Source organism: Drosophila takahashii, chromosome 3R, assembly GCF_030179915.1.
Source record: "Drosophila takahashii strain IR98-3 E-12201 chromosome 3R, DtakHiC1v2, whole genome shotgun sequence".
Classification (NCBI taxonomy): domain Eukaryota; kingdom Metazoa; phylum Arthropoda; class Insecta; order Diptera; family Drosophilidae; genus Drosophila; species Drosophila takahashii.
This window is the reverse complement of record NC_091681.1, coordinates 4,085,600-4,373,957: the sequence shown is the minus strand read 5'-3', so window position 1 is coordinate 4,373,957 and position 288,358 is coordinate 4,085,600. Positions and strand designations below refer to the sequence as shown.

At 37.9% G+C, this 288,358-nt stretch overlaps 2 protein-coding genes and 4 long non-coding RNA genes across 14 annotated transcripts; 3 read left to right on the top strand and 3 right to left on the bottom strand.

Moving 5' to 3' along the window:
* Nucleotides 1–9,895: 9,895 nt before the first annotated feature.
* Nucleotides 9,896–10,924, bottom strand: LOC138913445 (uncharacterized). The gene is made up of 2 exons (XR_011419193.1): nt 10,675–10,924; nt 9,896–10,611 (listed from the first exon to the last, which is right to left on the bottom strand). It is a non-coding gene; the product is annotated as an uncharacterized lncRNA (long non-coding RNA).
* A 19,993-nt stretch (nt 10,925–30,917) lies between these two features.
* Nucleotides 30,918–33,499, top strand: LOC108066104 (uncharacterized). The gene is made up of 3 exons (XR_011419386.1): nt 30,918–31,223; nt 31,294–31,386; nt 31,442–33,499. It is a non-coding gene; the product is annotated as an uncharacterized lncRNA (long non-coding RNA).
* A 46,533-nt stretch (nt 33,500–80,032) lies between these two features.
* On the bottom strand, nt 80,033–246,591 carry LOC138913375 (phenoloxidase-activating factor 2). Of its 6 annotated transcripts, XM_070216937.1 has the most exons (7): nt 246,402–246,575; nt 236,532–237,274; nt 170,240–170,374; nt 170,077–170,171; nt 169,168–170,018; nt 167,692–169,111; nt 167,411–167,626 (listed from the first exon to the last, which is right to left on the bottom strand). In XM_070216937.1, the coding sequence occupies exons 1-7, from the start codon at nt 246,403–246,405 to the stop codon at nt 167,488–167,490; spliced, it is 3,387 nt and encodes a 1,128-aa protein (XP_070073038.1). In that variant the 5' UTR covers nt 246,406–246,575; the 3' UTR covers nt 167,411–167,487. The 6 variants fall into 6 exon arrangements, with proteins under 6 accessions (XP_070073041.1, XP_070073040.1, XP_070073039.1 ...); XM_070216938.1 differs by lacking the exons at nt 167,411–167,626; nt 167,692–169,111; nt 169,168–170,018; nt 170,077–170,171; nt 170,240–170,374 and adding an exon at nt 80,049–81,744 and having other exon boundaries at nt 246,402–246,591; XM_070216941.1 differs by lacking the exons at nt 167,411–167,626; nt 167,692–169,111; nt 169,168–170,018; nt 170,077–170,171; nt 170,240–170,374 and adding an exon at nt 216,088–216,357 and having other exon boundaries at nt 246,402–246,584.
* On the top strand, nt 85,754–86,470 carry LOC138913597 (uncharacterized). Of its 3 annotated transcripts, XR_011419390.1 has the most exons (4): nt 85,754–85,816; nt 85,877–86,011; nt 86,080–86,270; nt 86,335–86,470. It is a non-coding gene; the product is annotated as an uncharacterized lncRNA (long non-coding RNA). The 3 variants fall into 3 exon arrangements; XR_011419391.1 differs by lacking the exon at nt 85,754–85,816 and having other exon boundaries at nt 85,846–86,011; nt 86,084–86,270; XR_011419389.1 differs by lacking the exon at nt 85,754–85,816 and having other exon boundaries at nt 85,847–86,011.
* On the top strand, nt 210,820–214,786 carry LOC138913376 (uncharacterized). Of its 2 annotated transcripts, none has more exons than XR_011419079.1 (3): nt 210,820–210,950; nt 211,275–211,430; nt 214,646–214,786. It is a non-coding gene; the product is annotated as an uncharacterized lncRNA (long non-coding RNA). The 2 variants fall into 2 exon arrangements; XR_011419080.1 differs by lacking the exon at nt 210,820–210,950 and adding an exon at nt 211,067–211,213.
* Nucleotides 246,592–278,477: 31,886 nt separating the features above from the next.
* LOC138913236 (uncharacterized) lies at nt 278,478–281,113 on the bottom strand. The gene is made up of 3 exons (XM_070216075.1): nt 280,997–281,113; nt 278,954–279,328; nt 278,478–278,801 (listed from the first exon to the last, which is right to left on the bottom strand). The coding sequence occupies exons 1-3, from the start codon at nt 281,111–281,113 to the stop codon at nt 278,478–278,480; spliced, it is 816 nt and encodes a 271-aa protein (XP_070072176.1).
* Between the last annotated feature and the right edge of the window lie 7,245 nt (nt 281,114–288,358).

The following is a 288,358-nucleotide window of genomic DNA, read 5'->3' as shown; positions in this document are numbered from 1 at the left end:
GTAAACGAGCCTACATGGAAGAGCGGGTGGGGAAAAGTACAAAGATAAGTACGCAAAGTTAGAAGATAAGTGGCAAAAGCCGAACTTACGTGTAACGGGATCATACGAAGGAGGCGACAAACAGCTTCAATGCCGTCGCTGAGCTTCCAACTCACTCACTTGAATTTAAACAAGTATCGAGAATGGAAGAACAGCAGCGACCACCAACGGGAGACGGCAGCGAACAGCACGTGGTCGACGACCACGTGTAGGATCGCGACTGCCGTTCCTATACCCCAGGAGGGACGTCCGAGTCCGCAGAAGGGCACCACCACGCAGGCATCGCAGCCCGGTGCTGCAACTGCTGGCTTCGCCGCTGGTCTCACCCCAGGCAACCAGGACTGGGCACGAGTCTGACGATAGTCGACGGTGGGCGTACCCGGATAGTCCGTCGGTGGGGTGGGATAGCGGCGACAGCAGCAGCGGGTTTTCCGACTGGGGTGCAGGCAGCCCGGGGCCGGTGGCGTGCCCCACGCGGCAGTCCACGCGGCAGTCCAACGCCAGCGGGCCAGGGCGAAGCGCCGGTGGGCGCAACTGGTGTGGGCAGCGGGGCGGCGCTACCGCGTTCAATGGGTCCAAGGGGGGTTCCGGGTCCTGAAGGACCAGTCCTAATAAAGTCCAGTGGCAGCTGGAAAGAAGGCACAAAAATGTACACTTTTCGGTTTGAGAAAAATGGGGAAAATATCAAAACTTACCAGGAGCAGGAAAAAAAGAAAACAAAACGAAAACACGAGGCCAAGAAAATGCTAAAGATGGAACTGGAGATCGGAGAAACGCCGATAGGGGACCGATACCGTAGGAGGGTCACACCAAATACTATATGGTGAAGAACTCGGATAAAAATATCGAGCGAAGACACGAACTGAGATCGAAGACCATCCGTGGTGACCTGGCCACTCGAGCGGAGAAGCGCGGGGTTTAAACAGCGGCGTTGCCGGACGGCGCGTGCACGGGAAGTTTAAATGATCATGGAGGGTAAAGGAAAAATGGAAGGATTTTCCCTGGAAAGAAAGGGGGGAGTGTGAGGTATTGGAATACCACCAAAGAATAAAGACTGGGAACAGTACCTAATTACGGGGATTGGTACCTAAATACGGGGAACAGTACCTAAGGGGACGAAGCGGTACCTCTAGACGGGGAACCGCTTGATTGCCAAGGATGAAGGGAAAGGCCGTTAAAAGACGCTGGGGAAATGAGAGACAAGCCAAGCAGCGTCGAGAGTCAGCAAGATTTGTTACCTTATAAGGGCATGAAAGGGGGTCCAAGCGCGGCGGACCCAAGTTTGTTACCTTATTTGGTCATGAAAAACCCAAAGACGATTGCGACCCGTTAATCGGGACCAGCGGCGGTACCATTGAATGATGGAAAGTTACCCGGCAGAACAGGGCGGCGGGCCGGGTCGCGGCGGGTAGAGGGTCTCTTAGTGCGCAGGCACGAGTCAGTGTATGGTCGGTGAAGTGAAGTGGAAATCCTCAGGACAAGGAGTTCTGAGACCCAGCGGAAACAAGGAGACCAAGTGCGGTACGTCCACGAGAAAACGTCCACGGAGTAGGCGAAATAGCCCAGGAGACGAGTTATTTAACGGATCCGGCAAATCCTGCCCGGAAGACACCTGTCAGCCCAGTCCGGCAATCGAAGGCCTCATCCAAGCCGAGCGGAATTTAGAACAAGGGTGGCGGATTTGCATTAATTGTCAAGGCCAGAATTTTCCGTGCAGTTCTTTCGGAAGTGAGTCCTGGAACAGGTCTGGGAAATTCGAATCCGTGTGAAATTTTCGGAAGTGAAAACTTGAACAGGGCCGTATGTTTTTTAGAATTTGTTTCTCCCTTGAACAATAAAATTTTTTTAAGTATGGGGTTTGAAAAATAAAGAGTTTATCTTTTAAAAACCTTTAATATCAAAACAAACCATGAATCCGTTTGCCTCTAAGACTTCCAGATAGTTGGCCAATTTCAGCATTTTTCGAACTTTCTTTTCGTCGGTGAACTTTTTGGAAAACGCAGGTTAACATGGGAATTCGTAACGAATTACAAAATGTAGCATCCTTCCAGGTAAATTTTAGATGTTGCATCATCATAATCAATTACGACTTCAACAGGGGGTGCCTCGAAAAGCAGAATTCCATCGTTTGGTAAGGGAACTGACTTTCAGCAGTTCGCCCCTTTTAATGTCGAGTTGTTCCGAATCTATTTAAATATTTCGAAATGGCGCAAGTATGCGTAAAACTTACTAAATCCATTTAATCATATATAGAATAATACATTATGGATTTATGGTGGATTTTTAAAATTCGTATTTTTCAACGTTTTTCGGTTGCCAGAGTCCAAATTTAAGATTTATCATAGGCGGCGACATGTAAACAAAATAAAGCTAGAAAATTATAAAATAAATTTAATTTATAAAAATTCCTTCAAAAATATAAAATTGCTTGCGTTATGACTGTGAGTATTTTTAATTAAGTACTATCCATTTGGATAATTCATTCTTATAAAAAATTAAATTCACTTTAATAATTTTCTAGCTTTTAAAAATCTGATTTAGCTATTTAGTGACCCGGCTGCCAACACCAATTATTTTTGTTTAAAACCGCCAGCAAAGACGAAAGAGTTGGGGTGGCCTCATGGTACAGGTGTCTATTCGATCTCTCCGAAGCTTATTTAACGTGACGTGTTCCACACTGAAGGGAATACAACCACGGCACTCTTATACACCCACAAGTGAGTGTATAGTGCAATTTGTCTAGGTTAAGCGCCAGACCAACGCCCCGGACTAGAAGCTATAGCTATGTACATAGCAACCAACCCGGTAGCAATTTGAATGCTTACTTGTCGGGCAAGCATTTCCCCTTACTGAGGAGCAGGAAATATCTAAATCCCTACTGATCTTTGGGTCACAGCACCCGAGTGGAGAAGGAGTGCTTAGCCATCGTATGGGCAATCAGGAAAATGAGGCCGTACATAGAAGGATACAAGTTCACGGTCATAACGGACCACATGGCACTCAAATGGCTAAACTCGATCGAGAGTCCGACAGCCAGAATTGCGAGATGGGCCCTCGAGCTGCAACAATACGACTTTGACATCGTATACAGGAATATACAGTTGAACATAGTAGCAGACGCCTGTTTACTGGTGAAGCATGTTTACTGGTGAAAGGGACCAAGCAGAATGGAGAAAAGGACTCAAGGACATGCCCTTGGATACGATCCCTTAAGGAACGGATCCACGATAACCCGACAAAATATCCGGATTTTTTAGAAGATTTTTTAGGGACGTACGAAACTATGTTTCGAAATGCAAAACCTATCAGAAATATAAGCCGAGCCAACTAAAAGCAGCGGGCAAGGTGCTTTTGAAAGTCCCAGAGGAACCCTGGGCAACTGTCTGTGCAGACTTTGACGGGCCACTACCAAGACCAATTCATGGCAACACGATGCTACTAGTTATGATGGTCAGATTCTCAAAGTGGACAGAGTTAATAGCTCTACGAGCGGCAGCAACGGCAGCTGTACAGAAGGCAGTAAGAGAAAGGATACTATCCAGGTTCGGCGTACCGAAAATAATGATAACGGATAATGGTACACAATTTACAAGCAAAGGATTCAAGACATTTTTGGAGGAATTAGGGGTGCGACACCAGCTAACTGCACCATATACGCCACAGGAAAACCCAACGGAAAGAGTGAATTGCACAGCGAAAACCATGATCGCTCAATACACGGGAAAGGACCATCGTAGATGGGACGAGTGCTTACCGGAGGTAATGCTTGCGATTAACTCTAGCACATCCGGGGGGTACGGGGTATTCGCCAGCATTCATTATCCAAGCACGAGAACCTAGGCTACCTAAAGCATTGTTCGATGAAAACGCCTGGGGCACAGGACAAGAGGTGGAAACGTCAACGGAAAATGTGACAAAACTAAAGGAGATATTTTGAAACCAGAGATGGAAGAAATGTAAGGGGTGAAAGAGGTTTTGTCCCTTCCGCTTGTATGGATAAACCTCTTGAAAATATGTTATTTTCCAGAGGAATTTTCCCGGTGGGCTGTCGCAACTGGAGTGTTTTTCTTTCTTCACATTCTTTTCATTTATTTTGTTTATATCACCCATGGGCTATGCAGTTTTTTCGGCCGCTGCGCTGTTAAGCAGAGAAACGTGGACGTCGAAACGCTGACCAGTGTGACCATTCCGTTAGATCATCGATATCTATTAAGACATCGATGTTAAAAATATAACGAGTTTAAGGCAAATAAAAAAGGGGGACATTTTTTAATAAATATTTAATTAGCAATTGTTTATTGGTGAACACTTTTTATTGAAGCGCGTTACTAGTAAATTACGATAATAGGATCCGATATTCTATAATTTTATCGAAACTTTTCTGTTTTGTTTTGATTATCGTACACACATATACAACGAAAACATTAAAGAAGGAAATAATAAACAAATAAACCATGGAAAATCGTATATTATAATTAATCGCATTTAAGTAAATTAACATTTTAAGATTTGTAATGTATTATGACTGTATCAACCTTTTAAAATCTCAAAAACTCAAATATAATTGAATCGTATTTCAAAAACCATGATTTTATGTCTAAATAAATGTTATTTGTTTGCTTTTCTTTATTATATTAAATTTGTTTTTTTAATTAATTTTCTCTTGTAGATTATTGGACAAAAAATGTATATTTTTGTAGATCATAAATACAATATATATTTTTTAATTTTAGGACAAGATTTTCTTAATCTTAGAATAAAATTGCCTTATTTTAGGAATGTTTGCACTTTTTATACCCTTGTAGAGGGTATTATAATTTCAGTCAGATGTTTGCAACGCAGTGAAGGAGACGTTTCCGACCACATAAAGTATATATATTCTTGATCAGCACCAATAGCCGAGTCTATCTAGCCATGTCCGTCTGTCCGTTTCTATGCGAACTAGTCTCTCAGTTTTAAAGCTATCGCGATGAAACTTTCCCGAAAGTTTCTTTCTATTGCAGGTAGTACATATGTCTGAGCGAGCCGGATCGGACCACTATATCTTAAGGCTCCCATAGGAATATTCAAACAAATATAAGAAAATTCATTGTAACTTTGTGGGAAGTAGGCGTTTTGATTCTTGACTACTTAAAAACAAAATTTAAATAAATAGAAACGCTAAATCTGGAATTCCTGGAACTGCACCGAGTGAGCATTCTTATATCTGCAAGGGTATATAAGCTTCGGCTGGCCGAAGGTAGCTTCCTTTCTTGTTTTAAATACGTTTGTTCTTATTGTAAAAACAAAATTTTAGAACCTAAATTTCTTAAATTAAGAATTTTGTTCTTAAATTTAGACTGCGTTTTTTCCCTCTGTGTAATATTATATAATATTATAAAAATATATATTTTCCAAATTCAGATCCCATTGGTCAGGTGAAGTCTGCAGAGCCTCCGGAGAGGATGCGGAGATGTGTGAAAAATATCCATGCGCGAAAACGGAAAGACTCCTGAAGCCATCACAAACGTACCGAAGACCCTACAAGTCACCGTAGTTGGTAAAAATCTATTAATTTAATGTAAAAGTATGAAAATAAATTACCAAAAATGATGTAGTAAAATGAAGTGAAAAGAAATAAACCTTTTGATAAAGGCGATGAAATTCAACGTATTTTTTATTTTTCTCTCTCTTTGCTGAAGATTTTGGGTGATATTTCAGCGCTAAAATAGCGCTAAAAAGGCGCCAAATTTGGTATGAATTAAGCGCTGAAAAATGGTGATGAACAGGTCCTAAGAAAGCGCTAGTTTCTGGCAGTGATGAGCACCTAGGACATGCCCATGTTAAAATCAGCGCTATTTTTCATACAAATTCACTACTGATTGAGCTCAGTACTAAGGTTTTTTATAAATAACAAGACATTTACATTTAGACGGATTTAAACTGAGACCATTTTTACATGTCCAGTGGAAATGATGACTTCCAACGTGTGCTTACGTGTGTGTGTGTGTGTGTGAGTGGTGCCGGCGAACCCACCGGGAAAATTCCTCTGGAAAATAACATATTTTCAAGAGGTTTCTCCATACAAGCGGAAGGGACAAAACCTCTTTCACCCCTTACATTTCTTCCATCTCTGGTTTCAAAATACACGGGGGTGACACAAAAAGTAAGGGGGAAATGAGGTTTCTATCTGGATCTCTGGCAGAAGAATGCAGGACAAAATCCACTGGTTTTTCGACTTCCCTCATTATAGATTTTCCACACGTACTCAGTTATGGTTTTCCTCCACTTGCAATATCTGCTTTTCTACACCCTCCCAGTTTTAGTTTTTGCAGACCCTCGCAGTTTTGGTTTTGCACTGCTTTGCAGTATCTGATTTTCCACAATAAAAATCATGTTTTTTGTAATATTTGTTTGTGTATTTGTTAATAATATTTACAATCGAAGCATTGGAACTACAATTTTTAATGCCTGAAGCATTCCCGGGTTTTGCTTGGCCGAATGCAGTTCTTAGATATCAATTTCTTGTCTGTCTTCTGAAAATATCAAAAATAATTTAGATATGAATGTAAGACCAGGAATAATAATAAGAGTAATTACCATTATTAGGTCTCCGCACAAAATTAAAGAATCTCTCCAGAAATTATGCCTGTTGTTTTATGTCGGGTATCTATATCAAAAACTATGAGAAGAAAAAATAAAATATGACAAACGCAGGCGCAACACTTCTGGTCCCAAGAAGTCTCAGTCGGCCTGGCTGAAGTAAATGTAATATTTTGATTAAGTTAAACAACTAAGTTAGTCCTAAAGTACTATTTATACAACCATTTAATGAACACCTCACACCATTTACCACTGGTAAAGATTAAAAACATTTCAAGTGTCACTGAAATGCAGAATTGGTGTTGAAGATAGCATCCGGAGGCGTATATTTATTAATGGCGAAAATATCTGTGATACTAACCTTTGTAACTCTGAAATAAAGATTATAAAAAGACAAAATTCATTTTATCACTCACCTTTTTATTGTTTTTTAGATTAAAATTAACTATTTTCACTTTTTCCAACAAATTTAAAAATGATGTGTCCCTGCATTATATTCTTGATAATACCATACAAAATGCAGATAAATTTGGTGTAAATTTCGTTGTAAAGTAGGGTCACACTTTGGCGCCGATAAATATTTCGTTTAAACAATACTTTTCAGGGACCGTAATCATTAAAGGTTACGTATATTATAGGTATATTAGGCATTTTTCGTGTTATCAATACCACCAACACGAATTTTTATATTTTAACAACACTTAGGCCACGATCTGACGATCAAATTATTTTATTTCACAGAAAATGTTTTAAAATGTTTAAAAATGTAAAAAACAATAATTTTTTTCTTTGTAATTTAATGTAATTCCTTGATAAATGTGATTAAATATTTTAATCGTCTTACCGTGGCTTTTCTCTATAATTTTGTTGAATCCCACATTCACTCTTATTATTATTTGAAAAATGTTGAGTAAAATAAATTAATATTTTCATTATAGACATTATAATTATAGTTATATAGTTTAATTTTTTTGATTAACAATTATTAATATTTTTTCTACGAATTTTAAAATTACTAAAAATTAAAACTAAATGTGAGAACAAGTCTTTTGGTTTTGGTGTAAATCATAGGATTTTTGAATATTATAAGTTGGTGATTTTTTTGTTAAAAAATATTATAATCGTAGTGCCACAGAAATCACACAGCGCATAAGTGGCCTGATATTGATGCTACTCAGAAACCCACCCCCATTTAACGCTCAGAAATTATCTATCCCCACACCGCCGCCTACAAAAAAGAACAGGATTTCAAGAACACAAAAACCAACTTCTCACTTTCCCGCTGGGAATCCAACGAGAGTTTGTGCCCAAACGGCAGCTATGTATAATGCGGCGTCCACTTAAGTAAAGTTGCGGCTTTACAGCCGGCTGAGATCCAACGATGACTTGGAGTCGGCAGGAGCGATGATTCCAACATACACGCTTAAATTCTTGTCAATGTCCACCCGGGGGCGCTATAATGTTTGCCTAAAGCAAATGAGTTTGTAATGCAACTTGTAGGCACTGACAGAACTTAGCGTTTTTAAAGATTATACACACGATGTTCTCCTTTGCGCAGTTTTATTCCAAGTGCCGTATGAGCCAATTCGCCGTGGGGCGAAAAAGCTAACAGCGATCAGGGTTGCTTCGAGTGCAACTTAACATAATAAGTTTACAGGGTTGGTTAACATGATAATAAATTCAAAAGAAAGCCGTTACATGTCGAGCCGTTGGGGGTGTTTTAATTAGCGATTTCAGCAGGCTGTGCCCCGCCTCACAGCTATCTGTGGCGCAACATGTATCAGCTGTACAAAAATTCAGAACACTATGAAAAATACGATAAGCATATGAAATGACTATACAATATGTTTGATTTTTCATGTGTTAGTCAGTGTGATGTCTTAGAGGCTATGTTAAAAATTAAATCAAATGCTGTTGGCTTGGACGATATGAGCCCTAAGTTTATAAAAATATTTCTGCCCCACATCTTGGGGCATATTACACATATAATTAATTTTGCATTTACTACTTGTATGTACCCTGAGCAGTGGAAAATAGGAAAGATAATTCCAATACCCAAATCAAACCGTGATTTTAGGCCGATATCTATTCTTTCGTTTTTGTCAAAGACGTTTGAGCAACTGATTACAAAACAAATAAACACATTTTTTACCACTAATAATCTACTAAATAGCAAGCAATCTGGTTTTCGACAAAATAGAAGCTGCACAACCACTTTAATTAAAGTTGTAGAAGACATCAGATGAAAATTAGATAAAAACGACGTAACATTGCTGAAAATTCTAGACTTAAGCAAAGCATTTGACACCGTGAATCACAAAATCCTTTTGACGAAGTTAAAAGTTCTTTACAATTTTTCTAACACTGCACTAAGCCTTATGAACTCTTATTTAAGTAGCCGTAAGCAAGCAGTCGTTACAAACGAAACTAGGTCGAACTATATGCACGTTAAACGGGGCTTCCCTCAGGGCTCTGTCCTAGGGCCCCTGTTGTTCACGATCTACATAAATGATCTACCGAATGCACTGTCCAACTGTGAAGTCCATATGTATGCAGATGATGTTCAAATGGAAGTTATTCGTCCTTTGTGTCAAATTAGTGATTGTGTTAATGTCTGTAATGATGAGTTATTAAATGTTAGTGAGTGGGCATGAAAAATTGGTCTCAGTTTAAATCCGTCAAAATGTAAATGTCTTTTTTTTAAAAAAACCTTAATACTGAGCATTTAAACAACCTTACCATAGGGAGCAAAAAGATTGAGTATGTTGCTGAGGCGGAGAATCTGGGCATCACATTAAACAATACCCTATCATGGACTGACCAAGTTAATAAAGCAGTAGGTAAAACTTTCGGTGTGCTTAGGAATCTTTCCCTTTCGCAGCACTTCCTCCCATTGAATATAAGGCTTATAGTCGCCAAGGCGTGCTCAACATCCGTACTATTTGTTGCAGTTGGAGTCGATTGTGGGATACTTTCTATCGATATGTCAGGACGATAGGGCGATGGTTTCGGTGGCGCCCCCCTGTGGGGAATCTGGCGGACGATCTGGCCATTTGGCTTAATCCCGGTTCGCTCAGGGATTGTCTTCCATGGCCTTGAATATGGCCAATGACCCAATTTTGGGAGAGGCAAGGGAATATGGCGGGATGAGAATGATGATAGGCAGATATTAATGTAGTCGCAGCCATATTGTCTGAAAGCTGGACGCAGCGATTAGTTCCGTCATTAAGTGTGTGCCAAAACCAGAAAAAGTGAGAGTTTAGAATGGTAAGTGTCATAGTTAGTTTAATTTCAATTAATTATCCGTAGGGCAACAGGGGTCCCAACACAAAGGGCCCCGGAAGATTTAATTTGGAGGTTATTTTTGGAAACTCTTCTATACGGATACGCCCTTCGCCTTGCATAAGAGCCTGACGTGGTGAGGTCCCGGATTTCCACTTAACCTACCTGGATGAGCTCGGACCAGTGAATTCGGACCCGGTTACTTTGGCTTTACCCGACGCCGCCAACGCCGAACTATAATCTCCGGTGAGTCCGTTCCTGGGTATCAGTCCCACTCGCTATCGGGGACATCCGGCGTCAATTGGTGCGGCGGTGAACCGCCACGCCATAAACCGTTCCCGTTCCTCGAGGCTTTCCCGGCTTTAACGGCCGCTGGCCTCCGGCTTTGTCCGGATTCAGACCCTAAAACCATAGTTTTCCTCAGTGTTGCCTATTAAAAGGGTCGCGAGCCTTGGTTTTCGGTGGGGGAGATTGCAGCGCGCAATTACATGTTTGGCCTGTCCCTTCTTTTCCCAGGGAGCTCCTTTGGATCAGGTGACCCGACACCCAGATAGTGTGTCTCATTTGCGCCCCGTTTTAGTGTGAGCTCCACCAACAAATGACTGGTGGAGAATAGTTCCGCGGCGCCTGTAGCTTTTCCCAGGGAAGCAAGTTCCTCTGCTTTGACCGCCTAAGTTTTGAGACAACGGCCAACTGTGATATTGAAGGCTGAAAAAAGAGAAATTAGTTGATGGGAGTACAGTTATCACAATGTTTATATATAAGACTTACTGCGAATATTAAATTGTAAATGAAGACCGAAATGTGTGAGTGAGTTGTCACTGTGGGGGAGATGGAACTGAGGTAGGCGCTAGGAGTGACTCCGACGGTCCGAAAATGGGTGATGCGGAATCCTCCGGGGCATCCTTGGTTGGGTGGGCGTGCTTGGCTAAGTCATCAATAGCCACCAAAACATACCATATTTCCCGTCACTTGTAATAATTTGCCTTTGTTTACGTTTTATATGTAGTGATGACCGATAGTTTAGTGATGTGAGACTGCGTAGTCATCGATATTTATGTTGCGAGCTGTGGCATTAGGGGGACTCCGCCTTGAGAGAAACTGAGCTAGCGGCACTGCCAAAGAATAAAATAGCAGTTCGTAACATATTTTATGGGGTTGAGATTTTCGGAAGATGTGATGCAGCCAGCCAACACAAATTAAATGTAGCGTTTAATAGTATTGCCCGTTATGTATTCAATGTTAAGAGATATGGCCATGTTACGTGTTACTCAAATAGGATTTTTGATATAAGTTTGACGAATTGGATAAAACTTAAAGCTTTGTCACTCCTCCACAAAAAAGTTTATACGAAACCACCTGAATATATATGACATGATAAATCTATCTACTTCCCAACTAGACATCGGATTTTAGGTGAAATCGTTTCTTTTAAATACGATTTAAAGCCACATTTGATTAGTTACAAATTTTATTTATTAAGTTATAATTAGATTTAGGCCAAACTTCATTGAGGTTTTTGTAAAAAAATTTTAACCAATCAAATGTGGCTTTAAATCATATTTAAAAAAATCGATTTCACCTAAAATCCGATGTCTATTCCCAACGCACCAAAAAATAAATAATGTTAATATTAAGAAATGACATACATTTTAGTTAATAAGTAAATCAAACTGTTTGAAACCAATTATGACTAGAGCGCTAAGTTAATAGTAGAAATACTGTAGCGATAGGAATTGATCAAAAATAAAAACAAAAAAAAAGACCTATAATGGAAAAATTTGCATTAGCCTTTAAAATGCAGGCCGTATATATCTTAGCACTACATACCAACCCGATGTTTACTACGAATGAGTAGTTAGCCATTAACTAATTTTTCATCCAGTCTATATGTAAACAGACTGCAGTAAACTCTCGAGAAAATATAAATACAAATATCCATATAAAAATATAAATAAACACAAATAAAAGGATTAAGAAGAAGAATACTAATACATGTACAATGTACATTAGGGTGGACTTATTTTGTATGAAATTTCTAAGGCCATGCTCTTAGCCCTTCATATATGGCCTTTTTGTATCCTTAATCCATAAAAGAAAAAAAAAGTAAAAATAGTTAGTTTTAGTCGGTGCGCAACGGCTTTAAAGTTTATTACGCATTTTTCAGATTCATCTAGATGCCGTAGACTTGATTTTATACTTTGACAGTATTTTAAAAAGTATCTTAATCACTTTCCCTATTCTTTCTTGCACATTCTTCTTCTAGACACTTCGCTTTGCTTCTTTGGGTTGAAAGCAAATGTGCTTGGACTGGCTTGCGGAAAAGGGACAGCAATAGAAAGACACAGCAGCAGCATACACTGGCTTACAGAAAGGGACAGCAATAGATAGAGACAGCAAATTATACTTTTTTTTAACAGTTTTCGTTTTGTTATTGTACGCACTTTCGCAGGCCACAAACGAAAAAGTCAAATTTGAGTGAGGAAGTGAAAAAGTAGAGTGCTCTATAAGAATTTCCAGAATCCTGGCTATTCATTATAACCGTTACTCGTAGAGTAAAAGGGTATATTAGATTCGTGCAAAAGTATGTAACAGCTAGAAGGAAGCGTTTCCGACCCCATAAAGTAAATATATTCTTGATCAGGGGCACTAGCCAAGTCGATCTAGCCATGTCCGTCTGTCCGTCTGTATGAACGCTGAGATCTCAGAAACTACAAAAGCTAGAAGGTTGAGATTTCCCACACATATTCTTTGGCTTCCTACGCAGCGCAAGTTCATTTTAGCCGAGCGCCACGCCCCCTCTAACGACCACAATCGCCCACTAACGATTTTAAAATGGGTCCTGCGCCCACATCTTTAAAGATTTCCGAGAAGTATAAATGCAATTTTGTTGTGTATATTTATACCTATCGAAATGTAGAAGACATTTTTAAAATCGGACCGTTCATTAAGAAGTTATACGCAATCAAAATTTATATATCTATCTCCCTCGCACTCCCTTTAGCTAAGTTACGATTATTAGTAGGGACACCAACCCGAGTACAGCGTTCGCACTCCATTTAGCTGAGTGACGGGTATTAGATAGTCGGGACACCAACCCGACAATAGCGTTCTCTCTTGTTATACCCGTTACTCGTAGAGTAAAAGGGTATACTAGATTCGTGCAAAAGTATGTAACAGCTAGAAGGAAGCGTTTCCGACCCCATAAAGTATATATATTCTTGATCAGGGTCACTAGCCGAGTCGATCTAGCCATGTCCGTCTGTCCGTCTGTCTGTCTGTCTGTCTGTCTGTCTGTCTGTCTGTCTGTCCGTCTGTCCGTCTGTATGAACGCTGAGATCTCAGAAACTACAAAAGCTAGAAGGTTGAGATTTCCCACACATATTCTTTGGCTTCCTACGCAGCGCAAGTTTATTTTAGCCGAGCTCCACGCCCCCTCTAACGCCCACAATCGCCCACTAACGATTTTAAAATGGGTCCTGCGCCCACATCTTTAAAGATTTCCGAGAAGTATAAATGCAATTTTGTTGTGTATATTTATACCTATCGAAATGTAGAAGACATTTTTCAAATCGGACCATTCATTAAAAAGTTATACGATTTATAAATTGTCAACATATATCTATCTCCCTCGCACTCCCTTTAGCTGAGTTACGATTATTAGTCGGGACACCAACCCGACACAGCGTTCGCACTCCCTTTAGCGGAGTGACGGGTATTAGATAGTCGGGACACCAACCCGACTATAGCGTTATCTCTTGTTTTTAAAATACATTTTCGAGTAAGCTATATTTCTTACATATGTATGTTTATAATTAGTTTGAGTGTAAAATAATTAAATAATTTATGATTTTTCTGCAGCTAACTACAGCCTGTATCAAGCAGGCTAAACTAAAGTTTTCATTTGTAGTAAACTGCGGAATATATGTATGTACATTGTACATGTATTAGTAATCTTCTTCTTAATCTTTTTATTTGTATTTATTTATATTTTTATATGAATATTTGTATTTATATTTTCTCGAGAGTTTACTGCAGTCTGTTTACATATAGACTGGATGAAAAATTAGTTAATGGCTAAATACTCATTCGTAGGAAACATCGGGTTAGTATGTAGTGCTAAGATATATACGGCCTGCATTTTAAAGGCTAATGCAAATTTTTCCATTATAGGCTTGCATTTGTATTAAACTAATCCTTAAATCATTTAAGAGTTTACTGCAGTCTGTTCTAGCAGGCAGGATAAAAATTTTTGACAAATTCGTATTTGTAGTAAACCTTTTAAGAAAACAATTACTTTGTAAAATTGCTGACTATAAGTTTTCTACAGTCTTCATTTTGCAGGTTGAATGCAAACTAAGGTTTTTTTGCATTTGTTCTCAACTTAATTGCCTTTTTGTATTGCGATATTCGGTAGATTGAAAAAAATCAGTTTGTTTTATAAATTGCTTATTATAAGTGTTCACGCCAAAAGGGCGTCTAATTTCGAGAGGCAGTGTCGAGCGGCAGTTTTCTCCAGATGTCCACATCTCGCTCGCTCGCACTGCCCTTCGCTCTTCCTCTCCAACTCTCCCGCAACTCTACGCTCCGCTGTGGAGCCGCTAAGTTAAGCTTCATGTAATTAGTTCTTTCAAGTGTCAAATAAACAGCCGCACGTCGCGCAAAACGCCGAAAGTTTTCCCGTATTTTCCATAAATATTTCTACGCGGATTTCCACCGCCGTTTTCCCTGGGACTTCAGCATTTCTACGATCAAGCCGCCGCCCCAACATTTGATCCTTCTACCGGACTTCCATTCTTCCGAAGATTATCTCCAGCGCCTACGGTGGCTTGAACCGCTTCAGCTAAGTTCCATTTCCAATTGTTATTATTTGCCGGTCATACAGCCAGTTGTTCGAACCCCATTTCGTTCAATTTGTTGTATGATTTCTTGTCTAAATCGAAAAGCGATTTTAATCCGACGCAACGGCATTTAATATATTATTCCATTCCTTTTGTTTGTGCGGCATTTTTGCCATTCCCTTATGCCGTACACTTCAAAAAATTCCGTGCAAAGTTGCAAGTCCATAGTGCCAAATTATTTCAATTATAAATAAAAATATTCCTAAAAAATCAAAGTGTGTGTAAAAATATAACCCAGCCGCAGTAAAAGTTTCCTATTTTTTAAATTGTTCCGCAAAAATTGCACTCTGCATTTTTTACTGTGTTCCTGCTGCGCGTACATATTCACATAAATATTCTAATACAGTTTACTTATACTACTCAGCATTTATAAATCAAATCCAAGACCCTAATGACACAAACATATTTTTCTAAACATATTTTCGTGGTCAATAAACTACATTTTTCCGTGTGTAAAAAATATATAGTCCAGCCACAGTGAATATTTCAAAATCAAAGTGATCCGCCGAAATTGGCAGCTTTTGTGATTTTACTGTGTTTCCTGCTGCGGGCATATATTTTTACATTAAAATTCCAAAATACAGTCCACTCCATCCACATACATTTTTGAGCTAATTGTTTCAATAAAATCCCGCAAACATATTTTGCATTTCAAAGCTATTCCGCTATTCGCAATAAGTCTCCAGAACTCCCGCAATTGGCGACTTACAATATCCAGCTGTTAGCTAGCCACATACATACATACACACAGCTACGTACTCTCCAAGTATTCGGCAGCGCACAGTGGGTCAAGGGCTTACAATAATTATTACAAAAAAAAAACGACCATAAATCCGAATTTAAATATTGTTAAACAATTAATATTTTTTTTTCCTATCCGTGCACCAGTGTGACCATATTTTCCCTTTGCATAATTTAATAATTATTTATTTTGTGCATACACTTAAATACTTATTTTCGAAATTATTTCAAATCGCCATACAGTTTCCTCCACACAATACAGTGTGACCGTATATCCCTACGGACTTTCTATTGGTTCCTAAATTCCAATTCGCAATAATTTCCGTGTAAACGATTTCGCAATACATTTTAAACTCCTGTCCGTAATGGCTTCTCAAGCAAAAACCGCCCTTAATAAATTTATTGTCACAGCTGACACTCTGAGCCATTTTGAAGCCACTTTAAACTTTCCGGGTGCACCCACACCAACGTTATCCGCATCTAAAATCCGTCGCGAGCATGTCAGTTCCTTATGGCAAAAGGTGAATGATGCATATGACACATGCTCCGAGTGCATTGTGGCTGCGGGTGACAGCGCCGCAGACACCAAATCCATCCTGAAGGCGAAATATAACGAAACGTATTCCATATACGAAAGATTTGCTGCTCAGATCCTCGAGCAAATACAACAGGGCTCCCCCAAATCATCTCAACCTCCAGCATCGTCTCCCCAAGACTACATTTCGTTTGGCTGTCAGCTTCCTCCGATCGATACGGAGATTTTCTCAGGCAATTATCTTCGCTGGCCGACTTTCCGGGACCTTTTCACGGCGATCTATATAGACAATCCGAGTCTGACGCCTGTTGAAAAGCTGTACCATTTAAATGCCAAAACTAGTGGCGAAGCTCATTCTATAGTTTCCAAGTCCCCACTCACCAATGATGGCTTCCGCTCAGCTTGGACAAGTCTAACTGAGCGTTTCGAAAACAAGCGATTTCAGGTGAACAGCCACCTAAAAACATTGTTCAATGTGCAATCCATGGCACAAGAGTCTGGGGCAGCCTTAAAGGAACTTCAACACACGATTCAAGGATGTTTAACTGCCTTAGAACTATTCGGCAATCAAAATTGAGAATTGGGACCCTATTCTAGTCTACATTTGCTCCACAAAGCTACCAAAGCTCATGCTCTCATTATGGGAGCAATCCATTCAAAATAAAGCCGAAATTCCCACTTGGCTAGAGCTAGATTCTTTTTTGACTGAGCGCCACCGAACACTAGAGGCCGTCGATAGCATCCAGTCTGCTAGTTCACTCCAAGTTCCGTCCAAAGTCCCAGCTCGATTAGCAGAACTTCCAAATATAAGGTCCTTCACCACGAGAGTACTTCCAATACCCAAAGGCTGCGATCTGTGTTTAAAAGAAAAACACCCCGTGCGTATATGTCCACGCTTTCTCCAAATGCGGGTAAATGATCGTTCAGCCTACATCCAAGATAAGCAGTTATGTTCCAATTGTTTTGCAAGCAGCCATAAATTGCAGGATTGCATTAGCGCTCACAGTTGTTTTACTTGCCAAAGTCGGCATCATACGCTGTTGCATCCAAGCAACAATTCTACAATTGCTTCGATTCCATCCAAACCTCCAGGGCCAGTGTCAGCCTCAATCCCACACAGAATTTCGTCTTTCTCAGCGCGTGTTTCCAACGTTCATGGGATTAACCGAATGTCCGATCCCGACCCGATTACAAGGGTCTATCCTACAGATAATTCTTCCGATTATTGGGTTCCATATCCCGCCTTGGATGACAGACGTTCCCGAGGTATTAAATCCTACCAATGCCGAGTCTGCCAAAAGATCCATCCGCTACGGAAATGCCACCGTTTTCTACGGCTTAGCGCCCAGAAAAGGATCCAGGAAGTACATATGCATAAATACTGTTCGAATTGCTTGGCCCACGATCATTCCCAGGACTCGTGCCGCAGTGGAAATTGCTGCCAGAAGTGTGGAAAGAACCACCACACTCTTCTACACTTGGACGATCGCTCCCGCTATCCTGCAGATACTTCTCCTGATGTTTTGCTACGGTGGTCCTCGCAAGGGGGGGGGAGAATGTTCACGCCAAAAGGGCGTCTAATTTCGAGAGGCAGTGTCGAGCGGCAGTTTTCTCCAGATGTCCACATCTCGCTCGCTCGCACTGCCCTTCGCTCTCCCTCTCCAACTCTCCCGCAACTCTACGCTCCGCTGTGGAGCCGCTAAGTTAAGCTTCATGTAATTAGTTCTTTCAAGTGTCAAATAAACAGCCGCACGTCGCGCAAAACCCCGAAGTTTTTCCATCGTGTTTTTCGTTACAATTTCTGCGCGGAAATTCATCCGCTTTTCCTGGGACTCATCAGCGCTTCTACGATCAAGCCGCCGCCCCAACACTTGGTCCTTCGAGCCGGATTTCCATTCTTCCGAAGATTATCTCCAGCGCCTACGGTGGCTTGAACCGCTTCAGCTAAGTTCCATTTCCAATTGTTATTATTCGCCGGTCATACAGCCAGTTGTTCGAACCCCATTTCGTTCAATTTGTTGTATGATTTCTTGTCTAAATCGAAAAGCGATTTTAATCCGACGCAACGGCATTTAATATATTATTCCATTCCTTTTGTTTGTGCGGCATTTTTTCCATTCCCTTATGCCGTACACTTCAAAAAATTCCATGCAAAGTTGCAAGTCCATAGTGCCAAATTATTTCAATTATAAATAAAAATATTCCTAAAAACTCCAAGTGTGTGTAAAAATATAACCCAGCCGCAGTAAAAGTTTCCTATTTTTTAAATTGTTCCGCAAAGATTGCACTCTGCATTTTTTTACTGTGTTCCTGCTGCGCGTACATATTCACATAAATATTCTAATACAGTTTACTTATACTACTCTGCATTTATAAATCAAATCCAAGACCCTAATGACACAAACATATTTTTCTAAACATATTTTCGTGGTCAATAAACTAAATTTTTTCCGTGTGTAAAAAATATATAGTCCAGCCACAGTGAATATTTCAAAATCAAAGTGATCCGCCGAAATTGGCAGCTTTTGTGATTTTACTGTGTTTCCTGCTGCGGGCATATATTTTTACATTAAAATTCCAAAATACAGTCCACTCCATCCACATACATTTTTGAGCTAATTGTTTCAATAAAATCCCGCAAACATATTTTGCATTTCAAAGCTATTCCGCTATTCGCAATAAGTCTCCAGAACTCCCGCAATCGGTGACTTACAGTATCCAGCTGTTAGCTAGCCACATACATACATACACACAGCTACGTACTCTCCAAGTATTCGGCAGCGCACAGTGGGTCAAGTGCCTACAATAATTATAAAAAAAAAACGACCATAAATCCGAATTTAAATATTGTTAAACAATTAATATTTTTTTTTCCTATCCGTGCACCAGTGTGACCATATTTTCCCTTTGCATAATTTAATAATTATTTATTTTGTGCATACACTTAAATACTTATTTTCGAAATTATTTCAAATCGCCATACAGTTTCCTCCACACAATACAGTGTGACCGTATATCCCTACGGACTTTCAATTGGTTCCTAAATTCCAATTCGCAATAATTTCTGTGTAAACGATTTCGCAATAAATTTTAAACTCCTGTCCGTAATGGCTTCTCAAGCAAAAACCGCCCTTAATAAATTTATTGTCACAGCTGACACTCTGAGCCATTTTGAAGCCACTTTAAACTTTCCGGGTGCACCCACACCAACGTTATCCGCATCTAAAATCCGTCGCGAGCATGTCAGTTCCTTATGGCAAAAGGTGAATGATGCATATGACACATGCTCCGATTGCATTGTGGCTGCGGGTGACAGCGCCGCAGACACCAAATCCATCCTGAAGGCGAAATATAACGAAACGTATTCCATATACGAAAGATTTGCTGCTCAGATCCTCGAGCAAATACAACAGGGCTCCCCCAAATCAACTCAACCTCCAGCATCGTCTCCCCAAGACTACATTTCGTTTGGCTGTCAGCTTCCTCCGATCGATACGGAGATTTTCTCAGGCAATTATCTTCGCTGGCCGACTTTCCGGGACCTTTTCACGGCGATCTATATAGACAATCCGAGTCTGACGCCTGTTGAAAAGCTGTACCATTTAAATGCCAAAACTAGTGGCGAAGCTCATTCTATAGTTTCCAAGTCCCCACTCACCAATGATGGCTTCCGTTCAGCTTGGACAAGTCTAACTGAGCGTTTCGAAAACAAGCGATTTCAGGTGAACAGCCACCTAAAAACATTGTTCAATGTGCAATCCATGGCACAAGAGTCTGGGGCAGCCTTAAAGGAACTTCAACATACGATTCAAGGATGTTTAACTGCCTTAGAACTATCCGGCATTCAAATTGAGAATTGGGACCCTATTCTAGTCTACATTTGCTCCACAAAGCTACCAAAGCTCACGCTCTCATTATGGGAGCAATCCATTCAAAATAAAGCCGAAATTCCCACTTGGCTAGAGCTAGATTCTTTTTTGACTGAGCGCCACCGAACACTAGAGGCAGTCGATAGCATCCAGTCTGCTAGTTCACTCCAAGTTCCGTCCAAAGTCCCAGCTCGATTAGCAGAACTTCCAAATATAAAGTCCTTCACCACGAGAGTACTTCCAATACCCAAAGGCTGCGATCTGTGTTTAAAAGAAAAACACCCCGTGCGTATATGTCCACGCTTTCTCCAAATGCGGGTAAATGATCGTTCAGCCTACATCCAAGATAAGCAGTTATGTTCCAATTGTTTTGCAAGCAGCCATAAATTGCAGGATTGCATTAGCGCTCACAGTTGCTTTACTTGCCAAAGTCGGCATCATACGCTGTTGCATGATGTAGGTAGGTGTAGGTGTAGGTGTAGGTGTAGATGTAGGGTCCGGTTTCAACTTACAGTCAGATATTGATTGTTTTCAGGGATGGTGTGAGTACAACCTTTTAAATCTGAACTGCCTTAAATGCAACGTTATGACTTTTTACAGGGGCACTCCTACGTTTGTTAGTTATTCTCTTCAAAATACACCACTCGACCGTATATATTCAATTAACGATTTAGGTGTTCTTCTTGACCCAAAACTTAAATTTGATTGCCACATAATGGCCACTGTCAATAAAGCTATGAGTGTTTTTGGGTTTATAAAGCGTTGGTCAAAGGAATTTGATGACCCTTATACAACCAGATTATTATTTACCTCCCTTGTCCGTCCTATTTTGGAATATTGTTCTTCAGTTTGGAGTCCACAATATCAAGTGCACATCGACCGTATTGAGTCGGTGCAAAAAAAATTTCTTCTTTTTGCCCTTCGTAGTTTGAACTGGGATCAAAACGTAAGGCTACCTTCCTACCAGAGTAGATTACTATTGCTTAATTTACCTACACTTGAAAACCGTAGAATAATGCTTGGTACTATTTTTATGCAAAATCTTATAAGAGGTGATATTGATTCCGTAGAACTGGTAAACCGTTTAACTTTTAATGTTCCCGTTAGACTAACACGAAATTATTACCCTCTTAATTTGCCTCGATGTACATCAAATTTTACTCTGCATGAACCTTTTCGTGTTCTATGTAAAAATTATAACAATCTTTATCATTTAATTTGCACTTCAACATCTATCCCCGTATTAAAAACTAAAATTTTATCTCATTTGCTTCAATCTTAGTTGTAGTATTTGGTTTCATGTCTTTTCCTCGCGAACTCGCATTTTTGCCCTAATTGATAAAGGGTCCCGCGCGTAACAAGCACGTGCTTGGTATCGTTGGGCCACTTGTTTGTACTGCTCGTAGTGCATCAACGTCCATCATATTGCATCCATGCAACAATTCTACAATTACTTCGATTCCATCCAAACCTCCAGGGCCAGTGTCAGCCTCAATCCCACACAGAATTTCGTCTTTCTCAGCGCGTGTTTCCAACGTTCATGGGATTAACCGAATGTCCGATCCCGACCCGATTACAAGGGTCTATCCTACAGATAATTCTTCCGATTATTGGGTTCCATATCCCGCCTTGGATGACAGACGTTCCCGAGGTATTAAATCCTACCAATGCCGAGTCTGCCAAAAGATTCATCCGCTACGGAAATGCCACCGTTTTCTACGGCTTAGCGCCCAGAAAAGGATCCAGGAAGTACATATGCATAAATACTGTTCGAATTGCTTGGCCCACGATCATTCCCAGGACTCGTGCCGCAGTGGAAATTGCTGCCAGAAGTGTGGAAAGAACCACCACACTCTTCTACACTTGGACGATCGCTCCCGCTATCCTGCAGATACTTCTCCTGATGTTTTGCTACGGTGGTCCTCGCAAGGGGGGGGGAGAATGTTCACGCCAAAAGGGCGTCTAATTTCGAGAGGCAGTGTCGAGCGGCAGTTTTTTCCAGATGTCCACATCTCGCTCGCTCGCACTGCCCTTCTCTCTCCCTCTCCAACTCTCCCGCAACTCTACGCTCCGCTCTGGAGCCGCTAAGTTACGCTTCATGTAATTAGTTCCAATTTACAAGTGTCCAAATAAACAGCCGCACGTCGCGCAAAACCCCGAAGTTTTCTACCCGTGTTTTTCGTTACAATTTCTGCGCGGAAATTCATCCGCTTTTCCTGGGACTCATCATCGCTTCGACAATCAAGCCACCCCCGACCCAACAATAAGTTTACTACGGTCTGTATTTTACAGGCTGAATGCAAACTTAATTTTACTTTTGCATACGTAGTGAACTTCTATGTATTGTAATTTTCGTTAGCAAAACATTTTATAATCGAACATTTTTGGAGTTTAGCTTTTAATTAAGTTATTAATATGGCTATTGAAAGCCTAAAGATAAATGGTGTATTAGTCCCTCACACAATAATTTTAATAACAGGCGATGGAGCCTTCCCTATTTAATGCACTTTCTTACTTTTTAAATGGAAATGAAGGATTGTCTACTAAAATACGCCAGGCCATAGTTAGGAGTGTTGTGGGACGGTGGAATCATTTTGCAAATTTGTTACGAGCGCCAGTTATGGCGGGAAGCGAGGCAAAAAGGGGGACAGCAGAAGCCACAATCTCTAAAGTTGCGAAAGAAGTAAGAAAGACCAGCTTAGCACAATGCAATATAATGCACCAATTGGGCAATTCAATGGAATAATATATCGGGCAGTAAAAGCAACGAGAGACTGAAATGAACCCGAAAGCTGACGCTAGCTAAATCCAAAGCGGGCCAGTTAGCTAGAGCAAGGGGAAATGAGTACCTAGATGGGAACACTTAGGTACGAAAATAAGAACCCGGAAGCAAAAAGAAAAGCTCTAACTACGGTATAAAAGAACTATGACTCTACGGAGAAGGCAGTCAGATTCGCGGGTACGGCCGGCAATAATACCAATCGAGCGCAAAGAACAAAAATAATCCGTTCGACGGAAAGTTCAACACAGTGAACATGAATCCTTGTTTCGCGTTTCACGGAGATTCCGTTTAAAGACCAAAGATAAAAAAAAATGGGGTCCAAAGTTAAAAAAGCGGAAGGCAACACTGCCAACGTTATAAACAATGTGGAAGTGATCGACCACAAGGACGAAATCGTGAAAGTCTTTAATGTCTTGTGTCTAATTGCCGGGTTACTAGTGTTTAATAACACTATATTTAATATTTCTGTAATTTTTGTTGAATTTAGGGAGCGACTCAGTGGTACGCTCCCCAAGCTTTATTATTAATATCTGCATTCTTAATTCTATTACATGTTTGCATAAAGCTAAGATCGGCCGGCTATGTCGGCAGAGACGCCGGCAGAGCTGCGGTCGACGCTTATGTATAATTGTGCTTATATATGAGAGAGAGAGAGATACTATGTTCACTTGGCCGTCGGAGCGGTCGCACATATCAAATATGCTGACACTGCAGTTCCCACGCACTCGAGGGCGGTCATATAACCGGGCACTCGGGAACTGCTAGGATTATAAATGTATTTGTGTTTTGTTATTGTGGCCAAATGCAAAATGCCAAATAAGGTGTCTGTACTTAAATCGATGCGTAACACTGAGTACAGTGTGCATTCGATATGTGAACATACTACATCTCCCTCCTTTTGAAAAATAACGTAATTATATGGAGTTATTTTCTAGGTGTATATTTATTGAATATATTTTTATTAAATTGTTTCTCTTTTGTTTTTTTGTTTTTTTGTAGTTTAACTTATTATAAATTGTTTTGATTCAGATAGTATTGTTTTGAAACAAAAGTAATATTTATATATTATTTATTTATTTTATTTTTTTTTTTTTCAATATAATTATGGTTTTATTTTTTTTTATATGGTTCTTATTGCGTATGATCATACGTTATATATATATAAGAGAATTAAAGTGATTATGAAATAAAAAATTTTTAACCTATCCTTGTGAACTGTTTGCTTCTTATTTTTGTTATTTGAAATTACTATATTTTCTCTTTCTTGTATACTTTCTACCTTATATGGTCCAGTGTATTTAAAGTCTAGCTTGTGCCCTGTTTCATTTTTTAGCAAAACTTGGTCTCAGATTTTTAAATCAAAGTTCAAAATATTTCTGTCATAGTTAAGTTTTTGTTTGTGTTTATGGCATTCTAGCATTAATCTAGCTCTCTTAAATGCTTGTTCTAGTCTAAACTTAGATTCTTTAGCGTAATCATCTGTGTTATATAATGGTTTTATATTATCTATACTATTGAAGTGTTTGGCTAAATTAGATGTTTTACCAAAAACTAACTCGTATGGACAGTAGTCATGTGCCATAGAGGGTGTTGTGTTAAAACAGTATACGAAGTATTGCAACCATACATCCCAATCTGTTTTATCAACTGAGATGTATGAGCGGATGAACTCATTAAATGTTCTGTGGCTTCGCTCCACGGTTCCTACAGTCTGGTGATGATGTGCTGTTGAAGTTATGTTTTTGATATTTAAGTTTTTACCAGGGACCGAAAATAATCATTATTAGAGGTTTTTATTTTAAAAGGCCTACTGAGGTTTTTACATATTTTAATCAACCATTTAACTGGTTTTTATGCACTTTATAGACATGAACAAATAACAGTTAATTTGCTTTCCAGATTTGTTGAAATGCATATACTTTGTGGACAAGAGTAAAAAGAACGTTATTTTTGACGTTTAAAACAAAATATCACAGTAGTCTTTTTAAAATAAAAATCTCAAATAATGATTATTTACGGTCCCTGGTTTTTACATAGATCTTCAATTATCGAATTTTTGTATTCTGTTCCCATGTCCGTGATGAACGTCTTCATTGGACCGTACTTCAGAATAAAATCTTCGAATATAGCTTTTGCTACTGTTTTTGCACTTTTGTTCTGGATTGGTATTGCTACAAGGTACTTAGTTAAATCGCAAATTAGCGATACTATGTATTCATTTCCTTGTTCAGATTTAGGTAGTGGACCGATCGTATCCACAATTACCCTGTCGAAAGCCGTTTGTGGCGTTTCGGTGATAGGTAATGGGGTCTTCGTATGTTTTGTTGTCTTTGCTTTTTGGCATTTAGGACATTTTCTTATATATTTTGTTATATCTTTGGTCATGTTTTTCCAATAATAATGCCTTTTTATTTTTGCTAATGTTCTAGCTATGCCTGTATGACCTCCTTGTATTGGATCATCATGGAATGTAAACAGTAATGCCTCTTTCTCTTTATCATTATTTGATAATTGGGTCACCGGCTTGAGTAGCGCTACTCTTAATGTTTGTAATTTTTTATTGCCCATAATTTTAAAAGATTCAATTGAAATGGTTTCAAAGATCTTTTTGCTCGGTGCCACTTTGAGTTGGCTGATATTAAGTATACCGGCTTCTTTTTCAAGCCTTTGAAAGAACTGACCTAAGTCGAGAATTTCATTGGTGTACAAATCGCTAACATCAATTCTTGCTATAACCTTTTTCCCATTCTTTAGAAAGCAAAGTGAATCAGTTATTCGCAAGGTCACTACTTTTCGTACCTCGTCATTATTTAGAATATGCCTAGGCAAATCTATTTTTTCTTTTTCTGTTCCTGCGCAGGAATTTTTCTGTTTACTTTGATTTCTGGTAGTGACTTTCAGAATTTTATTATTTGTCTGGATATTTTTCAAATCCGTTATTGTTATTCTTGATAGCGCGTCGGCTATATAGTTGTCTTTTCCCTTAAGATATTCCACAGTAAAATCATATTCTTCCAAGTCTAATCTCATTCGTGTTAATTTTGAAATTGGATTTGTCATTGAAAATAGATAGGTTAAAGGCCTATGGTCTGTTTTGACTGTGAAATGTTTTCCATAAATATATGGCCGAAAATGGTTTATTGCCCAGTGGATAGCTGTTGTATTTTTATTACTTTCTCCTTTCGTAAAAGATCTTGATGCATAGGCTACTGGTAGCCGAGTGTTATCGTAATCTTGAGTAAGAACAGCTCCACATGCTTGTTTGCTTGCATCTGTTGTTATGCAAAATTCTTTATTAAAATCGGGATATTGCAATAATGTGGGTTTCATCAATTGGGTTTTTAGGTATTCAAATGCGTATTGACATTTCTATGTCCAGTCAAATTTAACATTCTTTTTACATAATCTAGTTATGTGACGTGAATAATCGGAAAAGTTTTTAATAAAACGTCTGTAGTAATTGCAAAATGCAACGAATCTTCTAGCGCTGTCTGCGTCCGTTGGGACTGGGTATTTTTCTATTACTTCGTATTTTTTACTATCTGGTAAAATACCTTTGTCAGTATACTTGTGTCCAAGAAAGGTCACTTCGTGTCTGAAAAATGTGCACTTCTCTGGGTGCAGTTTAAGGTTGTTTTTTCTACATAGATCAAAGACGTATGTAAGATTTTTAATCATGTGTTTTTCTGAACAACCGATGACAATTAGGTCATCCATATACAAGAATGCCTGAGATGGTTCGATACCTGAAATTGCAATTGTCATCATTCTTTGGAAAGAATTTGGCGCTATTTTTAAACCATAAGGTAATCGTGTAAATCGATAGGAGCCATTGCTCGTGGAAAAGGACGTTATATTTCTAGACGTATCTTCGAGTTCTATTTGATGAAATCCTGACATTAGATCTAGACCTGAAAAGTATTTAGCTCTACCTAATTGGTCAAGAATATCGTCTATTCTTGGTAGTGGAAATTTATCTGATAAAATTTTTTTGTTAATTTGGCGGTAATCAATTACGAAACGCCATCTTTTTGTATTGCAATTTGGTAATGATTTTTTCGGGACTATTAATAATGGACTGTTGTATTCTGAAACTGATGGTTCTACTATTTTATCTTTAATTAGTTTTTCCACTTGTTTTTCTACTTCTTCTTTTTGACTGTGGGGGATTCTGTAATTCTTTATATATACTGGTTCATCATCTTTCATTCTTATTTTTTGTTTATAGAAATTGTTGGTTGATATTGGTTCGGTTTCTATCCCGAATATATCTGTGTATTTGGTGCATAATTCTTTAAGTATTTCTTTAAATTGAGGCGGGAAATTTTTGTTAAGTTTTTCTAAAATTTCTTCGTTATTTGTATTTTTATTATCTTTAATTATATCGTAGTTATCCAATGGTTCGACTTTAAGTGTATTTAATTGAAGAATTGCTGTTTTATTTGTTGTATTTAGAATTCGGACAAAGGTGTTTTTAGAATCTGCAATGGAATTTCCAATGAATATTCCATTTTGGATCTCTTGGTTTGGTATAAGTATATACCTGGTTCCTGAATTTATAGTTATTTTTCGGATGACTTGAGATCTTGCTGGTAAAATGGTCGAATTATTTTCTAGTGTATGATTTATTGGAATATTAATCGGATTACGGAGATTATCTGGTCTCAGTATAAGCCAATCATTTTCTGGTTTTAAATCTATTTGACAATTGTATTTTTTCATAAAATCTATTCCTATAATTCCATCACATGGAATAGGAAAGTTGGACGTTACTATATGGAAATTATGTGGTATAGCATAGTTGCCTGATAGAAGTTCTATTGCTGCTAAACCTTTTGAATTTGTTGTTCCCTCGCCAACGCCTGATATTTGCGTAATATTTTTATAGTCAACATTGTTAAATGAGTCTGATGATTCTTTGATTAAAGAGATGTCTGCACCTGTATCAACTAGTAATGTATATAAGTTATTGGTGTTTTCATTTTTAAGTGAAATAAAAAGATTGAAGTTAAGATTGATAGTGTGAACCGTATTTTTTACTGGGTTTTTTATCTTAAGGGTCTTTATTGGTTTTCCGAAGTTGTTTGTACTTGTCGAACGTTGTTGTTGGTATTTTGTCTGTTTGCGTTTGTATTGGTATCAAATAAAAACACCTCTTAACGAGGTAAAAAACTAGTGACGACCGCACCTTCAACATACAAAAGTTCTGATATCAACATTTGTGACGAAAAATTATTACACTCGTCATTAAATAGACTTTCTAATATTTTCTCATTCGGCCCGCCCTAGCAAACTATTCCAGCCTTTTTCCCTTTACAGGCATTTTCTATTGCAGCGTGACGAATGAGAAAAGATTAGAAAGTCTATTTAATGACGAGGGTAATAATTTTTCGTCACAAATGTTGATATCAGAACTTTTGTATGTTGAAGGTGCGGTCGTCACTAGTTTTTTACCTCGTTAAGAGGTGTTTTTATTTGATATCAGAAGTTTTTGTTTGTTTACATTTGCTCTCATAGGAGCTAATATATACATTTAAATTTAAATTGGTCAATCATAATTTTTAAACTATTGTATTTTAACAAATTAAGTTAAAAAGGCGTTGAAGTATTTCAAAATACCTTTTAAACAAGGTATAGCACATGTCTGTACCTTTAGTAGTATAGAACTTACAAACTAACGAAATTTAGCTATTTTTAGCTTTTTCCCGCTAAAGTAGCGGCTTTTTCCAAAAGTCGTAGAACAAAAGATTCCTATATGGAACTCTTAAGTGCAAATTTACAGATTCCATGACCCTAAAATACAGTTCGGATACCCTCCCACAAAATTCAATACTCAGGGAGCGTTAATTGTTCGAGCTGGCAAAAGTGGCTATTTTCGTATAAAAATAACTTTTAAACGTGACTTTTTACAGTAATGTGTTATATACCAAAATTTAAGGAATCTCAAGGGCTATACAGTTTAAAGTTTTCAAGAAAATCGTTAGAGCCGTTTTTGAGATTATTAAAAAAAAGCTAAAAAAAAAGTTTTAAAAAATTGTCTTTTGTTCATATCTTTTTAATTATTACATTTACACAAATTGCATATAGAAGGCGTTTATAGCATTTAAAAATACCTTTCAAACAAGATGCATCACAAGTCTGTAGCTTTAGTAGTATAGAAGTTACGGTTTTCCGAATTTTAGCTATTTATAGCTGTTTTCCCGCTAAACTAGCGAGTTTTTCCAAAAGTGGTAGAACAAAAGTTTTTTATATCGATGGGATGAACGTCATATTAAATTTTCAAAACTTAAGAAACATGTTTTGGACAAACTGACAAACTGACAAACTGACAAACAGAATTAAATTTTCATTTTGGGAAGAAGAAGGAAATCTTATTTTGGCTATAACTTTTGAACGGAGCGTCGGATTTTGACAAATGACCCCTCATTCGACGGGTATTTTCAAAAGGAATACAACTAAAACATTGCGAGGGGGCATTTATCCCCACCGGCCCCAACAGCTCCAAATTTCGAAATTTTCATTTTTTCACTTTCACCGCTCTCTCTCCCAAGCCAATTGATTTTCTTAAAGTCTTGGTATGCAATCCTTTAAGGTGTATCATTCATTATGATCGGACCATCACACTAGATTTTCATTTCTTCGTGTATATATAGTAGTCGCCTTCGCACACTCTCCTGGTGCGCTTCGTCACTACATGGACTGCCGTCCATAGTGATTGTTATTACCGTTGAAGTTTTTATTGGAGTTATATCCATTATTGTTTCCACCACGGTTGTTTCCTCTATAGTTTCCTCTGTAGTTATTGTTGGTCTGGTTATTATAGTTTCGGTTATAACCGTTATTTTGGTTATAACCATTGTTTTGGTAAAATCCATTATTTTGATAATTACCTCTGTTGTTACCCCAACCGCGATAATTATTTCTGAAGTTATTACCACGATAGTTGTTTCCTTTTTGTGTGTATAGGATCGAGTTGGCGTTGCCTGTCATCTCAGTACTACACTGTATGTACTTCGTGACGGCTTCGTTCATTGTTGAAAAGTTGCCAGCTTCTAGGATAGTCTTAAGTCGGCCATGCTCACAATTTTTGATCATTGTGGTTATAGCTTCCTTTGTGCTGAACTTGTCGGCATGTTCAGCCGGTAGTCCTTCGTCAATGTATGAAGCTTCAAGGAGCTTTCGTAGGTTATCTATTTCATTTGTAAATTTTTCAGCAGTTTTGCCTTTTTGGCTTGTTTTAGCCATTTTTGCTTTGACAACGTCAGATGTTTCTCCGTCAATAGTGTCTTGCAGTTTTTGGATTATTGCGTTTATCGTTAGTTCATTTTGAACCTTATATAGTGTAGATCCTACAATTTTTGATTTGACGACTTCTACAGCCAAATCTTCAAACGTTCCCTTTGTCAGGTCAACCAGCTTCAAAGCTGTTACAAATCTATGCAAGTGTAGTTTTTGTCCGTTAAATTCCGGAATGGCACTTGCTATTTCTTTAATATATGCCCGTTGGGCTGATGAATCTGCCATTATGTTTTCTTTTGTTTCTACGATATTTGTATCTGAATCTATATTTTCCTCTTCTTCTGTTTCTGACTCTACTGCTTTAATAAATGCAGGGATTGAGAGATCGTGTAGATCTTTTTCATCTATTTCGATATCTTTGCTTATATCTGAATCTTCTTCTTCTGCTAGGGCTTTTTGTTGGTCTAATGTTAAAGGCGTATTTAAAATTGTCGGGATATATATTTTTAAATCATACTTATCCTTGACAGCTATTAGGTTTGCCCGCAACCTTATCAATATTTTAGATAATTTTGATAAGTTTGTTTTGTTAATTATTTCCCTATTTTCATGCACTAGGGTTCTTGCCTGATTGTAAGAGTCTACAAGAATTTTTGCATGTTTATCTACTGTTTCTTTTTGTGTTTGCCTTTTTTGGCTTACACATTTGTAGGACTTTTCAAAGGTTTCTTTTAATTCTCGGATATGGAGTATTAACTGCTCCCATTCCATTATAAATTTTTAGTCATTTCTGTTTTTTAATTTTTACTTGTGCATAATTTTTAGCACGTTAATATGTCCTAAGACTGGGTATGTCGATTTCGGAGAATACTTTACAGTTTCTCACGGTAGACAGTACTACGGCCACGGTTGCCAGATTTGGCTCTTTTGAGCCAAATCTGGCTCTTTTTTTTGGCGTTGGCTCTTTGGCCCATTTTTATTGAATTTGGCTCTATTTTGCTAATAGCGATAAAAAAATATTTTAAACTTGAAAAAAAACAGAATTCATTTTTTTATTAATGCATTTTTTTTTTGCTATTTTAAGAGTGATTTATGTCTGAAACCCAAAAGTGCCAGATCGAAACTAAATTGTTCCGCTGGTATGGTAGCTCTAAACAAGTGTATCGATATGGTAACTTTCACATGTGCTTCTAAATTTGGCGGTGATTGTGGTGTCTCAAAGTGTGCGAAAATAATTTGTGCAAAATGGACAAGTAAGTAAAGAAATCGTGTACATTTGTGTATCTCAAATGCAATATAGCTAATTTGTTTACCTAAATGCAGGTTTGTTTTAACTTCAAGCAGTTTAAATAAAGCTGCGCCCACGCCGCAAACGCATACTGAGACTTCAAGCGATTCACATCCCGCAAACAAAAAGTAAGAGTAAAAGTGTTATTTTTCTAATGATCTAGCTAACATTTCTTCGTCGTAGAATTTCTGTTTCGGAAAATCGCAAAGTGCGTACTGAATGGCTGGACAAATTTTCCTGGCTGAAGAACGACGACGGGCGTGCATCTTGTATTGCCTGTGGTATAATTTTACGGAATCACCTGACGCACATCCAAAGACATTCGACCCAGGCTTCACATATACGTTGCTTAAAAATAAAGGAAAGCCAACTGAAAATCGACACATTTACAAAGGAACGTAGTGACAATAATTATAAGCAGGTGCGCGATGCCGAGTACGCACTTGTTATGTTTTTGGTAATGCATAACCTCCCGTTTTTGCTGATGGACTACTTGCCGGACTTGCTGCGGGTCTGTTGTCCAGATTCAAAAATTGCGAAGGGCGTAAAGTGTGGTCGGACCAAGGCAACTGACATTTCGAAGGAACTTGCAAAAAAAGCAATGCAGCGGATAGTGAGTGCATTACAAGAAACAAAATTTTCTTTAATTGTTGATGAAACCACAGACGTTGCCAACAAAAAAGCCCTAGTGTTGGTGGTACGTTACTTTCACAACATTTCTGGCAGTATTAGGGACCAATTTTTAGCTCTTATTGAGGTGGAAAAATGTGATGCTCAATCGATTTATAACGCCATCAAAGCGTTCTTTTCTGACAACCAAATACCTCTTAAAAATCTAATCGGCCTGGCAACAGATGGTGCTAATGTTATGGCTGGAGGCCTTAATAGCCTTAAAACCAAATTAAGTGGAGATACCCATCTCTTTTCTTTGAAATGTACCTGCCATTCTTTACACCTTTGCTCAGGATACGCCTGTAAAAAATTACCGTCCGAAATTGAAATGCTGTGCCGTAAAATATATTCATATTTTTCGTTTAGTCCAAAAAGAACATCGGAATTAAAAGAATTTCAAGAATATTGTAGTATAAAGCCCCATAAAATTTTAGGAATAGCCATGACACGTTGGTTATCTTTAGAGAAGGTTATTTCGCGAATTCTGGAGCAATGGGATGCTCTTGAACTCTTTTTCTCGTCCCAGGCTTTGGAAGTTAACAACATTAAGCCAAAAGAGATAGCTAATTCCATGGCCAAGCCAGAGCTTAAAATTTACTTATTATTTTTAAGCTTCATTTTGAAAATCATTAATGATTTAAACGTTGAATTTCAGTCTGAATCGGCTCGTTTGCCATATTTGTATGCAAGATTACAAAGCAGCATTAAGCTTATTTTAAGCAACATTGTAACGCAGGACTACGTCAAAAATATGAATTTAGAAGAATTAAATATTTGTGATCTTGAAATATATTTTTTGCCTGTTGAAGAAATATTCATAGGGTTTAGTGCACAACAGTGCATCTCTGACTCTGGTTTACTAGAAGAGCAATCTAACAGCATTAAAGTAACAATAAGACAATTTTATTTGGAACTTGTTGACCAAATAACACGACGATTTGATTTCTCAAGAAAGGACATACAAAATTTGGTTTTAATAACTCCTGCCAAAGTTCTATCCGCTGAGGAGTGGAACATTGTTCCACTGCTAAAAAATTTTGAATACCTCTGCGAATCAGAGTTTGACAAAATAATAAATCAGTGGAAAATGCTGAAATTATCAAACGATACATTAAAAAAAGAGACTGATATAATTTTATTTTGGGATAACATTTCAATGATTACAAATGGATTAAATGAAAGTGTGTTTAAAGATCTCATTAAGTTTGTACACAACTTATTATCACTCCCACACAGCTCTGCTGCAGCAGAGCGAAAATTTTTTGCAATTAGCCTAATAAAAACCAAATTAAGAAATAAATTAGAATTTAATACCGTTAGCAGCATAATGCTATGCAAGGAATTAATTTTAAATAAAGAAACGCACTATGTTTGGTCGCACAAAGATTTAAATTAAGATATGATAAGAAAAAAAAAACTGAATATGCTTGGTCTCAGAATGACTTTAATTACCAGTAAGATTTAGCTGTTAAGCTGTTTCATTTCAGAAAAATGTTTTGTTATGTTTTTGTTTATGTTTTTATATACTATCTTATGATTTAAGTTAAATAAATTCGAAATAAATAATAAATAAAAATTTGGCTCTTTTTTATTCAAATTGGCTCATTTTTAATCATTTTTTGGCCCAAAAAAAATTTTTGAAGTGGCAACCGTGACTACGGCCTTTTGCGTTCTGCTGCAATGAATAATTGGATAGAATTCAAGATCGTACCTATTCATGTATTCATACTCAAAATCTGCAATTAATAGAGGCTCTGCTCTGTTCCTAATTAAGGCTAATACCCTATTCTCAAAATTTGGCTCGTTAGCCAATATAACTCTAAGGCACTCTGTTGTATTCATTTTAATAATTTGTCTTTTTTTTCTTTTTTTTTTGTTTTAATGATTTTTATTTCTTTTTAAACGGTTATTTTAATTCTCGTACATATACAATACAATTATTGTTTCGAATTTAATTTTTTGTTTTAATTTAATTTCTTTTTTTTTTTTTGTATTTTATTATTAATATTGTTTGGTGCTTGTTAAATTAGATTTTATCCAGATCATTAGCCTGGCTTCTGTTAATGGCTCTCTTTGATACATATTTGTTGTGGAACTTATAGGCCTTATATAAAATATATGCGCTCATAAAGAAAACAATTATTGATAGTAAAATATTCGTTAATTTGAAATAAATATTTTGTGATTCAATTTTATTTATTACATTAGCAGTGGAATCCACTGACTTAACTTCTACTAATCCCATATTGGGTATTTTTTCTGTCTCGTCTGTAAGATCTGTTTTGGATATTGAATTGCTTTTAAATGAGACTTTCATATATATTAAATTTTTGAACATGTATATTCACAATTAGGGTTTTCGAAAGGACCTTTACAATCAGGAGGGCACTTAGGCTTGCTCGCTTCATTCATGTCCTGCTTATTTTTATAAGCTTGTAATTCCCTATATGTGTTTTCTAATTCTTTTTTAATTTGTATGTTCTCTTCCCATGGTACTGGGGTTGAGTTTGAATCATACAGTTGCCTATTTAATTCTTTAATCTTGAGGTTTAGGAAATTTTTCTGTCCTCCTCTTTTTTTTTATTTGTTTTTCTTGATTTAGGCATTTATGTATATATATATTTTTTTTGTATTATGGATGTATATATATGTGTTACAGGCAGTGTTGGGAAAGGTACTGTGTTTTTTTACCTAGGTAAGGTAAAAGGTCTTGGGCAAAAAAAATACCTAGGTAAGGTAAAGGTGCTTCAATTTCCCAGTACCTAGGTAAAGGTAAAAGGTAAATATATTGTTTTTTTATTTTTTATAATTTTTTTGTTTTATTCAATGTAATCATTTAAACTTAAAATAAGACTAGTTTTCCGTTTTTAGTCGTCTTAATCAAACAATATCTTTTCATTTCATTTAAATTTAAATGTTATAATTTTGTGTATATATTTTGAAAACTCGCGACATGAATAATTGTATGCACGTATCACTTCATTAATGTATTTATAAAACCCTCATGTACATATTTGGCGCGCAAAAATTGCGTATGTACAAACATTGACTATATATTGTGCATATGTATATGCCGTTTGTTTACGTACATACGGCATTTTTGCGCGCCAAATACACATTGGTTTCATAAATAAATTGATGTAGTGATGGGAACATACATACGTGCACAAAATTATATAAAATAAAACTGCGATTAGTTTTCATTCTCAAATATGTTCCGACTATTACAGTTTCGAAACGAAACGTTACAATGACGTGTAGATGTGGTGGATTTAGCTTATTTCAGTGTCGCATTCAGATTTGGCTATTTTAAATCAGAGCAATGTTTAATACCTATGTAAGTACCTTAATAATTCCAAAGGTATATAAAAATATGTAGCTAGGTAAGGTAAAAGGTACTCAATTATTTTTATACCTAGTGTGTTATTTTATTTTATTTTATTTTATTTTATTTTATTTTATTTTATTTTATTTTATTTTATTTTATTTTATTTTATTTATTTTTCTTTTATTTTTTATAGTTGGATATATTCACTTACGATCACATTGTCACGGTCGCCATGTTTAATAACAAAACACAATATTTAATATTTCTTTAATTTTTGTTGAATTTAGGGAGCGACTCAGTGGTACGCTCCCCAAGCTTTATTATTAATATCTGCATTCTTAATTCTATTACATGTTTGCATAAAGCTAAGATCGGCCGGCTATGTCGGCAGAGACGCCGGCAGAGCTGCGGTCGACGCTTATGTATTATTGTGCTTATATATATGAGAGAGAGAGAGATACTATGTTCACTTGGCCGTCGGAGCGGTCGCACATATCAAATATGCTGACACTGCAGTTCCCACGCATTCGAGGGCGGTCATATAACCGGGCACTCGGGAACTGCTAGGATTATAAATGTATTTGTGTTTTGTTATGGTGGCCAAATGCAAAATGCCAAATAAGGTGTCTGTACTTAAATCGATGCGTAACACTGAGTACAGTGTGCATTCGATATCTGAACATACTACACTAGTGCTCCTTATAGTCCTCCGAGGACTCCGAATGTACAAAAAAACAGTACAACGCCGTCGGGATCATGGACACGAACTAGAGAGGATCATAGCCGCCGCCTCTAACTGGCCCGAAAGTGCAGAACAAAAAAAAAAAAAGAAGAAAAAAAAATGAATTAAATCAAATCATTGTCAGCCACTGCAATGAAAAAACTACAACAAAGGCCGCAACGCTAACAATAAAATAAATTAAAACAAATAATTATCAGTAACAGAACAGAAAACCCAAAACAAAATCAGCCACCACACAAACGTGCATGTGTAATAAGAAGCTCATTGAGAAGTTCCCGCAGTAAAGTTCACCTGGATGACCGAGTGCCGCTTCTTTCATTTCCTCCATATGCTTATAGTTTTTATTTGTCTGTTAAGAGTTTTATAATAGTTACACGAAAGGCGCGATGTTCCAAAATATATATTACCCATAAATATTATTTTTAAGTGCACTAATTCCATATATATATATATATATATATATATATATATAACACAGGCGATGTTAACTACTCTTTCAAGAGAATCTCATTTCGCTATTAAAGTAAAATATTTGCTATCCAAAGTCAATCTACCAATATCCGTAGCAGAACTGGTGAATTTATACCTTAAGACCTTCTGTCTAGATTTCTCTCCATTAATTCATTGCAACAAACAAGAAAAAGCTATTATAGTAGCCGCGGTACCCAATGTACGAGTATATTCAGAACTCATTTCCAACAGTTTGCTAGGTGATGTCACTATCAATAAAGATAACTAATCTGTTCTAAGTACACACAATAAAACAATAAAAAAAAAAAAACAAAACAAAAAGAAAACACTACATAATCACCATAATTTGAAAGGAACACAACATTTATATTTTATACATATCTTTTATATAATCTTTATATTGATACTTTTAGTATTAGTCTTCATAAACATTTTTATATTTAATTTACTCTCTTTCATATTTTTTGTATCATCAACACACTTACACCTATTATATATTTTTGTCAATCATCATGCACACATACACAAAACCTTTTTACAATAAATTTATAATGTGAATTGAATCTCATAATGTGTTGGTAGAAACCGATTAAAAGGGGGGGTAAACATGGAAGAAGGGGTCAAGAACAGTGACACAACTTTTGACTGACGACCGCGACATTAGGGGATCGTATTGCGCGGCCCGCGACGATCCATTTGGCACACGAAGTGTGCAGGGGAGGGAATGTGGCCGAAACACAGCCCGATCGTGTTACGATCAAGCTACAGCTGAGCTTGTGGGGCAGTGCAGACAGAAGACCAACGGACGTTACGAATTCTATCCATTTTTTCAGGCACGATAAATTTATTCTCATTATGTTGGAGAGGTAGTGGCTTCCAAAGAACCCACCCCAAATACAGCGAGCTTAGCCGGCAGTCAGCGTGCCTGCTCAGGACGCAACTTCCTTGGCCCAAGTCCTTCTCAGGACTGGGGCACTAATAATTTGTAGGATCCACCATTTAGATACTTATGGTGTCTGAGTTGGTGTACCTTCTACCTTCGGTATAACCCACATCTCTGAATACCAAAATTTAATTTCGCTATTGTTAACGCAAGGGAGATAAGTAATTTAAATCAATGCTAGCTTCATTTTTTTGTTGTTGTTTTGTTTTATGGTAGATTGCAAAATATTTAGAATTTAAAGTCCGCAACTTCTGCGACAGTCAGAATTGAGAAGGCCTCTCAATCGGAATTTCGTCTCAGAATTGAGTTATGACTTTATACTTTGGTTCCTTTTTAAAGTCATAGATATCCTTTGTTTGAACATGTCAAAATTTACTAAGAATTTCGGAGAGAAATATGAGTGTTTCTTTTTATAATATTATTAAAACACTACGTGCAAGACCGACTTTTTATTTTTTTTAGGGATTTAAATTCAAGGGCTTCCTTTGGCCGACGCTATCCGCTTGATAGCGGAGAGAGGTTCCTCTTTCGAGAGGTTCGAGTCCAGATCAAGCTGAATTGCTGCAAAGGCTGCGGGGTAACAACTGGCGGTGTCAGGATGTTGCGATTACGTGGGGGGAGGGGGCGTACTGACCGGATCCATACAGCCGACGCTATCCGTTTGTATTAGGCTATGCCAGGTCGCTCGAGAGGTTCGAGTCTGTATGGATACCACAACTACAGGGGCGGGTGACGAATTGTGTCTCTCTGGCCGACGCTATCCGTTTGTACTAGGCGATGCCAGGTCGCTCGAGAGGTTCGCGACCAGAGAGAGAGGAAGCAGCGAGGCAGTTCCTAGTGTCTTGGAATAAAGCTCTTTTCGTCTGTCTATGAGTGAGCTTAGCTGTTTTCCGATGACTGGGGGGAGGGGGTTCGGACAGTACCTTCTACGGGGAATCAGCACTCCGGTGGAGGCTGTAGTCCTGGGAAGAGGTCAGTAGGGCATGGGCGGAACTGGTAACTCCGGTGGAGGCCAGTTGAATTCATCCATGGATTTCTATTGGTTAGGGATTTTTTTTGTAGATTCGGGGGCTTAATTTCGGGCGGTTTCTTGACCCGTATATACCCAATCATACCAGCAAACCCGACTTAAAAATTTGATTTATATTTGTTTCAAGTCGTTGTCCATTGAAAGACAGCTTATGCATGAAAAGTATAGTCAGCATAAATACACCCATACGTCCACATACACTTATATAGTCGTCATCGTCTTTGACCGTCACTTTGGTAATTTGAAGATTTACCTAAATGATTTTTATTCTTGAATATTTATTTGTTTTTTTGATCGTCTGAAGGGCGCGTGTCAGTCAGTTTCTTATTACCACGGCACAAGCTAAACGTAGGAGAATATAAAGTAAGGTAGGTCAGATACGAGCTAAGCTAGCGAATGGAGTATATTAGTGAAAATTAATGGCAGGGAAACGAAAGCAAGTGGCGTTAAGATTACCTCTGACTAGGTCGGCACGGGCATCCACATTAGCGGCAAGACAGGCTGGTCAAGCTAGAATAAGCGGTTGTAGAAGAGATCAGGAGCAAGCGAGCACCAGCCGCTCAACGGATTCAGCACCCAATCAATCGATGAGCTTCAGCAGTAAGCTCGATAATTTGGGAAGCCTGGCGGAATACAACAACTCAGGGATGGACGACTCATTAGGAGCCGTAGGGGGAGTTACAAACCGGCTAGGCCAACCGCAAGGAAGGTCCAGCATGCTCCCAAACACAGGAGCAAGGCCACGTCATTCCACCTCCGAAAGTAGGCTGGAGAGGATGATGTCAGCCATTATTATACAAGGCAACGAACTAAAGGCAACACTCGCAACGCAGATCACAGAGTTATACACACAAATGATAAATCTCTAGTTGCGAGTCGCTGAAGTAAGCGAAGCACAGGGATCCGGAAACTTATCAGGAGGCAATAGCTCCACTCCACAACTAGCAAGGGGACGAGAACCAACAGCAAATGGTCGAGATACCAGACATAGGAATCACGAAGGGATGGGTTCAGGATCAGAACCAGCAAGATATCCTGGACAGGCTTCAGGGGATCCGCCTACTCCACCTACTAGAGGGGAGAGACTACTAGTATGCAGGAAGTTTCACAGCTAATTAGTCGATCAGCTGGAAACCAAAACGCCAGACTCGACAAGTGGAATCTCAAGTTTGATGGCACTGCCAGGGGTATGTCCGTGGAGAGTTTTCTGTTTCGGGTGGAAAGGATGAAGGATTTATACGGGTGCACGGAGGAACAGGTGTTCAGAGAGTTTCATGTGTTACTCACAGGCCCCGCCTTAAAATGGTATTGGCAACTGTTAGAAGACAAAGCGGATGAGTACGAATTCGGCTACTTTTCGCTGACACGAGAAATGACCAGGGCGTTCTCATCCTCGGAAAACGATTATGTTACCATCAAAGATCTGGTGGAGCGGCACCAGGGTATAATGAGAGTTTGGACGATTACATCTCGGCAATGCACAATCTGCATTTTAAGATGCGAAGGAAAATTCCGGAATCAGACCTGGTGGAGATTTTGAAAAAGAATTTGAACTCTCAACTCGGAGCATTTATGTTGGCTTCTCCAATAGATTCGTTAGCAGAGTTCAAAAAGAAGGGAAGACGGTTGGAGAAGTGGATAAGAGATAAGAGAGCACGGCCGCGATACGTCAACGAGATTTTTAACGAGTCGGAAGAAGACAGCGAATCAGAAGAGTACCAACTTGAGGCGTTCCAAAAACACCGGCGATCACAGGGAGCGAAGGCGGAAAAACCAAGCAGGATGAACCCATTCCGGCAAAACGCAAACAAAAAAGTTTTCGCAGGAGGGAACGGACCAGAAGCAGAAGGAGAGTGCTCATCCCCGTTTCACACATAATTGTGTTACACGTGCAACAAGCCGGCCGATTTCTATCGCCACCGTAACCAAGCGGACGGGACAGGATGCCAAGCCCGGTTCCATTACACACAGTGTCATTACTGTGGCAAAAGTGACTCGTATCACTCAACGCAGGCCCTTTTTTATCGAAAGGTCTGACCAGGGACGCAGTGGAGCCCGGTCAGAAAAACGAGACCCAGAAGCAATAAAGAACACGATAGCGAGCCCGGCGCAGATTTCTCCGCATAAATCATTTCAGCAGCGGAAGACGGCGTATGAGGTGGCTCGCGCACGAATCTTTAACCCGGACGATAAAAAAAAGGACGAGAGACAGCACCGGAAGGACAAGAAGCTTCAACACCTACATCATTCTATGGATACCACACGGGAATTGAGGAAAAAATTAGTGGCTTCCATTGTCAGCCTTAGAAACGACAACCGCTTGTTTGCCAAGACTAGAGTAGACGGCGAGGAGATAGTCGCGTTACTAGACACCGGAGCAAGCGCCAACTGTATTGGAAAAGGAGCGGAGGTGTTTTTGCGAGGGCGAGAACAGAAAGTGAAAAAGCTAACAAAGCAGAACGTCCAAACCGCTAGCGGGGGAAAAACCCAGGTTACGGGCATGATCACCTTACCAGTAGAATGGGAAGAAGAAACGAAAGAACTAGAGTTCTTGATAGTGCCAGCCTTACAGCAATCGTTTTATTTTGGGATTGAGTTCTGGGAGGAGTTTGGGCTTCCGCTACCAGGCCAACGCTACTTGCGGGCAGCCGAGGTAGATCCAGTGCCACCCATAGAAGAAGACTAGCCGGCACGGCAGGAGACCGCATACACTCCGCATAAAGTCTCGATAGAACAAGAAACCATCTTAAACCAACTGGTGGCAACCTTTCCATCATGTTCAGACATGGGCTTAGGGAAGACTGGTTTAGAAGAACATGTCATAGAAGTTACCCAGGAAAATCTGCCGATTAAGCAAAGGCACTATCCCATCTCACCAGCAAAACAACAGCTGGTGTTTGCCGAACTTGATCGAATGCTAAGTTTGGGAGTGATTGAGGAAAGTAACAGTAGCTGGAGCTCCCCAGTCACCTTGGTGCAGAAAGGCACGAAAAACCGTCTTTGCTTAGATGCCCGCAAAGTAAATTCCCGGACTATAAAAGATGCGTCTCCCTTACCACACATTGAGGGCTTATTGAGTCGGCTGCAAGAAACATATTATATTTCGGCAATCGATTTGAAAGACGCCTTCTGGCAAATACCCTTAGAAGCCAAGAGCGGGGAGAAGACAGCTTTTACCGTGCCAGGTCGGCCGTTGTATCAGTTTACGGTTATGCCGTTTGGCTTATGCAATGCAGCACAGAGAATGTGCCGACTAATGGACAAAGTTATTCCAGCTGCACTACGAGAGCATGTATTTGTATATCTCGACGATCTGCTGGTATGTTCGCCTACTTTTGAGGCACATTTAAATATGTTGCGGCAGGTCAGTGACTGCTTAAGAAGGGCAAAGCTGACGATTAACGTGGATAAAAGTAAATTCTGCTACAGCCAAGCTAAATATCTAGGGTATATTGTAGGCGGAGGTTGCATAAAAACAGACCAGACAAAGATACAGGCGATTCAAGAGTTTCCGCAGCCCACTTCCGCCAAGCAAATGCGGAGATTTTTGGGTATGACAGGATGGTATCGGCGTTTTATTCAGAATTACTCACAAACGGCGGCGCCGCTCCATGAGAGTCTAAAAAAAGATCGGATTAAGAAATATGTACTTAACCAAGAAGGAGTGAAAGCGTTTGAGGCACTGAAAACCAGCATGGTTTCCGCGCCAGTACTAATAACCCCGAATTTCTCCAAACCCTTCACAATTCAATGCGACGCATCCACAACGGGAGTAGGAGGCGTGTTATTTCAAACCGACGAGGACGGCGGAGAACATCCAATCGCATACATGTCTGCAAAGTTGAATAAAGCTCAGCGGAACTATTCCATTACGGAACTGGAGTGTTATGCCGCGATTTTAAGTATTAGTAAATTCCGACCATATGTGGAAGGCATGCCTTTTAAAGTAATCACGGATCATGCTAGTTTAAAGTGGCTCATGGGACAAAAAGATTTGTCAGGAAGACTGGCAAGGTGGAGTTTAAAATTGCAAGCTTTTGATTTCCAGATTGAGCATAGGAAAGGGGCACTGAACGTAGTCCCCGACGCGCTCTCGAGAACACATATGGACGAGATAGCTACAGAAGACCCAGCAGAAATCCAAGTGGATCTAACGGCGGACGCATTCGATTTAGCGTCGCTTGTGAACGGTTGTGTTTACCATCGTGCTCTGAGTTTTTGTTTTATATTGTGTTATTTCCGCAAGTATTTTGTGTTTATTTACTAACAAAGTTTAGCCTAACAATCGTGTTAGTGACTTTCATAGATCTCCCAGATTACGGGTACGTGGTTATAGTTATTTTAACATTTCCATTTGATTTATTTAATATCTTGGCTTTGTTAGTGTAATTTGCACTCTCCAAATTGGCTCTTATATTCTCTCTCTTACTCTTACTCTCTCTCTCTGCCGCTCTATTATAACTGTAATTTCACTCTCTCTGAACCTGCCGAATTTCTTGTAGACCTATTCTCATAGTCTCTCTCTCTCTTGCTTGCTTTACATCTAACTGTTCGTGCGTTGAGTTGTTTTGGTGCCCCACAAGCCACGCTCAGTCGATAGAAGACTTTTCTCTCGCGCTCTCTTTCGATTTAATTCGCGATCTCGCGCTCTTATACTTTTTGTGTTTTTGTGATTTTGTGGTTTTGGAATTTGATCCCAGTGCCAAATTTACTTGAGGTATTTTTTTATACTTTTATATACTTTTTATTTTATTCTCTTTATTCTCTAACATATTTTTCTTATAATGACTCTTATCTGTACTAAGAAAAATTGTAGGACTGCATCTAATGACCCTTTTGTTTACTGTTGGCTCTGCGAAGCAATGATGCATTCTAAATGTGCAGGATTTACTGGCAGAGTTAAAGACTTTATTGAAATGCGGATTGGTCTCATGTGGGTATGTGAGCACTGCAGGGATTTGGCAGTTGAGATGAGCAGCTTTATGAGGCAGACTCGAGACGGCCTATGTAATCTTTCACGAGTTTTTAAACAGCTCAATGATGGATTTAATTCCGTATGTGAACAATTTAATAATAAAAAATTATTAACCGAGTCGCCCAAACGCAAAAAAGCTAGCTCAACGACAGTAAAGGCGAGTGTTGAATCCACGTTAAATCCAAACTTGGTAGCTGCTGCAGTTTCTGGTGACACAGGGGTAAGTGAACCATCTGTGCCAATGGATACTGCTAGTTCAGGTGTAGTCCCTGTCCCTGTAGCCCCTGTATCTGAATGTCAGGCTCCAGATCCGGCGGAATCAACCAATCCGGTGCCGACCATACCCATAGGTACTGTGGGCGCCGTTTCTGTCGCTCAGCCGAATGAGGTTCAGGCTGCTGCTGGGGGGCGTAAAAATCTCTCAGTTGTACCCAGACATACAGTAGGTGCCGCTTCTGGCTCTCAGCTGAGTGAGGTTCAGACTGCTGCTGGGGGGCGTAAGAAACTCTCAGTTGTTCCACATAGGAAGCAACTATTTGTTTCAAGATTTACGCTTGACACCACATCTGAGGATGTTTTGGAATTCAATCGTGAAAAATTCCCATCCGAGGATATTGCGGTTGAACAATTTCGATTTTCATACGCCCGTAGGATATCGTCTTTCAAAATTTTTGCTCCGCCTGATGTGTTTAAAGAACTGCTTTCTGAAAGCTTCTGGCTTAATGATGATCTGGTTATAAAAGAATTTGTTCCTAATAAACCGAGAACAAATAATAGGCCTTCCACGGTGCCAAAAAACTGAAAAGTTTATTATTGGCTTACCAAAATGTTAGAGGACTTAACATGAAGCTACCAAAGCTTTATGCTGACTCCTCGGCATTTACGGACGATATCTTAGCTTTTACTGAAACTTGGCTGAAACCAGAGATAACAGACTCTGAAGTTCTGTCTACCAATTTTAATTCCTACAGAACCGATCGCCTTTCCCGTAGGGGGGGCGGCGTTTTAATTGCCGTCACCTCCACCATAAGTTCTGAGAGAATTCACTCTTATGCCTCTAATGACATTGAATTTGTTTGTGTGAAAGTTTCCCTGCAAACCTTGTCTATTTTTATTACATGTTCGTATATTCCGCCTGGCTCTGACCTAATCATTTATGAGCAACATCTATCTGCTATTAAATCAATTTTATCCTTTTTTTCCAATAGAGACCTTTTCATTGTTTTGGGTGACTTTAATCTCCCTGATATATCTTGGTCCCCCCCTTCTGACTCACTTGTCGCTTTACCTTTATCCACCCATGATTTTGTGGATGGCCTTTTAGAATTATCGTTACAGCAGGTTAGCTTTATACGAAATTCATTAAATAGACAATTAGATCTTGTGTTTGTTTCAGAGCCGTCTGAAGTCACAGTATCTAGAATTGACGCTCTTGTGGTACCAGAAGACCGATACCATCCAACTATGGAATTAACAATTTGCCTCCCCTACCTTGATACCCTCTCTCCTTTAGTTTCTCCAACTAAAATGAGATGTTTTCGGAAATGTGACTCTAACAAACTTAATTTAATGATTTCGCAATACGATTGGACAGATCTTTATAATTGTGTGGACATCGAAAGTGCAACGGAACTTTTCTATAGCGTTCTAAACACTTTTTTTAATGAATGCGTTCCTGATAGACTTCCTCCCAAGCCGAATAGCCCCCCTGGTTTACAAATGCGCTTCAAAGACTAAAAAATCTTAAAACAAACACTTATAAAAAGTATAAAAAATCGGGTAAGCCATCTGATTTTTCGAAATATGTGGTGGCTCGATCTGATTTTAATGTTCTTAACAGTCATTGCTATTCCATGTATTTAAATCGTTGTAAATTTGAATTTACAAATGATCCGAAGTAATTTTATAACTTTGTCAACGCAAAGCGTAAGTCATCAGCTTTGCCTTCATCGGTTCGATTTAACTCAATGGAGGCATCGACTGACTCTGAAATTGCTGATTTATTCTCTGACTTTTTCCAAACTACTTATAGCTCTTCTTCATGGTCAGAATCAAATTACCGTAATCCCTTAAATAGGGCAAATTGTATTTTTTCCCCTATAATTACCGAAAGTTCTCTCTTAAGAGATTTAACATCAACAATGGACTTCCTGGGTGTGTGCTTAAGTTTTGTGCATCAACCATCTGCAAACCTATTCTTAAACTTTTTCAATTGTCTATTTCATCATCAGTTTTTCCAACTATCTGGAAGGATTCTTTTATTATTCCACTTCACAAAAAGGGTGCGAAGGCGGATGCCCAGAATTATAGAGGTATTTCTAAATTGTCGGCTATTCCAAAAGCCTTTGAACGTATTATCACTTCTCATTTGCAACATTTATGTTCCTCGCTAATACCACCGTGTCAGCACGGTTTTGTTAAGCGAAGATCGACTACCACCAACCTACTTGAATTGTCATCAATTGTAATAAATGGATTTAACAATAAAATGCAGACTGACGTTGTATATACAGATTTCAGTAAAGCCTTTGACTGTGTTAACCACTCTCTTCTTTTATTCAAATTAGATTTGCTTGGGTTTCCATGTAATCTATTAACTTGGATTTCAAGCTATTTGAATGGGAGGACTCAGAGGGTTATATTTAAGAACGCTGTTTCAAAAACGATCCATGTGACATCTGGAGTACCTCAGGGTAGTCATTTGGGCCCTTTGCTGTTTACTTTGTTTATTAACGATCTTCCCTCTATTGTAACACATTCTCGTGTACTAATGTATGCGGATGATGTTAAGCTTTGTTTGACATATAATAATATAGAGTCTGGTTTTGGCTTACAATCAGACATTGATCAATTTCAAGTATGGTGTGAGTATAACCTCTTAAATTTGAACTGCCTAAAATGCAACGTAATGACCTTTTATAGGGTCACCCCTACCTTTATAACTTATTCGCTTCAGAATTTGCCACTTGACCGTATATATTCAGTAAATGATTTAGGCGTTCTTCTGGACCCGAAGCTTAAATTTGACTGCCACTTAATGTCGACAGTCAATAAAGCTATGAGTGTTCTTGGGTTTATAAAGCGTTGGTCAAAAGAATTTGATGACCCTTATACAGGTCAAAGTGTCTGATTGCATTCAACTTGGTGAATGCCAGCATGATTCCTGTCACTGCTTTCTTCAAGCCGACGCACTACCTCCACGTGGTTCTCCCTGGATTGTCACTCAACAGCCGTTGAGTGGCAAACTAAAGCGCGCGACGAGAGTCCTAACTCTACAAACTAGGTTTTGGCGTAGGACTTGAAATCCACCCATGTAAAACACAATTTCAGTGAAGGAAGCAAGAGAAGCCTCGGAAAGGAACCGATCTAACGTTGACGACCATAGCAAGCGTAAAAAGGACAATGATTTGAGAGTATGCACCTGGAACGTACGAACATTGTACAGACCTGGTGCTGCTCAACAACTAGCAGATACCCTCAACAAATGTAGGGCTGACATCACTGCTATCCAGGAAATGCGATGGATAGGACAAGGCTGCATAAAGAGGAAGAACTGTGACATTTACTACAGCTGCCATCCAGAACGGCATGAATTTGGTTGTGGTTTCGTTGTAGGTGCCAGGCTGCGGCGCCGAGTCTCTCACTTTATGCCAACAAACGAGAGAATTGCAACGATCCGAATTACTGCCAAATTCTTTAACATCAGCCTGATATGCGCACATGCCCCAACGGAGGAAAAGGATGATGCCACCAAGGACGCTTTCTATGCGGAGCTCGACCGAGCTTATGGCCGCTGTCCTTCCCATGACATTAGAATTCTCATCGGCGATTTTAATGCCAAGGTAGGACGAGAAGACATCTTTGGTGCCACCATCGGACGATTTAGTCTACATGAGGCCACCTCGAGCAATGGTCTCAGATTAATAGGCTTTGCAGCTGCGCATAATATGGTAGTTCGTAGTACTGGATTCCGTCATTTGGACATCCATAAGGCATCTTGGCTCTCTCCCGATCGACTGACCAGAAATCAGATTGATCATGTTGTGATCGATGCAAGGCACACATCTAGTATACTCGACGTGCGATCCTGTCGGGGCCCCAACATCGACTCCGACCATTATCTTGTTGCAGCTAAGATTCGCACACGGCTATGTGTGGCGAAGATTACACATCGAAGTGCGTTAAGAAGGCTGGACATCGGAAAGCTGCAATCACAACAGGCGAAAGATGCATTCTCCACTTACGTCTCGGGGCTATTTAGCCGAGCACCTTTAATACCTGAAGACATAAGCGATATGTGGGCGCTCATATCCCACTCCCTGCGAGCTTCGGCAGAAGAAGTGCTTGGATTCCAGCGTCTTCTAACAAGGAATCCATGGTACGATCAGGAGTGTCATGACGCAACAGCTGCAAAGGACGCCGCCTACAGAAGAACACTGCAGGCTGGGGCGACACGAGCTATTGTGGATGTCTACAGGTCGAGAAGAAGAGACGAAAAACGCCTTTTCAGACGCAAGAAGAAAGAGCAGGAAAGGCGAGAGTGTGAGTGCATAGAGAGCAGCAGATGCAGGAATGAAGCACGTAACTTCTACCAGAGGGTCAAGCGTCTGACCCAAGGATTTAGGACTGGTGGAGTGGCGTGCAGGGACGATGATGGAAATCTTGTCACAGAAGCAGAGGTCGTGTTGAGGTTATGGAGGGATCACTTCTCGAGTCTGTTATCCGGCTCAAGCACAGACTCTGAAGACTATGATCCACGAACCCCTATCTATGGCACTGATATTGAGGTGCCAATCCCAAGTCATATCGAAGTCAAGGATGCAATCCAACGGCTTAAAAACAACAAGTCTGCAGGTGCTGACGGCCTGCCGGCAGAATTGTTTAAGGCAGCTGGTGATATGTTGGTAGGGAGCATGCACCAACTAATCAGCAAGATATGGCTCACAGAGGGCATGCCCGAAGATTGGAACCTCAGCATGATCTGTCCCATCCTGAAGAAGGGTGATGCCACGGTGCGCACCAACTACCGCGGAATTAGTCTTCTTCCAGTTGCATACAAGGTCCTAACGAGCGTATTGTGTAAAAGACTGAAACCCCATGCTGAAGCACTGATTGGACCTTATCAGTGCGGGTTCAGGCCTGGCAAGTCCACTGTTGACCAGATTTTCACCTTGCGCCAAATCCTGGAGAAGTCCTACGAAAACCAGATCGACACGTACCATCTTTTTGTCGACTATAAGGCCGCATTTGATAGCCCCCGGCGAGATCGCCTATATGCCGCCATGTCTGAGCTTGGAATACCAGCAAAGCTGACTAGACTTTGCAGAATGACATTGAGCAACACCATCAGCTCTGTCAAGGTAGGAAGTGGCCAATCCGAAACCTTTACTACCAAGTGTGGCCTCAGACAAGGTGACTCGCTGTCTTGTATGCTCTTCAATATTCTAGTGGAGAGTATTATAAGAAAGGCTGGTGTGCATCGGACGAGCACGATATTATCCAACAGATGTGTCCAGCTCCTTGGTTACGCTGATGATATTGATATTATTGGCCGCACCAAGCGTGATGTCACAGGAGCCTTCGGGGCTATTGAAAAGGAATCAGCCAAAATAGGACTAGCAGTGAATAGGGAGAAAACAAAGTTTATGGTGTGCTCTAGCAGAGAATCGCGGCGTCTTGATTCTCAGCTGACTGCAGAGAACTATAGCTTTGAGTCCGTCAAGGAGTTCGTCTACCTAGGCACTGCTATAACAAGCACAAATGATGTCAGTCTGGAGATTAAGCGGAGAATAACACTTGCCAACAGGTGTTACTTTGGGCTCAGTAGGCAGTTCAATAGTAGAGCTCTCTCTCGACGCACAAAAACCACACTCTACAAGACGCTTATTCTTCCAGTACTTCTATATGGTGCGGAGTGCTGGACAGTGACGCAGTCAGATGCAGCTGCTCTTGGAGTGTTCGAGAGAAAAATTCTTCGCAAAATCTTTGGTCCAATCTGCGTGGATGATGTTTATCGCCTCAGATACAACCACGAGCTGTATGAGCTGTACGGTGATGTTGATGTAGCCAGCCGAGTGAAATCTCAAAGACTTCGCTGGCTGGGCCACATTGCCCGTATGGATGAAGACGCTCCGGCTCGAAAGGTGTTTGATGCGGTGATTGTTGGGACACGAAGGAGAGGACGACCCCGAACGCGTTGGCAAGATCAGGTGATGGAAACCCTGTCCACACTTGGTGTTACCAACTGGCGAAGGCGCGCCCAGGACAGAGACGCGTGGAGGCACATTGCGCTTCAGGCCGAGACCCGATAAAAGGGTTGTTATGGCCATATAATAATAATAATAATATAACCAAATTATTATTTACCTCCCTTGTCCGTCCTATATTGGAATATTGTTCTTCGGTTTGGAGCCCACAATACCAAGTCCACATTGACCGTATAGAGTCGGTACAAAAAAAATTTCTCCTTTTTGCCCTTCGCAGTTTGAACTGGGATCAAAACGTAAGGCTACCTTCCTACCAGAGTAGATTATTATTGCTTAATTTACCGACACTTGCAAATCGTAGAAAAATGCTTGGTACCATTTTTATGCATAATCTTATAAGAGGTGATATTGATTCTGTAGAGCTTGTTAGCCGCCTAACTTTTAATGTTCCCGTTAGACTAACACGTAATTATCATCCTCTTAATTTACCTCGATGTACATCAAATTTTGGTCTGCACGAGCCCTTTCGCGTTCTATGTAATAACTATAACGTTCTTTATCATTTAATTTGCACATCAACTTCTATCCCGGTATTAAAAACTAACATTTTAACTCATTTGCTTCACTCCTAACTGCATGTTTTTTTTCATTATTGGTCCCGTCTTTATGGGTTTTATGTATTCTTCCTCGCGAACTCGCATTTTTGCCCAAATTTACAAAAGGGCCCCGCGCGTAACAAGCACGTGCTTGGTGTCGTTGGGCCACTTGTTTGTACTTCTCGTAGTGCATCAACGTCCATCATATAAAAGAGTACCGAGAGCTGGTTCTGGAGAGGCACGCAGAAAAGACACCAGACATTCAGGTATCTGAAGGCTATGTGTACAAACGATTAGGCTTCCGGTCTGGAGAAGTAATTAACGAAGACCGAGCTTGGAAACTGTGGATTCCGCTAGAGCTTAGGCAGGACATCGCCTTTCAAGCTCATCACGGCAAGACGGCAGGTCATGGAGGGATCCACAAAACACTGGAAGGAATTCGACAGTTTTATTACTGGCCCGGCATGACAGTCAGCGTACAAGAAATAATAAGAAATTGTGAAGTATGCAAAGTCAGCAAAACCGCCAACAAAACGAACCGACCCCCAAACAAACAAGGCAAACAAATCATAACATAACGCCCTGGGCAAAGATTATATATTGATTTCATGGGGCCATACCCCAGAACAAAATCTGGAAACACCGTAATCTTTGTATGTCTAGATGTTTTTACTAAGTTCGTTTGGTTAAAACCAATGCGGAAAGCCACCGCTGGAGGAGTCGTCAGCTTTCTGGAGAAGTCAATTTTTCATCAGTTTGGAGTGCCCGAGTTTATACACTCCGATAACGGCAAGCAGTTCGTCTCTCAGGTATTCGCAGAACTGTTCGAGTAACATGGAATTCGACACATACGAACTGGCTTCTTTGCTCCACAAGCTAATGCAGCTGAAAGGGTAAACCGATCCATATTGCAAATGCTCCGCGCAACGACTGAGAAAGACCAGCGGAATTGGGACTCCCACTTAAGTCGAATAGCGTGTACTCTAAGAAGTGGCTATCATGAAGCGTTGGGATTGGAACCGATCAAGTAGTGTGCTTAGCGGACAAGATGGAGTTAACCCGAGATCGAGTGAATAAAGGTTTAGCCCGTGCACACGAGAAAGCGGAAAGGAGCTATAATACCCGCAGCAGAGTAGTTGAGTTTGCAGTGGGACAAGTGGTATACCGGGAAAACTACCGGCAAAGTAACCGAGCGGAAGGGTATAATGCAAAGTTAGGGCCAAACCGAGTTCGGTGTGTCATACTTAAACGACAAGGGAATTCGTTGTATGAATTAGGCAACGGAGTTGGCAAAAGTATTGGTATATATCACGCCAAAGACTTATTCATCGCCTGACAACCGGGCAGAACCAGCAAAAACGGCAAAGAGAGCAGACATGGATTCGAGGCAAAAGGAAATTCTGGATGAAGCGTCAGGAGCAGGACCTGCTGCACTGGCAGGAGTGGGACGAGACCCGCCGACAGATAAAGGAACAGGCCGAACGGGGCGCGGCTGTATTCGAGGGCTTGTTCCGTGAGCCTGTGTTCCCGAACTTCGCCGTCACCAGGCGGAGAAGCATCGACCGGGGAATGGTCTTGTACCGGACGGAGGAGCGGCAGCGGGAGCAAGATGAACGGGAAGCTGAGGAACCCCTCTGGCCGGAATTCGGGTTAAGACGGCGATATTCCGCTTTGTATTAAATTTTAATACGTAGCAATACGCACATTTGTAACACAGAAACAAAAAATAGATAAATAAAATAAAATGGAATATCCAAGGAAAAAAAAACAATAGTCCAATTTTTTCACAATTTTATTTACAAAAAAAAAAAAAAAAACCAGGGTATGGGTCGACGCCACACGTTGGGCTAAACTCAGGCACAAAAAAAAAAAAAAAATAAAAGAAAGAAAAAAAAACACCCTGTAACCGCCTGTCGTAGGATCCTTTTTGCGAGGTCGTTCCATACGGAATCCGCATCGACGACATCGAGCCTGTTACGAGCGCCGGTTATGGCGGGAAGCGAGGCAAAAAGGGGGACAGCAGAAGCCACAATCTCTAAAGTTGCGAAAGAAGAAAGAAAGACCAGCTTTGCACAATGCAATATAATGCACCAATTGGGCAATTCAATGAAATAATGCACCAATTGGGCAATTCAATGAAATAATATATCGTCACTAGTTTTCTACCTCGTTAAGAGGTGTTTTTATTTGATATCAGAAGTTTTTGTTTGTTTACTTTTGCTCTCATAGGTGCTAATATAAACATTTAAATTTAAGTTGGTCATAAATCATAATTTTTAAACTATTGTATTTTAACGAATTAATTTAAAAAGGCGTTGAAGTATTTCAAAATACCTTTTAAACGAGGTATAGCACATGTCTGTACCTTTAGTAGTGTAGAACCTACAAACAATCGAAATGTAGCTATTTTTAGATTTTTCCCGCTAAAGTAGCGGCTTTTTCCAAAAGTCGTAGAACAAAAGATTCCTATATGGAACTCTTAAGGGCAAATTTACTGATTCCATGACCCTAAAATACAGTTCGGATACCCTCACACAAAATTCAATACTCAGGGAGCGTTATAGTCTGTTTACACTGGGGTGGAGTAATGGAGTTATGGGGTTATTGACATAACCCTGTTTTTTTTACATAGGATGTGTATAGGCAACTAGATGTGGGCAAAAGTGGGATACTTTTAGGGTCTTTGGTATTTCGGAGTATTTTTATGTATATTTCGGTATATTTTGTATTTATTTCCTATCGTTGAAGGTCCATCCCTAGTCAAATGAACAACACAAACACAAAACACTAGATGTCATTACTCGATATTTGGAGTTAACCAAGTGGAAACACTTTTTTGGAGTAATCGGGTTATTGGCTCACTCGATAGGTTACCCCACACAGTGTGACTAGACTATTAGTAGTTCGAGCTTGCAAAAGTTGCTATTTGCGTATAAAAATATCTTTTAAACGTGACTTTTTACAGTAATGTGTTATATACCAAAGTTTAACGAATCTCAAGGGCTATACAGTTTAAAGTTTTAAAGAAAATCGTTAGAGCCGTTTTTGAGCAAAATAAGAAAAAGCTAAAAAAAATGTTTTAAAAAATTGTCCTTTGTTTATATCTTTTTAAACTATTACATTTACACAAATTGCATATAGAAGGCGTTTATAGGATTTAAAAATACCTTTCAAACGAGATGCAGCCTTAGTAGTATAGAAGTTACGGCTTTCCGAATTTTAGCTATTTATAGCTGTTTTCCCGCTAAACTAGCGAGTTTTTCCAAAGTTTTTTATATCGATGTGATGAACGTCATATCAAATTTTCAAAACTTAAAAAACATGTTTTGGACAAACAAACAAAATTAAATTTTCATTTTGGGAAGACAAAGAAAATCTTATTTTGGCTATAACTTTTGATTTCGGATTTTATCATATGACCCCTCATTCGACGGGTATTTTTAATAGGAACACAACTAAAACATTGCGAGGGGGCATTTATCCCCACCGGCCCCAACAGCTCCAAATTTCGAAATTTTCACTTTTCACTTTCACCGCTCTCTCTCCCAAGCCAATTGATTTTCTTAAAGTTTTGGTATGCAATCCTTTAATCCTTTCACAATACCTTTCGATTGCTGTACTACTCATTACGATCGGACTATCACAGCAGATTTTCAATTTTGCGGCTATATAATACTAGTCGCCTTCGCACACTCTCCTGGTGCACTTCGTCACTACATGGACTGCCGTCCATAATGATTTTTGTCAATCATCATGCACACATACACAAAACCTTTTTACAATAAATTTATAATGTGAATTGAATCTCATAATGTGTTGGTAGAAACCGATTAAAAGGGGGGGTAAACATGGAAGAAGGGGTCAAGAACAGTGACACAACTTTTGACTGACGACCGCGACATTAGGGGATCGTATTGCGCGGCCCGCGACGATCCATTTGGCACACGAAGTGTGCAGGGGAGGGAATGTGGCCGAAACACAGCCCGATCGTGTTACGATCAAGCTACAGCTGAGCTTGTGGGGCAGTGCAGACAGAAGACCAACGGACGTTACGAATTCTATCCATTTTTTCAGGCACGATAAATTTATTCTCATTATGTTGGAGAGGAAGTGGCTTCCAAAGAACCCACCCCAAATACGGCGAGCTTAGCCGGCAGCCAGCGTGCCTGCTCAGGACGCAACTTCCTCGGCCCAAGTCCTTCTCAGGACTGGGGCACTAATATGCCGACGTAACAAATTATACGGTTACATTTATAACAATCCTTTAGATTATGAACGGGAAATGATGCGCCCTCACACTTATGGTGCTACTTCTTAGTTAATGGCTGCAGGGGAATTGTACCCAATTTTTATTGAAATCTACTACAATAAAAATTTTCTTACCCACTTTGGAACAGAAGGGAGTCCTATAAAAATACTGCGTTTTAGTAGCGATCTCTCCAATGCACATTTTGATGTGTTAGTTCCACTAGAAGACAGGCAAAACACGAGTTCTCCTTCTCCAAGTGAATTTTATCTTCCACCCACCCAAAAAAAACAAAAAAGAGGCGAGTCCGATATTCTGACCGAACAGCTAAAAAAATATCAAAGACTGCATCACAAAAGTATCGTGAAAAGGCTAAAAAGAAAGGACTCGCAAATGAATCAGAAAACGTAGAAGCTGCAGCGTCTTGGGAAATAAAAGAAAATTCTGCATTTCATTATAATGCTGCGATAGACTATGATACTGATAAATATGTTCAATTAGGAGCGATGGACAAGAAGTGAGGATTTTGTGGAGCTTTAAAATGGAAAAACAAGAGAGAACGTTATAGTCGGGTGCGCCGACTATCAGATACCCGTTACTCAGGTAAAGGGAGTGCTAGGGAGATGGAGATAGAAAACTTTGATCACCCATAACTTTTAAACGAATGGTCCGATTTGAAAAATGTCACATTTCGATAGGTATTGAAAAACACAATTAAACTGCATTTTTACTTTTCCGAAATATTGAAATTTTTAAAATCGTATATAAGCGATTGTGGGCGTTAAAGGGGACGTGGCACCCTTTTGAAAATGTCAATCTTCTAGCTTTTATAGTTTCCGAGATCTCAGCGTTCATACGGACAGACAGACAGACGGACATGGCTATATCGACTTGGCTAGTGACCCTGATCAAGAATATATATACTTTATAGGGTCGGAAATGCTTCCTTCTAGCTGTTACATACTTTTGCACGAATACAATATACCCTTTTACTCTACGAGTAACGGGTATAATGAGCCTAAAGGTATATTTGGTAAGGAAGGAAAAGTTAAACTTCCTTCTTACAAAAATTTACCAGAGCCCCTAAATAGCTTGATAATGGGTAGTCATCCTGACCATAATCACTTCATGGCGTTTATAAGAAAGTACAACAATTACTTTCAAATGGCGGCATTTGGTAGTACGCAAATTGTCAAATAGGTTCATGCCTACTTTTAAAGTTCCAGGTCAAGTGTATCACTTGGTTGGTAGCCTCTTGCCGCCTCCTCAAAAGGAAGCTGAGTTTTTGCAAATTTATTTTGTTGGCGAGGATAAAACAGAAGTTAATTTAAGGAGAAAACATTATTCTGACGTTAAACATGACTTAGTAAAGGCACTCCAAATAATGCTGCACAATTGTAATCCATATATTAATGGGTTCAAAACTGCACTACCAAAAGTTTCAAAAAATTGCCAGGATTTTAAAATGGTTTTTCACGCTGAAAAAAAACCAGCTGATGCTCATAGAGGCCACTATAATGCTCCTGCAGCCAAAGAAGTTGCTTTGGTATTAATTGGCGAACAATTTCAAAAGAGAAACATTGTTACTGAAAGTTATGAAAACAAACTTCAGCGCATAAGTAAAATCCATCGCTCATATGATAGTTTACAATATCCTTTACTATTTTGTCATGGAGAGGATGGATATTTTATTAACATATCTCAAATTGATCCAGTGTCAAAAAAAAAACTTTAAAAAAAACGGTGTCAGCATTAGACTTCTATAGTTATAGATTAATGGTTCGATCATCTGAAGACAATCATTTATTGCGTTTGCGATCTTTGCTTAGTCAATTTGTGACAGATATGTTCGCAAAAATCGGTAGTGAAAGACTAAATTATATTCGAAACAATCAAAGAAAATTAAGAGCAGAAACTTATATCTATCTTAAAGATGCAATAGGCGGCCAAGATGCAGATGCACGCCATCTTGGTCAAATGGTAATTTTACCTTCAACATTTACTGGTTCCGCACGATATTTGCATGAAAAGGCGCAGGATGCTATGACGTATGTTCGACACTATGGTCGCCCTAATCTCTTTATAACACTTACATGCAATCCTAAATGGGATGATATAACCAAAGCGTTATATCCGGGTCAAAAACCCCATAATCGCCATGGCATTATTGTTCGAACTTTCCATTTAAAGGTAAAAATATTAATGTTTTTATTGGATAAAGGCAATTTATTTGGTGAACTCCAGTGCTTCATGTCTTCAATAGAGTGGCAAAAGCGTGACCTGTCACAAGTACACATAGTTCTTTGGCTAAAATCTCTTATTATGCCTGAGCAAATTGATTCTATCATAAGTGCTCAAATATCCCATCCTGATAAGGATCTTTTACTTCATGATATCGTCAAGGCTAATATGATTCATGGACCCTGCGGGGCATTAAATTCGAAATCGCCTTGCATGAATGAAGGTAAATGCACAAAAAGATTTCCAAGGCTGTTTTTGAAAGATACTTTGACTGGGAAAGACGGTTACCCACAATAAAGGCGAAGGGCTCCAATAGATAGTGGTTTTACTATAACATTATAGATAACCGTTGGGTTGTGCCGTATAATCCAACTCTTTCGCGTGCTCTTAGAGCCCATTTAAATGTAGAATACTGCAGCTCAGTAAAGTCTATTAAGTATGTCTGTAAATACATTAATAAAGGGAGTGATCAAGCGACAATTGCAATAGAAAACGTAAGAGGCGAAATAAAATTATATGAAAGTGGTCGATATATAAGCAGCTCAGAAGCGGTATGGAGAGTTTTAGCGTTTCCCATACATGGGAGATATCCAGCAATCACTCAATTAGCTGTGCATTTCGAAAACGGTCAAAGGATATACTTCAATCCAGATAATCCAAATCAATTGGCTAATCAGATAATGATTGCCTTTTTTAAGCATTGCAAAATTGGCTCATTTGCGAGAACCCTTCATTATGCCGAAATGCCTTCTTTTTACACGTGGAAGAACAAATCATTTCAAAGAAGAAAACGAGGGGTTGATGTTCCAAATTTCCCTGGGGTTAAAAAAGATCAATGTTTGGGTCGTGAGTACACTGTTCATCCCAAAAATAGTGAATGTTATTATCTTAGACTTTTACTCCATGAGGTTAGAGGTCCAACCTCATTCTTGGATTTAAAAACAGTGAATGGTGTTGAATACAATGCTTTCCCAATGGCTTGCAAAGCTTTGGGCTTACTGGAAGATGATAATCATTGGGACTTGACTTTGACCGAAGCTGCACAATGTCAAATTCCAACTAAATTGCGAGAACTATTTGCAATAATGTTAGTATCTTGCCAAATAAGCGATCCACTCCGTCTTTGGAATAAGCACAAATCAAGCCTCTCAGAAGATATTGTGTACCAAATACCCTACTGGAGCGTGCGCACACCAAGTGTTTAATTACAAATGAAAATATCGTACTATCTATAGGAGGAAATATTTTATCAGAGTACGGATTACCTGAGCCATACATTAGCAAATAGAGACTATTTAAGAGAGATCAACTATGAAAATAACGAATTTGTTATTATTAGGGACGTAAATTCACTTAATGCCAAGCAAAACGTAGCATATAAGCACATATTAGAAAGTGTTGTGGCCGAACGAGGTGGAATATATTTTTTGGATGCTCCTGGTGGCACTGGAAAAACGTTCCTTTTGAATTTGATTTTGGCAAAAGTTCGTTTAAATAAAAATATTGCCTTGGCTGTCCAATATGGCCATGGTTTTGAAAGACTGTAAGCTTATTGTTTGGGATGAATGCACTATGGCGCATAAGGGCGGCTACGAAGCTCTCGATAGGACTTTGAAGAATATACGAGACAATAACTTTGTAATGGGTGGCGTTACAGTTCTTTTAGCAGAAGAATTTCGTCAAACCCTTACCAGAGCCGATGAAATAAAATCGTGCTTAAAATCTTCTTTTCTGTGGCCTGATATCACGATACTAGCCTTAACCAAAAATATGAGTGTGCACTTGAACGGCGATCAATCTGCTGGATTTTTTGCAAAAACATTACTCCAAATTGGAGACGGCATATATCCAACAATTGAGGGATATATAAAGATACCAACATGCTTGCGAACTTCAAAAATATTTCATTCAAGGAATGAAGTTATGCAATTTACCGTGAATGTCTGTTTTGCAATAACTATCAATAAATCCCAGGGACAGATTTTAAAGTTAGCCGGGTTTGATGTAAGAGAGGATTGCTTTTCTCATGGTCAGTTTAATGTTGCCTGTTCCCGAGTTAGTTCGGCAAGTAATTTAATAATTTTGGCACCTGATGGAAAATCAAAAAATGTTGTTTATCAAGAGTTTTTAAATTAAAAGTTATAATTCAAAATCTTCTTCACGTGGAATATGCCTGGGGTACCCCTGGGGACACCACTTTAAAAAAAAATGCGCCAAATCCTCTACCTCCAGGGTGGTGTGGAAATGAGGTTCACTTAAATTTAATCAATGTAACCAACATTCCTTTTATTGCACTAATATGCATTAAAAAAACTAGCAATGCTCTGCTAATTGTCGCGGACAACGTCGCGGCGGGTATAGCTAGTATTTATATATAATTAGCTACTTATATATTTATTTTATATATTTAAGCACCAATAAAATCAGCTTGCTATGAAAAGAAAGAAAACGTTTTGCTGCTGAACCACCGCTATTGTAAAAAATATTGCTATAGTTAAATTGTTCATTATTAAATATAATTAATAAAATAAAAAAATATATTTCTATCATTTATTTTTTTATTTTATCTCATTATTAAGTTTTTGTTTTTTTATTTTAACTTTTTTTTAAAAATTGTTTTTTATATAAACAAAATAAAGTTGTATGCGTTTGTAACGATCCCTGATCGCCCCGAGTTGGCTGAGCTAGCTCAGGGGATTGGTTGGATTCGGTAAACGAATTTATACACGTGGCCGTACCCCGAATGAGAACACAATAATATCCAATTCACAACAATGCCTTTATTTCTGCTTATTCTCACCAGCCACACAACTTTCCGCTCCCCGGGTTTTCCGTCACTCCGCTCTTCTTCCAGGGGGTCCACTCCGGTGTCGCCTTCCCCGTGCGTCCGCTCCGACCGGTCCGCTAGGACGTCGTCCTAAGCTAAGATTGGGCTGCCTCCGGTGGCTGGGACACTCGCCGGCCTCGTCGGCGAAAAACGGTCGACTGGGCGTCCGATCCCGTGGTTCGCCAACGACACGGCTTGGATGAGGCCTTCGATTGCCGGACTGGGCTGACAGGTGTCCTCCGGGCAGGATTTGCCGGCTCCGTTAAATTAAATTAAAATCCTGAGCTTTTTCGCCTACTCCGTGGACGCGTTCTCGGCTACGCCGTACCACATTTGGTCTCCTTGCTTCCGCTGGGTCTCAGAACTCCTTGTCCTGAGGATTTCCACTTCACTTTACCGACATACACTGACTCGCGCTTGCGCAGGAAGAGACCCTCCAGCCGCCGCGACCCGGCCCGCCGCCCTCTTCTGCCGGGTAACTTTCCATCACGTGATCCTCCACCAATGGTTCCGCCGCTGGTCCCGATTAACGGGTCGCAATCGTCTTTGGGTTTTTCATGACCAAATAAGGTAACAAACTTGGGTCCGCCGCGCTTGGGCCCCCTTTCATGCCCTTATAAGATAACAAATCTTGCTGACTCTCGACGCTGCTCGGCTCTTCGCTCCTTCACCATTTCTCGTAGTCCGCCATCCCACTTGTCTCTCATTTCCCCAGCGTCTTTTATCGGCCTATCCCTTCATCCTTGGCCTGGAACAATCAAGCGGTTCCTCGTCTAGAGGTACCGCTTCGTCCCCTTAGGTACTGTTCCCCGTATTTAGGTACCGTTCCCTGTAATTAGGTACTGTTCCCGGTCTTTATTCTTTGGTGGTATTCCAATACCTCACACTCCCTCCTTTCTTTCCAGGGAAAAGTCTTCGATCTCAGTTCGTGTCTTTGCTCGATAGTCTTATCCGAGTTTCCCACCATTTAATATTTCAGGTTCCATCTTTAGCATTTTCTAGGCCTCGTGTTTTCGTTTTGTTTTCTTTTTTTTCCTGCTCCTGGTAAGTTTTGATATTTTCCCCATTTTTCTCAAACCGAAAAGTGTACATTTTTGTGCCTTCTTTCCAGCTGCCGCTGGTCTTTATTAGGACTGGTCCTTCAGGGTCCGGATCCCCCCTTGGACCCATTGAACGCGGTAGCGCCGCCCCGCTGCCCACACCAGTTGCGCCCACCGGCGCTTCGCCCTGGCCCGCTGGCGTTGGACTGCCGCGTGGACTGCCGCGTGGACTACCGCGTGGACTGCCGCGTGGGGCACGCCACCGGCCCCGGGCTGCCTAGAGGATCGTAGGCACCCCAGTCGGAAAACTCGCTGCTGCTGTCGCCGCTATCCCACCCCACCGACGGACTATCCGGGTACGCCCACCGTCGACTATCGTCAGACTCGGGCCCAGTCCTGGTTGCCTGGGGTGAGACCAGCGGCGAAGCCAGCAGTTGCAGGCTTCTAACTTTGCTTCGTTCACCTGCATCTGGCCTGTGATGCTCGCTGCCTATCTGTTCCTAATTCGATACTATCCACTTCCTCCCAGTATTTTGACTGTGTACTAATTTTGACTTTGTTTTTTTTCAGGATTGGCTTGATGTTTCGTTCGTTTTGGATCTGGCCCGAGTCCCTTTCCCTTTTAGATATCATTGTTTATACTATTATACATGTATTCCCCGATAGTATTAATACATTCTGTATATTCTTCCTCTTTTCCTCCCGCAGGGCTATCCTTTTAGATCTCCTGCTACCGTTTCCCGTTCCTCCGGCTAGGCTTCTGGGTTCCTTCGACTGGTCCCGCTGGTTTGGGACATTTGACGCATCCGCCTCTTCATTTCTTGTATCATTTTGGACCTTGCTGCTCATCTGCTCCTCGGAGCCTCCCTCTTCCTTGATGTTGTTTTGGGTTGGCTGTTCCTTGGTGATGGGCACCTGCTCCTCCGAGCTTCCGATTGGCTGCTTTCCGGCGTTAACTTTTTTGTTAGTAGCTGTTGGGGAAGATCAGACTTAATTTTAAATGTTAACAGAATCTGCAGCCTTACATGAATTTAGTATGTTTACGCCCTTTGGTATTTTTGTAAGCGACAAAAGCCCTAATGCGTTCGCTAAAGTTTTTCTCTTGTGTATCTCTCTCTTCGCTTTTTATGATTTTACCCGCAACGAATCTGAAGTATTGAAGTCAGCAAATACACATTATAACGTTCTTAAAAATCACGCAATTACTACTATTTGAGCTGGGCTTGAAAAAATATAATTTTAAAGCTGCCTATGACCGCAACATTTGGCGACCGTGACGAGACCCAGACAAATAGTAAAGTTCGCGTGGCTGTTTAGAGGTTATAATTTTATTTCATAAAAGCCTGGGACCAATTCGACATTGGCCAGCCTGCAACCGCAGCATCTTCAGTGTGATCGTCGTTAAAAACACCATCAAGGCACGCACTGGATTCCCGCAAATCAGGGGGCGCAACATCGGCTGTGGATCGGAAAGGCGCAGGTCGAAATCGCTTGAAAAATTCTGCACGAGCGGGATTACTACAACCAAGACGATTCCCTCCCTCTATTCGACCAATGAGATTTGCCTTTATATAACCTGCAACATTCGCACATACGCAAACTACGCACAGTGGTCGGGCATGTATGGGGATGGCGGCAAATAATACTTATAGTGAAGATACAAATTTGAAATTTTTTCCAAAATTCTATAAAAATATAATAAATAAAACAAAAACAAAAAATCGTTTATATTCAACCCACTTCTTAAGTTACACCCTCTGCTCTATATCCATATCGAATAAAAACACCTCTAAACGAGGTAAAAAACTAGTGACGATCGCACCTTCAACGTACAAAAGTTCTGATATCAACTTTTGTGACGAAAAATGATTTTAGATGCGACTAAATAAGAACGCTACCTAAAATGTACTCGTTCGGCCCGCTTTAGCAAATATTTAATATCTACACGAAAGTTTTTTGTTGTAGCGTGCCGAATGAATAATTTTTGTTTGTTTACTTTTGCTCTCATAGGTGCTAATATAAACATTTAAATTTAAATTGGTCAATCATAATTTTTAAACAATTGTATTTTAACGAATTAAGTTAAAAAGGCGTTGAAGTATTTCAAAATACCTTTTAAACGAGGTATATCACATGTCTGTACCTTTAGTAGAGTAGAACTTACAAACTAACGAAATTTAGCTATTCTTAGCTTTTTCCCGCTAAAGTAGCGGCTTTTTCCAAAAGTCGTAGAACAAAAGATTCCTATATGGAACTTTTAAGTGCAAATTTACTGATTCCATGACCCTAAAATACAGTTTGGATACCCTCACACAAAATTCAATACTCAGGGAGCGTTAGTTGTTCGAGCTGGCAAAAGTGGCTATTTTCGTATAAAAATAACTTTTAAACGTGACTTTTTACAGTAATGTGTTAAAGAAAAAAATTTGCCGCTCAATTACTTTTAAAATTATGAGATGTTCCGCTAAGTTGATATCAACTTAGCAGAACACCCCCACTAAAGTTCAAAATTTCCAAAATCTTTTTTAATGGGAATTTGCCGTTATTTATCCGTAAATGATTCGCGAAAGAAAAAATTTTGTTGCTCTTGTTTTAACATTTTTTTTTTTAAACACATAGTTGTTCTGCTAAGTTGATATCAACACCCCTACTAAACTTCAAAATTTCCAAAATCTTTTCTAATGGGAATTTGCCGTTATTTAACCGTAAATGATTCGCGAAAGAAAAAATTTAGTTGCTCTTGCTTTAACCTTTTTTTTTAATAATAGTTGTTCTGCTAACATATGTATGTACAACGCGGACGGTAGCAGAGCTCTGCTGACGTCGACGTCAAATGTGTAAAATTCCCGCTAAGTTGATATCAACTTAGCAGAACACCCCCACTAAAGTTCAAAATTTCCAAAATCTTTTCTAATGGGAATTTGCCGTTATTTATCTGTAAATGATTCGCGAAAGAAAAAATTCGCGGGAATTTTACACATTTGACGTCGACGTCAGCAGAGCTCTGCTACCGTCCGCGTTGTACATACATATGTTAGCAGAACAACTATTATTAAAAAAAAAGGTTAAAGCAAGAGCAACTAAATTTTTTCTTTCGCGAATCATTTACGGTTAAATAACGGCAAATTCCCATTAGAAAAGATTTTGGAAATTTTGAAGTTTAGTAGGGGTGTTGATATCAACTTAGCAGAACAACTATGTGTTTAAAAAAAAAAATGTTAAAACAAGAGCAACAAAATTTTTTCTTTCGCGAATCATTTACGGATAAATAACGGCAAATTCCCATTAAAAAAGATTTTGGAAATTTTGAACTTTAGTGGGGGTGTTCTGCTAAGTTGATATCAACTTAGCGGAACATCTCATAATTTTAAAAGTAATTGAGCGGCAAATTTTTTTCTTTAACACATTACTGTAAAAAGTCACGTTTAAAAGTTATTTTTATACGAAAATAGCCACTTTTGCCAGCTCGAACAACTAACGCTCCCTGAGTATTGAATTTTGTGTGAGGGTATCCAAACTGTATTTTAGGGTCATGGAATCAGTAAATTTGCACTTAAAAGTTCCATATAGGAATCTTTTGTTCTACGACTTTTGGAAAAAGCCGCTACTTTAGCGGGAAAAAGCTAAGAATAGCTAAATTTCGTTAGTTTGTAAGTTCTACTCTACTAAAGGTACAGACATGTGATATACCTCGTTTAAAAGGTATTTTGAAATACTTCAACGCCTTTTTAACTTAATTCGTTAAAATACAATTGTTTAAAAATTATGATTGACCAATTTAAATTTAAATGTTTATATTAGCACCTATGAGAGCAAAAGTAAACAAACAAAAATTTATTCATTCGGCACGCTACAACAAAAAACTTTCGTGTAGATATTAAATATTTGCTAAAGCGGGCCGAACGAGTACATTTTAGGTAGCGTTCTTATTTAGTCGCATCTAAAATCATTTTTCGTCACAAAAGTTGATATCAGAACTTTTGTACGTTGAAGGTGCGATCGTCACTAGTTTTTTACCTCGTTTAGAGGTGTTTTTATTTGATATTTTATTCCAAAAGATCACAAACATTTTTATTGAAACTTGAATTTTTTTTGGGGTAACTTTTGTTGTCCCGTTATAAAAGGATCCGACGAAAGAAGAAAACGATTGAGTAGGTCTTCGTTTGTGGCTATTCGAGAAATTTTTCTTGACTTGTTTCTAGACTCAGCAGCTTCCTCTGACAATTCCCCAATCGACACCAGAGCGTTTTCAATTATAGAATTAAAATCCTGTGAACGGTAGGCGGAAGGTATGAATATGTCCTTGTCAGATCAACGGCTATCTGGAGAGCAAAGGACTTACATTTTTCCACATTAATTTTGTATCCTGAACCCAGTGCTTATAATATTGTTGCGCGTCTTTCAATAAGGTCTTTATGTAGGCCTGTAATTTCTGATAATAACCCAGGATTACCAAAGAATTGTCTGGCAGTGTTTCCATCATTCGATGTACCAGAACTACCAACCTTCGGCTTATCGACGATCAATCCCATTTTCAAACGAAATTCTGTTTGAATATTCCTTTTTCTTTGAAGAACTTTTTCTTTACCTTCAGCGCTCCGAACTTGCCAGACTTGTACATAAAGTCTGTACGACAAATGAATAAAATATTCAAAAAATCGTATGTATGCATGCAGAGGTGACAGTCCGAATTGGAATCGATCCTGATGAACTTCCTTTTCTAAACTTGTCTGAATATCGTTCATCTCTGTGGGCTTCGCGTTGCATACATAACATTTTGAAGATGGAGTTTTAGATAATGCATTACATATTTTTCCATCAACCATAGTGAGTTGGAAAATATGCTGAACATATATTGTTTTATTACCAACAGTTATTTTCGTCGAAACAAGATTATTAATTTTGTCTTTAAAGTATTTTTCACCCTTGATACTCAGTTCAGTTGATTCCTTCAAAAATTGAAATCGAACAGGTCGACAATATCGTGTGGATGCGGGTCGTGGGTTTTTCCATATAATTTTCGAAGTGTCTTCAGCTGCTACTAGGACAAGCGGAACATATGAAGTGACAAACAAGTGGCTGTCTTCAAAATTATTGTTCTCCACTTTCTGCTTGTACTCGCTGTATCCAGAGCTTCCGTCGAAGCCCCACTTCCCTATAAGTTTTAGGTTGCAAACAGGATCGACGACAACATCATTTATTACATTATCCTGCAATTCGATAATGCGCTTTGTTGTGTGGTCGAATAAGCTTTGAAACTCCACTTCTGCATGTGCTTCACTAATAGTTATGTTTTCAGGATAACAATTTTTTTTCTTTTAAAACATTATCATAGCTGCAAAGAAGCTCTGTAGTAAGTTTACTATTAACCAACTCCCTAATGAGGATATATTGGTGCTTTGTTAAATTTGCTTCCGTGATAAGCGAAATAACCTCATTAGCACTCAAAGGTGAGATTTGTTCTTCAACAGCCGCAGAACGTAAATATTCAGCAGCAGATTCATCTAAATCAGCAATCTTAGCAATCCGTCTTCTTTTTGTTCGGCTTGAACACTAATTTTGGGACGACCACGCTGAACATTATTTACATCTGTAGTGTGTACATCGGAATTAAATGAAAACGATTCATTTTTCGAAAACCAATCCGAATACTTTTCCAAAACAAATGCTTTATTTCGAGAGCAGTTTCGCCAATATATTTCAAATCTCTTGAAGCAATAATTAATGCATTTTTCCAATTCATCCAAGTAGGGGAGAGTGGGGCAATTTCGTCAGCATTTATTCAAAGCTATTTTTTGTCCATCTTGAGACACGTTATCATATTTCTATTTTTATTGTTGAATGCGGTTAGCACCAAGCTTTAAAATGTGACATTCCCCTTTTTTTTAATTACCTTGGTGATTTATAAAAAAATTAAAAAGTAAAACCAATATACTAAGGCAATCTCGCCACATACAGGGGTAAAATCGCCACACCACTGGGGCATTTTCGTCACCTCAAAAATGTAGGGAGTTTAACGCCTGTAAATATGCTACACTGATCAAGCGTACCATTTTTGTTGACGTTCTATATTTGTTGCTGCTGCTGGTAGTCTGTTCTTTAGCCAGCTGGTCAAATAAAAAAAGATGTATCTAAAATAGGTGCGAATTTACCCTAAGCATAGGGTGGCGAAATTCCCCCATACAGTACTTTTTTAGAAATAATTATTTTTCTTCCGAAATTAGGCGCGAAGTTAAACATCACTAACGCAGAAATGTACATTATAGCACTGTGTATTATACAAAAAAACCTGTATCTTATCCCTTTTCAATTGTGGCATACAGAAAAAATTTCGTAGAGAACTAAATGTAGCTTTTGAACTATTAAAACACATTTAATATTATAGCTTAATTATCTTGACCTTCTGTGCAAAAAAAATGCATTGGTTGTGTCATGCCGTCTTGAAGGACTAAAACAAAAAATTATATATTTTTACGACTTATGGATTTCGAGATATTGCAGGTGACGAAATTGCCCCTGTGACGAAATTACCCCACTCTCCTCTATTCAGCTTTCGTTACGTAGCCATCATTCTCTATTTTCAATTTTAAAGATTGATATATACTTTGAGTCCTGACTAAATTTTTACCCGTCTCGGAACACCACCTATTATACATATAAATGCGGCTAAGTTCGCATTCGTAAGAAGCTCCTATACAAACAAAAAGAGAATAATATGAAATTATAAATATGTATAATTTATAAAAACGAGACCACGTGTTTCTTTTTAAGGTAACTCAGCGGCTAGCAAAAACTAGCAGCTGTAATTTGGACAAAATAATCTGTAAGGATTGGTTAATATTTCAATATAAGTTTGATCGTTAACTTCAAGTAACTTCACAACTAAAAGTCTAAGTGAAATTTTAGTTTACATATTATTTCCTAATAAAATTGGACAAGTATTACAACAATTATTAAAAACTAAACAGAACATTCTAAGTACATGAATATAATTAAATATAATAGCTAAAAGTAAAAGGGTATATTGTATTCGTGCAAAAGTATGTAAAAGCAAGAAGGAAGCGTTTCCGACCCCATAAAGTATATATATTCTTGATCAGGATCACTAGCCGAGTCGATCTAGCCATGTCTGTCCGTCTGTCTGTCTGTCTGTCTGTCTGTCTGTCTGTCTGTCTGTCTGTCTGTCTGTCTGTCTGTCTGTCTGTCTGTCTGTCTGTCTGTCTGTCTGTCTGTCTGTCTGTCTGTCTGTCTGTCTGTCTGTCTGTCTGTCTGTCTGTCTGTCTGTCTGTCTGTCTGTCTGTCTGTCTGTCTGTCTGTCTGTCTGTCTGTCTGTCTGTCTGTCTGTCTGTCTGTCTGTCTGTCTGTCTGTCTGTCTGTCTGTCTGTCTGTCTGTCTGTCTGTCTGTCTGTCTGTCTGTCTGTCTGTCTGTCTGTCTGTCTGTCTGTCTGTCTGTCTGTCTGTCTGTCTGTCTGTCTGTCTGTCTGTCTGTCTGTCTGTCTGTCTGTCTGTCTGTCTGTCTGTCTGTCTGTCTGTCTGTCTGTCTGTCTGTCTGTCTGTCTGTCTGTCTGTCTGTCTGTCTGTCTGTCTGTCTGTCTGTCTGTCTGTCTGTCTGTCTGTCTGTCTGTCTGTCTGTCTGTCTGTCTGTCTGTCTGTCTGTCTGTCTGTCTGTCTGTCTGTCTGTCTGTCTGTCTGTCTGTCTGTCTGTCTGTCTGTCTGTCTGTCTGTCTGTCTGTCTGTCTGTCTGTCTGTCTGTCTGTCTGTCTGTCTGTCTGTCTGTCTGTCTGTCTGTCTGTCTGTCTGTCTGTCTGTCTGTCTGTCTGTCTGTCTGTCTGTCTGTCTGTCTGTCTGTCTGTCTGTCTGTCTGTCTGTCTGTCTGTCTGTCTGTCTGTCTGTCTGTCTGTCTGTCTGTCTGTCTGTCTGTCTGTCTGTCTGTCTGTCTGTCTGTCTGTCTGTCTGTCTGTCTGTCTGTCTGTCTGTCTGTCTGTCTGTCTGTCTGTCTGTCTGTCTGTCTGTCTGTCTGTCTGTCTGTCTGTCTGTCTGTCTGTCTGTCTGTCTGTCTGTCTGTCTGTCTGTCTGTCTGTCTGTCTGTCTGTCTGTCTGTCTGTCTGTCTGTCTGTCTGTCTGTCTGTCTGTCTGTCTGTCTGTCTGTCTGTCTGTCTGTCTGTCTGTCTGTCTGTCTGTCTGTCTGTCTGTCTGTCTGTCTGTCTGTCTGTCTGTCTGTCTGTCTGTCTGTCTGTCTGTCTGTCTGTCTGTCTGTCTGTCTGTCTGTCTGTCTGTCTGTCTGTCTGTCTGTCTGTCTGTCTGTCTGTCTGTCTGTCTGTCTGTCTGTCTGTCTGTCTGTCTGTCTGTCTGTCTGTCTGTCTGTCTGTCTGTCTGTCTGTCTGTCTGTCTGTCTGTCTGTCTGTCTGTCTGTCTGTCTGTCTGTCTGTCTGTCTGTCTGTCTGTCTGTCTGTCTGTCTGTCTGTCTGTCTGTCTGTCTGTCTGTCTGTCTGTCTGTCTGTCTGTCTGTCTGTCTGTCTGTCTGTCTGTCTGTCTGTCTGTCTGTCTGTCTGTCTGTCTGTCTGTCTGTCTGTCTGTCTGTCTGTCTGTCTGTCTGTCTGTCTGTCTGTCTGTCTGTCTGTCTGTCTGTCTGTCTGTCTGTCTGTCTGTCTGTCTGTCTGTCTGTCTGTCTGTCTGTCTGTCTGTCTGTCTGTCTGTCTGTCTGTCTGTCTGTCTGTCTGTCTGTCTGTCTGTCTGTCTGTCTGTCTGTCTGTCTGTCTGTCTGTCTGTCTGTCTGTCTGTCTGTCTGTCTGTCTGTCTGTCTGTCTGTCTGTCTGTCTGTCTGTCTGTCTGTCTGTCTGTCTGTCTGTCTGTCTGTCTGTCTGTCTGTCTGTCTGTCTGTCTGTCTGTCTGTCTGTCTGTCTGTCTGTCTGTCTGTCTGTCTGTCTGTCTGTCTGTCTGTCTGTCTGTCTGTCTGTCTGTCTGTCTGTCTGTCTGTCTGTCTGTCTGTCTGTCTGTCTGTCTGTCTGTCTGTCTGTCTGTCTGTCTGTCTGTCTGTCTGTCTGTCTGTCTGTCTGTCTGTCTGTCTGTCTGTCTGTCTGTCTGTCTGTCTGTCTGTCTGTCTGTCTGTCTGTCTGTCTGTCTGTCTGTCTGTCTGTCTGTCTGCCTGTCCGTATGAACGCTGAGATCTCGGAAACTATAAAAGCTAGAAGATTGGCATTTTGCATGCAGATTCTAGGAGCTCCTACGCAGCGCAAGTTTGTTTCAAAAAGGTTCCACGTCCCCTCTAACGCCCACAAAGCCCCTCTAACGCCCACAGTTTTGAAGCTATTATGAAAATAGTAACTGATATGTATTCGCTTCGTCAATACCTATCGATTGGTCAATTAAAAAATTGCCACGCCCACTCTAACGCCCACAAACCCAATAAACGCTTAAACCTGTCCAGCGCCTACATTTCCGCCTTTCATGACCAGTAGTATCAATATCTGGCGGTAGATGGCGCAATACAATATACATTAGCACCATCTAGGAAATGGCATTGGAAAAAATCTGCCTTTTTTCTGTGGTCACTCTAATTCACAATATGTTAATGCAAATTTTAAATTATTTGAAATGGGGCGCGCATTTTGTCTCTTTTTGCTCGTATACGTTTTTCACAAGTGCATTCACCTGCGCTAGAGAGAGACGGAAGATGTGCAAGGCAGAATTGAAAGTTCTAGAAAGCCTCTTCTAGAAAGAGATCCCTGGGTAAAAATCGAGCGGCGAAAAACATATAAGAAGGCATATTTCTATTAGGTTGTTTAGCTGAGTAACGGGTATCTAATAGTCGAGGCACTCGACTATAGCGTTCTCTCTTGTTTTTTGATTCAAGTCGTCACTTGCAACTCGCTAAAACTGCAAAACCGATACATTTTTTTCGTCTATGTTTAACTGCAATTCTTGAAGAGGACAGCTGGATTAAAACAAAAATAACAGCTGATTAAAAAAGTTTGAGCTATTATGAGACAGTGTTGCCACACTTTTAGCGAAAATTTTAGCTTTTAATTTTTTATTTATGGTCTATGGGGGCGACCACTGTGCTACGCCGTAAATATAACATCGTGTGTTACGCACACAATAACCTGTGAGTAGACTTACAAAAACATACAAACATAAAATTCTTGCTGGTAGTGTGATTACTTTGCTGAAGGTGGTACATTACGGCATAAACAACCGTTGCTTTACGCCAGTGGTGCTCAAAACTGCCTTATGGCAGTGGAGTTACAGACACCATTAAAGGAAAAACACACGCACGCGAGTAACAAGTCACACACAGTCATGATAAAGACAACAACACTTTGTATTGTGAGATGAGGAAAAAAAAACTTCAATGGAATTTGTGGTTGGCCTGGCTTGTTCTTATCTATTAAGGACAGCGACACAAAGAGGAATCGGGGTGTGCATAGGCAAGCATTGCGAGTGACTTCCGTATGCTTAGTGCTATTACAAAAACAATTGTGCTCGTGTGCCATAGGAATGAGCACCCCTGCTTTACGCATACCAATACGCGTTAATTTTGTGTCTGCTTTTGCTCAAAACTATAACGCCGGGCTGCACACGTTCCGATTAGCTTTTCGTTTCTTCTTTGAACCGTAGCTTTTCAGCTCTCTACTCTGCCGCACTTTTCTACTACCGTTTATAATGACCAAAGATTTGGCAGCAGAGGCAAATGACGCAAAATTGACTCCCCTTTGTCTACAGCGCTCAAAAATGGAAGCCAGCATCGAAAACTTAGCGGCCAGAGTGGACCGATGGTCCGATGCAACCGAGCTCACCCACGAAGTGTTAGATTGTCATTTGCAAATTTTAGAGTCTTACTTTCGCCAGTTGTGTCAATTGCAAACACGAATTGAAGAGCTGAATTATGTTGACGACAGTAGAGCTAAGGTGGAAACATTGTTCATTAACGCCAAGAGCAAAATAAAATCTCTAATGAGTAAATACAACCATTCAGCAGACGTCAGTGTGTTGAATGCCTCCGCTAGTGTACATTCTTCCCGTTTGCCAAACTTGAAGTTGCCTCACTTCAATGGCAAATATGCGGACTACAAGCGATTTGAAGTCGCTTTTACAAATCTCGTGCACCTTCGACCTCTCAGCTATTGACAAATTTATTGATTTGTTGAGCTGCGTGGACAACTGAGGACAACTATTCAAACGTGACAACGTCATGAACGCTACTATGATAAATCTGCTTCTATCTGAGGTCGATGCCGAGACCAGGTTAAGAGGTTATATACTGTTGTATCGCTCAAAAAAATGAAATTTTATCGAATTTTTGTTGACACCATTAGAAATATTTATTACAAATTTTTTGCCGACGTTGTTTAGTTCATGTTTCTGGGTACTTATTAAAATTTTTTCATAAAAAAATATTAAATAATAAAAATGTTATGGCCAAATTCCAAGATCGTCTTTTTTCGATGGTGACTTGCGGTGGACATCATATCCCAAGAACGGTTCATCTCAAATCCCCAATTCAAAAAAATTTCCTTAGTGTATTGTATTCCCTAGTCCCTGAACGAAGGATTTGTAAAAATTTTGATTTAAAAAAAAATGGCGACGCACAGTGGCGCCTTTTGACTTTTTTTTGGTAATAAATCATAACTTTTGAACCAGTGAAGATAATTGAATGATGTAAACGGCAAATGATAGATAATTGATCCACCTTTCAAATTATAGCTTGAGACAGGGAGTGGGCGTGGCAGAGGCGTACTTACAAATCGGCAAAGTCAGAATTTAAAAACAAATCCATTTTTTTTCGACAAAAAAAAACTTTTTTTAAAAAGGTTTTTTTTTTTAGTTTCTTTTTTTTTGTTGTAATTTTTAAAATTATAAAAAAAAAGAAAATTGGGGTTTTAAAAAAAAATTTTTTTTTTAATGTTGTTTTGTTTAGTGTTTTTTTTTATGTTTTAATTTTTAAAAACTAAAAAAACAAAAAAAAAAGTTGAAGTTTTTTTTTTAAAAATAAAAATTTTTATATTTCATGTTTTTTGAAATAATGGTCATAATTTGGTAAACTTGGTAAATCCAATAGACTTAACATTTCTGGACTATAATTACTAGATTCTAACTCTGTGACAAGGTTGTGATTCCATGACCCTGGAATACAGTTTGGATTCGCACATACTAAATTCAATGCTTAGGCAGCGTAAGTTGTTTTGAGCTGGCAAAAGTTCCTATTTTCGTTTCTGAATAACTTTTAAACATGTTTTTTACAGTAATATGAAATCGTTAGAGCCGTTTTTGAGAAAAATAACAGAAACTAAAAAAAAGTTAAAAAAAATGTGTTTTGTGCATATCTTTTTAAATATTACAGTTACACAAATTACATATAGGAGGCGCTTAAAGCATTTTAAAATACCTTTTAAACAAGAAAAAGCACAAGTCTGTAGCTTCACTAGTTTAGAAGTTAAGGCCTTCCGTATTTTAGCTATTTATAGCTGTTTTCCCGCTAAACTAGCGGGTTTTTCCAAAAGTGGTAAAACTAAAGTTTCTTATATCTTATATTTTCATGACTTTAAAACAATGTTTTGGACAAATCTTTCACAAGGTTGCGCCATATGCAATTTCTTGGACCATGACTTGTTTCCCTTTTTTGGCTCTTAAAACCGCGGACGCAGGCGGACGCAGCTACAACTTTCGTAATATCAAGAAGAAAGTCCAAATAACGTTTTACGGATGTATAAAAAAAATAGTATTAAATAGTTTTTTTTTATTTTCCATCAAAGTTGAAAAATATGGAAAAAATGGACGTTTCGCAAATAACGCATAACTAAGAGATGCGGATGGCAAACTGCAATATGATTTACTTTTTTTTACTCTTAACTAACACACCAATCCGTGGAAAAAAGAAGCAAAGCGATTCAATGCCTAGTTTTTAAGAAAAACCCCCCGGAAGTGCGAAAAATTACCTAAAAACGGTGTGTTTTTTTAAAGTGAAAAATTGTTCACCTTTGAAAGGGCATATCTTTTACAAAAATTTTTTGATTTGAAAAAGGGTTACATATTTGTAATAGTGGATCAATTACCTGTCGATTGGTATGGGTCGCAACTTTCTAGGACAAAGTCGAAAAAGTGATTTATTGCACGTTTTTTGGCCCAAGGCGCAACTGTGCGACGGTTTTAACAAAAAATGTACTTTTTCAAGGTATACAATTTTGGATTTTATGTTATAAAAAAAGAAAATCCTTCGTTCAAGGACTAGCTATTGTTATAATAAATAAGTGGTCAAAATTTGGTGTCGATCGGATTAATACTTTTTTATACCCTTGCAGAGGGTGTTATAATTTCAGTCAGATGTTTGCAACGCAGTGAAGGAGACGTTTCCGACCACATAAAGAATATATATTTTTGATTAGTACCAATAGCCGAGTCTATCTAGCCATGTCCGACTGTCCGTTTCTATGCGAACTAGTCTCTCAGTTTTAAAGCTATCGCGATGAAACTTTCCCGAAAGTCTTCTTTCTATTGCAGGTAGTACATATGTCGGAGCAAGCCGGATCGGACCACTATATCTTAAGGCTCCCATAGGAATATTCAAACAAATATAAGAAAATTATGGCCGAAGCTAGCTTCCTTTCTTGTTTTAGAATAAATTATACTTGGGTTTAGTATAAATCGTTCTTGTTACTAATCGTGTCCACCGCAAAGGTAGTTTCGAAAAAACAAGATTCTGAGATAATCGCGTTTAAGGTTTCAAGTTTGTAACGGCCGATGTGCAGGTAGTGCGCTATAAATAGCTACAACTAATGCTTCTAATGCTCCGATCGTTATGATTTTTTGTAAGAGTATTCTCAACAGTATATACTTCAAGAATATGCAATAAAAAAAAATCGATTTTTTCATCTATCACAAATGTATACGAGTATAACCCCTTAAGCTACGATGAGAAGCAGTCATTTGAAAAGCTTCCAGACTGGGACGAATGCAGGAAATTGCTGACACACCGCTGTCAATTCTTGGAAGGCCGATCACGCGCCATCGTTAAAGGTCGAGCCATCGACACACAGCAACGAAAGAAGACAAACCAAATGCATTTGTCCAAATCGTTCATCACACCAAATGCCAGTTGCACATACTGTGACTCGGGCAGTCACTACATCACGCAAGTCGTTCTCTGCACTCCAACTCACGCAGTGGAAAGACTTCGTAAAGAAAGCCATGCTTTGCTTTAATTGCTTGCGCAAATAATATGTTATTACGGATTGTTCATCCAAATCTCGGTGCAAGGTTTGTCAGGGCGTTCATCACATTTTTTTGCATGCGTATAGCCTAAGTCCAACAAAGGCTGATTCGATGGCAAACCAACCACAACAGAGCCTGGTTCGAGATCACGCTAATTCTAACCAGCACAGCAGACCTAGGGTGTCTCTAATAGCGCGCACGGCCAAAAGAGGCATCATACAGACAGCACTAGTGCAGATCAAGAATTGATATGGAGACTTTCAAATTGTTCGGGCACTTCTAGACTCTGGATCCGAGGTGAATCTGATAACCGAAGAAACGGCCTAGCAAAAGTCTCACGTTTCTCAGTCCATAAGTGGGATTTTTAACACAGCTCAAACTGTAAACGTTTATACAGTTCTTATGTCTCGCGTCTCGGACTTCAAGTGATCTTCTCATTTCGCGGTGATCAAAAGAATTTGCAACCACCAGCCCAGCGAACCAATTGACATCTCACTATGGGACATTCCAAATGGATTAGTTTTGGCTGATCCAAACTTTGATCAATCTCACAGGATCGACGTGCTCATAGGAATAGAAGGATTCTTCGAGGCCATTCGGAGCGGAAAGTGCGAGGTTGGATTTAGTGAAGAGGAGCAGCATTATTGCGGCAACGTAGCTCTCACCAGCGACGGCCGTATTCAAGTGCGGCTCCCCTTTAAAATCGAACAACGAAGGTTAGGGCAATCGTATGATAGTGCATTCAAACGATTCATAATGCTGGAGCGCAGACATTCGCAGTCTTTTCAAATCGCTAATTTATATGAATTAAAATTTCCACTTGCAGCTCAAGTTTTTCGTTCGGACTTATATGTCGACGACCTTTTAACTGGTGCCAATGATATCAAAGAAGCTGCTCAGAAAAAGATACAAACTACAGAGCTACTCAGCAAGGAGGGATTAACCATGACGAAGTTCAACAGCAACTCAGCTGTTCTAGTGGAATCCTCCGACAACGAAATCCCGATGCAACTATATGAATGCAAATCAACTCGCTTGGCAGCCTTCAAAGGATTTGTTCGTATTCCACAACCAGGTGGAATTTTCGGAGAATCCTTCCAGAAGAACAGTGCTGTCAAAAGTAGCACGGGTTTTTGATTCACTTGGATTAATTGCGCCCATAATCATGAACCGCAAGATATTTATTCAGGATCTTGTCCTAAGGAATCTGTCTTGGGATGAACTAATCCCAGATGATTTAGTCAATACTTGGAACCTTTTTAAAACTTGACCTTCAAAATATTTCGCAAATACATGTTCCGCGCTTCGTATTCACATCACCCCACAACAAGGGAGAAATTCACGGGTTCGCAGACGCATTCAAGAGTGGATATGGGTGTTGTTTAAACGTACGCACAGAAGTCGACGGAGTTATCAGAATCCACTTTCTAATCGGCAAATCAATGGTAGCACCCATTAAAACTCTGTCCATCCCGAAATTAGACCTCTGTGCAGCAGTTCTACTAAGTCGAACCTACCACAAGTTTCAACAGAAACTGCAGCAGTACATATCCAAAATGTACTTCTGGACTGATGCAAAGACTGTACTGCAATGGCTTCGCAAGCATTCATCAGTTTTGCCAACCTTTGAATCCCATCGAGTTTCGGAACTTCAGCAACAGGATAAGAACATCGAGTGGCGTTATGTGCCCACTGCGAAGAATCCCGCAGACATAGTATCTCGCGGCTGTAGCGTTTCGGAGATACAAGAAAACATGTGGTTCACCGGTCCATACTTCCTCAAGCTTGCAGAAAAGGACTGGCCGACTCTAAAAGAATCAGTGGCTTTACGACAAGAAATATATCCTCCATTCAACGTTCAGCTACAAACCTCATTAATCAGCAACATTCTGTCTTCAGTTGACGTGAGCATCATTGATCAGGTTATCAATAACACTGTGCAGCATTTTTAGTGCTTTTTAAATTTACCTCGATGGATGCTATATTTTTGGATTCGTTACGAATTCCCAAGTTAAACTGCGTTTTCCAAAAAGTTCCCCGACGCAAGGATTCTTAGCAAAAGGACCTCAAAGTTCGAAAAATGCTGAAATTGGCCAACTTTGCGGAGCTCTCAGAGGCAAATGGATGCATGGTTTGATTCGATGTTAAAGTTTTTTAAAAGATACACCCCTTATCTTTTAAACCCCATACTTAAAAATTTTTTTAGATTTTTTTTAAGGCAGAAACAAATTCTAGAAAACATAGTCAAAAAACATAAAAGTATACAGCAGCGGTCAAAATGGTAGTAGTGTTGCCGCCCTGTGTATTTAAAAGTTTGTTGTTGTGATTGATCTTTTCCTGGTAATATTGTATTGATCATAATTTTACTATTAGACTAATTGGATAAGAAAAAATTACAACATCAAACTTTTAAAAACACAAGGCGGCAACACTGCTACTATTTTGACCGCAGCTGTATGTTTTTCAGTTTTTTGACTATGTTTTTTGGAATTAATTTCTGCCTTAAAAAAAATCCTAAAATTATTTTATGTATGGGGTTTGAAAGATAATGGGTGTATCTTTTAAAAAACTTTAACTTCGAACCAAGCCATGCATCCATTTGCCTCTGAGAGCTCCGCAAAGTTGGTCAATTTCAGCATTTTTCGAACTTTGAGGTCCTTTTGCTAAGAATCCTTGCGTCGGGGAACTATTTGGAAAACGCAGTTTAACTTGGGAATTCGTAACGAATCCAAAAATATAGCATTCATCGAGGTTAATTTTTGATGCTGCATAGTGTAATTCATCGACTTACATAAAGTCTTTGCGAACCCTTTCCTTTATTTTCCGCGTTTTTAATAAAGTTCCACCAGCTCATAAACCAAACACTCAAGAACTAGTTCATGTGCCAGCGACCGAGCTCACTGACACGTTTTGGCGAATAGAAACACATGTTCAGCACTCAGCATACAGCAAAGAGATAGGTTTGTTACGTAAAAATAAAGTTTTACAGCCAAGCATACAGGCACTGACATGAAGTCATGAAGTCAAGGCAAGAAATGCAACACTGGTCGTGGTTCGAGTCGGCGGAAGATTAGCAAACGCCCACATCCCGTTTGACTCAAAGCACCGTCCGATTCTAAGGACCATAGAATCGTAGAATTTCTTCAGAGGTCAAACTTATATGCCGGACCAAAGGTGCTGCTATCCTTGCTTCTTGAAAAAATGTGGGTCGGCAATGCTCGAGACTTAACGAGGAAGGTGGTACCCGCCTGTACCTGTACTTAGTCACCGGAGTCGACTTTTGTGGGCCATTTATGACGTCCTACAAAATAAGAAGCAAATCACCGTACAAGACCTATGCGTCAATCTTCGTTTGCTTTACGTCTAAAGCAATCCACATTGAGCTTGTGACTGACTTGACAACTAACTCATTTCTATCTTGCATCCAAACGTTCATCGCACGTCGTGGCCTTCCCAGACGCATTGTATGTGACAATGCGACAAATTTCTTCGAGGTAGCTTCTAAACTAATGGAGTTCAAACGTGCAGTCTTGAGTCAGGAGAGCATCAGCTTGCTGGAATCCTACAGCGACTGCAAGGGCTTCGAATTCAGCTTTATACCTTCAAGTTTTATCTGCTAAGGATGAAGCATCTCAACTCAACTCTCTGACACGATGGCAACGAATAACATTCCTGATGCAGCAGTTCTGGCGCATATGGCAGCGCGACTACATTCATACCCTGCAGAAGCGAACTAAGTGGACTCAGCCTCAAGATAACATCAGAGTTGGCCAGCTGGTGATCATTCACGAGGTCACAGCGCCTCCACAGCACTGGAACTTAGCACGAGTTACGGCTGTGATTTCTGGAAAGGACGACTGGGTTCGAGGCACTCTGCGCAGGCCAATACACAAAATCGCCCCCTTGCCTGTTGAATGTTCTTGAACTTACCCAGGTTCTTTCAACGGGGGGAGAATGTTGGGGAAGATCAGACTTAATTTTAAAGTGTAACAGAATCTGCAGCCTTACATAAATTTGGTATGTTTATGCACTTTGGTATTTTTGTAAGCGACAAAAGCCCTAATGAGTTCGCTTAAGTTTTTCTCTTGTATATCTCTCTCTTCACTTTTTATAATTCTACTCGCAACGAATCTGAAGTATTGAAGTCAGCAAATAAACATTATAACGTTTAAAAAATCACGCAATTATTACTATTTGAGCTGGGCTTGAAAGAATATAAATTTAAAGCTGCGTATAACCGCAAAAGTAACATTTGAGATTGATGTTATTCTAATACATTGTGATAAACAAAACCCATTTCTAAAAACTTTTTAAAAAAGTGTTGATATTAAGAAAACTTCTTCTTAAGAATGTGAAAAATGGTCCCATTTTAACAATTTCGGATAAATATATTTACATTTTTATAAAATATTAAAACATTTTTACTTTCTATCTTTAAAAATGTGTTTGACAGAGAAACAGGTTCATATCTTTCAAACTCACTCTATTTATCAAAAAACAATACGTTCTCACGGACAGACGGACAGACTGACGGACGGACAGTCGGACATGGCTAGATCGACTCGGCTGGATAATGTTTTATTCGGAAACCTCGTTTATCCCGGCGTAAAGAATTTTTTAAATTTTAAATTCTCTTAAAAAATACTTCATATTAAATTTTAAAATTTTTACAAATATTTTTATAAAGATATTAAGATATACCACAAAGTTGGATACCAAATATTAAAATAACGAAAACGAGTCTCAAGTGCAAGTATCATATATACTACCTGCCCTTCTTACGAAATATTGGTACATTATAACCAATTTAGAAATGCTCCTTGAATTTTAAAAATCCGCTTGGTTATTAATAACATAACAAAAGTAATGTCCGGGGGTGTCACAAAAAACCATTCCAACCAAATTTCCCCCGAATAGTAAATCTCGGTGTCACAGACGTCTTTTTTGACGGTTTCTAAATCCCCCGTACTTTGCCGGACGTTTTGATAAAATAAACCAACTTACAAATGCTTGTCAAAAATATAACTTTATTTAAGACAACTCTAATGAATTTTATGAACTATCTGCATAATAAAATTTTTATATTTACTTCGGGCTTTATTTATTTATAATACGCTTTTTAAAAAACCTCTCTAAAATAAGTAGCTAGTAGTATTAATAAAAACATGCGCCTTTGCAAAAAGGTGGCAGCACTGTCGTGAAAAATGTCCTATTTTTTCGCCGGATAAGCAGCTGGCCCAGAAGAAGAAGAAAACATGAATGTTAAAGTAAACAATTTATGTTTATTATAAATTTAAACTAATAAACGTTGCTAATTTTAAAGAGTAAACGTAGGTTAGCAGCACAAGATGCCATATTCTTGTGATTCATTCGCGAAAATATAGAAATTGTCAAAGCATTTTCTCAGGGCGGCCGCGTTCTTGTGACCACTGCTTGGAAGGACCTGGCCAATAAGTTAAATCCCCATGGACTACCATATAACACCGCTTCTGAAGATTCTCCTCTGCATTTTCCGAAAAAAGGAAATCTCTCGAATTTCTGTGACACCTACGGGTTTGATGGGCTGGCTTCTAAACCAACCGTCTCCAAATCCGTCCCCGGTTTCTGTGACCGATTGTGTTTCTAAGACTTTTTTATTTTAATATTTTGTATTCATTCAAACTTTATTTTGTTTTAAATTTGTTTTTTCATTAAGTTAGGCAGTGTAAACATCAGTTCCGAAGCCATTGGCTAGCATTTGCTGGTCAATCCAATCTCGTGCCAAAGCAACATTGGCGTAAGCTGCTGGCACTTCATCATTGCAACCGATCCCCCAAGCAACTATTCCATTCTGCTGATATCGGTTTTCTGATTTTGTTCCAATTGGACACACCAATGGGGCTCCACCATCGCCTTGGCAGGTATCAATGCCGCGTTGCCCACCTGCACATATAAATGACCTATCCAAGGCAAACTTGGGTCCAAGTCGAGTATTTCGAAGCTGGGCTTGACAAAAATTAAATGCGACAATTGGCAACGGCACTCGTTTCATTATGACACTATATTTCCCAACAGAACCAAAAACATCCTTTCCCCAGCCTGTAGAAAAACATGTGGTAGAGGGTTCCGGCTCTTGTTTTGGTAAGCATATAACGTTAATGTGATCATCTAAGATAAGCGGATCACTCAGAATTATAAGAGCAAAATCATTTGCTATGTTTCTGCTCTTGTATTGTGGATGTCTTATAACCGTTTGCGAAGTTCTTTCTTGATACGGTAGACGTTCTTTTGTTGTTTGTGTGTCCCACTCTCCTGCACGCACTATAAATGTTTCTGTTCCATGAGCTTCAACACAGTGCACCGCAGTCAAAACCACCTGTTGATGTATAAGTGACCCAGCACAGAAATAACTCAAGTTTCCGGAGTGCAATAAAGCCACCGTCCACGGAAACTCGCCAAACCCAGCTTCATTTTGCGTCACACCGGAAAGAGTAAAATCTAATCCACCTGTGTTGCGAACACCGCAGCCGCGTGGTTGGTTTGGTCTTTGAGTTAAAGGTGTTGGGTTTAAGGTGACATTACGCGTCCTGTTATCAGCACAACATACGTCTACAGATGCCGGACAGATCGGATCATCGGCGTTAAAACGAATATCTATTACACCAAATCCATCAAAAGATTCGTCCTCAGTCACACTATTCGTTGACGGGTCGCACTTATAATAAGGTACACAATTGCATGATGTAGTCTTGCCGCTAATTGAGTTAAATTCTTTCTGTGGACTTATGGGATCAATAGGCTCAGGTGTAACCACGAATCCAATTCCGCTATTTTGTGACGCAGGTCGGTTAGTGTTAGTGTTAAATATTTCTTCAATATTTTTCTGTGCGTTTATGTTTTGTTGAGGAGTAGGTGTAGAAAAATCGAATGTTAAAATCGCACACATTGCGACCAAAAGATTTTTGTAGTCCATCATCCAAATCTGTAAACAAAAAATGTAATAAGGAAATTATTATTAAGTTAAAATAGTTAAATTTCAAAAATATAAATAAAATTTAAGTTAATATAAAGTAGTTTTCCTTTAAATTTTCACTCATGCAAATTTAAAAATCGGACAACGTTTGAGCATCGAGAAAAGTTTCTTGTTCATAGAAAATTTGTCTTTGAATATAGAATTATGTTCTTGCTACCAAATTTCAAGAAATGATTATTTAATTATACCCGTTACTCGTAGAGTAAAAGGGTATATTGTATTCGTGCAAAAGTATGTAACAGCTAGAAGGACGCTGCCGACCGCTGCTTTAAACCAGCATAGGGTTTTGTTCTGAGCTGCCTAGTGCAAATTACTCACACAAATATAAAACAAAATGTCAACGTATATGTGTGCCGACCGCTGGTTTAAAGCAGTGGTGGCCAGCAGAAGCAGCACACATCGCCGAAGTCACCCCCGTCGGGAAGAACTGTTCCACTACGGCGACACTTCCCGAAGTCACTTCTGGAAGTTACTCAGAAGACACTTGTAGAAGATACCTAGAAGACTCTTTCCCAATTGGAAAATATGTTTTTGTGCTCTTTCTTCATGTTTATTCTTTCAACACATTTATTGAAATACTAGCAATACCCGAAGCGACGTTGTCCGCTACTATAAGCAAAGCATTTATTGCTGATTTTTTCATATTTCCAAATTCAAATTAATATCCGAGTAAAATCCCGCCTAACCTTAGCTAAACAGTAAATCCACCTAAAGCGCACTAACATTCTATCCATATCCTTCTAGCCATAACATACCTTACCTTAACACCGCATTAACCCTAATATTACCTCACCTTAACCCCACGTATTTTATTCTCTAATGCTGTTTTCACTATTTCGTCGTCTTAACCCACCCTAACACCAGTTTTTTCTCTTCTTAGCTAACCTAACTTTAGTCTCACCTGAAAAAAATGTTTCCTTACTATACTTACTAACTTTAACTTCACTTTTTCTTATTTAAACTTGTTTGTCACCTTGGCCCAAAGGAACCTTACCTTTCTTACCTTCACCTTTGCATCACCTTTAAACCTTCTTTACATTATTTTTACCCTAATCTATCTAATACCTCCTTAATCGCAACTTAACCCCGCACTAACCTCACCTTATTCCCACCGTAACTCCACCGTTCTGGTAGCCTAAATATATCATTTTTGTTAGCTTTGCGAACGCAGAGAAAAACACGTACTATTTTTTTTTACAGTTTTTTCGAACAGATCTAAAGCCTAAAAACCTTAAAAACTTAAAAAAAGAATATATTAAAAATTACACTTATATACCTACCCCTCGCCTTTAACACAATTTAAACCCAATTTTTTAAAAAGTTTTGTAGGTACGTTTCAGCTGGTACAATTTCCAGATTATGAACGTTGTGCGAATACGACCTTTTCTTAAATTGGAATGTTATTTGTGCACGCATATATTTCATTTTATGTTTTTAAAGTACATAAATGCATATGTTCGTATGAATGTGTGTATACGCATATCTCAATAGTTTTTCTAATTTCTTTACAGTTTAAGAGTAGAGCCCAGAAACTAAAACTCCTGAATATTTTACGGGATACATACACATTTTGATTTAGAATTGCATCCATTAGGTGTTTTATCCTAATTTAATCATCATATACTTATGTAGGGGAGAGTGGGGTAATTTCGTCACAGGGGCAATTTCGTCACCTGCAATATCTCGGAATCCATAAGTCTTAAAAATATATAATTTTTTTTGGTTTAGTCCCTCAAGACGGCATGACACAACCAATGCATTTTTTTTGCACAGAAGGCCAAGATAATTAAGCTATAATATTAAATGTGTTTTTACAGTTCAAAAGCTACATTTAGTTCTCGACGAAATTTTTTCTGTATGCCACAATTGAAAAGGGGATAAGATACACGATTTTTTATATAATACACAGTGCTATAATGTGCATTTCTGCGTTTGTAATTTTTAACTTCGCGCCTAATTTCGGAAGAAAAATAATTATTTCTAAAAAAGTACTGTTTGGGGAAATTTCGCTACCCTATGCTTAGGGTAAATTCGCACCTATTTTAAATACATATTTTTTTATTTGACTAGCTGGCTAACGAACAGGCTACCGGCAGCAGCAGCAAAAATAGGACGTCAACAAAAATGGTACGCTTGATCAGTGTAGCATATTTACATGCGAAAAGTTCCCTACATTTATCAGGTGACGAAATTGCCCCAGTGGTGTGGCGATTTTACCCCCCTATGTAGCGGGATTGCCCCAGTATATTGGTTTTACTCTTTAATTTTTTATAAATCACCAAGGTAATTAAAAAAAAGAGGAATGTCACATTTTAAAGCTTGGTGCTAACCGCATTCAACAATAAAAGTAGAAATATGATAACGTGTCTCAAGATGGACAAAAAATAGCTTTGAAAAAATGCTGACGAAATTACCCCACTCTCCCCTACATGCCAATTTTTCGATGTGTGTGTGTGTGTTTGGGTTTCTTAAATTCAAATGTGAAAACCAATCAAAAACTGTTTAAAATAAAAACAAAAACTCCTTATGCATTTTTCGGGTTAGCTTCACACTTTGACTAAGAATTGCATCTATTAAATTATTCGTTCTGGTGTCCAAATAGTAAAATTTTGATCAGGTGATCCCAGCGGGAAAGTGAGAAGTTGGTTTTTGTGTTCTTGAAATCATGTTCCTTTTTGCAGGCGGCGGTGTGGGGATACATAATTTCTGAGCGTTAAATGGGGGTGGGTTTCTGAGTAGCATCAATATCAGGCCACTTATGCGCTGCGTGATTTCTGTGGCACTACGATTATAATATTTTTTAACAAAAAAATCACCAACTTATAATATTCAAAAATCTTATGATTTACACCAAAACCAAAAGACTTGTTCTCACATTTAGTTTTAATTTTTAGTAATTTTAAAATTCGTAGAAAAATATTAATAATTGTTAATCAAAACAAGAGAGAACGCTATAGTCGGGTTGGTGTCCCGACTATCTAATACCCAGCTAAAGGGATTGCGAACGCTGTACTCGTGTTGGTGTCCCGACTAATAATCGTAACTCAGCTAAAGGGAGTGCGAGGGAGATAGATATATAAATTTTGATTGCGTATAACTTTTTAATGAATGGTCCGATTTGAAAAATGTCTTCTACATTTCGATAGGTATAAATAAATCTCGAAAATCTTTAAAGATGTGGGCGCAGGACCCATTTTAAAATCGTTAGAGGGCGATTGTGGGCGTTAGAGGGGGCGTGGCGCTCGGCTAAAATAAACTTGCGCTGCGTAGGAAGCCAAAGAATGTGTGTGGGAAATCTCAACCTTCTAGTTTTTGTAGTTTCTGAGATCTCAGCGTTCATACAGACAGACAGACGGACAGACGGACATGGCTAGATCGACTCGGCTAGTGCCCCTGATCAAGAATATATATACTTTATGGGGTCGGAAACGCTTCCTTCTAGCTGTTACATACTTTTGCACTTTTAAACTATATAACTATTATCATAATGTCTATAATGATAATATTAATTTATTTTACTCAACATTTATCAAATAATAATAAGAATGAATGTGGGATTCAACAAAATTATAGAGAAATGCCACGGTAAGACGATTAAAATATTTGACCACACTTATCAAGAAATTACATTAAATTACAAAGAAAACTATTTTTTTTTTTACATTTTTAAAAATTTTCTGTGAAATATAATAATTTGATCGTCAGATCGTGTCCTAAGCCATTTTTAAGTGTTGTTTAAATATTAAAATTCGTGTTGGTGGTATTGATAACACGAAAAATGCCTAATATACCTATAATATTCGTAACCTTTAATGATTACGGTCCCTGAAAAGTATTGTTTAAACGAAATATTTATTCGGCACCCAAGGGTGACCCTACTTAACGACGAAATTTACACCAAATTTATCTGTAATTTTGGTATTTTCAAGAATATAATGCAGGGTCATATTATTTTTAAATTTGTTGGAAAAAGTGAAAAAAAGTGAAAACAGTTCATTTTAATCTAAAAAACAATAAAAAGGTGAGTGATAAAACAAATTTTGTCTTTTTATAATCCTTATTTCAGCGTTACAAATGTTAGTATGACAGATATTTTCGCCATTAATAAATATACGCCTCCGGATGCTATCTTCAACACAAAATTCTGCATTTCAGTGACACTTGAAATGTTTTTAACCTTTACCATTGGTAAATGGTGTGAGGTGTTCATTAAATGGTTGTATAAATAGTACTTTAGTACTAACTTAGTTGTTTAACTTAATCAAAATATTACATTTATTTCAGCCAGGCCGACTGAGACTTCTTGGGACCAAAAGTGTTGCGCCTGCGTTTGTCATATTTTATTTTTTCTTCTCATAGTTTTTGATATAGATACACGACATAAAACAACTGAACAAAGGGTAAATGATCAGCCATGGCAAACCTGGCATAATTTCTGGAGAGATCCTTTAATTTTGTGCGGAGACCTAATAATGGTAATTACTCTTATTATTATTCCTGGTCTTACATTCATATCTTAATTATTTTTGATATTTTCAGAAGACTGACAAGAAATGGATACCTAAGAACCGCATTCGGCCAAGCAAAACCCGGGAATGCTTCAGGCATTACAAATTTTTAGTTCCAATGTTTCGATTGTAAATATTATTAATAAATACACAAACAAATATTACAAAAAAAATGATTTTTATTGTGGAAAATCAGATACTGCAAAGCAGTGCAAAACCAAAACTGCGAGGGTCTGGAAAAACCAAAACTGGGAGGGTGTAGAAAAGCAGATATTGCAAGTGGAGGAAAACCATAACTGGGTACGTGTGGAAAAACTATAATGCGGGAAGTCGAAAAACCAGTGGATTTTGTCCTGCATTCTTCTGCCAGAGATCCAGATAGAAACCTCATTTCCCCTGTTCAGACGAACACTAATAAAAATAAAATATAATACTTTATGAGCTCTGGGCATGTCATGTGACAATTGTAAATCGACCCAGAGTCATAAACTATGATCTGTAATTTTAAACCCTACAAGGGAGCGGTGTCTGTGCAGGCCACTTGAGCCTAACCGAAAATAAGCACTTGAGATGTTTCTCGTATTGCACCACGGGTTCCTGTGCGGGGTCAAATGATAATTCTCCCGCTCAGGCAGACGCGGCCTCTGCGTAGGCCACAGATAAAACCAGAATAAGAATTTCATGTTAGTTTCCTAAGCAGGGACTTAGAAAATAAAATTCAGTTTTAATACAGAACTCAACTGAAAAGGTTGTTTTATTTAATTCATCCCTTTCATTTTTGGTCCTTCGACAACTCTGCAGTTTTCCCCCACCAGTGGTAAGAGACTCAGAACTTAGGCCAGCACCTAAAAAATAAAATCTGTAACACTTACAGTTTTGTTTAAGGTGTTAATGAATAATTGACTCTTGTTGTCCCCCACCAGTGGTAAGAAACAGAGTAAAAAATTGTAAAAAGCAAAAAGATATAAAAGAATCTTTTCTGTTATAACAAATTAATCAATTATAGTATTGCAACAAAAACGTCAAAGTTTGTTGTGAAAGTGGTCGAGAAATCGACAAATTACAAAATAAAAATAATTTTGCCATCGAGCAATTATTATTTTTGGCGTTTTCGAGGCCTTCAACATCGAAAAAGTGATTTAATAAAATCAGGCGTATTCGAGGCCGACATCGAAAAAGTGATCACGGGTGTAAAAAGTGACTCCCGAAGTTACAAATAAAAAGTGACTCCTAAATTTAATAATATCAAAGTGACCCCAAAAAGAAATTCAAATAAGAAGTGACTCCCAAATTTATTGAAAAAATAACGAAAAAAAGTCGTATCAAAAAGCTAAACTTTGGACGGGTATAATAATATCAAAGTGACCCCAAAAAATAAAATAAATACAAAAAAATAAGTGACTCCCAATATAGAAACCAAAGCAATAAAAATCCCAAAAAATCTAAAAAAAAAAAAAAAAAAAAAAAAAAAAAAAAAAAAAAAAACTCAAATCATCTTTAAACCTGCATACAAGGACTCCAGGACTTCAGCACGTCTACGACTACTACAACTACAAGAGCGAGGACAGCATCGGAACAATTAGCGGAAAAAACAAAACATCGAAGATTCAGCAGCGACAACAACAGCGGCAAAAATATATAGGATCAGATAAGTCCTATATATCAAATTCAATTTTTTTTTTAAATACAAATATTATATTATTACATTATTATTATTATATTATATTATTATATAAAAATATTATTTAAGTTTTCGAGAACTAAATTCAAGTTTAAATAATTACAAATAAAGTAAAAAGTATATATAAAATGTTGTCCGATCAAACTATCGCACTGATCAAAAGGCAGGTGGAGATCACAAACGCCAGTAAGGCGCTTGAAGATCTCCCGAGCTTATCATTTGAATATTTGAAGAAATTTGATGAGCTGAAGGCCGAGTGCATGGAAAATCACAAAGCTTTGATGCATATTGGAGTAGTCGCGCATGACTACTTCACTAAGAATCATTACGAGCAAATGCTCTCTATTTTCAATAAAATTAAAATGCGAATAGATACAGTGTTAGCTGAATCTGATAAGTCCGATGGGAAATTAATGGTGAAAGAGCAAAATATAGAAACAAATTTAAACTGCGAAAGCCAGTTAGATACTGCGATAGAGCAGTTAGAAAAATATTTAAAGGATACTTTTGAGGATATTCAAAATGATAAATTTCAGACTTTTGAAATTAGGATTGGGAAGATTAATTTTTATTGGGATAAGCTAGTTCTTTTAAAGCAGGGAAACACTACGGACGTCACGATTAAAAGGTATACTGATATATTGGAAGAATTAGCATTCGATATTTCCATGGTTACCAAAGATATGAGAAAAAAACTCGAGAAAATTGTGCCTAATAAGGTAGAAGTTGGAAATCATAAAATTGATGATTTGCCAACGCTACCTAAAATTCAGGTACCCACATTTTATGGAGATTCCAAAGATTGGGACCTATTTTATGAGTTATTTAATGAACTCATACATTTAAGGGAGGATCTCAGTCCTTCCTTAAAATTTAATTACCTTAAAATCTCGCTTAAGGGAGAAGCCAGGAATGTGGTTTCTCACTTATTGTTGGGATCAGGTGATAACTATGAGGCCGCTTGGGAATTGTTAACCAAGCGGTATGAAAATAAAAGGAAAATTTTTTCCGATCAGATTAATCGCCTTCTTGATCTCCAAAATCTAAATGTGGAATCAGTTCGGCAATTAAGAATGTTTATTGACACAATTAATGAGTCAATTCACATGATAAAATTAAAGGCACAAATTTCAGACGAGGTTGATATAGTCTTTGCACACATAATAATCAGAAAATTTAACAAAGAAGCTCTGCAACTATATGAGAGCCATGTTAAAAAAACGAAAGAAATTCAAGCATTGTCCGATGTCATTGAATTTTTAGAGCAACGACTCAGTTCGATTAGCTCAGTTCAGGATAAAAACCTGCTAAAAAAGTGTTTAGTAGCAATATGAAAGAATTGTCTACTAACAGTTGTCCGATGTGCAAAAGTACGGGACATTTGATACTACAGTGTCAAAAATTTAAGGCTTTGAATCCATCTGAACGGATGGAAAAAGTAAAAAAGGCACATTTGTGTTTTAAGTGCCTTAAACACTCTTATAGTAAGAAATGTCAAAGTGACATTTCATGCTCGATTTGTAAAAAAAATCACCATAGTATGCTACACATTTACGTCAAGTCTAAAACAGACCAAAAAGTAGAAAAAACGAATGAAAATAAAGTAAACTCGTGTATGACATCGGATCAAGCGTTGCTAGCTACAGCACGCATTCAAATTCAAACCTCTGAGGGAGGTTTCGAAAATTTCCGAGCTTTGATCGACAGTGGTTCTCAAAGCACAATAATTTCAGAAGAATCTGCGCAGATTCTGAAATTGCCCAAAATTCGGTCTCAAACTGAGATCAGTGGAGTATCGTCCACGGGAAAGTGCATCTCGAAGCACAAGATAAATCTTTCAATTAAACGAAATAATTCCCAGAAAACGATAAGAGTTGAAGCACTTATACTTCCAAAACTAATGAGGGCTCTCCCAGTCAACACTGTTAATGTTGACAAAACAAAGTGGGAGAAGTACACTTTGGCTGACCCAGACTTTAATAAGCCGGGTCGTGTAGATCTGATAATTGGGGCAGATCTATACACTCACATTCTGCAAAATGGAGTGGTCAAAATTAATGGCCTCCTCGGTCAAAAAACCGATTTCGGGTGGATTGTCTCTGGATGCAAAAAATCCAAAGGTAAGAAGACAATAGTAGCAACCACCATCGAATTAAAAGATATGGATCGGTATTGGGAAGTTGAGGAAGAAGACAAAAATGATATCGAATCTGAAATATGTGAAAATCATTTCATAAAAACTACGAAAAAAGGTTCAGATGGTCGATACATTGTGTCAATTCCATTTAAAGATGATGTCACCTTAGGAGATTCGAAGAAACAAGCAATGGCTCGTTTCATGAATCTTGAGAAAAAATTAAAAAGAAATGAGAAACTAAGGTTGGACTATGCTAAATTCATGCATGAGTATATGGATTTAGGTCATATGGTCGAAGTGCAGGAAGAAGGAAAGTACTTTTTACCTCACCAGGCAGTAATTAGAGATTCAAGCCTGACGACCAAATTAAGAGTTGTTTTTGATGCTTCAGCAAAAACAACAAATAATAAAAGTTTGAACGACATAATGTGGGTTGGTCCACGAGTTCAAAAAGATATTTTTGACATTATTATTAAATGGCGAAAATGGGAATTCGTAGTTTCTGCGGACGTTGAAAAAATGTATCGTCAGATAAATATTAATGATAATGATCTACAGTACCAATATATTTTATGGAGAGATTCTCCAGATGAAAAAATTAAAAATTATAAATTGACAACAGTCACATATGGTACTGCATCTGCACCATATTTAGCTACTAGAGTTCTAGTAGATATTGCTGATAAATGCAAAAACAAAGATGTAAGTGAGATAATTAGGAATGATTTTTATATGGATGACCTAATGACTGGGGCTGATTCTATAGAAGATGCCAATAATTTAATTAAATTAATTTCTCAAGAATTACAAAAAGTGGGAATGAATTTAAGAAAATGGATTTCGAACAGTTCAAAAATAATAGAAACTGTAGAAGATACAGGAGATAACAAGGTTCTCACTCTTGTGGAAAATGAAAGCGTAAAAACCCTGGGGCTTCAATGGGAACCGCAGAAGGATTTATTTAAATTCAAAGTAAATTGCGAGAATTCGAAAAACATAAACAAAAGGATAGTGCTATCAACATTATCCAAAATATATGACCCTTTGGGATGGCTGGCTCCTGTAACTATTTTAGGAAAACTTTTTATTCAAAAACTATGGATAAATAAGAGTGAATGGGATCAAGAATTATCCAAGGAAGATAAAGATTATTGGGTAAATTTTAAGGAAAATTTATTGCTTTTAGAACAGATTCGAATCCCAAGATGGATTAGTTCAAAAAATTGTTCAATAATACAGCTTCATGGATTTGCTGACGCTTCCGAAAAGGCATATGCAGCAGTGGTATACGCTAAAGTAGGGAATTGTGTAAACATAATAGCCAGCAAGAGTAGAATTAATCCAATTAAAAATAGAAAAACTATTCCCAAGCTAGAGTTATGTGCAGCTCACTTGCTTAGTGAATTGATCAAACGAATAATTGAATCCATTAATACCAAAGTAGAAATCTATGCTTGGAGTGATTCCACTATAGCTTTAGCATGGATTAAAAATGGTGATAGTAAGGTCAAGTTCATTAGACGAAGAACGGATGACATTCGAAAACTAACTAATACCGAATGGAACCATGTGAAGTCTGAAGAGAACCCTGCAGACTTATCATCTAGAGGAATTTGTTCTAGCCAACTGACCACCTGTGATTTATGGTGGAAAGGTCCGAAATGGCTATCTGAGCCAAAGGAGCATTGGCCTCGACAGCAATCCAAAGAAGATGTGGTTATGGTAAATTCTATTCTAAATAACAAAACCGATGACCCCATTTACAAATTATTAGAGAAGTTTTCCAGCGTTGAAAAAATTATACGAATAATAGTATATTTAAATAGATTCATTCAATCAAAAACTAAGAAAGAATCCTATCCTTCTTTTCTATCCGTAAAGGAGCTGAAACGAGCTGAAAAGATCATTATTAAGAAACAACAGGAATATCAATTCAGTCTAGAAATAAGGTGCTTGGAAACAAAAAAAGAAATTAAGACAAGTAATAGGATATTGTCGTTGAATCCATTTTTAGATAAGGATGGTATACTTTGAGTGGGAGGGAGACTACAAAACTCCAATGCAGAATTTGAAGTAAAGCATCCAATAATTTTAGACAAGTGCCATTTAACAAACTTATTGATCCAAAAGGCTCATAAAGAAACCTTGCATGGAGGAATAAACCTAATGCGAAATTATATCCAAAGGAAATATTGGATTTTCGGGCTAAAGAATTCCTTAAAGAAGTATTTGAGAGAATGTGTGAAGTGTGCTAGGTACAGACAAAATACTGCTCAACAAATAATGGGCAATCTGCCTAAATACAGAGTTACGATGTCCTACCCATTCTTAAATACTGGAGTAGATTACGCAGGTCCTTATTTTGTTAAATGTTCCAAGAATCGTGGACTAAAAACATATAAGGGATACATAGCCGTATTTGTGTGTATGGCCACCAAAGCCATACATCTAGAAATGGTAAGTGACTTAACCTCGGATGCATTTCTAGCAGCCCTAAGAAGATTTGTTGCTAGAAGAGGAAAAGTTGCCAACATCTATTCAGATAACGGAACAAATTTCGTAGGAGCTTCAAGAAAGTTAGATCAAGAGTTAGTTAAAGCAATCAAGGAAAACACAATGATTGCCGCGCAGCTTGAAAAAGATAGAATTGATTGGCATTTTATCCCCCCGGCAGGACCTCACTTCGGAGGTATTTGGGAATCTGGAGTTAAATCCATGAAGCACCATTTGAAACGGGTAATAGGGGAAAACAGTCTGACGTACGAAGAGATGTCAACACTTTTATGTCAAATAGAAGCATGCTTAAATTCGAGACCATTGTATACTTCTGAGAATGAAATGGATCAACATGAAGTATTAACTCCAGGTCATTTCTTGATTGGTAGACCACCGTTAGAGATTGTTGAACCAATTGAAGATGAGAAAATTGGTAATTTAGATAGGTGGAAATTAATCCAAAAAATTAGAAGAGATTTCTGGGTTAAATGGAAAGAGGAGTATTTGCATACTCTACAACAGAGAAACAAGTGGAAGAGGGAAAGTCCAAATATAGAGAAGGGACAAATTGTATTGTTGAAGGATGAAAACAGTCATCCAGCCAGGTGGCCAATGGGAAAGGTGGAAAAAATCCATAAGGGTAAAGACGAAAAGGTTAGAGTGGTAGAAGTTAAATTACAAGATGGATTTATCACCAGACCAATAAGCAAAATTTGTCCCCTAGACGGAGTAAAGTCTGTCGATAAAATGGAATCGGATCCCGAAGAGACAAAACCGAAAAGACAAACAAGAGGTACATCAAAGATCTCAAAACTTGGTTTTGTAATGGCTATGCTATTATTTATATTCTGCCAATTTGCTAACGCATCAGCTAAAGTTGATCAGCCAAGGTATGCAATAGAGAAGATAAATAATACCTCGGCAATATATTTAGACCCAATGGGGGACGTTGAAATTGTAGCCTCCTCTTGGAATTTAATAATATTTTATAATATGGACGTTTACTTCGAAATGCTTAAAAAAGGTAAAGAATTAATACCAAAAATGAGGGTAATTTGCGAACGGCTTCATAGTTTTGAGGATCAGTGCCTTTTAGTTCTGAGTAACACAGAAAAGCAGATCTCAGACATAGAAGAAAATAATAAACTTTTTATGGCTCAGGGAAAGTCAAGAAGTAAACGTGCTCCATTTGGTTTTATGGGATCGCTTTATCACATTCTATTTGGAATAATGGATGAAGACGACAGGATACAAATGGAGGATAATATGAAAAACTTATTAAGCAATCAGCATAGCCTTAACGAGTTAAGTAAGAAACAGACTTCTTTAGTCGATTCTACGACTAACATTTTAAAGAAAACGACTGATGAAGTTAACTCAAATTTTAAAGGAATGAACGAAAGAATCAAGAACATGACGGCGGTATTGCAAGAATCTTATTATGTGTACAAAGAGTCTATCAACTTTTTTATGATAACCAAACAGCTAAGTAACATTATAGATGAATGCGAGAAAATTCAATATGGTATTATAAGCCTATTAATAGACATAAATCATGGCCGACTTAATACAAACATATTAAGACCTAGTCAGTTAAAGGGTGAGATTTCAAAAATAAAAGACAGTTTGTCTGAAAATCTAGTCTTGCCAGGGAAAAGGACAGGCACAGAATTGAAGGAGGTTTACACCTTGTTGACGGCTAGAGGTTTATTTGTGGATAAAAAATTAATAATTAATGCCAAAATACCTTTGTTTGGTAGACATGCTTCAGTACTTTATAAAATTATCCCAGTTCCCGTTAAATTGGACGACCGCATGATTACAGTGCATGTAGATTCTCAGTACTTAATTTATAATTTCGAGATCGATGCATTTCACCTAATGGCAGAATCTACTATTAATAAATGTCAAAGGTGGCAGTCGAATAAAAGAGTTTGTGAGGGAAGTTGGCCTTGGAGTAGTGCTAACGACAATAGTTGTGAGATTAAGCCTCTCAAACCAAATAAGGCATCGAACTGCAGGTATAAATCGATTGTAGAGAGTAAGTCATATTGGGTTGAGTTGGAAAAGAAAAGTAGTTGGCTTTTTAAGGTTCAAAACAATTCTAAGGCTAGAATTCAGTGTAGCAACTCAAAAATAGAGATAGTAGATTTACCTGAACAGGGAATAATGACTTTAAGGTCAGATTGTACTGCTCGAACTGATGATAAAATATTAGTTGCTCAACACAGTATTCAGTTAGAAGATCAGGGAACATTAGCTTTGTCTTACATTGGAGAAGTTAACGAAATACCAAAGATTATTTGGAACCCGCTCGACATGCCATTAATTAACCATACGGACGAAATCAATCGTTTATCAAAGCAAATTCAATATTTAAAAACTCATAAGCTAGAATTGAGGGAATTAGACTTTCACCATTTAACTGGACATGCATCCTTAATTTTAGCAATTGTAATAATAATTATATTAACTGTATATTTTATAAGGAAAATAAAAATACGAAGGCAGTTACAAGCCATAGCATTACCCAGCGGTATGCTTAATATTTAAATTTGTATATACAAGAAATCAATGATATAAAAATGTTTTATGTTAAAAAATAAATAAATTCACTAAAATGTTAAAGCACAGTAATTGCAAGCCGTGGAAAGGTGTCAAAATTATAATGCAAAATAAAATATATCGAATTAATACAGTCCACTAATTTTGTATTGCAATGTTTTTGAGAATAAATAAAATAAATTGTAATTAACACATACACCTAATCTTGCCGGCCCTTGCCAGAATGTTCAGACGAACACTAATAAAAATAAAATATAATACTTTATGAGCTCTGGGCATGTCATGTGACAATTGTAAATCGACCCAGAGTCATAAACTATGATCTGTAATTTTAAACCCTACAAGGGAGCGGTGTCTGTGCAGGCCACTTGAGCATAACCGAAAATAAGCACTTGAGATGTTTCTCGTATTGCACCACGGGTTCCTGTGCGGGGTCAAATGATAATTCTCCCGCTCAGGCAGACGCGGCCTCTGCGTAGGCCACAGATAAAACCAGAATAAGAATTTCATGTTAGTTTCCTAAGCAGGGACTTAGAAAATAAAATTCAGTTTTAATACAGAACTCAACTGAAAAGGTTGTTTTATTTAATTCATCCCTTTCATCCCCCTTACTTTTTGTGTCACCCCCGTGTATTTTGAAACCAGAGATGGAAGAAATGTAAGGGGTGAATGAGGTTTTATCCCTTCCGCTTGTATGGAGAAACCTCTTGAAAATATGTTATTTTCAGAGGAATTTTCCCGGTGGGATTCCAAACCAGAAAAAAAGCATTTGCCGCCTCTCTTTTGCTTCAAATGACTCTCTCTCTGCTCTGTCGCTCTGCTTCTGCTCACGTTGTTTTTGTGAGATCTGTGTTCGGAATTTTTTCGTGAGTTCTGCGAACTGCCGAAGCATACAAAAAACAAAAACAACGTGCTGCCAAAAAGGCCACATAAACCCCCGCAATCATACAAAAAAAATCTTTTAAAATCAACCGTGGGTCCAAAAAAAAAAAAATTGCTTCCTGATTGTATGGCATAGCTCCGCACTTTAAACCAAAAACGGATCCGATCGCATAATCGGTGCGGAAAAAAAATTTAGTACCCCCAACCGGAAGTCGGTTGGGGCTCATCTCTGGGCTTTCAAAGATTTTCACAAATAAAGCTTAAAATAAAAATTTTAACTTGTTTGGTAGAAAACTGTGGGAATGGTTAAAGTTTTAATCCCGAAATTTCGCATTTTTAGAGAGTCCTGGGAGTCCTTAGGAGCCGAATTTTAAAAAATTCTTTCTTAGTGCACACCTCCTCCAACACACGATTCAGACCCAATTTGTCCCAGAATTTTAGGTCTTATGGTTTGGGCTGAGGGAACATGACGCAAATCGACATCTACTCTTTTATAGTAATTGAAATATATAGTTACAAAAGCATTGCGGCATGTAAGCACGGTCCATAAGCTTGCAGGAAATGGTATTGTATTATTTTATTTAATTCCAGTTCCGTGTTCCGTCTATGAAAATGTTTAAAACATCAAAAAAATAATTAATATTGTGCCATATAAAAATCGGAGGGGGTATTTACTTTTTATAATTAAATAAGTGGAGTATAGTTAAGTTTTCGGTTTGCCCAGAGTTTCACGCCAAGTAATTCCTTTTGCTTTCGCATGACAGCCTTGTACACGCTTAAATCTCGATTTCTCCAATCACTTTAATTTTTGATGTAAATAAATATTGTATTTTATTTATATTCCACCGGTATGTAATATTTAGAAAATAACGGGTTCACTCCGCATTTCATCACAAACATAAAAATTCAGAATAAATCGCACTGATCACAAAGAAATCTCGAATCGAACTGACGCTCGAATTCAAAATACAAAGTGCGTAGGTCAAAGAGAAAAAAGGGTAGTTTTCAGGTATAAAGAGAGAGCCAAAAACTTAAAAAAAATACAACCAAATTCCTTTCTATCTTCAATTTAACTTCCAGAAGTGAATTGGAAGATGTTTTTTTCCCATTGGTTTTGTTTTTGTAAAATGTGTTCTATCGCCTTTTCATCGCCCAAAAGTGTCTCAGAAGTTACTTCTTCGCGATCGCAAGCCTTTTTAGCTAGTCAAATGTGTTCTATCGCCATTCTATCGTCCAGAAGTGCCTCAGAAGTTAGTTCCTCGCGATTTGAACCCTTTTTGTTTTTATACCCTTGCAGAGGGTATTATGATTTCAGTCAGAAGTTTGCAACGCAGTGAAGGAGACATTTCCGACCCCATAAAGTATATATATTCTTGATCAGCATCACAAGACGAGTCGATCTAGCCATGTCCGTCTGTCCGTCTGTCCGTCTGTCCGTCCGTCTGTCCGTCTGTCTGTTTCTACGCAAACTAGTCTCTCAGTTTTTGAGCTATCGGGATGAAACTTTCCCAAAAGTCGCAAGCCTTTTTAGCTAGTCAAATGTGTTCTATCGCCATTCTATCGTCCAGAAGTGCCTCAGAAGTTAGTTCCTCGCGATTTGAACCCTTTTTGTTTTTATACCCTTGCAGAGGGTATTATGATTTCAGTCAGAAGTTTGCAACGCAGTGAAGGAGACATTTCCGACCCCATAAAGTATATATATTCTTGATCAGCATCACAAGACGAGTCGATCTAGCCATGTCCGTCTGTCCGTCTGTCCTTCTGTCCGTCTGTCCGTCTGTCCGTCCGTCTGTCCGTCTGTCTGTTTCTACGCAAACTAGTCTCTCAGTTTTTGAGCTATCGGGATGAAACTTTCCCAAAAGTCTTCTTTCTATTGCAGGTAGTATATATGTCGGAACCGACCGGATCGGACAATTATATCTTATAGCTCCCATAGGAACGATCGGAAAAAAAAACTTTAAAAAATTCTAGCTTCGGTGTTTTTGCGATTTCTTAATTAATAGGAATGATCTGCAAGGGTATATAAGCTTCGGCTGGCCGAAGCTAGCTTCCTTTCTTGTTTTTTTGTAAAATGTGTTCTATCGTATTTTAATCGTCCAGAAGTGACTAAGAAGTGACTTCTTAGCGATAGATGTATATTTTGTTTTTGTAAAATGTGTTCTGTCGTGCTTCTATCTTACGAAGAAGTGACTTCTGGACGATAGGCGATAGAAATATCGCCTGTTTGTTTGCAGGGAAATTGCATTTATACTTCTCGGAAATTTTGAAAGGTGTGGGCGCTAGACACATAAAAATTGTTAGTAAGCGATTGTGGGCATTAGGGGGGCGTGGCGCTCGGCTGAAATAAACTTGCGCTGCGTAGGAATATGTGTGTGGCAAATATCAACATTCTAGCTTTTGTAGTTTCCGAGATCTCAGCGTTCATACAGACGGACAGACAAACATAGCTACAGTGGCGGACAAAAGTCTACATACGACCCCCTTTTTGGGAGTTTTTCCACTCGTTTAGCTTTTACAGAAAAGGTAATGATGCCATCTTGTTTTAAATGTTATTATTACTCAAAAACCAAAATTTCATTCTTATAAGGCATAATTTGTACCCAGATGTTTCAAAATGTGTTCTAATATGGTCTTATACTGAGAAGGAACCATAATGCCCTCGACGAAGACCAAATTTCCTACTCCCGAGGCTTCAACCGACCCCCACACCATGACTTTCCCACCATAATCCCACCACAGTACTAATTTGGACCAAAAATCACTTCTGGGGGAGTGTCATTATGTGGGTATATCGACTCGACTAGTGATCCTGATCAAGAATATGTATACTTTATGGGGTCGGTAACGCTTCCTTCTAGCTGTTACATGCTTTTACGCGAATACAATATACCCTTTTACTCTACAAGTAACGGATATAAAAATTGTAAATAAAACAAAATTTGTGCTGTTTTGGTAATTTGTTCCTATAGAATTTCCATCCACATCCAATAACACCTGATCTGAAGACTAGTTGTGACTAGTTATGAAAAATTTGTAAACAAAACCAAATTTGTGCTGTTTTTGATAATTTATAGCAACTTGGGAACTTTATTAGAGCAACCTTTTTGCGAACGCCCCATGGTACAGGCCGATATGTTTATTGTTGTGCCTGTCTAAATTGTTAGAAAAACTTCTCACGCGCATAACACCTTAGCTAAGAGCTTAAGATGTAATCCCGGCACAACATTTTGGATTCCGTACACCCTTTGAGCATCGGAAACATGTAGTGCGATATTCCTCGATGTCTCTTAAGCATTTAACTGAGTATGACTTGAAGGCCTTATGCATAAAATCTTAGCATTACTGTCAGAAAAGACTCATAAGTTACTTGAGTCGTATCTCTATCACAGAGTCTTCTCGATGAGATGCAATGCAACAACATCCAAGGAGTATAACATTGAAGCTGGAGTTCCTCAGGGTGCGCACTGTGCCCTACCACAGACCAATACAATCTCTAAGCTGGGTAGCGGCTATAAGGTGGTTTTGCAATATGCAGCTTGTTTTTTGATGCGGAAAAAAACTGCGCCCTTTCTGCTCGCATAAAGTTCAGCGTACAAATTTAAAAAGAATGCATTTGCTTGTGTAAGTAAACACAACTACCCATCGGGAGAAAGCATGTAGAAAATACTTGTTTGAGAAAACGAGATTCCATGACAAAAAAAGTCAATCCGACAAAAAGTTTAGAAGTGATGCTAAAACTAGTACCTTAACCTCTAAGAGTTTAGGTACGTAAGTGCATCTTTAAGTGCGTTTTTCTTGAAACCACGTTTTGAAAGTCCGTGTTCCTCGGTATTTCCAAACGGCTTAACCAATCGTTTTCAAATTTGTCGCATATTTTTCTGCATAAAAAAACCCGCCCCCTGTGAAGCGTTTTCTTTTATTTTTTAACTTTAAACATTTTATTTTTAAGCCGAAAGTCAAATTTTTTAGGTGAAAAACGGATTTTTGACTTTGGACTATCAAAAAAAATTCTTTAAAATAAAAAACTAAAAAAGGCCTTCATAGGGGGCCGGTTTTTTTTAATTCTTAAGCGAAATGTAAAAACAAAATGGAAATCCGATCATTTTTAGGGGAGGTACAGAGAACACAGCAAAACGCCTTTTTTTAAATAGTGTTCCAGCAATCGCTTTGCCACCGATATATTAGCCTATAGGGGAGAGGTCTGTAGGTTGAGACAGTCTGTAAGTTGAGACACTCAATTTTCTCAAAACTTTTCCACTAAAAAATTTCTTTTATTTTTTTTTTTTGTAGTCCTTTTTAGTGACAAAACTTTTGGGGAAAACATTATAAGCCAGGCTCTAGCCAGATTTAAACTGTGAGAGTCGTGTACCATTTTGCACCAAAAAAGTTTTTGTCTACTTTTTTCAAAATTCCATTTAAAATAATAACGTCCTTAAATTAACTTGGTAAGAGATTTAAGACATTAGTATATTAACTGTTAACTAATTAAAAAAAGAATCAGCTTAATGTGACAGTCAGAACAAAAGTTATTAATTTTTTCCCGAAACATCCCATTTTGTGTAAGTTGAGACACTTTGAGCGTGTAAGTTGAGACACCCGTTTTTCATACAAAAAGGCCTGAGGCCAACAGAGGTCGCTTTCTGCCTAGTACAGTTCTTCATTTTTTGGCACTTTTCAAAAAAAATTATTTTTTAGTTTTCCCAAGGGAAAAAAAATTTTTTTTTTTGCTTTATTTTACAGCTAATAGACTAAGCTTTCGATCGGTACCTAACACGTAAAGTTTCAAAAGCGATTGGGAGACTAAAAACAAAAGGTGTCACAACCTACAGACCTCTCCCCTAGTATCGGCTATAAAAATTAGTTGATGTTAATTAAATGACACTTAATAATATACAAAAGGTTTTAATTAAATCCATCTAACCAATTTTTATAGAAAAAATCGCAAAGTTAGTCGATTTTTTGGCGCCAAACATAGCTGTTATATGAATTATATGCAAGGATATATACGGTCCGGCTATACTAATTTAGTTTTTTTTTTATTTAAGCTATATTATAGTTGGCAGATCGATTTATGATTTTGTACCCTGATTAAGGTATTCATATTATAAAATACGACTTGCCGAGTTTAATGTCTACAGATTTTACATTGCGTCAATCATAATACCCGAAATGTATTTTCTGGAAGTGGTTTTACCGGAATTACCCGGGGATAGCTTTGTTATTATGAATGTATGTACATATGTACCTACAGTGGCTCCATCGCTAAATCGGAGCAAAAAAACGACGAAATTAACCCATTCTATTTATTTTTTTTGTATGTTTATTTTATGAAAGTAGGTGTCCGATTTAGCGATGGAGCCACTGTATATAAAGTAGAAATATAAACTTTTAATCGCAAATTGAAAAATATAAAGGTATTGTATTTAGGCTTTCTGCCTATTCTTCACTGGTTATTTTTAATTTGTAATTATTAATTAAATAATGAACTTGAAGTATTACATAAAAAATATGGCTTTTTTTTTGGTTTTCCTTTAGTTGCTCTGAACACGAAAAAAGCTTATTGACTACTGGCAACGACAGCTTAAACCGAGGTGTAAATATTCTGAAAGTATACTTGTATACATACATATGTATGTACTTATGTATACATACATACATACAAGCATCATATATACAAGATCCCGCAATCAACGTCACAAGGTCAAATTTGTATTTCAAAAAGGAATGTTTAGTGATAAGAACTGAAAGTAAAGTTCATAGTAAATTCTGGCACGTAAAATACTTTTTTAAAAGTAGATAATTTGATTGAACTATGTAGGTATGAATACTTTAACATACTAAAGAGACCGCTTTTATTTTTTGACCAACAAACCGGTTGTACATTTATTTGCAGTACACTCATACATAAATAAATAAGGCCATTTTACCTTTTTTGTATAATTTTTACATTAATATTACGATAATTCCTATAACAGCTACATATATGATAAAGTCGTCCAATAATTGTACTCGTTATACATTGTTCGTACATCTTCTTTTACCCTAATGTACAATGTACATACAGTGAGTAACATTAATGTTCGGTTTTTTTTTTTGCAACTTCAAACGTGAATAAAAGGTATGAAACTAATAAAATCAAAAAATTTAATGATGCAGGATTAAAGCTTGTTTTATTTCTTTTTCATAAATATATATATGTTATTACTTTCTTTAAAATTTAACTGAGAAACATGCACAAACGAAAAGAAAACGAAAATTAAGGCAACATTAATATTCGGTTTTTCCATTTTGTACTAAAAATCACAAAATTTATTAAGGAAGTTAACTTAATTTGACATTTTAAATGCTAGCCATCATTGTCTATCGTGTCCTTTAAATATTTTGGCATATTTTGAAATTGTTTTTTTTTTGCATATTCTAAGCCAGCTTTACCTATTTAAAAATTGGATGGGCAGGCTAAAGTAAAAAAAGTTAGCAAGGGTACAAAAAATTGTAGAATGGACGGTTAAACCCTTAGCCTACCACTAGAAATCCGTTTCAGCACAATCCTATCATCCTGCCAAAAAAATGGATGGGTAGAAAAACAAAGTCGCTCAGAAGAAGCGTTTTGCTGCCTTATTCCATACAAAACTGAACGAAAATTGAATTTTCAAGCGACTTTGTTTTTAAAGTTTTTGAAGATTTAGCATCCTTAACCAAGTCCCCAATATTTTCAATTTTGGCTATGCCTTATGTGACGTCACGGCCTCCCCATACCCTGCAAGCAAAGAGGCGATATTTCTATCGCCTATCGTCCAGAAGTCACTCCTTAGTAACTTCTATAAGATAGAAACACGACAGAACACATTTTACAAAAACAAAATATACATCTACCGCGAAGAAGTCAAGACGATAGAACATATTTTACAAAAACAAAAAGGGTTCAAATCGCGAAGAAGTAAATTCTGAGGCACTTCTGGACGATAGAATGGCGATAGAACACATTTGACTACCTAAAAAGGGTTGCGATCGCGAAGAAGTAACTTCTGAGACACTTTTGGGCAATAAAAAGGCGATAGGACACATTTTACAAAAACAAAACAAATGGGAAAAAAAAATCTTCCAATTCACTTCTGGAAGTTAAATTGAAGATAGAAAGGAATTTGGTTTTATTTTTTTGAAGTTTTTGGGGTACAGTCCGCTATTGGCTCTCTCTTTATACCTGAAAACTACCCTTTTTTCTCTTTGACCTACGCACTTTGTATTTTGAATTCGAGCGTCAGTTCGATTCGAGATTTCTTTGTGATCAATGCTTTTTATTCTGAATTTTTGTGTTTGTTATGAAATGCGGAGTGAACCCGTTATTTTTTAAATATTACATACCGGTGGAATATAAATAAAATACAATATTTATTTACATCAAAAATTAAAGTGATTGGAGAAATCGAGATTTAAGCGTGTACAAGGCTGTCATGCGAAAGCAAAAGGAATTACTTGGCGTGAAACTCTGGGCAAACCGAAAACTTAACTATACACCACTTATTTAATTATAAAAGGTATTTTTATTTGGCACAATTTTAATTATTTTGTTGTTGTTTTAAACATTTTCATAGACGGAACACGGAACTGGAATTAAATAAAATAATACAACACCATTTCCTATAAGCTTATGGACCGTGCTTACATGCCGCAATGCTTTTGTAACTATATATTTCAATAAATGTGTTGAAAGAATAAACATAAAAAATGAGCACATAAAACATATTTTCTTTTAACCAATTGGGAAAGGGTCTTCTAGGTGTCTTTTACAAGTGTCTTCTGAGTAACATCCAAAAGTGCCTTCGGCGACACTTCTACAAGTGACTTGCACGATATCGCATTCGGATCGCCGAAGTCACCCCCGTCGGGAAGAACTGTTCCACTACGGCGCACAGTGTAAGATTTTGCCAATCTAGGGGGACTTAAATCAGTAGGAGTCGTATTTTTAAAGATATCGGCTTCAAATTTTGAGTGAATATTCTAGTAAGCCCAACGATAATGTTGGACATAACAAAATGGGCGTGGCACTTTTGGATGCGTTAAAAATTGAAAAAAAACTGTTTTTTTTTTAAATAAAAACCCAAAAAAAAATATTTAAAAAAATGTTCGACATTTTTAACTATTTTCTTATTTTTTGTTATAATTTTCGCCAACTTAAAAAATTTTGTTTTTAATTTTTGGAGACCACTTTTTTTTTCTTTTTTTTGAAAAATGTTGAATTTTGGTTATATGCTCATGTTTTTAGCTGTAACTTCGATGTTATAAGCTGAGCAGCTGCAAATAAGGTTTTATATTAAAGATAATTGATAACAAAAACAAAAAAACTTTGGTTTATATTTTTAAGATTTTTTTTTATTAAATGGTAACAATTCAAACTTCATGTGTACATCGTCTAGTGGAGACAGTGACTCAAAAATGTCTTCTTGAGCACTTATCAGCCGTTTTACGGTATGATCAATAAGGGATTGTAAACTTATTTCAGCATAGGATTCTCTTACTTTTATACCAGTAGGATAGCATAACATTTTTGGCTCCTTAACGGGATCAGAACATGGATATAATTTTGGACAGACAATTTTTGTGGTATTGTACTTCTATTTCTACAGAAGGGCAAGTGCTTGATCTGCTGAAAGGTGTTTTGCAGTGCTATTAGAAGATAATTTAGCTTTCTTAATTATAGTCCCCGTGGACGGGGGAGCATTTGGTAATTCATTAATTAATTTAGCTGAATCCCGTTTTCCTTCTGCCCGCAAAGCCTGCTCTGCAGCTGATAGCAATTGATTCTCATCTATCGTAGGCAACAATTCTTGGCTTTTCCTTTTTTGTGTTTTAGGAAAACACTCAGAAAAGACTTTTTGTGACCTCCCTCTTGTACTTGAGGTGGAAGCAATGACATCAATGCGACAGTCTTCGCCATTTAATGTGACCTGAAGGCCACTTGCATTATGAGCAAAAAACCTGGCTTTATCTCTCCTAGATTTCTCAAATCGGTTTTGAAACTCAAAAGACAGTGTAATTTCAATTTGGAGTGATCAATGTCATTGCCAAACACCATCACTGCGTGCTTTACAAGAGCGTCTCGCGGAGTGGTTTTTATGTTTTTCGACCAAACCTCGAAAAATGCAGCACGGCTTATTTCACTCGTTTCTAAATAGAAGGTCTTTGGGCAAAATATGGGCAAGATTTTATTTTAGATTCTGAATCAGAATGAATGCATGCGAATGATGTATGTTCTGGTTGGATAGAATACGATAGAATAATATAAGTTTTTTTCCACCAAAAAACAGAAATATGAAAAAATACACTTACTTTTTGGCACTTTTTTCAAAAAATGGAAAAAAAATTTTTTGGTCCCAAAAAAATTTGTTTGTTTTTAAAAGTGGATTAAGAATTGTCTAAAGTTTCTGGGAAAAATAATTTTTGGCTGCTCCCACTGATCACGCGATGCAATTGATAAGACTTAACTTTGTCAACTGTTGCTCGCTTCCCAGTGCAATTTTGCATGCATTTCTAAAGTCCAGCTTTAAAAACCGTTATCTCCCAAAAAAAAATTATTTGTTTTGTTTTGTGCCTGTTTTTGTAATAGTTGAACATTTCTAAAAGTGCTGCTAAAAGCTCATCGACCTCAAAAATAGTTCAACTTTTGCTAAAAGTCTTGGTCTGAAGAACTTGTGAGATGGTTCCGAAGACGCCTAGCTGGGGCGACCAAGCGGGTCGCAGGTTGCGGATAGCGGACGACCTCAATCGAGGCCAACTGTGAATAAGCTGGTGGTAGAAGTCAAGCACGGAATCGTGGACAGAAACCCCAGCAAATAAGCGGTCCCGGGCAACCAGCGGGTATCTTGCAACGAAGCAGTACCGACGATGCGATTTGTTCAGCCGCATCTAAACAGTTGCTTTACACAAACCTAAATATCCCTCACACACTGCCTACCCACTTCCTCTCCCTAACAACATCTCACTCCGGGCCGGACTACGGTGTAATTCGGACCGTGCCAAGAGTCAGCCTGGCTGGGGGCCCGGATCAAAAACTAGCCCAGTCTCAAACGGTGGGCTCAGGGAAATGGCGACCCCCTGTTCTACCTACCGCCTTACCCGGGTACCGCGGATCTCTGCCCGGGCGGACCTTTCCCCTTCTCCGCAGCTCGTGGGACCAAATATGGAATCATTAAATAAAAATAACAAAAAATCAGAGACGGGTACTCTCAACAAACCCAACACTGCAATGACGAACGTTGGCTCCGTTGCAAACACCAGTAAGGCTCAGAAAGGGCATCATCCAAAGGGCCTGATGGGAGACAGAAAGACTGTCGCAAACGCCTCCGCTATGCGCGCATCTGCGCCTAAACCAGCGGTAGACGCAGCAAAGTCGATCGGGTCGACCGCTGGTGTTCAGAAATTTACATACGCAGAGAGACGGACGGCCGCCCAAACCCTGCGTTCACATGCCAGAAGCAAAGTCGCCACGCCTTCGCCCGAATGGCTGAAGAAGGTTGAGTGGGCCAGGACGGTGTTCCCAAACTATGGGCAAGGAAACACCCAACAGGAAGGTGCCCAGGTGAAGAGGCAACGCTCCGTAGAGCTGCCTGGTCCGTCGGCGAAGAGATCGAAGATCCAGCCGTCGGTCTCCTTTGCCGAGATCACTAAAGATCGGGTCCTTCTGGGACTCATTGACAGGGGAAATCCGGAGAACAGGATCCCCAAAAACAAATGGAAGGCGGTTGAGTCCCAGCTGTCTCTCATATGCCTGCGTATGGTGCGCAAGAAGCCCGGTTCATCGCCTTGCTGCATGGACGCGGGCTGGTACCAGGGCAGTGTAAAGGTGGTTGCCTGCGACAATCAGCGATCAGCTGATCTATACAAGCAGGCGACAGCGCAGCTGGGTGAAGTCTACGATGGGGCGAACATAGTCGCACTAGATGGGTGTGACGTCCCCAGTAGACCCCGAGCTAGAATTTGGCTCCCAGCAGCTATCAAATCACCGGAGGATATCCTCTATATGTTGCAAGAGTGCAACCCACATCTCCCCACAAAAGACTGGAAAGTCGTAAAGGTGGAGGAGCATGCAGGTGATGTAAATCAGGCGATCGTGGTGCTAAACAAGGAGTCGGTCGCTCCCATAGAGGCTGCTCGGGGAGTGCTCAATTATGGCTTCAGCGCCATACACATTAAGATATACAAAGGGGACTCCAGTTCCAAGGGAAGCCCTGCCGGCAACCCAGCTGAGCAGGTACTTGCGGAGGAAGTGGAGGCCCCTGGGATGCCGGAGGACGGCTACTCAACCGACTCATCGCTGAGCAGAGAGTTGCGAGCGCTGGGACCGGCAATCGAAGAAGTGGACCTGAGCGATTCGGAGGCCGACGTTACTGTGGTGGAGGTTGCAGCTGGGGATGTCGCTAAGACTCCTGCAGATCAACCTACACCACAGTAAAGCAGCGTCCGCTGCCCTATTGCTTCGCCTTGCCAAAGGCGAAGCCGACGTGGTCTTAGTTCAGGAACCTTGGATAGCAGGAGGCAAGGTTGCTGGGCTAGGAACAAAAGACTACAAGCTTATGCCTGACCCCAAACAAGGTAAAATTCGAACCTGTATTTTAGCCAAACGGCATCTTAGTACATTTCTGCTTCGCAATTACAGCAACGGAGACAACACGGCAATAAGCCTGGAGCTGCAAAACGGCTCCATAAGGATGCTATCGGCCTACATGGCTTTTGAAAAGGTAGAACCCCCAGACGCGCTAGTCAGAGGACTGGTACAAGAATGTAAAGAGCTTAAGAAAGGTTTGGTGATAGGATGCGATGCAAATGCCCACCATACCCAGTGGGGCTGCCCTATCAACAACGACAGAGGTGAGTCTTTATTTGATTTCATTCTAAATTCGAACTTATTTCTTTGTAACAGGGGCAATACCCCTACTTTCATAACAAAAACGTGCCAAACGATCATAGATCTAACCCTGGCATCAGATTCACTCGTAAGCACAGTCACAAACTGGGCTGTCTCCAACGAGCACTCATTCTCAGATCACAGGTTTATAGAGACAACTTTGTCTCTAGTGTCACCTGCGCCGGTCAGCTTTGCCAACCCCAGGCGGGCAAACTGGAAAAAATACAAAGAAATTCTATCGAGCTTCCTCCCCAGGGAGCCACCAGACAGCACTCTTTGCACTCAGGAGCTAGATAATATAGTAAACAAATTCACAGAAGCATGCAACGCGGCATTCACAGCTGCATGCCCGCTGGGGAAACCAAGGGGAAAGAAAAAACCTCCTTGGTGGACCCAGCAATTATCAATCCTCAGAGCCAAATGCAGAAGCCTGTTCAACAGAGCGAAAGCTACAAATGAGGACATTAGCTGGCAAAGCTACAAAAAGGAACTAGCCACATACAAAAAGGCCATCAGAAAAGAGAAGAGAACTGCGTGGCAGAACTTCTGCTCGGATATTGAAAAGACAACGGATGCCGCAAGGCTCAGAAAGATACTTTCTAAGACAGCCGTATCGTTGGGCTATCTCCAAAAGGCTGACGGATCATGGTCGGACTCTAGTGAAGAATCCCTAAACCTACTCCTAGACGCTCACTTCCCAGGGAGCCTGCAAACAGGACATCCCCCAGGAAGACACACTGGAGAAGGAATAAACTTAAACCTCCTACTATCAGACCGTAATATAAACTGGTCCATTCATAGTTTTAAACCGTACAAATCGCCGGGACCGGACAATATAACACCAGCACAAATTCAGCAAGCAGGACAGCTAGCTACAAACTGGCTGAGAAAAATGTTCCAGATCATTCTTGCAGTAGGAGAACTACCTACAGCGTGGCGGGAAACGAAAGTCGTTTTCATCCCTAAAGCAGGGAAGGCCACCCATACTACAGCGAAGGATTTTAGACCGATAAGTCTGACATCATTCCTGCTAAAAATCTTAGAAAGACTGATTGGTCTACACATCAGAGACATCATTGACCCGACGCAGATATCAAAGGCGCAACACGCATACACCAAAGGTAAATCGACCGAATCGGCGCTACACTTGGTAGTAAGCAACATCGAGAAATCACTCAGTATACAAGAATACACCTTGATCGCCTTCCTTGACATAGAAGGAGCTTTCAATAACGTGCTTCCCACGGCAATAACAGAATCCCTCACTGAACTAGGGGTTGAGCCACCGCTGGTGGGGCTGATCCACAAATTGCTGATAAGCAGACTGGTCACGGCCACACTAGGGACCTCTACCCAGACTAGACTAGTGAACAGAGGCACTCCGCAAGGAGGTGTACTTTCACCCCTCCTATGGAATATCGCGGTAAATAAACTACTGCGGATTCTCGAAGGAGGAGGCTGTAAGATAGTGGCATACGCAGACGATGTCGCTATCATTTTTAATGGTAAGTATCCACAAACGCTATGCGATCTTATGACCGCAAAACTAAAGATACTATCGGAATGGACTACAAAAAACGGACTTGGGGTAAATCCCTCAAAAACGGAACTAGTCCTTTTCACAAATAGATACAAAATCCCAAAACTCAACCCACCCACTTTAAACAACTGTAATCTCTCTTTTAGCGATCACGCAAGATACTTGGGGTTAGTATTAGATAAGCGTCTTAAATGGGGCTTAAACAACCAAGAGAGAACCAAGAAAGCGACCATTGCACTTTACTCTTGTAAAAAAGCAATCGGGCTTAGATGGGGTATGTCCCCTAAAATCGTCAATTGGATATACACAGCGGTAGTCAAGCCAATCCTACTATATGGAGTGACTCTGTGGTGGACCGCTCTACACAAACAATGTATCCTAACTCCCCTTAACAAAGTACAGCGCATGGCGGCTTTGTGTATTAGTGGAGCCCTTCGAACTACCCCAAACGAAGCGCTGAATGCGATCTTGAACCTCCAGAGCCTGGACTTATCAGGCATGGAAAGGGCGAAATCGGCAGCCATTCGACTAAGGGATACGGGGCAATGGAAATCCCAACTGTATGGTCACGCTAAGATTCTTCAGCATGACAATTTGATCCCGCCAAAAACGGATCTATGTAAAACCCGTGAATACAGACACACGCCCTTCGAAGCTCTGATCCCAGGTAGGGAAGCATGGGATCGGGGCCGACCGGGCTCAATAGACGCAATCTGTATATATACAGACGGCTCCAAACTCGACGGACACGTAGGTGGAGGCATATACTCCGAGCAATTAGAGATCAGGCAGTCATTCAGACTTCCTGACCACTGCAGTGTCTTCCAAGCGGAAGTGTATGCTATAATGGAAGCACTCGTCTGTTTAAGGGGCTTAAACACCCAGAACAGGCACATAAACATATATAGTGATAGCCAAGCGGCTATTAAATCAATATACTCGACGAATACAAACTCCCGAGCAATAGCAGACTGTCGCAAATCTCTTCACGAGATGGCTAGTCAGTTTACTGTCAGCCTTATATGGGTTCCGGGTCACCGGGATATCGTAGGCAACTGTATAGCAGACGAGCTAGCCAGGCAAGGCACCACCATACCTCTCCTTCCAGGAAAGGAGAATGTTGGCATGCCTTTGGCTACCTGTAAGCTAATTATTAAAAACCATTTCTGCAAATTAGCCAACACCAATTGGCAAAACACACCGCAGTGCCGAATCTCTCACCAGACATGGCCTGCAATAAACAATAAGAAAACATCAGAACTACTGAATTTCAGCCGCACAGAGTGTGGCATGCTAATTCGAGTACTGACAGGCCACTGGCTCGTTGGCGCACACGCCGGCAGGCTAAAAGCCCCTAAAAATGACTTCTGTAGAAGCTGCAGGGATGAGGAAGAAGAGGAAACGGTGGAACACCTACTCTGTTCATGCCCAGCCCTATGCAGGCTTAGACTGAAACACTTAGGATATCCTTTCATAAATGACCTGACCGAAATTTCGCAGATTAATCTGAAGAGTCTAAGCTCTTTTATTAAATCCTCCGGATGGGGGACTTGCTGATCGACCAACCTACAGGCTGACCCTTAACGGATAGGGGACCCAAAAATAGAGATCATACGGTACCACAATGGACCCACAGAGGTCTAAGTGTGCCAGGCTATAGTCTAGCAGCCGTCCTAACCTAACCTAACCTAACCCTTGCTAAAAGTCCCGCTAGATTGGCAAAATCTTACACTGTGCGGCGATCGCGGACGATCGTTTTCATCTTCTAGGCGTCACTAAATAGTGACTTCCGCGATAGAAAATGCTTGAAGGGCAAGGGTAAATAAATATACCACATTCAAAATGCGCAGTCAAAAAATTGATTATATCGGAAATCTTTTCTTTGCGCCTTATTTTTCGGTAATCGTTAAATTTAAAATATCGCTAGACTTAAAGAAATCCCATTAAGCTGATTTTTACAGTCGAAATTTTCCTTAAAATTGCTTCTTTTTATTAGTTTTTAAACGATGAGATATTGACAAATAGTTGATTTGTAAAAAACAGTATTTCGCTCCGTTGCACACACACATGGACGAAATATATATAAGCCACAAAATGAGTTTTTTATAAACACAATCCCTAGATATGTGCGTGTGTGTGCATTGCAGCTGCCCACCGGGAAAATTCCTCTGGAAAATAACATATTTTCAAGAGGTTTCTCCATAGAAGCGGAAGGGACAAAACCTCATTCACCCCTTACATTTCTTCCATCTCTGGTTTCAAAATACACGGGGGTGACACAAAAAGTAAGGGGGAAATGAGGTTTCTATCTGGATCTCTGGCAGAAGAATGCAGGACAAAATCCACTGGTTTTTCGACTTCCCGCATTATAGTTTTTCCACACGTACCCAGTTATGGTTTTCCTCCACTTGCAATATCTGCTTTTCTACACCCTCCCAGTTTTGGTTTTTCCAGACCCTCGCAGTTTTGGTTTTGCACTGCTTTGCAGTATCTGATTTTCCACAATAAAAATCATGTTTTTTGTAATATTTGTTTGTGTATTTGTTAATAATATTTACAATCGAAGCATTGGAACTACAATTTTAAATGCCTGAAGCATTCCCGGGTTTTGCTTGGCCGAATGCAGTTCTTAGATATCAATTTCTTGTCTGTCTTCTGAAAATATCAAAAATAATTTAGATATGAATGTAAGACCAGGAATTTGTGTTGAAGACATTTTGTGTTGAAGATAGCATCCGGAGGCGTATATTTATTAATGGCGAAAATATCTGTGATACTAACCTTTGTAACGCTGAAATAAAGATTATAAAAAGACAAAATTTATTTTATCACTCACCTTTTTATTGTTTTTTAAACTAAAATGAACTATTTTCACTTTTTTTTCACTTTTTCCAAAAATTTAAAAATTATGTGACCCTGCATTATATTCTTGATAATACCAAAAGAAATACCAGATACATTTGGTGTAAATTTCGTTGTAAAGTTCGGTCACACTTTGGCGCCGAATTAGAATTTCGTTTAAACAATACTTTTCAGGGACCGTAATTATTAAAGGTTACGTATTAGGCATTTTTCGTGTTATTAATACTACCAACACGAATTTTTATTTTTTAACAACACTTAAAAATGGCTTAGGCCACGATCTGACGATCAAATTAATTTATTTCACAGAAAATATTTAAAAATGTATAAAACAATAATAGTTTTCTTTGTAATTTAATGGCAATCCTTGATAAATGTGATCAAATATTTTAATCGTCTTACCGTGGCTTTTCTTTATAATTTTTTTTTGAGTCCCACATTCATTCTTATTATTATTTGTAAACATTTTGAGTAAAATAAATTTAAATCATCAATAAATATTATGATTATAGACATTTTGAGTATAATTATTTAAATTAATTTATTTGATTAAAAATTAATAATATTTTTTCTTCGAACTTTGTTCACGCCAAAAGGGCGTCTAATTTCGAGAGGCAGTGTCGAGCGGCAGTTTTCTCCAGATGTCCACATCTCGCTCGCTCGCACTGCCCTTCTCTCTCCCTCTCCAACTCTCCCGCAACTCTACGCTCCGCTCTGGAGCCGCTAAGTTACGCTTCATGTAATTAGTTCCAATTTACAAGTGTCCAAATAAACAGCCGCACGTCGCGCAAAACCCCGAAGTTTTCTACCCGTGTTTTTCGTTACAATTTCTGCGCGGAAATTCATCCGCTTTTCCTGGGACTCATCATCGCTTCGACAATCAAGCCACCCCCGACCCAACATTTGAGCCTTCTACCGGATCTTTGGACTTCCACTCCTGGATTTTTCCGAAGATTATCTCCAGCGCCTACGGTGGCTTGAACCGCTTCAGCTAAGTTCCATTTCCAATTGTTATTATTTGCCGGTCATACAGCCAGTTGCTTGAACCCCATTTCGTTCAACTTGTTGTATGATTTATTGTCTAATTCGAAAAGCGATAAAATCCGACGCAACGGCATTTAATATATATTTTAATTCCTTTTGTTTGCGAGCGGCAATTTTTCCATATTTTGCCCTTCCCGAAATTTCGTACACTCGAAATTATTCCGCATACATATTTCCATTTCCGTAGTGCCAAATTATTTACAATTGTGCACATCCAAGAAGATAAATATTTCTAGCTCTACATGGATATTACAAATAGCTTCAATAATTTAACCCAAAACAAGAAAGGAAGCTAGCTTCGGCCAGCCGAAGCTTATATACCCTTGCAGATCATTCCTATTAATTAACAAATCGCAAAAATGTTCAATTTTCTAATATTTCTCATTAATTTTCCGATCGTTCCTATGGCAGCTATATGATATAGTCGTCCGATTTTGATCAAATTAAAATTGAAATTCGGAAATATTTAAAAAGAGTCATATCCTAGAGTAGAAGATAATACAATAAAAACCAAAGAAGCTAGAATTTATTTCCTATTACTTTTCCATTAATTTTCCGATCGTTCCTATGGCAGCTATATGATATAGTCGTCCGATTTTGATCAAATTAAAATTGAAATTCGGAAATATTTAAAAAGAGTCATATCCTAGAGTAGAAGATAATACAATAAAAACCAAAGAAGCTAGAATTTATTTCCTATTACTTTTCCATTAATTTACCGATCGTTCCTATGGCAGCTATATGATATAGTAGTCCGATTTTTTAAATATTTAATTCGAAATTCAGAAATATTTAAAAAATAACATCCCCAAAAGTAGAAGGTAATATTTCAAAAAACACCGAAGCTAGAATTTTTTTAACGTTTTCTTTTCCGATCCTTCCTATGGGAGCTATAAGATATAGTTGTCCGATCCGGTTGGTTCCGACATATATACTACCTGCAATAGAAAGAAGACTTTTGGGAAAGTTTCGTCCCGATAGCTCAAAAACTGAGAGACTAGTTTGCGTAGAAACAGACAGACGGACAGAGGGACAGACGGACAGACGGACATGGCTAGATCGACTCGTCTTGTGATGCTGATCAAGAATATATATACTTTATGGGGTCGGAAACGTCTCCTTCACTGCGTTGCAAACTTCTGACTGAAATCATAATACCCTCTGCAAGGGTATAAATATAACCAAGCCACAGTAAAAATTTGCGATCTAAAATTGTTCCGCAAAAATTGCACTCTGCATTTTTTACTGTGTTCCAGCTGCGCGTATATATTCACATAAATATTCTAATAAAGTTTACTTATACTACTATGCATTTATAAATCAAATCCAAGACCCTATATATTTTCGTGGTCAATAAACTACATTTTTCCGTGTGTAAAAAATATATAGTCCAGCCACAGTGAATATTTCAAAATCAAAGTGATCCGCCGAAATTGGCAGCTTTTGTGATTTTACTGTGTTTCCTGCTGCGTGCATATATTTTTACATTCATATTCCAAAATACAGTCCACTCCATCCACATACATTTTTGAGCTAATTGTTTCAATAAAATTCCGCAAACATATTTTGCATTTCAAAGCTATTCCGCTATTCGCAATAAGTCTCCAGAACTCCCGCAATTGGCGACTTACAATATCCAGCTGTTAGCTAGCCACATACATACATACACACAGCTACGTACTCTCCAAGTATTCGGCAGCGCACAGTGGGTCAAGGGCTTACAATAATTATTACAAAAAAAAAACGACCATAAATCCGAATTTAAATATTGTTAAACAATTAATATTTTTTTTTCCTATCCGTGCACCAGTGTGACCATATTTTCCCTTTGCATAATTTAATAATTATTTATTTTGTGCATACACTTAAATACTTATTTTCGAAATTATTTCAAATCGCCATACAGTTTCCTCCACACAATACAGTGTGACCGTATATCCCTACGGACTTTCAATTGGTTCCTAAATTCCAATTCGCAATAATTTCCGTGTAAACGATTTCGCAATAAATTTTAAACTCCTGTCCGTAATGGCTTCTCAAGCAAAAACCGCCCTTAATAAATTTATTGTCACAGCTGACACTCTGAGCCATTTTGAAGCCACTTTAAACTTTCCGGGTGCACCCACACCAACGTTATCCGCATCTAAAATCCGTCGCGAGCATGTCAGTTCCTTATGGCAAAAGGTGAATGATGCATATGACACATGCTCCGATTGCATTGTGGCTGCGGGTGACAGCGCCGCAGACACCAAATCCATCCTGAAGGCGAAATATATCGAAACGTATTCCATATACGAAAGATTTGCTGCTCAGATCCTCGAGCAAATACAACAGGGCTCCCCCAAATCAACTCAACCTCCAGCATCGTCTCCCCAAGACTACATTTCGTTTGGCTGTCAGCTTCCTCCGATCGATACGGAGATTTTCTCAGGCAATTATCTTCGCTGGCCGACTTTCCGGGACCTTTTCACGGCGATCTATATAGACAATCCGAGTCTGACGCCTGTTGAAAAGCTGTACCATTTAAATGCCAAAACTAGTGGCGAAGCTCATTCTATAGTTTCCAAGTCCCCACTCACCAATGATGGCTTCCGTTCAGCTTGGACAAGTCTAACTGAGCGTTTCGAAAACAAGCGATTTCAGGTGAACAGCCACCTAAAAACATTGTTCAATGTGCAATCCATGGCACAAGAGTCTGGGGCAGCCTTAAAGGAACTTCAACATACGATTCAAGGATGTTTAACTGCCTTAGAACTATCCGGCATTCAAATTGAGAATTGGGACCCTATTCTAGTCTACATTTGCTCCACAAAGCTACCAAAGCTCACGCTCTCATTATGGGAGCAATCCATTCAAAATAAAGCCGAAATTCCCACTTGGCTAGAGCTAGATTCTTTTTTGACTGAGCGCCACCGAACACTAGAGGCAGTCGATAGCATCCAGTCTGCTAGTTCACTCCAAGTTCCGTCCAAAGTCCCAGCTCGATTAGCAGAACTTCCAAATATAAAGTCCTTCACCACGAGAGTACTTCCAATACCCAAAGGCTGCGATCTGTGTTTAAAAGAAAAACACCCCGTGCGTATATGTCCACGCTTTCTCCAAATGCGGGTAAATGATCGTTCAGCCTACATCCAAGATAAGCAGTTATGTTCCAATTGTTTTGCAAGCAGCCATAAATTGCAGGATTGCATTAGCGCTCACAGTTGCTTTACTTGCCAAAGTCGGCATCATACGCTGTTGCATCCATGCAACAATTCTACAATTACTTCGATTCCATCCAAACCTCCAGGGCCAGTGTCAGCCTCAATCCCACACAGAATTTCGTCTTTCTCAGCGCGTGTTTCCAACGTTCATGGGATTAACCGAATGTCCGATCCCGACCCGATTACAAGGGTCTATCCTACAGATAATTCTTCCGATTATTGGGTTCCATATCCCGCCTTGGATGACAGACGTTCCCGAGGTATTAAATCCTACCAATGCCGAGTCTGCCAAAAGATTCATCCGCTACGGAAATGCCACCGTTTTCTACGGCTTAGCGCCCAGAAAAGGATCCAGGAAGTACATATGCATAAATACTGTTCGAATTGCTTGGCCCACGATCATTCCCAGGACTCGTGCCGCAGTGGAAATTGCTGCCAGAAGTGTGGAAAGAACCACCACACTCTTCTACACTTGGACGATCGCTCCCGCTATCCTGCAGATACTTCTCCTGATGTTTTGCTACGGTGGTCCTCGCAAGGGGGGGGGAGAATGTTCACGCCAAAAGGGCGTCTAATTTCGAGAGGCAGTGTCGAGCGGCAGTTTTTTCCAGATGTCCACATCTCGCTCGCTCGCACTGCCCTTCTCTCTCCCTCTCCAACTCTCCCGCAACTCTACGCTCCGCTCTGGAGCCGCTAAGTTACGCTTCATGTAATTAGTTCCAATTTACAAGTGTCCAAATAAACAGCCGCACGTCGCGCAAAACCCCGAAGTTTTCTACCCGTGTTTTTCGTTACAATTTCTGCGCGGAAATTCATCCGCTTTTCCTGGGACTCATCATCGCTTCGACAATCAAGCCACCCCCGACCCAACATTTGAGCCTTCTACCGGATCTTTGGACTTCCACTCCTGGATTTTTCCGAAGATTATCTCCAGCGCCTACGGTGGCTTGAACCGCTTCAGCTAAGTTCCATTTCCAATTGTTATTATTTGCCGGTCATACAGCCAGTTGCTTGAACCCCATTTCGTTCAACTTGTTGTATGATTTATTGTCTAATTCGAAAAGCGATAAAATCCGACGCAACGGCATTTAATATATATTTTAATTCCTTTTGTTTGCGAGCGGCAATTTTTCCATATTTTGCCCTTCCCGAAATTTCGTACACTCGAAATTATTCCGCATACATATTTCCATTTCCGTAGTGCCAAATTATTTACAATTGTGCACATCCAAGAAGATAAATATTTCTAGCTCTACATGGATATTACAAATAGCTTCAATAATTTAACCCAAAACAAGAAAGGAAGCTAGCTTCGGCCAGCCGAAGCTTATATACCCTTGCAGATCATTCCTATTAATTAACAAATCGCAAAAATGTTCAATTTTCTAATATTTCTCATTAATTTTCCGATCGTTCCTATGGCAGCTATATGATATAGACGTCCGATTTTGATCAAATTAAAATTGAAATTCGGAAATATTTAAAAAGAGTCATATCCTAGAGTAGAAGATAATACAATAAAAACCAAAGAAGCTAGAATTTATTTCCTATTACTTTTCCATTAATTTTCCGATCGTTCCTATGGCAGCTATATGATATAGTCGTCCGATTTTGATCAAATTAAAATTGAAATTCGGAAATATTTAAAAAGAGTCATATCCTAGAGTAGAAGATAATACAATAAAAACCAAAGAAGCTAGAATTTATTTCCTATTACTTTTCCATTAATTTACCGATCGTTCCTATGGCAGCTATATGATATAGTAGTCCGATTTTTTAAATATTTAATTCGAAATTCAGAAATATTTAAAAAATAACATCCCCAAAAGTAGAAGGTAATATTTCAAAAAACACCGAAGCTAGAATTTTTTTAACGTTTTCTTTTCCGATCCTTCCTATGGGAGCTATAAGATATAGTTGTCCGATCCGGTTGGTTCCGACATATATACTACCTGCAATAGAAAGAAGACTTTTGGGAAAGTTTCGTCCCGATAGCTCAAAAACTGAGAGACTAGTTTGCGTAGAAACAGACAGACGGACAGAGGGACAGACGGACAGACGGACATGGCTAGATCGACTCGTCTTGTGATGCTGATCAAGAATATATATACTTTATGGGGTCGGAAACGTCTCCTTCACTGCGTTGCAAACTTCTGACTGAAATCATAATACCCTCTGCAAGGGTATAAATATAACCAAGCCACAGTAAAAATTTGCGATCTAAAATTGTTCCGCAAAAATTGCACTCTGCATTTTTTACTGTGTTCCAGCTGCGCGTATATATTCACATAAATATTCTAATAAAGTTTACTTATACTACTATGCATTTATAAATCAAATCCAAGACCCTATATATTTTCGTGGTCAATAAACTACATTTTTCCGTGTGTAAAAAATATATAGTCCAGCCACAGTGAATATTTCAAAATCAAAGTGATCCGCCGAAATTGGCAGCTTTTGTGATTTTACTGTGTTTCCTGCTGCGTGCATATATTTTTACATTCATATTCCAAAATACAGTCCACTCCATCCACATACATTTTTGAGCTAATTGTTTCAATAAAATTCCGCAAACATATTTTGCATTTCAAAGCTATTCCGCTATTCGCAATAAGTCTCCAGAACTCCCGCAATTGGCGACTTACAATATCCAGCTGTTAGCTAGCCACATACATACATACACACAGCTACGTACTCTCCAAGTATTCGGCAGCGCACAGTGGGTCAAGGGCTTACAATAATTATTACAAAAAAAAAACGACCATAAATCCGAATTTAAATATTGTTAAACAATTAATATTTTTTTTTCCTATCCGTGCACCAGTGTGACCATATTTTCCCTTTGCATAATTTAATAATTATTTATTTTGTGCATACACTTAAATACTTATTTTCGAAATTATTTCAAATCGCCATACAGTTTCCTCCACACAATACAGTGTGACCGTATATCCCTACGGACTTTCAATTGGTTCCTAAATTCCAATTCGCAATAATTTCCGTGTAAACGATTTTGCAATAAATTTTAAACTCCTGTCCGTAATGGCTTCTCAAGCAAAAACCGCCCTTAATAAATTTATTGTCACAGCTGACACTCTGAGCCATTTTGAAGCCACTTTAAACTTTCCGGGTGCACCCACACCAACGTTATCCGCATCTAAAATCCGTCGCGAGCATGTCAGTTCCTTATGGCAAAAGGTGAATGATGCATATGACACATGCTCCGATTGCATTGTGGCTGCGGGTGACAGCGCCGCAGACACCAAATCCATCCTGAAGGCGAAATATAACGAAACGTATTCCATATACGAAAGATTTGCTGCTCAGATCCTCGAGCAAATACAACAGGGCTCCCCCAAATCAACTCAACCTCCAGCATCGTCTCCCCAAGACTACATTTCGTTTGGCTGTCAGCTTCCTCCGATCGATACGGAGATTTTCTCAGGCAATTATCTTCGCTGGCCGACTTTCCGGGACCTTTTCACGGCGATCTATATAGACAATCCGAGTCTGACGCCTGTTGAAAAGCTGTACCATTTAAATGCCAAAACTAGTGGCGAAGCTCATTCTATAGTTTCCAAGTCCCCACTCACCAATGATGGCTTCCGTTCAGCTTGGACAAGTCTAACTGAGCGTTTCGAAAACAAGCGATTTCAGGTGAACAGCCACCTAAAAACATTGTTCAATGTGCAATCCATGGCACAAGAGTCTGGGGCAGCCTTAAAGGAACTTCAACATACGATTCAAGGATGTTTAACTGCCTTAGAACTATCCGGCATTCAAATTGAGAATTGGGACCCTATTCTAGTCTACATTTGCTCCACAAAGCTACCAAAGCTCACGCTCTCATTATGGGAGCAATCCATTCAAAATAAAGCCGAAATTCCCACTTGGCTAGAGCTAGATTCTTTTTTGACTGAGCGCCACCGAACACTAGAGGCAGTCGATAGCATCCAGTCTGCTAGTTCACTCCAAGTTCCGTCCAAAGTCCCAGCTCGATTAGCAGAACTTCCAAATATAAAGTCCTTCACCACGAGAGTACTTCCAATACCCAAAGGCTGCGATCTGTGTTTAAAAGAAAAACACCCCGTGCGTATATGTCCACGCTTTCTCCAAATGCGGGTAAATGATCGTTCAGCCTACATCCAAGATAAGCAGTTATGTTCCAATTGTTTTGCAAGCAGCCATAAATTGCAGGATTGCATTAGCGCTCACAGTTGCTTTACTTGCCAAAGTCGGCATCATACGCTGTTGCATCCATGCAACAATTCTACAATTACTTCGATTCCATCCAAACCTCCAGGGCCAGTGTCAGCCTCAATCCCACACAGAATTTCGTCTTTCTCAGCGCGTGTTTCCAACGTTCATGGGATTAACCGAATGTCCGATCCCGACCCGATTACAAGGGTCTATCCTACAGATAATTCTTCCGATTATTGGGTTCCATATCCCGCCTTGGATGACAGACGTTCCCGAGGTATTAAATCCTACCAATGCCGAGTCTGCCAAAAGATTCATCCGCTACGGAAATGCCACCGTTTTCTACGGCTTAGCGCCCAGAAAAGGATCCAGGAAGTACATATGCATAAATACTGTTCGAATTGCTTGGCCCACGATCATTCCCAGGACTCGTGCCGCAGTGGAAATTGCTGCCAGAAGTGTGGAAAGAACCACCACACTCTTCTACACTTGGACGATCGCTCCCGCTATCCTGCAGATACTTCTCCTGATGTTTTGCTACGGTGGTCCTCGCAAGGGGGGGGGAGAATGTTCACGCCAAAAGGGCGTCTAATTTCGAGAGGCAGTGTCGAGCGGCAGTTTTTTCCAGATGTCCACATCTCGCTCGCTCGCACTGCCCTTCTCTCTCCCTCTCCAACTCTCCCGCAACTCTACGCTCCGCTCTGGAGCCGCTAAGTTACGCTTCATGTAATTAGTTCCAATTTACAAGTGTCCAAATAAACAGCCGCACGTCGCGCAAAACCCCGAAGTTTTCTACCCGTGTTTTTCGTTACAATTTCTGCGCGGAAATTCATCCGCTTTTCCTGGGACTCATCATCGCTTCGACAATCAAGCCACCCCCGACCCAACAAACTTTAAAATTACTAAAAATTTAAGTTAAACGTGAGAACAAGATTTTTGGTTTTGGTGTAAATCATAGGATTTTTTAATATTATAAGTTGGTGATTTTTTTTGTTCAAAAAAATTATAATCGTAGTGCCACAGAAATCACACAGCGCATAAGTGGCCTGATAGCGATGCTACTCAGAAACCCACCCCCATTTAACGCTCAGAAATTATCTATCCCCACACCGCCGCCTGCAAAAAGGAACAGGATTTCAGGAACACAAAAACCAACTTCTCACTTTCCCGCTGGGTGACTAAGGAAGTTAGATTCGCTTAAGGGGTTATATACCTTTTTTGAGCGAAAAAATTGAGGGAACTTTGGATTTTTTTCAGGTGTGTAGTAATTATTTTATGACACTGAAATTGTTATTTATTGATAGTACATGTTTTTATCGATACAACAAGCGTTTGTTCTTGGAAAAATATGAATAATTTACGAAGTTATGTCAATTCTTTCGGAAACCTTATTTGTAACAATTTTTCCAAAAAGTTGATTTTTTGAGATCTAAAAATTTTATTAAAAAATTCTGATCTGCGAAATCAAAATTGGCGCATAAAAACTGAATCGTTCACGAACTCGGCACAACCATTACGAATAATTAAAAAAAAAATTTAAGAAGTTCGATCAAATAGTTCTTGTGCAATCGTGGTCACAGCGAGGGCACTTTTGGAAAAACACGACTTTGAGAGTTGAGTATATGCAACTATTGAAGTCGAGCGCGTCAAAACGCTGTTTTCCTATCGAACTATTATTCGGATCTCTATGAAAATTTGGGAAGATGTTCTCTAGGGGATATACTTTAGGATTCAGCAACAAAAAAATTTACGTTTTTTTTTTTAAAAAAGGTATATAACCCCTTAAATTCAAATTAATTATGATATCCTTTTCCATAAAGAATATTGCATTTACATTTCCACAACAGGTGAATAATTAATGAAAACAAAAATACTGAAACAAAATAACAATGGTTAAATGCAGAAACATCGAATTGCCTTTCTTGATGTCTTTTCTTAAATTAGACAAATACATAAAGCAAAACATTGCTTCGCATAAATAATGGTTTCCATTAAAAGATTTGTCTACTGCGGATGCCTTTTAAAAAACCCCATTTTAGCGAAATCGCCCAGAGTATTTGATTTTTATTTACCTTTTCGTTACCTAAAAAAAATATTTCCTCTAACTTTATTAATCTTAACCTAAATTATCATATTGGTTGTTGGAGAGCTATCTTTTAGAGAAAGAGGTATGTTTTACCAATGTTTTGGTGTACTTTTTCCCAGTAAGACATTCTATATTTAAACAATATGTTTTGGACAAATTAATTATGTTGTGAAGAAAATTACTGTAAGGATTTGTGTCAAAAAAACAAGAATTTTAGGAATTTTGTTCGCAAGTTTTTTAAATATTTTTTAAGTAGTTTGTATACTGTTGTTTTTGCGAAATTAAAATAAAAAGTTATAATTTAAATTTAAAATAAGTGGCAAATATAAAGGTATGCTTAATTTTCAGTTTTAATTTCCGCAGGCGAAGCTGCGGTCTACCGACCCTCCTAGTATAGCATAAATCATTTTCTTGCTTCACACGCCACGACGACGCACAGTGTAAGATTTTGCCAATCTAGCGGGACTTTTAGCAAAAGTTGAACTATTTTTGAGGTCGATGAGCTTTTAGCAGCACTTTTAGAAATGTTCAACTATTACAAAAACAGGCACAAAACAAAACAAATATTTTTTTTTTTGGGAGATAACGGTTTTTAAAGCTGGACTTTAGAAATGCATGCAAAATTGCACTGGGAAGCGAGCAACAGTTGACAAAGTTTAGTCTTATCAATTGCATCGCGTGATCAGTGGGAGCAGCCAAAAATTATTTTTCCCAGAAACTTTAGACAATTCTTAATCCACTTTTAAAAACAAACAAATTTTTTTGGGACCAAAAAATTTTTTTTCCATTTTTTGAAAAAAGTGCCAAAAAGTAAGTGTATTTTTTCATATTTCTGTTTTTTGGTGGAAAAAAACTTATATTATTCTATCGTATTCTATCCAACCAGAACATACATCATTCGCATGCATTCATTCTGATTCAGAATCTAAAATAAAATCTTGCCCATATTTTGCCCAAAGACCTTCTATTTAGAAACGAGTGAAATAAGCCGTGCTGCATTTTTCGAGGTTTGGTCGAAAAACATAAAATCCACTCCGCGAGACGCTCTTGTAAAACACGCAGTGATGGTGTTTGGCAATGACATTGACCACTCCAAATTGAAATTACACTGTTTTTTGAGTTTCAAAACCGATTTGAGAAATCTAGGAGAGATAAAGCCAGGTTTTTTGCTCATAATGCAAGTCGCATTGATGTCATTGCTTCCACCTCAAGTACAAGAGGGAGGTCACAAAAAGTCTTTTCTGAGTGTTTTCCTAAAACACAAAAAAGGAAAAGCCAAGAATTGTTGCCTACGATAGATGAGAATCAATTGCTATCAGCTGCAGAGCAGGCTTTGCGGGCAGAAGGAAAACGGGATCAGCTAACTTAATTAATGAATTACCAAATGCTCCCCCGTCCACGGGGACTATAATTAAGAAAGCTAAATTATCTTCTAATAGCACTGCAAAACACCTTTCAGCAGATCAAGCACTTGCCCTTCTGTAGAAATAGAAGTACAATACCACAAAAATTGTCTGTCCAAAATTATATCCATGTTCTGATCCCGTTAAGGAGCCAAAAATGTTATGCTATCCTACTGGTATAAAAGTAAGAGAATCCTATGCTGAAATAAGTTTACAATCCCTTATTGATCATACCGTAAAACGGCTGATAAGTGCTCAAGAAGACATTTTTGAGTCACTGTCTCCACTAGACGATGTACACATGAAGTTTGAATTGTTACCATTTAATAAAAAAAAATCTTAAAAATATAAACCAAAGTTTTTTTGTTTTTGTTATCAATTATCTTTAATATAAAACCTTATTTGCAGCTGCTCAGCTTATAACATCGAAGTTACAGCTAAAAACATGAGCATATAACCAAAATTCAACATTTTTCAAAAAAAAGAAAAAAAAAGTGGTCTCCAAAAATTAAAAACAAAATTTTTTAAGTTGGCGAAAATTATAACAAAAAATAAGAAAATAGTTAAAAATGTCGAACATTTTTTTAAATATTTTTTTTGGGGTTTTTATCTTAAAAAAAACAGTTTTTTTTTCAATTTTTAACGCCCCTCCCATTTTTTTATGTCCAACATAATCGTTGGGCTTACTAGAATATTCACTCAAAATTTGAAGCCGATATCTTTAAAAATACGACTCCTACTGATTTAAGTCCCCCTAGATTGGCAAAATCTTACACTGTGCGACGGCAGACATAAACAAGAAAGGAAGCTAGCTTCGGCAAACCGAAGCTTATATACCCTTGCAGATCATTCTATTAATTTACAAATCGCAAAAATGTTAAATTTCTTATTATTTCACATTAATTTTTCGATCGTTTCTATCACAGCTATATGATATAGTAGTTCGATCTTTTAAAAATTAAAATCGAAATTTGGAAATATTTCAAAATAGTCATATCCCAGAGTAGAAGGGAATGTAATAAAAACCAACAAAGATATAATTTTTTTCCCATAAATATTCATTTAATTTTTCGACCGTTCCTATGGCAGCTATATGATATAGTGATCCGATTTAAAAAACAAAAAAACCGAAATTCAGAAATATATAAAAAAAAATATTCCCAAGAGTAGAACGTAAAATTTCAAAAAACACCGGAGCTAGAATTTTTTTACGTTTTTTTTTTTTGATCCCTCCTATGGGAGCTATAAGATATAGTTGTCCGATCCGGTTGGTTCCGACATATATACTACCTGCAATAGAAATACGACTTTTACGAAAGTTTCATCCCGATAGCTTTAAAACTGAGAGACTAGTTTGCGTAGAAACGGACGGACAGACGGACGGACAGACGGACGGACAGACGGACAGACGGACGGACAGACGGACGGACAGACGGACATGGCTAGATCGACTCGTCTTGTGATGCTGATCAAGAATATATATACTTTATGGGGTCGGAAATGTCTCCTTCACTGCGTTGCAAACTTCTGACTGAAATCATAATACCCTCTGCAAGGGTATAACAATATCACCAGTTTACAAAAAAAAAATCGATTAAATATACCATGAAGGAAACCTTTGTTTTCCGGTAAGGTACGTCTTCCTGATTAAGAAAATGGCACTTAAAATTTTTTTATGGAGCAACTTTTTTTTTAAGTGTAAAAAGCGTTTTTGAGACTTTTTTAATTTCTAACTTGAGTTGTGGTAAACCGATTTCAACCATAAAGGACTCATTTTACAGGTAATACAATGCCCTCCAACTTTCTTTTACACTGCATTGCGTTCCATTCATTAGTTTAGAAGCTACACTTCGTCAAAGTTGAAAAGGTTAGAAAAAATGCAACTTTCTCGACAGGAGTCGAGAAACCGGCCCTAAATATTTTTCATTTGTATTAAAGTCAGGGACCATAAATAATGATTATAATCGATGACGTGCCCGATACAACTCTACAAGGGGAACTCCTTTAAGCGGGAAAATTGTATCGAATAGGCTAGTTAAAGATAATTTGATCTTCGCACTCAGGCTAGGCCAGTTAGGTAACGTAGTCCTAGGCTAACTATTTAAGTACCTTTCAGAGACAACCCCATGTTAGAACGGACATAGAGCCCGAGGAACCCTATCGAGTGGAGGGGTGTACCAACCAGTCGGTCACAGAGAAGACTCCGTCACCAGCAGCAGCGGTGAGTCCCAAGGCAACGACTCGGTCTTGTCCTCCCGCAGCCCGACTCCACTCCCGCACAGCCCGTGGTGAGGCCTGGGAACGCCGGAAGGACCCGCTGGCCGCACTCCCCCGGGCAACACCGACTCCGTGTCGACCTTGGCTAGGTCTCCGGACGCGAGCATTGCCGTCAGCGGTGAAGCTCCGGAGGTGTTCAAGCCCCTGACAGAAGACGAGGAGGAGGAGGCAAAAACCCCCCCGGTTGCTCGCCTTGCCCGGCTACAGGTGGACGACGGAGACAAGCCCGGAACGTCGACCATACATACCCTAGTCGGCGCATGGCTTCTCCACTCCTTCGCCCCTGGCCACCTGCAGCAATGCCTCTGGGAGGCCCAACAAAGCCCCCCCCCCGCGAGCTCAACGTCCACAGACGACTCGGACGTCGGAGCCGACGACCGCTTTTGGAGAGACCGACCGCGAGCTCCACTCGAGCGCGCCATAGCCGAGGCGAACCGTACCTGAAGGGCTACGCTGGCGACATCGCCCCAGCTCCGGAGGAATCCGAGTCCGAGAGTGGCCTCATCTCTCGCCATGGGGACAGCGACGATTTAAAGGTTCCAGAGGGGCAGGATCCCGCTGTTGCCGAGGAATACTGGGCGCCCGCCCCTGGAGCCCGCCCCTGGGCCTCGGACCCTCTAAGCGATAAGTGCCACTCACACCCGGCAATTTAATACCCTCTGCGGTTTTGGACCAATTCTTGGGACCCCCAGCACAGGCGACGTCCCAAAGCTGGGACGAGGAGGTGGACCTCCAGCTATTTCTGACCGGCGAGGAGCAACACGAGGTACTCCAGGCTCTCCAGGAGGACCCAGCGGAAGAACCAGCCCTGAGTGATTTACACTGGATCGAGGCCCCAGCGGACTGGAGGGTGGACACCCCAGATCGCCGTCTGCCCCCCACTCTCGTCATATACATCCAGGCGCAGGATCGCCGGCGCGTGCGGTACCTTCGCCTCATCGACGGCGTCAAATTTCGCGTCAACGTGACCGCATGGGGAGAAGTCATCGTGGCCCTCCGCCCACTTCTATAATCACCCCGAAGTAAAGGGGGGTGTGAGGACCCTTAAGGTGCCTCTCATTTTTGCCACGTAATCCCAGCATCTCAGCCATTGAAGGCCTCACCGAATGCAACTCAGCCTTTGAAAGGCATTGTTATGTTCCTGCCATTGAAGGCCTCATTATCGGGAGTGTCACAGAAAACCATTCCAACCGAATTTCTCCCGAATAGCAAATCTCGGTGTCACAGACGTCATTTTTGACGGTTTCTAAATCCCCCGTATTTTGCCGGACGTTTTGATAAAATTACCCAACTCACAAATGTTTCCCATAAATATAACTTTATTTAAGACAACTATAATGAATTTTATGAACTACCTGCATACTACGATTTCTTAACTACTTCGGGTTATATTTAAAAATATGCTTTTTATAAAACCTCTCGAAAAAATTAGCTAAAAAAATCCGTCGGCAAACCGTCTACCTGGCAGTGTTACCAATTAGCTAGCACTTTAAAATACCAAATTTGTCCAAATTTCGGAGTTAGTTATCGAAATGTTTTGTTAACGAATTATTTATTCAAAAGTACTTAGTATTGTAGTTAAAAATGAAACTTATTTCTGGTAAAAATTTTATGGTTAAAGAAGTTGTAGTTATTGAGAAATTAATAAAAACAGGCCGCCTTTGCAAAAAGTTGGCATCACTGTCGCGAAAAAATGTCCCATTTTTGCCATGTAAAACGCTGGCTGTGAAGAAGAAGAAGGCATACATGAAAAAAGTACAAGTTTTTTGTTTATTATACCCTTGCAGAGGGTATTATGATTTCAGTCAGAAGTTTGCAACGCAGTGAAGGAGACGTTTCCGACCCCATAAAGTATATATATTCTTGATCAGCATCACAAGACGAGTCGATCTAGCCATGTCCGTCTGTCCGTCTGTCCATCTGTCCGTCTGTCTGTTTCTACGCAAACTAGTCTCTCAGTTTTTGAGCTATCGGGACGAAACTTTCGCAAAAGTCTTCTTTCTATTGCAGGTAGTATATATGTCGGAGCCGACCGGATCGGACAACTATATCTTATAGCTCCCATAGGAACAATCGGAAAAAAAAACTTTAAAAAATTCTAGCTTCGGTGTTTTTTGAAATATTACCTTCTACTTTTGGGGATGTTATTTTTTAAATATTTCTGAATTTCGAATTAATTATTTAAAAAATCGGACTACTATATCATATAGCTGCCATAGGAACGTTCGGAAAATTAATGGAAAAGTAATAGGAAATAAATTCTAGCTTCTTTGGTTTTTATTGTATTATCTTCTACTCTAGGATATGACTCTTTTTAAATATTTGCGAATTTTAATTTTATCAAAATCGGACGACTATATCAAATAGCTGCCATAGGAACGATCGGAAAATTAATGGAAAAGTAATAGGAAATAAATTCTAGCTTCTTTGGTTTTTATTGTATTATCTTCTACTCTAGGATATGACTCTTTTTAAATATTTCCGAATTTCAATTTTAATTTTATCAAAATCGGACGACTTATCATATAGCTGCCATAGGAACGATCGGAAAATTAATGGAAAAGTAATAGGAAATACATTCTAGCTTCTTTGGTTTTTATTGTATTATCTTCTACTCTAGGATATGACTCTTTTTAAATATTTCAATTTTAATTTGATCAAAATCGGACGACTATATCATATAGCTGTCATAGGAACGATCGGAAAATTAATGAGAAATATTAGAAAATTGAACATTTTTGCGATTTCTTAATTAATAGGAATGATCTGCAAGGGTATATAAGCTTCGGCTGGCCGAAGCTAGCTTCCTTTCTTGTTATTAATTTAAACTAATAAGCTTTGCTAATTTTCAGGGGTAAACATAGGTTACCAACGCAAGACACCATATTCTTCCGATTCATTCGCGATAATATCCACATTGCCAAAGGATTTACTCAGGGCGGCCGCATTCTTGTGAAAGGACCTGGCCAATGCACACTGGGCCAGCCGATCCGATTTTTGGCCAAAAATACGTTTTTCTTTTTTAAGAAAATGACCAAATTGAGTTTGGATTCCTTTTTATAATACATTAAACTAATTTATGCCAAAGTTTCAAAGAATTCGGGCAAGTAGGTTTCTTTTACCATATTTTCAAAGTGGAAAATTCATCAAATATTGATGGAAATGAAAAAAAATCTTGAAGTTAAAGACGCTGATGTAGCTGTTCGACTCTTCACAAAACTTGTAGATGTGATTACTTTCAACCAATAAAAAATATAATATAGGTCGTATGTCTTACTTGTTTCCTAAAACAAATGTATTTGTTGATTCTTACGGCTTTTTTTTAGCAAATGAGTACTTTGCTTTTCAAGTGCCTTTGAGTGCCATCCACAAATTAGTTTATTTCTTCAAAAAAAATTCGTTGATCAATTTACTAAAAGCGTAGCCCACCGACTCGATGCGGTTTTGCCTTAGTTTTCGGTAATTTAAGTTTTAATTGAAGGCTTAACTCAAAGTCAAGCTATTTTGAAGAGCTTAGCTAAGAGAGCCCAAAAGTATGCCGTACTTTTTTTCTTGAGGTTTTAGTGAACATTTTGCGCAAAAAAATTTGATTTTAGTGTGACTAACATCTAAAATCTACTTTTTACGTACACTAATCGATTATGGTATTTTCGAAATCTATATCTATCTATTTAATCAGGACTATGCAAATAAAAATTTAGCATACTTTTGTGATGACTTCAGAATAAGTCAAATTAACATTAAACAAATCAAAAAACAATATTTTTAAACAATTTTTTTTACATAATTTGATTATATAAAACTTAAGAGATAACAAGAAAAAAAAAATAAAAAAATTTTTTAAATCGATTGTTTGATAAACGTTGATGTGGGAGTCTCCGAAAGTTGCAATTTTTAACGGTTCATAAATCTTAAACGACATAATATTTTTTAGTGATGTTAATTTTTTTTAGTTTGTTTTATCTCATACTTTATTGTTTTCGAAAATGGAAAAAGTGCGTCTTCTAGTTATTTTTTTAAAAATAAAAAACCGAAAAGTACGTAAAATTTTCCGACTTTGGTCTGGATTATCTATATCATATAAAATTGCAAGAAATTTTACTTTTAGTTCGTTGGAAAGTTCAATCTTTTAAGAAAAAAACGCAAAAAACTGCATCCTTCTAACTGTCCTAGGAAAGAAATTAAAGATTTTTGGCCAAAAAATTAACTTTCTGGCCCAGTGTGCAATGAGTTAAATCTCCATGTTAGTCCATGTAAAACCGTTTGTAAGGATCTCCTCTGCGTCTAAAGAAGACGGCATTTTGGTTCGCTTTTAAAAATCTTGCCAACTTAGAAATGAAAATTACCAATTACCATTACCAATTCATTGTCGGTCGCGTGTAGACGTGTTTTCTTAACGCTCCGGAAAAACAAAAGAAAAACAATCTTTCACCCAGTTTAAAACGTTCGAAAATTTAGAACAGCGTGGTGTTGCGTTTCGCGATGCTAATCGCATATTGTAAACTATAGTTTTAATTAATTAATTACATATTCTCTACGCACTAACAATAAGCAAATGATTAAGAACGTGGATCGGCGCACTCAACGCCAAAAACAATAAGACGAAGCCCGTGAAAAAGTACTCTAGAACCGAAAGTGCAAGAAAATGCAAGTGTACAGACCGCCGAAAACCAGAGAGCTAGTTCTTGCTCTCCCGCCCTGCTTCTCAACGCTCAAACGCCATGGAGTGAGCAATGCAAAACTCCAACCGAGCTTCAGCCACCTGGTGCAACAACAACAGCAACTACAACGGCCTCTGTCGCCAACATTGCAATAACGACTCCACTCTATCACACTATTAAGTGCAAAAATCGGGTCAAACGGCAAAAACAAAGCTACGGTTGAAAAAATGACAAATCCGCAAGCGGGTTCGGCCATGCAGACAGGCATGGATCGCTACATAAATATTTCCAAGCGCAAGCTAACGCCCTCAAAAAATGATGACGGCAATAAGCCCAAAGTAAACCGTACCAGCAAAGGCCCTGAAAACCTCGGGCCACTAAATGAAAATAGATTTTCCATTCTGGCGGAGCACGAAACAGAGTCTGAACAATTAGAACCAAGGAAACTGAAGCCGCCACCTATCTTTATTCGGGAGAAGACCTCGAATGCCCTAGTCAACAAAATAGTTGAGCTAGTCGGAAAAGATAGCTTTCATGTTATTTCTTATGAAAGGGAATATAAGTGAAACTAAACCGCAAACCAGAACTGAAGACGATTTCCGAGCAGTGTCAAAGTACTTAAACGATGCCAAAAAGAATTACTACACGTACCAGCTAAAAAGCTGCAAAGGCTTGCAAGTTGTGCTTAAGGGAATAGAACCCGATGTGACCCCCTACGAAATTACAGAGGCTTTAAAAGAAAACGGTTTCTGTGCAAAAAATGTTATAAACATTATGAACAAAAACAAGAAGCCGCAACCACTATTCAAGGTCGAGCTGGAGCCAGACAGCCGAACTTTGAAAAAAAACACAGTGCACCCGATCTACAAGTTGCAGTACCTGCTGCATCGTAGGATCACAGTAGAAGAGCCGCACAAACGGAACGGGCCAGTGCAATGCACGAACTGCCAGGAATACGGACACACCAGGGGTTACTGCACCCTCAGGTCAGTATGTGTAGATTGTGGAAACATCCACGACTCCGAGCCCTGACCTGCCAACAAGGAAGACTCTCTCACTAAAAAGTGTGTAAACTGCCAAGGAAACCACACAGCAAACTACAGAGGCTGTCCAGTCTACATGGAGATGAAAAGTCGGATGCAACGAACGACACACAGAACAATTACATGAGATCACAACCAGTGTTGGGACATACCTAGATACTTTTACCTAGGTATGTACCTAGGTACAATTTAGTGGTATTTTTTACCTTACCTAGGTATACAAATAATTGAGTACCTTTTACCTTACCTAGCTACAGATTTTTATATAAGTTAAGCACAGCAATATTTTATATAATTTTTCCAAGAAATATTGCAACATTGTTAATCCAACAACATTGCAACATTGTGACAATTTCATCCAGAGTCAGACCTTAGAGTTCAATAACATAAACACGAGCATCCGGTCAGTTGCCACAACGCAAATCCATAAATACCAATTCTGCCGATCTTGCAGTTTCTGCAGCTCAGCCAGAATTCTGCCGCCACCGCAATTCGGCTCTGCCGATATGAACGTTGCCTCTGCCGACATCAACGCCGCTGCCGATATTATCGCCGCTATCGATATTAACATCGCTGCCGATATCAACGCCGCCGCCAGCGACGGCGCTGCCCCAACCCACAGCTTAGATCAGGGTATTCTTAAGTAAAGTAGAATCAGTCCCGTTTTGAACATCAAATAAAAAACAAGTGAAACTAAAACTTGGGTTTTAATATCCTGGAAGTTAACTGGCGCCCGAACAGGGACCAGCGCGAGAAAATCCATTAAGTTCGATAAAGTGCAAAATTAATTCGCGCAACTCTAATATTGAGGAAATCCGATTAAGTTCGATCCGCGCGAATTATACTGTGCAACTCCCGCTGGCCCAACTTTAGTTCCGATTCAGAGGGACTCCTTCAAAAATAATAATTGCTGAAGCTGAAGACGACAACCGGTCGGTGGACTACAAGTACTGTCAGGCACGCCCGCAGGACAACCTCTATATTGTGTGAGTCGCAGGATCACTAGTAGGCGACAAAAAGGAAGACATCCGGACCACCGGGAGGAGTAGCCACATCAAGTTAAGTTAAGTGAGATAGTGAATAAGTGAACAACGAATGGAAATGCAAATCAATCCAATTAATTAAAAAGTTTAAAGTAAGAAAATTTTAACTGAGCTTATCAGAATTAATATTAAAATTTCAAAGTTAAAATTAATATTTTAAAATTAAAAATCTAAATTAAAAAAATAAATTTAAAGAAAATTTAAAATTAAATCAAATAAAACTTAAAGTTTAATTCTACAACATTTAAAATATCAAAATATTAAAATTTGCCAATAATTAAAAATAAGTTTAAAATTAAAAATCAATTTAATAATTAAAAGTAATTTTAAATTTTTTACCAATTAAATTTTAAACGATTTTAAAATTTTTATATTTGTAATTTCCATAATTTTATTAACATTTAAAATAAATTTAAGATGGACTTAACTGTAAGACAGACCCATGAATTTATCCCCCTTTTCTAAAAATTTTAACAAATGGCCAATCAGAGAAATCTATTGAGACCCCCCATCCTTAATATCGAACAACAACAAATCATAGCCCAGGCAGAACAAAATCAAGCAATCTTAGAACAACAACAAATCATAGCCCAGGCAGAACAAAATCAAGCAATCTTAGTACAGGAAAATCAATTAGAGCAGGAAGAAATTCAAATAAATCAAAATCAAGCGCTTTTAGATCAGCAACAACAAAGACAGGCCCAAAGACAAGAATTATTCCAAAGAAATAGAAACATGGCATTAAATGAATTGCAAGATGCCATTAGGCAGATTCTTGCAGAACAATTTCCGATTTTGTTACAACAGGCACAGAACCCAGGTTTTGACTTTGCACGTGCCTCGAATCAGGAAATTGCCCCCGAAAATCGAGCTAATCTCGAAGGGCTTGACAGGGTACCAGATATAGTAAAAGGCTTAAGGGAATTTTCTGGTAATCCAGCGGAATTTAGTTCTTGGAAAAAAGGAGTTGACAGGGTTTTAAAAACATATGAACACACAGTGGGCACTGCAAAATATTTCGGTATTTTACACACTATACGTAACAAAATTACAGGCAATGCCGACACTGCATTAGAATCCTACAATATCCCACTAAATTGGGGTGCCATTTCTAAATGCCTTACCTTACACTACGCAGACAAACGCGACTTGGGAACCCTCGAATATCAAATGACGACAATATGCCAAGGGGCTCACCAATCTGTAGAGGAATTCCATCAAGCAGTCTACAAACATCTTTCTCTAATACTTAATAAGATAGGATGTATTGAATTAGGAAGGGAAGCTGAGCAACTTATGACAAAAATGTATAGGGACAAAGCCTTAGATACGTTTGTTCGCGGACTTCGGGGAGACTTATCCCGCCTTCTTGGCATGAAGGAACCGACAGATTTGCCATCAGCATTACACCTTTGCTTGAAGTTAGAAAACCAGGAATTCCGTGCTAGCCACGCCACCAATAAAAACCAGCAATCGACTTTCCGAAATACACCTCTTCGAACTGTGCCTCAATTGCAGCCAACAATTCCAACTTTCCCACAGTGGTCGTTCCCAACTGCAAATGCCCAGTTCCAAAATTCGTTTTTGCTGCCTAAACAGACTGGTAACGCTTTTGTCCAACCACGTCAACAATTTAATAATAACAACCAGGCCTTAGCTGTCCCACCATACGTAGTGGCTCGTCCCACGGTAACTCATCAACCATTTAGACCTTCGGCTGCAAAGCCACAACCACGGCCTGAACCAATGGACGTCGATAAGACCCTCCAATCTAAACATATCAATTACATGAATAAACCAGTTCGATTCGAAGCCGGTAAACGACCACCAATGCCCTTAAACGAGGCTGCGAAGAAATCTCGGAACTTTAATATTCAAACAAGTAATGACACTTCTTCGGAAGTAAAAGAAGAACCACCAACCCTACCAGAATATGACCAAACATTAAAAGACCAAGACGGACTACAACTGGAGTACGCTGACACTCTAGCAGAATATTCCGAGGCTGTAGATCAAGCCGACCAAGAATATCAATACGACTATGCCTATCTTAATTTTTTAGAGTAACCGACTCCTCATTACCTTATTTTGAGTGTAAGCTGAGGAGTGGAGAAATTTTGAAGGTACTAATAGACACCGGCTCAAATCGCAACTACATTTTACCAAAATTTGTGAAAAATCCAGTAAAGAATAATTTCCCCTTTAACGCCATCTCCGTTGGTGGAAATATTAGAATTACTCACCATAAAATAGCCAACCTATTTGATGACCCAAACACAACAATTAAATTCTTTTTATTACCCACACTTAATCCATTTGATGCCCTATTGGGAAACGATAGCCTAAAAGAATTAGGGGCAATAATTAACACAACCACCAAAACTATGTCATTGAAAAATGGCAAAATCATAACCATAAAGGACCAAAAATTTGACGCCGTAAACGTAATAATTCCTCGGACAGACCATCTAACAAAAACACAAAAATTTGAACTAAACCAACTCCTTCGTAAGTTTCCAAATCTCTTTGCTGAACCCAATGAAAAACTGACTTATACGACAAATGTGAAAGCTGAAATCCGCACCAGTACAGACACACCAATCTACTCAAAGTTTTATCAGTATCCAATGGCATTGAAAGATGAAATAGACAGACAAGTATTAGAACTCTTAGAAAACAATATAATACGACCATCTCGATCACCCTATAATTCACCAGTTTGGATAGTACCAAAAAAATTAGACGGATCCAATATACAAAAATACAGAATGGTAATAGACTATAGAAAACTAAACAGCGCAACTATTGCAGACAGATACCCCATACCCGACATTAATGGCGTGCTTGCACAACTAGGAAATAATAGAATGTTTTCCGTGTTAGATCTCAAGAGCGGCTTTCATCAAATTCCTTTGAAGGAAAGCGATATAGAAAAAACGGCCTTTTCTGTGAATAACGGGAAATTTGAGTTTACACGACTTCCATTCGGACTGAAAAATGCTCCATCTATTTTTCAGCGAGCCCTAGACGACATTCTTAGGGAACATATAGGGAAAATTTGCTATATTTATATAGACGACATAATCGTCTTTAGCCCAGATGAAGAATCACATTCCAAAAATTTAGAAAAAATATTCGAAACATTAAATAATGCCAATATTAAATGCCAACTGGATAAGTGCGAATTTTTCAAAAATAAAGTTGAGTTCTTGGGGTTTGTTATATCGGACAAGGGAATTGAGACTAACCCCGCAAAGGTAGAAGCGATTGCTAACTACCCATGTCCCAAAACGGTTAAGGAATTAAGATCATTCCTTGGATTATCTGGGTATTATAGGAGATTTATCATGGGTTATGCCGCTTTAGCTAAACCTCTCACAACTCTACTTAGAGGAGAGGATGGACGAATTTCAAAGGCAACTTCATCAAGGAAAACTATACACCTAAATGATGAAGCCATGCAGGCTTTCATCAGCCTGAAAAATACCCTCATATCAAAAGACGTAATATTGCAATATCCCAATTTTAACGAAGAATTTGTATTGACAACGGACGCGTCCGACCACGCAATAGGAGCCGTACTTTCACAAAAAGACAGACCCATAGCTTTTATTTCTAGAACCTTATCGCAAACGGAAGAAAACTACGAAACCGCGAAAAAAGAAATGCTGGCCATATCTTGGGCTGTAAAATCGCTTAGGGGATACCTTTACGGTGGTACTAAAGTAAAAATTTACACCGATCATGAACCTCTTACACATGATTGTAATTGGAAGGGAGGAATAGCGATTAAGAGATGGAAATCATACCTTGACGAATATAATAAAGAATTACTTTACAAACCTGGAAAGGAAAATGTAGTAGCAGACGCCTTATCCAGAATCCCAAAAGGTAATGTCATTAACACACTGACAGCAACACAACACAGCGCTGAGAGCTCTGGACACAGCCTCATTCCTAGCGTTGAAGCCCCAATAAATGCCTTTAAGAACCAAATTTTTATTTATAAAGAAAATCCACCGGACTACAAATTTACTATTCCATTCCCCACTTTCCATAGACACACTATTACTCGACCAGACTTTAATAAAGACATCCTTATTGAAATATTAAAGAAATACTTAAACCCTTCTGTTATAAACGGCATTTTTACGACAGAAGAGATAATGGGAGAGATACAAAAAAATTTATCCAGATCATTTTAGTTCCATTAAAATCAGGTTTACCCAAAACAAAGTAGAAGATTTAACAAAAGATTCAGATCAGGAGGAAATAATATTACAAATTCATAATAGAGCACATAGAAACTCCGAAGAAAATAAAAACCAATTAACCGAAAAATACTACTTCCCTAAAATGAAACAAAAAATAGAAACAATAGTAAAACAATGCAGGGTATGTAAGGAAGGAAAATATGATAGACACCCGCCTAACCCGGAAATTTCCGAAACACCAATCCCAGAGTACCCCGGACATATAATCCATATTGACATTTTTTCAACAGAAAAGAAATTGGTATTAACTGCAATAGACAAATTTTCAAAATTAGCACAGGCCAAAATTATTAAATCTAAATCAACAGAAGATATAAAGAAACAATTACACGACATCTTATTCTACTACGGAGTTCCAAAATTCGTAGTTATGGATAATGAAAAATCCTTCAATTCAGCAACCATTACATTTATGATGAAAGATCAATTAAATATTCAAATATTCAAAGCTCCTCCATACAAAAGTTCTGTTAACGGCCAAATTGAAAGATTCCATTCCACCCTTTCCGAAATAATGAGGTGCCTTAAAACAAAACAAATATACAACACTTTTGAGGAACTATTAAACAGGGCGATTTACGAATATAATTATACAATACATTCCGTGACAAAGAAACGACCTTTAGAAATTTTTTTTGGTAGAAATATAACCACTGACCCAGAACAATATGAAAAAAGCAGGCAAAATAATATAGAAAATCTTAAGAAAAAACAAATGCTTGATTTAGAAAACCATAACAAACAAAGAAAAACTATAAAAACATATTTTCCAGGACAAGAAATATTTGTCAAGCAAAATACAAGATTAGGCTCCAAATTATCCCCACGTTTCAAAAAGGAAGTTGTCAAAGAAAACAAAAATACAACTATTATTACAGAAGCAGGAAGGGTAGTTCACAAAAGTAACATTAAAGGAGATTAAGTCCGATAATTCTCAGGGAAAAATTTTGTCCATAGTGGTCCGAAATAATAAAAAAAAAAAAAATATAATAATAATTAAAAACAAAATACCCATAACATTCACAGATGTTGTCCGCTTGGGGTTTTCAGTCCGTTCGTGAGGGATCGGCCCATAACCCTAAAAAACCGTTGTTTAATGTCGCACCTTTATCATTACAGGATGTTGTTCTTAATTATCTTATTACCAATGGCATTCGCGACCACCGAAATAACGAACTATACCGACGCTCACACCATAACAATTTATAAGGGTATAGGAAAACTACAGATATCATCAATAAAATTAATACATTTAATTAATTTAGAACATATTGAAAGCGAACTACTGAAAATAAGGGAACACACTATAACCAAATTAAGACATAGTTACCATTACCATACTCTAACGCATGAAATAACACAATCACTGTCCGCTCTTAGTACACTCATATTAACACCAAAAACTCGACAAACTAGATCTATAAACATGATTGGTTCAGCATGGAAATATATCGCAGGCAGCCCAGATCACGATGATCTAGTTATGATAGGCAAGAATCTTAACAATTTAATTACGAATAACAACGACCAAATAATCATAAACAATCAACTTCAGGACAGAATTAATAATTTAACAACGATATCAAATATGCTAGCAAACACAATTCAGAAAGACAATCATTTCAGTAACGACATTGCTTTAAGCTTACAAAATCAGGTTAGACTCATTAAAGAAGAAATAGGTAATATAAAATTTGCAATCCAATGGGCCAAAATTAACGTAATCAATACTCTCTTGTTAAACGAATTTGAATTAATTGAAATAAATAAAATTCTCCAAAAAAATAATATTACCTCATTTTCAATAGAGGAAATGTTAGAATTCGTTGATGTGTCTGTCTTACACAATAAAACCACCATAATCTATATGGTTAAAATACCTGAACTTGAGCCAGACAATTATGAACATCTTTGTATAAAACCTGTTATTAAAAACAACTCAATAGTTCACCTAGAAATTAACGAAATTTTTGTATCAAACAATGTAATTTTAGCCTTACCCAAAGATTGTAAAAATTCAAACCACATCAAAATTTGTAAAAAAGACAGAATTGTTGACCTGTCAGAATCACAATGTATTCCTAAGTTAGTTCAGGGAAAGGAAGCGCTGTGTGACTATAGCAACTCGGACCACATCGACGCAATAGAAGAACTGGATGACGGCATAATACTACTAAACAACTTTAATGGAAAACTAATAACAAATAATATTTCTCATCATCTGAAGGGCACATTTATGGTACACTTCTCAAACGACACTTTAAATATAAATGGCAAAAATTTCACCAACAGAGAAAATTCAATAATGAAACCAGAAATACCAAGAATCCAAATAACCCCATTAGAAGCGGAACGTCTGCAAATTTTATCTTTGGAATCATTAAAAGCCCTGCACATAAAAAATAGAAATCACTTGCAAACGCTAGAAAACGATTCCAATATAAATCGAATAACTACACTTGCACTTATTTGCGCCATTGTCATTACTCTGATTATATTTAAAACCTTTTTCCACCGAAAAGAGAAAGTAATTCTACAAATTCAAGAAACGATCCCAAAAGTTTTAAACAACAAAACCAACATTATATCAACTCCAAAAGTAATAATACCGGAATTTAATAATATTCCCTATTTCTAATTCCTCTTGAGGACAAGTAGGATTTTGAGGAGGGAGAGTTAAGCACAGCAATATTTTATATAATTTTTCCAAGAAATATTGCAACATTGTTAATCCAACAACATTGCAACATTGTGACAATTTCATCCAGAGTCAGACCTTAGAGTTCAATAACATAAACACGAGCATCCGGTCAGTTGCCACAACGCAAATCCATAAATACCAATTCTGCCGATCTTGCAGTTTCTGCAGCTCAGCCAGAATTCTGCCGCCACCGCAATTCGGCTCTGCCGATATGAACGTTGCCTCTGCCGACATCAACGCCGCTGCCGATATTATCGCCGCTATCGATATTAACATCGCTGCCGATATCAACGCCGCCGCCAGCGACGGCGCTGCCCCAACCCACAGCTTAGATCAGGGTATTCTTAAGTAAAGTAGAATCAGTCCCGTTTTGAACATCAAATAAAAAACAAGTGAAACTAAAACTTGGGTTTTAATATCCTGGAAGTTAACTTATACCTTTGGAATTATGAAGGTACTTACATAGGTATTAAACATTGCTCTGATTTAAAATAGCCAAATCTGACTGCGACACTGTAGTATCGTTTCATTGTATCGTTTCGTTTCGAAATTGTAATAGTCGGAACGCAGCATTAAAAGTCATTGGAATTCAGCCGTTCTATTGTTTGTTTTGTTAAGTTAAAACTAATCGCAGTTTTATTTTATATCATTTTGTGCACGTATGTATGTTCCCATCACTACATCAATTTATTTATGAAACCAAAGTGTATTTGGCGCGCAAAAATGCCGTATGTATGTACGTAAACAAACGGCATATACATATACATAGTCAATGTTTCTACATACGGAATTTTTGCGCGCCAAATATGTACATGAGTGTTTCATAAATACATTAATTAAGTGATACGTGCATACAATTATTCATGCCGCGTGTTTTAAAAATATATGCACAAAATTAAAACATTTAAATTTAAATGAAATGAAAAGATATTGTTTGATTAAGTCGACTAAAAACTGAAAACTAGTCTTATTTTAAGTTTAAATGATTACATTGAACAAAACAAAAAAATTATACAAAAATAAAAAAAAACAATATATTTACCTTATACCTTTACGTAGGTACTGGGAAATTGAAGTACCTTTACCTTACCTAGGTATTTATTTTTGCCCAATACCTTTTACCTTACCTAGGTAAAAAAACACAGTACCTTTCCCAACACTAATCACAACCGACACCGGAAGTTTTCTTCGCAAAAGCAGCCAGGTCTTCATTTGGCCCTTCAATTACCACCAACGGCATTTCTTACGCCAGTGCTCTAAAATCAGGCACAGCTCACATAGAACCGAAAATGGATAACATCCCGCAGGCCATGGGACATCCCCAAAGTGACATGAAAACTATGATGATCACTTTGCAACATAATATGATGGAATTTATGTCCTTCATGAAAACCACCATGCAAACCCTTGTGCAAACCCAAAACATTTTGTTAAAAATACTCGCAGCTCAGCAGTCCAAATAAACTATGCCTAGTCTTCGAATAACTCTGTGGAACGCCAACGGTGTTTCACGGCATAAACCTGAAATAAGTCAGTTTCTGAACGAAAACCACATCGACGTTATGTTGCTGGCAGAAACGCATCTCACCAGCAAATATAATTTTCAAATACGGGGATACACGTTGTACAGCACAGATCATCCAGATGGTAAAGCACATGGCGGAACCGGCATCTTAATAAGAGACCGCATCAATCACCACTTTCACCAAAGGTTTGCAAAAAGTTATTTGCAAGCTACATCGATAAAATTACAGTTGGGCAACTGTAACCTTGCCATTGCCGCTGTTTAATGCACTCATCAAGACATGCAACAAACTGGACTACGTTTCGCCAGGCAGCCCTACATACTGGCCTACAGATCCTAGAAAAACTACCTGACTTAATTGATTTTGCTGTGACAAAAAATATTTCTCGCAATCTAATATCTGCAAAATCGCTTTTGGATCTATCATCGGACCACTCACCAGTGCTAATAACTCTTCTTGAAAGCCCGGAATTAATCGAGCACCCTTGGAGACTGACGTCGCATCGAACCAACTGGCTGAAGTTCAAAAAGTACGTAAGTTCCCACATTGAACTGACTCCACAGCTCAACATCAAGGAGGACATCGACTGCTATGCCGATGCACTGGAGTCTGTACTCGTCGCAGCAGCCAATACCAGCTTCATACAGACCGATAAGTTTACTCTCGTGTCTGTCAAAACTGCTCGAAAAATGCCTTTTGACGCGCATAATCCCATATCTGAAAGAGCACAACGTTATTCCGGCACATCAATTTGGCTTTCGAGAAAGCCATGGAACAATAGAGCAAGTCAACAGATTAACAACGGAAATACGGTCTGCATTCGAATATCGAGAATACTGCAGTGCGGTATTCCTTGATGTAGCACAGGCTTTCGATCGAGTCTGGCTTGATGGCCTTATGCACAAAATCAGAACTATTCTGCCGGAAAACACTCACATGATACTTGAATCGTACCTTTACAACAGAGAATTCGCCGTGAGATGCAACACTACAACATCCGACGATTACACTATAGAGGCTGGAGTTCCCCAGGGTAGCGCCCTTGGTCCAACTCCATTTCTCCTTTACACCGCAGATATTCCCACGAACGTCCGGCTAACTACTTTCACATTCGCAGACGATACCGCGATCATAAGTCGGTCCAAATGCCCAATTCAGGCAACAGCACTACTAGCTGATCACCTAATGGTAGTGGAGAGGTGGTTATCAGACTGGCGTATAAAAATAAATGCGCAAATGTGTAAACACATAACGTTTACTCTTAACAGACAAACGTGTCCCCCGCTAACTCTGAATAACACGCCACTTCCAAAAGCTGACGATGTAACGTACCTTGGCGTTCACCTAGACAGGAGACTTACATGGAGGAAACATATCGAAGCTAAGAAAATTCATCTAAAACTAAAATCCATTGGCCTCCATTGGCTCTTAAATGCTCGCTCCTCCCTCTGCCTGGACTTCAAGGTCCTGCTCTACAATTCAACGCTTAAGCCAGTCTGGACATACGGCTCCCAGTTGTGGGGAAACGCGAGCAGCAGCAACATCGACATTATCCAGCGAGCACATTCAAAAATCTTGAGAACTATCACTAGGGCACCTTGGTATGTTCGGAACGACAACATCCACAGAGATCTTGGCATTCTGCCCGTAAAAGACGAAATATCAAAACAAAAAGCGTCCTACCTCACCAAGCTAACTTCTCATCCAAACCAACTCGCCAGGGGGCTAGCCAGGGTCTCAGAGAAGATCCAATAAATAAAATGCATACGTAAAAAAAAAAAAAAATGAAAATAAACCAACGCAGCCGCGGCCAACCGCTGTTCAGGGCTGCAATATGTAGCCTAGCGGGTAATTCAAATTTTTCATTTTTTTCTTTTATTATGTACAATATGCGCTTTAAACATATATTCTTTTTGTAATTTTGCAAGAAAAACATAAATTAAGTTTAAAACTTATTGGAAAATAGTCCAAATAAGTCAAATAAAATTCGATAATTATTGAATATTCGATATTTAGTGTATGCATCTAGCCCTGGTCGTTTTTCGGTAAATTTTCCGAAAAAAGGAAATCTCTCGAATTCCTGTGACACCAACGGTTTTGGTCGGTTGGTTTCTAAACCAACCGTCCCCAAAACCGTCGACGTTTTCTGTGACACCCCTGTATATGTTTAAGATCTGAAATATATACAGGAGTGTCACAGAAACCGTCGACGGATTTGGGGACGGTTGGTTTAGAAACCAACCGACCAAAACCGTTGGTGCCACAGGAATTCGAGAGAGTTCCTATTTTCGGAAAATTTACCGAAAAACGACCAGGGCTGAATGCATACACTAAATATCGAATATTCAATAATTATCGAATTTTATTTGACTATTTTCCAATAAGTTTATAACTTAATTAATTATTTTCTTTCAAAATTACAAAAATAATTTATATTTACAGCGCATATTGTACACAATAAAAGAAAAAAAATAAAAAATTTTAATTACCCGCCAGGCAGCCCTGAACAGCGGTTTGCCGCGGCTGCGTTGGTTTATTTACACATGTAAATCGGAAAGAATTTAAAAAAAAAAAACCAAATTGGCATCTGCTCTAGAGTACTTGCGAAGGCATAAACTGCGAGAGGCTAAGATGCAACGGAGATCCTTACAAGCGGTTTTACATGGTAGTCCATGGGGATTTAACTCAATAGTAAATTTAAAAAATGTTTAATAAATTAAATAAAACAAAAAAATAATATATACATAAATTTTAAAATTATTGTTTTTTAAATAGACGGTTAAATAAATAATTGAAAGTTTTTAATAGATTAAAAATTACTTTTTACTTTTTGTCGTTCAGAAATTGTCAAAACACTTAAAAGTTAGCTTTTAATCATTAAAAATTGTTAAAGGACTAGTAAACGATGAGAAAACATGAATTTCATAAGGATTCGATAAGAGTGAGAGAGTAGACCTACATGCTGCGACGTTTTTTCATAGAAAAAAGCCGAGGCCTTGTTAAAACAAATTCAATATTTTAAAAACTAAAAGTAGCTCCACCTTTTTGACAAAAACCAATTGTAACTAACAAAATGGCGCATATGTTAAATTAAAAACAAATTTGTATATAGGAAACCCGTTAAAAATTTGTTTTAAAATCTTAATTTGTTTTTATTTTTAAGAAATTAAAAACTCATTTTTATTTAAAATTTTTTTTTTAAATAAGAGGTTTTAGAGGAATTAATGCAAAAGACACGAAGACAATCGGGCTACTATAAACGGAGATACAGATTTTCAATGGGAGGGTACTTTTTTAAAATTGACGTTTTTTGGCAAACTAAAAAAATTCTAAAAAAAAAACAAGAAAGGAAGCTACCTTCAGCCAGCCGAAGCTTATATACCACTGTAGATAAAGTAATGCTTACTCGGTGCAGTTCCAGGGATTCCAGATTCAGCCATTCTAGTTCAATTTTGTTTTTAAGTAGTCAAGAATCAAAACGCCTACTTCCTTTTTTTCGGCCAAATCCTGGTACACGTGTTTACTTATTTTCCGAATAGTACACGTAAAAAAAGTTTCAGGCAATCAAAAATGTGAAACCGCCCATATCTTGTTAGTTCATATAATCGTTATAAGCTTTTCCTCTCCTTTTTAAGAATTCGCGATTATTGAAGAATCGATTAAAATATCAAACGGATATTTTATCCACACAATCAGCTCCTCTTCTATAGGTTCTATAAGGTTCTATATTGAAATCATTTTTTTTTAAACCGCGAATTCTTAGGATCAAGTAAAAGTTCGACTTTTGTCTAACATTTTCTACTTACCTAAAGCCCTGGTCTTATACTTGGCTGGATATTTAAATCATTTCTTCAAAAACCGCGAATTCTTAAGAAGAAGAGGATACTTTCCCTACCTAGCTAAGGACCCTTTTCTTATAGTTCGTTTGACATTTTAATCGACTCTTCAAAAACCGCGAATTCTTAAGAAGAAGAGGAGCTAGTTGTGTAAATACTTTCTCTACCTTAGTAGACTAACTAAAGATATGAAAAAGTAGTGATATTTTCTTAAATGTGGTTCCAGGTTGTGATGAAGAACTCGCGGCCTTAATTAGTTCTGTAGAATTAGAGGGAAGGAAATGAGCATTTCGACTGAAATCCATGTTTTAATACATAAACATAAACTGACAAAAATTAAAATACCATTTAACGGGATGCAGAAGCAAAGTACGTCTGCTTTCGTTTCATGGGACTATGCAAAAAAATATGAAAAATCGGCACAGAAAAGCCGTGGCGTCCAAGTGAGTTTTATTTCTGAGCAAAAAAAATTTAAATCAACAATAAATATTATTTTTGAGTTTTGATTTTTGATTTGTTTAATTCAATTCTATGTGAAATAAATTGAATGTTTTTATACCCTTGTAGAGGGTATTATAATTTCAGTCAGATGTTTGCAACGCAGTGAAGGAGACGTTTCCGACCACATAAAGTATATATATTCTTGATCAGCACCAATAGCCTAGTCTATCTAGCCATGTCCGTCTGTCCGTTTCTATGCAAACTAGTCTCTCAGTTTTAAAGCTATCGCGACGAAAGTCTTCTTTCTATTGCAGGTAGTACATATGTCGGAGCGATATCTTAAGGCTCCCATAGGAATATTCAAACAAATATAAGAAAATGCATTGTAACTTTGTAGGAAGTAGGCGTTTTGATTCTTGACTACTTATGTATAAACAAAATTAAAATTAAAACGCTGAATCTGGAATCCCTGGAACTGCACCGAGTGAGCATTACTTTATCTACAAGGGTATATAAGCTTCGGCTGGCCGAAGGTAGCTTCCTTTCTTGTTTTAATTCATTTCGAATTGAATGAATAAATGAATAATTTTTCTTAAATTTTTAATTTTTCAAATTTTTTTGAGCCCTCTTTTGAGAACAAAAAGTGTTAAATTTTTAACAAATCAATGTTAACAGCTTAGTTAATAAAATGCAAGCAGATTTAAGCACAAAATTATGGCCCTTTCTTCTTCAAAAGAAATTGTCGTTTGAATTATATCGGAATTCATGCCATTCATTCATTCAATTCTATAAGATTTAAAATTCAAATTCATTTAATTCTATTAAACTCAAAATTCCAATTAATTCAATCATAAAAAACAAAACATTCAAAATAATTCATTGAATCCATTCATGAACGGCTCTAATACACAAGCAAGAAGAAGACAACGAAAAAAACGCTACACAAACTCTTTCGACAACGTTTGACAAACGACTGGCACAAATAACGTCCTCAAAAGAGGACAGCTCTCGCGACGAAAGCACCTTATCAGTTTCACCATGGTTCCGCCGACGCGGAAGATTGGCAAACATACACATGCCGTTTGACGCAAACCCATGTTTGCTATCCTTGCTACCTAACGAGGATGCTGGTACGCGCCTGTACAAATTGTTTTCACTAGCGGCCGCGTCTATTACACCAGTTTGCAAAATAAAATCGACCTCATCCTCATCGAAGACAACCTTAATTTTCCGGTTAAGTACATCGCCCTGATTAAGAAATGGGAACTTAAAATTTTGTGTATGGTGTCAATTTTTTTTTACGTGTAAAAAACGTTTTTGGCCTTTTTTTTATTTTCTATCTTGAGTTTAACTTTATAACTTGATAAATTGATTTCGGCCATCTTTGACTTATTTTACAGGTAATAGAATGTTCTTAAAGTTTCTTATACACAGCATTGAGTTCCAGTCATTAGTTTAGAATATAACCGTCAAAGTTAAAAAAGTAGAAAAAAATGCAAAAGCTCTGGCACAAATGACTCCGTTAAAACTACACTCCTAAAAACCGAAAACAAATCAGAACTCAAGATAGAAAATTAAAAAGGACCAAAAACGTTTTTACAATTCAAATAAAATTGACACCATACAAAAAACTCTTTGCCTCTAAAGCAATCCGAAATGATATCGGTGTCCAAGACAGCCTTCTCGGCGGAGGCATTGGTTCCGGCCAATTCGTTATCATTGGACTTGCTAGTGATAAGCTTCTCTGGGATTTTCAAAGAATTTAATATTCATTATTTATTTATAATATCTAACTAAACGTGCTGCGATTTACGCACAGCATGTGTTAAAATACAGCTCACCTTATAATTTTAAACACAATTTTTCTTAAAATTTTACCGCAATTAGTTTAATAAATCAAAATTAACAATACAATTATAATTTTTTTGGGTCCACCATAAATATTAAACAGATATATTTAGATTAAAAGGGTTTTAAACTTTCAAATTTAATTAGAACCTAAAAAGTAGGGCAAATGTAGCAAAAATTTACATTTTTAGGCATTAAATGCCCTAAAAAAGAAGATTATGAAAGACCTAAAATGTTGTTCATAATTTTTCTGGGTGTAGTAGCTCAAGATTTACCCAATGTGATATTCAGGACAGTGTTTCATTATTTTTAAGCTTCGAACAGGAAGACGCTAATCACTGCCTTTCTGAATTCGATGTCGTTGCAATTACCGTTAGCTGGGATAATTTGCAGAAATTTATTTATGCCAAGCAACTTCAGATTGGAGCAGCAAAGCTTTACATCAAAAGTACAAAAGAAGTTGGGGTTGGATTGAGCTGAAAAACGCGTTGAAGGAAGAATTAGTTAAAAAAAAATATGTTCAGCAGAGATACACAAGATTTTGTGCCAAAGGCAAGAACAATCAAAAGAGCCATGCATCGAGTATCTCGATCAGCAAGCCAATAAATCTTGATAACGAAAGTCTAGTATCTTACTTCGTAGATGGCATTCCAGATAGCAAGGTCAGCAAGGCAGGGTTGTATCGAGCGAAATCCAAGCAGAAGTATGCATTTACGAAAAGAGCAGTACAAACAAGTGGCCCAACGATACCAAGCACGTGCTTGTTACGCGCGGGACCCTTTTATAAATTTGGGCAAGATAGTTGAAAAAACTGATGATGAAATAGACAAATGAAAGATTTTAAGAATAGGTTTGCAAATGGTTGATGCACAAAACTTAAGCACACACCCAGGAAGTCCATCCGGACCGGAAGAATAAGTTGGCGTTGTTGTTGTTAAACCTCTTAAGAGAGGTTTTTCGGTTATTATAGGGGAAAAAATACAATTTGCCCTATTTAAGAAATTAGGGTAGTTTGATTTAGACCATGAAGAGGAGCTATTAGTAGTTTGGAAAAAGTCGGCAAATAAATCAGCAATTTCAGATTCAGTCGATGCCTCCATTGATTTAAAACGAACCGATGAAGGCAAAGCTGATGACTTACGCTTGGCGTTGACAAAGTTATAAAACTGCTTCGGATCATTTGTTAATTCAAATTTACGACGATCTAAATACATGAAATAGCAATGACTGTTAAGAACATTAAAATCAGATAAGAAGAACATTAAAATTTTATAAGGGTTTGCTTAAAGATTTTTAAGTCTTTGAAGCGCATTTGTAAACCAGGGGGGTCTGTTCGGCTTTGGAGGAAGCCTATCAGGAACGCATTCATTAAAAAAAGTATTAACAACGCTATAGAAAAGTTCAGTTGCACTTTCGATGTCCACACAGTTATAAAGATCTGTCCAATTATATTGCGAAATCATTAAGTTAAGTTTATTACAGTCACATTTCCGAAAGCATCTCATTTTAGTTGGAGAAACTAAAGGAGAGAGGGTATCAAGGTAGGGGAGGTAAAGTGTCAATTCCATAGTTGGGTGGAATCGGTCTTCTGGTATCACAAGAGCGTGAATTCTAGATACTGCGACTTTAGACGGCTCTGAAACAAACACAAGATCTAGTTGTCTATTTAATGAATTTCGTATAAAGCTAACTTGCTGTAATAGCGACAAGTGAGTCAGTAGGAGGAGACGAAAAAATATCAGGGAGATTGAAGTCACCCAAAACAATTAAAAGGTCTCGGTTGGAAAGAGAGGATAGAATAGCAGATAGATGTTGCTCATAAAAATTAAAGTCAGAGCCAGGTGGAATATAAGAACATGTAACAAAAATAGACAAGGATTGGAAGGAAACTTTTACGCTAACAAATTCTATGTCATTAGGGACATGAGAGTGAATTCTCTCAGAATTTAGGTTAGGTTAGGACGGCTGCCAGACTATAACCTGGCACACTTAGACCTCTGTGGGTCCATTGTGATTCCGTATGATCTCTCCCCTATCCGTTAAAAGTCAGCCTGTAGGTTGGTCGATCAGCAAGTCCCCCATCCGGAGGATTTAATAAAAGAGCTTAGACTCTTGAGGTTAGTCTGCGATATTTCGGTTAGGTCATTAATGAAAGGATATCCTAAGTGTTTCACTCTAAGCCTGCATAGGGCTGGGAATGAACAGAGTAGGCGTTCCACCGTTTCCTCTTCTTCCTCATCCCTGCAGCTTCTACAAAAATCATTTTTAGGGGCGTTTAGCCTGCCGGCGTGTGCGCCAATGAGCCTGTGGCCTGTGAGTACTCGAATTAGCATGCCGCACTCAGTGCGGCTGAAATTAAGTAGCTCTGATGTTTTCTTATTGTTTATTGCAGACCATGTCTGGTAAGAGATTCGGCACTGCGGTGTGTTTTGCCACTGAGTGTTGGCTAATTTGCTGAAATGGTTTTTAATAATTAGCTTGCAGGTAGCCATAGGCTTGCCAACATTGTCCTTTCCTGGAAGGAGAGGTATGGTGGTGCCTTGCCTGGCTAGCTCGTCTGCTATACAGTTGCCTACGATATCCCGGTGACCGGGAACCCATATAAGGCTGACAGTAAACTGACTAGCCATCTTGTGGAGAGATTTGCGACAGTCTGCTATTGTTCCGGAGTTTGTAATCGTCGAGTAGATTGATTTAATAGCCGCTTGGCTATCACTATTCATGTTTATGTGTCTGTTCTGGGTGTTTAAGCCCCTTAAACAGACGAGTGCTTCCATTATAGCATACACTTCCGATTGAAAGACACTGTAGGATTGGCTTGACTACCGCTGTGTATATTCAATTGACGATTTTAGGGGACATACCCCATCTTAGCCCTATTGCTTTTTTACAAGAGTAAAGTGCAATGGTTGCTTTCTTGGTTCTCTCTTGGTTGTTTAAGCCCCATTTAAGACGCTTATCTAATACTAACCCCAAGTATCTTGCGTGCTCGCTGAAAGAGAGATTACAGTTGTTTAAAGTGGGTGGGTTGAGTTTTGGTATTTTGTATCTATTTGTGAAAAGGAGAATCCGCAGTGTGTCTTCCTGGGGGATGTCCTGTTTGCAGGCTCCCTGGGAAGTGAGCGTCTAGGAGTAGGTTTAGGGATTCTTCACTAGAGTCCGACCATGATCCGTCAGCCTTTTGGAGAAAGCCCAACGATACGGCTGTCTTAGAAAGTATTTTTCTGAGCCTTGCGGCATCAGTTGTCTTTTCAATATCCGAGCAGAAGTTCTGCCACGCAGTTCTCTTCTCTTTTCTGATGGCCTTTTTGTAGTTCCTTTTTGTAGCTTTGCCAGTTTATGTCCTCATTTGTAGCTTTCGCTCTGTTGAACAGGCTTCTGCATTTCGCTCTGAGGATTGATAATTGCTGGGTCCACCAAGGAGAATTTGTCTTTCCTCTAGGTTTTCCTAACGGGCATGATGCTGTGAATGCCGCGTTGCATGCTTCTGTGAAATTGTTTACTATATTATCTAGCTCCTGAGTGCAAAGAGTGCTTTCTGGTGGCTCCCTGGGGAGGAAGCTCGATAGAATTTCTTTGTATTTATTCCAGTTTGCCCGCCTGGGGTTGGAAAAGCTGACCGGCGTAGGTAACACGAGGGACAAAGTTTTCTCTTAAAACCTGTGATCGGAAAATGAGTGCTCGTCGGAGACAGCCCAGTTTGTGACTGTGCTTATGAGTGAATCTGATGCCAGGGTTAGATCTATGATCGTTTGGCACGTTTTTGTTATAAAAGTTGGGGTATTGCCCCTGTTACAAAGAAATGAGTTCGAATTTAGAATGAAATCAAATAAAGACTCACTTCTGTCGTTGTTGATAGGGCAGCCCCACTGAGTATGGTGGGCATTTGCATCGCATCCTATCACCAAACCTTTCTTAAGCTCTTTACATTCCTGTACCAGTCCTCTGATTAGCGCGTCTGGGGGTCTACCTTTTCAAAAGCCATGTAGGCTGATATCATCCTAATAGAGCCGCTTTGCAGCTCTAGGCTTATTGCTGTGTTGTCTCTGTTGCTGTAATTGCGAAGCAGAAATGTACTAAGATGCCGTTTGGCTAAAATGCAGGTTCGAATTTTACCTTGTTTCGGGTCATGCATAAGCTTGTAATCTTTTGTTGCTAGTCCAGCAACCCTGCCTCCTGCTATCCAGGGTTCCTGAACTAAGACCACGTCGGCTTCGCCTATGGCCAGGCAAAGCAAAAGGGCAGCGGGCGCTGCTTTACTGTGATTTAGGTTGATCTGCAGGAGTTTTAGCGACATTTCCAGCTGCAACCTCCACCACAGTAACGTCGGCCTCCGAGTCGCTCAGGTCCACTTCATCGTTTGCCGGTCCCAGCGATCGCATCTCTCTGCTCAGCGACGAGTCGGTTGAGTCAGCCGACCTCCGGCATGCCAGGGGCCTCCACTTCCTCCGCAAGCACCTGCTCAGCTGGGTTGCCAGCAGGACTACCCGAGGAATTAGAGTCCCCTTTATAGATCTTTATATGTATGGCACTGAAACCATAGTTGAGCGTTCCCCGAGCAGCCTCTATGGGAGCGACCGACTCCTTATTTAGTACCACGATCGCTTGGTTCACGTCACCTGCGTGCTCCTCCACCTTAACGACTTTCCAGTCTTTTGTGGGGAGATGCGGGTTACATTCCTGCAACATATAAAGGATGTCCCCCGGTGATATGATTGCTGCTGGGAGCCAAATATCGGCTCGTGGTCTACTGGGGACGTCACACCAATCTAGTGCGACTATGTTCGCCCCTTCGTAAACTGCTCCGAGCTGTGCTACCGCCTGTTTGTATAGCTCAGCTGATCGCTGATTATCGCAGGCCACCACTTTTACACTGCCTTGGGCTTCTCGCGTACCATACGCAGGCAAATATGAGACAGCTTGGACTCAACCGCCTTCCATTTGTGTCTGGGGATCCTGTTCTCCGGATTTCCCCTGTCTATAAGTCCAAATAGCAACCGATCTTTGGTAATCTCGGCAAAGGAGACCGATGGCTGGATCTTCGATCTCTTCGCCGACGGACCGGGCAGCTCGGGCAGCTCACCTTCTTGCTGGGGATTCTCTAGCCCATAGTTAGGAAACACCGTCCTTGCCCACTCTACCTTCTTTAGCCATTCGGGCGAAGGCGTGGCGACATTGCTTCTGGCATGCGAACGCAGGGTTTGGGCTGCAGTCCGTCTCTCTGCGTACGTGAACTTCTTCTTGACACCAGCGGGTGACTCGATCGACTTTGCTGCGCCTACCGCGGAGGCGGAGGCGTTAGCGACAGTCTTTCTGTCCCCCGACATCCCTAGTTTGGGATGGGGCCCCTTCTGAGCCCTACTGGTGCTTGCACTGGAACCATCGTTCGACTTTGCAGCGCCGGGTTTTTGTGGAGTTCCCGTCCGTTTTCTTGTTTGCGTTTTTATTTATTGTTTCCATAATTGGTCCCACGAGCTGCGGAGAAGGGGAAAGGTCCGCCCGGGCAGAGATCCGCGGTACTAGGGTAAGCCGGTAGATAGAACAGGGGGTCGCCATCTCCCTGAGCCCACCGTTTGAGACTGAGCTAGTTGTTGGTCCGGGGCCCCAGCCAGGCTGACTCTTGGCACGGTCCGAATTACACCGTAGTCCGGCCCGGAGTGAGATGTTGTTTGGGAGAGGAAGGGGGTGGGTAGTGTGTAGGGTATAGGGTTTGTGTAAAGCAATTATTTAAATGTGGCTAAACAACTCGCATCGTCGGTACTGCTCCGATGCAGAATACCCGCTGGTTGTCCGCCACTGATTATTTGCTGGGGCTTCCGTCCACGATTCCGTGGTTGACTTCCACCACCAGCTTATTCACAGTTAACCTCCAGAACTAGAGGTCGTTCGCTATCCGCAACCTGCGACCCGCTCGGTGGCCCCAGCTAGGCAGCTTCAGAACCATCTCACCAGTTCTTCAGATCGATCGAGTCTGCAAGATATTTTGTTACTTCTTTAGTGGCGGCTTCCTTGTTGTTTGGTATTTTTTTTTTCTTTAAAAAAGTTGTTATACTCCTCCAGAGGTCATTTGAACCTGGTTCCTTCTCTATAAGGTTCTTAGTTTTTCTGATTCGACATTCGCATCGAACGTGGAGTCAGAAACACTGTCTTGATTGAAAAAAAAATCTATCATCCGTTGAACGGATGGTCCGTAAGGTTTTGCCGTTCCGAAAATTTCCCATTTAGACCGCCATCCAATTTTGACGGACTTTGACGGGCTCTTTTATCCGATAGTTAGGCGATGTTTTTTCGGTGCAACTCTGAACTCTTTCTCTTGACTGTGAAAAATGGAACGATGACTGCGAGACCAAATCAAATCGACGGCGGGAAAAAATTTAATAATGCATAAGCTCCTTGTTTTTTGGCTAGGTTAGGTTAGGAAAGAAACGGCTGCCAGACTACCGTCTGACACACTTAGACCTCTGTGGGTCCGTTGTGGTACCGTATGATCTCGTTTTCCCTTATTCGGGGTCCCCTATCTTATATGTCACAACCTAGAAATTTGGATGATTGGCATGACTTCCACCCGGAAGATTTCACAAAAGAATTTATACTTTTAAGGTTGATCTCCGATATTTCGGTGAGATCGCTAATGAAGGGATTTCCTAAATGTTTCATTCTTAGTCTGCATAGGGCTGGGCAGAAGCATAGAAGGTGCTCCACCGTTTCCTCCTCTTCCTCGTCCCTGCAGCTTCTGCAGAAGTCATTGTACGGGGCTTTTAGCCTGCCGGCATGTGTGCCGACTAGCCAGTGGCCTGTAAGGACTCGAACTAGCATACCGCACTCTGTGCGACTAAATTTGAGTAATTCCGACGTTTTTTTACTGTTTATCCCAGGCCAAGTCTGGTGGGTGATACGACACTGTGGTGCATTTTGCCACCTAGTGTTGGCTAGTTTGATGAAGTGGTTTTTGATATTTAGCTTGCAAGTCGCCATGGGCATACCGACACTCTCCTTTTCTGGAAGGAGAGGCATGATGGTGCCTTGCCTGGCTAACTCGTCCGCTATGCAGTTGCCTACAATGTCCCGGTGACCCGGAACCCATATTAGGCTTATAGTAGACTGACTAGCTATCTCGTGGAAAGATATGCGACAGTCTGCTATTGTTCGGGAGTTGGTGCTTGTCGAATAGATTGATTTAAAAGCCGCCTGGCTATCACTATATCACTTTCACTGTCACTATCACTGTCTTGGGTGTTTATGTCCCTTATACAGACGAGTGCTTCTCTTATGGCATGCACTTCCGCTTGGAAAACACTGCAGTGGTCAGGAAGTCTGAAAGACTGCCTGATCTCTAGTTCTTCGGAGTATATGCCTCCACCAACGTGTCCGTCTAGTTTGGAGCCGTCTGTATATAAACAAATTGCGTCTATTGAGCCCGATCGGCCACGATCCCATTCTTCCCTACTTGGGATCAGAGCCTCGAAGGGTGTGTGACTGTATTCACGGGTTTTACATAGATCCGTTTTTGCCGGTATCAATTTGACATGCTGAAGAATCTTAGCGTGACCATAGAGTTGGGCTTTCCATTGCCCTGTATCCCTCAGTCGAATAGCTGCCGAGTTGGCCCTTTCCATGCCTGCTAAGTCCAGGCTCTGGAGGTTCAAGATCGCGTTCAGCGCTTCGTTTGGGGTAGTTCGAGGGGCACAAAGCCGCCATTCGCTGAACTTTGTTTAAAGGAGTTAGGATGCATTGTTTTTGTAGAGCGGTCCACCATAGAGCCACCCCGTATAGAAGGATTGGCTTGACCACCGCTGAGTAGATCCAGTTGACAATTTTAGGGGACATGCCCCACATTAGCCCAATTGCCTTTTTACAAGAGTAAAGTAAAATTGTTCCTTTTTTGATTCTCTCTTGATTGTTTAGGCTGAGACGCTTTTCTAATACCAAACCTAGGTATCTGGCGTGTTCGCTAAAAGAGAGATTACAATTGTTAAGTATGGGTGGGTTGAGTGGTGGGATATTGTACTTATTCGTAAATAGAACAAGTTCCGTTTTTGAGGGATTTACCCCTAGGCCGTTTTTTATCGTCCAGTTCGATAATATTTTTAGCTTTGCGGTCATGAGATCGCAGAGTGTTTGTGGATACTTACCATTAAAGATGATAGCGACATCATCCGCGTATGCTATTACTTTGCAGCCTCCCCCTTTTAGAATTCGCAGTCTTTTATTTACTGCGATGTTCCACAGGAGAAGTGATAGTACACCTCCTTGCAATGTGCCTCTGTTCACTAGTCTAGTCTGGGTTGAGGCTCCTAGTGCGGCCGTAACCATTCTGCTTATCAGCAATTTATGGATCAGCTCCACCCCTTGAGCCCCCACCCCTAGCTCTGTGAGAAAATCTGTTATTGCTGTGGGAAGCACGTTGTTGAAGTCTTCCTCTATATCTAGGAAGGCGATCAGTGTGTATTCCTTATTGTTGAGTGATTTCTTGGAGAGTATTTTACTGAGTCTTGCAGCATCAGTCGTTTTTTCTATGTCAGAGCAGAACGTTTGCCAGGCAATTCGTTTTGCTCTTCTAATGGCCTTTTTGTACGAGGCTAATGTTAGCTTGAAGTACTGCCAGTTTGCGTCCTCATTTCCTGCCTGCATCTGCAGTTTGATCTGAGGATTGATAGTTGTTGGGTCCATCAGGTGGGTTTTTTCTTCCCTCTTGGTTTCCCTATGGGGCATGCAACTTTGAAGGCCGAGTTGCACGCTTCTTTGAAAATAGGAGGATATTCGTCTGGGATTAGCAAAGCCGACCGGCATGGGTGAATCAAGGGACAATATTGTTTCTATGTATCTATGGTCAGACAGGGAGTGTTCATCGGAGACGAACCAGTTTATTACTGCACTTACCAGAGAGTCCGATACCAACGTTAGATCTACGATCGTTTGGCACGCTTTGGTTATGAAGGTGGGGACATTTCCCCTATTACATAAGAATAAGTTCGAATCGAGTATTACTATAAAAGAGTAGATGTCGATTTGCGTCAAGTTCCCCCCGCCCAAACCATAAGACCTAAAATTCTGGGAAAAATTGGGTCTGAATCGTGTGTTAGAGGAGGTGTGCACTAAGAAAGGATTTTTTAAAATTCGGCTCCTAAGGACTCTCGATTAAAACATGAACCATTCCCACAGTTTTCTACCAAACAAGTTGATATTTTTATTTTAAGCTTTATTTGTGGAAATCTTTAAAAGCCCAGAAGATAACCGTAAGTCGGTTGGGGGTAATAAATTTTTTTTTTCCGGACCGATTATGCGATCAAATCCGTCAATCAGTAAGGTTTTTTTTTTTTTTTTGACCCACGGTTGATTTTATATGATTTTTTTGTAAGATTGCGGGGGTTGCTGGGGCCTCTTAATTTTAATTCAATTTATTTATTTGTTTTATCCCGATGTTACAAGACTAGGTCTTATCGGTCACTTTGAAACATTAATATTAGTGTATTAAAGAACAAATAGTTACATTTAACATTAAATAATTAAAATTAAACAGATAGAGTGTAATAGCAATAGTATAATGATGATGTTGTGCTTTTCAAATAATTGGTAAGATCTTTTTTAAAATGCGTTGCGTTCCTTAGGTTTTTAATATTATTAGGAAGGTCATTCCAGTAGCGTATAGCCTGAACGAAAAAATGTTTTTCGGCTATTGATAGCTTTATCCTTTTGGAGATTAAATTATTAGTCCGAGAAGACGTTGCCAATTGCAAGTGCTCCATCAAGTAAGGGGGTTCGTTGGATATAACGACTTTGTAGCGTATAGCCTGAACGAAAAAATGTTTTTCGGCTATTGATAGCTTTATCCTTTTGGAGATTAAATTATAAGTCCGAGAAGACGTTGCCAATAGCAAGTGCTCCATCAAGTAAGAGGTTCGTTGGATATAACGACTTTGTGGAGAAATAGAAGGGTTTTAAGTTTAATCCATGACTCAAAGCATAGTCCAAAGATGTTCGTAGCGTGTCTTGTAACGTGGTCCCTACGGTTCAGGTTAAAAATATATCGACCAATCGAATTAAACGCTACTCTGAGTCTTCGCATGCTTAAAGCATCACAGTATGAAAAGATTTCCATGCCGTTAAAGAGAACCGGGATTAAACAAGTCTTCGCCACCAGCATCCTGATGTTCTGAGGGATAAGTTTCTGGGATAAGGAAAACTGTCTAAGCATGCCAAACGTTTTTCCAGTAGCTTTAATGATTTGATTGGTCCAAGTTAAGGTTGTATTGAATTCGATTCCTAAATTTTTTGGCACCACGTTGTTTTTGTTTTTTGTATGCTTCGGCTGTTCGCAGCACTCACGAACGAATTCGGAACACAGCTCTCAAAAAAACAACGTGAACAGAAGCAGAGCGAGAGAGCAGAGAGAGAGTCATTTTAAGCAAAAGAGAGGCGGCCAATGTTTTTTTTTCTGGTTTGGAAACACCTGATTAAAATTTTACTATTTGGATACCAGAACGTATAATTTAATAGATGCAATTCTTAGTCAAAGTGTGAAGCTAGCCCGTGAAATGCATAAGAAGATTTTGGTTTGATTGGTTTTCACATTTGAATGTAAGAAACGCAATGACACACAAACACATAGACAAATTGGCATGTACATAAGTATGTGATCATTAAATTAGGATAAAACGCCTAATGTATGCAATTCTAAATCAAAATGTGTATGTATCCCATAAAATATTCAGAAGTTGTAGTTTCTGGGCTCTACTCTAAAACTGTAAAGAAATTAGAAAAACTATTGAGATATGCGTATACACACATTCATATGAACATATGCATTTATGTACTTTAAAAATATAAAATGAAATATATGCGTCCATAAATAACATTCCAATTAAAGAAAAGGTCGTATTCGTTGACAATCTGGAAATTGTACCACCCAAAACGTACCTACAAAACTTTTTTCGTTCTTTTTTTTGTTTACCTACCGAATCTGCGATCGGATCCGCTTTTCGCTTAAAACATTGGCCTTTCATAGGTATTTGTGTGTTATTTTTAATATGTATTTTTTTTAAGTTTTTAAGGTTTTTGGGCTTTAGATCTGTTCGAAAAAACGGTAAAAAAAAATAGTACGAGTTTTTCTCTGCATTCGCTAAGCTAACAAAAATGATATATGTAGGCTACCAGAACGGTGGAGTTACGGTGCGAATAAGGTGAGGTTAGTGCGGGGTTAAGCGATTAAGGAGGTATTAGGTAGATTAGGGTAAAAGTAATTTAAAGAAATGGTGAAGGTAAGAAAGGTAAGGTTTGTTTGGGTCAAGGTGACAAACAAGTTTAAATAAGAAAAAGTGAAGTTAAAGTAAGTAAGTAAGGAAAAGTAAAATAAGTATAGTAGGGAAAATTTTTTTTTCAGGTGAGACTAAAGTTAGGTTAGCTAAGAAGAGGAAAGACTGGTACTAAGGTGGGTTAGGACGAGGAAATAGTGAAAAGAGCATTAAGGTGCTAAAAAAAGTGTGCCAAGAGTTAGAATAAAATAGTTGGGGTTAAGGTGAGGTAATATTTGGGTTAATGCGGTGTTAAGGTAAGGTATGTTATGGTTAGAAGGATTAGAATATTAGTGCGTTGTAGGTGGGTTTACTGTTTAGCTAAGGTTACGCGGGATTTTACTCTGATATTAATTTGAATTTGAATATATGAAAAAATCAGTAATACATGCGGACAACGTCGCTTCGGGTATTGCTAATCACTATGGACGGCAGTCCATGTAGTGACGAAGCGCACCAGGAGAGTGTGCGAAGGCGACTACTATTATATAGCCCCAAAATTGAAAATATGCTATAATAGTCCGATCGGAATGAGTAACACACCAATCGAAAGGTATTGCAAAAACTTAAAGGATTGCATCACAAAAGTTGATATCAGAACTTTTGTACGTTGAAGGTGCGATCGTCACTAGTTTTTTACCTCGTTTAGAGGTGTTTTTATTTGATTAGAAATCTAAAATAAATTTAGATATCCCCCATAATTTGGGTGCTACATTTAAAATTAACTTTTCGATTTAAAAAATCTAAAAAGCTGCTCCGATCGAGATGATTTTTTGGTAAATGGTTATTCTATGGCCCAAATGCTTAAGTTTAATTTTTTAAGTTTTTAACATTTTTTAAAGTATTTTTTACGAATTTATTTAGATTTTCTAAGTTTTTGCGTTGCATTTTGTGGGAGCCTGCCGAGAGAGCGAAACCCAGAGAGCGGATGGCAAGAGAGCGACGGCCGAGAGAGCAGCAGCCAAGAAAACTGACGAGGGGGAGGGGTAGTGCTGTGTGGAAGGGGGAGGGGAAAAGGGCAATTTAAGTTAAAATTTGTTTTGAATTTTAAAAACTTAAACTGCTGTTCCGATCAATATGATTTTCGATCAATAGTCAGTCCTGTAGATCAAATGCCTAGGTTTTATTTTTCAAAAAATATTTTTCATTTTGTAGCAGAAGTAAGAGTCTTATTTGTTTTCCACCATGGAAGAAGATAAAAAATTACTACAAATTCTGTAAACAAAGCCAAAATGTTTCCAAGTTAATTATTAATCTTAAGATTCGAACTCTTCATAAAATACGTATGTACATATGCTGTGTTCTGGGCTTATTCTGCCCATAGTTGAGAAGTACCATCCTTGCCCACTCAACCTTATTTTGCCATTCTGGCGAAGGCGTGGCGATGTTACTTCTGGCCTGAGAGCGCAGACTCTGGGCGGCAGTCCGTCTTTCCGCATATATATACATCTGCTACCACCAGTGGGTGGCCCGATCGCCTTGGCTGTGCCTACCGTTGCCTTTGGTGCTGTTGCTCCTGAGGCGGACGTATCGGCAGCCGGCTTTCTGCCACCCAGCACCCCCAATTTGGGATGTGGTCCTTTCCTGACCGTGCTGGTGTTTGAGTTGGAGCCAGTGCTCAGCATTTCTGTGGGTTTTTTTCAGAGTTCCCGTCTCTGTGTTATTATTAGTTTTGTTAGTTGATCCCACGAGTTGCATAGAAGCAATTATTTAGATGTGGTACTGCTTCGATGCAGAATACTCGCTGATTGTCCGGCACTGATTTTTTGCTGGGGCTTCCGTCCACGATTCCGTGGTTGACTTCCCGTCTCTGTGTTATTATTAGTTTTGTTAGTAGATCCCACGAGTTGCATAGAAGCAATTATTTAGATGTGGTACTGCTTCGATGCAGAATACTCGCTGATTGTCCGGCACTGATTTTTTGCTGGGGCTTCCGTCCACGATTCCGTGGTTGACTTCAACCACCAGCTTATTCACAGTTAACCTCCAGACCTAAAGGTCGTTCGCTATCCGCAACCCGCGACCCGCTCGGTGGCCCCAGCCAGGCGGCTTCAGAACCATCTCACCAGTTCTTCAGGCCGAGTGTTTTTTGGCTAATGTTGAAGCATTTATAGTTAGTTATGAGCGGAAAATCATTTGCAAACAGGTTGCTATGAGTTGGTCAAAATGTAAGCTGTTCTGCGTACGAAAACATCAATGTTTGCAGCAAAGACTCAGAATACGTTCTGCACTTCGTAAATAATAACTACTATTATTTAAAAGTGTACTATGTACTGCTATAAAATTCCAACGTTGCTACAAATTACCAAAACAGCAGACATTTGGATTTGTTTAAAAATTTGCCACATGTAACTTGGCTAGACAGAGGCGTAGTATGAGCGGAGTGTGCGGTACGGGGGTTACGCTCTCCCGCAGTCAGCAATATTTATGCATACTCGTTATAGGATATGTTATAAATGTTCAGATATGTTTTTTAACTATTATCTTAATCTATTTATTGTATTATTCTATAAGAGAATTAGGAGTACGCAATTTTACGACAGTTTTCCCGAGTTGAAATCCCCTTCGTTAATGTTGAGCTGAGCACCGAGAAAACATCGCCTAACTATCGCATAAAAGAGCCCGTCAAAGTCCGTCAAAATTGGATGGCGGACGAACTGGGAAATTTTCGGAACGGCAAAACCTTACGGACCATCCGTTTAACGGATGGTAGATGGTGTATGGAGCTCTGTGGGAAGACCCTATAAAGCGAGGATCCAGAATGGTACTTTCCGCATAAAGTTCATTTTTTCCAAAGTCCTTAAATTTATTGGCCAATTTGCTTTGCAATTCCTCGACAACCGATGCAACCAAGGAATTTTCGGAAGATATGTTTTTTAATACGTATTTATATTTATTAGACATAGTACAGATGGACCGGAAGTAGAATTGGCTTACGACCAATGCAAACGCACACTCCAGCGAAAAAGGAAACCCGTTATGCCGAAATCGCCAACTACTTTTGACGAGTTAAAGCATGCGTACAATATTGACGACAATATGAAACAGTTTGGCATGACAAAGGCAAACCCTGCAAAGGTCTTTTTGAAATACATTCATCAGTCGGAATCATTTTCGTATGTTATTTTTGCATCGGAAAAAATCATTTCAATAATGGAAGATCACATCGCCGTCAAAGATCGACATTTCCTTATGGATGCCACTTTCAAGGTGTGCCCCTTCGGCGCTTTTAAACAGCTCCTCATCATATACGTGAAATATATGGAAAAGGTAATGTATAAAGTTTTTGTTGCGTTTATTTTTATATAATTTTGTTTGTTGTTTTTTTTTATAGATAACACCTTTTATTTTCGTTTTGATGTCCAGAAAGACCGAAGTGTGCTATCAGCATTTATTTACATATATCGATTGTAATATTTGTAGCCTGGCAGGAGGATCTTACATTTCGGATTATGAAAAGGCCATGCGCAATGCAATCAGAAATTTGCAGCCCTCCACAAAATTTTTCGCATGCTGGTTCCACTTCTGCCAGGCATGCAAAAAAAATGCGAAGAAAATACCTGGATTTAAAGTGGAACTGAAGCGAAACAAGATTTTTTCTGCAATGTTCATGAAATTTCTTCATCTGCCATTGCTGCCTCCCAGTTTGATCAGGGTGCGTGTCATAACGCCCGGTGTCATAGGGCCCGCGGGCGCTATGACACACTAAAAACGCCCTTTCAAAAAATGTCATAGTGCCCCAATATTTTTCTTCTACCACATTTCTCATTGCTACCCTGCAGGAAAAGGAATCAGTTTTGGACTATTAAAATACTAGTTGGGTCAAGAAGGTTAACTAGTTCAAGTTATGTCCATTTCCTTGTAACGAAGTGGTCCATTTTTCATATGCTTGTCGTCGGAAACAACTAGTCCATTTGCTACTAGTTTTGCACTAGTGACTGTTAACCAATTTATGGTTACAGCTGTTAAACTACACTAAAAAAAATATTTTCACGAAAAAAAATAAAAATTAATCTTTAAACCATCAAGTGATTGGATTTCACTAGTACTGGACGATGCCTAACTTGACGCTCTCCTAGTTTAGTATCCAATTAATAGGCGCGGTCCTTAGAGAATTTCTGATAATTATTATGTAATCAAATACAGTAAATGATAATTAAATGGAATTAAAACAAACTTACTTTTTTTGAGGCAAGTCGCCCTCTCTAGGACTTGAACCCGGGACCTTTGGATTTGTAGACACACTAACTGATTGAGCCATACACGCATCACATTTTGTATTGCCCTAACAAGGTTTATAAATTTTAGTGTGACATAAATCAAAAACAGTGATTTTTCACATATATATTGCCTCGGACAGATTAAACTAAGTTTAAAATAAAACTAAAGCATCACCTAGCAAACAAAAAACAAAAAAAAATGTACAGAGACTAGGGATTGAACCGAGGACCTCGAGTGTTTGATTTGTTTAGTGTTAAATTTCCCAAGACATTTACACTCTAGGCTATATTTTTGGATCATATGTGTTTCATTTGCAACTAGTTAAATTCCAGTTGCCTTTTAACTAGACCCTAACATGTATTTGTTCTACCAGTTAAATATTTTTAAGGTTTTTTTTGTTAGAAAGGTACTAGTCCGAGACAAGTTTCTTTTTTACTAGTTTTGTATTAATCATTTTTTCGACTAGCACAAATTTTCTAGACCCTGTGTAGTCCAAATGCATTCAGACAAATTCCGGTTGCTTTATTTTAGTTGTATTACTAGTTGTTTTTCAGACTAGTTCGCATTTTTCCTGCAGGGTAAATTATTCTACACAACTGATTACTGTATTGCCTCTATGTTACTCGTATTTACAAGTATTTCAATAAAATGTTATATAAGGCGCAGACAAAAATTTGTTTGAATAAAAGTGCAAGCCGCAATGTTGTTTACTGCGCGCGATCAACCTGAATACGACTTCTTTACTTATATAAAGAATCTAAACTAATCGGCCCTGTTCTAGTTTTCACTTCCGAAAGATTCACACGGAATCGAATTTCCCAGACCTGTTCCAGGACTCCGAAAGAACTGCAAGGATTCAAACTGCAAGGATTCAAATATAACGCCCGAGGGCGTTATGACATGCACCCGTTTGATCATTCAAATTTTCTCTGATCTTAAATCTGAAGCAAATTTTGTAAACAAGAAGCTATTTTCACAATTTTTGGTGTACTTTGATATGCAGTGGCTTAAATCGGTAAGAAAATATTTTTGATATACGTATTTTATTTGTCCTTTTTTACTATTTACAACTTTATTTTTTTTAACAATTTAAACAATAGAAATTATATTAATAAATTAAAAATAAATAATTCTCGTTATTTTTAAAAAAGGAAGGACCTGACCGTATTTCGGTATTTAAAAGATCGACAATGACAACCAGCTCTGTGGAGGCATATAATTTAAATTTGGGAAAAAAGATGAACTCCAAAGGACATTTTTTCAAATTTGTTAAGTTCCTAAAAGATGCGGAATATGAAAAAAGTAGAGAGTAAGCCCTATTATTTCAAAACGGAGGAGTGGGAAATGCACCTTAAAAGCGCCATTTAAGGGTAAGTTCCCATATACTGATTTAAATTAAAACAAGAACGGAAAAAGCTTCGGCAAGCCAAACTTTAAATACCCTGGCAGCTATTGCTAAATTTAAATATTCTTAAAATATCAATATTTGGATTTATATGTTTATGTTTATGTGTATGTTTAAAAGCATTGAAGCTATGGCAATTTTTAGCTACATTTTGTGATTGTTCCTATGGCAGCTATATGAAATCGTAGTGAGATTTTATTTTCATTTAAAGCGTTATTTTGAAATTCAAAACCATTACTTTGTTAAAAAGACTTTTTTTAAAAACAAAAGTTAAATTTTTCTCTACTTTTTATACCCGTTACTCGTAGAGTAAAAGGGTATATTAGATTCGTGCAAAAGTATGTAACAGCTAGAAGGAAGCGGTTCCGACCCCATAAAGTATATATATTCGTGATCAGGGGCACTAGCCGAGTCGATCTAGCCATGTCCGTCTGTCCGTCTCTCCGTCTGTATGAACGCTGAGATCTCAGAAACTACAAAAGCTAGAAGGTTGAGATTTCCCACACATATTCTTTGGCTTCCTACGCAGCGCAAGTTTATTTTAGCCGAGCGCCACGCCCCCTCTAACGTTCACAATCGCCCACTAACGATTTCAAAATGGGTCCTGCGCCCACATCTTTAAAGATTTCCGAGAAGTATAAATGTAATTTTGTTGTGTATATTTATACCTATCGAAATGTAAAAGACATTTTTTAAATCGGACCATTCATTAAAAAGTTATACGCAATCAAAATTTATATATCTATCTCCCTCGCACTCCCTTTAGCTGAGGTTCAAATATTAGATAGTCGGGACATTAACCCGAGTACAGCGTTCACACTCCCTCTAGCTGAGTGACGGGTATTAGATAGTCGGGACACCAACCCGACTATAGCGTTCTCTCTTGTTTTTTTTTATTTCGATAATAATAAATTTATAAACATATATATGTATATACAGTGTATATTATACACATATGTATAAATAGAGTGTACAAAATGTAAATATATATTCTTAATATACGTATATATTCCTTTAAGATATACATGTATCAGATGTCTAATGTATATATACCTATATATGTATATATATATACCTATATATGTGCATATATACCTATATATTTATATATGTATATATGTATATATATTAGGGCGGGTCGATTTGTATGGGGCCGAAAAACGTGATGAATCGTATAGGGGGAACGTAATCTTTGAAGGATTCTAAGCCATACTGGCGAACATACTTATGGTCTAAAATGACGTTTGACCCCCCCAAACGCGAATGAAAAAAAACTGCTTTTTTTGAGGAAAATATCATAGTAGTAGAAATAAAAAATTTGAAATTGATATTCAGTAAGATATCTGTGCTGACTACTATGATATTTTTCTCAAAAGAGCAGTATTTCTCATTCGCGTTTGGGGGGTCAAATGTCATTTTAGACCATAAGTATGTTCGCCAGTATGGCTTAGAATCCTTTAAAGATTACGATCCCTCTAACGATTTTTGGGGTCCCAAATCGACCCACCCTAATATATATACCTATATATGTATGGTATACACATTTTTAAACGACATAATTTCGCGCGATCTTATGTCGTTTGGCAGCGATATAATTTCTCGGCAGGAGAAATTATGTCGTTTTTTCCTCGGAGGACTTATGTCACTTTTAAACGTCATAAGTTCTCCACAAGTAATTTTTAAACGACACAATTTCGCGCGATCTTATGACGTTAAGCAGCGACATAATTTCTCGGCCGAAGCTAGCTTCCTTTCTTGTTTATTATTATTTAAGAATTTCGAATTAAATTAAACATGAATCGGACGACTATTTTATATAGCTTCCATTCCTATGGGATGTAATTTTAATGTCAAAATAGTACAAGATTTAGCATTTTCAATTTAATAGGAATGATCTGCAAGGGTATATAAGAGTATATTATACCCGTTTTTTGTAGAATAGAAGGCTATATTATATTCTTGTAAAAATATGTAACAGGTAGAAGGAAGCGTCTCCGACCCTTTAAAGTATATATAGATCAGGATCTTTAGCCGAGTCAATCTAGCCATGTCCGTTTGTCCGTCCATCTGACAGTCTGTCTATCTGGATGAACGCTGAGATCTCGAAACCAATAAAAGCTAGAAGTTTGGCATTTTGCATGCAGATTCTAGGAGTTCCTACGCAGCGCAAGTTTTTTTTCAAAAAGGTGCCATGTTCCCTCTAATGCCCACAAACTGCGGCGCCCAGTTTTGATGCTATTATGAAAACTGTAACTGATATGTAATTTTATCGCCAATACCTATCGATTGGCCTAATAAAAGTTTGCCATCTAGCGGATGGAACCGCTGACAATGCAAGCAAAACTGCTGGTGCGAATTCAAATGGATTATTATGTCTTTTATGACACCCTCTGGTCACTCTAATTCCAAATACGTTAATTGAAAATCTTAATTATTTTAAATTGGGCGCGCGAAAAACATACAAGAAAGTTGTTTAGCTGAATAACGGGTATTTAATAGTCGAGGCACTCGACTATTTAATTGTCCCTTTATTTTAAATATTTTTTTATGATATAAAAACTTTTATTTAAACGGCATAATGGTATATAATAATAATATAAGTAATTTTAATTTAAACTAAGAACATAATCCGTTTCCACATTGCAGCACATTAAAGCAAACGGTGCAAACTCTGACTGGTTTGTTAATTCCGAATTTTAGAATGGGTACATCGTTACTGGAACATTTGGAGCAAAGCACCCGTCCACAATGCCGACTTAAAATATAACATAGAAAAACATAATAATACAATTGTTATAATGTGACTGATTCCGTTCTTACCAATGATGTTTTCTCATCGTAATTGTAAACCTAGTTCTACACTCCTGGCATAGGTCACACTCTGACCACGGGGATTCTTGTGGCAATTGGTCCAATAATTTGTGAAGTAACTGATCCGTGGCCAACTTGAAATTAAAAATATTTACTCCATCTCTGTTTTCACTACCAAGGCACGCCCCTGCTTTCACAAGTATTTTACAAAGGGGCGATTGTCCTCTCATAAAGGAAAGTAGAAGTGGTGTATTACCGTCCATATCAGGAATGTTAATTGGATACTTTGGCATACACTCAAGAAATAACTCGCAAATAAGGGCGGCTGTATTATCCTCGACAACCCGGCACAATTCATGCATAGGATTTCGACCTTTTAAATTAGTTGCTTCTGCGTTTACTCTTGATTCAGTTAATAATTCACGTGCAATGAAAAACTGACCGCAGCGCACAGCAATGTGTAAAGCATTATTGCCATCAGCATCTGCTGCATCAAAGTCGGCATAGTTTTGAATCAAGGCAGAGACAGCAGGTAGATTTCCGCGTTCAATGGCGATATGCAGAGGCAATTTTTGGACAGCATCTCGCTCATTCATACGGGCTCCGGCTAAAATCAGATTTCTAGTAATCATTTCATTATGTGATGCTGCCGCCAGGTGTAAAGGCGTAGATTGATTGACGTCATGTACGCGCGAATTTACATCTACCTGAATAGATAGCAAAAATAACACACTTTCTAAATCATCTTTCATAATTGCTAAATGCAAAAAGTTTCGGCCGCGCAAGTCCATTTGCTCAGCTGCAGTTGGAAATCTATCTAAAATTCGTTGGGCAGCCTTATGATTACGGATGCCCAGAGCGGCTGCAAAGGGTGTGTTTCCGGTTCTATCACGTAGCTTTAGGTCTATAACAGGGTGACAAAGAAGAATGGATATTATCTCTTCATGTTGGTTTTCAATGGCTACATGAAGTGGAGATTTGTTTTCAGCGTCTACTATGTTAACATTAGCACCATGATCAATTAGACTCTTAAGAACTTTGGTGAGGCCCCACTGACAACATAAATGCAACGGAGATGACTTTTCTTGTGATACATCTGTACCCTCCCCGTTCGGGCCTGGCTGACGTGCAGAATCTAAATCGCATTGACTTTGAATTAGAAATATAGCTATAGATTCTTTGTTCTCATCAATGGCACGATGTAAAAGGGTTTGTTGACATCCTTCAGGTCCTTTATCCCAACAGTCAGTGTCTACACCGTGACGAACAAGTATTCGTGCCACATCTTCGTTTCCTAGTTCCAAAGCAGCCCATAATGGTGAAACTCCATTTTTATCGGATATTAATGCTATTCCTTTTGTGCAAAGAGCATCCAAAACTCTAGGTAAATCGTATTGGATCGATAAGTCCAATGCGGAATACTGATCATCTATTTATGGTATAAAATTATTAGAGGATTAGAGATTTTTATAAATTTATTTTTACCTGTGACAGCTGTAAAGTCTGCTCCTTGCTCTAGTAAGAATAATGATGTGTCACTATCTCTATTCTTGATTGATTGATGCAATAGTGTCAAATTATCTTTATTCTTCGCGTTGACATCTGAGCCTCCTCGTATAAGAATTGGAACCAGTTGAGTTCTATTAAGAGCTAAGCATCGGCTTAACGGAGAGTCACCATTAATGTCTTTACAATTGAAATCAACAACATCGTTTATATTGTTTTTCTGGTAAACAAAAACCTCCAAGGCTTCAACGGCATTAGCTTCCACTGCAATATGCAAAGCGGATTTTAAACCGCTATCAATGTGTTGTAAATTGCACGAAGCACCCTTAACAATCAACTTTTTTACTAAGTTTGGCATGTTTTTTAAAGCTGCAATATGTAATGCTGTTAAGCCACGTAAATTTATATGATCAAGATTGGAATAATCAGCCAAGAAAATTGATGCACGCTCCCCAGGGTGTCCGTTCAATGCAAAAACCTGTAGGAGGCTATCTCCCGTTTTTGTCTTAATAGATATTGGTTGTGCACCCATATTAATAAGCATTGAGGCTATTTTAAAATCGTGATCTAATGATAAACTAAGTTCCAAAGGACACTTTTCTTCGAAAGTGCGCAAGTTAATATCAATATTTGGCACTTTAAGCAAAAGCTTTACCATTTTTTCATTTTGCCTGATAATCGCTATGTGCAAAGGCGTTTCTCCTTTTATGTTTTGGATGTTTACGTTTGGATTTTTTTCTAAAATCCTTTTCCCAACATTTAATATTTCTGCGGCACTGTTGTTTTCCGTGTAATTACATATAATGTGTAAAGCAGTATCCAATGATGTTCTAAAAATTAAATTTAAAAATAAATTATTTTCGTAGATTTTATTTAGAGAACATTTACTTGGATGAAAGGTCTAAAAGACAGTTAAGATCCAAGAGGAAGTGTGCTGAGAAAGCGTCACCATTTCTTAAAGCAGCAATGAGGAGCGGGGACCCCTGTTGAAAAAAAATGTAGCAAATTAGAAAAATGTAGCAATTAATAATAAATGATGTTATTTTTATACCTCCATATCAACAGCATTTATGTTAGCCATTCCACTGTTCACCAGAGTCTGAGCGATTTTGTGATTTTTTGCCGATAAAGCCATTTGAAGAGGCAATAGACCATTTTCAGAAAAACTATTTACCACTTGTGCAAGCTAAAATGCATACAAAATAACAAACATATATTGCGAATTTTATCTGACTTGGTGTTGATTTATTTTATTTGACTTGAAAGGGATTCCTGTAATAAGGAAAACAACCTTTACGTTTGAGTTCTGAATAAAAACAGATTTTATTTCAATAAGTCTTTGCTTACGTAACTAACATAAAATTCTTATGCCTGAGCGGGAGCCTTATCAACGGTCTCCTGCAAGGCCACCCTTTGTGCAGTGTGAGAACTATATTTATGGTCAGGCTCAAGTGGCCTGTACTTAAGATTACAAGTGTTAGCAAACCACCCTTGTAGGGCTAGAATTACAGATCGTTATTTACGGCTCTAGATCAATTAACATATTGACATGTACTGAACTCGTACAAGAACAATTCCATATTACTGAGATGTGATACCTTACTCAACCAAAATACCAATAAGGAAATAACAAAACCGAATAAAGTGTTCTTTTTTTTTAAACATTTAACCAATTCATGCCAAAGTTTCAAAGAATTTAGGCCTGTAGATTTCTTTTAACATATTTTTAAAGAACATCGACCATCAGATACCCGTTATTCTGCGCCAGGCCTATTTAAAGGTCGTCCGCCGATCGACTGAAATAAACTTTCGCTGCGTAGGAACCCCTAGAACCTGCATGGTGAATCCCAACTTTTTATACCGATCTAACCATATCCGTCTGTCTGTATGAACGCTGAGATCTCGGAACCTACAAAAGCTAGAAGGTTAAGATTTTCCACACATATTCTTGGGCCTCTTACGCAGCGCAAGTTTATTTTAGCCGAGCGCCACGCCCCCTCTAACGCCGACAATCGCCCACTAACGATTTTTAAATGTGTCCTGCGCTCACATCTTTAAAGATTTCCGAGAAGTATAAATGCAATTTTGTTGTGTATATTTAGGTCAGACAGCAGAGTGTTCGATGAGCATGCAATTAAATAGAAAATAGAATTTGTATACCAATTTTCGATTTCAAATCTCAAGCTATCGTAGCAGACGAAAGGTACACTCAAAATAAATTTAACCCTAAATTTTAGAAAATCGCCATTAAAATTTCTTTTTTCTAAATACAAGAAAGTTATTTCTAAATCTAAGGAAATTTTTCTTAAGTCAAGAAAGTTTTCCTTAAATCCAGGAAGTTTTTCTTAAATGTAGAAAATGGTTACCATGAACTAAAATCACCCTAAAATCTAGAAAAAATGCCCTTAAAATTAGAAATTATTTTCTGAAAAATAGAAAGGCAAACGAAAATAATAAAATATTTTGGCAACACCTTTTCTAAAAATTAGTGCCCTAACCCTAAAATGAAACCAACCCTAAATAATAGAAACATTTTCTAAAAAGTAGAAATTTTTTCTAAAAAATAGAAATATTTGTTTTCACATGCTCTGGCACACCAAAATGTTCAATGCCAGAACTTGTCAGCTGCCGGCCGGCTGTACTCGTGGCGCAGACCGTTAAAGCACTTGGTTAGCAATCGAATCGACGCGGGTTCGAGTCCCAGAGCAAAATTTTTTAACCTTTTTTTTTATGTTATTTTATTTTTTTTTATTTATTTTCTTTTCTTTTTATTTATTTTTTTACTTTTTTTTATCTCTTTTTTTATTGATGGCAAGCGGTAAACTAAAAATAATTAGGTTTATATTCAGCTATTTACTATATACTACACATAATATAAATTGCATTAGCATAAATATATACATATGTATATACGTATACGCGAATGGTCAAAATTATGCAATTAGTATTCAAATGTGTTGTCCGCTTCACCCTTTACATACAATGCTCGGTTTGCCACAGCAAGTTTAAGTGCTACAATGGCCCAGTATGTAGGCCATTCGCTCCTCGCGCGGGAGACCCGGGTTCGATTCTCACGACGGACAAGTAAAAATTGTAAGTTTTTTTCATGAATATAAAATATTAACTAATCATAATTTCTACATTCCCAATCTTCCGCAGTCCCGTAGTCTACATTTACAACCACATTTGGCTTTGGTTAGATACGAAATCCAAGCGCAAATACATAATAATAAATACATAACCTTTAACATTCACAATATACATGACGCACAACGCCTGCATATGTATATAGGGAGGAGTACATAATATAAACGTATATACAAAAAAAATCATGATTGAACATGTTTTTTGCTTTGTTTTTAATTTCTATTTTTTAGGAAAATTTCCTAATTTTTAGAAATTTTTGCCCTTAAATTTAGTAAAATTACCTTAAAATTTAGAAATATGACGTCAAAAAAAATCAAAAATATAGAAAAATGTGACCCTAAAATTTAGGGCGAGCTTGTCTTGAAGACAAAAGTAGGGCGATTTCCTTGACTTTAGGGTTAATTTTATTTTGAGTGTAAATGGAGCTCAAGATAATGTAAGCATTAACATCCGAATCAAAATCACGCCACTCCAATCCCACGCTTATCGTGTCGCCAAATATTTTCCACTAAGCGCAGCATAATTGTATTTCATAATTATTGAAATTAGTAAAAAGCTTTCTTAAAGTTGAGCTTGAGGAAACTGCAAAAGAAAAGTTCTAAAAGCTCATATTCCGAGGCTTCTTCATAAATCTTATTTTGAACTCCAAGTCAGCGCAGATCGGGAACTCTATAATCGAAGTTAAATAATACAGATGTGAAACCTTATTAATAAGGGAAATCAAAAAGACAATAATGAACAGTTTTTAAAAATAAAAACTGTTTACCGTTTCCAAATTATCGTTACGGAACTCGCGTAGTTACTCACAAAATCGCGTAAAAGCAATCAAATCATAGACCCAAAAACAAAATAAAATTTAAAGGGGTTTCTATGTAAAATTTTTTAATCAATCATCAATAAGAAATATTAAAAAAAGTTAAGGGGGCAGATACATATAGAAAGCAAAAAAAATTCAATTTTTGTTTGTTATTTAAATTGGTAGTATAACTCTTTAAGAAAGTTTCACGAAGAAATTCGAACTATTTTGGAACTTATTCCAGTATGACGGCACCCATCTTCCTTGCGTTTTTCTCGAAACCATGTGTTCCTCAGCTGCGGATCGTGTATCTCAAAAAGTAATGCTTCGATCATCATGCTGCTTTTACGGAAATGTTTGTAATGAAATTGCCCACTGTCTGAACCGACTTTATGTAGAAATTTGCACGTTGAAGTATTTTTTAAAAAGCAATAACAACAAGAAAAATAAGAAAAAAAATTATTTTTGACTTTAAAAGAGTGCTCCAACCAGAGTTTTTGAGATATTCTACGTATGTTAGGTTCAGACAGTTTCTACATTATCTCTCAACAAAATAAATTTGGTTTCACAAAAATCGGATCCACACAGCGACCTGTAGACGATCCGCAGCTGACCTACTTTTTTTAAGAAAGGGGCTTACATAAAAATTCCCACGGCCACCATTTTAAAAGTTACAAAAAAATAAAATTGGTTTAAATTATATAAGAACTATGTAATCAACATGCCAAGTTGCAAACTTCCAGCACAAACCCTTATTGTTAAAAAAAAAAATCGTGAAAAACTTGAAAAATTTTTAGGTGTATATGTATCTCCACCCTTAAGTCAAGAAATTTAACAAAACGCTGTCAAGTGAAGCAAAAAAATATATTAAAAAAGTTTAATCAAGAAATTAAACAAAACGCTGTCAAGTAAAGCAAACAAATATTTTAAAAAGTTAAATCAAAAAATTAAACAAAACGCTGTCAAGTGAAGCAAACAAATATATTAAAAAAGTTAAATCAAAATATTAAACAAAAAGTTCCAATTACTTAAGTGAAGCAAATGGATAAAACAAAAACAACAATTAAAAACAAAAAATCATAAAGAATTGCCGAGATTCAACGAAAAAAACGTTCTAATAAATAATTCTACAAAAAGAAAAAAAAAACCAAAAAAATTAAAAAAAAAAACAAGCCAAGAAGGAAGACAAACCCAGAGAAACCCAAAGACGAAAAACTAAAAGCCAAGAAAGAAGATATATAAGAAAGAAAGACCCCCCTACAAGAAGAGATAAAAAATTTAAAATCATTACTAGAAACTAAATCTAATTTGGTGACAGAATACAAAGATGAACAAATAGATGAAAATATTTCATCCGTCCCCCAATTTTCAGGGAGCTTAGAAAACTACGTAGGATGGAGAGAAGTAGCCGAAACTGCAATGGGATTGTATGTCCGAAAGAGCCGAAGATATTTCGCAGCTCTAACGATTCTAAGAAATAAAATCATAGGAAAGGCTAACGACACACTGACAAATCACGGAACCGTACTAAATCTCGACGCTATTCTAGCCAGACTGGACTTTGTCTTTAGCGACAAAAGACCACATAATCGAAAAAGAATTAGGTGTCCTTTCTCAAGGTTAACATTCAGTAATAGACTTTTATAATTTCGTTAATAAAAAACTTACTAAACATTTAATAAATAAAACCATAATGACTCATGGAAAAGATAATCCTATAACAAGAGAATCAAACCTAAAACATCGTCAGATTAAGAGTTTTCATAACCGGCCTCAACGGCCCAATATCGGGAATTTTATTTTCACTAAATCCACCAGACTTGCCAAACGCATTAGCTAGAGTGCAAGAAATGGAAAGCAACCAAATGAGAGCCCAATTCGCTAGTCGATATAGCGCAGCTCCGCGTCAGGCAACTGATTATTTTATACCTTATAATTCATACTATAAAAACAAGAGAACGCTATAGTCGGGTGCCCCGACTATCAGATACCCGTTACTCAGCTAAAGGGAATGCGAAGGAGATGGAGATAAAAACTTTGATCCGCCGTAACTTTTTAACGAATGGTCCGATTTAAAAAATGTCTTCTACATTTCGATAGTTATTGATAAACACAACAAAACGGCATTTGTACTTTTCCAAAATATTGAAATTTTTAAAATCGTATATAAGCGATTGTGGGCGTTAGAGGGGGCGTGGTACCCCTTTGAAACAAACTTGCGCTGCGTAGTAACTCCTAGAATCTGCATGCAAAATGTCAATCTTCTAGCTTTTATAGTTTCCGAGATCTCAGCGTTCATACGGACAGACAGACAGACAGACAGACAGACGGACAGACAGACGGACAGACGGACATGGCTAGATCGACTCGGCTAGTGATCCTGATCAAGAATATATATAGTTTATAGGGTCGGAAACGCTTCCTTCTACCTGTTACATACTTTTGCACGAATCGAATATACACTTTTACTCTACGAGTAACGGGTATAATAATTACCAAAATCAAGGGAATCATCTAAGATTAAATCGAAATAAGGAAAATTATCAAGAAAACAATAACCACTTCCAAAATATCAACAATTATCAACAAAGAAACAATTATCAAAATAATAACAATCAAAAGGCTAATTTTAATAATAATAATAACCAAAATAATAATAACCAAAATAATAATAACCAAAATAATAATAACCAAAATTCCAACTTTCATAATAATAATTACCAAAATAATAATTATCAAAATCATAATTTTCAAAATAATAATTATCAAAATAATAAATAACATAATAAATACTAATAACATAATAACTATAACAACAACTTCCGTTATAATAACAACAAGCCAAACTACAATGTATGGGCCCAATCTCGAAAGATTATAAAATGAAAGACCGATTTTTAGGGGGATGCGACCACAGCCTAAACTCAGGGGTGCTCAAAACTACCTTATGGCAGTGCAGTTACAAACACCATTAAAAGTAAAACACACGCACGCAAGTAACAAGTCACACACAGTCATAAAAAAGACAACCACACTTTGCATTGTGAGTTGAGGAGAAAAAAAAAGTTCAATGGAATTTGTTGTTGGCTTGGCTCGCTCTTATCTATTACGGATAGCGACAAAGAGGACTCGAGGTGTGCATAGGCAAGCATTGCGAGTGCACTGCCGTATGCTTAGTGCTATTACAAAAACAATTGTGCTCGTGTGCCATAGGACTGAGCACCCCTGGCCTAAACCATAAGAGCTAGAGCAGCCAATTTTTTTCACAGTATTCCATTGGGGGCGTAGGCGCCCACTAAGGTCCGACATGTCCCCCCAGTGGCCCCAAACAGCTCCAATATCCATATTTAGAGTAAAAAATCGTTAGATTTACTTAAGCTTAACTTCTAAAGTGGTTGGAATTTCGAAATTTTGATTTTGCAGAATTTTAGGTCTTGAAAGGGCCTAATCACTATGGACGGAAGTCCATGTAGTGACGAAGCGCACTAGGAGAGTGTGCGAAGACGACTACTATTATATAGCCGCAAAATTGAAAATCTGCTATAATAGTCCGATCGGAATGAGTAACACACCAATCGAAAGGTATTTCAAAAACTTAAAGGATTGCATACCAAGACTTTAAGAAAATCAATTGGCTTGGGAGAGAGAGCGGTGAAAGTGAAAATGTGAAAATTTCGAAATTTGGAGCTGTTGGGGCCGGTGGGGATAAATGCCCCTCGCAATGTTTTAGTTGTGTTCCTATTGAAAATACCCGTCGAATGAGGGGTCATATGATAAAATCCGACGCTCCGTTCAAAAGTTATAGCCAAAATAAGATTTTCTTCGTCTTCCCAAAATGAAAATTTTATTCTGTTTGTCAGTTTGTTAGTTTGTCCAAAACATATTTTTTAAGTTTTGAAAATTTGATATGACGTTCATCACATCGATATAAAAAACTTTTGTTCTACCACTTTTCGAAAAACTCGCTAGTTTAGCGGGAAAACAGCTATAAATAGCTGAAATTCGGAAAGCAGTAACTTCTATACTACTAAAGCTACATCTCGTTTGAAAGGTTTTTTTAAATGCTATAAACGCCTTCTATGAGCAATTTGTGTAAATGTAATAGTTAAAAAAATATTAACAAAATAAAATTTTTTAAAACTTTTTTTTTAGCTTTTTTTTATTTTTCTCAAAAACGGGTAAATTTTAGGTAGCGTTCTTATTTAGTCGCATCTAAAATCATTTTTCGTCACAAAAGTTGATATCAGAACTTTTGTACGTTGAAGGTGCGATCGTCACTAGTTTTTCACCTCGTTTAGAGGTGTTTTTATTTGATTAGAAATCTAAATTAAATTTAGATATCCCCCATAATTTGGGTGCTACATCACTATGGACGGCAGTCCATGTAGTGACGAAGCGCACCAGGAGAGTGTGCGAAGGCGACTACTATATATACACGAAGAAATGAAAATCTACTGTGATGGTCCGATCATAATGAATGATACACCTATCGAATTTAAAATTAACTTTTCGATTTAAAAAATCTAAAAAGCTGCTCCGATCGAGATGATTTTTTGGTAAATGGTTATTCTATGGCCCAAATGCTTAGGTTTAATTTTTTAAGTTTTTAACATTTTTTTAAGTATTTTTTACGAATTTATTTAGATTTTCTAAGTTTTTGCGTTGCATTTTGTGGGAGCCTGCCGAGAGAACGAAACCCAGAGAGCGGATGGCAAGAGAGCGACGGCCGAGAGAGCAGCAGCCAAGAAAACTGACGAGGGGGAGGGGTAGTGCTGTGTGGAAGGGGGAGGGGAAAAGGGCAATTTAAGTTAAAATTTGTTTTGAATTTTAAAAACTTAAACTGCTGTTCCGATCAATATGATTTTCGATCAATAGTCAGTCCTGTAGATCAAATGCCTAGGTTTCATTTTTCAAAAAATATTTTTCATTTTGTAGCAGAAGTAAGAGTCTTATTTAATTTCCACCATGGAAGAAGATAAAAAATTACTACAAATTCTGTAAACAAAGCCAAAATGTTTCCAAGTTAATTATTAATCTTAAGATTCGAACTCTTCATAAAATACGTATGTACAATGTACATTAGCATATTAGGAAATGTTTTGATTTGTACAATGCAATACATACACACAATGTGTGCTTATGTTTCTACTTGAAAGTACATAATGTGCTTAAATACAATTAAAATTATTCATTTCCTTTCAGCCAATGCAAAATTGGAAGAGTTTAAAATTAATAATTATACTGTGCAGCATTTTTAGTGCTTTTTAAATTTACCTCGATGGATGCTATATTTTTGGATTCGTTACGAATTCCCAAGTTAAATTGCGTTTTCCAAAAAGTTCCCCGACGCAAGGATTCTTAGCAAAAGGACCTCAAAGTTCGAAAAATGCTGAAATTGGCCAACTTTTCGGAGCACTCAGAGGCAAACAGTTTCATGGTTTGATTCGATGTTAGTTTTTTAAAAGATACACTTTATCTTTCAAACCCCTAGAGTAATTTTAGGATTTTTATACCCTTGTAGAGGGTATTATAATTTCAGTCAGATGTTTGCAACGCAGTGAAGGAGACGTTTCCGACCACATAAAGTATATATATTCTTGATCAGCACCAATAGCCGAGTCTATCTAGCCATGTCCGTCTGTCCGTCTGTCCGTTTCTATGCGAACTAGTCTCTCAGTTTTAAAGCTATCGCGATGAAACTTTCCCGAAGGTCTTCTTTCTATTGCAGGTAGTACATATGTCGGAGCGAGCCGGATCGGACCACTATATCTTAAGGCTCCCAAACAAATATAAGAAAATTCATTGTAACTTTGTAGGAAGTAGGCGTTTTGATTCTTGACTACTTAAAAACAAAATTGAAATAAATCGAAACGCTGAATCTGGAATCCCTGGAACTGCACCGAGTGAGTATTCTTTTATCTACAAGGGTATATAAGCTTCGGCTGGCCGAAGGTAGCTTCCTTTCTTGTTATTATTTATTTATTCATCAAACTTTTAAGAACACAAGGCGGCAACACTACTACTATTTTGACAGCAGATGTATGTTTTTAAGTTTTTTGACTATGTTTTCTGGAATTTGTTTCTGCCATAAAAAAAATCCCCAAAATATTTTAGGTATGGGGTTTGAAAGATAAAGGGTGTATCTTTTAAAAAACTTTAACATCGAATCAAACCATGCATCCATTTGCCTCTGAGAGCTCCGCAAAGTTGGCCAATTTCAGCATTTTTCGAACTTTGAGGTCCTTTTGCTAAGAATCCTTGCGTCGGGGAACTTTTTGGAAAACGCAGTTTAACTTGGGAATTCGTAACGAATCCAAAAATATAGCATCCTTCGAGGTAAATTTTTGATACTGCATAGTGCTGTCAATCAAATGTGGAATCGGAAAATAATAAGTTACTTCGCTACTTTTGTATGGGATGTCAATCTTTTCGTGTGTGTACAAATGTTTTCGTTTTATTCAAAACAATAAATTTAAAAATAAAAAAGTCCAATTTACAAACAAGTGTACATTTGTGCGCAAACTAAAATTGCATTGATAACATTGTAACTGATAGAAGGTATAAAAATTCACTACTTTTACTTAGATCGCATTAATTTATTATATAGCTCTACCAGTAGCCTTCGGATTCTCTCTCTGGAAGAATCTTCTAGAAAGGTTGTTTACGCAAAGGTTTTCAACAAACGCGCAAATAAGATATAAGAAAGTCCTGACAACCTAATTTCCTAACTGCAAACTAATTTTGAGCGAACGAAGTCGCTCCGGGTATAGCTAGTCTAATTATAATCCTCAACAAAAAATTTAACCAATGGAAATAAATCCTAGTATCCAAGTTTCTAACAGAAATCAGAACTCTTATAACGATCAACCGAATCCAGCAGGAAATTATAATCAAAACCAATACAGAGATAATAATAGAAACACTAACTATAATCAATCTTCTAATAACAATCAAACGGACCCGGCAAACAAAAGCGTTGCTACCGGAACTTCCGCTCAACCAAAAAATAAACAAATAAGAGTTAATAATATTCAAGAGGACCATTTTTTAGGGGAGAACAACGAATAGGCCTACCACACATATTTAGAGCTCAAAGAAGCTGGGTTGACAAAAATGAAATTTATGAAATTTGAATAGCGGAATCGTTTGCCCATCTTTTGCCCATGTTTGCCCACCAATTAGTTTTTTTTGCCCACGTCCAGTTTTCGAGATATAAAATTTCGAAAATTTTCGAAAATTTCGAAAGTTACAAATTTTTGGAATTCGATTTTTTTTTTAATCGTAAGAGAATCGTTTGCCCACGTTTGCCCACCTTTTAGAATTTTGAAAAAATTTCTACTTCAAAAGTTATCTTAATTATAAGTTTTTCCTTAAGAAAAAATCGTTTGCCCACCCTTTAAAACTGAATATTTTTGGAAAAAAAAACGTTTGCCCACCTCTTAAAACTAAAAAATATTGACTGCCCACCCTTTAAAAATACATTTTTATAAAAACAAACGTTTGCCCCCCACTTAAAAATAAAAAATATTGACTGCCCACCCTTTAAAAATACATTTTTATAAAAACAAACGTTTGCCCACCTCTTAAAACTAAAAAATATTCACTGCCCACCCTTTAAAAATACATTTTTAAAAAAACAAACGTTTGCCCACCTCTTAAAACTAAAAAATATTCACTGCCCACCCCTTAAAACTAAATATTAATGAAAATAATCGTTTGCCCACCCCTTAAAACTAAAAAATATTCACTGCCCACCCCTTAAAACTAATTTTATATAAAAACCATCGTTTGCCCACCTCTTAAAACTAAAAAATATTGACTGCCCACCTCTTAAATTTAAATTTTTTTCAAATTTTGTTGTATGGAATTGTTTGTCTATCGTTTGTCCACCCTTTAGAATTTTGAAAAAGTCAAAACTTTAGAAAATACAATGTGCATAAAGTTAGCAATGCAACTTTTGAAAATGCAAATTTTTTTCTATCGACAATTTGCCGTTATTTTTCCGTAAATTATTCGTGAAAGAACAAAATTTGCCGCTCAATTGTTTTTAAAATTATGAGATGTTCTGCTGAGTTGATATCAACTTAGCAAAATTTCCAAAATCTTTTTTAATAGGAATTTGCAGTTATTTATCCGTAAATGATTTGCGAAAGAAAAAATTTAGTTGCTCTTGCTTTAACATTTTTTTTTTTTAAACATAATTGCTCTGAATTATTTGAAAAATTCAACCTTTTGATTTTCGAAAATTTTCGAAATCCCATATTTTTGAAACTGGACGTTGACAAAAAAAACTAAAAGGTGGTCAAACGTGGACAAACGATTCCCATATTAAAAATTCGAAATTTTAATTTTACCCGACCCAGCTTCTCTGAGCTGGTAATCGGTTTAAAAACATTTTTAAATTAAATTTTAAGAGGCTGGCAGTCAATATTTTTTAGTTTTAAGAGGTGGGCAAACGTTTCTTTTTATAAAAATGTATTTTTAAAGGGTGGGCAGTCAATATTTTTTAGTTTTAAGGGGTGAGCAAACGTTTGTTTTTATAAAAATTTATTTTTAAAGGGTGGGCAGTCAATATTTTTTAATTTTAAGAGGTGGGCAAACGATGGTTTTTATATAAAATTAGTTTTAAAGGGTGGGCAGTGAATATTTTTTAGTTTTAAGAGGTGGGCAAACGATGGTTTTTATATAAAATTAGTTTTAAGGGGTGGGCAAACGATTATTTTCATTAATATTTAGTTTTAAGGGGTGGGCAGTGATTATTTTTTAGTTTTAAGAGGTGGGCAAACGTTTGTTTTTATAAAAATGTATTTTGAAAGGGTGGGCAGTCAATATTTTTTAGTTTTAAGAGGTGGGCAAACGATGGTTTTTATATAAAATTAGTTTTAAGGGGTGGGCAGTGAATATTTTTTAGTTTTAAGGGGTGGGCAAACGTTTCTTTTTATAAAAATGTATTTTTAAAGGGTGGGCAGTCATTATTTTTTATTTTTAAGAGGTGGGCAAACGATGGTTATACCCGTTACTCGTAGAGTAAAAGGGTATATTAGATTCGTGCAAAAGTATGTAACAGGTAGAAGGAAGCGTTTCCGACCCCATAAAGTATATATATTCTTGATCAGGGTCACTAGCCGAGTCGATCTAGCCATGTCCGTCTGTCCGTCTGTCCGTCTGTCCGTCTGTCCGTCTGTCCGTCTGTCCGTCTGTCTGTCCGTCTGTCTGTCTGTATGAACGCTGAGATCTCAGAAACTACAAAAGCTAGAAGGTTGAGATTTCCCACACATATTCTTTGGCTTCCTACGCAGCGCAAGTTTATTTTAGCCGAGCGCCACGCCCCCTCTAACGCCCACAATCCTTCACTAACGATTTTAAAATGGGTCCTGCGCCCACATCTTTAAAGATTTCCGAGAAGTATAAATGCAATTTTGTTGTGTATATTTATACCTATCGAAATGTAGAAGACATTTTTCAAATCGGACCATTCATTAAAAAGTTATACGCAATCAAAAATTATATATCTATCTCCCTCGCACTCCCTTTAGCTGAGTTACGATTATTAGTCGGGACACCAACCCGACACAGCGTTCGCACTCCCTTTAGCTGAGTGACGGGTATTAGATAGTCGGGACAACAACCCGACTATAGCGTTCTCTCTTGTTTTTATATAAAATTAGTTTTAAGGGGTGGGCAGTGAATATTTTTTAGTTTTAAAGGGTGGGCAAACGATTATTTTCATTAATATTTAGTTTTAAGGGGTGGGCAGTGAATATTTTTTAGTTTTAAGATGTGGGCAAACGTTTGTTTTTATAAAAATGTATTTTTAAAGGGTGGGCAGTCAATATTTTTTAGTTTTAAGAGGTGGGCAAACGTTTGTTTTTATAAAAATGTATTTTTAAAGGGTGGGCAGTCAATATTTTTTATTTTTAAGTGGGGGGCAAACGTTTGTTTTTATAAAAATGTATTTTTAAAGGGTGGGCAGTCAATATTTTTTAGTTTTAAGATGTGGGCAAACGTTTGTTTTTATAAAAATGTATTTTTAAAGGGTGGGCAGTCAATATTTTTTAGTTTTAAGAGGTGGGCAAACGTTTTTTTCCAAAAATATTCAGTTTTAAAGGGTGGGCAAACCATTTTTTTCTTAAGGAAAAACTTATAATTAAGATAACTTTTGAAGTATAAATTTTTTCAAAATTCTAAAAGGTGGGCAAACGTGGGCAAACGATTCTCTTACGATTAAAAAAAAAATCGAATTCCAAAAATTTGTAACTTTCGAAATTTTCGAAAATTTTCGAAATTTTATATCTCGAAAACTGGACGTGGGCAAAAAAAACTAATTGGTGGGCAAACATGGGCAAAAGATGGGCAAACGATTCCGCTATTCAAATTTCAAAAATTTCATTTTTGTCAACCCAGATTCTTTGAGCTCATATTTAGATATGATTCAAAAATTAATAAAACATGTAATTGACACTGGTGCGATGGCCTACTACATTAGAAAAGGAATCTATAAAAATGGAATAGAATTACCTATTTATAAATGGGTATCTACAGTTAATTAAATTTTATCATAATATAACAATTTTTAATAAGAAACACATTTTTTACGAAATGGAAGGACTGAAATCAGACCTTTTGGTAGGATATAATCTATTAAGAGAAATAAGTGCGATTATCGATACTGCGAAAGACACTCTAAAATACAACCCTAGTCAAAAGTATTTTCACGAATTTGAATGTTAACTGTACTCATATTTTGAACTTATAATATAAACATTTTGGAACCTTTGGAAAGAGCACTTCAATTCCGTTTAAATGACTCAAAAATTTTTTTAACCCATTAAGCACCCTTTGAAAAGTGGGCAAATTATACTATTTTTTTTGAAAGTCAAATTTTCAACTTTTTTTCTGGGGCTTAAAACAAAAATGTTTTGATGCAAAGTTGTTCCCCAATCAAAATTAATAATAACTGCAAAAAAAAAAATTTCAAAATATTTTTCCTTGTATTTTTTATGATTTTTTGAAAATAGCTATTTTTGCCGCTTTTTCTTCCTTTTCATACAAAATTTTACTGAGAGGTCTCCATTCAAAAAATCATAAAAAATACAAGGAAAAATATTTTGAAAATTTTTTTTTGCAGTTATTATTAATTTTGATTGGGGAACAACTTTGCATCAAAACATTTTTGTTTTAAGCCCCAGGAAAAAAGTTGAAAATTTGACTTTCGCAAAATTTGCTCACTTTTCAAAGGGGTCTTAATGGGTTAAGAAAATTTTTGTGTCATTTAAACGGAATTGAAGTGCTCTTTCTATAGGTGCCAAAAGTTTATATTATAAGTTCAAAATATAAGTACAGTTAACATTAACATTTGTGAAAATACTTTTGACCACCCCTGTATAATAATTAAGTGGAAGAATTACATTACGAGGAACACTTAAACATCTTGACAACAAACAATATAAAAAATATTCTTCCTTTAAAAAAATATGTATTCGATAAATATTTCAATTTCGAAAATTTATCAGATAATACTAAAACTAGTACAACAAGTTTGGAATGTATAATGTAGGTGTTCGTTATCAATGTTGCTCAACATAACCAACGTTCGTACTCTATGTTGCTCAACATAATCAACGACCAACAACTCTAGCAGTAGTATTATTGGTAACAGTATCAGGCGTCCAGTTACATCCACGGCAGATACTATTTGCTGATCAGCATATTCTACATAGTCAATGTCAACGGTTGACTCGATGTCTCACTGACCCGCCAAGCAGTCAGCACTTTCTGCAGAGTCAACCGACCCAACTATGCAAACTGCTACCATAATCAAAACATTCTGACCTACTCCAGAATACAACCAATTCCACTATTCTTTACACTAAACATCCGTGTTATCTAAGTAGTATATAAGCTAGTACCAAATTCACAATAAATCAGTTATCAACACATCTTATAACTCCGCGGTCTTCCTTTCTGACCTCCGGGAAGAGGCCTCGTATATAAACTTATATTGATCTACAAGCCACGCTTGGGATCAAACAGTAGGGGAGAGGTCTGTAGGTTGAGACGGTCTGTAAGTTGAGACACTCAATTTTCTCAAAACTTATCCACTAAAAAAATTGTTTTTTTTTTTTTTTGTAGTCCTTTTTAGTGACAAAACTTTTGGGGAAAACATTATAAGCCAGGCTCTAGACAGATTAAAGCTGTGAGAGTCGTGTACCATTCTTCACCAAAAAAGTTTTTGTCTACTTTTTTCAAAATTCCATTCAAAATTAATAACGTCCTTAAATTAACTTGGTAAGAGATTTACAACATTAGTATATTAACTGTTAACTAATTTAAAAAAGAATCAGCTTAATGTGACAGTCAGAACAAAAGTTATTAATTTTTTCCCGAAACATCCCATTTTGTGTAAGTTGAGACACTTTGAGCGTGTAAGTTGAGACACCCGTTTTTCATACAAAAAGGCCTTAGGCCAACAGAGGTCGCTTTCTGCCTAGTACATTTCTTTGATATTAGGGGAAAAGTGAATGTTCAAAGAGCCTTTTGATTTTAATTGTTATTTGGTCTAAGTTCTTAAAAAATGGATGGGAAATAATTTAGGACGAACTAAAATTGATTAAATTAACATAAATAAATAGTTCCTTATAGTTTGGAGTACTTTTTGTGTGAGTATTATTGACTTTTAAAAGTGTCTCAACTTACAGACCTCTTTTTCAAAATGTCGTTTTTTGGCACTTTCCAAAAAAAATAATTTTTCAGTTTTCCCTAAGGAAAAAAAATATTTTTTTTTGTTTTTTATTAAGCTAGTAGACTAACCTTTCGATCAGTACCAAATGCGTAAAGTTTCATAAGTGAATGTCGAAATGGCAGATTAAAAACAAAAGGTGTACCAACCTACAGATCTCTCCCCTATATATACGTCGACGAAAATTCCGACAAATATTCAATACAAAGTTTGGAATGTACAAATTCCGAACACGCCGTCGATGATAATTCCGACAATCGAGTATTACTATAAAAGAGAAGATGTCGATTTGCGTCATGTTCCCCCAGCCCAAACCATAAGACCTTAAATTCTGGAAAAAATTGGGTCTGAATCGTGTGTTAGAGGAGGTGTGCACTAAGAAAGTATTTTTTAAAATTCGGCACCTAAGGACTCCCAGGCCTCTCGAAAAATGCAAAATTGCTTAATTAAAACATCAACCATTCCCACAGTTTTCAACTAAACAAGTTGATATTTTTTTTAAGCTTTGTTTGTGGAAATCATCGAAAGCCCAGAAGATGACCACTTAATTAATTTTTTTCGCAACGATTATGCGATCGGATCCGTTTTTGGTTTAAAGTATGGAGCTATGCCATTCAATCAGTAATGTATTTTAATTTTTTTTTTTTGGACCCACGGTTGATTTTATAAGATTTTTTTTGTTTGCGTGGGTTGCGGGGGTTACGTTGTTTTTGTTTTTTCGCAGCACTCACGAACGTCAGCAAAAGCAGAGCGAGAGAGTAGTAAGCAGAGAGAGAGTCATTTGAAACGAAAGAGAGACGGCCAATGTTTTTTTTCTGGCTTAGAAACACCTGATAAAATTTGTACTATTTGGATACCAGAACGGATTATCTAATGGATGCAATTCTAAGCCAAAGTGTGTAATTAAATTAATTAATTAAATGCATAAAGAACTTTTGTTTTGATCTTAAAAAAATGTTGGATTGGGTTTCAAGGGGAGAGCAGGGAAAAACTTTCAGTCATCACATTTGCATGTGAGAAACGCAATGACACACACACACATCGATAAATGGGCATGTACATAAGTATGTAATGATTAAATTAGGATAAAATAACGGATCACTCAATGCATGCCATTCTAAATCAAATATTTTGCAAAAATTTAAATTATAGGGGGATTCCCTAAACTGTTGAATTGCTGAATTGTTGAATTTTGGTCAGCTGTTAATCAGCTTTGTTTAATCTGTCCGAGGCAATATATATGTAAAAAATCGCTGTTTTTGAATTATGTCACACTAAAATTCATAAACCTTGTTAGGGCAATGCAAAATGTGATGCGTGTATGGCTCAATCAGTTAGTGTGTCTACAAATCCAAAGGTCCCGGGTTCAAGTCCTAGAGAGGCCGACTTGCCTCAAAAAAAGTAAGTTTGTTTTAATTCCATTTAATTATCATTTACTGTATTTGATTACATAATAATTATCAGAAATTCTCTAAGGACCGCGCCTATTAATTGGATACTAAACTAGGAGAGCGTCAAGTTAGGCATCGTCAAGTACTAGTGAAATCCAATCACTTAATGGTTTAGAGATTAATTTTTAGTTTTTTCGTGAAAATATTTTTTTCAGTGTAGCTTAACAGCTGTAACCGTAAATTGGTTAACAGTAACTAGTGCAAAACTAGTAGCAAATGGACTAGTTGTTTCCGACGACAAGCATATGAAAAATGGACCACTTCGTTACAAGGAAATGGACATAACTTGAACTAGTTAACCTTCTTGACCCAACTAGTATTTTAATAGTCCAAAACTGATTCCGTTTCCTGCAGGGATGTTAAAAGATAAAATAATAAAGCCCAGCAAAAGCCCTTATAACTCGCCAGTTATAGTAGTATCAAAAAAAGGTACTAATGAAGATGGCACCCCAAAGCATTGACTTTGTATTGATTTTTAGAAAACTAAATATTAATACAATCCCCGATAGGTATCTGTTAAAATATACCAAATTTAAGTATCGAAATATACTAAGAACACATTGTACTCATCCCCAATCGATTGTTCCTTCCCTAAGTCTGTTGCCGCAAGCGCGTGTGTCGCGCGTATTACTAAATAAAGAACACATATATTATTACTCTCAAATCCCTCGTTTAACTACAGGTTATGATCCCAGAACGCTTAAAACTGCGAGTAAAGTGAGAGTAGTAAGAATTAAGTGGATAATTTGTGAAAAACCAAATTAAGTGCATCAGAAGAACGGAACTTGCAATCTATTTCACAATGATTCGCAACGACGAAGAATAGGAAGAGGCAAAGACAAAAAAGACGCCACAAAAACTTTCGGTAAACGTGTAACAAAAAAATTATAGGACACAAATAAAAAATAGATCCGCTCGGAAGAGATAATTATTATACGTGGAAAATACAAATTCAAGGTCTTTTAATTAAGAATGATGTGTGGAAATACGTGAGTGGTCAGTGTAGTAGGCCAACAAATTCCCAAGAAAAAGCCTTGGAGTGGGACATAAATGACTCTAAAGCGAAATCGGATTTAATTCTATCCATTTCCACATCTGAGTTGAGGCAGGTAAAGAACTGCGAAAGATCAAAACAGTTATGGGAGAAACTAGAAAGCGTATACCAGTCAAAAGGTCCACAAGTGTTTGCAGACAAAGGACAGTGGTGCCTCGATTCAGGTGCAACATCGCACATGTGCTTTCAAAAGGAGAAATTCAAAAACATTACAAGTGAATCGCTAAACTTAAAATTAGCAAACGATGAATCCGCTCCAGTTGTCGGCAGTGGAAAAGTTCTTCTAGAAACTTCGATCGTGACGGCAAGCCTAGAAGAAACTCTGTACGTACCCCAACTTCGGTCAAATTTAGTGTCAGTGTCAAAAATCACGGATCACGGTTTTGAAGTCACATTTCGCCGTGAGGGTGCCGTCATATCTGACCCAAAGACCGGTAACATGATCGCCACTGCACATCGTAAATCCAATCTGTACTTCATAAATCAATGCCGTGAAAAGTGTAACGCAGTGAGTACCGTAAGCAAGAACAGTGATTTATAGAAATGGCATGAAGTATTGGGACACATAAATGAAGTTGATTTAAAAAGTATGATTCGAAACGAAAAAGTGATTGGCATAAAGCTGAATCTTAACGAGAACTTGAAAAACCGTGAAATTTGCATTCAGGGGAAGCAATCGAAAAAACCATTCACAAAGTCCGATTCAAAATCCAGTGATCTACTAGAGTTGGTACACTCAGACGTCTGTGGGCCAATGCGGGTCAAGTCCCACGGAAGTTCCAGATACTTCGTAACATTCATCGACGCACAGTGACGCCTTGGGCCAAAAAACGTGCAATAAATCACTTTTTCGACTTTGTCCTAGAAAGTTGTGACCCATACCAATCGACAGGTAATTGATCCACTATTACAAATATGTAACCCTTTTTCAAATCAAAAAATTTTTGTAAAAGATATGAATTTTCAAAGTTGAACAATTTTTCACTTAAAAAAAACACACCGTTTTTAGGTAATTTTTCGCACTTCCGGGGGGTTTTTCTTAAAAACTAGGTATCGAATCGCTTTGCTTCTTTTTTCCACGGATTGGTGTGTTAGTTAAGAGTAAAAAAAGTAAAACATATTGCAGTTTGCCATGCGCATCTCTTAGTTATGAGTTATTTGCGAAACGTCCATTTTTTCCATATTTTTCAACTTTGATGGAAAATAAAAAAAAACTATTTAATACTATTTTTTTTATACTTCCGTAAAACGTTATTTGGACTTTCTTCTTGATATTACGAAAGTTGTAGCTGCGTCCGCCTGCGTCCGCGGTTTTAAGAGCCAAAAAAGGGAAAAAAGTCATGGTCCAAGAAATTGCATATGGCGCATCCTTGTGAAAGATTTGTCCAAAACATGGTTTTAAAGTCATGAAAATTTGATATGATGTTCAACAGCTCGATATAAGAAACTTTAGTTCTACCACTTTTGGAAAAACCCGCTAGTTTAGCGGGAAAACAGCTATAAATAGCTAAAATACGGAAGGCCTTAACTTCTAAACTAGTGAAGCTACAGACTTGTGCTTTTTCTTGTTTAAAAGGTATTTTAAAATGCTTTAAGCGCCTCCTATATGTAATTTGTGTAACTGTAATATTTAAAAAGATATGCACAAAACACATTTTTTTAAAACTTTTTTTTAGTTTCTGTTATTTTTCTCACAAACGGCTCTAACGATTTCCTTTAAAACTTCAAACTGTATAGCCCTTGAGATTCCTTAAATTTTGGTATGTATCATGTTACTGTAAAAAAAACACGTTTAAAAGTTATTCAGAAACGAAAATAGCAACTTTTGCCAGCTCAAAACAACTTACGCTGCCTAAGCATTGAATTTAGTATGTGCGAATCCAAACTGTATTCCAGGGTCATGGAATCACAACCTTGTCACAGAGTTAGAATCTAGTAATTATAGTCCAGAAATGTTAAGTCTATTGGATTTACCAAGTTTACCAAATTGTGACCATTATTTCAAAAAACATGAAATATAAAAATTTTTATTTTAAAAAAAAAACTTTAATTTTTTTTTTTTGTTTTTTTAGTTTTTAAAAATTAAAACATAAAAAAATTAACTAAACAAACCGTAATTTTAAAAAAAAAAAAAATTTTTTTTTTAAATTCCAATTTTTTATTTATTTATTTTTAATAAGTTTTAAAAATTACAACATGAAAAAAGAAACTAAAAAAAACAAAAACTTTTTAAAAAAAGTTTTTTTTTGTCGGAAAAAAATGGATTTGTTTTTAAATTCTGACTTTGCCGATTTGTAAGTACGCCTCTGCCACGCCCACTCCCTGTCTCAAGCAATAATTTGAAAGGTGGATCAATTATCTATCATTTGCCGTTTACAAAATTCAATTATCTTCACTGGTTCAAAAGTTATGATTTATTACCAAAAAAAAGTCAAAAGGCGCCACTGTGCGACGATAAAACTAGGTGGTGCGAAATATATTTTCTAAAACAAAAAAGCGAAGTCATTGAAAAGTTCAAGATGCACCTCGTCGAAAATCAAACTGGCAGAAATATCAAAACGCTGCGTACAGACAATGGTAAGGAATACGTTAATAACGAGTTTTCCATATTTCTCAAAGAAAAGGGCATTAAGCATGAACTTACAAACGACTACACTCCGGAACAAAATGGAGTTGCCGAACGCAAAAACCGAACTCTAATTGAGATGGGTCGGTGCATTATGCTTCAGAGCGGATTACCTCCAAGTTTCTGGGCAGAATCTATTCTAACTGCCAACCACGTCAGAAACTAGTTCCCATCCCGGAGCCTAAATAGCGAAATACCGTGCAACCTGTGGACTGGAAAGAAACCAATACTCACATACCTAAAAGTATTTGGCACCGTAGCATACATGTTGGACAAGCAACCAGGAAGAGGTAAATTTCACCCAAAAAGCAAGAAATGTATATTTATAGGGTACGAACCGCAAACAAAAGGATATCGACTTTGGTGTCCAGCTGAAAGGAAGACTTACAAAAGCCGAGATGTCAGGTTCCTTGACCGATTTGAAGAAGAGAACCAATATGAGGATTTCGTTGACCAAGAATATGTTGAAAAACAAAAAATCGAAATTAATCTTTCGCAAGTTCCACCTACAGCAGAACCAGAATCTTTACCCAAATTGGAAAACCAACTAGAAGTCCCAGAAACTCCCACAGCTCGCACGCAGCTACCAGCACTAGGCACAACCCCAAAGAGAGGACGAGGTCGCCCCAGGAAGCGGCAGATAAGTATGGAAGAGAATGCTCCAGGAAGAAAACAGCGCATTTCTCAGTGAGCAGAGTGACCCAAAAGATGCAACAGAGGCACTATCTTGCCCGGATAGGGAGGAAAGGAAGGCAGCCATGCTTCAAGAATACCGTGCTCTGGACAAGAACGAGACGTGGACTCTGGTAGATCGACCTACAAACGCGAAAATCATCAAGACCAAATGGGTTCTGCGTACAAAACGACACGCTAACGGTCAAATCGAAAGGCGAAAGGCAAGACTTGTCGCCAAAGGATTTGCGCAGACACCCGGTGTAAGCTACGGCGAAACTTTCGCGCCCGTGGCACGCATGAGCTCCATTCCAATGCTCATGGCCCTATTAGTTGAGCTCGGAATGCAAATCCAACAGTTGGATTTTATCAGCGCATACCTCAACGGCGAAATAACCGAAGATGTCTACATTGAAATACCAAAGGAACTTGAAGCGATTCTAAGTATCGACGACCTCAAAAAGTATGCTTCAAATAAAGTCTGCAAAATACGCAAGGCGGTGTATGGCCTCAAACAGTCCGGAAGGCAATGGTATCGAAATCTTGACGAAAAGCTACAGAGTTTGGGACTGCAGCCGCTAAGCTCTGATCTTTGTGTGTACGTCATAAATAAGAACGACATCCTTGTTATCGTATTAATTTACGTAAATGACTTAATGGTGGCATCGACTGACGAAAGGGCACTTACGGCATTAAAATCAGAACTTGCAGGTATGTTTGATATGAAGGACATGGGATTACTGAAGTATTGCCTTGGAATTGAGTTCAAACAGAGCCTTGAGAAGCACGAAATCAAAATGCATCAGCAGTGTTATGCAAATGAGGTCATCAAACGGTTTGGCATTGAAAACTCCAATACAGTGTCAACACCATTGGCCTCAAATGAGAAATTAACGTCGAGTGATCAAGAAGGATCTCCTGAAACCAAGGACCTACCGTATCAAAGTCTTCTAGGCTCATTGATGTATCTGGCAGTATGCACTAGGCCAGATATTACTCATGCAGTAAGTTTACTAAGCCAATTTAACAGTAACTTTACTCAACAGCATTGGACAGCAGCAAAGAGGGTCCTCCGGTATCTCAAGGCAAGTGAGAAAAGTGGACTCACATTCAAGAAGACAGGCAAGAATCTTGTTGGCTTTGCGGATGACGATTGGGGATAAAACATCGACGACAGACGATCATACACAGGCTTTACATTTATATTTGCAAACGCAGCAGTAAGCTGGGAGTCCATGAAACAACGCACAGTGGCACTCTCAACGACCGAAACCGAATACATGGCCATATCCAATGCTGCGAAGGAAGCCGTTAATCTAAAGTTGTTCCTGAAGGAAACTTTGGGTACGCAGGACGTTGTCGTGATCTTCAACGACGCGCAGGTCACCTGACACGTAATCCAGTATTCCACAACCGTACAAAGCATGTGGATATTCGTCATCACTTCATAAGAGAGCTGGTTGAAAAAAATGAAGTCATCATAGAATACATCCCGACTGAGAAGATGCGTGCCGAAACACAACGAATGTATAATTGATTTGGGTATGACTACTAAGGGGCTGTCCATATATTACGTAATCACCTAGGGGGGGGGAGGGGGTCATTGAAATGATTATGTTTGATTACATGGGGAGGGGGGGGTCTTGTACAATGATTACGTAATCATTTTATATTAATTTTTTTATTTAAAGAATTTATTTAAAAACTTTTTTCCTTTAATTATATCTACAAACCAGGGACCAAAAATAAGTGTTATTGTAAATTTTTCATACAAAAAAATCACGCATTGTAGTTTACAAATCCGTAATGATTTTTATTTTTTGATTTTTATAATAAAACTCAAAAAATAACTGTTATTTTTTGATTTTTATGAATAACAGTTATTCCCTTGACATTTTTGAAAAAATGAAATAATTAAAAAAAACATAATTCCCGTGTTTTATATAACTTACTAAAAATTTGTTAAAAAAGGCAACCGTGCATATTTTATACCTATATATTTTTTTTTAATTTATTTTACCCACAAAATCGCCATAAATCAAGTTTGAGTTTTATTTTTGATCACGACGAATAACTGTTATTTGCCAACTTTTATTATAAAACTCAAAAAATAACAGTTATTCCTTGAGTTTTACTTTACAAATCAGAAAATAACTGTTAAAGTGTGATTTTTAAAATAAAACTTATAACAGTTACGGTCCCTGCTACAAACTTAAATAGGAAAGCAGAGAAAAAATTTTTGTAGTGGCTGGGCGGCGAAGGACGCGAAGACCTGGAATGGCTTGACGAAGAGTATGTTGGGGATAATATCAGCGTAGACGAACCGAATGTGTCATACCAAACTTCATTTATAAACAATATTAAAGATTGGGTTGCATCTCCGTTTGAATCCACAGATTAAAACAAAAAAAATTTTATTCTGGGGATTACGTAATCATTGGGGGGGGGGGGGGTTGTTTATTTAATGATTACGTTTGTACACCAGGGGGGGGAGGGGGTCAAAAATCACCAAAAACGTGATTACGTAATATATGGACAGCCCCTAAGTAAAATATGAAATTGTTCAACATAAATTTGAGGGGAAGTGTTAAAAAATACCAAATTCAAGTATCGATATATACTACCAATCGATTGTTCCTTCCCTAATAGTCTAGTCACACTGTGTGGGGTAACCTATCGAGTGAGCCAACCCGATTACTCCAAAAAAGTGTTTCCACTTGGTTAACTCCAAATATCGAGTAATGACATCTAGTGTTTGTTGTTTGTGTTGTTCATTTGACTATATACCGAAATATACAAAAAAATACTCCAAAATACCAAAGACCCTAAAAGTACCCCACTTTTGCCCACATCTAGTTGCCTATACACATCCTATGTAAAAAAAACAGGGTTACGTCAATAACCCCATAACTCCATAACTCCACCCCAGTGTAAATAGATTATAAGTCTGTTGCCGCAAGCGCGTGTGTCGCGCGTATTACTTAATAAAGAACACATATATTACACAGGCCGACAAAATGTGACATGGGTCGGTGTCCAGGCCTGCCACCATTTTATTTCGATAAATGAGGCTTTTCTAAGCATAAGTTGCCACTACACCTATAGTCCATCAGCTCTGGTATTTGCGGTTTCTTTAAAATAAGGAAATCACAAATTTTCTTCGTCTTTTGGGATATATCTTCAAGAGTGGTCAACCAATTTTGGTAATATTTTCGGAATTAAATAGTTACATGTCTCTTTTATACGGTCGTTTTGGAAAATTCAATCTAACCCAACCACAAGAGGAGGTGGGCGCATTCAAAATTTTAAAGTCACAGCAAAGTTTAAAAATCTTCATTTGTGAACAGCGTTTAAAAATTAAATAAAAATATTTTCTTCTGCAATGCATTTTTGATCCAAAGACACCTTATGTTCTTAATTTTTAGGACACTCATCAGGTTTTTGTGAATTGTTTTGAAATTTTTAAAATTGGTTTTCTTACACAAAGCTAATATGAAAATTTGTCTTGAAAAATCTCAATTTTTTAAACTAGAAACATCATTTTTGGGTTACGTCGTTCCCCATAACGTGATTAAAACAGATCCACTTAAAATAGAAACTATCTCAAAATATCCGATTCCCAATAATATAAGAGAATTAAGAATTACTATAGGAAGTTTGTCCGAAATTATGCAGCTATTGCCAAGCCGTTTACCAAATACTTAGAGGGTTCCAACGGAAAAGTTTTCAAACGAATGTCAAACAAGAAAGGAAGCTACCTTCGGCCAGCCGAAGCTTATATACCCTTGTAGATAAAGTAATGCTCACTCGGTGCAGTTCCAGGGATTCCAGATTCAGCGTTTCTATTTTAATTTTGTTTATACATAAGTAGTCAAGAATCGAAGCGCCTACTTCCTACAAAGTTACAATGAATTTTCTTATATTTGTTTGAATATTCCTATGGGAGCCTTAAGATATAGTGGTCCGATCCGGCTCGCTCCGACATATGTACTACCTGCAATAGAAAGAAGACTTTCGGGAAAGTTTAATCGCGATGGCTTTAAAACTGAGAGACTAGTTCGCATAGAAACGGACAGACGGACAGACGGACATGGTTAGATAGACTCGACTATTGGTGCTGATCCAGAATATATATACTTTATGTGGTCGGAAACGTCTCCTTCACTGCGTTGCAAACATCTGACTGAAATTACAAGGGTATAAAAATGTCACCATTAATTTAGATGAACCAGCAATCCAAGCCGTAAACGAATTAGAAGAAAATTTAATTGCTCATATAGAAATAGTCCAACCCGATTATTCAAAAAAATTCGTTTTAACAACCTAGCCATTGGAGCGGTCCTATCCCAAAATGGAAGACCAATTACTTTTATATCAAAAACCCTTAACAAAACCGAAAGAAATTACGCTACAAATAAAAAAGCACTTTTAGCAATAGTATGGGCACTGAAAAATTTAAGAAATTAATTATTATATGGAGTATCTGGAATGGAAATTCATACTGACCATCAACCCCTTTCCTTCACCATATCAGATAAGAATCCGAATGTTGAATTAAAAAGATGGTTTACTTTTGAGTCAAAATCTGCAAAGTGGGCCACCCCTGTTCCGAAGGTCCGATTTTCATCGAACTTTTTTACTTTTCCGGTTCACAACGAAAATATAAGAACTTCATTTGAACGGTTTTGCGAAATTTTGAGTTTTACCGGAGTTATAGGGGTCAAAACCTGGCATTTTTGACACTTTTTCGAAAAAGTTGCACTCAGTCATTAATTCATAACTTCGGAACGGAACCGATTAAAATTTCACTATCAAGTCTTCAGTGATTATGTAGCTATAAACCCAAGGAACTAAATTGACAAATGACTCTTGCGCACTTAGCACCTAGTGCACCTAGCGCGTTAAAAAACAAATTTGCCTAATTTTTCGATTTTTAACGCGCTAGGTGTACGTCTTCGCAAGAGTCATTTGTCAATTTAGTTCCTTGGGTTCATAGCTACATAATCACTGAAGACTTGATAGTGAAGCCCGTACTGTTAAATTTACTATACATTTTTAATAATTTTAAGTCTGTTCCAGTTCAGATACTATTATACAGGATGCATTTTGGGCCTATTGGTACCACTTAATTCCTTCGTAAGAAGCGTTTGACCATGGATAGTTGAGAACTAAGTCCTTGCTCAATAAATTCTGCAAATTTGGGATAAATTTTTCGACACTTTAATACGAAAATATACATTTAAACATTTTAATTGATTATTTTATTTTTTTAGCATGTAACTTTTTTTTTTTTAGTGTATTTGACATAATTAAAATTGAAAAATTTAGCTTAAGGCCCCGTAGCTATAGCTAAACTTAAGTTCGCCTGTAAATTTTACATTATAGTCGAACACTTAATAATAATAATAATAAAAATTGAAAAATAAATTGTTAATAATAGGCGCTTCAATGTAGAAATTAAAATACCACACTTTTAGCCATAATTTACAAATAATAATAATTTTAAAGTTTTGCACGAAATAAGCTGTGACATTAAAAAAGTCAATGATTTTAGTTTTTTTTAATTTTAAGTGTTATTCTATGGAATCTTAAAATAGAAAAGTGGGTTAATAAGGGCCAGAATACTACCTAACATAACTGCATTTAAATTTTGGTAAATTATCGTATAGTTTGTTAGCTATACGAGTTTGAATTTTAAGTTTACCTCTGCACGAAATAAGCTGTGAGCCACTGTACATCATCTACCCACCTACGAAGGCCCGCCTGACAATCTTGATAGATCTTTTGGTAGATAATTACTTTTGTTAGCCGGATCAGTGGACCAAGCAACATGCGGACAATACTTACTTGGAACTATCCGTGACAAAATTAAAGGCAGGGCAGACGAGTGTTTGCAATGTATTCCTCAGTATGAATATAAATATGAATATATGTACACTTTTCCCTTTTTGTCAAAAGAAGACTAATTTAAAATTCCAAAAATCTGTTAATTTGGTATTATAGGGAACAAGTCCCGACAACCGCGTAAAAATTATCCTCGATGCACAGCGATTTCGGTAATACTATATATTAGCGAGCTCACCCCCGAAATTCGCAAACAAATTATCCTCGATGGACCACGATGTCTTAAGAATTTACGTGCAAAAAGAACTTAGCGGTCGGCCATGGTTCTCTTGTAATTGAATTTCAAAGTTCCCGGGTTTGCTATAAAAAACAAGTATGCTTTTCTAAAGTTTGCTATAAAAATCATATATGTATATATAAACCCTTTTCCTTTTTTGTCAAAATAAGACTAATTTAAAATTCCAAACATCTGAGTAATTGGTATTATAGGGAACTAGTCCTCACAACCACATAAAAATGATCCTCGATGGACAGCGATTTCTTAAGAACATGTGTGTTATTATGATAATCAGAAGAAATCGCGGTCCAAGGAAGATTATATATTTTAACCTTTCTTTTAGTCTTTTCCACCCAAAACCAAACTTAAAAATTGAATTTTTTTCTGAGCGACACAACAACCCTTATTCAGCTAAAACTTCTAGTTTAATATTGAGCAAAAGAAAGTGCGGCGCAGGCAAAAAAATTTTCTTTGCCTTTGGCGCAGTCTTTTTTAATACTTTAATACTTTTAATACTTCCTATTCAGGAATACTTCAGCAGAGAGATTTCTAGGCCATAAAAGGTTATTAAAGAAAAAAACTGGAACTTTACCTCAATGGTGATGCGGAAAAGTGTTCATTAAAACTATTTAAATTAAAAAAGTTTTAAATTTTTTGTATAGTAACTCAATTAAACAATTAAATAATTTTATAGGAACTCATTAAAACTTAATTACTTTGATTGAAAATATGAGAAAAGCACCCTTGTTTTTTATAGCAAACCCGGAAACTTTGAAATTCAAATACAAGAGAACCATGGCCGACCGCCAAGTTCTTTTTGCACGTAAATTCTTAAGAAATCGTGGTCCATCGATGATAATTTTTTCGCGAATTTCGGGGGTGAGCCCGCTAATATATAGTATTACCGCGATTTCTTAAGAACTCTCATAACCATGGATGACCACATGTTTATTATTATTATGATAATCAGAAGAAATCGCGGTCCAAGAAGTATTATAAATTTTAACCCTTCTTTAAGTTTTTTTCACCTAAAAGCAAACGTCTAGATAGAATTTGTTTTTCTCAGCGACACAAGAATCCTTATTCAGCAACAACTACTTGTTTAATACTGCAGAAGAAAAACTGCGCCGCGGGCGAAAAAAATTTAAGAAAAAATCGCGTGATTTTCTTTTACTTTTTTTTTTTAAATGCACAAAAATAGTGGGCGAATGGCTATGATCGTTCCTGGCCGTCACTTAAATCTCGATACAGCATTGTGACAAAAATAATTTGTCCTTTATAGACTATGCTCCACTCATAACATGATTATTTCCATAAGTTAAATGTAAATGTAATGTAAAAAAATTCTACATTTTTTTTATAGGAACTCATTTAAACAATTAAATAATTTTATAGGAACTCATTTAAACAATTTATTAATTTTATAGAAACTCATTAAAACGTAATTACTTTGATTGAAAATATGAGAAAAGCACCCTTGTTTTTTATAGCAAATCCGGGAAATTTGAAATTCAATTACAAGAGAACCATGGCCGACCGGCAAGTTCTTTTTTAACGTAAATTCTTAAGAAATCGCGGTCCATCGAGGATAATTTTTTCGCGAATTTCGGGGGTGAGTCCGCTAATGTAAAGTATTACCAAAATATCACAGTAGCCCTAAATTTTATACACTGAAATGGTCGCAAAAATATTGATAAATCGTTTGGGCGGATAACAATCCCTGTTCATTTCTAAGACACTTTTTCAAAGAGACTATATGCCTAAAAACACGTTTGACCCTCCGCATTTGCAAGAGAAAACAAGAGAGAACGCTATAGTCGGGTGCCCCGAGTATCAGATACCCGTTACTCAGCTGAAGGGAGTGCGAAGGAGATGGAGATAAAAACTTTGACGACGAATGGTCCGATTTAAAAAATTTCTTTTACATTTCGATAGGTATTGATAAACACAATAAAACTGCTTTCTTTTCCGAAATATTGAAATTTTTGCAAAATGCAAAATGTCAATCTTCAAGCTTTTATAGTTTCCGAGACAGACAGACAGACAGACAGACAGACAGACAGACAGACAGACAGACAGACAGACAGACAGACAGACAGACAGACAGACAGACAGACAGACAGACAGACAGACAGACAGACAGACAGACAGACAGACAGACAGACAGACAGACATACAGACAGACAGACAGACCGACAGCCAGACAGACAGACTGACAGAGAGACAGACAGACAGACAGACAGACAGACAGAGAGACAGACAGACAGACAGACAGACAGACAGACAGACAGACAGACAGACAGACAGACAGACAGACAGACAGACAGACAGACAGACAGACAGACAGACAGACAGACAGACAGACAGACAGACAGACAGACAGACAGACAGACAGACAGACAGACAGACAGACAGACAGACAGACAGACAGACAGACAGACAGACAGACAGACAGACAGACAGACAGACAGACAGACAGACAGACAGACAGACAGACAGACAGACAGACAGACAGACAGACAGACAGACAGACAGACAGACAGACAGACAGACAGACAGACAGACAGACAGACAGACAGACAGACAGACAGACAGACAGACAGACAGACAGACAGACAGACAGACAGACAGACAGACAGACAGACAGACAGACAGACAGACAGACAGACAGACAGACAGACAGACAGACAGACAGACAGACAGACAGACAGACAGACAGACAGACAGACAGACAGACAGACAGACAGACAGACAGACAGACAGACAGACAGACAGACAGACAGACAGACAGACAGACAGACAGACAGACAGACAGACAGACAGACAGACAGACAGACAGACAGACAGACAGACAGACAGACAGACAGACAGACAGACAGACAGACAGACAGACAGACAGACAGACAGACAGACAGACAGACAGACAGACAGACAGACAGACAGACAGACAGACAGACAGACAGACAGACAGACAGACAGACAGACAGACAGACAGACAGACAGACAGACAGACAGACAGACAGACAGACAGACAGACAGACAGACAGACAGACAGACAGACAGACAGACAGACAGACAGACAGACAGACAGACAGACAGACAGACAGACAGACAGACAGACAGACAGACAGACAGACAGACAGACAGACAGACAGACAGACAGACAGACAGACAGACAGACAGACAGACAGACAGACAGACAGACAGACAGACAGACAGACAGACAGACAGACAGACAGACAGACAGACAGACAGACAGACAGACAGACAGACAGACAGACAGACAGACAGACAGACAGACAGACAGACAGACAGACAGACAGACAGACAGACAGTTCAAATGCATACTTACCTTCTGTGAGAGCTTCAAACGCTTTATCTCGGTGGGTCTCCTTTAGGTATATGTATATGCCATATACTATATGGGCCATTTATTTAAATTTGGGTTTTAAAATGTCAGAAATCAAAATGCCTACTTCATAACGAAACACGTATAATATTCAAATATTCCTATGAGAGCCATAAGATATAGCGGTCCGATCCGGATTCGACATATGTACTACCTGCAGACGGACATGGCTAGATAAACTCGGCTATTGGTGCTGATCAAGAATATATATACTTCATTTGGTCGGAAACGTCTCCTTCACTGCGTTGCAAACATCTGACTGAAATTATAATACCCTCTGCAAAAAAATCCTGGTCTTTAAATTTTGATATTCTAATTTTCGAATTTTTCTGAGACTTGAGCCTTTTATAAAGCTTAAGGCATAACAGTTATTTTGTGATTTTTATTATAACTGTTGGAATATGACATTTCATCTAATCGATTGGAACATCGTATAAGCAAAAGTTTTCTGCTCACTACTACAACTGGTAACACCATTATCGTTTCAGTTCAGTTCAGTTTGAAGTGACAAGACGTGTTCTAATAAACCTAAAATATATATAGGGGGATTCCCTAAACTGTTGAATTGCTGAATTGTTGAAAATTCAACAAAAAATTTCAGCAATTAAGGGAACGACCCAAAATGGTTCCTGTTGAATTTTCAAACAGCTGTTATTTGTTGAAAAGTTTCACGGAACTTAAAGCACGTAAAATTTGATTTATTATTGCTAGTTACTGTCTAAAAGTGTTACCAAGGTAAAAAGAACCACGAATATGCTTTCTAAGTTGATTTTAAAATAAATAATGTGTACTGGTGATACTAAAATGTTACAGAGTTGCCACGACTTTTAAAAAAAGGTGACAACTCTGGCTTTTCAGCAATTCAACAAAATTTTCAGCAGCCCCGAGGCTGTTGAATTGCTGAAATTTCTGAAAGTTGACTTTGTATGGAACAGCTGATTAACAGCTGACCAAAATTCAACAATTCAGCAATTCAACAGTTTAGGGAATCCCCCTTATATCTTAAACTATATATTAAGTGTTTTTCAATTGATTTGTAAATTGGCGGAAGATATAATATTCCGCCGAGCACATAAGACGTCCATAGGACGACTTCAAGAGGCAAACACGTAGAGTGTGGATTCTGAAGAAATAGACGCTTCCAGGAAATTACACATACTATTACATACGTCGTGTATATTCTTATAATAATATAAAAGTTATTCAACGATTTTAAAGTGTAATCAATGTTCTCATCGCGATATTGTTTTGCATTTTTTTTTTGGGAATGTCTCGGCAAGATCTGGAAATGATTTAGTATAAATATTTAAAAGGGTCCAAACGGTAATAACTTGTGAGATTCTTGTGGCGTCACTGTTGGCCCTGTGTTCCTGTTCAATTTTCACTGCGCCAGAATCGAACACTCATCTTGACCATTCGAAAGAATAGCAAGGAAGAAATCATAATAAACAAGAGAGAACGCTATAGTCGGGTTGGTGTCCCGACTATTTAATACCCGTCACTCAGCTAAAGGGAGTGCAAACGCTGTACTCGGGTTTGTGTCCCGACTATAATCGTAGCTCAGCTAAAGGGAGTGCGAGGGAGATAGATATATGTAGATATTTTGATTGCGTATAACGAAAAATGTCTTCTACATTTCGATAGGTATAAATATGCACAACAAAATTGCATTTATACTTCTCGGAAATCTTTAAAGATGTGGGCGCAGGACACATTTTAAAATCGTTAGTGGGCGATTGTAGGCGTTAGAGGGGGCGTGGCGCTCGGCTGAAATAAACTTGCGCTGCGTAGGAGGTCCAAAAATATGTGTGGAAAATCTCAACCTTCTAGCTTTTGTAGTTTCCGAGATCTCAGCGTTCATACAGACGGAATGACGGTCATGGCTAGATCGACTCGGCTAGTGACCCTGATCAAGAATATACAGCTGCGAAAAAAATAATAGCACCACTAACACAAAAAAATTTTAACTAGTCACCCTACTCACATTTTTTAACTTTTTTAACTTTTCAAAACGTATTTTAAATAGTTAGACTAAACATAATTTGAATATGAAAAAAAATGTTAGCTTTGTAAAAGGTTTCTGGACTTATTTAAGAAAATCTATGCAAAACTGGAAAAACCTACGAAAAAAATAATAGCACCACTTCTCTTAAAATAGAATAAAAGGTAGAAAAATGAAATGAATGATATTTTAGATTAACTGTATAAACTGTATTTAAAAAAAAAACTCGACGATTTTTGATTCTGTTATGGTCAAGCGAGTACACAAGTCAATGTATATTGCTTACTGAGTACTTTCGAACTCTTTCTTTGCTATCCGTGATCCTGGCCGGATTTTATTGGTCAAAGATTTATTTAAGAAGTATTTTGTATTTAGTTTAAGCTACGAATTACTACCGTATCACTTTTTACATCATAGGATGATTCATGAACGATGTATCCATCCGTATTGATCTTACTTCAAGAAGGAAAAACAAGCCTATGTTAATACTAGGTCCATGCTCAATAAATGGATGTTTTGGTACCATGTTTTGGTCAATTTAGGTGTTTAGAAGACACTTAACTTATAAAAAGGATTTCTTCTTACCCAATTTAACTTTGCCTTCACACATTCTCATAAGTTTGCGGGCATTCATTTGTAAGTTTCTTTGATGAGCCCTATGCCCTTATAAATATGTTTCGCATTTCGGATAGGATTTTTTTTTAAGTGCATGTTTTATAAATTTGTTTTGTGTTTTAGTTTAGTTTTGGCCCTGATAAGATTCGTTGTGCTTTGTGTGTTATCCTTCAAAGTTTATGCCATTCCTTATGAAGATGATCCAAAACCTAACCAATCAAACCGGTTTTAATGACCGTTTTCAATCCAATATGTTTCATTTTTGAATATTTTTCTTTTCCGACTTGGAAAATATTCCACATGTCCTTGTATTGCCAAATGGTAATCAATTTGATGTCTGGACATCAGAAAAAGTTAGTTTTAGTAAAATCTCATAAAATATATCCTTTATACACAAGAATATTAGCGCATGGTAACGTTTTATTTAAAGAAAACGGAAGTGGTGCTATTATTTTTTTCGGCCTTTTTTTGACTTTTTTTCTTAAAATCTGAAAAAATTTTATGTAGACAATATTTTCGATATCCATATCATTTTTTTCAAATAGGTGGAATACTAATCAATATAATCAAAAACACTTCTTATATAAAAATCCCCGTTTTCCACATATTTGTTTAATATTAAGAAACTGTGACGAAGTGGTGCTATTATTTTTTTCGCAACTGTATATACTTTATGGGGTCGGAAACGCTTCCTTCTAGCTGTTACATACTTTTGCACGAATAAAAAGTTCAAATTGTATTTTGTTTAGTTTTTTTCTTCACTTTCTTTTCGTAAAACTCAATTGCACGTCCTCTTTCGTCTCCCTGTTTGCTTCAAAGATTCTGTAAATGTACACGAATCCGCTTAAACTTACAACAGCGACTTTAAGGGGCTGTATGCAGATGCCATTAGAGTCCGCGAACTATGACTGAAGTCAAAGTACCAGTACCAGTCAAAGGACCAGTACTCAATTAAACTTCATAAAAAAAAAAACGACAAAACATTTTCGGTGGCTAAATTTTGTTTGAAGTCTTTTAGCGACAGTCTTCACGCTTAAAAAAAATAATAATATACCGCAAATATAATAATTATACCCGTTACTCGTAGAGTAAAAGGGTATATGGGCAATTCTCTGGGGATGTCAACCAAGCCAAAAAGTTTTCAGGACAATACCAGTTATATGGACAAAAGAGTCAGTTTTTGGTATTTTTTGGTATTTTTATACCCTTGTAGAGGGTATTATAATTTCAGTCAGATGTTTGCAACGCAGTGAAGGAGACGTTTCCGACCACATAAAGTATATATATTCTTGATCAGCACCAATAGCCGAGTCTATCTAGCCATGTCCATCTGTCCGTCTGTCCGTTTCTATGCGAACTAGTCTCTCAGTTTTAAAGCTATCGCGATGAAACTTTCCCGAAGGTCTTCTTTCTATTGCAGGTAGTACATATGTCGGAGCCAGCCGGATCGGACCACTATATCTTAAGGCTCCCAAACAAATATAAGAAAATTCATTGTAACTTTGTAGGAAGTAGGCGTTTTGATTCTTGACTACTTAAAAACAAAATTGAAATAAATCGAAACGCTGAATCTGGAATCCCTGGAACTGCACCGAGTGAGTATTCTTTTATCTACAAGGGTATATAAGCTTCGGCTGGCCGAAGGTAGCTTCCTTTCTTGTTTAAAGTGGCTTTTAAACGGTTTTTTTGACGTTAAGGTTGCAGAAAAATCACCTAAGAAAAAGACGGAAAAAACTGTGCGACATGTACCGTGTGTCAGTCACTTCGATGCCAATAAAAAATTAGCTACTCAATATTTTGAATTCAAACCAAATACATTTTAAAGAAGAAAAAACAAGGAACTAACTTAACATAAAAATGAAAAATGTCCCAAAGTCAGCCCTAGCACATATTTTAGTGCTAATTAGGACCTTTAATTTGAGCCTAGTGCCAAAAGAAAAGAAGTCCTTGAAGATGGTTTTTTGTACCTGCAAAGCATACGAACGTCTCGTTCGACAGCAGAGAATTTCCGATATTGTATTCGTGCTAAAGTATGTAACAGCTAGAAGGAAGCGTTTCCGACCCCATAAAGTATATATATTCTTGATCAGGGTCACTAGCCGAGTCGATCTAGCCATGTTCGTCTGTCCGTCCGTCCGTCTGTCTGTCCGTCCGTATGAACGCTGAGATCTCGGAAACTACAAAAGCTAGAAGGTTGAGATATTCTTGGGCCTTCTACGCAGCGCAAGTTTATTTCACGCCCTTTCTAACGCAAACATCTTTAAAGATTTCCGAGAAGTATAAATGCAATTTTGTTGTGTATATTTATACCTATCGAAATGTAGAAGACATTTTTCAAACCGGACTATTCATTAAAAAGTTTTACGAAATCAAAATTGTTTATATATCTACCTCCCTCGCACTCAGTCGGGACACCAACCCGAGTACAGCGTTCGCACTTCCTTTAGCTGAGTGACGGGTATTAGATAGTCGGGACACCAACCCGACTATAGCTTTCTCTCTTGTTAATTTTATATAGTTTTCGAGGTATCGAGCATTTTTGATACCTAGAGAAATCCTTGTAAGAAAATCGATTAAAATTACTCGCAAATGCAAAGGACCATTACCGAGTGCGGTACAAAATATGTTATATTACAGATTTAAGCCTAGTACTCAGTACGACGAAAACTGCTAACTAAGCATAGAAGTAAGCAAGGGGCAAATATGTAGCTAACGCCTTTAGCCGGGGACTTTTTCCCACCTCGGTACTCAGTTGAGCTAAGGAAATAGTAAGAAAATTCCATTCGGATGAATTCCGATGAATGCCTTTAGACGCGGCCCAAAGTATAAAATATTTGATCTTTGGCTGTGTTTGTGCAGAAGCGGTGTGCCAAGAACAAATTAAAGATGGAAGGAAACCCTCAAAATCCAATGGAAAACTACCTGTAGGAGTTGCGGCTCCATATCGCCATGCCAACATCAAATTTAAAGCTTGCGACCCAGATCGGCTCAACATTTTGTAAAATTTTAAAATTGGCGCCAGTTGATGATTGCTGTTTGTCAACTAGAGCCCTGCATGAATCATTCAACTTTTGTTTTATCATAGTATGCCATGAAATTTCTGATTTGTTTAATTCAATTCTATGTGAAATAAAATGAATGTTGTTCTAATTCATTTCGAATTGAATGAATCGAATGAATTATTTTATGAAATTTTTGAATTTTCCAGATTTTTTTTGTGATTTCTTTTGAAACAAAAAGTGGAAAATTTATAATATACGATGGACGTTGATGCACTACGAGCAGTACAAACAAGTGGCCCAACGATACCAAGCACGTGCTTGTTACGCGCGGGACCCTTTATCAATTAGGGCAAAAATGCGAGTTCGCGAGGAAAAGACATGAAACCAAATACTACAAATACTACAACTAAGATTGAAGCAAATGAGATAAAATTTTAGTTTTTAATACGGGGATAGATGTTGAAGTGCAAATTAAATGATAAAGATTGTTATAATTTTTACATAGAACACGAAAAGGCTCATGCAGAGTAAAATTTGATGTACATCGAGGCAAATTAAGAGGGTAATAATTTCGTGTTAGTCTAACGGGAACATTAAAAGTTAAACGGTTTACCAGTTCTACGGAATCAATATCACCTCTTATAAGATTTTGCATAAAAATAGTACCAAGCATTATTCTACGGTTTTCAAGTGTACGTAAATTAAGCAATAGTAATCTACTCTGGTAGGAAGGTAGCCTTACGTTTTGATCCCAGTTCAAACTACGAAGGGCAAAAAGAAGAAATTTTTTTTGCACCGACTCAATACGGTCGATGTGCACTTGATATTGTGGACTCCAAACTGAAGAACAATATTCCAAAATAGGACGGACAAGGGAGGTAAATAATAATCTGGTTGTATAAGGGTCATCAAATTCCTTTGACCAACGCTTTATAAACCCAAAAACACTCATAGCTTTATTGACAGTGGCCATTATGTGGCAATCAAATTTAAGTTTTGGGTCGAGAAGAACACCTAAATCGTTAATTGAATATATACGGTCGAGTGGTGTATTTTGAAGAGAATAACTAACAAACGTAGGAGTGCCCCTGTAAAAAGTCATAACGTTGCATTTAAGGCAGTTCAGATTTAAAAGGTTGTACTCACACCATCCCTGAAAACAATCAATATCTGACTGTAAGTTGAAACCGGACCTTACATCTTTATATGATAAACAAAGCTTAACATCGTCAGCGTACATTAGTACACGAGAATGAGCTACGATAGAGGGAAGATCGTTAATAAACAAAGTAAACAGCAAAGGGCCTAAATGACTACCTTGAGGAACTCCAGATGTCACGTTGATCATTTTAGAAACAGCGCTCTTAAATATAACCCTCTGAGTCCTACCATTCAAGTAACTTGAAATCCAAGTTAATAGATTACATGGGAACCCAAGCTGATCTAATTTGAATAAAAGGAGAGAGTGGTTAACAGAGTCAAAGGCCTTACTAAAATCTGTATATATAACGTCAGTCTGCATGTTATTCTTATATCCATTTATTACAATAGATGATAGTTCAAGAAGGTTGGTGGTGGTCGATCTTCGCTTAACAAAACCATGCTGACACGGTGATATTAGCGAGGAACATAAGTGCTGCAAATGAGAAGTAATAATACATTCAAATGCTTTAGGAATTGCCGACAATTTAGAAATGCCTCTATAATTCTGGGCATCCGCCTTCGCACCCTTTTTGTGGAGTGGAATAATGAAAGAGTCCTTCCAGATAGTTGGAAAAACTGATGATGAAATAGACAAATGAAAAAGTTTAAGAATCGGTTTACAAATGGTTGAAGCACAAAACTTAAGCACACTCCCAGGGAGTCCATCAGGACCGGGAGAATACGTTGGCGTTGTTGTTGCTAAATCCTTTAAAAGAGAACTTTCGGTAATTACAGGGGTAAAAATACAATTAGCCCTATTTAAGTGGTTAGGGTAGGTAGGGTTTGACCAAGCAGCCGAACTATAAGTAGTTTGGAAAAACTCGGCAAATAAGTCCGCAATTTCAGAATCCGACGATGCCTCTTTTGAGTTTAAACGTACCGATGAAGGCAATGCCGAAGACTTACGCTTGGCATTAACGAAGTTATAAAACTGCTTCGGATCATTTGAAAACTCGAGTTTACATCGATTTAAATACATGGAATAGCAATGACTGTTGAGAACATTAAAATCTGAACGAGCCACAACATATTTCGCAAAATCAGATGGCTTTCCCGTTTTTTTATACTTTTTATAAGTGTTGGATTTAAGATTTTTAAGTCTTTGAAGCTCATTGTTGAACCAAGGAGGCCTGTTTAGCTTCGGAGGAAGACTGTCAGGTACGCATTCGTCAAAGAAAGTGTTTAAAACGCTATAGAAAAGTTCAATTGCACTGTCAATATCCATGCAATTGTACAAATCAGTCCAATTATATTGAGAAATCATGTAGTTTAGTTTATTATAGTCACATTTACGAAAGCATCTCCTTTTAGTTTGAGGAACTAAAGGAGAAAGGGTATCAGTACAGGGGAGGCCAATTGTCAATTCCAAAGTTGGATGATATTGGTCTTCAGGTACAACAAGTGCGTCAATTCTAGCTACAGTGACTTCATGCGGATCTAACACAAAGACAAGATCTAATTGTCTATTTAATGAATTTCGTATAAAGCTTACTTGCTGTAACGATAATTCTAAAAGGCCATCCACAAAATCATGGGCGGATAAAGGAGTAACAAATCAATGTTAACTGCATAGTAAATAAAATTCAGGTAGATTTAATCACAAAATTATGGCCCTTTCTTCTTCAAAATAAATTGTCGTTTGAATTATTTCGGAATTCATACCATTCATTTATTTAATTCTATTAAACTCAAAATTCAAATTCATTCAATTCTATTAAACTCAAACTTCTAATTAATTCATTCATATAAAAGAAAAAATTCTAAATAATTCATTGAATCCATTCATGCAGGGCTCTATTGTCAACAAACCCAGCTGATTGAGAGTAAGACCATGCTACATGCAACGAATAAAATTTATCGACTAGTGAAACTTTTAAGACATTTTTCCACTATGCCGTTTTTTCGGTATTTTTGTGTATTTTCGATTAACAACGCGATAGGCGGACGTTAGGTGTTCCCATTGGCAAACACGTCTGAAAACAGCTGTTCTGCTATTATCATTTGCAAGCTGTCACTCGGCTAAAGGGCATGCGAGGAAGATGGATATATAACATTTTTTTGATAACTTTTTAATGAATGGTCTGATTTGAAAAATGTCTTATACATTTCGATAAATCTCTAAGGGTGTGGGCGCCAGAAACATTTTAAAATCGATAGTGGGCGATTGTGGGCGTTAGAGGGGGCGTGGCGCCCGGCTGAAACAAACTTGCGCTGCGTAGGAAGCCCAATATGGAATATATATGGAAAATCTCAACCTTTTAGCTTTTGTAGTTTCCGAGATCTCAGCGTTCATACGGACAGACGGACAGACAGACAGACGGACATGGCTAGATCGACTCGGCTAGTGACTCTGATCAAGAATATATATACTTTATAGGGCCGGAAACGCTTCCTTCTCTCTGTTACATACTATTTCACAAATACAATATACCCTTTTAGTAACGAGGTATAACTATACGAAATAAAGTTCATTTAAATATCAACAATAAAGGGTTTTAATATATCCCGGTTCTTATCAGCCTCTTATCAGTTTCGTGTCCAGAAAAATGTTCATGTCTGGTTAATACAGCTAAAAATTACCACAAATTTCATTTTCCAGCCCTGTAACGCGACAATTTTCTACCCTCCCCTCCTCTCCCACGCCAACAAGTTTTGAATGGGATTTGGGCGCGTTAAACGGTAAATGGATGCAAACGCGACGCGTCCATAATGAGCAGAGGGCATTAGCCGAACTGAGTACTAGGCTTAACCTAGTAAATTCTTGAAAATAAAATGGTATTAAATAGTATTTATTTTCAGGCTAGTATTTTTTATTATAATCCGTACGGTCACGCTAGTGTTCTCATTTCTTTATTTTATGGATAGATTTGTTTCAAAATAAATTGCAAATAATATTTATTTAACATATTAACATATAACAAATTTGTAAGTCAAGTTATTAATATTAAAAATACCTAAATAAAGTAGTACTTGTATATTAATTTTGGAAGCCTTGGTTTAATCGTGTTTATGTAAAATATACACGAAAATGTGTGCATACATATGCGAATTCAAAAGTATTCCTTTCCAAACTTGAGTACTTTTACATTTCTATGTTTTTATATATGTAAGCGTATGTATTTTTATGTATGTGCGAATGCACAAAATCTTAAATACATACATGTACATATGTATGTATGTATGCGTAGGTATTGTTTTGCATGTACACCTTTTGAGCTAATGTTAAGATAATACTGTTTTTAATTTCAGTTTAATTAATTTTCAATAATTTTGGAAGAGACACCAGCCTGAGGTACATTTATGTTCATACATATGTACATATACGCATACATGTGTGCATAAATATGGACTGCAAGCAAAAATCACGATGCAACGTAATTTTTTTAATTGTTGCAATGACATTGGGTTTGTATTAGTTATACAAAAGTAGCTTTTTATGTCCTACGAAACTAGGTCGTTAGACCGACATTCATAAATATGTAAATAATTGTTAGCTTTACGGCAGTGGAAGCCAGCGAGCACTATCACCAATGACGAACGCACGAACATGTTCGCCGAACAAATTCAACTGTGGAAGTGTGTTAGACTCATATACAGTGGCTCACAGCTTATTTCGTGCAGAGGTAAACTTAAAATTCAAACTCGTATAGCTAACAAAATATACGATAATTTACCATTCTGGCCCTTATTAACCCACTTCTTTATTTTTAGATTCCATAGAATAACACTTAAAATTAAGAAAAACTAAAATCATTGACTTTTTTAATGTCACAGCTTATTTCGCGCAAAACTTTAAAATTATTATTATTTGTAAATTATGGCTCAAAATGTGTTTTTTTAATTTCTTCATTGAAGCGCCTATTATTAACAATTTTTTTTTGGAATTTTAAGGCGTAAGGAATAACTATTTTTGAGCACCCTGGCTTTAAAAATATTTATACATGGGCGTAACTTAAAAGCTGGAGGGAGATTACACTTCAGGCATTTCAGCCCTCAAAGATTAGTAGGCTACGCTCATGTGCTTATATTCAAAGCAAAACTACTTAGATCGTTTAGAAATATGTTATTTAAAATTGTGACAGGTTTGGGCACTGTTTGTGAATCGTCACTGTGAAGGAAGGAAGAAAAACAATTTTAAAAATTCCAAAACAATTCACAAAAATCTGATGAGTGTCCTAAAAATTAAGGACATAAGGTGTCTTTGGATCAAAAATGCATCGTAGAAAAAAAATATTTTTATTTAACTTTTAAACGCTGTTCACAAATGAAGATTTTTAAACTTTGCTGTGACTTTGAAATTTTGAATGCGCCTTCTCTTCTCTTGTGGTTCAGTTAGATTTAATTTTCCAAAACGACCGTATAAAAGAGACGTGTAACTATTTATTTCCGAAAAGATTACCAAAATTGGTTGACCACTCTTGAAGATATATCCCAAAAGACGAAGAAAATTTGTGATTTTCTTAAATTAAAGATACCGCAAATACCAGAGCTGATGGACTATAGGCGTAGTGGCAACTTATGCTTAGAAAAGCCTAATTTATCAAAATAAAATGGTGGCAGGCCTGGACATCGACCCATGTCACATTTTGTCGGCCTGTGTTATTAAAATAGTATAGTAAATTTAACATTACGGTCTTCAAAGTTGGCTAATGTCAAAGGTACATGTTTCTAGAAGCTATTTCTTAAAAAAAACTTAATTTGAAGTCCCTAAAAACATCTGACATGCCCAAACCCTATCACAACCCGCCACTTTGCTTAAGCGTAGATTTTCAGCGTTTGTGAGGTCCTCGGAACTCCGTCAGGATCATACATGGTGCATACAAGTAAACCAATATTTAGTCAGTGAGGGCTTAAAAGCAAATATAAAATCATTCCAGATGAAAATTTGACGAATATCGAGCTTCCTGGCTATTTTTCATCTGCTGAGCATATACTTGTAGGTAATAAATACTTTATTTCGGCTTGATTGGCCAATAATGTTGTGATCTCGCTGTAAGAGGCGGAAATTTTGTTCTAAGCATTATTAGACCATTTCGTTGCGAACAATTACAGCCAACTTTGAAGCCCGTACTGTTAAATTTACTAAACTATTTTAATAATTTTAAGTCTGTTCCGGTTCAGATACTATTGTACAGGATGCATTTTGGGCCTATTGGTACCACTTAATTCCTTTGTAAGAAGCGTTTGATCATGGATAGTTGAGAACTGGGTCCTTGCTCAATAAAGTTTGCAATAATACATTTTTCGACATTTTTAATACGAAAATATACATTTAAACATTTTAATTGATTATTTTATTTTTTTGCATGTAACTTTTTATACCCTTGTAGAGGGTATTATAATTTCAGTCAGATGTTTGCAACGCAGTGAAGAAGACGTTTCCGACCACATAAAGTATATATATTCTTGATCAGCACCAATAGCCGAGTCTATCTAGCCATGTCCGTCTGTCCGTTTCTATGGGAACTAGTATCTCAGTTTTAAAGCTATCGCGATGAAACTTTCCCGAAAGTCTTCTTTCTATTGCAGGTAGTACATATGTCGGAGCGAGCCGGATCGGACCACTATATCTTAAGGCTCCCATAGGAATATTCAAACAAATATAAGAAAATTCATTGTAACTTTGTAGGAAGTAGGCGTTTTGATTCTTGACTACTTAAAAACAAAATTTAAATAAATAGAAACGCTGAATCTGGAATCCCTGGAACTGCACCGAGTAAGCATTCTTTAATCTACAAGGGTATATAAGCTTCGGCTGGCCGAAGGTAGCTTCCCTTCTTGTTTTTTTTTTAGTGTATTTGACAAATTTAAAATTCCAAAAAAAATTGTTAATAATAGGCGCTTGAAGAAGAAATGAAGAAATTAAAAAAACACATTTTGAGCCATAATTTACAAATAATAATAATTTTAAAGTTTTGCACGAAATAAGCTGTGACATTAAAAAAGTCAATGATTTTAGTTTTTCTTAATTTTAAGTGTTATTCTATGGAATCTAAAAATAAAGAAGTGGGTTAATAAGGGCCAGAGTACTACCTAACATAACTGCATTTAAATTTTGGTAATTTATCGTATATTTTGTTAGCTATACGAGTTTAAGTTTTAAGTTTACCTCTGCGCGAAATAAGCTGTGAGCCAATCTTAACAATCTTAGCTGCAACAAAGCGAATTTCAGGAATTGTTTCTGTAGTCGGTCTGTTCTGTTTCCATGTGGGGTAGTGAAGGGATTCCAGATAAAAGCTGTATATTCTAGTTAAGATCGTACAAATGCAAAATAAAGCGCAAAAACAAACATCATAGGCAATAATATATCTGGAATTTTCGGAACAGCAACGATCGAGCGAGTATCACTGTGGACGGCAGCCCGCGTAATGACGAAGCGCACCTGGAGAGTGTGCGTTATATACGGGGGTGTCACAGAAATTATTTCCAACCGAAATCCGTTAAAGTTCTTACGTGCATCAATGCAAAATCCAACCGTCTTCGGTTGGAAGAGATTTCTGTGACACCCCTGATAGCCGCAGAATCTCCGTCTCTCTCACGCTCATTTAGCTGAGTAACGGCTAATTGATAGTTGAGGCACTAGACAATAGCATTCTCACTTGTTTTTTTTCTATTTTCAGCAAAAACCGCCTTGGCTGATGTTCTACAATGCTATAAGTGCTCCGTATCTATAGAAAAATATGTCGTGAAGAATGAAACTATGACGACGCCCCTATGCTCAAAGTTTCAAGACTCTGCAAATTTCGTGGTACAATGTCCATATTCAACAATGTGTTTAAAATCTATTTCAATTCTGCATTTACAAAATGGACAGAGTCAAGAAGCTATTACTAGAGGATGCGCCCAACAAAAAAATACTACACAGGTGTGATTTGTTTAAAAAAAGAGGAAAAACAGGGATAAGGTCTTTTGTTTATGACGCGTTAGGCTTTTCGGCCCTTTTGTACAAAATAACTGGTCAGACAAAGTCTGACCACAATGACTAACTACTATATTAACCAAGATTTGGTGGTTGAATGTGATTTGTGGACCGCGGCAAAATTATAGAAACATCAACAGTATAATAATTACAATATCGAATCCATGAAAAGCTTCCAAGCGATTGATGGAAAATACTGTTAGTGCTGGACTCCTGAATAGCGAAAATGTCACCAACATTTTTTTTCATTGCCACAGTTTTTGTTAAGTTTCCAATATATTTCCAATATTTTATTTCAAATTCCAGTTTGGGAATTCATATAAAAAAACGGAACGAAATTAGAATATTGGGAATAAGTCTATTGAGTTTAATTTTGCCATACAAATAATTTTTGAGATACAACAATATGAATTTCGGATTTATATGTGTCGGCTTTATTTGTGTAAGCTTTATATGTGAAATTTTCAGCTTTTCGGCCATACCACGTCAAAAGCGATAGAAAATTTGGGTAAACAGAATTGTTGTATTTGAAAGAAAACGATTTTACTTCACTACTTTGCATTAAACATCTACCATTTTCTATCGAAAAAATAGGTTTTCTAAGAGCTGATCCCAAATTGCGTGTCATGTATGACTTGAAACCTATTTAATAGTACTTTTTTAAGCTAAAAACAGGAAAGGAAGTTAACTTCGGCAAGCCGAAGTTTATATACCCTTGCAGTTATAGGAAGAACCCAAAATTTTGTCCTCACTCGATCGGTGCTGTTCCTAAGATTCTAAATATATTATTGCCTATAAAAAATGTTGATATTAAACTGTCAAAAATTAAAACGCCTACTTAATACAAAGTTACAATGTATTTTTGGGTATATTGTATTCGTGCAAAAGTATGTAACAGCTAGAAGGAAGCATTTCCGGTCCTATAAAGTATATATATTCTTGATCAGGGTAATTAGCCGAGTTGATCTAGCCATGTCCGTCTGTCCGTCTGTCTGTCTGTATGAACGCTGAGATCTCGGAAACAACACAAGCTAGAAAGTAACCAACACATATTCTTGGGCTTCCTACGCAGCGCAAGTTTCTTTCAGCCGAGGACCAGACGTCCTCTAACGCCCACAATATCCTTGAACGATTTTAAAAGGTGTCTGCCGCCAACACCTTTAATGATTTCAGAAAAGTAAAAATTTAGTTTTATTGTGTTTATTTATACCTATCGAAATGGTGAAGAAATTTTCCAAATCGGACCATTCGTTAAAAAGTTATGCGCGATCAAAGTTTTATATATCCATCTCCCTAGCACTCCCTTTAGCTGAGTATAGCGTTCTCTCTGGTTTTATGTATTTTTTGAGATTAATCCTATTAAAAACATAACATATAGTGGTGCGATCCGGCTCGACCCGACGTATGTACTACCTGCAATAGAAAGAAGACTTTTTGTAAAGTTTCATCGCAATAGCTTTAAAACTGGGAGACTAGTTCGCTTAGAAACGGACAGACGGACATTACTAGATGGACTCGGCTATTGGTGCTGATCAAGAATATATATACTTAATGTGGTCGGAAACGTCTTCTTCACTGCGTTGCACAGAATTGACCGAAATTATGATACCTCTGCAAGGGTATAATAATGAACTATAATATAGATAACACTAAGCAACATTTAAAATTTACCTCGGTTGATGCTATGTTTTTGAAATTGTTACAAATTCTCAAGTTAAACTGCGTTTTCCAAAAAGTTCCCTGACGCAAGGATTCTTAGCACAAAGATCTCAAAGTTCGAAAAATGCTGAAATTTACCAACTTTCCGGTCTCAAGCAAACGGATTCATGGTTTGTTTTGATGTTACATTTTTTTTATAAGATACACTCTTTATCTTTTAAACCCAATACCTAGAATAATTTTAGGATTTTGTTCAAGGGAGAAACAAATTCTAGAAAACATAGTCAAAAAGCATAAAACTTTACAGCTGTGGTCAAAATAGAAGTAGTGTTTCCGCCCTCTGTTTTCAAAAGTTTGTTGCTATAATTTTTCTTATCCAATTAGTCTATTAGTAAAATTATAATTAATACAATATTACCAGAAGAAGGTAAATTACAACAACAAACTTTTGAAAACAGAGGGCGGCAACACTACTACTATTTCTACCGCAGCTGTGTACTTTTTTGATTTTTGACTATGTTTTCTAGAATTTGTTTCTCCCTTGAATAAAATCTTAAAATTATTCTAAGTATGGGGTTTGAAAGATTTATTTATTTTTTTCTTATTTCCTGGTGCTACAAGGATTTCCCTTTTAATTAATGCATTAGTCACAAAAACAATATTAAGAATAATGAAAATATGTAGGTTCCAAGTTATATTAGAGTTTTACATTTATATCTAACATTTAATACAATTAACATTTAGAACTGACGGTTTAAATAATTGTTGAAAGTTTAAATTTATTTGTTATTTAATTTTAATTTTAACTTTAATGTAAACTTTTATTTTAATTTTAAAAATGTAAATAAATTGTCTCTAAATTGCGTTGTGCTATCAATTATTTGAAGACGTTGTGGCAGTATGTTCCACAACGGAATAGTATGAATAAAAAATTGGCGATCCGAGGATGCTAGCTTATGATAAATGTTTATAATATTTCGGGTTCTTGTCAAAGAGTGTATCTTTTAAAACACTTTAACATCAAAACAAACCATGAATCCATTTGCCTGTGAGACCTCCGGAAAGTTGGCCAATCTCAGAATTTTTAGAACTTTGAGGTCCTTGTGCTAGAAATCCTTGCGTCGGGGATCTTTTTGGAAAACGCAGTTAAGCTTGGGAATCCGTTACGAATTAAAAAATATAGCATCCATCTAGGTACATTTAAAAAGCATTCATTTTGTAATTATTTGCATAACCTATTACTTATTTTCAGGTATTTCGGAACAAACAGTGGGAACAAGAACATTTGGTTCAGGAAGTGTACGATGAGGGATGTATACCCATAAAGACTGATTTCTTGGGAGGATCATTTAAAACACATTGTTATTGTCGAGGACATTTTTGTAATACAGCGAGTTTTTTAAATCTTAAAAGTAACACTTTGCTTAAGAAGTTTTCAGTTCTTACTTTATGGATATATTTATATATATGTGCGTAACTGGGGTAACTAAGTACTTCTTTGGACCTTTAAAACAATTATGAACTAATAACATTTCAATAATATTGTGGATAAACTTCTAATCGACCGGAGCAAAGTCGTCGAATTCCTAATTTTTGTTCCACGCAAACTTTAAAGATATGTTGTGAGATAGACCTAGACCGATCTTTTTTTAGATTATGGAATGTTTTCTTTACATTATTTATCAACAAAATTATTGTTACTTATTTTATATTAATAAACAAAACCGTAATTCCTGACCTGATGTTACCTACAAAATAATTGCGTGGGTCGAAACAATTAGCGACGCATTTTGAACGTATTGGGTTCGGCGGTGTTCTTGAAATATTAGAGAAATGATTCCCGTGTTTTAAATTTTGTTTTTAAACTGAAATCCATAACCTACTTTAAAACAAGAAGGCTTTAATTTTCTATCTATTGTTTTTCCGGTTTTTCCTCCTGATCCTCTTGATACATATAAAGGGGAGTGTAGGGTAAGGTGACGAACGATTCGTTTTTTGATGCTACTTTTCCAAAAATCAATATTTTTTAAAAGTGTAAAAGCATAAAGTTACTTACATCTACTATTTCTGTAAAAGTACAATTAAAAATTCCAACGGAGCAAAATCCTACAGCGTTTAGTGGAAACCATTCTTTACATTCAAAAATTGCATGGTAAGGGGAACGATATGTTTCTTAATGTTACTTCCCCAAAAATTAATATTTTTTAAAAGTGTAAACAGAAAAACTAATTTTCTAGGTGAATTTATTTTTAAAATAAATTAAACTGACGGTACAACTAAAAATAATCGAAAACTACAATAAAACTACCGCATTTAATGTTATCTGGTATTATTATAGTTTTTTTTAGACATAATACACAATAACAATTCAAATTCTTAAATAAAAAAAGTTCGTCACATGGTACACTTGGAGCATAAATTGTTTTGTGGAAATTAAGACATAAACCAAGAGAGAAGGCTATCGTCGGGTTGGTGTCCCGACTATCTAATACCCGTCACTCAGCTAAAGGGAGTCCGAGGGAGATGGATATGGGCATTTCCAGGGTGACGGACGCGACATTTTTTCAACTTAAATTTTAAAAATAACAGTGACATCTCTTGTTCGATAGCTCAGAAAAATGGTGAAAAAATGAAGATTATCTATCCAGCCAGTTTTTAGAAATAAAATAAAATAAGTGAAATACGGACGCGACAAAAATAGAACTGCAATATTGAAAACTTTAGAAAAACCTTAAAAAATATTATTTTGGGTTTTTTTTCAAGAATACCTGTTAAGTAACAGAACACATCAAAGCAAGTTCGGTGGCAAAACATTCAGCAATTTTTTTTCTAAAACTAGTGCAAGAATACAAACGCAACATGTTGCTACTTAACAAAATATTGCAACTTTTTATTTTGTTAAAATGTTGCATAGCTATTATACGTGTTACTAAAGTTCGTACTGTAAAGTTTGGTTAAATTATTTTAGCCTTATTCACATCTTTTTAATAGAAACATAGTTTTTATATAGCTCGTTCTATGAAAATTATATGACAAAGTGTTTAGAGCTTAATTAAATTCTGCAGTGCAGAAATTTAGCCAAAGTACATCTATTAAAAAATATATTCCTTTTTAAAAAAAGGTAATCTTATAAATATGTTGCACGTATAGGTAATTTATAAAATTACGTTTTTAGTGGGAAAGGCTGTAACGCCCATACAAATTTCGAATTGCCCGGTAATGGATGCATGGTGTATTTTGGAATCTGTGCAACACTTTTACATTTAAATTGCAGTGGTAACGAAAATTCCACCACTTCTGTGGTACGGAATGTAAAGAAGCTTAATTCTCGAACATATTGAAAACAGAGGGCGGCAACACTACTACTATTTCTACCGCAGCTGTGTACTTTTTTGATTTTTGACTATGTTTTCTAGAATTTGTTTCTCCCTTGAATAAAATCTTAAAATTATTCTAAGTATGGGGTTTGAAAGATTTATTTATTTTTTTCTTATTTCCTGGTGCTACAAGGATTTCCCTTTTAATTAATGCATTAGTCACAAAAACAATATTAAGAATAATGAAAATATGTAGGTTCCAAGTTATATTAGAGTTTTACATTTATATCTAACATTTAATACAATTAACATTTAGAACTGACGGTTTAAATAATTGTTGAAAGTTTAAATTTATTTGTTATTTAATTTTAATTTTAACTTTAATGTAAACTTTTATTTTAATTTTAAAAATGTAAATAAATTGTCTCTAAATTGCGTTGTGCTATCAATTATTTGAAGACGTTGTGGCAGTATGTTCCACAACGGAATAGTATGAATAAAAAATTGGCGATCCGAGGATGCTAGCTTATGATAAATGTTTATAATATTTCGGGTTCTTGTCAAAGAGTGTATCTTTTAAAACACTTTAACATCAAAACAAACCATGAATCCATTTGCCTGTGAGACCTCCGGAAAGTTGGCCAATCTCAGAATTTTTAGAACTTTGAGGTCCTTGTGCTAGAAATCCTTGCGTCGGGGATCTTTTTGGAAAACGCAGTTAAGCTTGGGAATCCGTTACGAATTAAAAAATATAGCATCCATCTAGGTACATTTAAAAAGCATTCATTTTGTAATTATTTGCATAACCTATTACTTATTTTCAGGTATTTCGGAACAAACAGTGGGAACAAGAACATTTGGTTCAGGAAGTGTACGATGAGGGATGTATACCCATAAAGACTGATTTCTTGGGAGGATCATTTAAAACACATTGTTATTGTCGAGGACATTTTTGTAATACAGCGAGTTTTTTAAATCTTAAAAGTAACACTTTGCTTAAGAAGTTTTCAGTTCTTACTTTATGGATATATTTATATATATGTGCGTAACTGGGGTAACTAAGTACTTCTTTGGACCTTTAAAACAATTATGAACTAATAACATTTCAATAATATTGTGGATAAACTTCTAATCGACCGGAGCAAAGTCGTCGAATTCCTAATTTTTGTTCCACGCAAACTTTAAAGATATGTTGTGAGATAGACCTAGACCGATCTTTTTTTAGATTATGGAATGTTTTCTTTACATTATTTATCAACAAAATTATTGTTACTTATTTTATATTAATAAACAAAACCGTAATTCCTGACCTGATGTTACCTACAAAATAATTGCGTGGGTCGAAACAATTAGCGACGCATTTTGAACGTATTGGGTTCGGCGGTGTTCTTGAAATATTAGAGAAATGATTCCCGTGTTTTAAATTTTGTTTTTAAACTGAAATCCATAACCTACTTTAAAACAAGAAGGCTTTAATTTTCTATCTATTGTTTTTCCGGTTTTTCCTCCTGATCCTCTTGATACATATAAAGGGGAGTGTAGGGTAAGGTGACGAACGATTCGTTTTTTGATGCTACTTTTCCAAAAATCAATATTTTTTAAAAGTGTAAAAGCATAAAGTTACTTACATCTACTATTTCTGTAAAAGTACAATTAAAAATTCCAACGGAGCAAAATCCTACAGCGTTTAGTGGAAACCATTCTTTACATTCAAAAATTGCATGGTAAGGGGAACGATATGTTTCTTAATGTTACTTCCCCAAAAATTAATATTTTTTAAAAGTGTAAACAGAAAAACTAATTTTCTAGGTGAATTTATTTTTAAAATAAATTAAACTGACGGTACAACTAAAAATAATCGAAAACTACAATAAAACTGCCGCATTTAATGTTATCTGGTATTATTATAGTTTTTTTTAGACATAATACACAATAACAATTCAAATTCTTAAATAAAAAAAGTTCGTCACATGGTACACTTGGAGCATAAATTGTTTTGTGGAAATTAAGACATAAACCAAGAGAGAAGGCTATCGTCGGGTTGGTGTCCCGACTATCTAATACCCGTCACTCAGCTAAAGGGAGTCCGAGGGAGATGGATATGGGCATTTCCAGGGTGACGGACGCGACATTTTTTCAACTTAAATTTTAAAAATAACAGTGACATCTCTTGTTCGATAGCTCAGAAAAATGGTGAAAAAATGAAGATTATCTATCCAGCCAGTTTTTAGAAATAAAATAAAATAAGTGAAATACGGACGCGACAAAAATAGAACTGCAATATTGAAAACTTTAGAAAAACCTTAAAAAATATTATTTTGGGTTTTTTTTCAAGAATACCTGTTAAGTAACAGAACACATCAAAGCAAGTTCGGTGGCAAAACATTCAGCAATTTTTTTTCTAAAACTAGTGCAAGAATACAAACGCAACATGTTGCTACTTAACAAAATATTGCAACTTTTTATTTTGTTAAAATGTTGCATAGCTATTATACGTGTTACTAAAGTTCGTACTGTAAAGTTTGGTTAAATTATTTTAGCCTTATTCACATCTTTTTAATAGAAACATAGTTTTTATATAGCTCGTTCTATGAAAATTATATGACAAAGTGTTTAGAGCTTAATTAAATTCTGCAGTGCAGAAATTTAGCCAAAGTACATCTATTAAAAAATATATTCCTTTTTAAAAAAAGGTAATCTTATAAATATGTTGCACGTATAGGTAATTTATAAAATTACGTTTTTAGTGGGAAAGGCTGTAACGCCCATACAAATTTCGAATTGCCCGGTAATGGATGCATGGTGTATTTTGGAATCTGTGCAACACTTTTACATTTAAATTGTAGTGGTAACGAAAATTCCCCCACTTCTTTGGTACGGAATGTAAAGAAGCTTAATTCTCGAACATATTGAAACAATTCTAAAGGACTGGATAAGTGATTTTTCTCTGATGGCAAAATTTGTTGTAAATTATATAAATATTATTAAACAAAGTTTATGAAAAGCAAAGCCTTCGACGTTGTTCATAGCTTCAAATAAAACAATTAGCTTTACAAAAAATTATGAACAATTGTTTTCTAGTAATAAACGAGGACGGAAGCTAACTTCGGCTTACCAAGCAGATTTCACGAATGAAAACTTGACTAGAATAGCAACTGTTGTGTATGCCAGCAGCATATACACACTGCATTCGCCAGTCACACGTCAGCAGTCAACGGAGAACAACGTCGATCTCACAAGTCACATTCATTCCTTGTATACACTATTCATCAACATTATTTTGCAATAAATGTAATTAGATATATAGCTCGCACATATCTAATATTGGCGACGAGGATGGGATTCTAAGTTCGCGAGCAATTCTTTAAAAAGTTAAGAGGTTAAAACAATAAAAAACAGTGACGCCAGACGCGTGTGTGTACTCGTACATACATAGTTGCCGTTACTCGTGACTCCTTCTGTTCTTCGTACGAATAGAAGTAAAGCGACAAATGCAAGTGGAATTGCCGCCGAGGCAGAAAGTTCAGAGCAAAAGGGAGTGCGATTAAGCTATACATACATACATAGCACCGCAGCTCCAGTTAAACGCTTAGTTCTCATTGCGAGGCAGAAAGTTCAGAGCAAAAGGAAGTGCGATTAAGCTATACATACATACATAGCACCGCAGCTCCAGTTAAACGGTTAGTTCTCATTGCGAATGGAAGGTCAAAACGGAAACGACCAAAAATTGAGTGGACGTGCCGGCGAGGCAGAAAAGTCATTAAAAGAGGAGTGCGATCAAGCTACATACAGCGCCGCAGCTCCGGCAGCCACAGACAAAACCACAAAATCGAGCGAAAAAATTAAAATTATGTCAACGGTGGGCAGTTTGGAGCCGTTTGATTTGGATGAACCACACAAATGGACTTCGTATAAAGAGCGTTTCAACATATACTTAGTGGCCAATGATGTCAAAGAGGAAGGACGGAAAAAAGCCGTTTTTCTCACACTGGCCGGTGCGCCACTCTTCGAACTCTTGACATCATTGGCATCTCCAACGAAGGTCAGTACATTGGAGTTATCAGACATTTTTAAATTGTTGACTGATCACTTGTCTCCACGCCCGTCGGAGATTGCCTCATTTTTCCATTTTCATAAACGTGACCAACATGTGGACGAGTCAGTCAACAACTACATGGCAGCACTACGCACCCTGGCGTTGGACTGCAATTTTGGCTCATCTTTGGATCGCATGCTACGCGATCGATTTGTGTGCGGAATGAGGGATGCGTCCTTGCAAAAAAGTTTCCTAGCTGAAGCCGATCTTACCGTTCAAAAGGTTTTAGAGCGTGCTATTACCAGTGAAGCCGCCTCAAACAGCGCTTTGGCTATACGGCAGTCCAATCATTCACAACACAGTGATTTCCAAAGTACCAGTGACATGCATGACGTCACTGCAAATCAAGTGCGGACATCCCAGCATAATTCTGCCAGCGTCAAAGGATTTTGCATCGGGTGCGGAGGCCAGCACCATCGAAAACAGTGTCCATATCGTGAAACTGTTTGCAATTCTTGTGGCATCAAAGGCCACATTCAACGCGTCTGTCGTAAGACGCAAAATTCGACTTCAAATACATTCTCATCAGGGTCAGCTACACCCTCACGCAGTTCATATCAGCGGAAATCAGTTCCCGGAGAAGCAACAGTTCAACAAATACTACCGTTGTTTAATCAGAAGAAATCAGTCGACATTATTATTAATGGGAAAACTTGTTCGTTCGAGGTCGACTCAGGATCACCAGTTACAATCATGAAAGAATCCGTCTTTAATTCAACTTGGCCGAACGGAAATCCAGGCCTGTCGCAGTGCAACCTACCTTTGAGTGATTACCAAAAAAACTCAATTCCAGTAAAAGGAGTCATAGATGTATCAATCCATTACCACAATCGGAAAATAGATAATCTGCCATTAATAATTACATCTGGCGGCGGGGCAAATTTAGTTGGCTGCAACTGGTTTGAACCTATGGGAATTCGTTTAGAGGGTATCCATACCCTTAACAGCCACATCAGTATCAAGGTCGTGTTAAACAAATTCGAACATCTATTTTCGAACGAACTGGGTTGTTATACAGGACCGCCTGTGTCCCTACGCATAGACACTACTGTTCCGCCCAAAAGACTTCCCCCACGAAGAATTCCTTTCGCCATTAAAAATCTTTACGAAGAAGAAATTAATCGTCTATGCAGTCAAGGCATTCTACAACCAGTTCAATATTCGAAATGGGCAACGCCAACAGTTCCCGTCATAAAAAAAGACGGGTCAATTCGAATCTGCGGTGACTACAAATCAACTGTAAATAAAGCAATTCAGCCACACGGTCACCAGATCCCAGCTACTAACCAATTATTAGCTTCGATCGAAGGTGGATCGATATTTGCAAAGATTGACCTCGCACAAGCCTACCAACAACTCGTAGTTGATGATGATTCAGCGTTACTCCAAACAATATCCACTCATAAAGGAGCGTTTAAGGTCACACGACTTCAGTTCGGAATCTCATCAGCACCGGGAATTTTTCAAAGTCTAATCGAAAGTATTCTGCAAAATATTCCTGGAGTGCTGCCGTACTTCGATGACATCATCATTATGGCGAAATCAGAAGAGGAACTGGCATCACGTCTAAACCAGGTGCTATCTCGTTTGGATCAGGCTGGACTGCGCCTCCGAAAAGACAAATGTGAATTCGGCGTACCATCTGTGGAGTTTTTGGGTTTCAAGATCGATGCCTTGGGGATTCGACCGTCAATTTCTAAAGTCGAGGCGATTCAAAACGCACCAAAACCGAAAGATAAAAAAGGATTACAAGGATTTCTCGGACTGGTCAATTTCTACCATGCATTTCTACCACACAAGGCCACGGTAGCAGAGCCGTTACACAGACTTTTAGACAAAAGCGCGCACTGGTCTTGGAATCAAAAACATGAAAAGGCTTTCATCTTGTTAAAGCAACTTATTACTTCAGACGACCTTTTAATTCATTATGACGCACGATTGCCATTAGTACTGACATGTGATGCTTCTCCATATGGGCTCGGGGCAGTACTTAGCCACAAGATGCCGAATGGATCGGAGAGGCCCATTGCATTTTACTCGCGCACATTGTCAAAAGCTGAACGTAACTATGCCCAGATCGATCGAGAAGCCGTCGCCCTGGTGGCCGGAGTTAAGAAGTTCCACGATTACTTGTATGGCAATGTTTTCACACTGGTTACGGATCATCGCCCGTTATTAGGAATTCTTTCTGCTGCAAAACCAGTCCCCAATGTTATTTCGAATCAAATGCTTCGTCGTTCGATATTCCTGAGTGCCTATAACTACGATTTGATTCATCGTGCTGGATCGAAGATCGGCAACGCGGATTTTCTTAGCCGTTGCCCAATGTCATCATCCGGAGAAGTTAAACCTGCCGAAGAAATAATGATGATCGAACTGGCTGGTGTCCCAGCTGTGAGTGCTCAACGCCTAGCACTCCTTACTTCTAAAGATGCAGTACTGTCGAAAATTTTCAACTGGGTGTTAAGGGGATGGCCTTGCACCAAAATAGAGAGGTCAAATGAGCTATTTCCATACTATTCGCGCCGTGAGGAGCTATCCGCCAACAGAGGCGTATTGGTTTGGGGTAATCGAGCTGTAATTCCTCAAGCGGCCCGAGATCCTATTCTGATGGCACTGCATGCGCCTCATCCTGGGATAGTGAAGATGAAAGCCATAGCCCGCAGCTACGTGTGGTGGCCGAACATAGATGCAGAGGTCGAGTCCATGGTCAGGCAATGCAAGGTTTGCCAACAAGGGCGCAACGAGAAGCCTTCGACTGCAACACACCGATGGGAGTCTGCCAAGTACCCTTGGTCTCGTATCCACATCGATTTCGCTGGACCGTTCCAGGGTAAAATCTTCTGCTTGGTGGTCGACTCTTATTCAAAGTGGTTGGAAGTCGCCGTGGTGAGCTCAACGTCAGCCGCGGCAGCAATTAAATTTCTACGTCAGTTGTTCGCCACCCATGGTCTACCAGACGAGCTGGTATCGGATAATGGAACTGCATTTACTTCCGAAGAATTCAAGCTATTTACGGAGAACAACCTCATTCGTCACATTAAGTCTGCGCCTTTTCACCCGGCCACAAATGGACAGGCCGAGAGAATGGTTCAAAATACAAAGAACTATCTCAAGAAAATGGGCAGCAATACAAGTATCGACCTCAACCTATCAAGATTCCTTTTTAGTCAACACACGACGCCACATGCAATTACTAATCGTTCGCCATCTGAATTAATGTTTAACCGAGAATTGAAAACCATTTTCGATAAGCTTCAACCTCAAGAGATGTCGTTTGGTAAGGTCGAAAATCCGGCACCTATTAAACCTTTCATTACAGGCAGTACAGTGTGGGCCCGTAATTACGCGGCTGGACCCAAGTGGGTGGAAGGTTGGATAACTGCTCAAACGGGACCAATTTCATATAATGTCCGTTTAAACGACGCAAGAGTGATCAGGAGACATCTCGACCAGTTGCGAAGTCGCGAACCAGCTTCTTCAATGGAGGGCGAATCACTATTCGCGAGTTCATCGGATGACGAAGCCGAACCGATAATCGTGAACCCTAATATCGTTGAGTTACAAGAAGATCCAGTACCAATGGTTACCACTGACCTACGCGAACCACCACCGTCATCTGCTCTGGCCTTAAATTCACCGGATCTACGCCGATCAAGTCGTCATAGAGTGGCGACACAATTTTACCAATCATCCGGGTGTTAAGGGGTGTTGTGTATGCCAGCAGCATATACACACTGCATTCGCCAGTCACACGTCAGCAGTCAACGGAGAACAACGTCGATCTCACAAGTCACATTCATTCCTTGTATACACTATTCATCAACATTATTTTGCAATAAATGTAATTAGATATATAGCTCGCACATATCTAATAGCAACATTAATTAATAAACAACAAGATATTCTATAATTGAAAAAAATAAAAATTAAAATTTTTTTCCCCTATTTTTCCTATGGGAGCTATATGATATAGACGTCCGATCGGCACGCGCTTTTACCCTGACCAAGGTGTGCATAAAAAAAATAGGATTTGGAAAGTTTCATGGGTATAGCTTATATTCTGCGCGAAATATCCTGAAAAACGTCAAATTTTGACCGATTTCACCCTATTGTTCCTATGGGAGCTATAAGATATAGACGTCCGATCGGCACGCGCTTTTACCCTGATCAAGGTATGCGTAAAAGAATAAGATTCATGTCAAAAGCTCTTACACTGAGCGAAATAGGGTCTTTGGCACCAAAAAATCGACTTTGCGATTTTTACTATAAAAACTGGTTGGATGGATTTAATTCAAACCTTTTGTATATTATTTAGTGTCATTTAATTAACATCCACTAATTTTTATAGCCGATACTATCGGCTAAAATATCGGTGGCAAAGCGATTGCTGGAACACTATTAAAACAAGAAAGGAAGCTACCTTCGGTCAGCCGAAGCTTATATACCCTTGTAGATAAAAGAATGCTCACTCGGTGCAGTTCCAGGGATTCCAGATTTAGGGCCGGTTTCTCGAGTCCCTGTCAAAGTCCCTGATAGCTATCTGTTCGAAAAACTTAAATACCAGATAAACTGTTCGTAAAAGCAAATCCGCTTTCTCGACTGCTTTAATTTATCTGAACGAGAAACAATTACAGAGTGCTGTTAACGCACAGAATTGTGCTGTGAAGCGCAAAAAATGGCATGCTTCGATTATTTCATCAGCTGTTTGGGTATAATTTAAAGGAAAAGTCAGCTGTGATTTCGTTTCTTCTTCATAGTTGGCTTTGGGAAATCAGCTGTCATTCTATCGAGTCGAAAACGCTTAACAGGGACTCCGAGTCCCTGTCAAAGTTAGCTCTCACATTTATGCTCTAGAAAGCCAAAATGCCTTAGCAGGGACTTTATCTGTTCGAGAAATGTTAGCCGGCACTCGAGAAACCGGCCCTTAGAGTTTCTATTTGTTTAAATTTTGTTTTTAAGTAGTCAAGAATCAAAACGCCTACTTCCTACAAAGTTACAATGAATTTTCTTAAATTTGTTTGAATATTCCTATGGGAGCCTTAAGATATAGTGGTCCGATCCGGCTCTCTCCGACATATGTACTACCTGCAATAGAAAGAAGACTTTCGGGAAAGTTTCATCGCGATAGCTTTAAAACTGAGAGACTAGTTCGCATAGAAACGGACAGACGGACATGGCTAGATAGACTCGGCTATTGGTGCTGATCAAGAATATATATACTTTATGTGGTCGGAAGCGTCTCCTTCACTGTACCTCCGCTAAAAATGATCGGATTTGCATTTTGTTTTTACATTTCGCTTAAGAATTAAAAAAACCCGCCCCCTATGAAGCGCTTTTTAAAATTTTTTATTTTTAAGAATTTTTTTTTGATAGTTTAAAGTCAAAAATGCGTTTTTCACCTAAAAATTTTGACTTTCGGCTTAAAAATAAAATGTTTAAAGTTAAAAAATAAAAAAAAACGCTTCATAGGGGGCGGGTTTTTTTTTATGCAGAAAAATATGCGACAAATTTAAAAACGATCGGTTGAGCAGTTTAGAAATGAGGATGAACACGGACTTTCAAAACGTGGTTTCGAGAAAAACGCACTTAAAGATGTACTTATGTACCTAAAGACTAGAGGTTAGGGTACTAGTTTCAGCAAAACTTCAAAAGTTTTTGTCCGATTGACTTAAAACTTTTTTTTTATACTCTTAAGATGTTAATCTACAAGAAATTTTTTTTTTTTTTAAATCGACTTTTTTTTGCAAAACACTACCCTGATTTTTTGAGTTCTAAAAATTTTATTAAAAAATTCTGATCTGCGAAATCAAAATTGGCGCATAAAACCTGAATCATTCACAAACTCGGCACAATCATTACGAATAATTTAAAAAAAATTGAAGAAGATCGATCAAATAGTTCTTGTGCAATCGTGGTCACAGCGAAGGCACTTTTGGAAAAACACTTTGAGATAATCGCATTCAAAGTTTTACGTTGAGTATATGCAACTATTGAAGTCAATCGAACTATTATTCGGATCTCTATGAAAATTTGGGAAGATGTTCTCTAGGGGATATACTTTAGGATACAGCAAAAAAAAATTCCGTTTTTAAAAAAAAATAAGTATATAACCCCTTAAAGTAATTTGTTGGATTGGTTGCTTAATCTTGAGACTTCCACAAAAAGCATGGCAATATTTCGAAAACACATAAAAATTTTGCTGAGATATACAGTATGTGTTGCTCGTGTTTGAAAGCTGCATATCTTTATGTTAAAGATTAAAATTTGAAAGGAAATGTAATTGATTCACAAAATATAGATCCCAATTCTATTTTCAAACCAAAAAAGAACATTTTCTGCCAGCTTTTAGTTTTTGGTGTTTGTTGACTTTTTCCTGGAAATACCTGTGGCGACCAATCTGGCAACCCGAAGCGAACAGCTGAGGTCATAAAATAACTCAGGATCGATATCAAAATTGGATGGATATCGATCTCTCTCTCTTGCGGCGCAACTAGCATATAGTACACACAATTGTTACTCAACCGATTAATATTAAAATAAAGTTAAGTTAAGAGTGAATCTCTACATTGGTGTCCCCGCAAACAAGAACAGCGCAACAAGCACTATGAATGACAGCCAAGAGAATGGAAATGTTTCACCAGCCTCGCCCGACTCGTTTGAGACTCCACATGGTAGCGGCAATGTCACGCCGGTTGTGGAGACAATCAGCACATGCAAGCTCCCTGCATTTTGGAAACAACATGTTCCGTTATAGTTTCTCCAAGTCGAGGCGCAATTCCAATGCAACCGTATCACATCGGACAATACTCGCTACTATCACCTCCTTAGCGCTTTAGACGTTGAGGTTATGTCCGAAGTCTCTGATGTTCTCGCTCAGCCACCGGATTCCAATAAGTATGAGCACCTTAAGTCGATCATCATTCAGCGCTTTACAGAATCCCCGGATCGACAACTGCAGCGTGCCTTACTTAAGCTAGACCTCAGGGACAAGAAGCCCTCTCAGCCATTACGGCAAATGACGACACTTGCTGGCGGTCGCGCATCCAGTGACGCCTTATAAGTTCGATGGCTCTCCCAACTCCCTCAGCATGTACAGCGAGGTTTAAAAGTTCTGCGTTCAGCTTCTATAGAAGAGCAAACTGAACTTGCCGACATTCTCATGGAGGACGAATCCACTTCTTTCGTTATGGCTGCTGGACATTCTTCATCTCAATCGCGAGGAAACAAATTCGACAAACCCCACTCGGTTTCTAGGGACTCCATGGACAAAGTAAAACGCGAACTGGCTGCTATCAAGACTTCAATGGCCGTTTTGCAAAATAATTGGCGTGCCAGCAATTCTAGCCAAGCCGTTCACAATAGAGAGCAAGGGCGAGCATCTCGTCTATGTTTTTATCATGCTAAATTTGGAAATAACGCTTAAAAGTGTACGCCGCCCTGTTCGTGGGCCCAGTCACAGGGAAACTAAAAAAGCTGTTATTCGTACAGGCAGCCGATGACAGCAGAAGTCCGAATGCTCGCCTCTCTAAAGAATATCGACTACACATTTACGATCGCTGCACTAACATCAAATTTCTTATTGATTCCGGATCAGTCATCTCACTCATTCCGCTTTCATTAGTAAAAACAAGAAAGGAAGCTAGCTTCGGCAAGCCGAAGCTTATATACCCTTGCAGATCATTCTATTAATTTACAAATCGCAAAAATGTTAAATTTCTTATTATTTCACATTAATTTTTCGATCGTTTCTATCACAGCTATATGATATAGTACTTCGATCTTTTAAAAATTAAAATCGAAATTCGGAAATATTTCAAAATAGTCATATCCCAGAGTAGAAGGGAATGTAATAAAAACCAACAAAGATATAATTTTTTTCCCATTAATTTCCATTTAATTTTTCGACCGTTCCTATGGCAGCTATATGATATAGTGATCCGATTTAAAAAACAAAAAAACCGAAATTCAGAAATATATAAAAAAAAAATATAAAAAAATATTCCCAAGAGTGGAAGGTAAAATTTCAAAAAACACCGGAGCTAGAATTTTTTTACGTTTTTTTTTTTTATCCTTCCTATGGGAGCTATAAGATATAGTTGTCCGATCCGGTTGGATCCGACATATATACTACCTGCAATAGAAATACGACTTTTACGAAAGTTTCATCCCGATAGCTTTAAAACTGAGAGACTAGTTTGCGTAGAAACGGACGGACAGACGGACGGACAGACGGACAGACGGACGGACAGACGGACAGACGGACATGGCTAGATCGACTCGTCTTGTGATGCTGATCAAGAATATATATACTTTATGGGGTCGGAAATGTCTCCTTCACTGCGTTGCAAACTTCTGACTGAAATCATAATACCCTCTGCAAGGGTATAACAAGAGAGAACGCTATAGTCGGGTTAGTGTCCCGACTATCTAATACCCGTCACTCAGCTAAAGGGAGTGCGAACGCTGTACTCGGGTTGGTGTCCCGACTAATAATCGTAACTCAGCTAAAGGGAGTGCGAGGGAGATAGATATTTTTTTTTTATTGCGTATAACTTTTTAATGAATGGTCCGATTTGAAAAATGTCTTACATTTCGATAGGTATAAATATACGCAACAAAATTGCATTTATACTTCTCGGAAATCTTTAAAGATGTGGGCGCAGGACCCATTTTAAAATCGTTAGTGGGCGATTGTGGGCGTTAGAGGGGGCGTGGCGCTCGGCTGAATTAAACTTGCGCTGCGTAGGAAGCCAAAGAATATGTGTGGGAAATCTCAACCTTCTAGCTTTTGTAGTTTCTGAGATCTCAGCGTTCATACAGACGGACAGACGGACATGGCTAGATCGACTCGGCTAGTGACGCTGATCAAGAATATATATACTTTATGGGGTCGTAAACGCTTCCTTCTAGCTGTTACATACTTTTGCACGAATCTAATATACCCTTTTACTCTACGAGTAGCGGGTATAAAAAGCTCATTGTGTTATAATCAGGCTCACAAATTAATTGTGTGTAATTTTTATAAAGTTTTTTTTATATTTTCAGGAGAAAAAACGGAGGACACAGGCAAATGTTTAGGAAAGGCGATGATTAATATTAAAAATAAATTAGTGAACCAGAAAACTAAACATAATAATTATAAAAGTTACTAAATAACTTAAATAACACATTTTTTAAAAAATGCAATGGAATATATGAATATGAAATATAAATATGTCTGTATTTTATTTTACAATAAATTGTTTTAAATTAAATTATTTATAACATTTTAGAAAATGTCATTCATGAAATCACCTATGAAACAGGAGACACACGTGAGACATCACAAGTGTCTTCGTAAAATGTCATTCAAGTTGTCATGATGGGACGGGGTCCGAAACAAATGTTCCTATACTTTTGGTAGAATATCTTAAAAACTGGGTATCAAACGGTACAATAAGTGTAAAATACGAAAAAACAAAATACAGTCCTAGTTAGTCGCTATTGGCCAAAGACCATTTTTTCTTCCATTTCTCAAATTTGATTTGAAACTAAAATAGTATATTATACAGTACAGTAGTATATCTTTTATACTTTTTTAAAACGTTTTTTGAACATTTTTCTTAATATTTGGAAAGTTTCATATGCGTCTCTTTGCTCTCTCAGCTGCTTGAGACAAGAAAAGTTAAAAAGACGTGGTTCCAGATGTTGTACTTGTCTGTACCCCTGGTAAAATTAAAGCCCGTTATCAAAGTTTAATTTTATATTCTGAAATGCTTTGACTGAAGGTTAGTTTCATTTGAGCAATTTAAAAACAAAAACAAATTTATAGCTTACGGTCCTCACCACCAAAAATCGCGAAAAAATTATCCTCCACGGACCGCGATTTCTTTAGAATTTACATAAAGAAATATAGGCGCGGACTGCCATGGTTCTCTTGTAATCGAATTTCAAAGTTACGTGTTTTGCTATAAAAAAAAGTGTTTTTATAGGGGGCCAGACCCCACAGCCGCGATTTAGATACCCTCAATGGATCGCGATTCCTTTAGAATTCGCGTGACCATCGATGACCAACTTTTAAAAGCGAGTCTGAAGAAATCGCGGTTGTTTACTTACAGGAGCCAACATAGTAGTCCATGGACCGCGACCTATAAGAGTCGTGATTGCAGACAATTTTGATCTAACTCTGTAAAGCCTTAAATATTACACACTATAATTTCTGTTTTTTTTTTTATTTTATCATTAACATTTTCCCGCACCTCCATATTAAATCGGGAATTAAAGAATTGGACTAATTACTTTCAACGTCTGCATCTGCTGGATCCTAAATAAATAAATATTTATGAGAATATATTTAATGTAAGTTAAAAAAAAGAAAACTAAAAATTCGTAAACGCAAAATTAAAAAAAACAAGAAAGGAAGCTACCTTCGGCCAGCCGAAGCTTATATACCCTTGCAGATAAAGTAATACTCACTCGGTGCAGTTCTAGGGATTCCAGATTCAGTGTTCCTATTTTTGAATTTTGTTTTTAAGTAGTCAAGAATTAAAACGCCTACTTCCTACAAATTAACAATAATTTTCTTATATATGTTTGAATATTCCTATGGGAGCCTTAAGATATAGTGGTCCGATCCGGCTCGCTCCGACATATGTACTACCTGCAATAGAAAGAAGACTTTCGGGAAAGTTTCATCGCGATAGCTTTAAAACTGAGAGACTAGTTCGCATAGAAACGGACAGACGGACAGACGGACATGGCTAGATAGACTCGGCTATTGGTGCTGATCAAGAATATATATACTTTATGTGGTCGGAAACGTCTCCTTCACTGCGTTGCAAACATCTGACTGAAATTATAATACCCTCTACAAGGGTATAAAAAGCCATAAAATTTAAAAAAAAAAATAGCCAATGAGGATTTTTTATTTTCCTTATGCCTAGTACTGACTTCAATCGAAATGCCTACGAAATGAAAATCTCCATACAAATTTTTGATCACGGAATTTTCCGCCTGTCATTTTTGTATAGAAATTTTCGTTTCGTTGCCTTTTTGATTGAAGTGAGTACTAGGCGTAAGGAAAATAAAAAATCCTCATTGGCTATTTTTTTTTTTTAATTTTATGTCTAATTTTTTTTTTTTTTTATTTTGCGTTTACGAATTTTTAGTTTTCTTTTTTTTTAACTTACATTAAATATACTGAGTACACTGAAAAGCATTATGACATTTTTTATTTCAGTTTTTCTTTTGTTTAATGCTTACATTGCGTTCAAAATTATAAATATCGTCTGTGGCTGAAATGTATAATATATTCGTAATGGGCTTTTGTGACGGCCAAGACTACAAAATATGTGAGGGGCTGCCTAATAGTGCCAATATACATATAACGTAATTACAATTTCGGTGATTTTTGAATTTTCGTCGCAGAATTTGATCTCAGAACTTTTGTATGTTGAAGGTGCGATCGTGTTTTTGTTTGATCCGGTTTGATTGGAGACCCGTAACTGGATGACCGTAATTGAGTCCGTGGAACGCTGCGAGACACGTTCTTTATAAGGCCGGTGCGACCAAATCTGTGGCGTTGCGGAGAGGACATTTCTTGTGAAAATTTTGTGTACGACGGTTTTCCTGTTCGAACGACGTGAATGGACTCTGCACTTGGAAGATCTGAGTAGCGGATAAGCACTGATGGCTTCTGCCAAAACGCACTCCACAAGCAAAGTATGCGATCTAGGGCAGTTCCGAAATTGCAGTCCACGGCTAAACTCCGCCTCGTTTGATTGCTGGTCCCGCTTATGGAAGGCGAGGGAACAAATGACCGGAATATTTCTGAAAATTTTAGCTCGCTGACCTGCCTTGGAGATGCCAGTGACGCAAGGAAGTTCGTACAATAGGGTCCCAGCCAGTGCGAGGAATGCAGCTTTCTCTATCTGCACGAAGTAAAGAACAACAGAACTCGGGCGGCCAAGCTAAAAATATCGGCAGGTTTTTATTCTGTTCGGTGCCGTTCTTCCATGTTCTCATTTTTGATATGACTTGGAATCAGGCTTGCACAGTTATTTCAAATCCTTTTGTGATATCCTATCCTCGTCGCCAATTTTATGTAAGCGCAAGCATATATTTCACTGTTAATTCACAAAATAGCGAGTTGATTACAGCAGTGCAAGACTTAATAGAAGTTTTGATGATGGGCAGTAGCTGCCCATTTACGCATACACAACAGTTAACAAGCCAATAATAGATCTGATATCCTGGAAGAATCGGGGGAGTGCTAGAATCTCAGTCTCGAGACAGAGAGATCTGAACGTTTTCAGAGAAGGTGAAGTGAAACAGTTAGAGCCTTAAACGCTAAGTACTTATTTTAACTACAAATGTATATAAACTTCGACTTGACGAAGCTAACTTCCTTTCTCGTTGTATAATTTTATATTTTTCTTTTAAAAATATAGATAAACATTTAAATGTTAAGGTCTTTAAAATTAGAGTTTATGAGCCAAAGTTTTGCGCTGGCTTATTAAATCTTGTGGACTTACCGTGTCATTATTTTCCTGAATGCACAGGCAAACGACGTCTTCTCTTAGAAGTCTTACAGCAGTATGCAGTGGATATTTTGTTTTGCTTCTAAGCATTTCAAACAATAAAGGTCCTGACATGTGCTCAAAGTCTTGCGTTGAAAGGTCGTCCCAGTGGGTTGATATTATTCCGGAGCAATATTCTAACAATGTTGAGGCACCTACTTCTTTAGCAACACAATAAAAACGTATACATGATCTAACTCCCACCGAAGCAACTAATGCCCGCTCACAGAGTCCTAAAAGAGAGGGTAAGCCAAATCGATGTGCGGCTCGAAGAAGATCCAAGGCTAGTCCGTCATGCTGCAAATCAACTAGATCAGTGTAAATCCATCGCAAAAGAGCCACAACAACTTCCTCATTTAAATCCCTCCAGTCCAGCTCTTGTATGCTGCCCAAGACATCTCCTCCCCATTTTTCTGAGCGGGTATGTAGGACGATCTTATGTGCCGGAAATACTTTCGCTTGCGTTCGGATATAAATATCAGCATAGGTTTGACTGCCAAATAATGATGCCACAGTCAACGACAGTCGTGAGACCAAATTGCTGAGTCCTCCTGATGATTCTTCACTCCCTGATGTAGCAACAATTTCGTTATACTTGCGCTGTAGTTCTGCATAGCAGCGCTGCTGTTTTGAATATTCATCCTTTAACAATTCCAAATGTTTTTCTAATTGTTGAACTGAAGAACCCTCGTTTCTACCTTTAAATAAAAATGTAAGCAAAACAATTAATTGTTATATCAAATATATCTCCATGTTTCAAGTAAAGACAAGATAGAAAACTACAGTCTAGTGTCTAGAATATCAGATATCCGTTACTTAAGTAAAGGGAGTGTGAGAAAGATGGATATATGCAAGCAGCGAAGCGATTCTATACGAGAGTCCAGAGAGTCACCTAGCAGCGATTACATCACTATGGACGTTAGTCCATGTAGTAACGAAGCGCACAAAAAGAGTGTGCGAAGGCGACTACTATATAGCTGCAAAATTGAAAATCTGCTGTGATAGTCCGATCGTAATGAGTAATACACCAAATTAAAGGCATTGCTAGAACTTAAAGGATTGCATACCAAGACCTCAAGAAAATCAATTGGTTTGAAAGAGAGAGCGGTGAAAGTGTAAAAGTGAAAATTTAGAAATTTGGATCTGTTTGGGCCGGTGGGGATAATCGGACTACGTTAGTTGTATTCCTACTGAAAATGCGCTTAATATGAGGGGTCATATGAAAAAATCGGACGCTCCGTTCAAAAGTTTTACCGAAAACAAATTTGCGGGGGCCTAGTCAAAATGAAATTTTAATTCTGTTTGTCAGTTCGTCCGCTTGTCAGTTTGTCCAAAACATGTTTTTTAAGTTCTGAAAATTTGATATGACGTTCATCACATCGATATAAAAACTTTTGTTCTACCACTTTTAAAAAAAACCCGCTAGTTTAGCGGGAAAACAGCTATAAATGGCTAAAATTCTGAATATAAATGTAATAGTTAAAAAGATATGAACAAAAGAAAATGTTTTTAAACTTTTTTTTTTAGCTTTTTTTATTTTTTTAAAAACGGCTCTAACGATTTTTTTTTGTTAAAACTGTATAGCCCTTCAGATTCCTTAAATTTTGGTATATAACACATTACTCTAAAAAGTCTCGTTTGAAAGTTATTCAGAAACGAAAATCGCCACTTTTGCCAGCCCAACACAACTAACGCTGCCTAAGCATTAAATTTAGTATGTGCGTATCCAAACTGTATTTTAGGGTCATGGAATCATTTCAATTGTTTTAAGGAGTTCCAAATAGTAAACTTTTGTTTTACGTCTTTTGAAAAACCCTCTGCTTTAGCGGGAAAAAAAGCTAAATTTCGTTAGTTCGTAAGTTGTACACTACTGAAGCTACAGGCATGTGCTATACCTCGCTTAAAAGGTATTTTGAAATACTTAAACGCCTTTTTAACTTAATTTGTTTAGATACAATGGCTTACAAATTATGATTGACCAATTTAAATTTAAATGTAGGGGAGAGGTCTGTAGGTTGGTATACCTTTTGTTTTTAATCTGCCATTTCGACATTCACTTATGAAATTTTACGCATTTGGTACTGATCGAAAGGTTAGTCTATTGGCTTAATAAAAAAAAAAGAAATATTTTTTTTCCTTAGGGAAAACTGAAATATTTTTATACCCGTTACTCGTAGAGTAAAAGGGTATATTAGATTCGTGCAAAAGTATGTAACAGGTAGAAGGAAGCGTTTCCGACCCTATAAACTATATATATTCTTGATCAGGATCACTAGCCGAGTCGATCTAGCCATGTCCGTCTGTCCGTCTGTCCGTCTGTCTGTCTGTATGAACGCTGAGATCTCGGAAACTATAAAAGCTAGAAGATTGACATTTTGCATGCAGATTCTAGGAGTTCCTACGCAGCGCAAGTTTGTTTCAAAAGGGTGCCACGCCCCCTCTAACGCCCACAATCGCTAATATACGATTTTAAAAATTTCAATATTTCGGAAAAGTAAAAATGCAGTTTGATTGTGTTTATAAATACCTATCGAAATGTAGAAGAAAGTTTTTAAATCGGACCATTCGTTAAAAAGTTACGGCGGATCAAAGTTTAACCCACGAGTTAAGCCAATTATCTCCATCTCCTTCGCTCTCCCTTTAGCTGAGTAACGGGTATCTGATAGTCGGGGCACCCGACTATACCGTTCTCTCTTGTTTTTTTTGAAAAGTGCCAAAAAAAGACATTTTGAAAAAGAGGTCTGTAAGTTGAGACACTTTTAAAAGTCAATAATACTCACACAAAAAGTACTCCAAACTATAAGGAACTATTTATTTATGTTAATTTAATCAATTTTAGTTCGTCCTAGATTATTTCCAATCCATTTTTTAAGAACTTAGACCAAATAACAATTAAAATCAAAAGGCTCTTTGAACATTCCTTTTTCCCCTAATATCAAAGAAATGTACTAGGCAGAAAGCGACCTCTGTTGGCCTAAGGCCTTTTTGTATGAAAAACGGGTGTCTCAACTTAAACGCTCAAATTGTCTCAACTTACACAAAATGGGATGTTTCGGGAAAAAATTAATAACTTTTGTTCTGACTGTCACATTAAGCTGATTATTTTTTTAATTAGTTAACAGTTAATATACTAATGTTTTAAATCTCTTACCAAGTTAATTTAAGGACGTTATTAACTTTAAATGGAATTTTGAAAAAAGTAGACAAAAACTTTTTTGGTGAAAAATGGTACACGACTCTCACACCTCTAATCTAATCTCTAGAGCCTGGCTTATAATGTTTTCCCCAACAGTTTTGTCCCTAAAAAGAACTACAAAGAAAAATATAAACAATTTTTTTAGTGGATAAGTTTTGAGAAAATTGAGTGTCTCAACATACAGACCGTCTCAACCTACAGACCTCTCCCCTATATAAATGTATACAATGCAAACTTCTGATATCAAATAAAAACACCTCTTAACGAGGTAAAAAACTAGTAACGATCGAACCTTCAACATACAAAAGTTCTAATATCAACATTTGTGACGAAAAATTATTACACTCGTCATTAAATAGACTTTCTAATATTTTCTCATTCGGAACGCTGCAATAGAAAATGCCTGTGAAGGGAAAAAGGCTGGAAAAGTTTGCTACCCAATAAATCAGTGGCCATGGTTGGTGGTGCTGGAGGTAGGCATAAAACACAAGTGGGTGGCGTTTTTGCAGAGCTCAAAAAGTCCAACAAATCTGAAAACATAAACAATTTTTATCGGACTATACACCGCCAGTGGACTGTGATCAGCGTATATGGCCCAATATTTACAATCATCCAACAGTTGATCGTCAACCTAACCTTCTTCAACATAATATTAGCCGCTTATACGATAGCTTTGTTCCAGTTAAAAGTAAAACAAGAGAGAACGATATAGTCGGGTTGGTGTTCCGACTATCTTTTATTAATGCGATTAGAACGTGGAATGTACTTCCCAATTACATAAAAAAACTAGAAGCGCACACCTAAAAAATAGCAGTTCCAGTTTGCTATAAGGTATATTATCCTATATAAACATTGCGACTTATCCCAAACTTCGATATATTTTTATTTCTCATTCTGTATTTTCAATAATTAATATAAAAAATGTATGCTATTAGATTTAAGAACCAATTTTGCTCAAATATAAAATTGTTTTTCAGTAGTGACTAGCGCAGTAATGTATAAGTTATTCAACTTATAGCGTTAGGAACAAAAACAATAAATAATAAAGCAACCAACCATACAGAGTCAGTTAAACGCGACAACGGACAGTGGACTGAGGGCAGTGCCCTAACAGCACTTATGCAATCGCAATTCCCAGGATGCACAGATGTCGTACACGCCAGCACGCACCAGATGGAATATTTTCAGCCATGTTACAGGCGACCAAGGAAAGGATCACCCCATTGCTATATAAAATATACTCGGGATGTCTAAGCACGGGCTATATCCCAATCCAATGGAGGACCTCTCGCATTGTCTTCCTCCCAAAAGCGGGAAAGTGCAGTCCCGCAAGCCCCAAGGATTAAAGGCCGATAAGCCTTACCTCTTTCATGACTTATGTCTTCCTCTTTCAAGACTTATGTCATCCAACCAACACGCCCACACCAACAGGAAATCTGTGGAAACGGCACTACACTCGCTAGTTGCAACCGTTGAGAGAGCCCTACACATTAAAGAATATGCGCTTGGAGTATTCATAGACATATCCGGAGCATTCAATATATATAATGGATTGCCTAGAAGCAACCAACACGCACACCGCAATAAACCTCTGGGTAAGAAACCTGCTTATCTGCAGGCGGATACATTCAGAGTGGGCACTGCTTCCATGGTTTAGGGGACACACAGAGGCTCGCCTCCGCACTATGGAGAATTTCGCTTCTTTTTGGCGAATATTAATAACTCCCTCAATTTTAAAGATATCTAAGTAAGACTTTATCAATCGTTCTTATTTATCCCAACGCATATTCTGTATGAATATCTATCGGATCAGACAACTATATCATATAGCTGTCATAGGACTGATCAGATCAACTATTTTTAAAGATAAATGCATAAAACTTGATGAGTACCGGTTTTATACGGTATTAAAACCACATAACAAATTTGGTTCAAATCGGACGAATATTTCTTTTAGTTTCATGGAACCGAAAATTCTCAGAGCTTACATGCCATTTCTTTTATTTTTTTGCTACAGTTATAGCTTTATTTTTATTTTTACAACCTTGTAGCTATTATTATAAGTGTTTTTGCCTTACTTTAGTAGATATTTCAAATTAAGCTATTATTATTAAGCTATTATTATAAGTGTTTTTGCCTTACTTTAGTAGATATTTCAAATTAAAGTCTATTGATATTTTCCTTCCACAGTGCAAACAAAGGGGCATTTGCAAAATTTGAGGTTATGATCTAAAAAACAAACTACATTTATTTTAAAGAGAATTCTTTACTCCTTAATTTTTAAAGGTTTGATGGATGGACTCCGCTGGACTCGTTTTGTATCTCTATTTAAAAATTAGTTTTCTTTAAAAATTTTGTGTTAGACCGGTCACAAAAATAATCGATAACAAGTAGCCCACGATTAATTTAGATTGTTTAATCACACAAATACTTAGTGCTCAGTACCATCCTTTGAATTAATTCCAAAAACTCCACTTAAATTCCTTTAAAACTCTTAATATTAACAATTAAATAGTATCAGCATTGCGTCGAATTTCTAAGGCGTGAGAATGCAACATAAAACAGCTGATATGACAGCTATAAGTTAGCAGAGGCGCCCTCTATTGAAATTTTTGAAATGTAACATTGAAGATTGGACTGTTAAAGTATTCTAGAAAACACATTTTTAGTTTGACGACTTTCAAAAAATGGTTTTTGGCCAAAAAAAGTGGTAAAATTTCCCATAGTGCTACGGTCGACGCACAGTGGCGTCTTTGGCCAAAAACGTGCAATAAATACTGCTCACAACAAACGACAGGTAATTAATCCACTAGTTCATCTATGTAACCCTTTTCATATCAGATTTTGTAAAAGTTATGCTTATTCCAATTATTTCCTGGAAAATTCCGAATGCTACCTGTTTCGCTGTAAAAATTAATTCCGATGTAATCCCAAGTTGTTTTACTCTTTGGTTAACTTAATATGTATGTTTCCACTTTCTCTTCATTTGAACAACATATCAGCGTCAAATAACTAGGGAATCCGAACATGCTCGCAGACTTTTTCCAGTCTACATACTCGCCGTATCCAAATCATTTAAATTCCGATTTCAGCTATTTTTTTTAGCTAACCCGCACGGACATTGAATACTGTCCTATAATACAGGCCGACAGTGTTTTTGGTGCAGCCCTATGGGACTGGGGATCGCATTTCAAATGTTCCAATCGTGAAATGTGGAAAGTTTATTAAGGTTTTGAAGAACAAATTTTTGCATTTTGACAGAAAGTGACGGCCAAAATCAAATATTTTTGGAATTAAACAGGTTTTGTTCCAAAAGGGCAGTTTATAAAAAAATGATTTTTTAGGTCTGTTTCGTGCATCTAATGAACTGAAAATGAAACATATCTCATTTTTTTAGTCGTTTTATCTACTATCAAAAAAAAAATAAAAAAATTAAGAATTTAAAATTTAACTATTTTTTTTTAAATTAAAACCGCATGTAACTTTGGTTTTTTCTTATTTATTTCCCCTTTTCCCTTATATTTTACGGTGTAAGTACTAATTTTTTTCCAAATCGATTTTATTTATTCAGAGTAGTATTTTAAAGGAAATTTTAGGGAATCACAAGCCATACATAAGTGTTAAGTGTTCCTTTTAAGCTGCAAATCAGATTTTAGCATGGATGATGACTTTGAAATAACCAAATCCAGGCTTGGAAACTTTTTGGATCGTCCAATTGGCCCAGACTTCTTATAAACATGATCCTAACTTAAGATAAAATACTAACCGTAGCCCCATTCTAGATTTAATATTTTAAAATTTATAAGTAACACAAGTGTACTTATTATTTTGACCACACCAAAACCGACCTATCGCACAAATGTAGGGCTAACATGGATTAGACAGGTTTTACTGTATCCATTGTTTATTTAAATATTGCAGAACAGAATAACCTTTCCAAATAAAAAGGTTTGGGAGGTCTGGCCTCAATAACTATAGAGATATCTCTTAGCAAGTGAGGGTGTAACGTGTGTATTTATTCTTTTGACCAGTAGTGTATATATATTTATGAAAAGGTAATAAAACAAGCTTTAATCCTGCATCATTAAATTTTTTGATTTTATTAGTTTCATACCTTTTATTCATGTTTGAAGTTGCAAAAAAAAAAACCAAATATTAATGTTACTCACTGTACAAATAAAATGAGGAAAAAAGGGGACGAAAGCTAACATCGGCAAGCCGAAATACCCTTGCAGATTTCACGAATGAAAACTTGACTAGAATAGCAACATAAATTAATAAACAACAAGAAAGGGAGCTACCTTCGGCCAGCCGAAGCTTATATACCCTTGCAGATAAAAGAATGCTCACTCGGTGCAGTTCCAGGGATTCCAGACTCAGCGTTTCTATTTATTTAAATTTTGTTTTTAAGTAGTCAAGAATCAAAACGCCTACTTCCTACAAAGTTACAATGAATTTTTTTATATTTGTTTGAATATTCCTATGGGAGCCTTAAGATATAGTGGTCCGATCCGGCTCGCTCCGACATATGTACTATTTGCAATAGAAAGAAGACTTTCGGGAAAGTTTCATCGCGATAGCTTTAAAACTGAGAGACTAGTTCGCATAGAAACGGACAGACGGACAGACGGACATGGCTAGATAGACTCGGCTATTGGTGCTGATCAAGAATATATATACTTTATGTGGTCGGAAACGTCTCCTTCACTGCGTTGCAAACATCTGACTGAAATTATAGTACCCTCTACAAGGGTATAACAAAATATTCTATAATTGAAAAATGGGAGCTATGTGATATAGACGTCCGATCGGCACGCGCTTTTACCCTGACCAAGGTGTGCATAAAAAAATAGGATTTGGAAAGTTTCATGGGTATAGCTTATATTCTGCGCGAAATATTGTTCCTATGGGAGCTATAAGATATAGACGTCCGATCGGCACGCGCCTTTACCCTGATCAAGGTATGCGTAAAAGACTAAGATTCATGTTAAAAGCTCTTACACTGAGCGAAATATGTTCATTTTGTAAAAGCTATATGCGATTGTTCCTATGGGAGCTACAGGATATAGACGTCCGATCGGGTCGGTTTTCAAACTTGATCTGCGTACACATGTTTTAGGACGACTGTGAAAGTTTTAAGTCGCAAGCTTCTAAACTGAGTTCGCAAACGGTATTGAAACAGACATACAGACGGACAAACGGACATGGCTATATCGACTCCCCTATTGATCCTGATCAAGAATATATATACTTTATGGGGTCGGAAACGTCTCCTTCACTGCGTTACAAACTTCTGACCAAAATTATAGTACCCTCTGCTAGGGTATAAAAAGAATGCGACCAGTTTTAGACCAGAAAAATACTAGTCGGGGCAAAAAGTTAACTAGCTAGAGCTATAGGCCTGTCATCGAAAAGGCAACTGATTAATTTGTTACCAGTTTTGCACAAGTGGCTGTTAACCAATTTACTGTTACAACTGTTGAACCACGCTAAAAAAGTTTTCACAAAAAAACTGAACATTGATATTTTCTTCTTAAATAATTTTCTTCTCGTACTTTAAGATGTTTGTTTTTGCGCTTTATTTTGCATTTGTATGATCTAAACTAGAATATACAGCTCTTACCTGGAATCCCTTCACTACACTACACTACACTATCACCAGCAATGTAGGCTTGATCACCTACACACAAAAAAAAAAACTTGGTAAAATCAACTGTAATAATTGTCAAACAGGCCCCAACCAGCAAAATTGTCAATTTTACTAAGTAAATAGTCATTTCACAACAACAAAATACACACAATTAGCAAAGACACAAACCCAAAGCAAAAACAAATTACACGTAACTATTTTAATAGTTACGTAACTATCTTTGTTGGTCAATTTTACCAAGCAAATTTTTTTGTGTGTTTGCTTTATCTCTGATTTGGTGAATGGTAGTATTGAACTATCCGAAACTACTTTCGAAAGTTGGTTTTTACGCTCCGTCTAGACAACTTCGGAATTTTTATCCTGTTTTTCTCGATCTGCCGCGAACAAATTATTATGATTATTATAATGAGCCTCTCTATAGGGCTTTATATGAGTCTAACACACTTCCACAGTTGAATTTGTTCGGCGAACATGTTGGTGCGTTAGACTTTGGTGATAGTGCTCGCGTTCAAATTTCATAGAAATTTGTTCGACAAAGATAGAAACGATTCTATCCTGCCTGTGCTCGCGAAAATGTTCGTCAAACAAATTCGACTGTGGATGGCCTGCTTGAACCGACACTTTTTGCTCAATGTCTCTCTATAAAAATATACATATGTAAGTGCTGAAAATGAGCTGTTTTTGTGATAAATTGATGATGATTTTGTGTTAGTTTCATTCACTGATGAGTTGCAGTAAATGCTTATGTTAAAATCATCATCACTCATATAAAATCAAGCGCTTGGTAATGATTTATTGTTAGTAATTCACTATCAAAGAGGCGATGAACGGAACTGCAGAGTAAAAACCAAAACATTCCATGTACATGTTTACCTACAATGTATATTTGTATATTTATGTACATACATACATGTCAGTAAACAAAAGAAACCCAGTTGGGAAGAAAAATGAAATATACACAAATGTTTTAATTACATACCCATTATAAGATGTATTTATGAACAGACGTTGACTACAAAACAAGAAATAAGTCACTAAATTTAAAGGCGTACACCGCTATTATGCACTAGCAGCTGTTTATGTTCGTTCTTCAACTGGTTCCGACCAGAGTTTGACGCGTCTCGTAATCAATAAGACCCCGTTTCCATTATGGACGCGTCGCGTCTTCATACATTTACCATTTTCACGCGTCCAGTCCCATCAGTGCGTCCAGTTTAGCCATTAAGTGGCTATTTCTAGACATTTCCAAAAAACTGTGCAACATATTTTTTAGCTATTAGTTACAGATCTAGCCATTTTATATTTCTTTTAAACAATTTTTCCAACTAAGTAAAAAGCAAACAATTGTTCTTAATTTGTGAACAGCGTTTAAAAATTAAATAAAAATATTTTCTTCTACAATGCATTTTTGATCCAAAGACACCCTATGTCCTTAATTTTTAGGACAAAAATAAGGTGTCTTAGCTGTGACTTTAAAATTTTGAATGCACCCATCCCCTCGTGTGATTAAGTTAGATTGAATTTTTCAAAACGACCGTATAAAAGAGACATGTAACTATTTAATTCCGAAGAGATTATCAAAATCAAAGATACCGCAAATACCAGAGCTGATTGACTTTAGGCGTAGTGGCAACTTATGCTTAGAAAAGCACCATTTATCGAAATAATATGGTGGCAGGCCTGGACACCGACCCATGTCACATTTTTGGCCTGTGTTATTCCAGTACATTGTTCGGCTCATTCATTAATCAAATTTACGGAGGTGCGAGCAGGACAGACATATGCCAGCTGTAAAGCCTACTTCTCACATCGGCTAAGAGTTTTACTAGTCGAAAAATATAATTCTTTGTATGGTGACCAAAGTTTTCAGAGTTCACCCGAAATGCAAGAGGATTTTAAGGATTTTTGGTAACTGTATTAGATTCTAAGTTTTACATACAATTTGTTTTTATTTTTAAAATCCAAAAACCCGATCAGCGAAGTCGTAATGTTTTGAAGCTATTTATTAGTTTTAAAAACTTAAAATTACATTGGTTTACTTGAAAAACATTTTTGTGGACTTGGGTTATTTTACTAAGAAATTGATATCTCCAAGAACTTGCACTCCATTTGAAAATATTTGACCTTGACTTCTTAACAACAAAAGATCCCTTAGATCTGAAACAACATCGACTGCAGCCTCGCAAAATATTTCGGTGTCTGTACCATGCGCGGATCCACGGGGGTGATATGGGATATAAATCACCCCCCACTCGGGTGAAAAATGAAAGAAATTTTGGTATTCCAAAAGTATGCACCAAAAAAATGGTTCTGATATCACCCCCCCAAAAAAAAAATCCTGTATCCGTCTGTACCTATGTTAAATCCTGCCGCAGCGTGGATATAAGCAAATCGCTGCTTGGAAACTCTTCGAAATGGCTATTCCAAATTTGCTTCGCTGGAATGTCATGTCTGGAATTCAAGGATTTGTTTTTACACCTCTAAGAAGGCATCGAGCTACCGTCTGCCGCATTGCTTAACATTCTCAACGGACGGCCGAGTCCTTGTCAGTATATGACAGCAGGCTAGTGACGTTACTACCGACGATGTGGAAAGAAATGAGCCAAGAGAAGATAGGCCCACACGTCCCAAATCGATCATAGGCTGCAAACACAAAAACTCCAATCCGATAAAGGACCGGACAGGAAGAGGCTCAAGGCACAAATCTAATGTCATTATTGCGGCAAGATAGGACATACAGCGTTTGAATGCCGCAAGAAGAGCGTAGAAGAAAGAACCGACGCAAAACCTAACAACCATACTGGCAAACCTTTGGTTGGACATGAGTTACTTGTTTTAAATGTGGAAATTCTGGTCTTATTGCATCTCCATCTACGAAGGGAATAAAAAACAACTACAAGAACGAGAAACGAGTCGACATTTGTGCAGTGTTGGGGCCAACTGGTATTATGCATCTTTGGCACGCTTTCCGTACGGATTTGTAGACAACACGTAACTGGGGAATAAAATATACGGTTCGGATTAGATTAATACTTCCCTCGTGCAGCATGTGATGGTTTGTTTCGTGAAATTCTTTTATTATTATATGAGTGATGTGGTGACGCTTTGGCAAGACAATTTGGTCTCGGCTTTGATTTATGGTGTCTGAAGGACCTTGAGTATGTATTATTCCATCAGTATCTATGTAAATGAATATATTTATGAATCCGTCTGATTCAAGAGTCTCAAGTTCCGATTTGAAGGCGTCTTGTTGGGCTTTCTTGTAGAGTAGATTTTTGGCCGACGTCAGTTGTTCGAGCGTAAGCACTTTTTGGATTTTTCCAGCTGTGCACCTAGCTCGAAGAATGGCCAAATATAACAGAAAGGTAGCCGTTGCTCGGTACAAGCGCTTCCTGTCGAAAATTGTTCAACGTTTAATGGTACCGCTCCTATGCTTTCCTTTCTGATTACCAAGACCGTTTTTCGAATCTCGCCAGTGTTGACTTTATAAGATGGGCATAAAGTGGGATGTTCCGGCCACTGGTCCTTTGAGTCCCGTTTATCCATTCTTGTGAGTTTGGTTTGTTGATAAACTTTATCGCCATGTCTGCTACGTTAAACTTCGTTGGTACCCAATGCCACTGACTAGCGTTTGTGGTCTCCAGAATTTCTCCTACGCGGTGCATTACAAAAGCGTGAAAATGACGTGGGTCCATCGTCAGCCAGGAAAGTACTGTCCTTGAGTCAGTGCAATAAGTAGGATAAGCGTGCACCGATTACAGCAGGAAGTAGCTCCATGTGTGGTATGGAAAGTGGTTTCAGGGGGGCCAGTTCTATAAAATCCGCCATATGAAGTAAAGGTGAGTAATGACGCGGTACTTGAATAGTTGTAGCTTGGGGTAGCAGGTCTTTCCATTTCGTCCAAAATCCCATCTGAGGTCCTGCCAAGACGTCATCCCAACCAATGCCTGTGCGCCAAATTTCCTAAAGAAGCATTTTAAGGCCAATAGTATAGCAGGATAAGAATCCTAAGGGATCGAATATGGACATCAACACTTGCAGTACCTCGCGTTTGGTTGGCAAGGCTTCTTCGGAAAGGATGTTTCTTTTCATTCGTGCAAATATAAAAACATATTTAAATATGTCAGTTGTTGGTTCGCAAAACATACCGATTACTTTTTCTGAATCTCCGAGTTCCTTTGGCGATTGTAGAACGAACGAATCACCCTGTAAATGTTTCAAGACTTTGGGTGAATTAGAAGCCCAGTTCCTAATATGGAAACCTCCAGCTTCGTGTATGTCTCGGACCTTTTGGGTAACCTCGATTGCTTCAGTTTCATTGGCTAGGCTATCTATGTAGTCGTCGACGTAGTGTGCCTTGATAATGGCTTCGAATGCACGCGGGCTTTGCAACTTGTATTCTTCCGCGTTCTTGTCGCGAACATAATGAGCAATGCATGGCGCACAGGACAATGTCATAGATCTCATGACTGATTGCCTGCGTTTCCTTGTTGCTCCACAAGAAACGTTGAGCGTGCGCATCTGCTTCCAGGATTCGAATTTGATGAAACACTTCAGCAATGTCGCCACAAACAGCTATTTTACCAACTCGAAACGCCATTAATACTTCGGTGAGTGGATATAGTAAATCGGGCCCGGTATACATAAAATCGTTGAGTGAACTTCCATGAGATTTCGCAGCCGCATCCCAAACGAGTCGGACTTTTTGAGGCTTATTCGGATTGTGGGTTATAAATATTTCTCCGGAAGAATTGGATTATTGTTGCGCTAAAGAAGTCCTACTTGGTAATGGCCTTCACTTTTTGAACAAGTTTTGTCCAATATTTCCAGGGCCTTCTCGCCATCCACAGAACGAAACGTCTTTGGTGTAACAGATTCAACACAAAAACTCTCTTTAACGCTCTTTTCAATTTTGTCCCAGTTGCACCGGAAATGGTGCATGGAAAATGCAGTTTTGGGGCTTGTGGAGCCTTGTAGTCCCCAACCGATCCATTTTACTTCCCTGACCTTTCTTGGCACAGCGAGTGTAGTATGTTCACATATCGAATGCACACTGTACTCAGTGTTACGCATCGATTTAAGTACAGACACCTTATTTGGCATTTTGCATTTGGCCACAATAACAAAACACAAATACATTTATAATCCTAGCAGTTCCCGAGTGCCCGGTTATATGACCGCCCTCGAATGCGTGGGAACTGCAGTGTCAGCATATTTAATATGTGCGACCGCTCCGACGGCCAAGTGAACATAGTATCTCTCTCTCTCTCATATATAAGCACAATTATACATAAGCGTCGACCGCAGCTCTGCCGGCGTCTCTGCCGACATAGCCGGCCGATCTTAGCTTTATGCAAACATGTAATAGAATTAAGAATGCAGATATTAATAATAAAGCTTGGGGAGCGTACCACTGAGTCGCTCCCTAAACAAAAATTAAAGAAATATTAAATATTGTGTTTTGTTATTAAACATGGCGACCGTGACAATGTGATCGTAAGTGAATATATCCAACTATAAAAAATAAAATAAAAATAAATAAAATAAAATAAAATGACAATGTGATCGTGAGTGAATATATCCAACTATAAAAAATACACTAAAAATAAATAAAATAAAATTAAATAAAATATTAAACAAGTGAAAAAAAAAACCAAACATTAAACATGAAGATACATTCTACGAATCCAAACAAAACAAGCAAAAAAAAAATATCCAAAAAAAAAATAATATATTAAATAAAACAAAAAACAATGGTATAACAAAACAAAAAACCATTAAATTCAAAATTCACGGACACGACAACCAGCAAAGATCACACAGTGAAAATTAAACACAAACCCTAAGTACATTATTGTGTGTCTGTGCAACAGCTAATATCAAATCAAAACAAATCGATACGAAAGCGATAGGGAAAATAAGAATGAACACGAAGAAACCCCTTAACACATATTCAATGTAAATTCAAACAAAATGCTGCAGAAAAACATTATCAAATTCAATCAATAAATGTCAATGAATAATTAAAAAAAAAAAACTGATGAATAATGATATATTCTCTGAAAAATAATGTGCGAGGACCTGCACCGGCGCCGCCTGAGTCCTAAGGGCCGAAAGGGAACACAAAAAAAAAATCTTAATGAAACAATAAAAAATTATTAATCAACACAAAAAAAAAAATTTGGCCTGTGCGAGGACCTGCACCGGTACCGCCTGAGCCCAGAGGCCCCGGACAACGAAAAGTTAACAAGTGTGGAAGGAATGGCAAATCCTTCTACACCAACGCTGGAAATATACAAGTGCGGAAGGCAATCCGCCTTCTTCACCTTCGTGGGCGACACTTGCTCCTATTGAGCAAAGGGATAACGATAGATGAAATAGCCTGTGCAGCCAGCACCGGTCCCGTTCGGCGCGCCAAGCCGGACCACGGAAAAGTGAACCGACAGCGCTTCCAAGAGCGCCCAACATTACTTTTTTTTATATAAATTTAAGCATCTGCGATGCAACCAATAATATTAATAATATTGTACAGACCAGGCAGTTTCTAGCTGCGGGTCTTCATTTTTTTTACCTAGGTAGGGACATCTGTAACACATATATATACATCCATAATACAAAAAAATATATATATACATAAATGCCTAAATCAAGAAAAACAAATAAAAAAAAAAGAGGAGGACAGAAAAATTTCCTAAACCTCAAGATTAAAGAATTAAATAGGCAACTGTATGATTCAAACTCAACCCCAGTACCATGGGAAGAGAACATACAAATTAAAAAAGAATTAGAAAACACATATAGGGACACATATAGCTTATAAAAATAAGCAGGACATGAATGAAGCGAGGAAGCCTAAGTGCCCTCCTGATTGTAAAGGTCCTTTCGAAAGCCCTAATTGTGAATATACATGTTCAAAAATTTAATATATATGAAAGTCTCATTTAAAAGCAATTCAATATCCAAAACAGATCTTACAGACGAGACAGAAAAAATACCCAATATGGGATTAGTAGAAGTTAAGTCAGTGGATTCCACTGCTAATGTAATAAATAAAATTGAATCACAAAATATTGATTTCAAATTAACGAATATTTTACTATCAATAATTGTTTTCTTTATGAGCGCATATATTTTATATAAGGCCTATAAGTTCCACAACAAATGTGTATCAAAGAGAGCCATTAACAGAAGCCAGGCTAATGATCTGGATAAAATCTAATTTAACAAGCGCCAAACAATATTAATAATAAAATACAAAAAAAAGAAATTAAATTAAAACAAAAAATTAAATTCGAAACAATAATTGTATTGTATATGTACGAGAATTAAAATAACCGTTTAAAAAGAAATAAAAATCATTAAAACAAAAAAAAAGAAAAAAAAGAAAAATTATTAAAATGAATACAACAGAGTGCCTTAGAGTTATATTGGCTAACGAGCCAAATTTTGAGAATAGGGTATTAGCCTTAGGGCTAGTACTCAACCCAACAAAAAGTCGTCCAAAACAAAAACTTCATATGAAACAAAATTTTTTGACGTTGTTTTTCATATGAAGTTTTTTGCTTTGGACGACTTTTTGTTGGGTTGAGTACTAAGCCTTAATTAGGAACAGAGCAGAGCCTCTATTAATTGCAGATTTTGAGTATGAATACATGAATACGTACGATCTTGAATTCTATCCAATTATTCATTGCAGCAGAACGCAAAAGGCCGTAGTACTGTCTACCGTGAGAAACTGTAAAGTATTCTCCGAAATCGACATACACCCAGTCTTAGGACATATTAACGTGCTAAAAATTATGCACAAGTAAAAATTAAAAAACAGAAATGACTAAAAATTTAATATGGAATGGGAGCAGTTAATACTCCATATTCGAGAATTAAAAGAAACATTTGAAAAGTCCTACAAATGTGTAAGCCAAAAAAGGCAAACACAAAAAGAAACAGTAGATAAACATGCAAAAATTCTTGTAGACTCTTACAATCAGGCAAGAACCCTAGTGCATGAAAATAGGGAAATAATTAACAAAACAAACTTATCAAAATTATCTAAAATATTGATAAGGTTGCGGGCAAACCTAATAGCTGTCAAGGATAAGTATGATTTAAAAATATATATCCCGACAATTTTAAATACGCCTTTAACATTAGACCAACAAAAAAGCCCTAGCAGAAGAAGAAGATTCAGATATAAGCAAAGATATTGAAATAGATGAAAAAGATCTACACGATCTCTCAATCCCTGCATTTATTAAAGCAGTAGAGTCAGAAACAGAAGAAGAGGAAAATATAGATTCAGATACAAATATCGTAGAAACAAAAGAAAACATAATGGCAGATTCAGCAGCCCAACGGGCATATATTAATGAAATATCAAGTGCCATTCCGGAATTTAACGGACAAAAACTACACTTGCATAGATTTGTAACAGCTTTGAAGCTGGTTGACCTGACAAAGGGAACGTTTGAAGATTTGGCTGTAGAAGTCGTCAAATCAAAAATTGTAGGATCTACACTATATGAGGTTCAAAATGAACTAACGATAAACGCAATAATCCAAAAACTGCAAGACACTATTGTCGGAGAAATATCTGACGTTGTCAAAGCAAAAATGGCTAAAACAAGCCAAAAAGGCAAAACTGCTGAAAAATTTACAAATGATATAGATAACCTACGAAAGCTCCTTGAAGCTTCATACATTGACTAAGGACTACCGGCTGAACATGCCGACAAGTTCAGCACAAAGGAAGCTATAACCACAATGATCAAAAATTGTGAGCATGGCCGACTTAAGACTATCCTAGAAGCTGGCAACTTTTCAACAATGAACGAAGCCGTCACGAAGTACATACAGTGTAGTACTGAGATGACAGGCAACGCCAACTCGATCCTATACACACAAAAAGGAAACAACTATCGTGGTAATAACTTCAGAAATAATTATCGCGGTAGGGGTAACAACAGAGGTAATTATCAAAATAATGGATTTTACCAAAACAATGGTTATAACCAAAATAACGGTTATAACCGAAACTATAATAACCAGACCAACAATAACTACAGAGGTCGTGGTAACTATAGAGGAAACAACCGTGGTGGAAACAATAATGGATATAACTCCAATAACAACATCAACGGTGATAACAATACCAATACAAACGCAAACAGACAAAATACCAACAACAACGTTCGACAAGTACAAACAACTTCGGAAAACCAATAAAGACCCTTAAGATAAAACACCCAGTAAAAAATACGGTTCACACTATCAATCTTAACTTCAATCTTTTTATTTCACTTAAAAATGAAAACACAAATAAATTATACACTAGAAAATAATTCGGCCATTTTACCAGCAAGATCTCAAGTCATCCGAAAAATAACTATAAATTCAGGAACCAGGTATATACTTATACCAAACCAAGAGATCCAAAATGGAATATTCATTGGAAATTCCATTGCAGATTCTAAAAACACCTTTGTCCGAATTCTAAATACAACAAATAAAACAGCAATTCTTCAATTAAATACACTTAAAGTCGAACCATTGGATAACTACGATATAATTAAAGATAATAAAAATACAAATAACGAAGAAATTTTAGAAAAACTTAACAAAAATTTCCCGCCTCAATTTAAAGAAATACTTAAAGAATTATGCACCAAATACACAGATATATTCGGGATAGAAACCGAACCAATATCAACCAACAATTTCTATAAACAAAAAATAAGAATGAAAGATTATGAACCAGTATATATAAAGAATTACAGAATCCCCCACAGTCAAAAAGAAGAAGTAGAAAAACAAGTGGAAAAACTAATTAAAGATAAAATAGTAGAACCATCAGTTTCAGAATACAACAGTCCATTATTAATAGTCCCGAAAAAATCATTACCAAATTGCAATACAAAAAGATGGCGTTTCGTAATTGATTACCGCCAAATTAACAAAAAAATTTTATCAGATAAATAGCCACTACCAGAATAGACGATATTCTTGACCAATTAGGTAGAGCTAAATACTTTTCAGGTCTAGATCTAATGTCAGGATTTCATCAAATAGAACTCGAAGATACGTCTAGAAATATAACGTCCTTTTCCAGGAGCAATGGCTCCTATTGTTTTACACGATTACCTTATGGTTTAAAAATAGCGCCAAATTCTTTCCAAAGAATGATGACAATTGCATTTTCAGGTATCGAACCATCTCAGGCATTCTTGTATATGGATGACCTAATTGTCATCGGTTGTTCAGAAAAACACATGATTAAAAATCTTACAAACGTCTTTGATCTATGTAGAAAAAACAACCTTAAACTGCACCCTGAGAAGTGCACATTTTTCAGACACGAAGTGACCTTTCTTGGACACAAGTATACTGACAAAGGTATTTTACCAGATAGTAAAAAATACGAAGTAATAGAAAAATACCCAGTCCCAACGGACGCAGACAGCGCTAGAAGATTCGTTGCATTTTGCAATTACTACAGACGTTTTATTAAAAACTTTTCCGATTATTCACGTCACATAACTAGATTATGTAAAAAGAATGTTAAATTTGACTGGACAGATAAATGTCAATACGCATTTGAATACCTAAAAACCCAATTGATGAAACCCACATTATTGCAATATCCCGATTTTAATAAAGAATTTTGCATAACAACAGATGCAAGCAAACAAGCATGTGGAGCTGTTCTTACTCAAGATTACGATAACACTCAGCTACCAGTAGCCTATGCATCAAGATCTTTTACGAAAGGAGAAAGTAATAAAAATACAACACAACAAGAGTTAGCAGCTATCCACTATGCAATAAACCATTTTCGGCCATATATTTATGGAAAACATTTCACAGTCAAAACAGACCATAGGCCTTTAACCTATCTATTTTCAATGACAAATCCAAGTTCAAAATTAACACGAATGAGATTAGACTTGGAAGAAAATGATTTTACTGTGGAATATCTTAAGGGAAAAGACAACCATATAGCCGACGCGCTATCAAGAATAACAATAACGGATTTGAAAAATATCCAGACAAATAATAAAATTCTGAAAGTCACTACCAGAAATCAAAGTAAACAGAAAAATTCCTGCGCAGGAACAGAAAAAGAAAAAATAGATTTGCTTAGGCATATTCTAAATAAAGCTTCTCAGCCCAACGTATACGAAGTCATTGTTAATGACGAGGTACGAAAAGTAGTGACCTTGCGAATAACTGATTCACTTTGCTTACTAAAGAATGGGAAAAAGGTTATAGCAAGAATTGATGTTAGCGATTTGTACACCAATGAAATTCTCGACTTAGGTCAGTTCTTTCAAAGGCTTGAAAAAGAAGCCGGTATACTTAATATCAGCCAACTCAAAGTGGCACCGAGCGAAAAGATCTTTGAAACCATTTCAATTGAATCTTTTAAAATTATGGGCAATAAAAAATTACAAACATTAGGAGTAGCGCTACTCAAGCCGGTGACCCAATTATCAAATAATGATAAAGAGAAAGAAGCATTACTGTTTACATTCCATGATGATCCAATACAAGGAGGTCATACAGGCATAGCTAGAAAATTAGCAAAAATAAAAAGGCATTATTATTGGAAAAACATGACCAAAGATATAACAAAATATATAAGAAAATGTCCTAAATGCCAAAAAGCAAAGACAACAAAACATACGAAGACCCCATTAACTATCACCGAAACGCCACAAACGGCTTTCGACAGGGTAATTGTGGATACGATCGGTCCACTACCTAAATCTGAACAAGGAAATGGATACATAGTAACGCTAATTTGCGATTTAACTAAGTACCTTGTAGCAATACCAATCCAGAACAAAAGTGCAAAAACAGTAGCAAAAGCTGTATTCGAAGATTTTATTGTGAAGTACGGTCCAATAAAGACGTTCATCACGGACATGGGAACAGAATACAAAAATTCGATAATTGAAGATCTATGTAAAAACTTAAATATCAAAAACATAACTTCAACAGCACATCATCACCAGACTGTAGGAACCGTGGAGCGAAGCCACAGAACATTAAATGAGTTCATCCGCTCATACATCTCAGTTGATAAAACAGATTGGGATGTATGGTTGCAATACTTCGTATACTGTTTCAACACAACACCCTCTATGGCACATGACTACTGTCCATACGAGTTAGTTTTTGGTAAAACATCTAATTTAGCCAAACACTTCAATAGTATAGATAATATAAAACCATTATATAACACAGATGATTACGCTAAAGAATCTAAGTTTAGACTAGAACAAGCATTTAAGAGAGCTAGATTAATGCTAGAATGCCATAAACACAAACAAAAACTTAACTATGACAGAAATATTTTGAACTTTGATTTAAAAATCGGAGACCAAGTTTTGCTAAAAAATGAAACAGGGCACAAGCTAGACTTTAAATACACTGGACCATATAAGGTAGAAAGTATACAAGAAAGAGAAAATATAGTAATTTCAAATAACAAAAACAAGAGAGAACGCTATAGTCGGGTTGGTGTCCCGACTATCTAATACCCGTCACTCAGCTAAAGGAAGTGCGAACGCGGGTTGGTGTCCCGACTATTAATCGCAACTCAGCTAAAGGGAGTGCGAGGGAGATAGATATATGTAGATATTTTAGTTGCGTATAACTTTTTAATGAATGGTCCGATTTGAAAAATGTCTTCTACATTTCGATAGGTATAAATATGCACAACAAAATTGCATTTATACTTCTCGGAAATCTTTAAAGATGTGGGCGCAGGACCCATTTTAAAATCGTTAGTGGGCGATTGTGGGCGTTAGAGGGGGCGTGGCGCTCGGCTAAAATAAACTTGCGCTGCGTAGGAAGCCAAAGAATATGTGTGGGAAATCTCAACCTTCTAGCTTTTGTAGTTTCCGAGATCTCAGCGTTCATAGAGACAGACAGACGGACAGACGGACATGGCTAGATCGACTCGGCTTGTGCCCCTGATCAAGAATATATATACTTTATGGGGTCGGAAACGCTTCCTTCTAGCTGTTACATACTTTTGCACGAATCTAATATACCCTTTTACTCTACGAGTAACGGGTATAATAAGAAGCAAACAGTTCATAAGGATAGGTTAAAAATTTTTATTTCATAATCACTTTAATTCTCTTATATATATATAACGTATGATCATACGCAATAAGAACCATATAAAAAAAAAAAAAAATAAAACCATAATTATATTGAAAAAAAAAAAAATAAAATAAATAAATAATATATAAATAAAACAAAACAATTTTTAATAACTCCATATAATTACGTTATTTTTCAAAAGGAGGGTGATGTAGTATGTTCACATATCGAATGCACACTGTACTCAGTGTTACGCATCGATTTAAGTACAGACACCTTGTTTTCAATGAGAATCATTGGTTCGGCATTCCAATAATATTGTAGGGGTATTCCATCTAGATGTGGAAACTTGATGCGCAATTCTTGTACGTTGACCGTCTGTTTTGGCAAGCCTAGGTTTTTCACCGTGTGAACATTATTTAGCCAATATGTTTTGGTGGCGCCTGCTCCGGCGACTCGAATATTGAAGCGTACGGAATTGCTCTCCTTTCTGGTGGTTTGATTGGTCCACTGCATACAGATCGGATCGGGGGTGCCACGTATGTTTAAACCCTTAAAGAAGGATTCGTCTATGAGTTTGACCGAAGATCCTTCGTCCAGGAAAGCGTAGGTGTCAACCTTAATATTATCACCTTGGATCCGTACTGGCACGATACGAAAATCTTGGTCAGCTTCAGCTGACTTGACTTGGTGAGACGTGATGACGTTGATATTTTGGCTGCCTTTATGAAGTCTCGATTCACATCTGCCAACACCGCATTCGTTGGTAGAGAAGCATCTACGGCCATGAACTTTAAGGCACTTAAAACAGAGCCTGTTGTCACGAACAACTTGTTGCCTTCCTTCATATGTGAGATTTTTTAATTGTTCACATTGAGCGACTTGATGCTCTACGCTTTGGCATACGAAGCAAGGTAAGTTCTCGGATCAGTGCGCTACGTATAGGTGCTCCTCCGATTCCGCATGTTGCGGCTGTACGTCATGGTAGCTGGTATGGGTGTGTACGTTATTCGTCCTTGAGTATGAAGTTGAGACGACTGTGGAGGTGGCTTCGGCGATCTTATACAACCAATCGCAAAGTGCTTTTACATTAGGTATGGATCCATCTTTTGGGTGCATTGCCCAGTTCAGCTTATACTGATTTGGGAGTTTGTCTACCAACTTACAAACAAGCATAGGGTTGCTCAGATGCGCGTCTAGTTGGCAGGCCTCCATGGTAGCACAGATGTTGCGAACGGCTTTTTTAATTAGGCGGTCCAGAATTTGATCCGGACGACCAAAGAATGTTTTCAATGTGCTTATAACCTCGGGAACCATAGATGGCAACAAAAGCTTGTCTCGGACTAGATCGTACGCTTTCCCCTTAAGACATTTTTATAGCCGAAGCATATTTTCTACATTCGAAAAGCCGGCAGCAGAAGTGCTGCTTTCAAAGGCACTTATAAACAGGGCTGTGAACCCATATTATTTTTGCATGGGTTCGGTTCGGGGTTCAAACCTAATCGACAGATAATGTTCCGGTTTGCGAACTGGTTCAATGATAAGCCGGAGCAGGGTTCAGGCTCGAACCAGGGTTCAAAAAAATAATTTTTTTTTTAACGAAATAATAAAGGCAACATTTATTTCCATGTATTTTCATTTAAATATGTACCATAACATTAAGACTTATAGGTAAAGTTATAAGATTTATGATTTATAAAGTGTTTACCAGTTAAGGCAAAGAGTATACTCTTTGATTTAGGGCCGGTTTCTCGAGTGCCGGCTAACATTTCTCGAACAGATAAAGTCCCTGCTAAGGCATTTTGGCTTTCTCGAGCATCAATGTGAGAGCTAACTTTGACAGGGACTCGGAGCTGATTTCCAAATTTTTATGAATTTGGGCCATACTTGGCTTGTTTTGTCCGGTGGGATGTAAACTTTAAGTTTATACACATTATAATTTTTCAACGGATTTATTTCGAGTTTTTACGATACATACAGCCGACCTACAGAGGACCAAAAAACACATTTTTCATCTTTGTCGAGCTACTGCGCTGCCATTACTTATCCAATCATATTGATCTGTATGGCAAAGTTAAGCTCTGATCTATTGACTTTATAATGAAACAAAAACTGGCCCAATTGGGTGGATATTTGCCGAGATATAGGAAGAAATTCGAAAAAGTGCGATATTTAACATTTTGAACTTTAAAAAATCTTTAAAAAAAAAACTGTGCCATCGAAAAAAAAATTAGTGGTATTTTCGTGATTTGGGGGTCGAACACTAACAGAATTTGCCATCAATTGCTTTGGAGCTCTCCAAGAATATTATTTTGTAAACTAGTGTAGTTATACATTATTAGATTGTTTGAGTTAGATGCAGTCATTGCATAGACAAAATATTTGCGCATTTTTATTTCCCTTAGTAAATAAACTCTATGTTAATATGATCAGAAAAAAAACACGAACACACAAAATAAATTTTTTGTGAACCGAACCGAGTATTAAAAAAAAAGTTCCGGTTCGGTTCCGGTTCAATTATAAAAAAATTCTGCGCTCCGGTTTACGGTTCAGTTCGTTTTCTAAAAAAAAGTGAACCAATCCGGTTCGGAAAAAGGCTTCACCTCTTATCCGCTTGAAAATCACGTCCATAACTTACGAATTTTTTTCACAACTGACGCTCGGGTGATCAGAGAAGTCGGTAGCCGGGTAGTAGTCGGGCCGAGTAGGCCCTTCGTCCCACTTCGTTTTTCTTGTCGTTAACATTCGGCAGCCGAAGGAAGTCAATGGCTTCTTTTCTATATTCTAGGGTCATTTCATATATATATATTTAAAGGTGATTTTGTCCTTAAATACGTAGAAAATGTTTTGGCTGCGACGGCAAAACAAACGTATAAGATTTTTATTTTTCTATTTTTTAGAAAAATTCTTTCTTGAATTTTGTCCATCAAGAAAGGTTTTCTGTATTCAAAGGCAAATTTTCTAATAACAAGAAATTTTTTTTCTATTTTTAAAAGTAGGTCGATTCAATGGCGAGATTTGCAAAACTTAGAAATTAATTTTTATGAGTGTATATATTCTTGATCAGCATCACAAGACGAGTCGATCTAGCCATGTCCGTCTGTCCGTCTGTCCTTCTGTCCGTCTGTCCGTCTGTCCGTCTGTCCGTCCGTCTGTCCGTCTGTCTGTTTCTACGCAAACTAGTCTCTCAGTTTTAAAGCTATCGGCTTGAAACTTTCCATAAAGTCTTCTTTCTATTGCAGGTAGTATATAAGTCGGAAACGACCGGATCGGACCACTATATCTTATAGCTCCCATAGGAAAAAAACGTTAAAAAAAATTCTAGCTTAGGTGTTTTTATACCCTTGCAGAGGGTATTATGATTTCAGTCAGAAGTTTGCAACGCAGTGAAGGAGACGTTTCCGACCCCATAAAGTATATATATTCTTGATCAGCATCACTAGACGAGTCGATCTAGTCATGTCCGTCTGTCCGTCTGTCCGTCCGTCTGTCCGTCTGTCCGTCTGTCCGTCTGTCCGTCCGTTTCTACGCAAACTAGTCTCTCAGTTTTAAAGCTATCGGGATGAAACTTTCGTAAAAGTCGTATTTCTATTGCAGGTAGTATATATGTCGGAACCAAACGGATCGGACAACTATATCTTATAGCTCGCATAGGAAGGATCAAAAAAAAAAACGTAAAAAAATTCTAGCTCCGGTGTTTTTTTAAATTTTACCTTCTACTCTTGGGAACATTTTTTTTTATATATTTCTGAATTTCGGTTTTTTTGTTTTTTAAATCGGATCACTATATCATATAGCTGCCATAGGAACGGTCGAAAAATTAAATGGAAATTAATGGGAAAAAAATTATATCTTTGTTGGTTTTTATTACAGTTTCTTCTACTCTGGGATATGACTATTTTGAAATATTTCCGAATTTCGATTTTAATTTTTAAAAGATCGAACTACTATATCATATAGCTGTGATAGAAACGATCGAAAAATTAATGTGAAATAATAAGAAATTTAACATTTTTGCGATTTGTAAATTAATAGAATGATCTGCAAGGGTATATAAGCTTCGACTTGCCGAAGCTAGCTTCCTTTCTTGTTTTGAAATAAAACTTTCTACTCTTGGAAATATTATTTTTTAAATATTTCCGAATTTTGAATAAAATATTTAAAAAGTCGGACGACTATATCATATAGCTGCCATAGGAACAATCGGAAAATTAATAGGAAAAAATAATAGGAAATAAATTTTAGCTTTTTTGGTTTTTATTGTATTCTCTTCTACTTTAGGACATGACTCTTTTTAAATATTTCCGAATTTAAATTTTATCAAAATCGGAAGACTATATCATATAGCTGCCATAGGAACGATCGAAAAATTAGTGGGAAATTAATTGAAAACAAATTATAGCTCCGTTGGTTTTTATTGTATTCTCTTATACTATAGGATATGATTTTTTTTTAATATTTCCGAGTTTTGAATTAAATTTAACAAAAATCGGACGACTATATTCTATAGCTGCAATGGGGAAGGATAGAAAATATAAAGTTAAAATATTACGAAATTTAAAATTTTTGAGATTTGTAAGTTAATAGGAACGATCTGCAAGGGTATATAAGCTTCGGCTGGCCGAAGATAGCTTTCTTTCTTGTTTTTAATATTTTTTGGTCAAGCTGATGGTAAAAGGTGCATAAACAATATAATTTCAGATGAAATCATTTTGTCCTACAGCCCAGAAGGATGTTACTCTTACACTTCTAAGTAAGTTTTTATCATTATTGTCTAATATTCTAATATTAAGGTGTGTTTCAAAATTATACGACACCAACACACTTATTTTTGGAAATTTTTTAGCGTTGTTGTTGTCTATAGAAAGCGAAACATTTAAATGCAGATCGAAAGAACAATGTATGATGTGTACGAAAAAAAATACCACGCGTCCTTCATCCTCTTTTTAAGGATTTACCGCTAATTTTTCGAAATATAGTCTATTTTTCGGCTATGTGCGATCGTTTCATAATTATACGACACCATCGGCTTTTTCCGGTTCCAATGATCAAACTTGACCGAAATTTTTTTTCTGGTTAAATATAAACCAAAAGGTTCCATTTTGAGAGTAATCCAGCCCAAAGGTCCTTTCAATCTTCAACCAATACATAAATATTGAATATGTCTCTCTACACCTTAAAAAAGTAGTTTTTCGAAGTCATATCCCACAATTCGTCTTAACTTTTGTCTGGTCAATATTCTTAGCACTTTTGAATCAAATAAAAATCCTTTTCAGTTCATTACATGCACGAAACAGACCTCAAAAATCTTTTTTTAAAGAATTGCCCTTTTGGAACCAAACTGTTTTATTCCAAAAATATTTGATTTTGGGCGATACTTTCTGTCAAAATGCAAAAATTTGTTCTTCAAAACCTTAATAAACTTTCCACATTTCACGATTGGAACATTTTAAATGCGATCCCCAGTCTGCGCCACTTTGAAGTTTTTTCGAAATTTTTTCATACGAATTTGAGTGTTTTCTCCATGGGATTTCATTCGGGGGGCGCAGACTGGTGATCGCATTTCAAATGTTCCAATCGTGAAATGTGGAAAGTTTATTAAGGTTTTGAAGAACAAATTTTTGCATTTTGACAGGAAGTATCGCTCAAAATCAAATATTTTTGGAATAAAACAGTTTGGTTCCAAAAGGGCAATTCTTTAAAAAAAGATTTTTGAGGTCTGTTTCGTGCATGTAATGAACTGAAAAGGATTTTTATTTGATTCAAAAGTGCTAAGAATATTGACCAGACAAAAGTTAAGACGAATTGTGGGATATGACTTCGAAAAACTACTGTTTTAAGGTGTAGAGAGACATATTCAATATTTATGTATTGGTTGAAGATTGAAAGGACCTTTGGGCTGGATTACTCTCAAAATGGAACCTTTTGGTTTATATTTAACCAGAAAAAAAATTTCGGTCAAGTTTGATCATTGGAACCGGAAAAAATCGATGGTGTCGTATAATTATGAAACGATCGCACATAGCCGAAAAATAGACTATATTTCGAAAAATTAGCGGTAAATCCTTAAAAAGAGGATGAAGGACGCGTGGTATTTTTTTTCGTACACATCATACATTGTTCTTTCGATCTGCATTTAAATGTTTCGCTTTCTATAGACAACAACAACGCTAAAAAATTTCCAAAAATAAGTGTGTTGGTGTCGTATAATTTTGAAACACACCTTATAATAAAATACTATAAAATGATTAGGTGACGAAAATAGGCAGTGAATAGGTGATGAAGGTGATTAAAATTTCTCTCTTTTCTGATGATTTTGGGTGATATTTAGGCGCTAAAATAACGCCGAAAAGGCGCCAAATTTGGTGATGAATTAGGCAATGAACGGGTGCTAAAAATCGCTAGTTTCTGGCAGTGATGAGCCCCTAGGACATGTCCATGTTAAAATCATCGCTATTTTTCATACAAATTCACTAGTGATTGAGCTTTAGTCCTCAACTTTTTGCAGTGATTCACAGCCACATACATAACACAGGACCACAAAATTAAACTTTGTGAAATTTCCACGAACCATTTCAAGTTTTCCATAACATGTGGGTGCTCCTGAGTAAAAGTCCCATACAAAATTATTTTCCATCACCTACAGGTTCCGCGGTACAGCTAAGAATACAAAAAACCGATGTTTACCGACATTTTGAATTACGTGGCTTATATAATTGGACTAACCTTGTTACGTACGCCCTCTCCTTCAATTTATTTGATAGAGAAAGATTCACTTATAAAACAACAACGAATCTTGGGGCAAAGGAAGAAAAGCAAGCAAAGAAAAGTGCAAGTCGGCGATTCCCGGGTGTCGTATAACCAGAACAACGGCCACGATCGACCTGCTGGTAAACATAAACCTGGAGCTGGCAAAGTGCATCGGTCGGGCGTTGACTCCCCTAAGATAAGAAATATCATAGGTGGGAACAGCTAAATAATCCAAGCTATGACGGAAGCCAAATGAAAGCTCGACTCTGGTATAAAATACCCAAGCCGGATAGAGAAAAGGCAGAACCTATTCTGTTCTCATACCGACGGTAGCCGCTAGCTCCGAGGGAGGAGGATTTTCCTCACGGGCTTCGGGCATTTGCCCACGGAGTCCAATGCCAACAGGAGACCAAGACCCGTTGTCCTATTCTACTGTCCTTGATAAGGACACGCCTATCGATTAGCAAGGATCTGAAGAGACGGACACCGCTGCCAATATCACCATATGGACGACATCTGACAAGCGAACAATACTCCGATGTTAATTTCCGCAGCACTCGTAATCCACGCGCTACTGAATTTGAAGAAGAGGCGCAGTGACCATTGTCCACTTCGGAAAAAGTAGTGTCCAGTACCAAATGCGTTAAAACAGTGAAGCCCAAAAACGAGCCAATGAAAAGTAATAGTGAACAAGTGAAAAACCAAGAAATCAGAAGCGTGATCCATCAGTGAGGATAATCACTGTAATAACTGAACTATGTAATTGTAAATGCAAATTAACTGAACCGATTTAAAAAGGCATCGAGTGCACAGTGATGAGTAATTTAAGAACCGATTCTCTCCACCAGCCGTTGAAGTCGACGCATGCAGCTAACATAGTTTATATGTTTGTGTTTAAGTGAAAATAATGTAGTTAAGAACAACAGTGGTTTGGCGCACGTATATATAAATTATAATATCTTCCAAAGCCCAGGATCCGGAGCGTCGAGATCTCATCGCCCAGGACATAAAGGGGTAAGTTTGTCGGAACACGAATCCTTTATCAACCATACATATATATCCGTGCCTCCTTTTTGATAGTTTCTTATCTAAAGTAAATTCCACAATTTACGCCTCCTCAAGGCGAAGAAAACTTAGGTGCTAATAGTTACACTTTTTTGTTGTACTTTTTATAATATAAATAAAAATTGACTTTTCAGCGGCGAGTATCAGCCTTGTGTTTGTATGAACAAAAACAAGAGCCTCAGAGCGACGTTTGTAGTCGTGAGTAGTCGGCCATTTGCTGACGTGTGCACCTTGTACGGGTGGTAAATTCGATACTCTCCGCTAACAAACTTTGTTGGTCAATTAGAATTAAAATCATATGTATTCCTAATAATAATATTACTCATAAATGGTACTAGCCAATACTTCATTCAATAAAATTATAATATGAAAACGTACTTAAAATCATTAAGTTATTGCTGACGCGATAAGTGGAGTAGGTGAAGAATAATGGCATAACTTTCGACGGACAACCTTGACAATAGGGGATCGTATTGCGCGGCCCGCGACGATCCATTTGGCACACGAATGTGTGAATGTGGCCGAAACATTGCCCGATCGTGTTACGATCAAGCGAAAGCTACGCTTGTGGGGCAATGTTGACTGATGACCGACGGACTTTACAACTCTTACTAATTTTCAGGCATCTTAATATTTATTCTCGTTATGTTGGAGAGGAGAAAGTCTTACCAAGAACCCACCCCATTCGGCGAGCTTATGCCGGCAAAAATTGGTGCCTGAACATCGGATGACTTTCCCTCGGCCCAAGTCCTTTCAGGACTAGGGCACTAATATGCCCACGTAACAACCTTTATTATTTTCGGTAAGACCTACTCTCAATACGTCACAACATTCTCTAGTCTCTACAATTTTGGGATTTTCAACTTTGGCGTCGAATTCCAAAGACATGGGCAATGGTTCACAATGGGGACTATTTTTTAGGAATGCCGTGATGTATTGAGAGTAGATTTCAGCGAAAATAATTAAGGTCAGTCCAATTATATCGGCCACATAATTCGAAATGTCGCCAAACATCGGATTTTTGTATTCTTAGCTATACCGCGGAACCTGTAGAAGATGGAACATAAGTTTGTATAGGACTTTTACTCAGGAGCACCCAATTATCATGGAAAACTAAAAATGCTTCGTGGAAATTTTTGGCTGTGTACCTGTGTAATCTATTAAAAACTAACAATTATTTAATAATCCATTTAATAAACAATAATTTAAAAATTTTGTTATTCATTTTTTTTTTGTATTATGTAAATTATTAAAAAATTTTTAAAACTTTTATAACTTTTATTTTATAACAGTTGATTTTACCAAGTTTTTTTTTGTGTGCATGACTTGTTCAAAATTTGATACCTAAGAACTGCATTCGGCCAAGCAAAACCCGGGAATGCTTCATGCTTGTGCGGAGACGTAATAATGGTAATTACTCTTATTATTATTCCTGGTCTTACATTCATATCTTAATTATTTTTGATATTTTCAGAAGACAGACAAGACATGGATACCAAAGAACTGCATTCGGCCAAGCAAAACCCGGGAATGCTTCAGGCATTAAACATTTTTAATTCCAATGCTTCGATTGTAAATGTTATTAATAAATACACAAACAAATATTACAAAAAACATGATTTTTATTGTGGAAAATCAGATACTGCGTGGAAAATCTATAATGCGGGAAGTCGAAAAACCAGTGGATTTTCTCCTGCATTCTTCTGCCAGAGATCCAGATAGAAACCTCATTTCCCCCTTACTTTTTGTGTCACTCCCGTGTATTTTGAAACCAGAGATGGAAGAAATGTAAGGGGTGAATGAGGTTTTTTCCCTTCCGCTTCTATGGAGAAACCTCTTGAAAATATGTTATTTTCCAGAGGAGTTTTCCCGGTGGGTACTCACACAAGTATGTGCACTCTCTCAACTTTGTGCGAGCGGAGAGAGCGAGATTTTCGTCGCCACCAAAAAATGAGCTGCATATTGCAAAACGAATGTATGGCCGTTACTCATCTTAGAGATTAAATTGGTCTTTGGTATGGTTTCTTAGCCTCGTCTAGATATTTGGTTACAGCTCTGAATTGATCTTCAGTTTTAGCTTGAAGCTTTGTTTCGTGTATATTCCCTTTGACAAGAGGAGTAACATAAAAGTTGTCATTCCCGACCAGAGGAACAATTTTCTTTACTAAGACATTTGAGTTCTGTTCGCTTATGTAAATTGGTGGGGGATTTGACTTCTTTTGTACAGCCCGTCCAGCCTCGGATTGATTATTTTCAATATCCTGCAACAGGGCGTATCTGTTGTTACTAGATTCCCCTGGTTGTTCGCTGCCTTTATTAGGGCAATTTTATTTTGGTTTATTTCCAACCATTTTATTTTGCTGGCTTAGCTTCCGTTTGATTTGGATGTAGCGATCCATGTCTGTATAGCCGGACCGACTTGTTGTTGTTTGATATTGCCGTTATTGGCACTCGTACTTACAATTGGCTTTGTAGTTTTATTCGGCGCTGCAGAAGTTGCTAACGCATTCGAAATGATGTTGTTGTTGCAGTGGCTGCGGTTGCAGAAATTAACGAGTTTGCAGTGCTCGTGGCTGGTGAGCAGTGGGTCGAAGCTGGGGGTGCTACAAGCTCCATAAAGTGGGAGTTGGTGTAAGTTGGGCGGTAAAACAAGACCGTGCTCTCGCACTGTCAATGGTCAGTTGGGCTGAGTTGCTCTTTGAATAAGTTCTCTCTACTTCTGATCCCGGGTCGAGAAATAAAAGATACAACTGTTTCTCTGGTCTACGGAGCTTCTACGCTCATTTTATGAATCGCCGCTCATTGAGCTATTGCTCGTGGAACTCCTTAGTTTTTATAATAACTTTTGGATATTATACATAGCATACATTATTATAAATGTTTTTAATTTGTGTGTTTAGCAATAGATTGCCTTTATTACACTACTCCAGTATTTTAAGTTATTTGTTTTTCACTTTTAAGCCTAGTACTCACCTCAATCAAAACGGGAACGAAATTTTTTTGACCGAAATGTCTATTATTTCGAGCATGTGAAACGTAAAATTTATTTTAATTGTTTACTATAATAAATAATGAACAATAATATTCATCGCCGAAATGCTATTTTAAGGCGTAATGCCGTTATCGAGGCGGCCATAGCCTTCAACGTGGTACAGGAGGAGTCAACTAGATCTCAGCGCCGTAAGCATTGGGTTAATCCGTATTTGCGTTAAAGAGTAGAACGCGGAAGGTTTGCCAGAGATGTAAGTTTCTTAAATGGTTCGTGTTAATTGTCCATTGATACCAGTCATACTTAATAGTTTCAAAATATGGTATGAGTAAGGACAATATGCAAAGCTATGCGGATAAAAATTTCGAAAAGTGGCATTTTCCAAATTGTGTTGGGGCTATTGCACTATGGCGAATTCGACCACTTTTTTGGCCCAATATTAATAACTCCCTCAATTTTAAAAATATCAAAATAAAACTTTAGCAATCGTTATTATTTATCACAACGCATATTCTGCATGAATAACTTTCGGATCAGACAACTATATCATATGGCTGCCATAGGAATGATCAGATCAACTTTGCTATTTTTAGAGATAAATGCATAAAACTTGATAAGTACCGTTTTAATACAGTATTAAAACCACATACAAAATTTTGTTGAAATCGGAAGAATATTTCTTTTAGTTTCATAGAACCGAAAATTCTCAGAGCTTACATGCCATTTCTTTCATTTTTGATACAGTTATAGCTTTATTTTTCTTTTTACAACCTCTTAAGTCCGTTTTTATTGTCAAATGGTAGCGATAAGTGTTTTTGCCTTACTTTAGAAGACATTTCAAATGAATGTCTATAGATATCTTTCTTCCACAGTGTAAGCAAAGGGTCATTTCAAAAATTTGAGGTTATGATCTAAAAAACTAAATTTCTCCAAGAATCGTACAAAGTGTATTTTCTGACTACATTCATTTTAAAGAGAATTCCTTACTGTTTAATTCCCAAAGGTTTGATGGATGGACTCCGCTGGACTCGCTTTGTATCTCTATTTAAAAATTGGGTTTCTTTAAAAATATTCGTGTTAGACCGGTCATAAAAATAATCGATTACAAGAGAACCACGATTAATTTAGATTGTTTAATCACACAAATACTTAGTGCACACTACCATCCCTTGAACTAATTCAACAAATTCCACTTAAATTGCTTTAAAACTCTTATTTTTAGCAATTAAATAGTCTCAGCATTTCGTCAAATTTCTGAGGCGTGAAAATGCAACATACAGCAGCTGATCTAACAGCTGTAAGTTAGCAGAGGCGGCCTCTATTGAAATTCCTGAAACGTAACATTGAAGATTGGTCTTCTGTTAAAGTATTCTAGAAACACATTTTTAGTTTAACGACTTTAAAAAAATGTGTTTTGTCCAAAAAAAGTGGTCAAATTCCCCATAGTGCATTGATGGAAAGCATGTGGCAATAAAAGCACCACACAACTGTGGTAGTGCTTTTTACAACTGGAAAGTATTTAAAAGTGAATTGTTATTTAATTTTTAACTGAACTGAATTTTAACTATCGTTAAGGCAGAGCTCGAAGGTGTATTAAAAATGCATTTGGAATACTCAGTGCTAAATGGATGGCAGTTCAACGAACACTTCTTTGTCATCCGGAAAGAGCTCAAAAAATTATTACGGCATGTTGCTTGCTTCAAAATTATATGCTTCGAGAGGATCCCAAGGAGTACTCTAATAGAATAGATGCGGAGGTAGTGGGGAGTCAACGCCAGTGAATCGAGTTCAGGCCTTTCGGGGACGTCATCTCGACTGTCCAAAATATATAAAAAACAGACTAAAAGACATTGTAAACTCCGAAGCAGCAAAACTTCCTTGGGAATAGTCTATATTCCGTGCTAAAAACTTGCAAATGTAATAAAGTATACCAAAATATCTATAACATTTTTCCAATATATTTATCCTGGGTAGCCATTTTTTGCAACAAACCGGTCATAGCAAATTTCGTAGCTTGCGCAGCCTCTGTGGACATGGTGTTCAAAATACTGTCCCAGTACTGAAATGCGCCATTGTGGATTGATGTTGGCTGCTCAATTAGTGTTTGCTGTGTCTTCAAAAATTCGTTGCTTAATTTTTCTGACTCCTTGGACTTGCCGTGGTTCCTTGGTAGTTTCTTCTTCTAAAATTATAAGCTACATTCATTTTGCATTCCCTAATTACATATGAGTAAACATCCTCTGAATCTTGAGCTGTAACCTGACCACTAGTTGATGGAAAATTGTCCACAAAAGTGTCATCACATTGTAATGGCGATAGGTTTTCTGAATTTGACGGATGGTCATAAGGATTTTGTGCGAAATCCAATCGCGATCTTCAACTACAAATAAAGTTTTAAAAGTTATTAGATGCAAATATATATAAAGGTTATTAATACGGAAGAGAAATAACAGTGTCTTACTTTCTTTGGGTTGAAAGACGTGGTTTATCCAAGCTGGTAGCAATGGACTTCCACGCGTTCTTCACAGCATTCACATCTAAATGCATCTTGTGGGTGAGATCCCAAAGAACTGGATGCTGACGAACATGGCTGATTAGGCATCTCTTTTCTTCGCGAAAAAATGACTCCAGGCGCCTCTTTCTTTGAGAACCTCTGTTTTGATTCATTTTTAAAAGTTTCGTTTCACAACTTCGCAGTCAAAATAAATGAATTTGTTTATTTCATCTTTCAAAAACATTCGTTCCACAAGTTCCTCAAATTTATACAACAAAAACTGAGTAGTCTATGAAGCATTCGATCTATCTTAAGAAGTGCTGGCCAAGGAGAATAGTAATTAAAAATAGTCTAAAAATTTATGAAATCGGAAGTAATAGAAAAAAAAACAAGATCCACACGTTCCACAACTATTGATAGAGGGAAAAATTTTAAACAGTTTTTGGAGACGAATCTAACAAACTGAGTACTCTCCGACTAAGGGCCGTTTTCTCGTCCGTACTTTAGTTTACCTGCCGGGACAACGGAGCGATAAACAAAAAATGGTTTACTCGTCCTTATGTTAGCGCAGGTAGGGACAAATTTTGTCTACTTACTACTTCATCCACCGTGCAAAATTTGTGCGGTTGGATTGTGCGCAAGTGTTGCCAGACATTTGAGTGTTGTCAATCTGGTTCCACTGATTCTATTTACACTTAAATACAAATCAAAATTGTTAAATTCATCCAATTGATTTTAAAATGAATTCCCGAACGATTTATCTTCAAATTCCGTGGGATATCGTCGAATTGTCTGAAGTGCGAAGATATCAGATATCACGGCCGAAGAAATTACTTCGAACATTACAGTGATGAAGAATTTGTTAAAAGGGTTCGCTTGAGAAAAAGCGGTGAAATTTGTTTTACAAAAAAATGTTTTGCGACTTGAATTTAAAGTAAAGCAGTAAGTGCATTCATTTGATTTAACTAATTCAATATAATCAAAAACCATTATTATCGGGAAACTATAATACAGCCATGGGTTAAGCTTCTAATAGCTCTTAGATTCTACGCAAGCGGCAGCTTTCTTATAACTGTAGGCAATTTTTGTGGTGTTAGCGTGGCCACAGCCAGTGGAGTTGTTAAGGGCGTTTATTTTGCCATAGCGTCTTTTTCAAAACAATTTATGAAGTACCGGCGTATTAAAGATCTTCAAGAAAATGTTGTATAGATAGATTGCACGCATGTAAGAATTCAATCTCCCGGAGGCGATTCCGAAGACACCAGTTCTACAAGAATTTTGTCCTGTTCATCGGTATAATTTTTACCGGGAAACTTTCTTTCTGCCGACATTGTTATACCCTTGTAGAGGGTATTATAAGTTCAGTCAGATGTTTGCAACGCAGTGAAGGAGACGTTTCCGACCACATAAAGTATATATATTCTTGATCAGCACCAGTAGCCGAGTCTATCTAGCCATGTCCGTCTGTCCGTTTCTATGCGAACTAGTCTCTCAGTTTTAAAGCTATCGCGATGAAACTTTCCCGAAAGTCTTCTTTCTATTGCAGGTAGTACATATGTCGGAGCGAGCCGGATCGGACCACTATATCTTAAGGCTACATAGGAATATTCAAACAAATTGAAAATTTAATACTATTTTGTATTAAAACGCGAAAACTTGTGATTGCAGGGAAATTTGATATTTTATTTTTGGCGACGACGAAAGGGAGTTTGCGCAATGAGATTCATATAACAACTAACTCTTTAATTTCAATATATAGACGCTTAAGCCTAACTTAACGAAAGGGGCGAGAGACGGGGCGAATTCGCGAGCGCGATTAAAGCTTTATTGCGCTCCCGCTCCCGCCTTACACTATTCAACATATTTCATTATAAAACCGCAAAGTGCGCAAACACCGCCCCCTCTGAAGGACCACCGTCTTCAGCACGCCACAGGCAGCACCGCCAGCCTATGGACCGCTCGCCGATACGTCGTATCCTTTGTTTTCACGTCCGCCACTCGGACCTTGCCGTCAGCGCCGACGTTCACCGCCACGATCCGACCGATCATCCACTGCTGCGGCGGAAGATTGTCCTCGGCGACGACGACGAGAGCTCCCACGGCGACGTTTGGAACCTCCTGGTGCCACTTGTTGTTCGCCTGGAGGCTCGAGACGTTCTCCCAGGACCATCGCTGAGAGAGACGAGACACTGCGCCATCGTCGCAAGCAGGTGACTTGGTCCGGGAGCGCTGCTGAGGGTGGAGCTAGTAGGGGCCCGCCGATCAGGAGATGGCCTGGGCTTAGTGCTTCGCCGTCGTTGGGATCCGTGCTGATCGCTCCGAGGGGCCTGGAGTTGAGAACGGCCTCCACGCTGGTGAGGAGAGTTCCGAGCTCCTCCGCGGTCAGGATGTCACACCTGCCTCCCAAAGTCCGCCGAAGTGAGGTGCTCTGGGCGGTATAAACGCAAAATCGCATCCTCTTCTTGATGCGAATGTTGTGATACCGCCCCCCTGCTCCTCCAGACGGGCCTGGAACTCTCTCATGTGGCGATCGGCTCCGACGACGTTCGTCGCGTTGTCCCACCACACCTTCTCCGGAATCCCGCGTCGACTCACGAACCTTTGGAATGCCAACAAAAACGCATCAGTGGTCAGGTCGGACACTAACTCTAAGTGGACCGCTTTGGACGCAAAACATACAAACAATGCCACGTATGATTTGTACGGCGGCTTACCACGGGCCACAAAAATCAACACCACAGATATTAAAAGGGCGGAGAGCTCGAAGTCTGTCTGATGGCAAGTTCCCCATGATTTGCGTCAAGAGTTGAGGCTTGCACCGAAAGCAACGAATGCAAGACCGAACTGTTCTGCGGCAAACTTCCTGCGCATTAACCAACCATATCTTTTCTCGCATCAGACTTACAAGAGCTCGAGGGCCAGCATGACAATTTGTGACGTGCAGGTAGTAAACGTAGGCTTTAACAAACTGTGAGCCTTTCGACAACAACAACGGGAATTTGGCTTCGTACGGGATAGGAGCGACCCCCAACTCGCAGCAATGTCGAAGAACACCAATCTAGTTTTTTCTCCTGGAGAAAAGGGCTAAGTTTTTGAATATTCGTTGCTACCGATTTATTTTTCCGAATTTTGCCTATGTCGTCACTGAACTCGTGAGATTGGATCACTTCCACTATTTTCTCGAACGCAAAATTCAGTTCTCTTGGAGTAATACTTTTTTCAAAAGGCTGCGACACTTTTTTGCACCTTTGAATAAACCGAAAGACCCGCACGAAAACCCTTAGAAGCCTTATGTGCGACGAAAAGGATTCTATTTTCTGAAGCACACAATTAGGCTCTGGGATAACCACAAGCGCCAAAGCTGATTTCCGTAATTCCATCGACACGACATCAGCAGGTACTTCGAAGTGTCGACTCACAGGCCAATCTTTTTCTGCATCGAGCAAAAACGACGGCCCAGCGAACCAAATGGAAGCTGTGAGTTCCTCAACGTCACATCCCCGTGACACGATGTCCGCTGGGTTTACTTTCGTGGGAACATATCGCCAAATTGCTTTTTCCGACCACTCTTGGATCTCTGCAACTCGGTTTGAGAGGAAAACCGACAACGACGACCAATGCGTTTTGATCCAATGCAGAGTGATCTCCGAGTCCGTCCATAAGAACACCTTTGTGATCGGAAAATTAAGCAATGGTCTTACACGATTATAAAGATCCGCAAGAAGGTGAGCTGCGCACAACTCAAGGCGGGGCAAAGTTTTCGTCTTGAGGGGAGCTACTTTGGATTTTGCTGTCAATAAAGATACTTTTAAACCTTCAGCGGTACTAGTGCGAAGGTAGATGCACGCGAAACCATGTATTTCTGCCGGGACTTTGGCGTCTGTATGAACGAATCGCGATACCTTGATCTTGGGCAGCTGCAACAGCGTTCCCTTAAAAGCTTCCCAAGATGTCTGCAGTTGCATCGGCAGCGACTCGTCCCAGTCTAACTTTCCAAGCCACAGTTCCTGCAACAACATTTTTGCCCTAGTCACTAGAGGGCACAACAGGCCAAGCGGATCGAAAAGTCGGGCAGTCACCGACAGTATGTTTCGTTTTGTCGCATGAAGATCCAGGAAAGAGTCATCCAACCGAAATTGAAAGTAATCTTTACCCGGCAACCAAACCACGCCAAGGTCTTAGTTACGTCTGAGTCTGCCGTTAGCGGCATGACAGCGCTTTCAGATGCGGATAACTCTGGGCAGTTAGAAAACCACTTTGCCAATTTAAATCCTGCCTCTTGCAATACCTGAGAAACTTCGACTCGAAGGCTTAACAGGTCCTCAACGCTTCTGGCGCCAGTCAACAAATCTTCAACATAAAAGTCATTCTGAATGAGCTTGGCGGCTTTTGGACACGAATCCTGCGCAATCTCTCCAAGCCGCATTAAACACCGAATCGCCAGATAGGAATAGGCATTGGTGCGGACTGTCTGGGATTTTATTGTTCGTAAAAGACATATGGCCCATCGCTTCATATTCTTCCATGAATTCTAGATACATCTTTTTTAAAGAAGGATCTTTGGATAATCTTCTTTCAAGCGACAAAAATCTACGTTTCGCAACTTCATATGATGAACCAAGAGTGTTTGGGTCAGATTTGAACGGCAGACGAACCGAAAATCTCCCGGACGACAATCTTTGAGTGTTTTTCTCAAAGTGTTGCTCACAAAGTTGCTGCTCAGGAGTATGGACCTTGGCCTTGGGCTGCAAGTCCTCCACAGACCAAAATTTCTGCAGGGTTGTGTCGATTGACTCCAACACTTCCTCCTGGCAGCTGAGATGTACCAACTTTTCCGTGTCTTATTTTTTCTGAGGCACATCTCCCTGACACTATCCAGCCGAGAACTGTTTTTTGCAAAATGGGAAACTCAGGCCCTTGCTTTATCTGGCCGACTGACAAAATTTCAAAGAACGAGTCTGCGCCTATACGCATATCTATTTTTTGGGGCTTGAAGAAGAATGGATCTGCCAATTGAATATTACCCTCCAGCCGCTGGTGTTCACCGTTTGGTCCGGATGATAACCAGAAATATTTTTAGTATGTAAATAGATTAAAAAAAAAATAGAAAAAAAAACAAGATCCACACGTTCCACAACTATTGATAGAGGGAAAAATTTCAAACAGTTTTTGGAGACGAATCTAACAAACTGAGTACTCTCCGACTAAGGGCCGTTTTCTCGTCCGTACTTTAGTTTACCTGCCGGGACAACGGAGCGATAAACAAAAAATGGTTTACTCGTCCTTATGTTAGCGCAGGTAGGGACAAATTTTGTCTACTTACTACTTCATCCACCGTGCAAAATTTGTGCGGTGGGATTGTGCGCAAGTGTTGCCAGACATTTGAGTGTTGTCAATCTGGTTCCACTGATTCTATTTACACTTAAATACAAATCAAAATTGTTAAATTCATCCAATTGATTTTAAAATGAATTCCCGAACGATTTATCTTCAAATTCCGTGGGATATCGTCGAATTGTCTGAAGTGCGAAGATATCAGATATCACGGCCGAAGAAATTACTTCGAACATTACAGTGATGAAGAATTTGTTAAAAGGGTTCGCTTGAGAAAAAGCGGTGAAATTTGTTTTACAAAAAAATGTTTTGCGACTTGAATTTAAAGTAAAGCAGTAAGTGCATTCATTTGATTTAACTAATTCAATATAATCAAAAACCATTATTATCGGGAAACTATAATACAGCCATGGGTTAAGCTTCTAATAGCTCTTAGATTCTACGCAAGCGGCAGTTTTCTTATAACTGTAGGCAATTTTTGTGGTGTTAGCGTGGCCACAGCCAGTGGAGTTGTTAAGGGCGTTTATTTTGCCATAGCGTCTTTTTCAAAACAATTTATGAAGTACCGGCGTATAAAAGATCTTCAAGAAAATGTTGTATAGATAGATTGCACGCATGTAAGAATTCAATCTCCCGGAGGCGATTCCGAAGACACCAGTTCTACAAGAATTTTGTCCTGTTCATCGGTATAATTTTTACCGGGAAACTTTCTTTCTGCCGACATTGTTATACCCTTGTAGAGGGTATTATAAGTTCAGTCAGATGTTTGCAACGCAGTGAAGGAGACGTTTCCGACCACATAAAGTATATATATTCTTGATCAGCACCAGTAGCCGAGTCTATCTAGCCATGTCCGTCTGTCCGTTTCTATGCGAACTAGTCTCTCAGTTTTAAAGCTATCGCGATGAAACTTTCCCGAAAGTCTTCTTTCTATTGCAGGTAGTACATATGTCGGAGCGAGCCGGATCGGACCACTACATCTTAAGGCTACATAGGAATATTCAAACAAATTGAAAATTTAATACTATTTTGTATTAAAACGCGAAAACTTGTGATTGCAGGGAAATTTGATATTTTATTTTTGGCGACGACGAAAGGGAGTTTGCGCAATGAGATTCATATAACAACTAACTCTTTAATTTCAATATATAGACGCTTAAGCCTAACTTAACGAAAGGGGCGAGAGACGGGGCGAATTCGCGAGCGCGATTAAAGCTTTATTGCGCTCCCGCTCCCGCCTTACACTATTCAACATATTTCATTATAAAACCGCAAAGTGCGCAAACACCGCCCCCTCTGAAGGACCACCGTCTTCAGAACGCCACAGGCAGCACCGCCAGCCTATGGACCGCTCGCCGATACGTCGTATCCTTTGTTTTCACGTCCGCCACTCGGACCTTGCCGTCAGCGCCGACGTTCACCGCCACGATCCGACCGATCATCCACTGCTGCGGCGGAAGATTGTCCTCGGCGACGACGACGAGAGCTCCCACGGCGACGTTTGGAACCTCCTGGTGCCACTTGTTGTTCGCCTGGAGGCTCGAGACGTTCTCCCAGGACCATCGCTGAGAGAGACGAGACACTGCGCCATCGTCGCAAGCAGGTGACTTGGTCCGGGAGCGCTGCTGAGGGTGGAGCTAGTAGGGGCCCGCCGATCAGGAGATGGCCTGGGCTTAGTGCTTCGCCGTCGTTGGGATCCGTGCTGATCGCTCCGAGGGGCCTGGAGTTGAGAACGGCCTCCACGCTGGTGAGGAGAGTTCCAAGCTCCTCCGCGGTCAGGATGTCACACCTGCCTCCCAAAGTCCGCCGAAGTGAGGTGCTCTGGGCGGTATAAACGCAAAATCGCATCCTCTTCTTGATGCGAATGTTGTGATACCGCCCCCTGCTCCTCCAGACGGGCCTGGAACTCTCTCATGTGGCGATCGGCTCCGACGACGTTCGTCGCGTTGTCCCACCACACCTTCTCCGGAATCCCGCGTCGACTCACGAACCTTTGGAGTGCCAACAAAAACGCATCAGTCGTCAGGTCGGACACTAACTCTAAGTGGACCGCTTTGGAGGCAAAACATACAAACAATGCCACGTATGATTTGTACGGCGGCTTACCACGGGCCACAAAAATCAACACCACAGATATTAAAAGGGCGGAGAGCTCGAAGTCTGTCTGATGGCAAGTTCCCCATGATTTGCGTCAAGAGTTGAGGCTTGCACCGAAAGCAACGAATGCAAGACCGAACTGTTCTGCGGCAAACTTCCTGCGCATTAACCAACCATATCTTTTCTCGCATCAGACTTACAAGAGCTCGAGGGCCAGCATGACAATTTGTGACCTGCAGGTAGTAAACGTAGGCTTTAACAAACTGTGAGCCTTTCGACAACAACAACGGGAATTTGGCTTCGTACGGGATAGGAGCATTCAATAACCGACCCCCAACTCGCAGCAATGTCGAGGAACACCAATCTAGTTTTTTCCAGGGAACGAAAATAACTGTTATTGTAAATTTTTCATACAAAAAAATCACGCACTTAGAAGGGTCCTAAAAATTTTTTAAATACACCACAATTTTTATTAGCCATTGTAGTTTACAAATCCGTAATGATTTTTATTTTTTGATTTTTATAATAAAACTCAAAAAATAACTGTTATTTTTTGATTTTTATGAATAACAGTTATTCCTTTGACATTTTTGAAAAAATGAAATAATTAAAAAAAACATGATACCCGTGCTTTTTATAACTTACTAAAAATTTGTTAAAAAAGGCAACCGCGCATATTTTATACCTATATTTTTTTAAAATTTTATTTACCCACAAAATCGCCATAAATCAAGTTTGAGTTTTATTTTGATCACGACGAATAACTGTTATTTGTCAACTTTTATTATAAAACTCAAAAAATAACAGTTATTCTTTGAGTTTTACTTTACAAATCAGAAAATAACTGTTAAAGTGTGATTTTTAAAGTAAAACTTATAACAGTTACGTTCCCTGGTTTTTTCTCCTGGAGAAAAGGGCTTAGTTTTTGAATATTCGTTGCTACCGGTTTATTTTTCCGAATTTTGCCTATGTCGTCACTGAACTCGTGAGATTGGATCACTTCCACTATTTTCTCGAACGCAAAATTCAGTTCTCTTGGAGTAATACTTTTTTCAAAAGGCTGCGACACTTTTTTGCACCTTTGAATAAACCGAAAGACCCGCACGAAAACCCTTAGAAGCCTTATGTGCGACGAAAAGGATTCTATTTTCTGAAGCACACAATTAGGCTCTGGGATAACCACAAGCGCCAAAGCTGATTTCCGTAATTCCATCGACACGACATCAGCAGGTACTTCGAAGTGTCGACTCACAGGCCAATCTTTTTCTGCATCGAGCAAAAACGACGGCCCAGCGAACCAAATGGAAGCTGTGAGTTCCTCAACGTCACATCCCCGTGACACGATGTCCGCTGGGTTTACTTTCGTGGGAACATATCGCCAAATTGCTTTTTCCGACCACTCTTGGATCTCTGCAACTCGGTTTGAGAGGAAAACCGACAACGACGACCAATGCGTTTTGATCCAATGCAGAGTGATCTCCGAGTCCGTCCATAAGAACACCTTTGTGATCGGAAAATTAAGCAATGGTCTTACACGATTATAAAGATCCGCAAGAAGGTGAGCTGCGCACAACTCAAGGCGGGGCAAAGTTTTCGTCTTGAGGGGAGCTACTTTGGATTTTGCTGTCAATAAAGATACTTTTAAACCTTCAGCGGTACTAGTGCGAACGTAGATGCACGCGAAACCATGTATTTCTGCCGGGACTTTGGCGTCTGTATGAACGAATCGCGATACCTTGATCTTGGGCAGCTGCAACAGCGTTCCCTTAAAAGCTTCCCAAGATGTCTGCAGTTGCATCGGCAGCGACTCGTCCCAGTCTAACTTTCCAAGCCACAGTTCCTGCAACAACATTTTTGCCCTAGTCACTAGAGGGCACAACAGGCCAAGCGGATCGAAAAGTCGGGCAGTCACCGACAGTATGTTTCGTTTTGTCGCACGAAGATCCAGGAAAGAGTCATCCAACCGAAATTGAAAGTAATCTTTACCCGGCAACCAAACCACGCCAAGGTCTTAGTTACGTCTGAGTCTGCCGTTAGCGGCATGACAGCGCTTTCAGATGCGGATAACTCTGGGCAGTTAGAAAACCACTTTGCCAATTTAAATCCTGCCTCTTGCAATACCTGAGAAACTTCGACTCGAAGGCTTAACAGGTCCTCAACGCTTCTGGCGCCAGTCAACATATCGTCAACATAAAAGTCATTCTGAATGAGCTTGGCGGCTTTTGGACACGAATCCTGCGCAATCTCTCCAAGCCGCATTAAACACCGAATCGCCAGATAGGGATAGGCATTGGTGCGGAATGAAATAGTGCGGACTGTCTGGGATTTTATTGTTCGTGGAAGACATATGGCCCATCGCTTCATATTCTTCCATGAATTCTAGATACATCTTTTTTAAAGAAGGATCTTTGGATAATCTTCTTTCAAGCGACAAAAATCTACGTTTCGCAACTTCATATGATGAACCAAGAGTGTTTGGGTCAGATTTGAACGGCAGACGAACCGAAAATCTCCCGGACGACAATCTTTGAGTGTTTTTCTCAAAGTGTTGCTCACAAAGTTGCTGCTCAGGAGTATGGACCTTGGCCTTGGGCTGCAAGTCCTCCACAGACCAAAATTTCTGCAGGGTTGTGTCGATTGACTCCAACACTTCCTCCTGGCAGCTGAGATGTACCAACTTTTCCGTGTTTCTTATTTTTTCTGAGGCACATCTCCCTGACACTATCCAGCCGAGAACTGTTTTTTGCAAAATGGGAAACTCAGGCCCTTGCTTTATCTGGCCGACTGACAATAGTTCAAAGAACGAGTCTGCGCCTATACGCATATCTATTTTTTGGGGCTTGAAGAAGAATGGATCTGCCAATTGAATATTACCCTCCAGCCGCTGGTGTTCACCGTTTGGTCCGGATGATAACCAGAAATATTTTTTAGTATGTAAAATTCGGACGACAATTGACTGCTACCCACTCGCGACTTAACTATCGTGTGAATTTTCTTGGTTGCTTGAGCATTAGTTCCACCAATGCCCCGCAAGCTCAAACACACGTCCTCTCTCTTAATCTGAAGTCTCTGAGCGAGCTCATCGGTCAAAAAATTTACTTGTGAACCAGAATCGAGCAGCGCTCGAGCCAAAACTAATTCGCCACTTTTTGTTTGGACACTCACAATGGCTGTGGCAAGAATAACTTTATCCGATGCAGTCGCATGCATAACATGCGAAGTGGATGGAGTATTCTGCAAGAGCGTGGGCTGAGGAGGAGCTGGCAACGCGAGATTTGATGGCGAGTAAATGTGCAGCAATGTGTGGTGTGAGGACTTACACACCCTGCATCTTTTCGATTTGCATCTTTTTACCGTGGCCCTTTCGGATGCAGTTAATGCATAAAGGAGCCTTTAGGGCAGCAAAAGCAGTGCAATTTCCTACTTGATGTTCTGCTGAGTTGCAAAACACACATACTTCGGGGTCGTCTATGGCAGCAACAAACGAAAAACTCCTATTTCCATTCTTCTTAGGATAAGCCTGGCTCTGCTGAACAATTTTTGGCTTACACGCTTCTTCGGCAACCATATGCTGACAGAGCTTGTTCAGGGTCGATTCACACTCGCTCCAAAGAGGAAGCGAAGTACAATCTAACTGTTCTTCCCATTTTCTTTTAGTTCCTGCATCGACTTTGCCCATTACTAGATGGATGAGGATAGCATTCGTAATACGTTTGTCATCCCCAATGGACAAAAGAGAATCGTACAGCGCTGTGAATGTGTCGATCAGGTTTCTCAAGGCTGTAGCTGATGGCTGGGAAATCTTTGGCAGATTAAGCAGTGTCGATATATTGTCAAAAAAAATTAAACAATCATTATCGTAAGCCCGCCTTAGGCTAGCCAGGGCTTTTGGATAATTGTTCGCTGTAACTTGGAATGCCCTGACTGTTCCTAGCGCGTCTCCAGCCAAACACGATATTAGATGGTTAAATTTTTCGATATCGTGCAGCGTGTCATCCTTGTCAACAAAAGTTTCGAAAAGGCTTATACAATTTTTAAATTCGGAATGTTTTCCGCTAAAGGTTGGAAGGGCGACGCTCGGCAAACGGCATTGGGGTGTGCGCGTTGCCGGCGGAGCGGAATTGTCAACGCTCTTAAGCTTTGTTTCCGCAATTAGGGAAATTAGCAACGATTTTGCTATTACCGCAGTCTCTTCTAACTCTTCGCGGTACTCATCATCTCTATCTTTCGCTTCAATTTTATTCTGTATAAACGAAGCATTTTCAATGTGCGTATTTAGGATTTCTAATCGACATTCTAACTCAACTGTATTTAAGGAGAATCGACCCTCCTTTAAATATTTTTGCGTTCGCTCTATACTCTTCATATATCCATCTCGTTGGTTTTTCAACCCTTCGATGTCCTTGTTGTTACTTTCTGATTTTGGCATTTTTTTTTTTTTTTTTTTTGGTATCGAAGAGTTTAGAATTTAATTTATTTTTTTTTTTTTTGAAATTGTATGTATGAAAAGGAATCTTTTAAAAATTAAAATCGAAATTCAAAAATATTTCAAAATAGTCATATCCCAGAGTAGAAGGGAATGTAATAAAAACCAACAAAGATATAATTTTTTTTCCCATTAATTTCCATTTAATTTTTCGACCGTTCCTATGGCAGCTATATGATATAGTGATCCGATTTAAAAAACAAAAAAACCGAAATTCAGAAATATATAAAAAAAAATATTCCCAAGAGTAGAAGGTAAAAAAAACACCGGAGCTAGAATTTTTTTACGTTTTTTTTTTATCCTTCCTACGGGAGCTGTAAGATATAGTTGTCTGATCCGGTTGGTTCCGACATATATACTACCTGCAATAGAAATACGACTTTTACGAAAGTTTCATCCCGACGGACAGACGGACGGACAGACGGACAGACGGACGGACAGACGGACAGACGGACAGACGGACATGGCTAGATCGACTCGTCTTGTGATGCTGGTCAAGAATATATATACTTTATGGGGTCGGAAATGTCTCCTTCACTGCGTTGCAAACTTCTGACTGAAATCATAATACCCTCTGCAAGGGTATAATAACCAACGAGAGGAATAAGCTGAACGCAAGCAGTGTAGGGGAGTTATTTAAATGAATCAAACACCAAAAACCGAACCAGCGTTTAGGCAGCGGCAACGCTTGCACAGTTCCAGCGATCGAAAACGAAAACGACGAAAGAGAACTCGAAAGAACGGGCTGCGCTGTCTTTGTGTGTGTGTATGTGAGTACGGCTGGCGGTGCTCAACGCAAAGCTAAAGGAGAATGATGCACTGACCGATAACTAAGGCCAACGAATATATAAACCTGACGCTTAAAGCGCGGGAAATGGCGAAAAGCGAGAGAAATTTGAGGAAAATGCGCGGCCGAAAATTTGCCGGGAATTTAATTCTCGAATTAGAAATTTTCACACTTCCCAATTTTTACCCTTTTAATTTTTGCAAAGCTATAATTGGTGTTCACTACGACGAGAAATGGGGGAATTTTATTTTTTGAACAACCAGGATGCCGACAAATATATATTTGATTTTGGTCCAAAGCGATTCACTTATGTATTTATAATTCGAAATATGTATATTTGTATGGATGTATGTATGTATCAGAATTATAATCGTTAGTGCATGCAAGTTTTATTTATTTCTTGGTTAGAATGCCCGCTATCTACCGAATTTTTCACACGAATGCAATAAGTTGAAAGATGGGCCAAAACACAATTTACAAAACGCCACAGATTAACTTTCAACTTTTAGCACTCTATACCTGGTAGGACGATTCACATCCGTCGGTAACTTCCCTCTTCGAATCCATATGCCTTCCTTCCTGTGCGTAGGGGATAAAAGCGGTAAATTTGGCGATAACGGCCAAAATTTTCCAGCGGCAGCACGACGAAATAGCGTAGGCAGCAACTGGCGACAAGCAGCGGCAACCAATTTCACTGGTCCACTTAACGGCGATTGAAAACTGCAGCGGTCAAAATTTTCCAGCGGCAGCAACGACGAATTCACGTAGGCAGGAACAGCGGATTAACAGCGGCAACAACAACTACACTGGTCCAGCTAACGGCGATTGAGAAGAGCAGCGGCAATGGGAATCGAAGAAACTGCAGCTTCCAAACTTCCAAAAAAATTAACTGGCGGCAACAATTTGATTTGGCGGCAGCAACGACGAATTAAATCGGCAGCAACAAATCACTTTAATGTTTAAAAAAAGGGGCACCGTCACAAAGGGGTACAGTCACCAGAACATACTCGAGGCGATAAACATCCAAGTGAGGCAACGAGCAGAAGAACAAGCAAGGCAAAGTGAGAGCCGAGAACACTACAGAACGCTTGAGTACAATCTAGGCATGAAAAACTATTTTAGCGACCACTTTAAAATCTATGTTATTTCCACGATCTTCAAAGCTAGAGTGGAGATACTACGACTAAACTACGCGCCACATAGACGAGCCTAATCGGAGGAATGCACACTCTGTAACCGAAGAGAACGGGAAGACTCCTTTCACTTCATAGCAAGATGCCCTATTTTACGAGAGATACGCCGATTACACTAGTTTACAAAATAATATTCTTGGAGAGCTCCAAAGCAATTGATGCCAAATTCTGTTAGTGTTCGACCCCCAAATCACGAAAATACCACTAATTTTCGATGGCACAGTTTTTTTTTAAAGATTTTTTAAAGTTCAAAATCACCATTTAAGCAATTGTATTCCTTAATTTTATTCATTATCACACACTATCTCAAGCACAATCCTCTTTTTTTATTCGTAGTCTTATTTTCGTTTTTTGATACTGCAGTACTTATTACCGATTTAGCGTCGCTTGTGAACGGTTGTGTTTACCATTGTGCTCTGAGTTTTTGTTTTATATTGTGTTATTTCCGCAAGTATTTTGTGTTTATTTACTAACAAAGTTTAGCCTAACAATCGTGTTAGTGACTTTCATAGATCTCCCAGATTACGGGTACGTGGTTATAGTTATTTTAACATTTCCATTTGATTTATTTAATATCTTGGCTTTGTTAGTGTAATTTGCACTCTCCAAATTGGCTCTTATATTCTCTCTCTTACTCTTACTCTCTCTCTCTGCCGCTCTATTATAACTGTAATTTCACTCTCTCTGAACCTGCCGAATTTCTTGTAGACCTATTCTCATAGTCTCTCTCTCTCTTGCTTGCTTTACATCTAACTGTTCGTGCGTTGAGTTGTTTTGGTGCCCCACAAGCCACGCTCAGTCGATAGAAGACTTTTCTCTCGCGCTCTCTTTCGATTTTGTTATAACTCAACGGAGTTGGTGGTGCACAATGAGGTACTCACTAAGTCCCAAAATAACAGAGAACGCAAGGTGAAGAGTTATATTCACATTACTTAAGTTTATTAGTTATACTTCAGTTGAAATTAATGGCTCATATCAAAAATACGTGTGTGTTCCAGAAGTGACCAATACAAGACTCGCTGGGGCCGGTCTTATCGATACATCGAATAGAAAAGCCGTTAGATATCGAATAGCGATGGCACATAACTTGTTAGCTCGATATATATATATCACTCCTCCCCTCTTATTTTGAAGTACCGGCGTTAAGGTTTTTTTTGAAGTAATCGGCTTGATCGGCGGAGTGGCTATTGATTTTGTTTTAGATCATCTTGTGCGGTGCTAGTTGAAGCGTTGACTGAACAGGGACTACGTGGTTTCATTTGGTTGCGATGTCGCCTGAGCATTCCTTGATCGCTTTGGACTGCATACATAATCTTTCCAAGTTTGCGACTAACCGTGCCCGAAATCCACTTTGGACCTCCAGAAAAGTTCCTAACGAAAACAGGGTCGTCTACGTTAAATGAATGTTTACGATCCTCAGGGCTGGCAACAATAGGTATTGGAGGTAGAAGTCGGTCCAGTAGGGTTTTCTGCTGACGACCATGAAGCATCTCTGCCGGAGATTTATTTAAATTCGGGATAGGCGTGCTTCTGAGAGAGCTCAAAAAAGTTAAAAGTGAGTTCGTTGTACTATTACCTTCCTCCACGGCTTTTTTGAATGCTTGCTTGAAAGTACGAACAAATCGTTCTGCTTCCCCATTAGATGCGGGGTGAAACGGGGCCGATGTGAGGTGTTTTATGCCTTGCGTATCACAAAAAGTTTGGAATTCTGCAGCTATGAATTGTCTTCCATTATCCGTGACTATGGTGTCGGGAAGACCTTCGCTGGCGAATATGATTTTAAGAGCGTTGATTGTGGCTTCGGCTGTTGTAGACTGCATTTTTGTATACTTTGAATGTGCATCAACACAAATAAGCCACATTGCGTTATAGAAGGGTCCGGCGAAGTCCAAATGTATACGCTGCCAAGGCTCTGCTGATGCAGGCCAATAAGAAAATTCACGGGCTGGTGAAGCATTGCTATGTTGTTGACATAAAGTACATTGTGCTGAAAATTTCTCTATATGTATATCCATGCTGGGCCAATAACAATATCTGCGAGCCATTTGCTTCATTCGCGTAATTCCCCAATGTCCAATATGTAGCATTTTAAGAACTTTTTGTTGAGCTGCTGCTGGTATTATAACACGAACAAAGTCAGTGTGCAATAGAATGACTCCAGATTCGATGCTGAGTGCGTTACGGCGAATAAAAAAATTGTTGCAAGTCCTGATTTTGCGGAGATAGCTTAGCTGGCCATCCATTATCAATGAAACACTTGACTCGTTGAAGTGCGCTGTCCTTTGCTGTAAGGTCTCTTAGTTGCTTCACATCCATAGGGAAATCCGCTAATTGGTTTTCCACATGGAGCTGTAAACACACCTTAGTGTCAAACGATGTATCCGGGCCTTCTGGTAGACGCGATAAAGCATCGGCGTTGCTGTGTTTGTCTGTTGGTCTGTACTTTATAGAATATCGGTATGCCATTAGTGTAATTGCGTATCTTTGTAGACGTTGAATAGTCATCGAAGGGAGTTGCTTGTTAGGGTTAAAAATCGACACGAGTGGCTTGTGATCTGTAATGAGAGTAAAGCTGCGGCCATATAAATATTGATGAAATTTTTTTACTCCAAACATGATCGACAAAGCTTC

Bases quoted from the DNA above. Each gene is read 5' to 3' on its own strand.
- LOC138913236 (XM_070216075.1), bottom strand. From the start codon at position 281,113: ATGTTGTTGCAGGAACTGTGGCTTGGAAAGTTAGACTGGGACGAGTCG. The intron at 279,329-280,996 runs GTATCGCGATTC...ACTTGCCATCAG, and splicing joins TGCAGCTGCCCAAGATCAAG to ACAGACTTCGAGCTCTCCGC. The intron at 278,802-278,953 runs GTGTGACATCCT...GGCCCCTACTAG, and splicing joins CGGCGGACTTTGGGAGGCAG to CTCCACCCTCAGCAGCGCTC.
- LOC138913375 (XM_070216937.1), bottom strand. The intron at 170,375-236,531 runs GTAAGTCCACAA...TATGCATTTTAG, and splicing joins TTCAGGAAAATAATGACACG to CTTGCACAAGTGGTAAATAG. The intron at 169,112-169,167 runs GTAAAAATAAAT...TACCATAAATAG, and splicing joins AGACTTTACAGCTGTCACAG to ATGATCAGTATTCCGCATTG.